Here is a 288,358-nt window from a genome sequence, read left to right on the forward strand (position 1 = left end):
CCCCCCTCCCAACAACTTTTACTTCTGAAAAACCCTCATTAGCAAGACATACCTTAGCTAAGCACCACACTACCTCCAACAAAGCACAATCACTGCCTGCATGACACTCTGCTGCCACTTCTCCTGGGTAACATGCTGCCCAACACCCCCGCACGACCCAGTTTCCACAGCGCACTCCAAAGTGTCCCTGCACAGCCTTCAGCTCCCCTCATGCCACACGCTGGCCTCATAGCCACACCACCCTCATGTCTATTTATAAGTGCGTCTGCCATGAGGAGGAACCGGAGGCACACACTGCAGAGGGTTGGCAGGGCCAGGCAGCGACCCTCTTTAAAAGGGGCGGGGCGATAGCCCACAATGCTGTACAGAAGCAATGAGAACTCCAATCTTGTGCCACCTCCGTCAGGAGCTGCAAACGTGGGCATAGCAATGGGGAATCTATGTGCCACACAGTATTCATTCTGTCAAGGTGTCGCATAGCTCAATCCACACTGCAAGGGGAAAGCCGTCAGCGCTCTGCCCCCTACCCAAGTCAGTCAGTGCCTTTGTGCCAGACAGGTCAAACACCGCAATGGGAACTAAGTTTGCACCAACAGCATAGGTGGGTCCTAGGAAACCCAAGACATGAACAAAAAATTGATCTGAGCGGCCAAACATGGCAGATTTTCACTGCACCCAGGACATAGGCCTCTGCACAAACCCTCAGCAATCGCGTGCCTACAGCGGACTCCAATGCTAGCGTAGCTGTGCACGTCTCATCAGCGCTGTATTGCTCCTGTAGTTTGTCCAAATGCAGTGCCCCGGATAGTAGAGCTAACATCAGATTAAATACAGGTGGGCTTCGGCCCACACTGTATGCCCCAGTCAGACTGGGGTTGTTTATAAGTAGACACAGGCAGGTACAACTCCGTGTGGACCGACAGCATGGGTGGGTCCCAGGAAGCCACCGGTGTTACATAAATAAATCCCATTGCATTGCCCAGCACGGCTGAGGTAACATCAGATTAAACGCAGGTGGGCTTCGGCCCACACTGCATGCCCCAGTCAGACTGGGTTTTTTTTATAAGTAGACACAGGCAGGTACAACTCCTTAATGTGAAGTCCGTGTGGACCCAAAGCATGGGTGACTCCCTGGAACCCACCGGCGGTACATAAACAAATCCCATTGCAGTGCCCAGCACAGCTGAGGAAACGTCAGATTAAATGCAGGTGGGCTTCGGCCCACACTGCATGCCTCAGTCTGACCGGGGTTTTTAATACATAGACACTGGCAGGTACAAATCCGTAATGTGAAGTCCCTGTGGACCGTCAGCATGGGTGGCTCCCTGGAACCCATCGGCGGTACATAAATGTATCCCATTGCAGTGCCCTGCTCAGCAGAGCTAACGTCAGATACAATACAGGTGGGCTTCGGCCCACAGTGCATGCCCCAGTCAGACTGGTAATATGTACCTTAACAGTAACCGCATTGGTGGGAATGTGGTCACTACTGTGGACCTAGTAGTGCGGTTTTATTTAGTTGGTTTTCGGAATGTGGCCAGGATTAAGTGGGCCGTGGCGAGGGGATGGTGGGGGGGCTCTCTTGTTGTGTCGTTAAAGGTGAAATTCTTGGACTGCCACCAGACGGACCAATGCTAAGGTATTTGCCAAGAATGTTTTCATTGTTGGAGGAGGAGGGGGATGTTTTTGAGGCACTACGTGTCCTCTCCACGTGTCTATGGTTATATGCACCTTAACAGTAACCGCGTTGGTGGGAAATGGCCTCGCCGCCATCATGTCTTTGGGAAGCCTCTGTTTCCACACCCCAGTGACATAGCATTAGCAGCTTTATAGACAGAGCCCAGAATTAGTAACATTTCAGCGGTAGCATTAGGACAGGCCCCAGTAACATATCACTAGCAGCAGTATAGGGGGAGCACAGTATTAGTTCCATTTCAGTAATAGTAGCAGTCAAGACAGGCCCCAGTAACATATCACTAGCAGCAGTATAGGGGGAGCACAGTATTAGTTCAATTTCAGTAATAGTAGCAATCAAGACAGGCGCCACTAACATATCACTAGCAGCAGTATAGGGGGAGCACAGTATTAGTTCCATTTCAGTAGTAGTAGCAGTCAAAACAGGCCCCAGTAACAATTCCGAAGCAGCAGTATAGGGGGAGCACAGTCTTAGTTCCATTTCAGTAGTAGTAGCAGTCAAGACAGGCCACAGTAACATTCCTGTTGCAGCAGTTTAGGGAGATAACAGTCTCTTTCACATTTCAGTAGTTGCAGTATAGACAAGGCCCCAGTTACATTTATGTAGCAAAAGTGTAGGCCAACCCCACACACCTTGCTGTACCATGAGTGCAGGCGAAGCCCATAAAAATTACTAGAATTACACTGTAGGCGAGGGCCCAAAAAATTGGTGTACCAACAGTAGTAATGTACCTCAGAAAAATACGTAGGCAGCACCCGCGGATGGAAGCATCGTTCTCTATCACCATAAAAAACGGGGACCTTTTAGCTTCATCAATCTGTGTATTATATTCATCCTCCTCAGAAGGAGGAGGATGAATATAATACACAGATTGATGAAGCTAAAAGGTCCCAGTTTTTATGGTGATAGAGAACGATGCTTCCATCCGCGGGTGCTGCCTACGTATTGTTTAGGTACCGCTGCTGTCCGCTGGTGGAGAAGAGAAGTCTGGGGAAATCCAGGCTTTGTTCATCTTTATGAGTGTAAGCCTGTCGGCACTGTCAGTTGACAGGCGGGTACGCTTATCCGAGATCATTGCCCCAGTCACACTAAACACCCTCTCTGACAAGACGCTAGCCGCAGGGCAAGCAAGCACCTCCAGGGCATACAGCACAAGTTCAGGCCACATGTCCAGCTTCGACACCCAGTAGTTGTAGGGAGCAGAGGCGTCACAGAGGACGCTGCGTACTTCCTCACCATCCTTTTACACTGCTTCCGCTGACTCAGCCTTGACTGGGGAGCGGTGACACAGTCTTGCTGGGGAGCCATAAAGCTGGCAAAGGGCTTGGAGAGTGTTCCCCTGCTGCGCTTTAAATGCTGCCTGATCTCCACGCCTACCCTGCTACCTGGCCTTCGGCCACTAGCGCTGTCGGAAGGGAATTTTACCATCAGTTTGTCCACCAGGGTCCTGTGGTATAGCATCACTCTCTAACCCCTTTCCTCTTCGGGTATGAGAGTGGAAAGGTTCTCCTTATACCGTGGGTCGAGCAGTGTGTACACCCAGTAATCCGTAGTGGCCAGAATGCGTGTAACGCGAGGGTCACGAGAAAGGCATCCTAACATGAAGTCAGCCATGTGTGCCAGGGTACCTGTACACAACACATGGCTGTCCTCACTAGGAAGATCACTTTCAGGATCCTCCTCCTCAGGCCATACACTCTGAAAGGATGACAGGCAAGCAGCATGGGTACCCTCAGCAGTGGGCCAAACTGTCTCTTCCCCCTCCTCCTCATGCTCCTCCCCCTCCTCCTCCTCCTCCAAAACATGCTGAGATATAGACATGAGGGTGCTCTGACTATCCAGTGACATACTGTCTTCCCCCACCTCCGTTTCCGAGCGCAAAGCGTCTGCCTTTATGCTTTGCAGGGAACTTCTCAAGAGGCATAGCAGAGGAATGGTGACGCTAATGATTGCAGCATCGCCGCTCACCATCTGGGTAGACTCCTCAAAGTTTCCAAGGACCTGGCAGATGTCTGCCAACCAGGCCCACTCTTCTGTAAAGAATTGAGGAGGCTGACTCCCACTACGCCGCCCATGTTGGAGTTGGTATTCCACTATAGCTCTACGCTTCTCATAGAGCCTGGCCAACATGTGGAGCGTAGAGTTCCACCGTGTGGGCACGTCGCACAGCAGTCGGTGCACTGGCAGATTAAACCGATGTTGCAGGGTTTGCAGGGTGGCAGCGTCCGTGTTGGACTTGCGGAAATGTGCGCTGAGCTGGCGCACCCTTCCGAGCAGGTCTGACAAGCATGGGTAGCTTTTCAGAAACCGCTAAACCACCAAATTAAAGACGTGGGCCAGGCATGGCACGTGCATGAGGCTGCCGAGCTGCTGAGCCGCCACCAGGTTACAGCCGTTGTGACACACGACCATGCCCGGTTGGAGGCTCAGCGGCGAAAGCCAGCGGTCGGTCTGCTCTGTCAGACCCTGCAGCAGTTCGTGGGCCGTGTGCCTCTTCTCTCCTAAGCTGAGTAGTTTCAGCACGGCCTGCTGACCCTTGCCCACCGCTGTGCTGCCACGCCACGCGACACCGACGGCTGGCGACGTGCTGCTGCTGACACATCTTGATTGCGAGACAGAGGTTGCGTAGGAGGAGGAGGAGGAGGAGGGTGGTTTAGTGGAGGAAGCATACACCGCCACAGATACCAGCACCGAGCTGGGGCCCGCAATTCTTGGGGTAGGTAGGACGTGAGCGGTCCCAGGCTCTGACTCGGTCCCAGCCTCCACTAAATTCACACAATGTGCCGTCAGGGAGATATAGTGGCCCTGCCCGCCTGTGCTTGTCCACGTGTCCGTTGTTAAGTGGACCTTGGCAGTAACCGCATTGGTGAGGGCGCGTACAATGTTGCGGGAGACGTGGTCGTGCAGGGCTGGGACGGCACATCGGGAAAAGTAGTGGCGACTGGGAACTGAGTAGCGCGGGGCCGCCGCCGCCATCATGTTTTTGAAAGCCTCCGTTTCTACAAGCCTATACGGCAGCATCTCCAGGCTGATCAATTTGGCTATGTGCACGTTTAATGCTTGAGCGTGCGCGTGCGTGGCGGCGTACTTGCGCTTGCGCTCAAACACTTGCGCTAGCGACGGCTGGACGCTGCGCTGAGAGACATTGCTGGATGGGGCCGAGGACAGCGGAGGTGAGGGTGTGGGTGCAGGCCGGGAGACGGTCGTGCCTGTGTCCTGAGAGGGGGGTTGGATCTCAGTGGCTGGTTGGGGCACAGCGGGAGAGGCAGTGGTGCAAACCGGAGGCGGTGAGCGGCCTTCGTCCCACCTTGTGGGTTGCTTGGCCGTCATATGCCTGCGCATGCTGGTGGTGGTGAGGCTGGTGGCGGTGGCTCCCCATCTGATCTTGGCGCGACAAACCTTGCACACCCCAGTTCGTCGGTCGTCTGCACTCTCAGTAAAAAACTGCCACACCTTTGAGCATCTCGGCCTCTGCAGGGTGGCATGGCCCGAGGGGGCGCTTTGGGAAACAGTTGGTGGATTATTCGGTCTGGCCCTGCCTCTACCCCTGGCCACCGCACTGCCTCTTCCAACCTGCCCTGCTGCTGCACTTGCCTCCCCCTCTGAAGACCTGTCCTCAGTAGGCTTATCAAACCAGGTGGGGTCAGTCACCTCATCGTCCAGCTGCTCTTCCTCCGAATTCTCTGTGCGCTTCTCCCTCGGACTTACTGAAATTACTACTACCTCACTGATAGACAACTGTGTCTCATCGTCATAGTCCTCCTCACCCACTGAAAGCTCTTGAGACAGTTGCCGGAAGTCCCCAGCCTCATCCCCCGGACCCCGGGAACTTTCCAAAGGTTGGGCATTGGTCACGACAAACTCCTCCCGTGGGAGAGGAACCATTGCTGCCCAATCTGGGCAGGGGCCCGAGAACAGTTCCTGGGAGTCTGCCTGCTCCTCAGAATGGGTCATTTTCATGGAGTGAGGAGGCTGGGAGGAAGAAGGAGCAGCAGCCAGAGGATTCAGAGGTGCAGCTGTGGACGGCGTAGAAGACTGGGTGGTTGATAGATTGCTGGATGCACTTTCTGCCATCCACGACAGGACCTGCTCACACTGCTCAGTTTCTAATAAAGGTCTACCGCGTGGACCCATTAATTGTGAAATGAATCTGGGGACCCCAGAAACCTACCTCTCTCCTAATCCTGCAGCAGTCGGCTGCGATACACCTGGACCAGGAGCTCGGCCTGTGCCCACACCCTGACTTGGGCCTCCGCGTCCTCGCCCCCGTTCATGTCCTCTAGGCCTACCCCTACCCCTCAGCATGGTGTATTACGAGTAGAGCAGAAACAGAACGCTGTAATTAAATGTGCCGCTTATTGGCCTGTGGTTGAAGGCTGACTTCGCTTACGGAACGCACAGCAGAGCCAGGAAACAATTGTGCGCAAGCCTGTAGTGAGACCTAGGTGCGTATGACTGAGCTACTGGCATTCACAGGGCAGAAGCAGTCAAGTGGCCAAAGGGCAGTGGTAGGCTTTAAGTATTTTGCTTCAATTTTTTAAAATGGTAAGGTGAAAAACCAGACAGACACCGTATGCAGCGTATATATGTATACTCTTTCCCTCTGGCGGGATGACGGCGATCATGTTACGGACACAGCAGAGCCAGGAAACAATTATGCACAAGGCTGGGTATTAATCAGCGACTACTACCCCCAGCAGACACGCAGTAAACTGAAGACAGTCACAGGCAGGCCAAATATAGTATTTTTTTCCACTTTTTGGGGAAAAGCCCACTGCCTGTGATATAGCCTGTATATGGATTTCCCTGTTGGAGGATGACTGTGGTTACTGAAAGCACAGTGCAGCCAGGAAACAATTATGCGCAAGGCTGGGTATTAATCAGCGACTACTACCCCCAGCAGACACGCCGTAAACTGAAGACGGTCACAGGCAGGCCAAATATAGTATTTTTTTCCACTTTTTGGGAAAAAGCCCACTGCCTGTGATATAGCCTGTATATGGATTTCCCTGTACCACTGTCCCTGCCTCAGCAGTACTGCCCCTATACTCTGTAAAATGACTGCAGACTGAGGACGCTATGGTCTGCACGCCCGATATACAAAAAAAAAATAATTGTGCAACACTGCTAAAAACAGCCTCAACAGTACTGCACATGGTCAGATGTGGCCCTAAGAAGGACCCTTGGGGTTCTTGAAGACTAAAATAACACCTAACACTCTCCCTATAGCAGCTACAGCAAGACAGCACTTTCCCTGATCTCTCTCAGCGTGCATCTGTGGCGAGCCGCGGGCGGGGCAGATTTAAACACTCAGGTGTCATCTGATCTCCCCAGCCACTCACTACAGGGGGGTGGGATAGGGCTGGAATGTCACAGGAGGAAGTTGTAATGCCTTCCCTGTGTTTCTATTGGCCAGAAAAGCGCGCAAATTTCTCAGGGAAGGAAATGTAATGGAGTCGAGCACCGCATGGTGCTCGTCTCGAGTAACAAGCATCTCGAACACCCTAATACTCGAACGAGCATCAAGTTCGGACGAGTACGCTCGCTCATCTCTAGTCTTTACCTACAGGCTGCCAGCGGTGATGTGCTACCACTGCAGTCGATCACTGCCCTCAGCGGTCACCCTGGAGTTTTTTTTTAAATTCAGGACAATTTTCTGCTGCTTTTTTAATTACTAGACAACTTTACCAGGCAGCAAAGTCTGTGCCTCTGATGTCAAGCCGCACTGTATAGGTAGAATATATGCTACTGAGTTCTCCCCAGACATTGTTCTGGGAGTGCCAGGTAAAAGAAAATTTGCTCCAGCGTCAGCCAAAATATCACAAGTACCCATTCCTCCGTATAGCTAACTCCTAAAACTGACTTCACTGGCTGGTAGGGAATGAAAAATCAATCATACCTAATGCCCTCTATTTTCTTAATGAGCCCATGATGATAATTTTCTGTTCAGTCGCATTCAACCTTTGGTTACTCAATGGATCATTGTTCTCCACGCATTCCTGTCTTTCACCGCTTCTTTCAGTTCCGCGGTTACCATGTCCGTGGTGGCCTTGATTGTATCTAGCCATCTTGTTCTTTGTTGTCCTGATCTTCTCTTCTCACTGACTTTGCCAAGCATCAGTACTGTTTCCAGTGAGTTAGCGCGCATCACATGTCTAAAAAAAAGAGAGCCGCTGTTTGATGATTTTGCCCTCTAGTGATATTTTCTGTTTGACGTGATCTAACACTACCTTGTTTGTTGTCATGGCAGTCCAAGGTATCCGTAGCATTCTCCTCCAGCACCATAGTTCAACGCATCAATTTTCCTTCTGTCTGTTTTCCTGAGCGTCCAACTTTCGCAAACCATACGTAGTTATGGGAAAGACGATTACATTGACCAGTCTGGTTTTTGTTGCAATGCTAATGTCCTTGCTTTTCCAGATCTTTTTCATTCCTTGCATTGCGTTTCTACCAAGTGTAATCCATCATTTGATCTCATGTCCAGATTGCCCATTGCAAACGATTTTGGATCCAAGGAAGATGAAATCTCGGACAGACTCAACTTTTTTGTTATTAATTTTTATGTTCACTGTAACATTGCCTTCCGCGGTCATGACTTTCGTTTTCTTGCTGTTGAGATACAGTCCCATGCATTTGCTTTCCTTTTGCTCTCATTGCATGTTATTCCAGGTCCCTTTCACTTTCCGCAAGAAGGGTAATGTCATCTGCATATCGAAGGTTGTTGACATTTATGCCACCGATTTTGACTCTGATTTCTGATTCGTCCGGATTGCATCGCCCCATGATCTGCATACAGATTGAAAAAGACTGGTGATAGAATGCAGCCTTGCCATATACCTTTCTTAATTCCAAACCAATCTGTGTTTCCATAAGCTATCCTGACTGTTGCTTCTTGGTTGTTGTAAACCGAGCTTATAAGCTATTCAATATGTTCAAGGACGCCCATTTGCTTTAGACACTTCCAAAGCTTGTCATGTTCAACACAATCAAATGCCTTGCTGTAGTTGATGAAACACACATACACGTCCTTTTGATACTCTTGGGTCTTCTCTATGATCCAGCGCAGGTTTGCGATTTGGTCTCTGGTGCCACGACCTTTGGGGAAGCCAGCTTGAACATCTGGCAGTTCCCATTAAACAATTGTCGAGATGCGTTTTTGGACTATCTTTTGAAAGAATTTTGCTCACTTGAGATATGAGGGTGATGGTGCGGTAATTGAAACATTCTTGAGCATCACCTTTTTTTGGAAGTGTGACAAAGAAAGATCTTGTCCAGTCTTTGGGCCACGATTTGGAGCTCTACATCTTTTGACATAGGGTGTTTAAGATCTTGACTGACACTGGTTTGAGCAGTTCGGCTAGTATGTGATCAATGCCTGGAGTTTTCCTATTTGGTACTCATTCCAGGTCCTATGTGAGTTCTTCCTTCAGAATGCCCCGTTCTTGTTCTACTTGATCCAATGTGGTTGTCTGTCTGATTGCCTGCATACAGCTGTGCTCTGGATAATGTATATGTTCTGTATAATGAGCCCATGCACCTCTGGGATTAGGTTTCAAGGTTCCCGTACAAATGAGCAAAAAAGAGTCCTCTGACCAAGAAGGGTCACGCTGATTCATGAGCTGCTGAACTAACCCTTTAATTGGTAGACAGAATTTCTTGTGTAACTAGGGATGCAACAAGCCGTCCTATCATGTGTTGGAATTGAAAGTAAAGGTAGGGCTACATGGTAACTTTTGACAACAACAGTAGTTCCACAATGAAAGATCGCTCTGTCGCCTAGTAACCTTACACTGTCATTTAAGTCAAAAGGGTTATTGTGTGAGTCACAAGTAGCGTTGGTTGGTGATTGCCTGGGTGATAAAATTGTGCTTATTTTTGCACAAAAAAAGGCAGAGGAAAGGAGGGGTGTGTGCATATCTCCTATTAATGTGGCTCAGTTGTTAATGCTGTTACTTTTCCAGTGTGGGCGGTCTTAGGTTCCAATCCCAACAAAGATAACAGCTGCATGGACTTTGAAAAACTCCATCCAGATGTTGACATTGGTAGATTTGAATCTAGAACTTCAGCCCTGCAACGTTGCACTGCTAACAACTGAGGCACCACACTTATCTGTTCTGATTCTGAGTAGCGATAGAACAACTTGTATAAACACAAAGAGAGCGTAAAAACCTCACACAGATGTTTCCTTGGCCCAGATTTAAACTTACAACTCCATAACTGCAAAGAACATAAAAAATCTGTCTTGCATGTGTTCATATCTGGAGTCTGGATAAACAGCTAAATTTCCTCTCTGTTCACTGCTATAGTCAAAAGGGGGTCAGTCTGACTATAGTCTTTAGCCAGAATTATATACCATTGTTATCAGAGAGTAAGGGAGCGCCAGGTATAATTCTGCATAACAGAGAGTGGTCACATCAGAGAACAGTGTCCCATTTATGCTAAAGTGGGGTATATGTTTCAGAATATTTATATTTCCCATAGACAGGGGTCATTCACACAACTGTATGCATCCTGCAGGTTTTTCACACCTGTAAAATACACAGTACACAGCTAATGCACATTTAAGGCAAAAACACATGGCTGTATGTGCAACTACGCTCGCCACTAAGATTTTATTTCCTTCTTGACGTTTTTAAACTCCACGCTAGTGCGCATGAGTTTGAAAAAAACAGCGGGAAGATAGTACTATTAGTGGGCAAGAAAACCGCTATTGAAAACAAAACTATTGAAATCAATGATCTCGTTTTGTCCTGTCATGCGGCTGTGATTAATACGAGTTTAAAACATGCTCAAGTAAAGAAGCTCTTGGATGCGCATTTGCTGCGTGTGTTAAATTCCCATTACCTGTATTGATGCGTATTACACACCAAAATAGGGCATATTGCATTGTGAGTGGCCCAATAGAAATCAATGACTTTTTAGTACCACGTATTGTGCATGTGAAAAATATGCGCTTAATACGCAAGCGATATATATACCTCTGTGAGCGAGCTCATATGGTGTAATTTTATAGGTATCTATCTACACATTCCATTTGCTGATCCTCTAAACTCTGTATACTAGCAATTTAGAGACAACACAACATATTATTTCAGCCGTATTTCTATGTAGCTATAGAACCCCTTTAAAGAACAGAACCTTTTTTTCCATTCAGAACGGAATTTTAAAACTGAGGTAAAGTTAAAAAAACAATTATGACCAGAGTTCCTTCGTAATGACATCTCTCAGCATAACTTCTGTGAAAAAGTAGTGTAAATTGATTGAGAAGGCGTATGAAATAACATTTTGCAAAAAAGCACAATGGGGATCTGCAAGCCATTAGCTACAATAAGTGATACCTATTGAAATGATTTTTTCAGGAGCTACTTAAATAGAAAATGTTACATTTTTAATAATATATGGTTGCAAGTCAAATATGCAATTACTAAACAGTTTGAAGCTGATCCAAAGGACAAGCTGAAGAAATATACGCGATATGGGTGGTTCACAATAGGCAAGCCATTTTCTTAATAGCTAGTCTGTCAAAATCTTTCAAAAACAAATGTTTCCAAAAACCTAGGAATTTTCTTGAAGATTCGCAACGCATTTGACAGAAAACTCAATGCATACTTTATTTGTAATATATCCTTTATTTGATTTCTAAATTCATAAACTTACATGACAACCGTGCTTTTCTTACAGAGAGACACCATTAAAAGACATTTAAAATGTATCTTATATTACATTTGGTCCATAGAACAGGTTGCAAGATACTAAATATAAAGGATATTTTTTTTCAGTTAACAAGCTCTGTATATATAGTTTTACTATTCATATGTTACATTACATATATATTTTATATATATATATATATAGATAACTTTATTTGAGTCTTAGCATAATATCTTATTGCGGGTAAGTTTATGGATGATATAATATATTTTTATTAGGGAAAATACTACAAAAGATACAGTTATTCACAATTGAAACACAGTAGTTCCTACATCACTATTCTGCTAAAGTAGATATTTTGTATATAAGATTGCTACAAAGCATATCTGTCATTTTTTTGTATGTACGTGTTGTATACAATCAAACATTTAAATACTGCATTTATTTTTCTGAACAACATTGGAATGTAGTACATATATTAAACAGCCATCAGGAGCCAATATCTCATCGGCTCTGGTACTGCATGAACTTCACAAAGAATGATAGGAGACATTGTATACAAAATAAAGTTACAACAAGACGTTTTGCCTGGTTGCACTACAGACGTACGTTATTATAATTTCGAATATGTTACATTTGATATGAGACATTTTAGAATCTACGAAACAATACTGTTGTACAAATTCCGTTAAAATATTTGTATATATTTTCTACAATAAATGTGCTTGACATTCTTAGAATATTAATTTATTGCGATAACATATATAGATAATTTTTTTTTTTCACTCTTTGGACAAAAAGGACAAACCCAACTAACATCCACGAGAAACATATTGTCACGTAGTAGCTCTAAAGTATGTGCTATAGAACATTTTAAAAAGCACAAGACTTTGCTAAAGAGAAAGTTCATTGTGCAACACAGTCATCTATCACCAAAGTAGGCATTTTATGTTGTGCCTTAAGTTGATCCAAAGGAAATGCCAAATGCAATCAGGCAACAAGTATTTATTTTCCTTTGTTACATTAGAATATTACTTCGGCCATTTACAAGGTGCAATAAATCCAACCAGGGGTGTTGCGTGGCATAAGGGTATATCATTATCCTTATTTTCTCTTATGTATTGGAAATTGTAATTTCTTTTAACATCTAAACCTACATTTTCCAACAGTTTATGTGAATACCCTTTTTCTAGAAGTAAAATCAACTTGTCTGAATATTTAAAATAGTTAAAATGTCTTGAAATTAATAATTGATTCTTACATTTAAGAAATAATTTTTAAATAAAGTGCACAATGGATTGTATAATTTTTTTTTTAAGAAAAAAGCTGGTGTCTGGCTTATAAATTATCATTTTTATTATTCGGATATTTCTATAATAAATGTATATGTAAATTTGGTCCCTTGAACTTAATTTGTGCTTTCATTTCCTTAATAAAAAAAAAAATCAATAATTCACTTTAAGAAAACCTTTGACTAAAAAATAATAGACAATTTTCTACAATAATTGAAAAATGAAAATCCTTCAAACATCTGTGTTATCTACCCTTGCTCTGTAAAAATGTCGAGTAAAAAAAGAGATAATAACCTTTTTATGGATTTTATTCAAAGTCTCGGGAGCTGCCTCTAAGAAATGTTTCAGAATTAAAAATCAATCACACAAAACCTCATATTTTTGTTACCAAATGTAACTTTAAAAATGGTGCTTTTTCTGCTTACAAATTCAACTCTTGCAGTAAAGATAGAAACATTAACAGTCTAAATTGTCTGAACACGCAAACCATTCATGTTATTCCATAAAACAGTAAGAAAATAACCTAGTTGATTTCCTTGTGCTCTACTGGTGATGGTCCCCTTTTTTGCCACTGGAGGTAGGTAAATTCTTTATTCCAGATGTAATTATGTGGTCATGTCAACCATTTTGTATTTAGAAAATCATAACAACTGTATGTTCCTCAGTACAGTATGTTTATATATATGCTTCCTTGTTGGCAGAGTTACTCTTTGACAATTGTTCAGGGCCATTTTCATTGTGAACAACATCGTCACTTGGCTGGATCATAACCTGTAGACGCTGGAGAAGAGAAATGGTGTATTACTCTACGGTATAAAAATACATTTGTGTGTACTATGACGTTTGTAATGACTAGGTTACCTTTCTATTTACCTCTGTACTTTAGAAAGCTTCACTTTTGCTTTATTTATCAAGCATTATGGTTTAAAAAAAGTAGTGCTAAAAGGTATAAGTCCATTAGTGGTACTAAGTGGTTAAATAAAAAGGACCAAATGAAAAACATGTTTTCTTTTAGATGAAAGTTATAGAATCTAAAAGTGTACACATATATTAAAAAAGGAATAAAAAACTAATACAGTATGGCTGTTTTTTTCTTTGTGTTTAATATCCCCATGTCTACAAGCCCTTTCATAAACAAGTCACAATATCATATAGATATATCAAATGCACATTCTTGAAGTTTTTCAGAATCAAAGGCAATTATTTCACTAAGTTGTATATGTGGAAATGGTCACAGCCTATACCTGTTTTAAAGACCCTTTAAGAGACAGGAACAAGTATATCATGTAGCCAGGAATCAGCACCATTGAAGATAAGGCCATGGACCAACCAACTCCTTGTCCCCAAGAAGGAAAAACATAGCTGCCCATGGTAAGTGGAGTCATTTGTACAGCACTGAAAAGGAACACCCCCTGTATCATAAGACAAAAAGAAACCATAAACAATTATAGGATACAAATGTATTTTGGACTTTACTGCAAAAACTCTTACAAAGTAAGCTAACTCAAATTAGAAATGAATTACTGTTGAAAAGGTCACAAAGTCAACATCAAGAAAATTAATGCAAAGTACTTTCAGTCTGGCGTCAAAAAGGACAGAAATAGAAGCTGCTGTAAAGCTCTTTCCTAAGGGAAACTTGTTGACATTTCATTAATCAGTGTATTACAAAGTGGTTACTGAAAGAAGAGTCAAGTTTATTTTATATTTGTTAAATCTTTTGGGCTTCAAAAAAAATTTAGTATTTAGCTTTTTTGTATTTTTGTTTTTCATGCATCAACAACTTTAGTGCCTTCCCTATTCCCTGCCCTATTAAATGTTTTAATTATAAGTCTAAATGGATGACAAAAGCCCTCTCTCTCTCTCTCTCTCTCTCTCTCTCTCTCTCTCTCTCTCTCTATATATATATATATATATATATATATATAGCTTTGTCATTTATTTATCCTGGACGGAAAACACTATAAAAATGGGGAAAAGGTTACGAAAATGACAAAATTGCAGGGTTTTCTGTGCTATCCCGAAAAATTTAAAAGAACATGATCAAAAAGATGTATGAATAACTAATAAAAAGTACATTTCACCACACAAAATATGAGCCTTCACAGATCCCAATTGAAAAAAATGTTATGGGTCTCAAAATAGGGTGACAGAACGCATTTTTTGTTTAAAAAAAAAAAAGTTTTTAAAAGTAGTAAAATGTAACAAAACTATATGAATTTGGTTTCACCGTAATTGTACTGACACACAGAACAAAATTAGTATGTCATTTGTACTACACTGGGAATGCCACAAAAACTCCTCCCCCACAATTGCAATTTTTTTCATTTCATTCCACTTCCAAAAAATTATGTAAGTTTTTCATTACATTTTATTATACATTAAATAGTGCCATTAAAAATATAACTAGTCTTTCCAAAAACAAGCCCTGATACAGCTACATCAATGGAAAAATAAAAAAATTATGGCTCTTAAAAAGCAGGGATTAAAAAAATTAAAATAAAATGAAAAATTTTTGGTCTCGAAAAGGTAAAACAGGGCCATTAAAAAGACACAACGTGTTCTACAAAAATCAAGCATCAACTCAGCTATATTTATAGCTCAGGAATGCAGGGAAGAAAAAAAATGAAAAAGTTGCTGCTAAAACTGGCTGTGGCGCCATGGGGTTAAAAGTTAATTTCATAGATCACTGAACAATAATTTAAAAATAACATCATTATATGAAATTCCTTTCTTCTAAAAACATACTAACTACTACATTAGTTGCTTACAGGATTGCATTCATATTTCTGATCATGCACACACCTACAATGAAGGGAATGTTAATATAACGCTAAGGTATATGTTGGCGCTATATAAATAAATATTATTATTATTATAAACGTGTTAAAGTTAAAGGCTATGGACAGCTTTGGGGGGTGGGCACTTTTTTTTAGATAAATGTATGTATTTTGGACTTACAATTATTATTGCAGTAGGGTTTCATTAAAATAAAACTGGCACCATTTATCTTCTTTAGAGTCTGCATATCACTGAATATAGATATCGCAGTCTATATCTCAATAGGAGATCCGGCATTGATGCTGAATTATGGTCTAAAGGCCCATTTAGATGCAACGATTATCGCTCAAAATTAGTTAAAAGTGTCGAAAGTGAGTGATAATCGTTACTTGTAAAACACACACGTATCGTGCAGTAATTCGTTAGTAATTTGTTCATCGCTGTCTTTCAGTCCGCTTAAAACCTATTGTTTGGTAGTTCGCTTATCGTTTGGTTTAAAGGGGTTGTCCCGCGCCGAAACGTTTTTTTTTTTTTTCAACAGCCCCCCCGTTCGGCGCGAGACAACCCCGATGCAGGGGTTAAACAAGAAAACCGCACAGCGCTTACCTGAATCCCCGCGCTCCGGTGACTTCTTACTTACCTGCTGAAGATGGCCGCCGAGATCTTCTCCCTCGGTGGACTGCAGGGCTTCTGTGCGGTCCATTGCCGATTCCAGCCTCCTGATTGGCTGGAATCGGCACGTGACGGGGCGGAGCTACAAGGAGCCTCTCTCCGGCACGAGCGGCCCCATTAAGAAAAGAAGAAGACCCGGACTGTGCAAGCGCGTCTAATCTGGCGATTAGACGCTGAAAATTAGACGGCACCATGGAGACGAGGACGCTAGTAACGGAACAGGTAAGTGAATAACTTCTGATAACTTCTGTATGGCTCATAATTAATGCACAATGTACATTACAAAGTGCATTAATATGGCCATAAAGAAGTGTATAGACCCACTTGCTTTCGCGGGACAACCCCTTTAAATGAAAATTGTTTAGTCGTTTACCAATTTTTACCTCATTTTTTTACCTTCACTGACGCACTTCCATCCAAACAAACTATTGTTCAATTATCGTTTATCGTCCATTTTCCAACGCTAATCATTACGTTTAAACGGTTTAAAAGCAAAACCATCGCTCACTTTTGATCGCTTAAACGAGTTTTGAGTTATAATCGTTGCATCTAAATGGACCTTTAAGCCTCCCTCACACAGGCGTTTGCAAAAACGCTGCATTTTTGAACGCTGTATTTACTGTAGTTTTAGCAGCATTGGCATGCATTTTACCAATATTTGGGCTGCATTTTCATCACAGTTGAAAATGCAGCCAAGAAAGCTGAAAAAAAAAATCAATATTCAGCTAGCAAGTGCCGTCCTCCTGCTACTCTCCAGTGTTCCTGCAGGCTTCTGTGCAGTTGTCAGCACCGACAGAGCATCTCTTGCTGGTAGCAGGAATTGAAAACCCAGCCTCAAGCAAGAGATTGCTCTGATTGGGTGAGCCAGTGCTTGAGAACCAATGAAAGACAGCGCTTAAAGAGGGTTGTCCCGCGCCGAAACGGGTATTTTTTTTTTCAATAGCCCCCCCGTTCGGCGCGAGACAAACCCGATGCAGGGACTTAAAAAAAAAACGCACAGTACTTACCCGAATCCCCGCGCTCCGGTGACTTCTTACTTACCTGGTGAAGATGGCCGCCGGGATCTTCACCCTCGGTGGACCGCAGGGCTTCTGTGCGGTCCATTGCCGATTCCAGCCTCCTGATTGGCTGGAATCGGCACGTGACGGGGCGGAGCTACGAGGAGCCGCTCTCCGGCACGAGCGGCCCCATTCAGAAAAGAAGAAGACCGGACTGCGCAAGCGCGTCTAATCCGGCGATTAGACGCTGAAAATTAGACGGCACCATGGAGACGAGGACGCTAGCAACGGAACAGGTAAGTGAATAACTTCTGTATGGCTCATAATTAATGCACAATGTACATTACAAAGTGCATTAATATGGCCATACAGAAGTGTATACCCCCACTTTGTTTCGCGGGACAACCCCTTTAATGCACCAATCACAGCCATTCATCGATGTCTCTGATTAGTTGAGCCAGCGAGTTGAGCCAGTTGAGAACCAAGCAGAGTAAATTCTTGCTGGAAGCGGGGTTTTCAATCCCCGTTACCAGCAAGAGATGCTCTGTCAAAACTGAAAACTCTGCCAATTCTTTTCAATGGGCGATGCACAGCATTTAAAAATGCTGAAACGCCCAAAAAGAGAACATGCACTGCTCAAACATCGTGGTGCTAAAAAAAGCACCGTGATCAAGTGGCTGTCTACACCTGTGTGAGCAGTTTTATTGAAAACAGTGGGAGCATTTTACTGCGATTAGTGCGGTACTGAAAGCGCTGTGTTAATCGTGGAAAAAAGCACCTGTGTGAGGGGGCCTTAGTGTTAGGTTGTGCTGTTGGGATCTGTTGTTCCATATTGGTTTCCAGGAGCATACCTTCACAGGTCTGGGTTAGTTGAGCTGGCTGGCTGTGGATTTCTCCAGCCAGCCAATCCCTCTGGTCTGCTGCTCATATATACCAGCCCCTCTGACTAAAGGATGCTGGTTTCCCTTCACCCTAGGGTTTTGCTTGCTTGCATATTTGTTCTGTGTCGTATACGAAGAGTGGTGTGTTTATTGGGTCTGTGCAGATGGCCAAACACGGTGTATGAACAGTCCTTTTCTGTCTTGCACGCAAATTCCTGTCGTGTGGGTGTAAGCAGCATCGTGTCCTGTTGTGGATCGTTTGCCATCTAGGCTGAGGTTGGTCCCTTGGTTCCAGCATGAAGTTGCCCATGTCGGGACGATCGCCCCGCATGCAGGCAGGTTTCACGTGTTAGTTGTCTTGTGAGAGTAGGGACTCACGAGACAACAAGGACCCTTGTTGCGGGCTTAGGTGTCTTGGCCAAGTCACAAACCAATACCTCCTATTTTTACAGCTATTCCATCTGGGTATGTGTGTAGGTATGCTTCGTGCGTGTTTTGGTCGTCAGTTCAGTCCTTACGTTATGTCTGCCTATGTGTCCAGTATGCAGTTCTTCCCTTTTGTGTAGTATCTTAAGTCTGCAACCTGCTCCAGCACATCCTGTTGGGACGCAATACAATCCTTGCATCCATGCTGAGGCGTGGTGCTCCCCATGCAGACCTGACACTTTTTATCTGATATCTTATGACCACAACAAAATTTTTCTTTTGTTGCTTATTTTCTTTGTTCCAATGATCTTCTATTGAGATGTGTTAGTTTTATGCAGAACAACTATTGCCTGAATAATTGCATCAATCGAGCAAACATAAACAGTAGTTTTTATGTGTAAAAATGGCCACCAAAAGGGTGATGAGTGGTACACTGGCAAACACAATTTTTGGTGACTGAGATGTTAGAACTTTTTGGGGGTATTTTGGGGTCATAGATTCTGAAAATGACATTAGTTGAATAAACATGAATAAAACAAGAGTTTCTTGATTGAGGCATGTTGAGGAAACTACATTTTTGTAATTTCCTGTGATGAGATATTCCTGCACATTCATGCCGGCTGTTTCAACAGTAGTCCGCCATCATATGTGTATCCCATCATCCACAGTACTGCTCTTCAACAGTTCAAGTGTTCAGAAATGGAAGCGACCATATCTCTACAAGTTCACCATAGTTTGCGGCTTTATAGTTCCCATGGAAATGCTTTAGAACCATACACGCAGGAGCCTCAAAGTTGTCCACTGAATCTGGGAAACGCTGGTCTTTCATGAGATCCTGGATTTGTGGTCCATTGAATTTACCTGCTTATAGCTTCTCCATGCTCATCGCAGGAAATGTTCTACATTTGTAGCCAAAATACTTTCCATTTCTCTTCAATGCCTTTACACATTATTTCACCAACCCCAAGTGTGATGTACAGCGGGGGCGATATTTATCATATGTACTAATAGTAAGCAAATGCTGGTGGGGAAATAAAGCAAATATAACAAAAATAGATAATGACATCAAGAATATCTCAAAAAGTAGAGCTCTAAATGGTATCTTCAGAATCAATGGCACAAAAATACCCAGAATAAAGTCTTAAATTCCAGGCACCAAGAAAACGGTTTTTTTTGTTGTTTTGCAGTGAATTTGTTCACTAGTCGTTTCACCTCAGTTCACCTACTAGATAATCGCTGGATGATTAATTTTCATCTGTGAAAACAGGCAATTGTTTGTCTTTCAATGACTAGGCAATAAACTTAACAGGGAGGTGTGCGCTTCAGCAACCACGAACATGATTACCAACTGCTCTATGTAAAAGCACATGAAGAACAATCTAAGCTAACAACTCACTGTAGCGCCTATTTCCTGCGATTATTCAAAAATTGCCCCATGTAAACTCACCCTTACGCTACATTCACATGGGCGGCCCGATATCACATTTGCCAGGTGCGTTTTGCACGCTGATGCGAGATGTTTTTGATTCACATCAGATGGAAACATCACCTAGCACCCGCATGCACATCACACGGTATGTGAGTGCTATGCAATGTCTTTTAAGGTCCTATACAAAACAGCGGGTGAGGCGTTTTGATAGAAAAGCAAAAGATAGAACATGCTGCAATTTTGATCATCACAGCATTGCTGCGAGGGAAAAATTGCCCATCGGAACAAATCCATTCGAAAGTATGGAGTTCATATTCGTGTGAGTCTTGTGCGTCTCACAATGCACAAAACCGACATGAGGTTCTCGGCCGTGTGAATTAGCCCATAGGGCAAGAACACATGTGCGTATTTTTTTTTACCTCTATACAGCTGTGATAATAATGGCCATATAATGAGACAAAAGGAAACCACTGATTTCAATACGAGTGAATACTATGGCCGAGAAAAGATAGGACCTGCCCTACCTTCCCTGCATGTAGTGAATACATTGTGCAGGGAAGATCGGGTGGCACCTATCTTTGTCTTTTTTTAAACTCCTGCGCTCTGGCGCAAAGTTTGAACAACTGGAAAAGTGGAATTACCCTCATTCAGGTTCAGCTGCGCTCCATAGCAGTGAGCGTAGTTGGACCTACGGCAGTGTGTTTTTGTCATTATACTGCAGTGTCTATATACAGTTACATGTAGAAGATGCAGAAGACAAACGGTGCAACATTTTTAATCAAACCCTATTCCAAAAATGATTGTCTACCCAAAATACATGCATTTAAGTGAAAGAAAGGCGTCCATAGCCTTTAAATGTTATACTTGTCTATTATTTGTCCAAATTTGGAGTAGTGTAGTACATTACCAACATAACACATCTCAGATCTTTTCTAAGGGTTGATGTGTACAGCTGAATTACAATTTTGTACAGCCTCTGAGTTGTATGGAGCTGTAATATGGCATTCACACAACTGTATGAAACCTTATTGCACCTCCACATGCCTCCAGTTTCATATGGAGGCATAATTCAGGTATATCTGTTAGAGTTCATATCACATCCTGGGGAAAAAACAAATAAAAACAAAATCGTGGCACGTCCCTTTAGACTCTTGACTGGTTCTAGAAAAGAATATCTCTATATGAATGGCAAGCAATAAAGCCTATATTACAAAACATTGACATTATGTGGCTCTTTATTACAGAGACAGACAGTATGCCCTGTGTGTACAGCCATATGGTCAGCGTATGTGGTTATGACAATGCCGTACACAGCTATACTGTGTGCATGAACGCTAGAACCGATCATAGGCTCATATCTATAAATGGAATAGATATAAATCTATTGATCGTCTCACAACATAGTAAAGATATTAAGAATAGTTCAATAGTATATATTCCCAATTTTAAAAAAACCTTCCTGTTAATGAATCATTTTATAAGTTGTCTCTCATCTTACCGCTACTACGATGGGTGTAAAGAATGACCAACAGAGTTTCCACCAAAGGCAAGGCCTGTAGCCAACCATTTCTTCAATATTGTCATAAAATCTATTCACACCTGGAGAAATATAAATGATTTAAATAAAATTAAAATACTTTATATACAGCAATATTTGTAATGATATGTATTTTTATGTGACCATATTGTTGTATGTTTCATTAGTATTATTTTGTGGTCTCACTATATGTAAATAAGCTACATTTTTTGCAGATTTTATTTTCAGTTCTTACTGTTTTCTAAAAGGGGAATACATTCAACTTTTTCATTTTCTATTCTCAGATCCCCAATTGTATCACTTTAATTTAAAGGAAATCATTGTCCAGACCAATAGTGTTACAGGGAGTCTATTAGTTCCTATGAATAGCTGATATGTAAAATTAAAACTGAAAGGGAAAAAAATGGGCCTCTACCTGAATTTAAAGAAAACTAAAATTATGACAATTGCAAAAAATGGCCAAATTCAAATCAAAATCGACAACGAGGCCATATAATGCTTGCGAGACTTCATCTTCCTTGGCTCAAAAATTGACCAGGCTGGAGAATCTATGCCAGAGATAAAACGTAGGATAGCATTGGGGTGAAGCGCCATACTAAACATGAATAAAATCAGGAAAAGTAGGGATATCGGTATAGCAACTATACGCAGGATAGTGCAAACCACAGTTTTCCTCATAGCCATGTATGGATGTGAAAGCTGGACTGCGAAAAAAAGCTGATAGAAGGAGGATTGATACATTCGAGCTGTGGTGCTGGCGTAAGCTGCTACGTATACTCTGGAAGGCAAGTGTAACAAGTCCTGAATTGTATTAGACCCGATATATCATTTTTTTTTTTGCATCCGTTTTTATTGATAATTTCTAATATATGACAGACATGTAATACATGAAAGCAATACAAAACAGCTCGGTCAGATGAAAAGGGACTACTAGTTCAACATGTCAGGTCGAAGCCGAGCAGTCCTGCTAATAAGCTAAACAGTGAACTTGTTAAACATGGTTGGGGTGACTCACAGACAAGACGTACAGGTTGGGGGGAGGAAGAGAGGGGGGAGGGGGGGATAGCTAATGGATTCATACAGTAAGCAAAATCCTATAAGTTAGCGCTTCTGATCAGTGCGTGGGTAACGCCAGTCTGGGGTGCTCGGTCTCCGCCTCGTCCCACCTCCAAGCACAGACTGGGCGTAACCGCCTCGTCCGTCTCTCCCGGACAAGACAATGATAGGACTACAGCTCAAGGCGCAATCTATGCCAAGGGCCCCATAGTTCCAGGAATTTGTCATGGTTACCTTTGGACCAGCTAGAGAGTTCCTCCAAGTTGCAGGACAAATCCATTCTATCTCTCCATTGAGATATTGAGGGAGGTAGTTTTTGCATCCATAAAGAGGGGATAAGTGCCTTTGCTGCGTCAATTGCCTGTGCCAATAGTTTCTGCTTTAAAGGGTGAAAGCACCCAGATGGTCTCCATAGAAAGATAATCTCCGGGGTCAGTGTAAAATTACGTGCTAGCTTCCTAAGATTTCTCTCCACTTCGTGCCAGAAGGGCATCAAGATCTGGCATTCCCACCAAATGTGTAAGTAAGAGCCTGTGCCCGTCCCACATCTCCAGCATTTATCGCATGTAGTTAGTTTGTGGTCAGAGAGCCACTGAGGTGTTCTGTACCATCTAACAAGTAGTTTGTAATGGGCCTCCTGTGATAGAATGCATTGGGACAGGCCATAGGCCAACTTCAAGATTAATTGGATGTCAGAGGGAGATAAAGTGATATGTAGTTTCTTCTCCCAAGAGGAGAGGAATGCGGGCTTCGAAGTTAGAGAGGGTGAAATAAAGTGCTTCCGAAGGAAAGCTATTTTTCTGTGGTTAGGTATGTTCTCATCCACTGTTTTCTCAAAAGCAGTATATATCACTATATATATATGAACTAAGTATATATGACCCGATATATCATTGAAGGCCAAGATGACCAGACTCAGGCTTATGTATTTTGGCCATGTAATGCGAACAGAGTCACTAGAAAAATCTATAATGCGAACAGAGTCACTAGAAAAATCTATAATGCTTGGACAGATCGGTGGCAAAAAAAAAGACCTGGCCACCAAAAAACATCATGGCTTGATTCTGTCAAAGCTGATACTGGCATAGATATCACACAACTGAAAGAAGCCGTGCAAAACCGAAAAACATGGAGACAGTTTGCCTTTAGGGTTGCCGAGAGTCGTGAACAACTAAATGACTAACAACAACATCTGTTCCTATGAGCTCCATAAGTTAAGCCTATGGATTCATGGGAGCTGTAACACTGAATCCAGAGATGTGAGTAATTATGCTTACCTTCCTCACTATTCCCCTGCTGTGAGTTGTCAAAGCCACCAATGCAAAGACTAGTACTCTAATTCTATGTGTGCACACAAGTGTTCCGCTGGGTGCATGCAGCGGCGGCTTTGGCACCCTTACAGTGCAAGAACATGGAGGAGTGTAAACATAATCCTCACATTCCTGGACTCAGTGTTTCAGCTTTTAAGAGCCCAAAAGTTTAGATTGTAGGCTCATAGGAGCTGACAGACACCTTTTAATGGGTTTTTCTGAGATAAAACAATTCATTTCAGTGGCCCCAAAACATAAAAATAATGAGTCTAGGTCAACTACTACTTTTTGCCTTCTCTCATGTATTGTGATGCATCAACCATGCAGACATCTAAATACATTACAGCTAATCATCATACATGTCACATTACATGACTGCAGTTGTCAACTGCAATAGATAACAAATAATGACCCATAGGGATAAGCGAGGGCTGGCGTGATTGAGGAGACCAAAAGTGCTGCAAAGGATAAAAATTAGTAAGTTCATTGAAAACATTATTACTTTTAGATTTTGGAGCCATAAAAATTAAATTTTATATCTAAGAAAAGCTCTTTAATTTATTTCATTTACTAGATGTGATGATAAATGTAATTTAGTAGATACAATTCATTGTATACTCTACATAGACCACAGAAGTGTCTATCATGGGTCTTAACTTAGGCTCCTGTAAAATGTCACGATCCCAGTCATGTAATAAATGCTGATAAATGAGATTAGTACTCGTCTGACTGGCCTCCACACAGGTCATTTCAGACGATATGGAGGACGAATGGTATCACTTTAGAGTGATTTTTCAGCATAAAATGTAATTTTAGGTAAATAAAGTAAACAGCAATTTTGCTAGTTATCATACCAGCTATCTTGTAAGCACAAGTTGTTTGAAACATTAGTGACCATTTAAATTGACAACTGGGCGTTACCAGTTAGTTTGCATTATGAAATCATCCAATCAGTGCTGATAGTGCTACACTGTATAGAGACACACCCATTTAACAACAGAAATTGTAACAGGCAGTTGTGAATTTACTCATACATTGTTTGGAGGAATAACAGAGGAATGGCACAATGAAGAATTATGGGAAAAGATGCTCCAGCATTATTTAGGGGTGAATACACACATTTAAAACAGACATGTCAGTTGAGCCATCAGGCCGTCTTTAACAGTCTGAGATCACATAATATTTCATATGTTTTCTTACCATAACACCATGATATTGAGATGCACTCAAAGAACACAAGAAACAGCAGGCTCATTCCACTGGCTGAATAATAATCAAAAAGTTTAAATACATAAATTCCACCCTGTAGAGAAAACAAAGTTCAGATTGAACATAGGATTCTTAGACAGATGTAGCAAACTTTAACATTTAACCCATTATAATAACTTAACTACAATGTACTGCAATGCTACACCAGTCATGTTAAGGACTCAGTCAGCATTTGTTTCATGCATGTATAGGCGCGTGAAAAAAAAAACGTAGAACACATGTATGAAAAATGTGTGACCGAAGCTAAAATTCGCACATAAATAGTGCGGCCCATTGAAAGGAATTGGAGAGGATTGCTATCCCCTGCTGCAGCTGGGGATTCCTAGGATGTGAAACCCCTGGATGCTGTCACATCCAGGGCTTTCACCTTGTTGTCAAGTGGGGCCGGCGGCAGCAGCACCGGCGCCATTGAAAACATAGGGAGAAGATTGCGGTCCTCTGCCACAGCTGTGACAGCTGTGGTAGTGGATTCTTTCATCTCCATGGGGAGTCCTCTCATCACTAAACACTGTGACAGTACTGATGAATGGCTATAATCAGCCAATCAGAGGCAGCGCTTCTAGGAGGCGGGGATTTTTTAATCCCCAGACAGAAGAAAGTGAAGAGGAAGAGGTCCGGTGACACGGGGAGAACACGCGCCGGAGATGACAGTGCTTCTAGGTGATGTTTTTGTTTTTTTTTCCCTGCAGCTAGGGCTTATTTAATGGCTTTGACAGTAGGATTTTTTTACTGCCAAAGTTGCATCACATGAAAACCGTGTGCGAAGCAAAAAAAGCTGTCCTACACTTTGCAGGTGCGAATTTTTAGTGCTTGTAAAAAGCAGACATGTGACCGCTTTCATTGGAAAGCATTGGTTCTAATAGAGCCGTTTTTTTTAAATGCACCTATCCATGCTTGAAAAAAACACTTGTCTGACTGAGCCCTAATAGAGCCAGTTTTTAAACGCACGTATTCATGCGTGAAAAAAACACTCGTCTGACTGAGCCCTTAGAACCAATGCTTTCCAATGAAAGTGGTCACATGTCCGTTTTTTACAAGTGCCAAAAATTCACAACCTGCGAAAGATAGAACAGAATGTAGAAAACATTTCTGAAGATGGGTAATTGATCTAGGGATTTATTGTGTTTAGCATATTTGGAGTCTGGAAATATTTTTTCCCCTCTAATATAAGGCAAAAGGTAACCACTAGAGATGAGCAAGCATACTTGTCCGAGCTTGATGCTCGTTCGAGTATTAGGGTGCTCGAGATGCTCGTTACTCGAGACGAGCACCACGCGGTACTCGTCTCGATTAAACGAGCACTGACCATTGAATTCAATGGAGCCGGCAATATAGCCGGCTCCATTGAAAGCAATGCGCTGCGGGCGATCGCAGGATGAATTGCCGGGAAGGGGTTAAATATGTAAGCCCTTCCTTGCAATTCATCCTTGAGGCCTTAGTCAGACGGGCGTTTTTAGCCGCGATTTGCGCATGCGCATGCGTCCGGCGATTTTATAAAACCATTGCTTTGCAATGGTATCAGACACATGAGCGCTTTTTATGCGCTCGTCCGATAAATTATAGAACAGAAATCGCAGATCGCACCTACCTGCGATCTGCGATTCCTGTTCCCTTCTCTATATGCGCTCAATGGGGCCGGCGGCAGCAGCCCCGACCCCATTGAGAACATATAGAAGACAAATCATTCTTCTCTGCCACAGCTGTAACAGCTGTGACAGAGAAGAACGATGTTTGCCCATTGAATTCAATGGAGCCGGCAATACAGCCGCTCCATTGAAAGCAATGGGCTGCCGGCGTGCGTGGGGTGAATTGTCGGGAAGGGCTTAAATATATAAGCCCTTCCCTGCAATTCATCCTAAAATGTGTTAAAATAAAAAAAAATTGTATACTCACCTTTCCGCTGCAGCCGGAGTCCAGCCGCGGCCGCTGTCAGTTCTCCTGAACTGCTTCTCGGCACTATTCAGCCGGCGGGGCTTTAAAATCCCCGCCTGCTGAATGATCTGCCTCTGATTGGTCACAGCCCTGACCAATCAGAGGCAGGTTTCACTCACACACCCATTCATGAATTCATGAATGGGTGAGTGACTGCTGCCTCTCAGCGCTGAGCCAATCAGGGGCAGGTCTGACTCACATCCATTCATGAATTCATGAATGGGTGTGAGTGAGACATGCCTCTGATTGGCTCAGCGCTGAGCCAATCAGGGGGCAGGTCTGACTCACACCCCCTTCACACCCACTGCAGGACGGCCGCGCGGAGCTCCGGCTGCCGGGAGAAGGTGAATATATATATATTTTTTATTTTTACACATTTTAGGATGAATTGCAGGGAAGGGCTTATATATTTAAGCCCTTCCCGACAATTCATCCCGGGCTCGCCCGCAGCGCATTGCTTTAAATGGAGCCGGCTCTATTGCCGTCTCCATTGAATGCAATGCGCTGGACAGCTCCGGCCCGTTTCTAATGAAACGCGGCTAGGAGCAGATTTTCGGGCGATTTGCGGGCGACTTGCGCGCACCGGTCACGTGATTTGCGGATGCGCATCCGTCATGCGATCCGCAAATCTCGCGAAAAAACGCCCGTCTGACTAAGGCCTAAATGTGTAAAAATAAAAAAAATATATATATTCACCTTTCCGCTGCAGCCGGAGTTCAGCTGCGGCCGCCGGCAGTTCTCCTGAACTGCGTCTCAATACTATTCAGCAGCTGGGGCTTTAAAATCCCCGCCTGCTGAATGAGCTGCCTCTAATTGGTCACAGCCTGACCAATCAGAGGCAGGTCTCACTCACACACCCATTCATTAATTCATGAATGGGTGAGTGACTGCTGCCTCTCATTGGCTCAGCGCAGGGACCAATCTGATTTTAAATCCCCGGCTGCTGAATACCACAGAGAGCAGTTCAGAGAACTGCAGCCGGCTGCCGCTGAACTCCGTCTGCCGGGACCGGGTGAGTATATATATATTTTTTATTTTTACACATTTCTGGATGAATTGCAGGGAAGGGCTTATATATTTAACCCCTTCCCGACAATTCATCCCACGATCGCCCGCAGCGCATTGCTTTCAATGGAGCCGGCTGTATTGCTGGCTCCATTGAATTCAATGGGCTAACACCGTTCTTCTCTGCCACAATTGTTACAGCTGTGGCAGAGGAGAATGATCTTTATGCTGACAGTGCGGGGGGGGGGGGGTCTCACTCTTGCCACTATTGTGGCTTAATAGTGGGACCTGGGAATTTGAGATGCAGCCCAACATGTAGCCACTCGCCTGCCCTATCCGTTTCTGTGTCGTTCCCATCACTTTTGTGAATTTCCCAGATTTTCACAAATGAAAACCTTAGCGAGCATCGGCGATATACAAAAATGCTCGAGTCGCCCATTGACTTTAATGGGGTTCGTTACTCGAAACGAACCCTCGAGCATCGCGGGAAGTTCGACTCGAGTAACGAGCACTCGAGCATTTTGGTGCTCGCTCATCTCTAGTAACCACCCATTCATACAGTATCTTTTTCCCACTTCTTCTGGATTAACATGGCAAAATAATTGACTTTTTACCGTACTGTTATTTTAGTAAATATGTTCTATTGTTTCTGCCTGTAGAGAATCAGGTTCAAGTTTGCTTACCTGAGTTATGTTGGACAAACCAATGAGATAAGAAACAACGCATACGATTGCAATAAATATTTCTCTTCGGGTACGCAGCAGTTTTGGAAATTCATCCACAAGAGCCGTTATAAACCCTTCAACTGTACAGAACTGCAAAGTAAGAAAGAACATTGTACAATTCATGTTGGCAAAATCATGCAAATTATATATTTAGGCACAAAAGGCCATAAGAACAAATAGATTACATTCTCATGGTTCAGCTCGAAAAATGACTACCATATTCAAGTGTCTCATAAGTATTCAAAACAGCATGTTATTTTCCATCTGCTGTCTGCTGGAATTTCTCTTACCCTGTTAGGAAATATGCACTCAAATTGGTGTGATTGTAGGTGAGATCTGTCAATTTTTCATAGCTGGAGACGCATCAGAGCTTATTGCTTTATTTGTGCCGATTTGTCTATTTATATACTGCATCTATATCTCCTCCTGATGGGATCAAAGATTAAAAGAGCTTGAAGTGACTGCTCTGTGCATTTGCATGCAAATTCAAGCTTCGACGACAGCAGGTTCATATAGTTCTATCTCATGTTATGTCTGCTTACTAGACTTCACTAAAGTAGACCCTTTTTAGATTTGCCTGCCGTGAACTGCAAGACTGAACAGCCATTTTGGGTTGTCTTTTTTTTCAAATCCTCTGATAAATAACACGACTATACAACCTCCCTATATAACTTAATTCTGGCACCCTTTTCATTGTGGTAAGGAACCTGAAGAGACCTCAATAGCTGGCCAATTTTTGTCAGCTTGCCACATCTATACTATTTCCCTGCTACTTTTCTAGTTGTATGTGATATCTGTTACATCCAAGCCAGACACAAAACGCATTGTTGGACATAATTTGCTGTCCTAAAAGGATAGATATACACACGCAGAGAACACTATATTAAATAAAACCTGAAAAGTGGGGGAACAGGAAATGAGACCCCACCTAAAAGCGGAGTACCTGCCCTGATGAAGGCAACCCCTATATCAGGAACCTGGTGCAACCCTGACTCTCCCTAGTTGGAAACAGGGATAATGTTTTCTAAAATAACAATATATGGTATAGATGTTAAACAAGCTTGCAAGGAACCAGGTAAAATAGCGATTAATCAGGAGATAGATGTTCAACACACCAAATATCCTTAACACCAAACTGATTTATCTGATAGTGAAACAGGACAGGAGCTACCAACTTGACCAGAAACACCTTCAGACTTGAAGTATAACTGGTGTGCTCAATGAGGAGGAGCCAAAATAAATATGTACAGACAAGTGCCTATTGGCCATCTGAGATACACGCCTCACAGCCAATCAATCCATCCATGCACCATCAGGGAAGTGCTTATGTCAGCGGCCAATGCTGGAATGACACTGAGCATGCAGTAGCATGTGGATCACGTCGGCCACGGCTAACACCATGACAATACCCCAGTCTTGATCTGACATGGCCAGCAAGCCATGACAATACCTTTCTTCTTGGTCTCAATTGTCACTTTATCTGTGTACAGTATTGGTCAACCCAAACTAACATTTATCCATACTGTCATTCACTGCCAATTTTGTCTGCCAAATATTTAAAAAAAATTGTATTTTACTGCTCTACTTACACAAAATTGCAGGATTTTACATATGTGGGATAGTCATAATGTATTAGTTAAGTTAAAAAAAAGTATCCTTTGCTGCTCTGTGCACACAATGTTCCAGTTTATTTAATCTGTGACACAGGTAGAACATGTCTGTGAAACACAAACAAAGAGGAAGATTTACGATGTATTTTGAGTGATAATTGTTGCATGTAAATGCTACTATTGTTTACTTTTCGGCCGAACGATGATTTTTAGGTGAGTATAAAATCCATCATTTGGCCAGAGAGCTGATAGCAGGGACCACACACTGTGTTCTCCACTGGAGCATTGGTTACATTGTATTCAGCTTACAGCCCCGCAGCAGAACAAAGGAGCTGTATGTAGAGAACTGTTCACTGCATACAGCTTCTTGAGGCTCATTTACATGCAAATAAAGGTAATAAGCATTAAATGGGCATTAGTGCCCATTAGCAGCTTATGAAAAATGATAGCTAAAAGTGTCACTCTTCCTATCTTTTGAACAAATTTTGAGTCATCATCTTTGCGTGTAAATGGTCCTTAAGGCTAGCATTTTACATGTTGGTCTAAATTAAAAATGTCCCAGATAAGGTGCATCTTTAACTGCCCGTTCACCACAAAAGACAGTCTATGCCAGCTTTGAGCTGATTTCGATTTTTGCTATAGTTTACATCAGTTCCTAGTATAAATTATAAAATTAATCTGATAGGCTGCTGGCAGCCCCACCCCCTACCACTAAGCCCTACTATTTTAAAAAGTAGCAAAGGCACTGGAAAAAAGCAAGCAGTTGCACATTTTTGTGCAAATATGGGATATGCAAAAATGTGCAACTATTTTATGTTAGAAAGCTGGCATATTTTACATGATAAATCAGGTTTGTCCTTTCCAACTCTACCATTTTGTAATTCTATGATTCCCTTAATAGATCCAAATTTATTAACCAGTTTAACCAGCTTTGGTCATTGATGCTGGAGTATCTGGGACTAGTATTTCAAAAATTGCCGACCTTGTGTGGTTTTCTCATGCAATGGTATCAGGAGGATGCTGAAAATGGGATGATTGCTGGAAAACATTCATTGAACGCGGATTCTGTGGATGTTAAGAATCACTCTGAAATGTTCCAGTCAAGCAAATTGTATCTGAATTTGGATCACTTGGAAGGTCAAAAACATTGCCTGGTCAGATGAATCCAGACCACAGTTGCACCATGCTTATGTGAAAGTCAAAATGAAGCAGAATGAATCAATGAACGCTTCATGTCAGCTGATCAAAGCATGCCAGTACCTCCATCTAATTTGAGGCCACAAGAAGCTATTCTGTCCACCTGGATTGCCAATAGTTTTTTTGGACAACTTATCGAAAAATCATGAACCACCAACAGTTTTATGAACACATCAGAAAAACCATACTGAACTATAAAGATTACAAGTAATACATGTCTTTATACTGATATGAACTCATTACCAGCATTTACTATGAACTGTAAAATGATGATAATTAAAGTCTATAAAAACCTGCTCAAGTTCCACTAGCCTTAAAAAATTCACTGACCCCTCTAATATTTTTTAAGGATGCTGAAAAAAGTCCCCTATTTTTATGAACAGTCTAGAAGTTTCTGGATGTTAGCAACTACGCTGTTCGAATGAGCAGTTTTCCTGCAGAATGATGTCACCATCTAGTGGAATCTATGCCATGACAAATCGTCATGGTTCTGAGGGCGAAAGGAGGTCCAACGCTCTACTAGATGGGAGTCTCTAATAAAGTCGCCATTCAGTGTATTTATAATAGTAATACTATGATAGACTAGCAATTAATATGAGGCAACTTTCCAACCTAATTAGTAAAATCTGACATTATGCTACAGGATATGTTTCTAATTAGCCCGAGCCTATAAATGCCTATTCAACATTTGTTATAAATTTCCCCCTCACTGCCTTAAAAAAAATAAAACTGTTCTTCTCAAAATAAGCTCCCTACCGTAATATATTACTGCTTCCCTTTACCGTGAATTTCACGTTCAAAACTAAACCAACAACTCCATCCTCTCTCTCCTGAATTGACACTACCAGAGGCATGTAGCCTGAGGCCAATCTTTGGCTTGTCTATGATTGCTCATCCCTGTATCAGTCTAAAATAGTAACAGAGAGACAATGTATTTTATATAGTACTATTTAAATCTGAAAGGTGCAGTCTGCTGAAAGACATTTTGTAAGAGCAAATATGAAGAAGTAACTACTTGCAACGCAGCATACAGGAATAGAGTGAATACATCTACTGCACAAAAAAACATTAGCCATTGAATTGGCCAGACTCAATTAAGGGGGCAGGTGTACATTAATACCTTTGTAGGGATATTCCCAATGTAAGCATTTATGACATATCCACATAATAAATAATACAGTAATTATTTTTTATGTTTTTCCGCTTTTACAAAATAAAAAGCCTTTTTATTTAATTTTTTTTCATTGTTACATTTAAAGACCCATAACATTTTATTTTTCTTCATATACAAAGCCCCAGTTGGACAAGCCATCAGGAGATTTGGCCTCCAATACCATCTCTTATGCAATTATACACCTTTTCCAGTGACATTTCTGCACCTTTCCTCCAAAACATCACCGGCTGTCTGTCTGTTGTCTCTAAGGCCTTAGTCACACGGGCGTTTTTTGCCGCGATTTGCGGATCGCATGAAGGATGTGCATCCGCAAATTGCGTGACCGGGGCCGAAAAATCGCCCGAAAAAACTGCTCCTAGCCGCGTTTCAATAGAAACGGGCCGGAGCTGTCCAGCGCATTGAATTCAATGGAGCCGGCAATACAGCCGGCTCCATTGAAAGCAATGCGCTGCGGGCGATCTCACGATGAATTGTTGGGAAGGTCTTAAATATATAAGCCCTTCCCTGAAATTCATCCAGAAATGTGTAAAAAAAAATAAATATATATATATATATATATATACTCACCTTGTCCCGGCAGACGGAGTTCAGCGCGGCCGGCCTGCAGTGGGTGTGAGTGAGAGCTGCACCTGATTGGCTCAGTGCTGAGCCAATCACGGGCAGCTCTCACTCACAGCCACTCACACCCACTGCAGGCCGGCCGCGCTGAACTCCGTCTGCCGGGACAAGGTGAGTATATATATATTTTTTATTTTTACACATTTCTGGATGAATTGCAGGGAAGGGCTTATATATTTAAGCCCTTCCTGACAATTCATCCCGCGATCGCCGGCAGCCCATTGCTTTCAATGGAGCCGGCTGTATTGCCGGCTCCATTGAATTCAATGGGCAAACATCGTTCTTCTCTGCCACAGCTGTTACAGCTGTGGCAGAGAAGAATGATTTGTCTTCTATATGTTCTCAATGGGGTCGGCGCTGCTGCCGCCGGCCCCATTGAGCGCATATAGAGAAGAGAACAGGAATTGCAGATCGCAGATAGGTGCGATCTGCGATTTCTGTTCTATAATATATCGGACGAGCGCATAAAAAGCGCTCATGTGTCCGATACCATTGCAAAGCAATGGTTTTAAAAAATGCGCAAATCGCGCGAAAAAACGCCTGTCTGACTAAGGCCTAACACTATGTCCTCTCTCTACCTAAAACTAAACCTCTCAAAAACTGACCTACTGGTGTTCCTGCCCTCTACTAACCGACCTCATCCTGACATCTCCATCTCAGTGTGTGGTGCCACCATAACTCCTAGACAACATGCCCGCTGCCTTGGGGTTATATTCGATTCTGATCTCTCCTTTACCCCCTACATCCAATCTCTGGCCTGAACATGTCAGCTGCACCTCAAGAGCATCACAAGAATTCGCCCTTTTCTTACCGTGGACAAGCTAAAAACGCTGTTGCCCTCATCCACTTTCGGCTCGATTACTGCAACTAGCTGCTGATCGGCCTCCCCTGCTCCAGATTCTCCCCTCTCTAATCTACCCTGAATGCGGCAGCCAGGCTCATCTTCCTGTCTAGCTGCTAGTCGAACGCCTCTGCCCTATGCCAGTCACTGCACTGGCTGCCCGTCAAATACAGAATTCAATTTACATTTACTATATTCATCCACAAAGCTCTCCACAGCACCGTGCCGCCCTACATTGCCTCCCTCATCTTAATCCACCACCCAGTCCAGGCCCTCTGCTCTGCTATCGAAACCAGCTTTAAAAAACGCACCTCTTCAGGGAGGCATACCACATCACCTAAACTAAACCCCTCTGTACTTTGCCTGATAACATGCTCCCTGACCTACTGACTGTAATCCCTGCTAGCCGCCATCAACCGCCCCCTGCAGTCATACCGATTCAGCCACTATACGGCTTATTTCTGACCATTGTCTATGTGTATAGCATCCCTCACTCTTCACCTCACCATACAGTGCACATCTCCAGCCCTTTACCTTCTGTATCACCCCATTATTTGTAGCATGTCACCCTCAGTAGGGCCCTCACCCCTACTGTTTTCATCAATTGATTACTATATGTAACCGTGGTTTTTGTATTTTTGTATTTCTGTCTTTCTGTATCCCCTGTATGGAAAGCGCTGCGGAATATGTTGGCGCTATACAAATAAAGATTATTATTATTTTTCCGTGGACGAAGCTCTGTGAGGGTTTGTTTCTTGCGTGACGAGTTGTTGCTTTTATTTGTATCATATTGGAGTACATATGGCTTTTCTGATTACCTTGAGGCTTCGTTCAAACGAGCGCTGTTTTCACACATGATAGGAACGCAAAAAGATTGCGTCTAAATAGAACCAATGGTTTCCTATAGAACCGTTCAGATGAATGAATTTTAGATGCGCAAAACGCTTGCACCTGCCAATGATAGGACATGCGAGTGCTATGCCCGCCTCTAGATTTTGTGCTTCTAAAAATCCTTCATGTGAACGCTTCTATAGGAAGCCATTGGTTCTAATAGAAACGTCTTCTGTGCACACCTATACTGCGCGCCCACAGCGCTCATATGAACGAGTCCTTATTGCTTTTTTTGGGAGGAAAAATGAACAAAATACATTTTTGTTTATGGTTTTTGCAGTATAGGATAAATATTTGTTGTACAGGTTGTTATACTTGTATCACCAACAAAAACAGGCCAGTATATGCTTAGAACATGCCTGTGTACATACATATATATAGTGCCAAATAAAATCCACACACGGGGCAAAAAGCACGTAGTTTAAAAGCAAAATACGTTATTCAATACCACAAAGTATTAAAACTACATGCAAAAATTTGGAAAAAAGAATGCAATGTCCATAATGTAGGTATGTCTGAAGGACCGCTGGAAGAAGCAACGAGTGAAAAGTACGTTGGGTCTTTGGTTTGGTTTCTGTGTTGGCTGAATGTGGTGACAGTACTTATTTGCACTGGATTTATATGTTATTTACCTTTTTATCCATTGATTGTGATATGTAACTCATATATATGTTTTGGTAACGAGTAGAGATGAGCGAGCATACTTGCTAAGGGCAATTGCTCGAGCGAGCATTGTCCTTAGCGAGTACCTGCCCGCTCGAGAGAAAAGGTTCGGGTGCTGGCGCAGGGGAGTGGTGAGTTGCGGCAGTCAGCAGGGGGGGAGTGGGGGGGAGAGAGAGATCTCCCCTCCGTTCCTCCCCGCTCTCCCCCGCAGCTCCCTGCTCGCCGCCGGCACCCGAACCTTTTCTCTCGAGCGGGCAGGTACTCGCTAAGGGCAATGCTCACTTGAGCAATTGCCCTTAGCGAGTATGCTCGCTCATCACTAGTAACGAGCCTTCAGACAAACCCTACATTATGGACATTACATTCTTTCTTTCAAATTTTTGCATGTAGTTTTAATTCTTTGTGTTATTGAATAAAGTATTTTGCTTTTACACTACACGCTTTTTTACCCTATGTATTGATTTTATTTTGTAGAGGTCATTACAGATACAATGATACTGATTAGGTGTTTTGTTTTCGTAAGTTTTTTTTAGACAAACGGGATGTGCGCAGAAAAGTTTTTTTGTTAGTTTTTTTTAATTATTTTTATTTTACATTTTTTATGCACCTATAGGGAACTTAAAGCATAAAAGCACTGATCACTATGATAATGCATTTCTGTTCTGCAATGCATTATCGCTCACAATAGCAATCACAGGCCATGGCAGGCCTAGACACCAGTGTATGCAGTCCAGTCTGGTTAAAAGTGGGAATCAGTGTTCTCATTGATCCCCATTGTTGCAGCAGGAGGCTAGCTAGCTATCAGTCACAGCCAGCTACTGCTGTGGGATGCCCATCCGCAGGACATACGTTTATATCCTGTTGTGTCCCCCAGCTAGCACATCAACTTACATCCTGTTGTGTAAAGGGGTTAACAATATGTTCATTAAATGAAGTGTATAAGTTAATATGAACATTAAAGGGCTTTTACAACTGCTGATTTGTCCTCTGGATAGACTATCAGCAGTTGACCGATGGGGATCCACCACTTGGGATCCTTGTTCAACACCTGATCGTCCGGTCTGCTGTTAGTGCAGCAGGGTTGTATGTTGTCATTAGTGGTCATGGGAGGAAATCAAAGAGCTGGATTCACTTCCTTTAAAATCAATGAAAATAATTCTTCCTCTTACACTTCTGGTTATGACCATTACAAAGAGCAGTAAGTGTAAAACAAGTGAATGAATAGCTAAGCACTAGCTGTAATTGGCTGAGCACTCAGCCAATAGCTAAGCACTAGCTCTAATTGGCTGCGCGCTCAGCCAATCAGCACAGCCCTTTCAGGAAAGTGCTGGACAGCACAGTCGGGGAGCCAGCGGAAGGACACGTCTGAGCGGCAGAGAGGTGAGTAATTCTTTTTTCTTTTTTTACCACTTAATAATGATTTTCAGGGAAGGGCTTATATTTCAAGCCCTTCCCTGAAAATCATACTGCAGGGTTTGCCACAAACCACTGCTTTCAATGGGACCAGCAGCAGTGCCGATCCCATTGAAAGCAATGGGATAGCATGCTGCACTTCTGCCACAGCTGTGACAGAAGTCCGCGGTACTCTCCCTATCTTTTCAATGGGGCTAGTGCTGGACTCATCCCGGCGTCTTTCTTGCGCTGCGAGGCGAGTGTGTTCACTTGCTCTCGCAGCGCAAGAGAGAATAAAACGCCAGTGGGTGTCCAGCCTAAGTTGTACTGACCCTGAATTCAGAGTTGCATTCACAATTCTGTTGGCTGCTACAAGAAATAATCAACATTTGACAGACACATCCCTGAGCTGCTATAACACAGTGAGAGAGTTAATTCTCTTCAAATTATAGTATAGTGCTAGATGTAAAATGGTACAGTTAGGCTGCCTGTTCACGGGCGATGATCCGCTTGCAATAAATCGCCCACGGATCATGCTATGAAAAGATTTCCATAGGCTAACTATGGTAAGCGCAGCCCGACGTCCATGAGCGAAGAATCATAGCGATTCTCTGCTCACGGGATTGAAATCGCAGCATGCTTTGATTTGCTGCGATTATCCGCGGTGCGCCTATCTATTAGATAGGCTCATCACAGAGACCTGTCAGTGCTCCCCCCTCCTCCCTTGCGGTGGAATATCGCTAGCGATATTCCGCCCCAACCGTGGACAGGCAGCCTAAGGTTTCATGCACATGGGCACATATTACATTCATATTGTTTATGGATGTAATACAGACAGCATGTGACAGGAGACAGTGGGAAAAAAAAGTGAGATCCACTGGACCTTCTTGCTTTTTTTTTGCGTGTCTGAAAAATGCAGTGAATATGGATGCAAGTGGAACATTAAGAAGGTGCATGTGCACCAAATATGCACCAACAATGCACATACACATACAATGAAAATGGCGCATTTTTCACAGACCAAAATTGCATATACCAGTATGCATGAGGCCCAACATCGCAGAATGCAAATTATCAAAGAATTGTCTGTTCAAACTGTAAGCCAGCAAAAAGGCTAAAAATTATCAGCTCTGATATCGACAGAACTGTAAATACAGCTCTGAGTGTAGCATAGGCTCAGGCAATGCAATGGTGTCAAAATGTGAACATAAGCTTTAAAGGCGCTGGATGAATCCAAAGGTAAATGAAAAAGGGCAAAGCTATAGAGGTACACAGGCAGCAGTCACATCTGGGCCCTATTGCTACAGTGGGCCCAAAGGCCCTTTGTCTAGAGAAGAAGACATCAGTATTATAAACTCTACATGGTAGGTCAGGACTCTGTTTTAATTTTTTCATAGTGGAGCCCCGGAACATGCAGGAACACGAATACCTACATGGTGATATGGATGAACACTGTAGGCGTCCAAGGACATGTGCAATCAGTAATGTGATTAATGAGACTTGTCATACTGCACTTAGGTGCTGCCAGGCATAGTCTGAAATCTAATTTTACTTCTTCATGTGTTGTACACAGATCTTTAGCGTTGGTAAGAAGCTTAATAATGTATACGGAAACTGATTTATCTACTAAAGAGCCATTTACAATTAGTCCATATTTCATAAAGACTCGGGATAATTATATATACTGCAGACATTATTATTGAAATATTTCTTTTCTCACTGATCGTCTCTCAGCTCCTGAGGCGTATAGCGACCTACTTTCCCCGTATGACTTGACAACTATTCAGAAAATGACCGCAGCACTTGTCAAGACTCCTGTGCACTCATATGTGAAGCAATGGCATGACCACTTTGGAGCATCATGAATCATGATGTTTTAGTGATACTCTCAAACCTTAATGACTGTTGTATTGTATAGCTTGGGTGGATGTTATTTTATGCATCTGCTTGTAATTTGAGTTACTATTCTGCATTAACACATTCTAATTTGCCTATGAACTAAAATAAAAGTACCTATTTTAGTACATCATAGCATTTTATATTTCTGTTATGGTAGGGAACTTGTCTTTAAAATCAGGCCCTGTTTGACGGCTGTGAAGCAGAGGCAGTGAGTTTAAAAAAGAAAGAAAAAATGTTGCTGCATTTATAGTGTACATAACTCTTCAAATGACTTTTCAGAATAAGCTGCTATGTGTACATAGGGAATAACACTGTTTTATTTTTTTTTAATCAGATCATTTTTATTGAAGTTATATTTTTGAATACAATTACCCCTACATTTCTACACATTTTATACATGTATAAGCATAATATACATAGGGAAAGGGGGAAAAAAGGACTTGTTATTTGTATAGCACCAACCTATTCCGCAGTGCTTTCGGGTAATTTATTTATTATCCCCTAGCAAGCTGGGTACTCATTTTACAACCTCAGAAGGATGGAAGGCTGAGTCAACCTCGAGCCGGCTACCTGAACCTTGCTGGGATTGAACAACCTTCAGGTCATGAGTGAGAGCTGTATACTGCTATCCTAACATTCTGTGCCCCACTAGAATGCTAATATTGTCTAACCTAAACAATACAATTACAGATAGCCCCCTACTTGTAAACGTTCGAGTTACGAACTTCGCAAGATGCGAACAATCTGTCCTGCACAGTATGATGTAATGCTATGGCTATGGCATTACATCATATTGTGCAGAAACGGACAGGCTTCTATCAAGCCTGATAGAAGCCTGTCCGGTCAGATCGCGAGACACTGTGGGGTTGCTAGGCAGCTGGAGGCCTTCTGAAAGGCCCCAGGGCTGCCTGTGCAGAGCGCCTATCAAGCCATGCACCATGTTCGCTGTAAGAACAGCTGGCACCCGATGTTGTATGGAGCAGGATCTACCCGCGATCCCGCTCCATACAAGCATTTGTTCGGACTTGCGAATAAATGTACTTGCGAACAGGCTCCTGGAACAGAACCTGTTCGCAAGTACGGGACCATCTGTAATCACAACTATATTTAAGCAGATCATAATCTCCCCCATGCCTAACAAAATAGAAAAAAGTAAATAAATAACTCTTCTCCCTCCACCTCCTCACTTCTCTCCCCCTCCTCTCTAAATCCCATAAACTTTTCTACAACCAGAGTTTGAGGTGGACTATGCATTATATCTATCAGCCATCTTCTCCAAGTTTCCTCAAACTCAGTCAAACAGTCTCTTTTTTTTTTTTAATATATCCTCCTTTCCAAGGGTATAACCTCTTATCTTTGGGACAAAATCTCCTACTGTTGAGGGGGCAGGCTGCATCCAACTGGCAGTAATCAGCTTCTGTGCCTGATAAAATGCTCTATGAATTCCAATAAGGGCATGTCCATTAAGCCCATCAACAATATCCAATATACAAGACCAATATCGACAAGATATATTTTCACACAATTTTACACAATCTCAGACCATTTGCATTAAATCTGCACCATCCATATAATATTTTAGACAGTCTGAGTTTAATCTAATGCACATGTTAAACAACTTTAAGGGAGTACAATAAACTCTACACACTAAATACAATTGTGATACTCATTGATTTGAGCTAGTGTTATAATTGGACTCATACGCAACACTGCGGCCCGTTTATGCTTGTTAATATAGCCTAAATCTTTGTCCCATTTTTCTTTTACTTTTATTTACAATTGCTGTAAAAAGTAAGAAAGCATCTGTCTATATAAATAAGATATTACACTCTTCGTAGTGACAAAACACCCAAGAAACTTCATCATAAGGCGTACAACCATAAGCACAGATACTGACCTGGCCTAGGCATCAAGCGCATCATAAAGCTCTCTAAATTGTTCAAAGCTATAAAAAAGACCTCCAGAATGCACTTGTTCCACTTTCATCCCCCATGGTGAAAATACCTCCAAGCTGAAAAACTCTGGCAATTTATGGTTCCTCTGGGCGGATAGTGGGGGCAATTTATTGTTCCCACAGGGGTGGTGGGGGTGTATAGTAAATCCATCTAGTTGCAGAATCTGCTTAAATGTTTTCTATAATTTAATCATCAAAATTTATTGTTGGATGTAATCCCTTTTTTCCTCCTTTCATCCCTCTCCCACATACAATTACAGGGGGGGGCTACAACCTGTCATTTTAGAAACTAATCTATCATTTAGCCCTACCCTATTTCTTTCTCCCCACCCCTTCAACTGTTGCCATTGAGATGCCAGAACATATATTGAAACATTTGGAATTGCCAATCCTCCAGATCGCTTATTGCTTTGAAGAGTCTCCAATTTAATTCTATAGTAAATTCCTAAATATGTTATGGAGTCTAAAAAAATATTGTAATGGAATCCAAACCAGAGAGTTTGGAAGTATATAAAGGAGCTGTAGCATCAGAAGCATTTTAGTGAGATTTTCCCTGTCAATTATCGACAATGGCAGACGATTCAAGACCTTGACGTTATCCTAAAGTTTTTCTAGCAGTGGAAGCAAAAAGATACCACAACTCCCAAATATTTGAATTCCTTCACTATTTGTAAATGCATATGTTCCAATGAATAGTCCATTGGCATGGGATATAAAGGAAGAATTACAAATTTTGAGAGACCCAACATCTTACTAAATATATCAAAAATGGAGATAATAGGACTCATTAATCTACTCACATCCCCAGCATACAACAACAGATCATTTGCATATAATGAGATATGTTCCTTAATCTCTCCATTCTGCCTTCCAACTTTATCGGGTGATTGCCTTATGAAATCCGCCAGGGGCTTGATTGCCAAGGCAAAGAGAAAATGGGACAGGGGGCATAATTCCCCTGCATAATTCCCTTCTCCAACACCAACCATCCTGATATATGACCATTTACCCTCACTCTTGCCCCTGGCATTGAATAGAGCAGTTTGACCCATGCCACAAATTTCTCACCGAAACCCATCCTATTAAGAACAGCTCACAAATGATTCCATTTGACACTTTCAAAAGCTTTGGCAGCATCAAGAGAAAAAATAGTCCAGCTCCCACAAACTTGGTGATCCGCCTGAAGATTCAAATATAACCCCTTTAAATTAATAGCACTTGATTTGTTTGGCATACAGCTTGACTGAGCCTCATGTATCAAACGAGTGATTACTAGAAGTAATCTATTTGCAATTACCTTTACCAAGGTTTTAACATAAGTGATCAACAGAGATATTGGAATCAGGAAGAGACAAATCCTTTCACCGGTTTAGGAATTAAGACAATGATAGGATCTCTCATTGATGGTGGAAGTATGCCTTCATGCAGTTATTCATCAAACACCGACAGTTAGTAGGGCAGAAGCATATCAATATAGCTCTTAACAATTCATTTGGAAGGCCATCCAACTCAGGCGACTTTTCAATAGGAAGTGTTGCTACTGCATCCCTTAACTCATTCAGTGTCATATTAGCTTCTTATATCGATCTCTGATCAAAGTTGGCAAAGCTTATAATTGTACCAGAGCCAAATATTCATAAACATCTTCACAATCCACACTTAACTTAGAAGCATACAGTTTTTTGAATATAGAGAACAAATGTCTCCAAAATGTCATCCTCCATTATAACCATAGAATCATTAGGCCTTCTCAATGCTGCCACATCATATGATGATTCCTGCACCTTATAGAAGCCAAGAAGGCTGCTTCCCCTTCCTCAAAGATCTTCCACTTCATAAAAAGACGCCTATTTTTGCAACATCTCTCAGATCATCTGCAAGTTGAGGCTGTGCCTCTTTTGAATTCATTTCCGCCTGATTAGTGGGAGAATATATATATATATATATATATATATATATATATATATATATATATATACTTGCTCTGCATCTAAAGCTTATTGCTCAAGGGCTCTAATGACATCCTGAGATTTAGACTTATGTACGCTAATTTTCTGTATATGACGACCACATATAAATGCCTTCATAGCATCCCACAGTACAGACACTGAGGAAGAGCCAATATTAATCTGAAAAAATGCCTTTCTAGCATTAGCATTAAACAGGTTCAACCAAAAGGGATTTAGCCTCCAAACTCTATCCAAATTAAATCCCCTGCCATTCATAATCAACGATAAATAAAGTGGAGAGTGATCACACACAGTTCATGATAGATATTCCATTCTATGAACACAAGCAAGCATAGATGAACCAGGTGATCTATTCTAAAAAGTGTATTATGTGATCTGGAATGACTAGAATATTGTCAACTGCTGGATTTTCCAAGCTTCACAAATCACAAAAATCTAGTTCCAGAAATAAACAGGCAAAAATAGTTTCGGGAAGGAGAAGCTACTATAAGGCCTTTAATAAATCTATTCAAACAAGGATTCAGGCAATTATGAAAATCGCCTACAATTAATGTGGAAATAACATGGAACATAGCCACAAATTCCATCACCACCTTAATACATTTGCTGAATTACAGGGGGGGGGGGGGGACACACATATTGCCACCAAAAAGTATTTCTTTTGCGCAATAATACATTTAAGGCAAACAAATATCCCCATGGAATCTAAAAAGATGACTCACACCTAAAAGTGATCTTTTTGTGAATCAGTATACTTACAAATGAATAATTTGAGTGCACAGAATAAAAAATCTGTGCACATACAAAATGGTGAAGCAAGTGTACAGTAATTTGCTAAATGTGTAGACATAGCTGGTTGAAATTGTTAAATAGATGAAAAAACAGCATATCTTTTAGTTTTATCCCCCATATCCCGCACATTCCAGGAAATTATATTCACCTCTTAAACCATTGTAAATGATGTTCATTATTTATGTTTTACACACATAATTTAAGATGCTGGCTGCATTACATGGTAGATTTACTGAACTATGGTATCTGCTTTAGACAATATTTCAGTAACTTTCTGCAAATAGAATTTTAAAGTCAACATTCTCTTTCAGGTTACCAATCTGAGCAGTATTGCTTTTAGTCTCAGCTAGAAAAACATCATGTAGAGTAGGTCCATTTTTGTGTATCATTTTGCATATCCACCACACTAGCTTGTGCTGAAACGTCCTGTATAATAGTATTCGCATAGGCAGATGAAGCACGTAAAACAGGGCCATGCTTAGCATTCTCAACAGAAGGAGATAACGTATTAAGAGTCCCATCATAGAAGGCAAATACAACTGTTGATGTTCCATGAGCATTACTTATCAGGGTTGCAGGAGAAGTTGAGCAAGCAAATTCTGCCAACTCTTTACTGCATAGTGGTATTTCTCAGTAATGTGATCAGAATGGTCAAACCATTCCACGCATTCCATGGTGTGTTGGCTTGGCACTGCTGGAGTTCTAGGTTTGAATCTGGCCTTGATGGGGATTTGAGTCTGGGGCCCCACCATTGCAGGGCAGTAGTGCCGACCCCTAAGCTGCCCCCACCACCTCCACTGTTCAAAAGACATTTTGGAGGCCAAATTAGAGAATTTGATTTTTACTCTTATTGATTTTAATGGAAGTCAGAATCCAGAGTCCTGATTGACAATTATTTTTTTAAATCGAGTCAGTCACTTCAGACTCGATTATTTCAGGAGTCGCTCAACACTATTTATGATAACCCTAACTGAATGTGGGTATAGGAAGAGATCTGTCAATTACAGTGAGCAGTGTGGGGGAAGGCAGAAGGAAGACACTCATTGGACACATATCACAGCCACAACAACTAGTGTACTACAGCATCAAGGTAACATTTGGCATGCTCAATAAGACTACAGTATTGTACTTTATTTAAAGGTCCCTTATCTTAAGATTTTTAATAAAAGTTGTATTAAAGAAGAAAATGTACTGTCTTGTGCCCATGATGCACAGCTTTGTGCACTCTGGAAATCATAGAGTTCAATATGCTGCACTCTGTATATGGGTGCAGCTACTACTAAACTTGTAGACCTTGTTAAAATGTGTTTACTTTCCAAAATGCGCAGCTTAGGCTTAGTTTACTCTTGTGTTGCTACAGTATTTCATGTTACAGTAGTTATAGCATGTGGATTTGTTGTACAACAGGTACCACCAACACTTGGCAGACCCTACTGACTTATAATGGAATTCTGCAGAATTCTGCTATTTTTCTGTCAGATCTGAATAAATCCTCTGCTGCACATGCATACAAAGCTTCAGGGGGAACACTGACTGTGACAAACTCGAGCGCTTATGGTAGCTTTACACGAAGCAACTATCATTTAGTCACTTAGAAAGCGTATGAACGACAGTTGATCACTTGATTTTACTCAGAGCGATGATTCCTCATTAGCTTTTTTGAGATATTGTCCATAGAGGAGATCTCTGTACAAATTTGTTTGCAAGCCACTCAAATACAAAAAATTGTGACTTCACAAAATTGACTATTAACAGTGTCTATTTTTTTGGTAAGCTGAAACAAAAAGACCAGCAACATGTTGCTTGTTACCCTATCAGTGGCCATATTTACACTGAATGATTATCGCTTTAATGCACTCTTATTCAGCCAATAGTCACCTTCAAGTTTGACACAAAATTTGGTACTTTGTTAGCCAGTTGAAAATAATCTTAATGCTCTCAATAAGGGAAACAAAAAGATTCATCATGCAGTAAGAAACCTTTTAATGGGTATTCATGAATTCATGAATGGGTGAGTGCTGACTCTGATTGGCTGAGCGCAGGGACCAATCAGAGGCAGCTCTCAGCTGTCATTTAATACCTGAGTACTGCCTCTGATTGGTCACAGTGCTCAGCCAATCAGAGGCAGCCCATTCAGCAGGTGGGGATTTTCTGTGACAGCTGTGGTAGGGAATTCTTTATTCCCCGCAAGGATGAAGAATTCCTTTGCTGCATCTGTTTCACTAAAATTCTTGTTTTTCAGGGAAGGGCTTATATGTAAAGTCCTTCCCTGAAAAACAATTCAGGGGTGCCGGCAGACTATTGCCTTCAATGGAGCCGCTGGCAGCAGCCACGGCTCCATTGAAGGCAATACACAGATCTTAATGCAAGCGTGCTTTTGAGTGTACATTGGTGCACACCTATGTACGCACAAAAACACGCTCGTGTGAAACCACCCTCAGGCCTCATTCAGATGAGCATTTTTTTGCGCACAAATAGCCGCGCAAAAAGATCGCCACTCATGTGTGAAAAAGTCGAGGGAACGAAGCTAAAGGCAAGATCTACATTTGCGCATAATTTGCTCGTCTCACATGATCGTGGTGCGTGCTGCATGTTATTCCAGCTCCTATAGGAGTCAATGGCAAAATGCACCAAAGATAGGTCAGGTCTTATCTTTTCACGCAGCACACACCTTAGATGGGTGCATTGTAGCCACGCATGTCCTATCTTTTGCAGGTGCAAGTATTTTGCGCGTCTAAAAATCGTTCATGTGAACCTTTCAATATATTTTTTTTTTAAGAAGACGTACCTGGCTGTCAATCCCAAGCATCAGCAACATAGAGAAGAAAAGGATGGCCCAGAGAGGAGAAATAGGCAGTTGGGTAACTGCTTCTGGATAAGCTAAAAATGCCAATCCTGGTCCTGTAAGAACATGATAATGCACTATTATTCATCTTACACTAAACCAGAAGCACCATGACATGAAAATATTCTGCCAAGGAAAATTAACATAATGCATGTTATATTTTGTAATGGATTCCAATTCAACTGTGTATTGTGTCTTTAAAGCTGTTTTCCTGATCAGATGTTTTACCGCCCTTCCTAAGCAGGCACGGGCAACTTAGACATTTATAGCCCATGGGCAATCAGGACCTGATTAAATGGCCCCCTGGTACAACGTAGAAGCCCTGATCCGTGAAGAAGCTGCAGCAGTGATGTGTAGGTCATTGTGCACATGACCACTCAGCCAATCAGAGGCTTCAGCGGTCATGTTGTATTCATGACAGTATGACAGTTAAAGCCTGTGATTGGCTGATTGGTAACATGCACAATGGCCCACGTGCTACTGCTATAGCTCCTATGCAGGACAGGGGGTACTTTTAAGGACGTGAGTATGGCTATTTTTTTATTTTACAACATTTCCAGCTCATTTTAATTTTTTATCTTGGAAAATCCCTTAAATTACTACTATAACTATTGTGTCTACTACCTGGAAAGACAGAGTGGTCACTGATATAGGAAATTCTTCACAGCCTTGGAGTGGGAGCCCATTAGAACATGCAGAAGGAAGGTTTTAAATTTTGTAGAAATCACTTTTTATCATTCACCCTATTATAATCACAAGGCAGGATTAAAATGAACGGTGACACTACTGCTACAAGGCTAGAGGCAGCTAATAGTAATCCTCATTAGCAATAGGCATTGGGGACAGCTTGGCACCTCTTCTTTTCTCACCCTTGCTGCAGATTACCTCTGCGCATGTCACAGAGCATGCCCACAACACTCTCTTGTGTTCTAACTGAGGTTTCCTATGTCTATGTGGCTACTGTTCAGCAAATCACTAAAACTAATGGTCATCATTAGAAATGAACGAACCAAACCTGTAGAGCCCGAACTCGAGTTGAACTTTACAGAAAGTTACTAAAGGGATTCGTTTCAGCTAATATAGCTACATAGTGTGTAAGGCGGAGAAAAGACATATGTCAATCTAGTTCAGCCTCTTACTCTCCAATGTTGATCCAGAGGAAGGCAAAAAAAAATAAATGAGGTAGAAGCCAATTTTCCTCATTTTAGGGGAAAAAATTCCTTCCTGACTCGAATTTGGCAATCGTAATAATCCCGGATTGCTGACCCTTCTGAAGTAATTGGTGACTATAATATGTAATATTTTTACACTCAAGAAAGGCGTCCAGGCCCGTCTTGTACTCTTTTAGTGAGTTCTCCATCACCACTTCCTCAGGCAGAGAGTTCCACAGTCTCACTGCTCTTACAGTAAAGAACCCCCTTCTATGTTAATGTAGAAAACCTTCTTTCCTCTAGATGTAGAGGGCGCACCTACTGTCACATTCCTGAGTATAAATACATGATGGGAGAGATCTCTGCACTGACCACTGATATATTTATATATGTAGTTATTACGTTGTCCCTCGTCCATCTTTTTTTCTAAATGAAATAACTCCAATTTTGATGACCTCTCTGGGTATTGTAGTCTGCCCATTCCCTTTATTAACTTAATTGCCCGTCTTTGAACCAGCTCAATCTCTGATATGTTCTTCTTATGGTTCCAAAACTGTACACAATATACCATGTGTGGTCTAACCAGTGATTTGTAAAGAGGAAGAACAATGTTCTTGTCATGTACTCCTAGACCTCTTTTGATCTACCGCATTCTCCTATTTGACTTGGCAGTAGCTGCCTGACACTGGTTGCTCCAGTAAAGTTTACAGTTAACTAAAATCCCCAAGTTCTTTTCCATGTTTGTTGTCCCATGTAGTGTGTACTGGTGACATGTATTTTTCCTGCCCATCTACAGAACCTTACATTTATCAGTGTTAAACTTCATTTGCCACTTTTCTGTACAAGCTCCCAATGTATTCATTTCCATTTTCAATTAATAACCACCCTGTGCTTTCCATCACTGAACCAGTTACTTACCCACTTTCTTACCCTGGCCAAGCATTCTCGTTTTTTATACCAACTTTTTATGAGGCACAGTGTCAAACGGTTTGGAGAAATCAAGATATACAGGATCCAATCACTCTCCCTATTCCAGTCTAGAACTTGCCTTCTGAATCAGAGGTTCATAAAAATCGCTGGAACCAACACTGAACACTGTCTAAGAGCCCTGGAACATGGTGGGGGTAGTTCAATGGATATGGCTCAGTGGGTTCTGGGTTCCTAGCTTTAAATCTGACCAACGACATCTGCTTGAAGTTTTACAAAGTGCAGAAAGGTCTTATCCTTTGTCATATATAAACCTAGGACCCCATCACTGCAAGGCAACAGTGATAACCACTGAGCCACATCCATTGAACCACCACCACACCTCAGGGCTCCTATGCAGTGTTCAATACTAGTTGCAGATTTTTTTTTATGATCTTCTGGTTCGGTTCAAACTAATTTGGACCAAACTGAACTTTTTGACGAAAGATAACGAACTGGCTGAACTGAACATTTGAAAAATCCACTCATCTCTAGTCATCATGTAAAGAAAACAGACTAACAAATACAATTAAAACTACTGTGGAAAAAACATTATTGTACCTGATGCTGCAACTTGTGCTATTGATCTCTTAGTCACATGTGCCATGAATCCAACAATGGAAAAGATGACAAAACCCGCAAACATACTTGTGCCAGAATTGATGCAACAGACGATGATTGAGTCTCTAAAAGAGAGAAATTACAATTCACTACAGGACTAATAAATGTTTTAGTGTTAAAAATATAGCACAATGCATACATGGTAATATAAAACATTAGCAGGAGTTTTCCATTTTTGCTCAATTTAGAATAAAACTTATGTAGGCTTTGTTTATACAGCTGTGTTTGATTTGCCTAAAACAGGACATGTCATAGGGAAAGGAAGACCAAAATCATTACAGCAATGCAACTTGATTTTATTTGGTTGTCAGCAGAAGTTGATTTTGCAGATGTTAAAATGTCCTGGGTGTTAAAATGTTTGTTACTCATAGCGACCAATCACAGCACTGGTTTCGTTTTACTAGGGCAGCTTAATGAGTGATGATTGGTTGCTATGTGCAACAAACACAATTTTTTTACACATTCTCAATAAATCAGGCTAATTGTATAATTTATAGTTAACTAATATGCTATTCGACTCATGGTGAAAAATTTAGATCTGTGATGAATCTAGAATGCCTCCAACAAAAAAGAAACCCATCGGACAAGTCACCCAAAAGCAAAGAAAGTAAAATTACTGTGAGCGAGTGAGACAAGCAAACACCAAGACCAATGACTTAAGAATGAGTGGAGCCAGGACATCAAGGGCTACAGAGACCTCAGACCAGCATTAGGCCCAAATTTAAAAAAGAGAGGGGAAGAGTCAGGACATAAAGAACATCAGAGACCACGGTACAGAGAGAGGCCTGATTTCAAGTATTGTAGGAAAGAGCCACTACATCAAGGGCTGCAGAGACCCCAGAATAGCATCAGGCCCAAATTCAAAAAGAGAAAGACAGAGCCAGTGCATCAAGGGGAAAGGCATTCCAATTTGGAAGGTTTTCAATATGATCCTCTCAAGGGCTACCATCAACATCCAAATGTTATTATTAGACAAGTGAACTGTAGATGTAGTTATTGTCAAATACAAAGAAATTTAAAAACGGATCTTCTGCAATTTGCTGAAGGAGTGTAAGGCTGCCTTTCTACGGGCGGGTTTGCATTGCGTTCCCTGCGGTGATAATCCGGCCGCGGGGAACGCAATGAACGCTTTCCATAGCATTGCTATAGAAAGCACAGCCCACTGTCCACGAGCATAGAATCATTGTGATTCTCTGCTAGCGGATGGCAATTGGCAGCATGCTCCGAATTGCCGCGATTCTCCGTGGTCAGCCTATCTGTCAGATATAAGCCTTAAAATTAATCCTTGACCTCTGGAATCACTGTCCATGGACCTTTTTTCCTATCTGTCTGGTAGAAAATATTTATATAGATAGATGTATACCCAGGCAACCCTGGGTATATAAGCTAGTATTGTATAAAGCTAAATGATCTGTAACACGTATATACTTGGAACTTTACTTTTGTTATCACACAGACTAAACAAAACAGTATGAAAATCTATATATCTGAAATCTAAATATTTTACTTGCCGGTAAACATTGTTGTGGAATGGGTTGTAACTTCCAAGGGCAATTAAGGAGCCAAGCCCCAAGCCATATGAAAAAAAGATTTGAGTAGCAGCATCCAGCCACACCTGTGTACAGATGAGAATATTTGTTATCTCCGCATTGCTTAATATTTAGGATTTTAATAAATGTTTCTTTTTACCTCCGAATCTGAGAGTTTGCTGAAATTTGGAGTGATGTAAAACAAAATTCCTTCGATTGCTCCAGGGAGAGTGACACCTCGGAAAAATAAGATGACCAACATAATGTAGGGGTAAGTGGCTGAAAAGTAGACTACCTAAATGGAAACAAATGGATATTTTTGAGTTATTGGTTAAATGATTTTTTAGACATTGTAATTTCCAAAAACAGTCCTCATTTTTTATTAAAGTAACTCTCCGCTTCTGGTATAAAATTCTATCCAGGGACCAGAAGTAGAGTTACATTACCTGCCATATGTCTTCTATGTTGTTCTCTTTTGGATATGCTGATTTTGGGACCAGTTTTTGGTCTTCCAAGATGGCTGCTGCAATCTTCTGACTAACTAATGCGAATTGCGCATTGGTAGTGTGCTAGACTGTTGATGCGCTACACCTGCTCTCTGATTGGCATGTGATCAGCCCTGATCAGTGCCTTTGACTTCTGGTGCACAGTGTGAAATAGATAGTGAGAGGATTGCAATGACCATCTTGTAAAGCCAAAAACATGGCCTGCAACCAGTGAATCAGAGAAACAATGGTAGAGGATGGACAGCATGTAATATGACTCCTCCCCCTTGGTCCATCCTGGGACCCAGGGGTCGCTTTAACTGCAGTTCTATTCTCAGCTGCTTAATTTCTTGATGCTGAGTTAAAGCCAGAATTATGTTGATACAACAAGAGTTGTAATGTGTTTAGGAAATCTTCTTAATAGAATTTAGAAAAATTGTATTTTGTTGACAGTTTTTTGATGACAAAAAAGGCTCAATTAGTATCTGAAATAAACCATATTCATTGAAATGTTGCATGAATTTATGTAAATTTAGCCCTTTATTTCCGCCCTTTAGAAACTCTTTCTATAATTCATGAACTGGCATAGGCTAAAAATGTTACATAAAAATTTGGCACATGTTTATGAAAAAAATAAGAAAACATCCATATTTAGAAACAAATACATAATGAATAAACTAACAGATTTAGCATATTTATTTTCATCTTCACTATTTAGTAACTTCATGCCATCTAGACTTGCTTATAACATAGAATAGTATTAAATATATTTAGTTAACAAAGGTTCAAAATAACAAAAAAAACAATTAATTAAGGCCCCATTCACACCACCGTATATACGCCGCTATTTAGCTGCGTCCAAAAATCGGCCAAAAATGGCGACTGAAGCATTGGATTTCAATATATTCACTCAGATGAACAATTTTTGCCGGCATAACAAAATTGGTCTGCAAAAATAGCAGATTTTAGACACTGTATCCAAAGATAGGTCTTGCCCTATCACTGCCCGAGATACGCTGGAAGCTTCTACAGAATACTATGGGAACTGAAAAAAAAGGAAGGAGGAGAGAGTTTAGCAGCGTCCAACGCTGGGAAAAGAAGACAGCTGCCTCTATTTAAGCATTAATAGCCATTCCGAGGATTTCTGCCGATCGAGGGATTTCATGCTGCTGTGTATTTTTTTTGCTGATACGCAGCAGCCACCCGTGTGAACGGCATAAAATATGCGGATAAAGTTCGAGTCTCGATCGCGGCTATTCTTAAATCATGTGATTTTACGAAGCGTACAGGCGACTGTGAAAACGCATACAGTCATGTAAAAGAGGCCCAAGGAAGTTAATCAGCCTGTAAATTAGTCAAATAACACAAACTATTATGTTGCACTACCTTTCCTGTCCAGCCAACTCCTTTCCAGATGCAAAAGTAGACCAGCACCCATGCAATAGCCAGGGTGATTGCTAGTGGCCATCTAATTTGACCTGGCTTCTCCAATCCGTCTGTCATTTGGTGCATGTTACGTCTGAAAAATAAGAACACAAAGGTTGACCAGAAATTATAGTTTTGTTATTCTAAATTTTAAAAGCAAGCGATCAAACCACAAAAAGGAAGATCATTGAATTTTTATGTCCAACCCTGATGAGATCTTAGAGCATATTTGAAATTGTCTTAGCTTTTTCCTACACCTTCTAGGTGAAATATGAGAGTTCACTAGACTATAGTCCTAACTGCCCTTTAACTCTAAATTTGCACATTACAAATAATTAATTAGCTTTTAAGGCCATTGCATGATACACAATGAATACAACCCCTTGATTTCAATAGGTTAGCTCACATAAGCGTATTTTGCGCATGCATTTTGTTTGTGTAAAAATACGCAGTATGCTCTATTTTACTGTGCATTTGTCCCGAAAATATTACATGATGAACTAATTAACTTAATTGCCTATTTCAATGAATGTGAGCAGGCTTGAGCACAATTTGCGCACGCAAAAAAATACAGTAAAATACACATGTATGTGTAAATATGCAATGCCCATTGTGCAAATACAGTGGTGCAAATGCACACGTAAATGCCCTTATGACCATGTGACACTGGCCTAAAGACAGCCCTATTAGTTTAATAGCCTACAGCCGGTGTCATGTGGGCGTTAGCACATTTGTACTGAATATTTGCACAACGGGTGTAGCGTTTTTCTGCATGCAAGTGCAGGTTTTACTGTACCTTTATGCATGAAAATCATGCACATTTGTGTGCGCAAAGACAACCCTATGGGTCTAATAACCTAAGGCTCGAGTCACATGGGTGTAAGTGCACTACCGCATGCATTTACGTTACGTATTTGCTTGTGCATGTGTGTGTTTCACTGTACTTTTTGCTTAATTGAAATAGGCAATTAAGGTAATTAGTCCAATATGTGCTATTTTAATGTGCAGGAAAATAGAGCATGGTGCATATTTTTTGTGCAAATACGTTTATGTGCACTAACCCATTGAAATCAATGGGTTCTATTCACTGCGTATTTGCTTCATGTGACATAGGCCTTAAAGGGATTTTCTGGACAATGCACATACACAAAAAATCCAACACACTGAATGGACACCACTTCTCGCTAGGTCTATATTGCAGGCACAACAAAGTAACATCCGCTCAGTGCTTTCATAAGATAAAGGGTGCGGGCAGACAAGCGTAGGCGTATTTACGTTCGCACGAGCGCAACGTATAATCGCCCGAGCGATCGTTTTTCACCGATCACGACCAGAGCTAGAAAGCGTATTTTCGTTTGTTCCTACTTTGCAAACGGTCTTTTCGGCGATCGAATATGCGTTGGCGCGTATTTCGGTCGCATATGTTCCGTTTTTTTTCGAATTGCCGTTTTTACGCGCCGTAAAATCGCCCATGTGAACGAATACATTCGAAACCATTGCCTCAGATGGTCACGTATATACGTTTGGTCGCAAAAACGCGCCGTTTATGCGCTCGTCTGCCCGCACCCAAAAGCTAATGTTTACTAGGAGGAAAGTAAAGTGTGATGATCCAGACAACACCTTCTTAGACTCAACCTGTCCTGCTGATCAACTCTTTGAGGTAAGTCTAGCTACTTTACCTCCTAGTGATCAGTTGTGATTGACATAGGCATCTCTATTTGGTCATCTGTAAACCTTTAAATGAATGGCCAACCATACAATATGTGAGTGCATTGGGTCTGCCAGAGTGGGAACCATTATTTGAGAGTGGCTGTGTACTCACGGAGGGGGTCCTAAACAGAAAATCCTCTTTATGAAATTTACATTGGATCCACCATTCACAATAGGAGATAGATGCAGCTAATCTACTGCTTTTCCTTGTAAAATGAGATCTGCACATAGTAACATAGTTTTTAAGGCTGAAAAAAGACACATTTCCATCTAGGTTAGTCTATTACCTCGCAATATTGCTCCAGAGGAAGGAGAAACCCCATGAGGTACAAGCCTATATTTCTCATTTTAGGGGGAAAAATGTCCTTCCTGACTCCAATCTGGCAATCAGAATAATCCCCAGATAACCAAACCTTCTGAGTAATCAGTGATATAACACTGTCCAGGCCCCTCTTGTACTCTTTTCAGTAAATTTGCCATCACCACGGCCTCAGGATTCTTTCCCACGAGCGTATATTGGCCGCTGTTTTCACGGACGGCCGATATACGCTACCATCTGTGGCGTTAAAGCTCCTGAACAGGCACACAAATCTAACGTTTGTGCACCCATTCACACGGCATGGGCCCCGGTGCATATGCACTGAGGCTACCATGCCATCACCCCTTTCCCCTCCCTCCCCCTCACAGCCCTAGCTCTGCCTCTTGTTTACAGCCAGCAATGGGAGGAGGCGGGATGGGGCGACACTTAGCTCCGCCCCACCCCACCCCCTCTCATTGCAAAGAGTGAGCAGGGAGGAGAGCAGAGGGAGGGAGTTTAGCAGCCGCGCTGCTAAACTCCCTCCCACCTCCAGCTGCTGTCATGGGATCCCATAGGAGCCAATGCAGCATCTGACGTATTCTAGCCCAAAATATAGTTCCAGGACTATCTTTTGGGTCCAACGTAAAAACGCCTGGTCCTATATTGGACGGTCGGGCACTTTCACATCACGAGAATACGGCCATGTGATCTGATGCATTGGAATCCAATGCATCAGATCACAGCGTATATCGGCTGGCCGTGAAAACGTGGGGCTGATATACGCTTGTGGGAAAGAAGCCTCAGGCAGAGAGTTCCATTGTCTCACTGCTCTTACAGTAAAGAACCCCCTTTTATGTAGGTGTAGAAACCTTCTTTACTCTAGACGTAGAGGAATCCCCCCTTGACCCATATAGCTCTATATAAGCACTATATGCAGCTATATGGGAGAGACAAACACAACTGATGGAGCATGAGTGCTAAAGTGTGAAAATGCAGGTACTCTTTAAGCCTTTCTTACTACTGAAAGCCCTATATGAAGCAGCTCTTGTTTAAAAGTCTATGAATGGCAAAAGGTTTTCTATGTCCAATCCTGTATAAATAGTCTCTTTATTTAGAGTCCTAGTTTCATTAAGGCATCATAAAATATGACATATGGGGGACATATTTCCTTTACACTACTTATGGCAAGTCAGGTAACAAGAATGAACGAATGCCTTATACTATTATTACAGTCACCCTGGCTGCAATGCAAATTGCACATTGAAGCTTACAATACAGTATATCTGCCAAGTGATGCCGTGCTGCTACAGATGACACTATGCAGTGTAAGCATAATACCACTCTACACACAAATTATGAGTAGTAAATATAAAATGTTAATAAAGCCAAAGGAAATATTTAAGAAGATTCTTCCGCCAGTTTTTTTGACGTAAAAAAAATCTTAAATTTTGAACAAAAAATTGTAATGTTTTGTTTTAACACCTTTTTTACTACTTTTCAAGAAGGTTAGTGGGCTTAGTGGTAAGCAGCATGGCCTCCTATGGACTTTCCTAGAATTTATTTCAGAAACAGGTGTGAATTATTGTGCAAAACTATATCAGCTCCTCAATGGCGTAGATCTGATTTTCTAGTGAACAGACTGCCAACAGATGCACCAAATTTATTAAAGGGGAGTATGACATTTAATAAATTTGGTGTATCTTACTCCAGACCCCTTTATAATAAGACCGGCGTAAGAAAGGTCTGTCTTAATAAATCTGTGCTAAAGTGTTAACAGTGACTCTACTTGAAGCATCTGATTAAGTAGCAGAACAAACCACTCAGATAAAACTGTCAGCAGGCATCGGGAGGAGGAGGGATGCATGACCCACTTGTAGAGAGACAAGTGCACACACGATGAGTTCAGTTACTGTGTGATAGAGGCAATGTAGATAAAGGAGCTGGGTACAGCCGAGGAACTAAGAGGATCATTCTCTTTAATTCATAAATGAAAAGAACTCATTCTGTCAGATATCACACAAGGTACAAGCCTTGCAACTAGAGAAAATAAAGCCTATTAAGACTGTCACCTGAATTTATGCCACTTTCTATTGCTCAAGGAGGAGTCATGCAGATATATAGCTATACTTTGATTTTACTGGCAGCAATAACTTTAAAGGGGATGTCCAGTTGTAAACTATTAATGGGATATCCTCAGGACAGGTCATCAATAGAAGATTGGCTGGAGTCTGTTGCCCGGACCCCAGCGATCAGCTCTTTGCCAGGCCAATGCACTTGTATACTGATTCTGCAGGAAGCAGACAGCTCCATCCTTACTGCAGTGGCCAGGCTTGGTGCTGCAGGTAAAGTTTTCATTAAAATGGATGCATATAAAATGGAAACAAATAAAATCCCTTGTTAAAAGTGTCAAAATCAGTGCTAAGATCTTTAGTGGAAAACTTTCAGGTACTCACCCAGTGGGGGTGGGTTCCAGAATCCTCATCAAAGGAACCCCCCTCCCCTTCGGTGTACAGGAATATTAAAATGATAAAGATGTTCGCCATCAACACAAGGTTGAATCCAATGTTGTATAAACTTTAAAAGGTTCAGTAAACCCCAAACAAGATAAGCAGAGCGGTAGTGCAATGTGTTTCGGAGATTATATCTCCTTTTAAAAGTACAGGATTATTACAGGTGGAATGTCAAGTTGGATTAATATAGTGAGATGTCCTTGATCTGGCTGTAATGTGGGTGTGGAATTAATATAATTATGTTCATATGGTGGGCGTACATAATAAAACATGTCGCCCGGGCGTGTGTTCCAAAGAAAAGGTACCAAAACCGGGTGTGCATTTCAATAACCGTAAGTGGCCCGAAGCCATTAGAGATGCATGTTTCCCAGTGTGCAGTTCAGTGTGGGGTTATCATCGGGCATGCATGCCACATACCGGAAATGGAACAATTCACATAAAGCTTTCGAATATGAATAGAAATATAATAGATTAAAACATGTTATATAAAATACAGATTTCTGTACCTAAAAAGAACATATATAAAAAGTATCTAAGTTAATAGGAAGTTATTAGAGATGAGCGAGCACCAAAATGCTCGGGTGCTCGTTACTCGGGATGAAATTTTCGCAATGCTCGAGGGTTCGTTTCGAGTAACGAACCCCATTGAAGTCAATGGGCGACACGAGCATTTTTGTATATCGCCGATGCTCGCTAAGGTTTTCGTTTGTGAAAATCTGGGCAATTCTACAAAGTGATGGGAACGACACAGCAACGGATAGGGCAGGTGAGGGGCTACATGGTGGGCTGCATCTCAAGTTCCCAGGTCCCACTATTAAGCCACAATAGCGGCAAGAGTGCCCCCCCCCCCCGCACTGTCAGCGTAAAGATCGTTCTCCTCTGCCATAGCTGTAACAGCTGTGGCAGAGAAGAATGATGTTTGCCCATTGAATTCAATGGAGCCAGCAATACAGCAGGTTCCACTGAAAGCAATGGGCTGCCGGCGATCGCAGGATGAATTGTCGGGAAGGGGTTAAATATATAACCCCTTCCCTGCAATTCATCCAGAAATGTGTTACAATAAAAATATATACCGGCGTATAAGGCGACGGGGCGTATAAGACGACCCCCCAACTGTCACCTTATATGCTGGCAATACAGTGGAGCAAAGAATAAAAATCATTACTTACTTCTTCTGACGTTCTGTGGCGCTCCTGCAGGCTGTTGCTCCCTCCTGGTCCACGGCAGAGTATTGCTTTCTGGACGCAGGGCTTGAAATCCCCGCCTCCAGAAACACAGCCAATCACAGCCATTCAATGACATAAATTGTCATTGGCTGTGATTGGCTGAAGGCACGTGTGTTTCTGGAGGCGGGGATTTAAAGCCCTCCGTAGAGAAATCAATGCTCTGCCGGGAACCAGGAGGGAGCAACAGCCTGCAGGAGCACCGCAGAACACCAGGAGGGAGTGACAGCCTGCAGGAGCGCCGCAGAACGTCAGAAGAAGTAAGTAATGATTTTTATTCTTTGCTCCACTGTATTGCCGGCGTATAAGGTGACAGTTGGGGGGTCATCTTATACGCCCCGTCGCCTTATACGCCGGTATATATTTTTATTGTAACACATTTCTGGATGAATTGCAGGGAAGGGGTTATATATTTAACCCCTTCCCGACAATTCATCCTGCAATCGCTGGCAGCCCATTGCTTTCAGTGGAACCTGCTGTATTGCTGGCTCCATTGAATTCAATGGGCAAACATCGTTCTTCTCTGCCACAGCTGTTACAGCTGTGGCAGAGAAGAAGGATTTGTCTTCTATATGTTCTCAATGGGGTCGGCGCTGCTGCCGCCGGCCCCATTGAACGCATATAGAGAAGATTTATGGCCTTAAGAAGGACCGTTGGGGTTCTTGAAACCTAAAATACTCCTAACACTCTCCCTATAGCAGCTCCAACACGATAGCACTTTCCCTGAACTAATGTCAGAATGCATCTGAGGCGAGCCGCGGGAGGGGCAGATTTCAATACTCGGGTGACACCTAATCTCGCCAGCCACTCACTGCAGGGGGGTGGTATAGGGCTTGAACGTTGCAGGGGGAAGTTGTAATGCCTTCCTTGTCTTTCTATTGGCCAGAAAAGCCCGCAAATTTCTCAGGGAAGAAAGTGAAAGTAAGTCGAACATCACGTGGTACTCGTTACGAGTAACGAGCATTTCGAACACCCTAATACTCGAACGAGTATCAAGCTCGGACGAGTATGCTCGCTCATCTCTAGAAGTTATAAAAGCAAGGAAAAGCCAGAGGATATATAAAAACACAATGTTAAATAAATACAATATTAAAATAGGTAAATAAGTAATCAGACTATAATAGCTATAGGGATGTGCTTTAGGACCCACGCAAAAAGCTTCTGGAATATAAAATAAGTTAAAAAATATATATGCCGTGTGTCAAAATATAAAGAATTAATATAAAAATTAAAAACAGTGTGAAATACCTGAGATGATTGATGATGTAAATTGAAAATACGGACAGACGGGGAGTAATCATGGAGGGAAATATTAAGAATATTAATAAAAATATTAAATGCTTCCGCGCATATAAAAATGTACAAAAAATTATAGGATTTTTTTGAATTAATGTATTAAAAAATGTAACATTAAAATATTTTAAATATACTAAAAGATTAAAAAAGTAATTGAATAATGTTGCAGAAGAGCACAGGGAGTAATATCGGGAAATTATTGTTGTGAACTGTAAAATACAAACATAAATAAAAATGAGCAGATAAGACTTAAAAATGGGAATTGGAAGGATAAAAAATAAGTGGAAAAAATATAAAATTGTAAAATGGTACTGTGATTAGATTTTCCCTAGCACTTCGTTCAAGCCATTCAGTATGAGTGTATTGAGCTGAAATACATTTCTTTAGATGTGAGTCTTGAAAAGTGACCTTGTGTTACCTTCTCCAGTGGGGTGATTCGCATCAGAGAGGGATACTTATTGTGCACACTGGAGAAGTGTCGGGGTATACTGTGTTTTTGAAATCCATTGACGATATTAAAACGATATTTGCTAATTCTGGTCCTCCAGATATACTTGAGACCACACGGATATTCTAAAAGATTATATAACTTGAACCGCAATTGAGAAAAGGTTTCAGATGGATGAGCCTTTTCTTACTCTCTAAAAAAATCTCCTTCCTTCCATGTTGAATATTAAAACAACACTTATAATTCTGAATCCCACATTTAAAAGATTCCTTTAAAGTTCCAGGCCCGTAGTATGACGTCATTCAGGGACGTCGAGCCCAGTGATACATCACAAGCACCCAACCCGCTCTAATACCAATTATCTATAAAAGTAAGTTCCTCTATTATATTAGGCTTGAAAAGGGGGCTACCTATACCCTGAAACGCGTTGTCAGGCTATCCCATTTTTATTAACCATATATACTCGAGTATTAGCCGACCCGTGTATAAGCCGAGACAATACGTTTCACCACAAAAAAGTGTGAAAACTTATTGACTCGAGTATAAGCCAAGCTATACTCGAGTATATACTAGGTAAAAAAAACCTCCATACTCACCTCCCAGCTTGCGTCTGTGTCTGTGCGACAAGCTGCTTGAATTCTCCCAGCTGTCATCCCCCATCGTCCTCTTTGCTTGGCTCTGTCAGTGCTGTGTAAATAAGCGCTGTGATTGGATTGAGCTCTATCCAATCACAGCGCTTACTTACACAGCACTGATGGCAGAGGATTTGAAAGCCGAGCAGGGAGATGACAGCGGGGAGAATTCTAAAGCAGTTTAATTGGCTGTGAATGATCGAGCACCGGCTGTGATTGGCTGATGCTTGATCCAATTACAGCTCTTATTACACAGTGCTGATGGCAGGGGATGACAGAGCCGAGCAAAGAGGACGGCGGGGGATGACACTGGAGACACAGAAGCCGGCTGGGAGGTGAGTATAGAGGGTTTTTTTTTTAGACCTTCCCTGACTCGAGTATAAGCCGAGGGGGGCTTTTTCAGCACAAAAAAATGTGCTGAAAAACTAGGCTTATACTCGAGTATATACAGTATATGTTTTTTTTGCTTTGTTGGGTGTTTTTGTTTATATATTTACCCTTATTTTACGTACCACTGTTAATATGAAATAAATAGGTGGAAACTACTTCTACAAACTACTTCTTCTGCAAACCTGGATTGAATAAAGATGGACTAATGAAAGCTTTGTGATTTGACTTATGGATTACACCCGGGATGCTGCTTACAGAGCATTACTTTTACTACTTGGACTAGGGGGCTTGGTGGCACCCAAGGCCTCCCCCTATGAAGTAATAAACATGTGCTACAGCACCGTTACACACTTAATATCTGCCCCCTATGAAGTAAGTCCTTCCTTCTATTAAACCTTCAAGCACTTAGCAGTGCAGGAAAAAAAAATATTTTACTCTGTGATTACAACATAGATGTGGCACTCTTGACTGGAACAAGAAAGGTTTTTTGATTACGCGGACAAAAAGGGGCTAAAATATTTTTCAGGGTTCTGTTTTTTTGAAAATAACTGTTGGTTGTTTAGAGATTTCATTGGTGAGAAAAGGGTCACCTCTCAAGGCATCCATCTTAAAATAATAGTTTTTAGTTGTGAGTGCTGTGAGTTAAAACGAGTGACGAATAGGTCTTTAGAATGTTTTCTCTTCTGTAATGATGGCAGATCTCTATAAGTGTGTGTTCCATCCTTGTTTTAAAACTCTAGAATAGGAGGATTCAACTAATTCCTTTGCGTGACCCTTTTCAATAAAACATTATCTTAAAATATCCAATTATTTAATAAAAAACTCATGATGTACAGCACTCACAACTAAAAACCAATATTTCAATGCCAAACCTGCTTCTTGCAGAAATCAGCTGAGTGCACAAAAACACCGGCTCTGCAAGCAGCAGATTGGTGGAGTACCTGGGTGACAGAATACCTCTAAACTACTATTGATGACTAGAGATGAGCGAACGTACTCGTCCGAGCTTGATACTCGTTCGAGTATTAGCGTGTTCGAGATGCTCGTTACTCGAGGCAAGCACCACGCGATGTTCGAGTTACTTTCACTTTCATCTCTGAGACGTTAGCGCGCTTTTCTGGCCAATAGAAAGACAGGGAAGGCATTACAACTTCCCCCTGCGACGTTCAAGCCCTATACCACCCCCCTGCAGTGAGTGGCTGGCGAGATCAGGTGTCACCCGAGTATTTAAATCGGCCCCTCCCACGGCTCGCCACAGATGCATTCTGACATAGATCAGGGAAAGTGCTGCTGATGCTGGAGCTGCTATAGGGAGAGTGTTAGGAGTTATTTTAGGCTTCAAGAACCCCAACGGTCCTTCTCAGGGCCACATCTGACCGTGTGCAGTACTGTTGAGGCTGCTTTTAGCAGTGTTGCACTTTTTTTTTTTTGTATATCGGCCGTGCAGAGCATTGCGTCCTCAGTCTGCAGTAATTTTACATAGTATAGGGCCAGTAGTGGTGAGGCAGGGACAGTGGGAAAGGTGAAAGAGATATACTGTCTATATAGGCAGTGGGCTTTTTCAAAAAAATTTGGGAAAAAAAAATCTATTTGGGCTGCCTGTGACCGTCCTCAGTGTACTGCGTCTCTGCTGGGGGTAGTAGTCCTAATTAGGCCTTAGTCAGACGGGCGTTTTTAGCCGCGATTTGCGCATGCGTCCGACGATTTTATAAAACCATTGCTTTGCAATGGTATCGGACACATGAGCACTTTTTATGCGCTCGTCCGATAAATTATAGAACTGAAATCGCAGATCGCACCTATCTGTGATCTGCGATTCCTGTTCTCTTCTCTATATGCACTCAATGGGGACGGCGGCAGCAGCGCCGACCCCATTGAGAACATATAGAAGACAAATCATTCTTCTCTGCCACAGCTGTAACAGCTGTGAAAGAGAAGAACGATGTTTGGCCATTGAATTCAATGGAGCCGGCAATACAGCCGCTCCATTGAAAGCAATGGGCTGCCGGCGTGCGCGGGGTGAATTGTCGGGAAGGGCTTAAATATATAAGCCCTTCCCTGCAATTCATCCTAAAATGTGTTAAAATAAAAAAAAAATGTATACTCACCTTTCCGCTGCAGCCGCAGTCCAGCCGCGGCCGCTGTCAGTTCTCCTGAACTGCATCTCGGCACTATTCAGCCGGCGGGGCTTTAAAATCCCCGCCTGCTGAATGATCTGCCTGTGATTGGTCACAGCCCTGACCAATCAGAGGCAGGTTTCACTCACACACCCATTCATGAATTCATAAATGGGTGAGTGACTGCTGCCTCTCAGCGCTGAGCCAATCAAGGGCAGGTCTGACTCACATCCATTCATGAATTCATGAATGGGTGTGAGTGAGACATGCCTCTGATTGGCTCAGCGCTGAGCCAATCAGGGGGCAGGTCTGACTCACACCTACTTCACACCCACTGCAGGACGGCCGAGCGGAGCTCCAGCTGCCGGGAGAAGGTGAGTATATATATATTTTTTATTTTTACACATTTTAGGATGAATTGCAGGGAAGGGCTTATATATTTAAGCCCTTCCCGACAATTCATTCCGGGCTCGCCCGCAGCGCATTGCTTTAAATGGAGCCGGCTCTACTGCCGTCTCCATTGAATGCAATGCGCTGGACAGCTCCGGCCCGTTTCTAATAAAACGCGGCTAGGAGCAGATTTTCGGGCGATTTGCGGGCGACTTGCGCGCACCGGTCACGCGATTTGCGGATGCGCATCCGTCATGCGATCCGCAAATCGCGTGAAAAAACGCCCTTGTGACTAAGGCCTAATACGCAGCTAAGTGTTACAGCAGGCTTGCGCAAAAGTGTTTCCTGGCTCTGCGTTGCCTGTTACATCACCACCGTCATCCTGTCCAAAGGGAAACAGTCTGCAGTAATTTTACATAGTATAGGGCCAGTACTGGTGAGGCAGGGACAGTGGGAAAGGTGAAAGAGATATACTGTCTATATAGGCAGTGGGCTTTTTCAAAAAAATTTGGGGAAAAAAATATATTTGGGCTGCCTGTGACCGTCCTCAGTGTACTGCGTCTCTGCTGGGGGTAGTAGTCCTAATTAATACGCAGCTAAGTGTTACAGCAGGCTTGCGCAAAATTCTTTCCTGGCTCTGCGTTGCCCGTTACATCACCGCCGTCATCCCGTCCAGAGGGAAACAGTATACATATATACGCTGCCTACAGTATCTGTCTGCTATCTCAGCTCAGCCTTTAAAAAAATAGAAGCAAAACACTTAAGGCCTACTAGTGGCCTTTGGACATTTGACTGCTTCTGCGCTGTGAATTCCACTAGCTCAGTCATACGCACCTACGTCTCACTACAGGCTTGCGCAAAATTCTTTCCTGGCTCTACTGTGCGTTCCGTAAGCGAAGTCAGCCTCCAACCACAGGCCAATAAGCGGCACATTTAATTACAGCGTTCTGTTTCTGCACTACTGGTAATACACCATGCTGAGGGGTAGGGGTAGGCCTAGAGGACGTGGACGCAGGCGGAGGCCCAAGTCAGGGTGTAGGCACAGGCCGAGCTCCTGATCCAGGTGTATCGCAGCCGACTGCTGCGGGATTAGGAGAGAGGCACGTTTCTGGCGTCCCAAGATTAATCTCACAATTAATGGGTCCACGCGGTAGACCTTTATTAGAAAATGAGCAGTGTGAGCAGGTCCTGTCGTGGATGGCAGAAAGTGCATCCAGCAATCTATCGACCACCCAGAGTTCTGCGCCGTCCACTGCTGCAACTCTGTATCCTCTGGCTGCTGCTCCTCCTTCCTCCCAGCCTCCTCAATCCATTACAATGACACATTCTGAGGAGCAGGCAGACTCCCAGGAACTGTTCTCGGGCCCCTGCCCAGAATGGGCAGCAATGGTTCCTATCCCACCGGAGGAGTTTGTCGTGACCGATGCCCAACCTTTGGAAAGTTCCCGGGGTCCGGGGGATGAGGCTGGGGACTTCCGCCAACTGTCTCAAGAGCTTTCAGTGGGTGAGGAGGACGACGACGATGAGACACAGTTGTCTATCACTCAGGTAGTAGTAATTGCAGTAAGTCCGAGGGAGGAGCGCACAGAGGATTCGGAGGAAGAGCAGCAGGACGATGAGGTGACTGACCCCACCTGGTTTGCTAAGCCTACTGAGGACAGGGGGAGGCAAGTGCAGCAGCAGGGCAGGTTGGAAGAGGCAGTGCGGTGGCCAGGGATAGAGGCAGGGCCAGACCGAATAATCCACCAACTGTTTCCCAAAGCGCCCCCTCGCGCCATGCCAGCCTGCAGAGGCCGAGGTGCTCAAAGGTCTGGCAGTTTTTCACTGAGAGTGCAGACAACCGACGAACAGTGGTGTGCAACCTTTGTCGCGCCAAGATCAGCCGGGGAGCCACCACCACCAGCATGCACAGACATATGATGGCCAAGCACCCCACAAGGTGGGACGAAGGCCGTTCAGCACCTCCGGTTTGCACCACTGCCTCTCCCCCTGTGCCCCAACCTGCCACTGAGATTCAACACCCCTCTCAGGACACAGGCACTACCGTCTCCTGGCCTGCACCCACACCCTCACCTCCGCTGTCCTCGGCCCATTCCAGCAATGTCTCTCAGCGCACCGTCCAGCCGTCGCTAGCGCAAGTGTTTGAGCGCAAGCACAAGTACGCCGCCACGCACCCGCACGCTCAAGCGTTAAACGTGCACATAGCCAAATTGATCAGCCTGGAAATGCTGCCGTATAGGCTTGTGGAAACGGAGGCTTTCAAAAGCATGATGGCGGCGGCGGCCCCGCGCTACTCGGTTCCCAGTCGCCACTACTTTTCCCGATGTGCCGTCCCAGCCCTGCACGACCACGTCTCCCGCAACATTGTACGCGCCCTCACCAACGCAGTTACTGCCAAGGTCCACTTAACAACGGACACGTGGACAAGCACAGGTGGGCAGGGCCACTATATCTCCCTGACGGCACATTGGGTGAATTTAGTGGAGGCTGGGACCGAGTCAGAGCCTGGGACCGCTCACGTCCTACCCACCCCCAGAATTGTGGGCCCCAGCTCGGTGGTGGTATCTGCGGCGGTGTATGCTTCCTCCACTAAACCACCCTCCTCCTCCTCCTCCTATGCAACCTCTGTCTCGCAGTCAAGATGTGTCAGCAGCAGCACGTCGCCAGCAGTCGGTGTCGCGCGGCGTGGCAGCACAGCGGTGGGCAAGCGTCAGCAGGCCGTGCTGAAACTACTCAGCTTAGGAGAGAAGAGGCACACGGCCCACGAACTGCTGCAGGGTCTGACAGAGCAGACCGACCGCTGGCTTGCGCCGCTGAGCCTCCAACCGGGCATGGTCGTGTGTGACAACGGCCGTAACCTGGTGGCGGCTCTGCAGCTCGGCAGCCTCACGCACGTGCCATGCCTGGCCCACGTCTTTAATTTGGTGGTTCAGCGCTTTCTGAAAAGCTACTCACGCTTGTCAGACCTGCTCGGAAAGGTGCGCCGGCTCAGCGCACATTTCCGCAAGTCCCACACGGACGCTGCCACCCTGCGCACCCTGCAACATTGGTTTAATCTGCCAGTGCACCGACTGCTGTGCGACGTGCCCACACGGTGGAACTCTACGCTCCACATGTTGGCCAGGCTCTATGAGCAGCGTAGAGCTATAGTGGAATACCAACTCCAACATGGGCAGCGTAGTGGGAGTCAGCCTCCTCAATTCTTTACAGAAGGGTGGGCCTGGTTGGCAGACATCTGCCAGGTCCTTGGAAACTTTGAGGAGTCTACCCAGATAGTGAGCGGCGATGCTGCAATCATTAGCGTCACCATTCCTCTGCTATGCCTCTTGAGAAGTTCCCTGCAAAGCATAAAGGCAGACGCTTTGCACTCGGAAACGGAGGCGGGGGAAGACAGTATGTCGCTGGATAGTCAGAGCACCCTCCTGTCTATATCTCAGCGTGTTGAGGAGGAGGAGGAGGAGGTGGAGGAGCATGAGGAGGAGGGGGAAGAGACAGCTTGGCCCATTGCTGAGGGTACCCATGCTGCTTGCCTGTCATCCTTTCAGCGTGTATGGCCTGAGGAGGAGGAGAAGGAGAATCCTGAAAGTGATCTTCCTAATGAGGACAGCCATGTGTTGCGTACAGGTACCCTGGCACACATGGCGGACTTCATGTTAGGATGCCTTTCTCGTGACCCTCGCGTTACACGCATTCTGGCCACTACGGATTACTGGGTGTACACACTGCTCGACCCACGGTATAAGGAGAACCTTTCCACTCTCATACCCGAAGAGGAAAGGGGTTCGAAAGTGATGCTATACCACAGGACCCTGGCTGACAAGTTGCTGGTAAAATTCCCATCCGACAGCGCTAGTGGCAGAAGGCGCAGTTCTGAGGGCCAGGTAGCAGGGGAGGCGCGGAGAGCAGGCAGCATGTACAGCACAGGCAGGGGAACACTCTCTAAGGCCTTTGACAGCTTTCTGGCTCCCCAGCAAGACTGTGTCACCGCTCCCCAGTCAAGGCTGAGTCGGCGGGAGCACTGTAAGAGGATGGTGAGGGAGTACGTAGCCGATCGCACGACGGTCCTCCGTGACGCCTCTGCCCCCGACCAATAACTGGGTGTCGAAGCTGGACACGTGGCCTGAACTCGCGCTGTATGCCCTGGAGGTGCTTGCTTGTCCTGCGGCTAGCGTCTTGTCAGAGAGGGTGTTTAGTGCGGCTGGGGAATCATCACGGATAAGCGTACCTGCCTGTCAACCGACAGTGCCGACAGGCTTACACTCATCAAGATGAACAAAGCCTGGATTTCCCCAGACTTCTCTTCTCCACCAGGGGACAGCAGCGGTACCTAAACAATACGAAGGCTGCACCCGCGGATGGAAGAATCGTTCTCTATCACCATAAAAAACGGGGACCTTTTAGCTTCATCAATCTGTGTATTATATTCATCCTCCTCCTCCTGCTCCTCCTCCTGAAACCTCACGCCGAACGGGCAATTTTTCTTAGGCCCACAAGGCTCAGTGCCCTCTTGGTTGGGCATGGGCAATTTTTCTGAGGTACATTAGTACTGTTGGTACACCAATTTTTTGGGGCCCTAGCCTACAGTGTAATCCAATTAATTTTTTGCCCACCTGCATTAAAGCTGACGTTACATCAGCTGTGCGGGGAACTGCAATGGGAAATATTTATGTACCGCCGGTGGCTTCCTGGCACCCACCCATGCTGTCGGTCCACACGGAGTTGTAACTGCATGTGTCCACTTCTAAAGAACCCTAGTCTGACTGGGGCATGCAGTGTGGGCCGAAGCCCACCTGCATTAAACATGACATTACCTCAGCTGTGCTGGGCACTGCAATGGGATATATTTATGTACCGCCGGTGGGTTCCAGGGAGCCACGCATGCTGTGGGTCCACAGGGTCTTCACAATAGGGAGTTGTACCTGCCTGTGTCTATGAATTAAAAACCCCGGTCAAGTTGGGGCATGCAGTGTGGGCCGAAGCCCACCTGCATTTAATCTGACGTTAGCTCTGCTGTCCAGGGCACTGCAATGGGATACATTTATGTACAGCCGGTGGGTTCCAGGGAGCCACACATGCTGTGGGTGCACACGGAATTCCCATTGCGGAGTTGTACCTGCCTGTGACTATTTAAAAAAAACCACGGTCTGACTGGGGCATGCAGACACCTTGACAGAATGAATAGTGTGTGGCACATAGGTTCCCCATTGCTATGCCCACGTGTGCAGGATTGGATTTCTCATTGCTTCTGTACAGCATTGTGGGCTATCGCCCCGCCCCTTTTAAAGAGGGTCGCTGCCTAGCCGTGCCAACCCTCTGCAGTGTGTGCCTGCCGTTCCTCCTCATGGCAGACGCACTTATAAATAAACATGAGGGTGGTGTGGCATGAGGGCAGCTGAAGGCTGCGCAGGGACAATTTGGTCTGCGCTGTGGACACTGGGTCGTGCAGGGGGGGTTGGGCAGCATGTAACCCAGGAGAAGTGGCAGCGGAGTGTCATGCAGGCAGTGATTGTGCTTTGTTGGAGGTAGTGTGGTGCTTAGCTAAGGTATGCATTGCTAATGAGGGCTTTTTAGAAGTAAAAATTGTTGGGAGGGGGGGGGCACTCTTGCCGCTATTGTGGCTTAATAGTGGGACCTGGGAACTTGAGATGCAGCCCAACATGTAGCCCCTCGCCTGCCCTATCCGTTGCTGTGTCGTTCCCATCACTTTCTTGAATTGTCCAGATTTTCACAAATGGAAACCTTAGCGAGCATCGGCGAAATACAAAAATGCTCAGGTCGCCCATTGACTTCAATGGGGTTCGTTACTCGAAATGAACCCTCGAGCATCGCGAAATTTTCGTCCCGAGTAACGAGCACCCGAGCATTTTGGTGCTCGCTCATCTGTATTGATGACCCATCCCGAGGATAAGTCATCAATAGATTACACCTAGACAATCCCCTTGACAGATTTGTTGTAGATTTTCTGCAGTGGAAAAAAAATCTGCAACAAATCCACACCAATGTCTGCACCATTTGCTGGGGATTTACTACAACAAAACTGCCAAGTGTGAATACACCCAAAGAGTGTATGCACGTCATTTTTTTTAAGATGCAGATTTTCATGCAGTTTTTTTCTTGCACAGCCAGGGCCATGGTCAGACGAGTGTTGTTTTTTTTTTGCGCACCTATGTGCCCAAAAAAAAAGAGCTCCATGGGTGTGCAAAATGCATGTGACCAAAGCGCCGTGATTTTTTTGACATGTGCCCAAAATAGTGTGTGCAGGCCTTCAACGGGCAAAGTTTCAGATGCCCGTTCATTGGAGCAGATGTGCTTGTAGAAGCGCAGCTGCTCCTTGAAGGACCCCTCATCACTGATTACTGTGACAGCACTATCGCAGTGCAGAAATAATATAGTCCACAGCAACACTTCTCACCACCCAGTCACGGTTCACAGGGAAGCGATTAGCTGTGTACGCCCCGCTATGGGCAGGATTCACGCCCAGACAGTCAGCAATCAATAACGTTGTGCAGGACAGCAAGATACTGGTGCCAATGAAAACTTACATCCAACTGGATGTGTCCTTTATTACTTAATCATAAAATAGATAGCGACGTTTGACAAAGACTACTGGGTGTAGTCCAAACGTCGCCAGCACTGTCACAGTAATCAGTGATGATGTGACTCCCCACGGGCATGAAAGAATCCCCTGCCACAGCTGTCACAGCTGTGGCAGAGGACCGCAACGCTATCCCATTGCTTTCAGTGGGTCCGGGACTGCTGCCGCCGCATTGAAGGCAATTGGATACAGGCAACCCCCGCAGTGATTTTCTGGGGTGAGGTGGGGTGGCTTGAAATATAAGCCCTACCCCGAAAATCATCCCTAGCTTTAAAAGAAAATTTTTTAACTAACCTAGAAGCACTGTCCGGCTCTTCTCCCCGTCCCCGTCAGTCTTCATCTGTATTCTGGTGAGTTACGTTTTTTTCCCCCCTACAGCTAGGGATGACTTTCAAGCCACTATCCCCCAAAATAACTGCGGGGGTTGCCTGCATCCCATTGCTTTCAATGGGGTGGCAACAGTGGTGGTGCCATTGAAAGCAATGGGATGGTGTCGCGGTCCTTTGCCACAGCTGTCACAGCTGTGGCAGGGGATTCCTTCATCTCCGTTGGGAGTCCCCTTGTCACTAAACACTGTGACAGTGCTGTCACAGTGTTCGGTAATGAGGGGACTCCTCGCGGGGAATCTTTCCGCACAGCACGGATCTTTCCAGGGCACGGATGTCCTATCTTTTGCAGGTGTGAGTATTTTGCACCTGTAAAAGACGGACATGTGAACACATCATAGGGAACCAATGGTTCTATCAGATGCCCTTTTATTTTCGCACATAGGCACGTGCAAAAAAACGCTCATCTGACTTCGCCCTAAATAGTATATTAAAAAATAAAACTCGTTCCTTAAAAAAATAAGCTCTAATACAGCTGCGCTGATAGAAAAATTAAAAAAAAGCTATGGCTCGTAGAAAGATGAAACAATGAAAATTTAAAAAATGAATAACCTCTGGTGTTGAAGGTGTCAATAATTGTTGATACTTTGTATAGATAATTATTAATGGAAACACAGGCCTTAGTTCAGAAAATATGAGGGTACATATATGACACTGCATGGGGCTGGTGCTTGTATAGAACCAAATACATTTTGCCCATGTAACTATGCAGTATAGTCATCTTTTCAGTAAGTGTATTGAAAGCTATCACTGGAATAATAAACTCCGCAGAAGACATGATTGAAAAAAAGACTTTACAATATTTAGTGTCTGAAAGAGCAATCAAGTGGTAATTATTCCATTGATTCTGAGATTTATAGATATTTATGCACGGCAATGCAGACACATATCTGAATGAGCTGCACGCATCTCGAATAATGAAACAGATGCTGGACCTTTTATTCTTTCTTAAACATATGGATTGGATTACTGGATTATGGTAGGATTGGCTGCTTCACAAACTTTATAAGAGACATGTGCTTGAGAAGATAAGATTTATTCAATAAGCTTGTGTCGTAACCGGTTGTAGCTCATCAATGTGCTATAACACATAGCAGCCATGACAGCTTCTATACAATTGGACGACCTTACGCACAGTATAATGTCACAAAAATGGTCACAAGTTCTTTATTATGACTTTTATTTTTGAAAGGGGTTTTCCAAGTAATTTTTTATAGAGTTTTGGATTATAAAACCATATAAAATCAGTGTACTCACCATGGTGCTGGAATACTGCTTTAAAGTTACAGCGCCATGGCATCTGACAGATGATGTCATCGGATGAGAAAACCTGGTGACTTCTCATAAACCTGTCATGTGGGATTGTAATGTAGAAGCCCAGAGGCAGGTTTATAGGACATGTCCAGCCTACTATTCACTGCAGTGATCATATGGATAAAGAACGCACGTGACCGCTGCAGCACTTGTAAACAGAAGAGCAGAGTCTGGCAAGCGGCAGTGGGAAAGCAATGCAGAAACAGAGAAATGAGGTTTTCTTTGTTTTTTTTTTATATATGCATCACCCCCATCCACTGCCACCAATATTTAACTGTATAGGAAAACCCCCTTTAAGCAAAAGTTGTTCTCAATCAATTTATTTTTGTTCCAGAAGACATGTGAGGTACACAGTGGGTGTCAAGACTGAGAGTTGTGATGCCTAGTGGTCCACCAGACCAAATTAAATGTTGAGCCCAATTCCCTATTTGAAGCAAAAATACGTCGCTCTGCTGCTACCAGTATGACTTGTTAGCTAAGTACAGAAACGATTAAAGGGAACCTGTCACATTAAAAATGCAGTAAAATCCATGGCCATGCACTCTTGATGTCAATGGTGCCTGTAGAAGACTATTGACATGGCTGAGCATGCGCAATAAGAGCACATCTCAGGGAAGAAAGGACATTTCACTATGCATGCTTCGCCTCATTTTATATATTGCATGGGCTGGCACCTTCAATAAAAGTTCATGGAAGGTGCCAGGCATGTCAGGAGCAGACTGACAACATCTGTTTACCAAGCATGCACTAAAGTTGGGAAAGCGCCACTTGGATAAGAAAAAAAGTGGGACCAACTGCACAGACTCAACGAGGGAATACCGGGAAAGCAGCAGGACAAAGATTGCACACACTGGACTCCTCCTGGTTCAGACACATTGAATGAAGGTAATTACTGATCTTAAGAATGGTGCAATATTTCTAAAATTGAAATTTGTTAATTTTTTTTGATTAGAGATTTTTTAAGGGCATTTATGTTTATGGGAAAACCCCTTTACCATTATGTTTAGTGAGAGAAATACTGCTTATTATGCAAATAACAGTGATAATGCAGAGAAATAGTAAGGTTTAGCATGCTATGATATGTGATGCATATCTACAGAGGTATATAGGGTACAATAATTGTATATATAATTGGGTACATGCACACTGACTGAAGAAAAGTTGCGCCCAAGTTTCTTGGGTGCAACTTGGATCCGAAAGCACACAGACATCCCATGCTTGTGTTGTCCAATGTACAGGACATGCGTACATGTACTAACGTCATCTAGAATCAGAGAAGAATAGGATACGCTCAGACTTTCCATCCAAGTAAATAAAAACCCATGTGCATACACCCATTCAAATGATTGGGGGCCATTTTTGTCCGATTTTGGGAGTGATTTTTCAGTCCGAAAAAAAGGACAGACATATTGTCCGTGTGCAAGTTACCCTAAAGAGATTGACTGCTAATTATTGTCAATTGTTGAGAGTATCTATTGAGTAAGCAAGTCCTGATTAGTAAAAAAGTAAGTTAAAAAGACTGAGAATATAAAGAGACTAAAAGTATAAAGAGATCACGAATATTAAGCAACTGTGAATATTAAGAGACTGAGTTGCACCCCAGATAGACGGTGCAGCTGTGTCACCGTGCGGCGGCTGTGAGCCCTCCCGGGGCGGCGGGGCGCTGGGTCTCGTGGTCGGGACGCGTCCCACCGACTTGTTGTCTGGCTGCTGGGGGCGCAGGTGGCTGGTCAGCATGTTGCTGTTGGTGCGCGGTGCGGTGTGCATGCTTGTGAGTAAGGGCGATGCCGTGTGCGCGTGCACCTGTAGTCAGCGCCGTGCATTAGAACCTTTTAAATTGGTGCTGTGGGAGTGAGTGTCTCCCTCTCTCCGCCCTTGGGCTGAGGCTTGTATTTTTAAGGCTGGCAGTGACCTGCATTTACTGACAGTTATTTGGTTTCCTTCAGCGTGCTAGCATCCTGCCTCTGTTGGTCTCCAGTGTTGTCAGCTTGTTCTGTCGTATCTGCCAGGTTCTCCCATTTGCCTTGGTCTGCTTGTATTTTTTTGTTGGTTGTATCATCTGCCCATCATGTTGGTATTCTACCTTGTTACATCTTGGTATGCCAGTGTCCCCTATCGGTCCCTAGTGAGAGTAGGGACTACCGCCGAGTTGCCCTTCTAGGGTTAGCCAGGAGTGGAGACAAGTAGGCAGGGAGAGGGGGTTGCGGGTAAGTTCTAGGGCAACCCGGGCTGGCGCACTGGTGGGTAGGCTGCCGTAACATAATAACTAGCCCTTAAAATTACCCTGTGGGTTTTGTTTGGCTCTCCAATGGAGACTGTGAATGCCCTTGGTAGTCAGTTGCAGGGTCTAGTGGGCGTGATCAAAGACCTGTTTGGTCATATGGTGGCCCAGGAGCGTTGACGCAGGTTTCTGCTGCCCCGTCTATCCCTGAGCCCAAGTGTCCTCTCCCTGAGGTATTTTCAGGGGAGAGAAGCAAGTTTTTTGTTTTTCAGCAGGCATATAGACTGTATTCTCGGATGCGGCCCTGTTCCTCCGGCTCAGAGTCCCAAAAAGTGGGATTGATTATGTCCCTACTGCGGGGTCCCCCCCAGACATGGGCCTGCTCCTTACCCGAGAGTTCGGCTTGCCTGCAGTCAGTGGATTTGTTTTTTCGAGAACTAGGAGGTATTTTTGATTAGCCGGACTGGGCGGGGTTGGCGGTGTCACAGCTCATGTCTCTATATCAGGGGCAGCAGTGGGTAGAGGACTCTAGGTTTAGACAGTATGCTCGTGAAACCTCCTGGAATGATGGTGCCCTCAAAGACGTATTTTTGTTGGGTCTTTCTGATAATGTCAAGGATCTACTTATTTCTCATCCCGCTCCCGTAACACTTAATGAAGTGATGGAATTGGCAGTAAAAGCTGACAGGAGACTGAGATCTAGAACAGAGGAACGTCAGGCCTGTAAAACTAGGGAATCTTCCAGACCAGCTTCCACTTCTTCCAAGCCAACTCCTGGCACCGAGCCTTTGGAAGGGGACCAGCTAAGGCCCAAGGAACAGCAATGGTTCTGGATGACTCACCGTCTTTGCTTCTACTGTGGGAAAGCCGGATATCGTGTAGCGACTTGTCCTCAGGGACATCTGCGACAGCAGTCTGGACCAGCGGAAAACTACAGATACTAGGCGATTGTCGGGAGGATCGCCTAGGATCACAGGTACTCCCTAAGTTGTCGGTGCCTTGTCAAGTTGGCTTCTGGAATTTTAGTCGATCCAGACAAGCCTTTATTGATTCGGGCACTGCCGCCAATTTGATTAATTTAAATTTTATCAGACCTCTGATGATTGAATTCTCAGCGCTAAAGTTCCCCATACATTTCACTAGCATTGACTCGACCCCTCTGTCTGCAGGTGTTGTTCAATGGAGGACTCCCATTCTGCAGTTCACTGTGGGTGTTCTCCATTCTGAGAATCTGTCCTTCCTGGTTATGGACAGGATGTCCGTAGATGTGGTGCTTGGTATATCCTGGTTGGCATTGCACAACCCCAAAATTGATTGGTCAACCCGGGAACTGACATGTTGGGGGTTGCCCTGTCGTAATCACGTAACTACTGTATCCATGTGCTCAGCAGATACCAAGCTTATCCCAGAATATTTGTCTGATTTTCAGGATGTATTCTCCAAGAAACTGTCTGAGACTTTGCCTCCTCATAGGGAGTGGGACTGTGGTATTGATTTGATCCCCGACAGTCCCATCCCTAAGGGAGCCATTTTCAATTTGTCTGGGCGTGAGCACAAAGCCCTTAAGTCCTATATCTCAGAATCTCTGGCCAAACGACATATCAGGCTGTCCAGGTCCCCTGCCCGGGCTGGTCTCTTCTTTGTGGAGAAGAAGAATGGGACATTAAGGGCTTGTGTGGATTATCAGGCTTTGAATAAAATTACAGGGAAGAACCAGTGCTCCTTGCCCCTGATTCCTGACTTATTGAATCAGGTTGTAGGAGCCCACTGGTTTTCCAAATTGGACTTAAGGGGCTCTTACAATCTAATTCACATTTGGGAGGGAGATGAGCGGAAGACCGCGTTCAACACCCTGTTAGGACATTTTGAATGTCTGGTCATTCCCTTTGGACTGTGTAACGACCCCACTGTGTTCCAGGGATTTATGAACGCGGTCTTCCATGACTTCCTGGGGGTATTTATGGTCATATATCTGGATGACATTCTGGTGTACTTCTCGGACTGGGATTCCCATGTGCAGCACCTGAGGTTGGTTCTGACTCGTTTGCGTGAATACCAATTTTTTGTCAGGTTGGAAAAATGCATATTTGGTTCTAAACAAGTGTCTTTCCTGGGTTATGTGATTTCACCCATGGAGATTTAAATGGAATCTGATAAAGGGGCTGCAATCTCCCAATGGGTCAGGCCAGACAACCTAAAAGCTCTCCAGCAATTTTTGGGTTTCGCTAATTTTTACCGCAAATTCATTAAAAATTACTCAGTTATTGCCCAACCCCTGACCGATCTTACCAAAAAGGGGGCCAACTTGATAGGATGGTCACCAGAGGCCCTAGAGGCTTTTAGTCGTCTAAAAGAGGCGTTTTCCCCAGCCCCGGTATTAGTACAGCTGGACGTGCGGCAACAGTTTTGTCTCAGGAGGGCAGCGGGAGATCTGGGTATAGTCCACGTGCGTTCTTTTTACGGAAGTTTAATTCGGGGGAACGTAATTACGACGTGGGGAACTGTGAGTTATTGGCAATCGAGTGGGCTCTAGAAGAGTGGCGAAACCATCTTGAGGGAGCTAGACACCCCATTACCGTGTACACTGATCACAAGAACTTGGTATACCTCGCCAATGCTAAGAGACTCACAGCTCGTCAGGCCAGGTGGGCGTTATTTTTTGCCAGGTTTAATTTCGTCGTGACATATATCCCGGAAGAGAAGAACGTCAAGACGGACGTCCTGTCACGGAGTTTTGGGGCACCGGAAAGTGAGACTATGACTCCTGAGAATATCTTGGCACCTGGGGTGGTGGTGGCAGCTATAGAATCCGACCTCGTCCCTCAACTACAGAATGGTCAGCAGGACGCTCCCTCTGGGGTTCTGGAGGGCAGATGGTTTGTGCCAGAGACCTTGCGCCTCAGAGTCATTGAAGAATCTCACTCATCGGTTTTCGCAGGCCATCCGGGGGTTCAGGGTACTCTGGATCTTTGTTCTAGACCTTTCTGGTGGCTAGGCATGTCTCAGGAGATCCGCGACTTTGGTAAGGGATGCTCTGTCTGTGCACGCAGTAAAAGTCGTTGGTGGCGTCCGGAGGGGCCTCTGAGACCGTTACCGGTACCTTCTCGTCCGTGGTCGCAGTTATCAGTAGATTTTATCACCGATCTAGCGGAATCTCAGAAGTACACCACTATTTTAGTGGTTGTAGACAGGTTCTCAAAAATGGCACATTTCGTGGCATTAAAAAAGCTAGCTTTGGCAATAGAATTTTCCAAGATTTTTGTAAAAGAAATGATTCGTCTACAGGGGGTTCCCAAGAACATTGTATCAGATTGCGGGGTTCGGTTTGTTGCACAGTTTTGGCGAGCCTTCTGCAAAAACCTGGGAACATCGCTGTTCTTCTCGTCAGCCTTCCACCTGCAAACTAATGGTCAGACTGAGCTGAAGAACCAGGATTTAGTGCAATATTTACGGTTGTTCGCCAGTGAATAGGCTCATCAGTGGGCAGATTTCTTGACGTTGGCAGAGTGTGCGCTAAACAATCGCACTTGTTCTTCTACGGGGTGTCTCCATTCTTCTGTGTATATGAGCAGCACCCTTGCTTCCTTACGGCTATTCCTACTTCATCTGCCTGTCCCGCAGCTGATGTTGCCACAGATACGCTGCAGGGAGTATGGAAAGAAGTGCAGAAGAACCTGGAAGCAACGCAGGCTCGTATGCAGTTGCGTAGTGGGAAGAGTCTGTCAGTGTCTGAACCTGACAGGATGGGACAGAAGGTATATTTGTCTTCTAAAAATCACAAATTGTAGCTTCCGTCTTTAAAATTGGTGCTGCGTTATGTGGGGCCCTTTGTCATCACGTGGGTAGTGAGTCTGGCTTATGAACTTGATTTCCCAGCTACATAGAGGGTTCACAGGGTCTTTATTGAAGCCTTTCGTTCCTTCGGTGATCGAAGGAACGAAAACATAAGATAAAACATCTATCCTTTATTGAAAGCTGCATAAAAACTTCATGGTGTCAGTATTAGAGATAAGCGAGCACGCTCGGATACAGCAGTTACTTGAGCGAGCTTTGCTCTTCTCGAGTAACTGCTTACTGGTCCGAGCGTGCTCGGGGGAAGGGGGGGAGGTGAGCAGCAGGTGGCAGGGGGTAGCAGGGGGGAGAAAGAGAGCTTGTATAGCAGCCAACACTCGTAATTGCAAGCGCAGCTCTCATTCAAATCAACGGGACCCCAGCCTGCAATTACAAGTGCAGCTCCCACTGATTTTAATGAGAGCTGAGCTTGCAATTATGAGTACCGACCACTACACAGGGGTCGGAGCAAAGCTTTCACTCTGACCTCAATATATCCCGGTGGTCGCTTTCTGGATAACCCCTTCAAATGAAATTTCTACTGAATCTTTCAGTCCAATCTTCAGCTGGAGAATCTGAGCATATTCAAAGTGACAATTTCTCTTTTACCCCTTGACACTCTTGGGTGTACATATATGCCCTTTGGTGTTGGGGTTTGTATGGAGCTGGATTGAAATATACATGGCATGAACCGTCTGTCTTAAACAGCTGACACCCGCTGGCACGGCCGCGATCAGCGAGTGAGAAAGGCGATGTGCCGTTTAGTTGTCATGGCACCCTAGGGCCTTATGAAAGCTCCCAAGGCTGCCATGTATTTCTGTCTATTAGAATGCTGAAAGAAATACCATATATTGTAATACTGCTGAATTACAGTATATGGTATGTGTTCAAACATTCGCAAGTTCAAGTACCCTATGAGGACTAAAAAAATGTAGGTGGAAAATAAAGTTTTTCTTACTATTATAAAACTGAACTAAACTAAAGGATATAGAAAGTTTCAAAATAACCTTTTTCCATATTCATAACAAAAGAATAAAAAAACAGCAAAATATATTTGGTATTGCCAATCCGCAAAAGTAAAATCTGGTCAGAATTGATAACATATGACATCCGAGAAAAAGAGTTTCAGATAGAAAGGAATAACCAACCAAAGTTATACTAGCCCATTTATATAAACTGGAGGGATAGCTTTATAATGAATGAAAAGAAATTCACCGGAGTGGCCCTTTAATGACTCTCCTGGTCAAGATCACTTTTGAATGCAGCAATGATTCATCCCATGGTTGTATATTAAAGCATTGGACATAATGAGTTCCTTAATATTAATTCAATGGTACCTACAGTAGAATTAACCAGCTTTAGTTGGTGCTATGAATAAATGAACAGAGCCTTTGGTTAATGTAAGATTTCTGAATAATCAGGTGAGATCACGTAACTAATTTATAGGTCATCCTTACATTTTAAGTTTTCTGGTCTCCAACTGGCTTAAATCATGTGAGGAGTGTCTTCGGATACCCATTATACCCAAGCTGGCGCTGGACTAGTGATTACTTAACTGAACTTTATTACAGAGCTTCATTTGTCTGCCTGTTTTGACCTTCTTTTCACAAGATACTTTATGCGGAAACCTTGAAGCTATAAATTCAGTTTAATAAGGTGTCTGTCGACTGCTTTGCCATCTCCATGGGTCATTTCACACGATACTCTCTCTCTCTTCAGGTTTTTTTCTTTTGAGATTCCTACAATGACTAACCTATAAAAGAAATTTCTATAGATTGCAAGCAATACTGTATATTAGTTTAGCACAATGGAAATGTGTGGTTTCTGCTTATGAGTTCATTATGAAGAACCCATAAAAAGAGTCTAATATACTGTGATGCCAAGTACTCTAAATTTTATAACTACTGTAACTGCAAGGGATTAATCCCAAAGGGTTAATATTGCCATAGAGATGGTCAGGAGTGATGCGCCAAAAATGGTGCAGCAGAACTGAGCATGCTCATTAGGAATTAACTGATTGGATGATGCACTGTTATAAAAGAAGACAATTTTTGCTGCAAAGTAGGATGTGACAGGACTGTAAAGAAGGTATAGAGAGCTGAGTGGAGCTGGCGCAAAATGGAGGCTGCAGAAGTGTGAGACGGTACTTACTGCCTGGGACAGAGAAGAGCATCGTTGAATGTGGTCGGCAGAGAGGAGCAGAGAGTAGTACTTCTGACCCTGGATAATGCTGCAGGATTGCTTGGGTCGATAGAACCAGCAACTTTTGCGTGTCAAAGAGTAAGTGAGGCCGACCTCAACTGGCAGTTTAATTGTACACCATTCATGTCAGAAACACGATCCTGCTGCAGGGGACTGAGGAAACCAAACTGCTGACAAATGTCTGTCGCTCTAACCTACATTCACGGACTGAGATATTTTTGCAAGGCAGAAAGTTAAACAAACTTTACTCACAGCTCATCCTTGGTAGTGTGTGAGCCTTAGATAAAAGTAAATTTGTGTATTCTGTAATCTGTTTCTATGACACTCCATTGATAGAAGTAAAGTGTTAGTAATATTGCTCAGAAAGATTTACTATGTTATGTTGATCTATTGCAACATATCCTGAAGCTTGCTGTACCTCAATGTAATTACAGATATAGCAAAGTTGAACTTGACACTCTACCAGCTAAAGAAATTGTGGCACACAACTTTTCTTGCCCTTTCAATAGTTTTGCAATGGCTCATGATAACATTTCAGTAACAATACAGTTGGTAAGGAACTTGCAGGAGCAACTGCCAACAAACTGTGTGGCATTGCAGCTCAGTTCCCTTCACTTCAATAGAGCAGAGCTGCAATTCCAGATACAACCAAAGAGCGAGTGTGGTGCTATTTCTCGAAAAAAGTAGACATGTTTTTCTAATCCTAGATAACCCATTTAAAAGATTATCAAGCAACAATTGGAACAGTGAGCATATAAAAAAGACTTCTGCATATTTGATTACACATATGTTCTAATTTAAAAATATTGCCAAACATGCTATTTAGGTCCAGCACCATCATTATGGAGCCCCCAAACCACTTTTACTGACACATAGGGACAATCTATAACTCATTATTACATTTTCTAAGTGAAAAAGTGACAGAAAGCAATGCAAGGCCTTGACTTGCTTTTAGCAAACAACACATTCAACCATTCCCTTTCCTGAAGGAGCAATTTGCGTTCCCTAAGGCTGCCTTCACATGGGCGATGCAAGAGTCGAGAAACGCAGAATTATGAAACCCATGATTTTCAATGACTTCATTCCCATCTGCGATATTTCCAGTCATGTGATGTTGCATGATTTGGAAATCGCTGCCTGCCCTATCTTTCTTCGTTCTGCTATTTTTTCTTGCACATGTTTCCCTATGGAGCCTCCAATTTATCGCATCACAACACACAAATGTGTTTTTAACATTAGCAACGCCTGTTGTCGTCTATTGAGCGAGAAAAATGCAGGATGCTGCGATGAGATGCGCAATGATTTCCAAGAAAAAAGCATTGTTGACTCTCAAAGTCGCATGAGCAAATATGCGATATTGGCGTGATTTTCTCACTTCGATATCGCGCTCATCCATGTGAAGTAAGCCTTAGTCTGCCTTCATAAATGCAGGATCTGTTGCAGAATTTTCCCTAGCGGAATCACTCTGGAAATTGTTTACAGTATAAACCATGTAGAGGGGATTAAAAAAATCTGTTTCACAGGGTTCGGAGAATGTCCACAACAAATTTGCAGCGTCTTTATGAAACACTGCAGATTCTGATTCAGCAGCATATCTATTTATGTTGTCGAATCGCACTGCAGAATAAATCCCTTGAAATACAAGGGTTGAATTCTACAGCTGTTCCGCAAATGAAAACGGGGCCAAAATTACACAATTTAGCAGAATTGCTGTGGGTATTCTGTTGCAGAATGTTGGTTGCAATTCCACCAGGCGGCCTTGAGGCTCACTCACACTAGTCTAATTTTGGTCCATATTACACACATTTTATACACGCTTAGTACTGACAGATTAAACACCATTGATTTTCATTGGGGTATTCATACATGCCTTCTTCAAGTGTGTATTCTATGTGTTTGAAAAAATTGCAACATGTCTTATTTTGGTCCATAATATCACCCATGCAAGTCTATGGGAGCATTATTTCAGCATAAGGGTGCCTACCCGCTACAGGTTTTTTTTCACAACGAATTCGCTATGTTTTTTTTCCCAAAGGTCAATGGGACTTGCTAACGTTAAAATCGCAATGCAAAAAACCCGCAATTTAGCACTAAATTGCGTTTTTTGTGCATTGCGATTTGAATATTAGAAAGTTCCATTGATCTTTGGAAAAAAAAACGTAGCAAATTCACAGCAAAAAAAAAAAAACGGTAGTAGGTAGGCACTCTTAGGGTGAATTCAGACGAGCGTGATTTTTTGCGTACAATTGTGTGCACAAAACCATGTGTCTATTAAAACCATTGCTTCCCAACAGGTGTGTTCACCTGTTCGTGTTTTACGGGCATGCAAACGCACGTATCTGCAAAACATGGGACATGCGTCCACCATAGGTTTGTGATTGCGTGTCAATATCCCCCAGCGGGGAGTCCCCTTGTCACTGAACACTGTGACAGCACCCTTGGGGATTAAAGAATTCCCTGTCATAGTTGTGACAGCTGTGGCAGAGGATCGCGATGTTCTTCCATTGTTTTCAATGGGACCGGTGCTTCTGCAGTCCCATTGAAAGCAATAGGCTGTTGGCAAGGCCTGTAGGGATTTTCGGGGAAGGCTCTTAATATAAGCCCTTCCCTGAAAATCACCATAGAATGTGTTAACAATAAAAAAAATTATACCCACCTCTCCTCAGTTGCCGGGGCTCAGGCGCGTCCAGCCTGTCTTCTCCCTGCACTGCTCTGAAGCTCTTTCAGCAGGCAGGGATTTAAAATCCCCCCTGCTGAAAGAGCTGTATCTGATTGACTGAGCACTCAGCCAATCACAGGCAGCTCTCAGCCATTCATTGAATGGCAGCTGAGTGTAGCTTGTGATTGGTCACAGAACTCAGCCAATCACAGGCAATGCTTGGGCATACATTGAATTTAACCGCATTGACTATAATGTGTCCAAGGCTCCCATCTGAACCTCCAACACTAATGTGAACAGAACATTAAGAAAGTAGAACAAAAAACCAATAATCAGATGCTAAACATTAAATGAAACAATATATTTCAACATATATCCCAAGTTAATAAAAAATGCAGCAATGCAGGATCAGGCTCGGTTCACATCTGTGTCGGAGGATCTGTTTGGGATGTCTGGCACAGATCCATCCAAAAATCCTAACAAAATAGCTTAACATGCTGTGCTATTTCATACGGGAAAATGCTGAAGAGCATAATGGAAGCCGGGTGGATTAAAGTCAATGGGCCATGTTCGGTACCATTCAGTTCTATCATTAAACGGATCAGTTCGGGTAGGAATTCTGTTTTTTTGCTCCCATAGAGGAGCAGGAAAATGGAAACTTGAATGGAACCCCAAACACCAACATGACCATATCCTTACTAACTATAAGGTAAAGAGTGACAATGACAAACCAAAAAGTATTATAAATGTGTGAAATCTGTATAAAAATGAACAAAAAAAAATGTAATATTCTGTTTTTCCTTATTTTACATATTTTTTTCGCACTTTCCAGCAGTATTCAACCCAATGATTTTGCACAATAAACACTGTGGCTTTCTGACAAGTTCTTTACAGAATTTAGTAAATAACACAAATATCATGCGCATTTGCTGATAGCAACCAGTTATTAAGTCTATCCGAACTTGTATGATGGTTGGATGTTGGAGAGCGAGTGTCTGACGGGTTGTTCTCTGGTACCGCACAATTATACTTTTCACCCTGTTATTAGAGGAGCCTATAATTAGTCTTTATTGAAGTGTGTTTTGCTCATGATCTATTAAAGGTACATTTCCATGTCATCTCACCAGGTGCTACAACATGACTCATCAGGCTACATATCTGCCATATCCTCTACTTAGCTAGAAAAGAGACACTTACTCCCAAAACTCAGCCACAGCGCTGGTCAGGTTTGTGGTGTTAACTATAGAATAATTGGAGAAGCAGCGCTCCGTGTTCCAGTAATTGCCACAATGTTTCCAAGGTAAAACCTAAATGGTAAAAAAAAAATGAAAACAATCATTTTATTTATTTATTTTTAGGTATTTTTATTTCATTTAACTTCTTTCTAATTATAAAGTTTGCCATTAATAACCAAACACAGTTATATTTAATAAAGACCCTAAATAATGGTACACTGAGTTTTTGTGGGTCTGCATTATGGTACTCCATGTGTCTCCCTCTGGTGCCTCTGTGGGGCACTGTGTTCTGCCCTAGAAGCAATGTCTGTGCCTTTATAAAAATAGACCTGTAAGTGAAAACACCCTTAGGACTTCTTCACATGGTTGTATGAGCAACTACGCTCGCTGCCACGGAGCGTAGTCGCGCATGAACGAGGTAAAAAAAACTTTTTTCACTTTTCAAACTCTGCCCTATTCCAATGCGAGTTTGGGAAAAAAAAGTGCAGGAAGATGTGTCCTGCCCTATGTTTCTCGCACACAGTATTAACTACGTGCGGTAAAGATAGGGCAAGTCCTCATTTTTCACCCGTACTATTAACAGGCGAGAATAAGGTCTGCATAACACGTCAAAATCCGGTACATCTGTTTAAGGCCTTTTGTACATGGGTGACAGCTGTGTTCCCGCGATTTCCGTACGACCAAACGATACATTTCCTAAAGGCGCTGTCAACTCTGCCGCACTTCTCCTCTGGAAGCTTCGGCACACTTGTTTTTAGTTTTCAGCCACCACTTCCTGGTCAGGGGGTTCATAAATCCAGCCTTCAGGAAGCGCTGGCTCTGATTGGTTCTCAAGCACCATGGCTCCGCCAATCACTGCAGCGCTCGATGAACCAATCACAGCCATCACTAAGGGTGAAACGTACGCGTTGGCGCAGGAATTTCCAGATCCTCAGTTACGTGGTAACACTTTACTATATGCATGACATTGAGGTTGGTTGTGCGTATTGTAGGTTTATATGTGTGACCTGAGGTGATGGATTTCCCTTTGATTGCTATTGATGCTGCATTTCCTTCATGTTCTGTTTTTTAAATGCTTTTATTATATATATAATTCTCAATAAGCAATTTTTTTAAGGATACATTTCTGCAGTCCTGTCTTGGACATTTATTTCTGGGTTTGCTACTGTACAAGTTGCATTGCACTGCATGAAATTTCATGTGATGCGATGCAACACAAAGGAGAGCTCCATAAGGAAACATGGGCTACGAAACAAATCTCGGCTGTATAGAGCAAGCCGCAGTTTTTCTTTCTCGCAATGTAGCAGCCTACACAGTATCGCTAATGTGAAGAAACCCATTTGGAAACCATGTGCTTCATATACCTGCGATTTGTAGCGCTGTCACATCGCAAGAAAATCACATGATTTTGTCACCCGATTGAAAAGCGGCCTAAGCCCTTAGGTTAGCCCTTAGGGCTTAGTCCCACGGGCGCATCGGCACCCGTACACAGGCGGCGATGCGCCCGTGTGACTGTGCCCTTACTGCAGGACGGAGACGGCCGTACTTCAAGACGGCAATGAAGCCGGTCACATGTTCCTTTTCCCGGCGCTGCAGAGAGACGTCCGTCATGAAGTGCGGCCGTCTCCTTACTGCAGTAACACAGGTGCCGATGCACCCGTGTGACTAAGCCCTTAGGATGTGAAACTTGGCCCAATATTGCGCTCGTGAACGTGCGATTTACCCGCACATGTGAGGCATTTTTCAGACAAAAACACCTTACATAGCATCTGTGAAGTTCCGATAATCTTGCGTGAGTTTCATGCGCGATAGACGATCGGAAGTATTTCCTATTGATTTCAATTAGAAACTTATTGTATTGTATTCGCATGCACTCCATGAATCAATGGAAATCAATGGGCGATGTGTTCCAAGTAATTTGATAGGACAGAGCATGCCATGTATATGACTCCATTCAAAAGAATAGGGTTCATATTTGTGCAAGATTTATGCTTCTCGCAACTCACAAATCTCACTCAAGTTTCACGGCCGTATGAAAGCGGCCTTAGGGTACATGCAGATGTATACTAGAGTCCATTCACACCTGTGGCTTTTTATTTCTCTGTTCCATGTTTGGAGCAGAGAAACAGAATTCAAATGGAAATAAACGGATCAATTTTTTTCCCCCATTTTCAGAGAAAACAAAAGCTATCCGTTTGCTTCTAATCTGTTAGGTTTCCGATCTTTTAACTGAACAGATAATGCAGTCTGCAGCACTATTTGTTCCGTTAAGAAAACTGAACCAACTAAAATCAAGCAAACTGAAGACTTTGTGTTTGCTGTCCATCTTTATTTTTGAAAACCCATTAAAATCAAGGAGGGAAAAGGTCCCCATAGTAGGCAATAGAGGTAGGGGGTGTGGGCGAAAATGTGTGCAGAATATGCTAGTAGATAAGTCATACACTACGTAATTCTGCTGGAAAAAGAACGCACCTGGAACTCATTAGACTAATTAGCCATCTCAATCGGTGCATCTTAGTTTGGTGTGCACAAATGAATATGCTTTCTACATGCGAAAGTACAGTAAAATGACCAAATTAGGTGCTGCTTTTCATGAATATGCACATTTTTTTTTGCGGACACCCATGCTAACATATATGGACATTTGCACACAAAAATAGAGCTTTTTTATTTTTTTCACGTGAGTGAAGTGGCATGCAATTAAAAAAAAGTAGTTGCGAATGAACCCATTGGAAACAATGAGTTCTATTCTCTGTGCAATACAAAATATGTGCACGTGTAGTGGCCTGAATTCATTCCATTACAGAGCTCTTAACCCAAAATACTCGTAAGTCAAATCAATTTTCCCCATTGCAATGAATGGAAAAGCCATTAATCCATCCTGGATTGCAAAGCTCTCCCACTGATTTCAATGGGGATGATGTTGCCCCATTGAAAGTAAAAGGACACCAGCACCCCCGCAGTGATTTTCGGGGAAGAGCTTTAAATATAAGCCCTTCCCTGAAAAATCATCCCTAGCTGTTGTAAAAAAAATATACTCACCTGTCTGCTGGGGCTCAGGCGTATCCAGCTGCGGATTGCTCTGAGGTTTTTCAGCAGGTGGGGAATAAAAGTACAGGGAGAACAAGCGGCGGCCAGACACTCCTGATCCCCGGCTGCATTGGACAGGTGAGTATAAAGTATTTTTACTACAGCTAGGGATGATTTTTAGGGAAGGGCTTATATTTAAAGCCCTTCCCCAAAAATCACTTCACAGATTGCCAGCAGGCCATTGCTTTCAATGGGGCCACTGACAGCAGCGGCAGCCCCATTGAGAGCAAGCCTTGCAACCCAAGTTTTTGCTCTTAAATCAAAGCAAAAATTTGGGAGAGAGCCTGCTCTCAAGTCAAAAAGCTTGTAAGCTGTAGCACTCTTAACCCAAGGTATCACTATACTGCGCTGTGAGAGACAACGTGCTGATACTATTGGACCATGTCCAGTTGCTGGACTTTGCAACAGAGCCCCACCTGAGTTCCAATATTGCTAACCAAAATGGCACCCTGTTGCCCTGTCTTCTTCCTTCTTCACAAGGTGTGTCTGCCAAGAAATTAGTGCCAAAAGTTACCCGCCAAGAAATAACCAACTTGGCTATCTACAGAGTAGGGGGGAAGACTACCCCCACCAAAGAACTTTGGTGCACAACCCTGGACTACCTCTAGAGGGTGGAGTCTACAAAAAGAGAGGAGCCACTTCAGAACATCTTCAGCCAGCAAACTGCTGAGATGCTGCCTCCTCTGCCAGCAATCAAAGGCAAAAAGCCCATCCATGGTGTGGCCTTGGGATACCCACCACCACAGCTGTGGCATTTTTTGGGGGACGAGATGGAGCTTCTAGATGTGGCTGCCCCGTCATTTGCTTCACTTCCTCCACTTCTGGAGACTACAGCCAAGGAGGTTCCAAAGAAAAAGTTTATCTGGCTTGGGGCTTTGAAAACCTGCAGGCCTAGGAAGACTGCACCGCCTGTGCAGAGATGACCCCGGCACTGACAATTACCCGACAGATTGGCCCCTATCAAGGGACACCTGGTGGCACGGTCGACGATTCCTACAGGATTGCGTCCTTTTGTTAAGAAGTTTGAGGACCCTGTGGTCAACATCGTATTTCACTCCTGTGAGCATTTTCACGACTGGAGGGAGCTGCACAAGCCTCATACAGGACCACCGGAGAAGTTATCAGGACCCTGTCCGTTCACTCTACAGTCACCCTTCCAGTCCACGGCAAGGAGAACATGAGACCCAGACAGCCCCACATCAGTGGCATCGCTAGGCATTAGTTTTTGGCCCAGCTCACTCACACCTACTGGCTGATCAACTGATCCCGAAATAGACGAGTTGATTCCTGTTTCAAGCCTGGTGCACCCAAAGAACTGTTTCCAGTATCCTTAAAGACTCTTTACGTAAGAGACAGTCTTCTTCCTTTGTTAAGCCCCTTAATAATTAAGGACTAAAAAGTTCATATTTTCCCCTATTTGCATAGCCAAATGTTTATATGCTATGATTTAATTGCTTCCTATGCAATTTTTTTTGCAACGTTATAGTTCAAGCATTGTGCAGGAGGTAGAAAAATATTCATATGAGTAAAGTAAAATTGTTTAGCTAACTAGAACATGCTCCTGATTGAATGCAAATGGTGTGAGTGATCTATGTGTATGACTTGAGGTTTCTGTTCCCTATGTCGTGTCTTTTGTGCCAGTGTTTGCCCACCGTCCTTCTCTGTCTCTGTAGGTGAGGCATCTTTTTAACCTTATCCCTTTAGTCCCGGACAGGGGGTATGGACATAAGCTAGCACACGTCATGGAGTATTTTCCTTTTTTAGAGAAAGTGATGGTCATTCCACTTGTCTCTTGTTTTCTCTGCCAGTCGCCCTTCTCTATTTTGTAGTATTTCATCAACGATGTATTCTCTCTTTTGTCAGAAGAAGTGATGTTCATTCTACTTGCCTCATATCTTTTGTCTTTTGGGAAAAGAGTCATGTAATTGCCCCATAGCTATACTAGTGAATCCTGAATACAGTTCAGCCTAGTAGAAATCCTCTCATGGTTTTGGCTGAAACTATCTCATAAACGCTGTCATAATAAAATGCCTTACTTAGAAAGTGACATTCATAAGGTGGTCTCAAAACACTAGAATGGGTTAATCTTTCGTATAAGTAATCAGAGGGTAGGAGCTGTGTTTATAGGTTTTGCCTTGCACACTCTGTAACTGTGTAGTGTTCCTAAAGGTGAACTGGAGTAGTACACTGAGATATCCCTTCTCCAGATGATGCACTCAGTTTTAAAGGCACCGGGGTCGGCTTATTTTAAGTAGGGGCCAAGCTATCCGAGTGTATATGCACTTATGCCCATGTTTGACCACCATAAGAAACAGCCTACAAACAATGTGTTATTTGGTGGCATTTTATCTCGCTCTCTCTCCACATTTTGGGGGTTCATGGTATTTCTTCAGAATTGCAGCGTGCTCTGGGACTGATGTTTGCTTCCAGCATTTCCCAAAAAGCTTCTTTATAGGAAAAAATGTCTAAGCAAAAAACAATGTGTGCCTGAATAACACCACCAAAAGGGCACCTGTAAATATGCAGATATCGTCAAAATATTGCATGCAATTTTTTTTTTTTTACAAAAACATTTCCAGAAAGAACATTATGCCTGAAGGAAGCCTGAACAATGTCACAGCGATCAGGCAAGCTAAAGCTAGCCGGTAAGTGGATGTATTGCACATGCATACATACATATAAGCATACTTACGGTAGTGAATGAGTTATATAGATAATATATCGCCCAGGCGATGATAACAATGTAGTAAATATTCAACCAGAAGGACAGAACGGCAGCGGCGAGCCCAACACCTGTAGGCAAAACAGAAAATGATGTGCACAATTATCTATTCAATCACTAATAATAATAGTACTTTGGTTGTTAAAGTCAAGTTGGACACAATAACCCCATAAACTAAAGAAACAATTTCCGAAGGGCTTGTGCACACGGACATAAATGCATGTTGGCTGCACCAATACACCACGTGTTTGCACAATTGAAATGCGCTTACTCTGCGCGATTGAATTACGCTTGGGGTCATACACATGAGCAATGTTTTCCTGAATGGCACCACGATGCGATGTGGGAAAAAAATCACGGCATGTTCTATCTATCTAGCTGTGAGATCTCGAATCACAGCCGCATAAAAAGCAATGAGAGAACTCCGCGATCTTCTGACGCAGCTGTGACAGTCACGGTGGGGATTGCCTTCATCTCGAAAGCGATGTGAGGCTGTTTTTACATGACGACGCCTTGTATTCACGGGATTTCACACGATGGGGTAAATTATGGCCCGATATCGCACTTGCCCGTGTGTGGATAGCCTAACGTGGTTTAAGGGTAGACACATTTGAGCGTTAGCGCAAATACGCTCGCCGCAGTGCAGCATATGTGAGTATGAACAGGTATTGTAAGGATATTAATCAGTCTGTTGCATCCATGTCTGCACATATTACAGTAATTTTTGCACATGCAGGGCCAGTATACAGACCCGCGGGACAGAACCTTAGGGCTTATTTACACAGCCTTTGGCGTTTTTACGCGCCATGTAAAAACGCGTGAACGGGTGCACATAGCTGATACTTGTGCACCCATTCAGATGGCCCGAGCATATATTATACACTGAGCCTGCAATGCAGTTGGGCATGGGGAGATTAGCTCTGCTAAACTGTTCCCCCCCTTCTCTCTCCATCGCTGGCTCTCAGCAAGTGGAAGAGGCGGGCCCGGGGACGGCAATTAGTGTGCTAATCACCCGTCCCATCTCCGCCCTTTGTCTCAGCCAGCAATGGGAGGGAACAGAGCTGCAGGGGTTGCCTTCAGCCCATTGCTGTCAATGGGGCGGCAGCAGCACCAGACCCATTGAAAGCAATGGGATAGCATCGAGGTCCTCTGCCACAGCTGTGAAAGCTGTGGCAGGGGATTGTTTCATTCCCACTGCAGTCCCCTCATCACTGAATACTGTGACAGTGCTGTCACAGTGTTCAGTGATAAGGGGACTCCCCGCAGGGATTAACGGACATCACACAATTTCCTTATGTGCAGCACAGACCGTCCCAGCGCACATATGTCCTATCTTTTGCAGGTGCAACTATTTTGTGCCTCTAAAAGACGGCCATGTGAACACTACATAGGAAACCAATGGTTCGAATAGATGCAATTTTTTTGGCGCACATAGGCACGCAAAGAAAATCGCTTGTCTGACCGTGGCCTTAGTCTGTTCTACTCTGACCCTATCTACTTTTGCATCTTCATATAACATTTCTGTATTTTGAAGATTATCATCCATGTACAGAGACTGCGGCTAAAGAGAAAAATACATTTAATGATAAATAGGTGTTCTATTTTCCCTGCTATAATGACATCATATATAACATAGTGTACACATATATTACATCACTATGCATGGGAGAACTAGAGGATTAGGTTTGGGAGTAAATATTATTACTTGAACAAACTTCCTTAAATCATAGAATGAGAAAATGAGAACAAATGGTATTATTTTCCTATTCTACATCTATTTCTCCCCAAAAAACGTACAAAATTAATTAATATTCACACTTTTAAATGAAAAGGAACTCCATGTGTCCCACAAAAAAAAGAAATAAACATTTTAATGTACAGTAAGAAACAAAAAAAATAAACTAAAATGCAGCATTCCAAAAAGTGAAATCTTAGTCTAGGCATGAAAGCTCAAAACAATCCTGGTCATGAAAGGGTTAAAATGGAAATCCAACCACAATTTATATTTGTACATACCATACAGACACATGAGTAGATTACATTATGGTTCCTTAAGTATGTACATGTGTAATTTCAAAGTTAATCAAACACGCAAACCTCTTTGGAGTTACTGAGAACTTGCTGTTACGTTCAGTGTTCCAAGAAGTCCATAGTAGACAAATAACCACAAAGTATATTGATCTCCGTGTTACAATAACTTCAGTGATACCTATGGAATATGATATATTTAGAAATTAAGACGTACCTTTAAACATTGGAGCAAGCCTCCAAACTCCAAGACCTCCAATAGATGTGTATTGTCCCAAGGAACACTCCAAGAGGAAAAGTGGAACCCCCGCAAAAATCAGGGTTAAGAAATATGGGATAAGAAATGCCCCTAGAAGAAAAGTAAGATTCTGAAGACTCCAGTTAAAATAATGCATACATATTATTGAAATCAACAATATCTATTTTATTATATTATCAGAGAACATTAAGAGCAATGTCTATGAACAGTCAACAGATGGTCATTTATAAGGCCTGGCAAATACTCAAAATGTATGACTGTATCTTCTAAGAGCATCTATAGAGTTTTTTGTTTAGGCCAATGTTCTGATAAAACTAGAAGCAATGGGATGAAACTGAAAGGGAGGAGACACAAATTAGATATTAGAAAAAACTTTCTGACAGTGAGAGTGATCAATGAGTAGAACAGGTTATCACAGGAGGTGGTGAGTTCTCCTTCAATGGAAGTGTTCAAACAAAGGCTGGACAAATATCTGTCTGGGATGATTTAGTGAATCCTGCACTGAGCAGGTGGTTGGACCCGATGAGCCTGGAGGTCCCTTCCAACTCTACCATTCTATGATTCTATGAAAACATTTGGAATTCTGATTATTTTACATAAAACCAATTTTCGCATACCGTGATTCTGAGTAAATAGTGGGGTCACCTGTTGAGGATCCTCATCTCTTAGCAAGAGTTGACATTCACTTTCCAAACAATAAAACAGCCAGCTGGGCTGCTACAGCTAATCACAGACAGTCGAGTGGGCAACGGAGAGAATGGAGAGATGGCACCTGAGCTGTAGGGACAGGTGACTACAGGCAGTTTAATTGATTTTGGCCATGGACAGGTGGATTTAATTTTAAAAAACTAAAAAAAAATGACCATTCAGTAAACCCCACAAGAAAAAAATGATGTGGTGTCGGGTTTGGTGACCTTGGTGGTCACAGATTTTTCAAAATTAATTGGTTACTAAAATAACTTTCAATTTCCCCCAAGCTTACTGAGCAAAACTTCCATTAATTCATCTCCAATTTATGTATGCAGGATTTCATCGGTACATTTCCTTCACCATACTAATTCCGAAATACCCTTGGCGTTGCATAAAGGAACCCATTTCCAATATTTTTGGAAGAATAAACACACCATGTTCAGCCAAGTACATGTTTATGGCAAACGCCTGTTTGGTGGTGACGTCTCGATGTCATAGGTAGAGTCCACCTTGTTGAGAGGTGTGATGCTTCAATAGACAGAGGGAAGATTTTTGAAACTTTCCAAGGGTACAGCAAATTTTGGTAAAGAACAGATTTCACCCCTTTATAATTTGAAATCGATTGAAAGGGTGAAATCTGCTGCAGATCTGCACCAAAAATCTACAGCAAATCACCAATGTGTGAACACACTCTAAAAGAAAAACTGTCTGTTGCCCATGGCAAGCAGTTCCAGCTCAGCTTTCATTCCTCATAGTGCTCTTGAAAAATTTGAGTTGCTTTCTGATTGGTTGCTATGGGCAACAAAGACAGTTTGGTTTTTTAGACTGCTTTTATAAATCTTCTTTATGATGTTCGCCCAAGTTAATTTTCATAGGGAACCAGACAAAAATAAAAAGTTATTTGGGAATGTTTGGGTTTTCTTGCAAGAGAATCAGCCTGCAGTTTTGTAAAATAGGTATTATTATTCTTTACAATACATAACATCTATTTGTGAACGTTGGCCATATACGTAAAGTACATTTCAAGGAGAAAGTGAACCCTTTGGAATTACCTACATTTTTTTATCACCATAAATGTGTTGTGATTGTTATGTAAGTCACAATTATAGACAAATACACTCTAACTAAATTAATAACTCAAAAAGCTGCACCTCACACTGACAATATTTAATAAAAAACCATGTTGATATTGAAAGTGTGGGTTAGACAAATGAGTCACCCATTAAATAAAGACACATAAAGCCTGGTTATTGCCAAATCTGTTCTTCCTAATAAAGATTGGTTAGTCTGAACTATGCTTCGATGCAAAAAACTTTCAGAAGATGTCTAAGGCTGGGTACCCTGTTATGATCACCCCAAGGGCACAGCAAGCTATCTTGAATGAGGTAAGACAGGACCCATGGGTAACAGTAAGAGACCGACAGAAGACTCTACAAACTGTAAAATATCTGTTTATGTGTCCAGAACTAGCATGATAGAGGAGCATCATGGTTTGGGGCTGCTTTGGTGCCTCAAGGCGTGGACATGTGATCATTGAGGGAACAATGAATTGTAAGGTGTATCCAAACATTTTACAGGAGAATATAAGGGCAGCAGTTATGACCTCAAGCTGAAGAAACGTTGGGTGATACAACAAGACAATGACTAAAACTGATTTGCATATAGGATTGGTCCAAAATCTCTCCTCAATGTTGTGCAAATCTGATTTGTAGCTACAGGAAATGTTTGGTGAGAATAATTACTGCTAAACAGGAATATACAAGTTATTACTTTTTTCCCTTCACTGTGGATGTTTTCTTGAAGTGCATGATAAAAACATGAACGGTACAATTGTTTGTGTGTTATTAGTTTAGTTACATTGTGTTTAACTATAAATGTAACAATCAGTCCACATTTTATTACACATCTTCTTTGTCTTTCTATACCGCAGATGGTTTGCACAACTCGCTGTCAGATATGCGCAGTACAAATTTATTTTTTTTTAAATCTCCTGCTCTTCCCACGGAATCCACGGCCCGCCTGCAGTGTCAACTGCAGACGAGCCAAGGGTCGGATGGCTTCCATTGACTTCAATGGAACTCGTCCATGTGGGAACCGCAATAAAATGGAGCATGCTGCAATTTTTCATCCTTGAGCGGAAACCACATCTGCTTTCCACTTGTGTACTTGAAAAATTATTTTTCCACAGCATGCAGAACGCCCACTTTAGATTCCGCAGCGAAAATCCGCCCATGGAAATGAGGGTGATTTCACATCTGCTCTGGAACCTTCATTCGAAGGCATTGTCACAAATGCGGCATAAAATAGTGGAAGAAAAAGTGCTTTTTCTTGCACCTGTACATACACCAATCAGCTGTAATATTTAAATTACTGATGGGTAAAGTGTATAACGTTCATTAGCTCGTTACAACGATACATGTCATAGGGTGGGATATATTGGACAGCAAGTGATTAGTCAGTTCTTGAGGTTGATGTGTTGGAGAAACTGGCAAGGTTAAGAATCTGATCCACTTTGACAAGCACCAATTTGTGATGACTAGATGATTGGGTTAGAAAATGTGGAAAATAGCACTATTTGTGGGGTGCTCCCCACACACATTGGTTCCTACCAAAAGTGGTGCAAGGACAGACAACTAGTGAACCAGCAACAGGATTTCAAGCATCCAAAGCTTCATTGATGTGCGAGGTTCAAAGGTTAGTCTGCTAATCCCAAATACTAGCTACTGCAGCATAAATTAGTGAATAAAGTGATGCTAGCTATGGCAGCAAGGGGTCTGTACACACATATGTAGCATTGCAGTTTGCTACAAATGCAGCTCTATAGCAACACAATGCTCAAACTGCTCCTCTTCACCTCCGAATGCACTAATGCTGGGCATGTGAGAATCAGAACTGGGCACTGATTACCTGGGAAAGAAATGGCACCAGGATTCATTAGAGATATAAGGCAAGTCAGCGGAGATAGTGTCATGATCTGAGCAATGTTCTACTAGGAAACTGGTCTTGGCATTCATGTAGATGTTACTTTGATGCATACCACCTACCTAAATATTATTGCATGCTAAGTAAACCCCTTCATGGTAGAGGTACTCCATAATGGCAGTGGCCTCTTTAGCAGGATACCTTACCCAGTAAAACTTTTTAATGCAAAGTCCGAATAACATGACAAAGAGTTACTCGGAATCTGGAGGCCAAGGTGATGACTTAACCTTTAGTTTCCCATAGATCTCAATCTGAACCAGCAACTGTGGGATGTGCTGGAAAAACAAATCAAATCCATGGGGGCTGCACCTCACAAGTTACAGGGCTTAAAGGATCTGCTGCTAATGTATTAGTGCCAAATACAACAGGAAACCTACACGGATCTTGTAGAATCCATGCCCCTATGCTTCAGAGCTGTTTTAGTGTCATGATGGAAGCCTACTAGAGATTTGCGAGCATACTCGCTAAGGCAAGCTACTCGAGTGAGTAGTGCCTTATGCAAGTACCTGCCCGCTCGTCCTAAAAGATTGTGAGAGAGAGATCTCCCCCCCGTTCCTCCCCGCTCTCCTCCGTCGCTCCCTGCCCCCCGCTGGCACCCGAATCTTTTGAGACGAGTGGGCAGTTACTCACATAATGCACTACTCGCTCGAGTAGTTTGCCTTAGCGAGTACGCTCGCTCATCTCTAAAGCCTACACAATATTATGAAGCTGGTTTTAATGCCATGGTTGATCAGTGTATGTTTAGTCTATATAATACTTGGTAATGATTTTTATCATTACTGATGTTGCAAATCTATGATTGGCAAATATCTTTCTAGCATCCAGACACCAACACTGAATCACGAGCAGCCCTGTATATAAGCACATTATAGTTCAGCTTTCACAGTATAAGTCATTCTACTCAAAATATCAGTAACTAATATGGTATTACAGTAATAGATGTGCAATATACTAAAAACTTTGGTGCACTAGTTCAGTTAAAGTGCACCTGCATAAATCAGTAGTATAGGTATTGCAAATATATGAAAGTTTGCATCTTATTATGGGAAAGTGATATCTTTCTCACTTTCCAGCAGGCTGTAATTTTGCTTCCCTGACTATACGTTTTCTGATCAGAAACCCTATCAGTCACCAATATGTTCTCCAGATCAGGGGTGTCAAACTCATTTTCACTGAGGGCCACATCAGCCTTATGGTTGCCTTCAAAGGGCCAATTGTAATTGTAAGACTGTATAGTAGGGGCATTTGTGCGTGTAATACACAGTGAATGGGCCCACCTGCGCTCATTTTTGTGTGTGCAAATATGCAGTGAAGTTGTGCACACAAAAACACTCTGGAGTGTCTGGGAAATGCAGATGTAATCGATTACATGGTGTATTTGTGCAACTGAAATGCAATTACACCCATGTGACTGTGCCTTAATAGTGACTCCCATAGTAGCCGCAGTAGTAATAGTAGCCCCCATAGTGATTCCCATTATGGCCCCAGTGATAACAGTGACTCCCATAGTGGCCCCAGTAGTAAGTGTCCTTTATATAGGTGGCCTCAGTAGTAATAGTGCCCACCATGGTGGGTCCAGAAGTAATATTGTTCCCTTTATTGGTCTCAGTAGTAATTAGTGACCCAGATAGTAGTCCCACTAGTAATAGCAACCTCCCTATTGGCCTCTGGCCAGGCAGCATCCCTACGGGCATTCCACTTACCCGGCCTGCAGTGTAGTTTATGACTGCTGACCTCTTCCTGCCTACAAGAAAACGCACGCAACACCGCAGTGTGGGTTCAGCGGCCAGACTGCACTGCTACGACCAGACTGGATCTGCAGGCTGGATGAGTTGAATGCTGCATGAGTTTGCTGCGTGGCCGGCGGACCACATAAAATTAGGTGTGTGTGTGTGGGGGGGGGAGGCATTCGGTCTGAGGGCCATGTGTTCGACACATGTGCTCTAGCATAAAACAGTAAATCCTACACAGGGAAGTAGCTCTGGTGGAAGCTACAGCAGCATTTCTGCTTTACTGTGTAAAGCAAGCTGTGAGAGGGGAGGGAGAGGTGGAAGAACCATGTTGCAGTCTTCCTGCTCCAGACTGCAAGCTGGCACAAGGGAGGGCATCTGATTTGCTCTTACACTGCAAAGACCCAATCCACTCAGGATAGAGGAAATGTTTGTTTACAGAAGCCAACAAATGTAAGAAGAAAGTCACAAGATATGTAGGTTAAATACAGGATTTATTATTGCACTACATCTGATACACAACTACGGCTGCCCAAGGGTCCTTTTACAGATGTAGCAAACGTTATCTAATGCATTAACTACAATGTGCTACAATGCTTTAAATCAAGTTATCACAATGCATTATACATGTTAACAATTGCTACATCTGCCCACGCAACAAGCACTGACTGATAATGAGCATATCCATTAGTGCTTGTTCATTATGTTTCACAAGGTTAGCTGATCTGCAATCCTTCAAGCTCAAAGTGCTATCACTGGTCAACTGCACATCACCCCATTCATGCGGAGAGATGTCCCGCTGACCAGCAAGTACTTTTATGCTCACATAAATGAGACAATCAGCCGACAAATGAGTGTTTCCTCAACTGTTTACTGATTGCTGGCACATTTACGCAACCTGACAATCGGGCATGAATATTCGGGCGCGCCAATCACCAGGCCATGTAAAAGGCCCTTAAGGAAGCATTGTGATTTTTTTAAGCAATAGGTACTCTTTAAAATTAAGATTTTGTACAATGGAATCTTGCTTCAAGTAAGAAGGGAGATCAAAGACAATGTTCCTTAGGAAAAACATGCCAGTAGATATCTTTCAAAAGGAAACGTGGATTTTTCAGTCCATGTATAACCTACCCCCTAAGCCAATGTCTCGTTACAGTTACATGTGAGATATCAGTTGAATGTCCATGTTTATTTAAATATAGCAAAGAGGATAAGCCACTGTCAGAATGCTAGCTCTTATTTCCCAGGGGAACACAAGGGCATGTTGAAATCCAATATACGTGATCTTTTTTTCCCCACAACAAAATATTTTGGTGCCCAATTGGACATTGCAGAGAGAGTTTTCTTCTGTTTGGAAGCACCATATTGTTCCAATTATTTCCGATATTATGCAAAGTAAATATGATTCAGAAACATATCTCCCAGCATTGATAAATAATTTAAATATCAGACAAATAATTAAATATAGTATATAAATTCTGTGGGAACGTACAGAAAACAATGTAAAATAATGCAGAACATTGCTTTAAAAAATCGATAAACCCCTACCCTCCGTGTGACTCCCTAAGTGATCATCTGCTTTATTTCCCCCGTATCATATTCCTGATGATGCCAAATATGCAGGAATGTATTTTTTAAATTTAGGTTTTGACCATCTGAGTTAATTTTCTGTGTGTGATAATGGAATGAACATTCATCCCACACACTACAACTCGAGTAGCAATAAGAATCTCAGCTCATGGTTATTGGCAACTCCCTCAACTACTGTGTATATTTCTAAATGTACCTCTACTCCCCCCCTAGAAGTAAGGACTCCACACAAAAGGATGCATTGAATTGGACACAAACTCAACATAAATAACATTATAACTGTAAACTGTAAAACCCAGGAAGACATACTCCTCAAACCCGATTTGCATAAACTCAAACTTAGATAAGGTGAAAGGGTGGTCCTCAAAGCCTCTAACATTCTGGCATACACCAAAATTGACATCAGGGTACTCAACCGCCTTACCACCAACCGATCTCAACTAGCTGAGCAGCACCAATTACTAGACTAAGTGCCCTATCCCAAAACTAGCCACCCTGAAATTACTAAACATCAACTATGGGGGTGCACACATATCCAGACATAATTTTTTAGCCACCTGGAGAGTTCAGAACCAAACCGGCACCCTCCCCCAACTCCAGGAAATGTTCCCCAAAAATCCAACTTTGAAGACCCCGCCATAAAGGGGAAATGCTTGACACTTTAAGCATTCATGCCCCAGCACACCTTTCACGCCTTGTCAATGCCATCCTAGATGGCCAGCGACCATAAGTCTGTACCAACAATGTTCAAATGTACACAGTCTCTTCTCTAAAAATCCCCTTCACCCAATTCCAGTTTCACATGCCTAATTGCAACTGCCCCATTTCTAGCCATAAATTTGAGATGGCTCGATTTACTTTTATCAAGGCTTTGTTCAAACATTACGCAGACCGGGCATCTCACCAAGTCTCTCTTGGCAATATATGAGACCAGACAGCCACTATCTTAAGGAACAAAGCCCATAGCCTCAAAATGTCAAACTTGATATCTCTCTCCAACTCTCTAAAAGGTCATTCTCCCACATCATTCCCCCTCCCCGTGCAAAACAAGTAAATTAGGTGCCTTGTCTAAGTGAATGTATCTGTGAAACTCAGGCAACACTTTATTCCACATCATGCCCTGCCACCCGATCCATCAAATGACAGCCTTTTCCCTGCTAAAACCCGATTGCCTTCCATATGGCTTAACAGCTGCTTGAAGAGCCCTCAAATAACAAACAAGTGGAAGTGGCTAATTATTCACACCAACAAAGGAGCACAATCTATAAAAGAAACACAAAAAAAACACAACATGACCAATGCCGCCAACATGAAACAAAATACACATAAATTGAAACCCACCCAAACAATAAAGAAGTATAGCTCCTCGATCAGCAGCCTCACAACTGCTCCTGATGAATATAGGATCTAAAGGCAATAGACTTCTACTGACCAAACCGATGTACCATATTGTCACTAAGACCCTCTCTTGCCACTTCCGTTGCTGCCCCAATTCTAAACAAATGACCGCTGTAGTCCTGCTTGTCCACCTCACACAAACCTAAACACTTCTGAAACACCACGAAAACTGGAAGCTTGGCAGATATGACCCATTTGTATGGACCAGGATCACTTTAGCTGAACCCCTCCTGCCTGTACCAAACGCCTGTAAACAACGCACTGGACACATTTCAGACACTGGAACCTCAAACAGTACTATCCAATCCTCCCTAAGAACCTGATCCATCTTTATTTAAGAATAATGAACTCTGTCTTCAAATAAATCAACATCTTCCACTTGAAGACCTTCAGCCACATGGCGACTTGCTCAATAGCTCACCTAAACGTGGCACCCCAAAAAAATGCAAGGTAAAAGCCAAACGGAAAGGTCTACATACCTCCTCTAGCTTCTTACACATGGACTGCCAAAGTGCAAAATATAATGACGCCTTCTGTCAATCATATTCCATCCCCTCCTCCATCCCTTCAAAGGATACAGCACCAAAATGGATTTTGCTAAATCAACACTGCCTCACAATTTAAAAACAAATACTAAGCTCGCCATCAACATATTCAATTTTGAAACAGACCAGCCCTCTTCCAACAATGACCCACCAACAATAATAATGTTTACTCATCCCCTTCTACATTTTCAACTGACAAACACCACTGCTCCCAATACATCCACATGTGGTTGAATGCTGCCAACATCCTGCCGCCAGCATAAAACACATCAAACTTCCCACTGACCAACAGGCAGCTTCCAAAGTTCCTCCAGACACGACAATCTCTCTTCATCTGTCAGTGGTGCATGTTCCCAGAACAGGTCCCACTGTGAATGAGAAATGGCATCCGCAATTGAATTCTGCACCCCTGTGACATGAACAGCACACATGTATTCAATGAAAGACACAACAAAACCAACCACTGCAACAGACGCACTACAGAAGGAAAAGATGCCAACAACGGATTAATTGCCCCAACTGCCCCCAAATTGTCACAATGGGAATGCACCCGCCTATTCCTGAACTTGTCTCCCCGTAGCTTCTCCACAGGCAATCTACACTTCATAGCCAGTGTATCAATAACTATCCCTAAAAAATTCAGACATGAGACTGGCCCCTCCGTTTTATCAACCGCCAACAGAGCCTTAAACCACTGAGCAACATTTTCCGTAGTATGAAACAAAAAAGAACACGCATTGGAATCCATTGGGCCAATGCACAAAAAAATCATCTACATAATGAATAAATGAGTCCAAACCAGAAACATCCTGGACTACCCATTCTAAAAATCTGCCAAATGTCTTGAAATAGGAACACGAATACCCCATCGGCAAACAACGATCCATAAAAATTACCACATCCGAGAAACAACCCAACAGATGCAAACTTTCTGGCAATAACCAAAACATTGCCTCCATATCCATTTTTGCCAACAGGGCCCTCTTTCTGAATAAACGAGTACAAAAAAATTGCTGCATCGAAAGATGTATAAACCACTGAGCAAAACTCCAAGTCTATACCATCATTTACCAACAGTCTTTTTGGAAAGGATAAACGATGTATGAGCCGATTCTTACATGGCTCCTTTTTAGGCACCATCCCAAAGCAGAGAAATTCTCCATGGGAAGTGCGGCAAAAGGCATGCTGCATGCCCCAATATAACCTCTTAGCACTGTCATTGCTCCCTTTTTGCTTGGCTTCACAAAAACATCTTGCTGCTCCGCGGTTCTCACTACACTTGTTGTATCCATGCTTAAATTTGCATTTTGGAAACCTAACAGACCCCGCACGTTATACAGGTATGGGCTTCTTCACCCTAGACAGGCATGCTTTGATACCTGTCTTGTAATGTGTATGCCAATATTGAATTGTATGACTAGTTATGGCATTGTGCTCTTTTTTGTTCAAGTGTGATTTCTTCGTTTGGAAAAATTCTCTCAGAAAAATAAAATTATCATTTTTTTTAAATTTTCATTTTGCAACAAACTTAGGGCTGAGTCACACAGGCGTTTTTACACACGTAAAAATGTTAGCACTACACGCGTTAAAAAAACGTGTGACCACGTCCATTGCCACCATATGTTCTATCTTTGGAGGTGCGATTTTTTTTTTGATGAACGCAGTGCGAACGTTTTTACGCGCGTAAAAACGCCGGTGTGACTGAGCCCTTAAAGGATTCATCATTATACATGAAGCACAATCCTTTATGTAATTATGCCGAGTGCCAAGACTGACTTGAACCCTTGACATCCCAAATAAATGGCTGATGTGCCTGACAAGCCCAACAGGAGCTGTAACCTTTAGCACAGTGCAATATCTTTGTGATCCCAGCGGATAGTCGATCGAACTGCCTTATGTTGACTAAACTGTTTATCATAAGCTTGGCCTCTGTATACCCAATATGCTTAACCAATCTTATCTAATTAACAAAACAGTGCCAAGCAATTCTCGGAGGCCTTCTTGCCAATCATGCTCTACAATATTGCAAATGCTTGATGCCAGTTCGAAAACGTCCTGGGAATCAGACGATAATGCTTCTTTTCTTCCTCTTTCTTTTCCTCGTCCTTCTGTGTCCTATCCAAATTAAAACACTCCAAAGGTAAAAACAGCAGATTTCCCTTTCCATAGTTTTCTCTTGCATCCTGCTTTAAACGTGCCCTCATATGCCCTTCAAAGAATATATAAACTTCTCCTTTCACTGCATCATCTACAGAAGATACCCCCTCGTTTTGGTCCGCTGTCTGCATGTGATTGGCCACAGATGTTACCATACTGCAACCCATCGACAACAACTAGAGATGAGCGAACGTACTCGTCCGAGCTTGATACTCGTTTGAGTATTAGCGTGTTCGAGATGCTCGTTACTAGAGGCGAGCACCATGCGATGTTCGAGTTACTTTCACTTTCATCTCTGAGACGTTAGCGCGCTTTTCTGGCCAATAGAAAGACAGGGAAGGCATTACAACTTCCCCCTGTGACGTTCAAGCCCTATACCACCCCCCTGCAGTGAGTCGCTGGCGAGATCAGGTGTCACCCGAGTATATAAATCGGCCCCTCCCGCGGCTCGCCACAGATGCATTCTGACAGAGATCAGGGAAAGTGCTGCTGATGCCGGAGCTGCTATAGGGAGAGTGTTAGGATTGATTTTAGGCTTCAAGAACCCCAGCGGTCCTTCTTAGGGCCACATCTGACCGTGTGCAGTACTGTTGAGGCTGCTTTTTGCAGTGTTGCACTTTTTTTTTTTTTTTGTATATCGGCCGTGCAGAACATTGCGTCCTGCAGTAATTTTACATAGTCCAGGGTCAGTAGTGGTGGTGAGGCAGGGACAGTGAAAGACATATACAGTCTATATAGGCAGTGGGCTTTTCCAAAAAAATGTGGGAAAAAAAATCTATTTGGGCTGCCTGTGACCGTCCTGACTGTACTGCGTCTCTGCTGGGGGTAGTTGTCCTAATTCATACGCAGCCAGCTAAGTGTTACAGCAGGCTTGCGCAAAATTCTTTCCTGGCTCTGCGTTGCCTCTTACATCACCGCTGTCATCCTGTCCAGAGTGAAACAGTCTGCAGTAATTTTACATAGTCCAGGGCCAGTAGTGGTGGTGAGGCAGGGACAGTGAAAGACATATACAGTCTATATAGGCAGTGGGCTTTTCCCAAAACATTTGGGAAAAAAAATCTATTTGGGCTGCCTGTGACCGTCCTGACTGTACTGCGTCTCTGCTGGGGGTAGTTGTCCTAATTCATACGCAGCCAGCTAAGTGTTACAGCAGGCTTGCGCAAAATTCTCTCCTGGTTCTGCGTTGCCTCTTACATCACCGCTGTCATCCTGTCCAGAGTGAAACAGTCTGCAGTAATTTTACATAGTCCAGGGCCAGTAGTGGTGGTGAGGCAGGGACAGTGAAAGACATATACAGTCTATATAGGCAGTGGGCTTTTCCAAAAAAATTTTGGAAAAAAAATCTATTTAGGCTGCCTGTGACCGTCCTGACTGTACTGTGTCTCTGCTGTGGGTAGTTGTCCTAATTCATACGCAGCCAGCTAAGTGTTACAGCAGGCTTGCGCAAAATTCTTTCCTGGCTCTGCGTTGCCTCTTACATCACCGCTGTCATCCTGTCCAGAGTGAAACAGTCTGCAGTAATTTTACATAGTCCAGGGCCAGTAGTGGTGGTGAGGCAGGGACAGTGAAAGACATATACAGTCTATATAGGCAGTGGGCTTTTCCCAAAACATTTGGGAAAAAAAATCTATTTGGGCTGCCTGTGACCGTCCTGACTGTACTGCGTCTCTGCTGTGGGTAGTTGTCCTAATTCATACGCAGCCAGCTAAGTGTTACAGCAGGCTTGCGCAAAATTCTTTCCTGGCTCTGCGTTGCCTCTTACATCACCGCTGTCATCCTGTCCAGAGTAAAACAGTCTGCAGTAATTTTACATAGTCCAGGGCCAGTAGTGGTGGTGAGGCAGGGACAGTGAAAGACATATACAGTCTATATAGGCAGTGGGCTTTTCCAAAAAAATTTGGAAAAAAAAATCTATTTGGGCTGCCTGTGACCGTCCTGACTGTACTGCGTCTCTGCTGGGGGTAGTTGTCCTAATTCATACGCAGCCAGCTAAGTGTTACAGCAGGCTTGCACAAAATTCTTTCCTGGCTCTGCGTTGCCTCTTACATCACCGCTGTCATCCTGTCCAGAGTGAAACAGTCTGCAGTAATTTTACATAGTCCAGGGCCAGTAGTGGTGGTGAGGCAGGGACAGTGAAAGACATATACAGTCTATATAGGCAGTGGGCTTTTCCAAAAAAATTTGGGAAAAAAAATCTATTTGGGCTGCCTGTGACCGTCCTGACTGTACTGCGTCTCTGCTGGGGGTAGTTGTCCTAATTCATACGCAGCCAGCTAAGTGTTACAGCAGGCTTGCGCAAAATTCTTTCCTGGCTCTGCTGTGCGTTCCGTAAGTGAAGTCAGCCTCAAACCACAGACCAATAAGCGGCACATTTAATTGCAGTGTTCTGTTTCTGCACTACTGGTAATACAGCATGCTGAGGGGTAGGGGTAAGCCTAGAGGACATAGACGCGGGCGAGGACGCAGAGGCCCAAGTCAGGGTGTGGGCACAGGCCAAGCTCCTGATCCAGGTGTATCGCAGCCGACTGCTGCGGGATTGGGAGAGAGGCACGTTTCTGGCGTCCCCACATTCATCTCACAATTAATGGGTCCACGCGGTAGACCTTTATTAGAAAATGAGCAGTGTGAGCAGGTCCTGTCATAGATGGCAGAAAGTGCATCCAACAATCTATCGACCACCCAGAGTTCTGCGCCGTCCACTGCTGCAACTCTGAATCCTCTGGCTGCTGCTCCTCCTTCCTCCCAGCCTCCTCACTCCATTACAATGACACATTCTGAGGAGCAGGCAGACTCCCAGGAACTGTTCTCGGGCCCCTGCCCAGAATGGGCAGCAATGGTTCTGAATCCTCTCCCACCAGAGGAGTTTGTCGTGACCGATGCCCAACCTTTGGAAAGTTCCCGGGGTCCGGGGGATGAGGCTGGGGACTTCTGGCAACTGTCTCAAGAGCTTTCAGTGGGTGAGGAGGACGATGACGATGAGACACAGTTGTCTATCACTCAGGTAGTAGTAATTGGAGTAAGTCCGAGGGAGGAGCGCACAGAGGATTCGGAGGAAGATCAGCAGGACGATGAGGTGACTGACCCCACATGGTTTGCTACGCCTACTGAGGACAGGTCTTCAGAGGGGGAGGCAAGTGCAGCAGCAGGGCAGGTTGGAAGAGGCAGTGCGGTGGCCAGGGGTAGAGGCAGGGCCAGACCGAATAATCCACCAACTGTTTCCCAAAGCGCCCCCTCGCGCCATGCCACCCTGCAGAGGCCGAGGTGCTCAAAGGTCTGGCAGTTTTTCACGGAGAGTGCAGACGACCAACGAACAGTGGTGTGTAACCTTTATCGCGTCAAGATCAGCCGGGGAGCCACCACCACCAGCCTCACCACCACCAGCATGCGCAGACATATGATGGCCAAGCACCCCACAAGGTGGGACGAAGGCCGTTCACCGCCTCCGGTTTGCACCGCTGCCTCTCCCCCTGTGCCCCAATCTGCCACTGAGATCCAACCCCCCTCTCAGGACACAGGCACTACCGTCTCCTGGCCTGCACCCACACCCTCACCTCCGCTGTCCTCAGCCCCATCCACCAATGCCTCTCAGCGCACCGTCCAGCCGTCGCTAGCGCAAGTGTTGGAGCGCAAGCGCAAGTACGCCGCCACACACCCGCACGCTCAAGCGTTAAACGTGCACATAGCCAAATTTATTAGCCTGGAGATGCTGCCGTATAGGGTTGTGGAAACAGAGGCTTTCAAAGGTATGATGGCGGCGGCCGCCCCGCGCTACTCAGTTCCCAGTCGCCACTTCTTTTCCCGATGTGCCGTCGCAGCCCTGCACGACCACGTCTCCCGCAACATTGTACGCGCCCTCACCAACGCGGTTACTGCCAAGGTCCACTTAACAACGGACACGTGGACAAGCACAGGCGGGCAGGGCCACTATATCTCCCTGACGGCACATTGGGTGAATTTAGTGGAGGCTGGGACAGAGTCAGAGCCTGGGACCGCTCACGTCCTACCCACCCCCAGAATTGCAGGCCCCAGCTCGGTGGTGGTATCTGCGGCGGTGTATGCTTCCTCCACTAAACCACCCTCCTCCTCCTCCTCCTCCTACGCAACCTCTGTCTCACAATCAAGATGTGTCAGCAGCAGCACGTCGCCAGTCGGTGTCGCGCGGCACGGCAGCACAGCGGTGGGCAAGCGTCAGCAGGCCGTGCTGAAACTACTCAGCTTAGGAGAGAAGAGGCACACGGCCAACGAACTGCTGCAGGGTCTGACAGAGCAGACCGACCGCTGGCTTGCGCCGCTGAGCCTCCAACCGGGCATGGTCGTGTGTAACAACGGCCGTAACCTGGTGGCAGCTCTGCAGCTCGGCAGCCTCACGCACGTGCCATGCCTGGCCCACGTCTTTAATTTGGTGGTTTAGCGCTTTCTGAAAAGCTACCCACGCTTGTCAGACCTGCTCGGAAAAGTGCGCCGGCTCAGCGCACATTTCCGCAAGTCCCACACGGACGCTGCCACCCTGCGCACCCTGCAACATCGGTTTCATCTGCCAGTGCACTGACTGCTGTGCGACGTGCCCACACGGTGGAACTCTACGCTCCACATGTTGGCCAGGCTCTATGAGCGGCGATGCTGCAATCATTAGCGTCACCATTCCTCTGCTATGCCTCTTGAGAAGTTCCCTGCAAAGCATAAAGGCAGACGCTTTGCGCTCGGAAACAGAGGCGGGGGAAGACAGTATGTCGCTGGATAGTCAGAGCACCCTCCTGTCTATATCTCAGCGCGTTGAGGAGGAGGAGCATGAGGAGGATGAGGAGGAGGGGGAAGAGACAGCTTGGCCCACTGCTTGCCTGTCATCCTTTCAGCGTGTATGGCCTGAGGAGGAGGAGGAGGAGGAGGAGGAGGATCCTGAAAGTGATCTTCCTAGTGAGCACAGCCATGTGTTGCGTACAGGTACCCTGGCACACATGGCTGACTTCATGTTAGGATGCCTTTCTCGTCACCCTCGCGTTACACGCATTCTGGCCACTACGGATTACTGGGTGTACACACTGCTCGACCCACGGTATAAGGAGAACCTTTCCACTCTCATACCCGAAGAGGAAAGGGGTTCGAGAGTGATGCTATACCACAGGACCCTGGCGGACAAACTGATGGTAAAATTCCCATCCGACAGCGCTAGTGGCAGAAGGCGCAGTTCCGAGGGCCAGGTAGCAGGGGAGGCGCAGAGATCAGGCAGCATGTACAGCACAGGCAGGGGAACACTCTCTAAGGCCTTTGACAGCTTTCTGGCTCCCCAGCAAGACTGTGTCACCGCTCCTCAGTCAAGGCTGAGTCGGCGGGAGCACTGTAAAAGGATGGTGAGGGAGTACGTAGCCGATCGCACAACCGTCCTCCGTGACGCCTCTGCCCCCTACAACTACTGGGTGTCGAAGCTGGACACGTGGCCTGAACTCGCGCTGTATGTCCTGGAGGTGCTTGCTTGTCCTGCGGCTAGCGTCTTGTCAGAGAGGGTGTGTAGTGCGGCTGGGGGAATCATCACAGATAAGCGTACCCGCCTATCAACCGACAGTGCCGACAGGCTTACACTCATCAAGATGAACAAAGCCTGGATTTCCCCAGACTTCTCTTCTCCACCAGCGGACAGCAGCGATACCTAAACAATACGTAGGCTGCACCCGCGGATGGAAGCATCGTTCTCTATCACCATCAAAAACGGGGACCTTTTAGCTTCATCAATCTGTGTATTATATTTATCCTCCTCCTCCTGCTCCTCCTCCTGAAACCTCACGTAATCACGCCGAACGGGCAATTTTTCTTAGGGCCACAAGGCTCAGTCATATAATTTTTGTAAACAATTTTCATACGTTTCAATGCTCATTAAAGCGTTGAAACTTGCGCCTGAACCAATTTTTATTTTAACTGGGCTGCCTCCAGGCCTAGTTACAAATTAAGCCACATTAACCAAAGCGATTAATGGGTTTCACCTGCCCTCTTGGATGGGCATGGGCAATTTTTCTGAGGTACATTAGTACTGTTGGTACACCAATTTTTTGGGGCCCTCGCCTACAGTGTAATCCAATAAATTTTTTGCCCACCTGCATTAAAGCTGACGTTACATCAGCTGTGCTGGGCACTGCAATGGGATATATTTATGTACCGCCGGTGGCTTCCTGGCACCCACCCATGCTGTCGGTCCACACGGAGTTGTAACTGCATGTGTCCAGTTATAAAGAAGCCCAGTCTGACTGGGGCATGCAGTGTGGGCCGAAGCCCACCTGCATTAAACATGACATTACCTCAGCTGTGATGGGCACTGCAATGGGATATATTTATGTACCGCCGGTGGGTTCCTGGCACCCACCCATGCTGTCGGTCCACACGGAGTTGTAACTGCATGTGTCCACTTCTAAAGATCCCCAGTCTGACTGGGGCATGCAGTGTGGGCCGAAGCCCACCTGCATTAAACATGACATTACCTCAGCTGTGCTGGGCAATGCAATGGGATATATTTATGTACCGCCGGTGGCTTCCTGGCACCCACCCATGCTGTCGGTCCACAGGGACTTCACAATAGGGAGTTGTACCTGCCAGTGTCTATGAATTAAAAACCCCAGTCAGGTTGGGGCATGCAGTGTGGGCCAAAGCCCACCTGAATTTAATCTGACGTTAGCTCTGCTGTCCAGGGCACTGCAATGGGATACATTTATGTACAGCCGGTGGGTTTCAGGGAGCCACCCATGCTGTCGGTCCACACGGAGTTGTAACTGCATGTGTCCACTTCTAAAGAACTCCAGTCTGACTGGGGCATGCAGTGTGGGCCGAAGCCCACCTGCATTAAACATGACATTACCTCAGCTGTGATGGGCAATGCAATGGGATATATTTATGTACCGCCGGTGGCTTCAAGGCACCCACCGATGCTGTCGGTCCACAGGGACTTCACAATAGGGAGTTGTACCTGCCTGTGTCTATGAATTAAAAACCCCAGCCAGGTTGCGGTATGCAGTGTGGGCCGAAGCCCACCTGCATTTAATCTGACGTTAGCTCTGCTTTCCAGGGCACTGCAATGGGATACATTTATGTACAGCCGGTGGGTTCCAGGGAGCCACCCATGCTGTGGGTGCACACGAAATTCCCATTGCGGAGTTGTACCTGCCTGTGACTATTTATAAAAAACCTCGGTCTGACTGGGGCATGCAGACACCTTGACAGAATGAATAGTGTGTGGCACATAGGTTCCCCATTGCTATGCCCACGTGTGCAGCTCCTGATGGCGGTGGCACAGGATTATATTTCTCATTGCTTCTGTACAGCATTGTGGGCTATCGCCCCGCCCCTTTTAAAGAGGGTCGCTGCCTAGCCGTGCCAACCCTCTGCAGTGTGTGCCTGCGGTTCCTCCTCATGGCAGACGCACTTATAAATAGACATGAGGGTGGTGTGGCATGAGGGCAGCTGAAGGCTGCGCAGGGACACTTTGGTGTGCGCTGTGGACACTGGGTCGTGCGGGGGGGGGGGGAGGTTGGGCAGCATGTAACCCAAGAGAAGTGGCAGTGGAGTGTCATGCAGGCAGTGATTGTGCTTTGTTGGAGGTAGTGTGGTGCTTAGCTAAGGTATGCATTGCTAATGAGGGCTTTTCAGAAGTAAAAATTGTTGGCAGGGGGGGCACTCTTGCCGCTATTGTGGCTTAATAGTGGGACCTGGGAACTTGAGATGCAGCCCAACATGTAGCCCCTCGCCTGCCCTATCTGTTGCTGTGTCGTTCCCATCACTTTCTTGAATTGCCCAGATTTTCACAAATGGAAACCTTAGCGAGCATCAGCGATATACAAAAATGCTCGGGTCGCCCATTGACTTTAATGGGGTTTGTTATTCGAAACGAACCCTCGAGCATCACGAAAATTTCGTTGCTCATCTCTAACAACAACCCCACCTGACCACTAAACCCCACAACATTGAACAACCCACTCCCCGCTCCCCAAAAAGCTATCCCCAGCCCATGCCACAACCGGTGACACCAATCTATACAATAATTCCGGCTCCATCATTATTCAATGACTACTATGATGGCATAATATTAATTGTTTTGAAATACTGCTCATGCTTTTATCTAGCATAATGCTGATTACAAGATATACTATTCTGGTACATGAATTTTGTACTTTGCTGAATCTGTGCCAAACCCTTTCTGTCAGTCGTGCCCTGTATGATCCACTAAAAATCCTGTGCCTATGGGGTTTAAGCAGGGGTTAACCTAGTCTTACTAGAAAGATGCCCCCATTCAGTGGGTGCAGCTGCCATGAAGCAAGTTGAGTCACTCACCTCAGGCAGCACCATAGGTGAGCCACTCATCTCAGGCAACATCTCATCTTAGGCGGGGGCAGTGTAGCGACCAGAGCTTACAAAAAGCAAGAACTGTGTTAATATGAACTCTTTGCAAGCAACGATACATGTATGTCACACATGTGTTGGGTAAGAAGAGGACTTGGAAGCCGAGCTTGCTTCATACCTGGTGGGTGCAGACTGTTTGAAAAAGCTATCTCTAATTGTGATAATTTGACAGCTTACATGCCGAAAATAATTTTTAAAGGGGCTTTAATTTTTAAAAAAAGTAGCAACCTAAATAGAAATAGAAATGTGGTATCACTGTAAAATATGTTAATGTGTCCTTCCTACCACAACATGAATTCAGTAAAAACATATACCTCTCTTCGCCACCCCCCAAAAATTGGCGAATTGTGTTGTTGTTTTTTTTTCTATTTCACTCCACCTAAACACTTTTTTTAAGTTTTTCAATACATTATAGGGTACATTAACCCTTTCCAATCCACTGTCTGACGTCTGAAGACATTACGATTTAAGGCTGTACAGCTCCGATGTTGGAAGATGTCCGTCGGGGTTCTCTTACTGTATATTACCAGCCTCTCTGCAGTCAGAGCCTACCCAATGTATCACCTCATGCAGTACTGGCTTTAGCCAGCAAATAGCGCCGTTGTATAACGGCAGAAAAAGAGTAAGCTCCCTAGGAAAACCAGGATACAAATTGGATGGGAAAGGGTTAAATTGTATCATTAAAAAAAACACAACTCATCCCTCAAAAAACAAGTTCTCACGTGGCTGTGTTACCAGAAAAAATATAAAGGAAGTTGAAAAATGAGGATGAAAAAAATGAAAACAAAGAGCTGAAAACTGTCTGGTAGTTAAGGTGTTAAGAAATCACATATTTGTTTTCAGAAAGTAGCAGCATCTCTTACACAGCGTAGGTCTTTCTGCCAGCAGCTCTTAGCTCTAATGCCATCCCCTCCGCGAAGCTGTAGGGTGCAGCCTGAGGCCAGAGGCTTGACTTGCTCATAGAAGATGCATCTCTGGACCCTCTTCTATGCTTTTCCTTTGAGAAGTGGCAGTGGAACTGTCTGGCAATTGTTTCTCTCTCCATGCCCCACATAATTAACATGCTTGTTTGGCCAACAGGAACATGAATATTAATACTAGGATCAGATTTTGTAATTGTAGGCTAAATGAACTTTTCAGCTGGAAGCTTGTGATCAGCATATCTTTCCTATAACAACCACATAGTTAGTGTGTTGGAGAAAGACAAATGTTCAACCTTTACTTGAAAAACCCAGAGGATCAAAAAAGGTAAAAAAAAGAGAACCCTTGAATGAATAAACCAATTTAATAGAGTAGAAAAATTATTTGGACCCATTTCCAATTACATTCTTTTTTTTATCTATGATAATAAATGTAAAAAGTCAGCATTTTAAAAAAAAAACAAAAAAAAATAGTACACGAGTTTTTTAGAGGCAATTTTTGTGAAGATTTTCTTATTTGCGCATTTTTGTGTCTTTTTTCCTGGTGTTTTTTATTTAGTATAGAGAAGCCTATGCAAAAACGTCCCCCCCAAAAAGCCAGACTAATGCTTCAATTACAAATAAAAACGAGTGACTTACAAAGTGCACAAGTGAAGGCAAAATTCCACAAAGCTTACTTTAGCATGCTTACTAAAACTCACAAAAAATGCTCCAAAAAAACCCAGCTTGTAGTGTGTTTAAAACGTTCTTATTGATTTCCACTTAGCATCCGAACTCAACATAGTAACATAGCATGTAACGCCATATGTCCATCCAGTTTAGCCTATTACCCCCCAATGTTGATCCAGAAGATGACAAAAAAAAAACAGTGAGGTAGAAGCAAATTTACCTTATTTTAAGGAAAAAATTCCTTCCTGACTCCAATCTAGCAATCAAAATAATCCCCGGATCACTGACCCTTATGAAGTTTTTAATGATTATCACATGTAATATTGTTACACTCAAGAAAGGCGTCCAGGCCCTCCTGAACTCCTTTATCGAATTTGCCATCACCACGTCCTCAAGCAGAACCCCCTTCTATGTCGCTGTAGAAACCTTCTTTCCTCTAGACATAGAGGGCGCCCCCTTGTTACAGTCACAGTCCTGAATATGAACAGATGATGGAAGAGATTAGAGATGAGCGAACGTACTCGTCCGAGCTTGATACTCGTTCGAGTATTAGCGTGTTTGAGATGCTCGTTACTAGAGGCGAGCACCACGCGATGTTCGAGTTACTTTCACTTTCATCTCTGAGACGTTAGCGCGCTTTTCTGGCAAATAGAAAGACAGGGAAGGCATTACAACTTCCCCCTGCGACGTTCAAGCCCTATACCACCCCCCTGCAGTGAGTGGCTGGCGAGATCAGGTGTCACCCAAGTATATAAATCGGCCCCTCCCGCGGCTCGCCACAGATGCATTCTGACAGAGATCAGGGAAAGTGCCGCTGATGCCGGAGCTGCTATAGGGAGAGCGTTAGGAGTGATTTTAGGCTTCAAGAACCCCAACGGTCCTTCTTAGGGCCACATCTGACCGTGTGCAGTACTGTTGAGGTTGCTTTTAGCAGTGTTGCACAATATTTTTTTTTGTCTATCGGCCGTGCAGAGCATTGCGTCCGCAGTCTGCAGTCATTGTACAGAGTATAGGGCCAGTACTGGTGAGGCAGGGAAAGAGATATTCAGGCTATATAGGCAGTGGGCTTTTTCCAAAAAATTGGGGAAAAATACTATATTTGGGCTGCCTGTGACCGTCTTCAGTTTACTGCGTGTCTGCTGGGGTAGTAGTCCTAATTAATACGCAGCTAAGCGTTACAGCAGGCTTGCGCAAAATTGTTTCCTGGATCTGCTGTCTCTGTTACATCAGCGCCATCATCCCGCCAGAGGGAAACAGTATACATAATATTATACACTGCCTACAGTATCTATCTGCTGGGGGTAGTAGTCCTAATTAATACGCAGCTAAGCGTTACAGCAGGCTGGCGCAAAATTGTTTCCTGGATCTGCTGTCTTTGTTACATCAGCGCTGTCATCCCACCAGAGGGAAACAGTATACATAATATTATACGCTGCCTACAGTATCTATCTGCTGGGGGTAGTAGTCCTAAGTAATATGCAGCTAAGCGTTACAGCAGGCTGGCGCAAAATTGTTTCCTGGATCTGCTGTCTCTGTTACATCAGCGCCGTCATACCGCCAGAGGGAAACAGTATACATAATATTATACGCTGCCTACAGTATCTATCTGCTGGGGGTAGTAGTCCTAATTAATACGCAGCTAAGCGTTACAGCAAGCTGGCGCAAAATTGTTTCCTGGATCTGCTGTCTCTGTTACATCAGCGCCGTCATCCCGCCAGAGGGAAACAGTATACATAATATTATACGCTGCCTACAGTATCTATCTGCTGGGGTAGTAGTCCTAATTAATACGCAGCTAAGCGTTACAGCAGGCTGGCGCAAAATTGTTTCCTGGATCTGCTGTGCATTCCATAAGGGAAGTCAGCCTCCAACCACAGGCCAATAAGCGGCACATTTAATTACAGCGTTCTGTTTCTGCACTACTGGTAATACAGCATGCTGAGGGGTAGGGGTAGGCCTAGAGGACGTGGACGCGGGCGAGGACGCGGAGGCCCAAGTCAGGGTGTGGGCACAGGCCGAGCTCCTGATCCAGGTGTATCGCAGCCGACTGCTGCGGGATTAGGAGAGAGGCACGTTTCTGGCGTTCCCACATTCATCTCACAATTAATGGGTCCACGCGGTAGACCTTTATTAGAAAATGAGCAGTGTGAGCAGGTCCTGTCGTGGATGGCAGACAGTGCATCCAGCAATCTGTCGACCACCAAGAATTCTGCGCCGTCCACTGCTGCAACTCTGAATCCTCTGGCTGCTGCTCCTCCTTCCTCCCAGCCTCCTCACTCCATTACAATGACACATTCTGAGGAGCAGGCAGACTCCCAGGAACTGTTCTTGGGCCCCTGCCCAGAATGGGCAGCAATGGTTCCGAATCCTCTCCCACTGGAGGAGTTTGTCGTGACCGATGCCCAACCTTTAGAAAGTTCCCGGGGTCCGGGGGATGAGGCTGGGCACTTCCGGCAACTGTCTCAAGAGCTTTCAGTGGGTGAGGAGGACGATGACGATGAGACACAGTTGTCTATCACTCAGGTAGTAGTAATTGGAGTAATTCTGAGGGAGGAGCGCACAGATGATTCGGAGGAAGAGCAGCAGGACGATGAGGTGACTGACCCCACCTGGTTTGCTATGCTTACTGAGGACAGGTCTTCAGAGGGGGAGGCATATGATGGCCAAGCACCCCACAAGGTGGGACGAAGTTCACCGCCTCCAGTTTGCACCGTTACCTCTCCCCCTGTGCCCCAACCTGCCACTCAGATCCAACCCCCCTCTCAGGACACAGGCACTACCGTCTCCTGGCCTGCACCCACACCCTCACCTCCGCTGTGCTCGGCCCCATCCACCAATGTCTCTCAGTGCACCGTCCAGCCGTCGCTAGCGCAAGTGTTGGAGCGCAAGCGCATGTATGCCGCCACGCACCCGCACGCTCAAGCTTTAAACGGGCACATAGCCAAATTTATCAGCCTGGAGATGCTGCCGTATAGGCTTGTGGAAACGGAGGCTTTCAAAGGTATGATGGCGGCGGCGGCGGCCCCGCACTACTCAGTTACCAGTCGCCACTACTTTTCCCGATGTGCGTCCCAGCCCTGCACGACCACGTCTCCCGCAACATTGTACGAGCCCTCACCAACGCGGTTACTGGCAAAGTCAACTTAACAACGGACACGTGGACAAGCACAGGCGGGCAGGGCCACTATATCTCCCTGACGGCACATTGGGTGAATTTAGTGGAGGCTGGGACAGAGTCAGAGCCTAGGACCGCTCACGTCCTACCCACCCCCAGAATTGCGGGCCCCAGCTCGGTGGTGGTATCTGCGGCGGTGTATGCTTCCTCCACTAAACCACCCTCCTCCTCCTCCTCCTACGCAACCTCTGTCTCGCAATCAAGTTGGGTCAGCAGCAGCACGTCGCCAGCAGTCGGTGTCGCGCGTCGTGGCAGCACAGCGGTGGGCAAGCGTCAGCAGGCCGTGCTGAAACTACTCAGCTTAGGAGAGAAGAGGCACACGGCCCACGAACTGCTGCAGGGTCTGACAGAGCAGACCGACTGCTGGCTTGCGCCGCTGAGCCTCCAACCGGGCATGGTCGTGTGTGACAACGGCCGTAACCTGGTGGCGGCTCTGCAGCTCGGCAACCTCACGCACGTGCCATGCCTGGCCCACGTCTTTAATTTGGTGGTTCAGCGCTTTCTGAAAAGCTACCCACACTTGTCAGACCTGCTCGAAAAGGTGCGCCGGCTCTGCACACATTTCTGCAAGTCCCACACGGACGCTGCCACCCTGCGCACCCTGCAACATCGGTTTCATCTGCCAGTGCACCGACTGCTGTGCGACGTGCCCACACGATGGAACTCTACGCTCCACATGTTGGCCAGGCTCTATGAGCAGCGTAGTGCTATAGTGGAATACCAACTCCAACATGGGCGGCGCAGTGGGAGTCAGCCTCCTCAATTCTTTACAGAAGAGTGGGCCTGGTTGGCAGACATCTGCCAGGTCCTTGGAAACTTTGAGGAGTCTACCCAGATGGTGAGCGGCGATGCTGCAATCATTAGCGTCACCATTCCTCTACTATGCCTCTTGAGAAGTTCCCTGCAAAGCATAAAGGCAGACGCTTTGCACTCGGAAACAGAGCCGGGGGAAGACAGTATGTCGCTGGATAGTCAGAGCACCCTCCTGTCTATATCTCAGCGCGTTGAGGAGGAGGAGGAGGAGCATGAGGAGGATGAGGAGGAGGGGGAAGAGACAGCTTGGCCCACTGCTGAGGGTACCCATGCTGCTTGCCTGTCATCCTTTCAGCGTGTATGGCCTGAGGAGGAGGAGGATCCTGAAAGTGTTCTTCCTAGTGAGGACAGCCACGTGTTGCGTACAGGTACCCTGGCACACATGGCTGACTTCATGTCAGGATGCCTTTCTCGTGACCCTCGCGTTACACGCATTCTGGCCACTACGGATTACTGGGTGTACACACTGCTCGACCCACGGTATAAGGAGAACCTTTCCACTCTCATACCCGAAGAGGAAAGGGGTTCGAGAGTGATGCTATACCACAGGACCCTGGCGGACAAACTGATGGTAAAATTCACATCCCACAGCGCTAGTGGCCGAAGGCGCAGTTCCGAGGGCCAGGTAGCAGGGGAGGCGCAGAGATCAGGCAGCATGTACAGCACAGGCAGGGGAACACTCTCTAAGGCCTTTGACAGCTTTCTGGCTCCCCAGCAAGACTGTGTGATACATTTATGTACAGCCGGTGGGTTCCAGGGAGCCACCCATGCTGTCGGTCCACACGGAGTTGTAACTGCATGTGTCCACTTCTAAAGAACCCCAGTCTGACTGGGGCATGCAGTGTGGGCCGAAGCCCACCTGCATTAAACATGACATTACCTCAGCTGTGATGGGCAATGCAATGGGATATATTTATGCACCGCCGGTGGCTTCCTGGCACCCACCCATGCTGTCAGTCCACACGGAGTTGTAACTGCATGTGTCCACTTCTAAAGAACCCCAGTCTGACTGGGGCATGCAGTGTGGGCCGAAGCCCACCTGCATTTAATCGGACGTTACCTCAGCTGTGATGGGCACTGCAATGGGATACATTTATGTACAGCCGGTGGGTTCCAGGGAGCCACCCATGCTGTGGGTGAACACGGAATTCCCATTGCGGAGTTGTACCTGCCTGTGACTATTTATAAAAAAACGCGGTCTGACTGGGGCATGCAGACACCTTGACAGAATGAATAGTGTGTGGCACATAGGTTCCCCATTACCTATGCCCACGTGTGCAGCTCCTGATGGCGGTGGCACAGGATTATATTTCTCATTGCTTCTGTACAGCATTGTGGGCTATCGCCCCGCCCCTTTTAAAGAGGGTCGCTGCCTAGCCGTGCCAACCCTCTGCAGTGTATGCCTGCGGTTCTTCCTCATGGCAGACACACGTATAAATAGACATGAGGGTGGTGTGGCATGAGGGCAGCTGAAGGCTGCACAGGGACAATTTGGTGTGCGCTGTGGACACTGGGTCGTGCAGGGGGGGGGGGGGTTGGGCAGCATGTAACCCAGGAGAAGTGGCAGCGGAGTGTCATGCAGGCAGTGATTGTGCTTTGTTTGATGTAGTGTGGTGCTTAGCTAAGGTATGCATTGCTAATGAGGGCTTTTCAGAAGTAAAAGTTGTTGGGAGGGGGGGGGGGGGCCCACTCTTGCCGCTATTGTGGCTTAATAGTGGGACCTGGGAACTTGAGATGCAGCCCAACATGTAGCCCCTCGCCTGCCCTATCCGTTGCTGTGTCTTTCCTATCACTTTCTTGAATTGCCCAGATTTTCACAAATGGAAACCTTAGCGAGCATCGGCGATATACAAAAATGCTCGGGTCGCCCATTGACTTCAATGGGGTTCATTACTCGAAACGAACCCTTGAGCATCGCGAAAATTTCGTCCCGAGTAACGAGCACCCGAGCATTTTGGTGCTCGCTCATCTCTAGAAGAGATCTGTATTGACCCTATATATATGTATGTAGTTATTAGGTCGCCCCTCAGTGTTTTTTTTTCTAAATTAAATAATCCCAATTTTGATAACATTGTAGTCTGCCCATTTCATTTATTATTTTAGTTGCCCGCCTTTCTTCCAGCTCAAGATTTGATATGTCCTTCTTGACTAAAATATTCCATGTGTGGTCTGACCACGGACTTGTAAAGAGGAAAAACAATGTTCTTGTCATGTGCCCCTAGACCTCTTGATGCAACCCATAATCCTATTTGCCTTGGCAGCAGCTGCCTGACACTGGTTGCTCCAGTTAAGTTTACAGTTCACTAAATATCCAAGTCCGTTTCCATGTTGGCGTTCCCCAGCGGTTTCCCATTTAGTGTGTAATGGTGACATGTACTTCCCCACCCATATGTATAACCTTACATTTATCAATGTTAAACCTCCTTTGCCACTTTTCTGCCCAAACCCCTAAGTTATCCAGATCCTCTTGCAACCGCCTTGTGTCCTTTCTTGCATTAATTACTTTACATAGTTTTGTGTCATATGCAAATATTGATATTTTGCCTAAAAAAAATTCCAAAAAGACTAAGAAATTGTCACTATAAATGTGGTATTCTCTAAAAGCACGCCCTGTGTGTCAAACCGTTCAAACTCTGTATATTGTGCTCCTCTAGGAATATGCCTGTCCCTTTCCTCAATCTATCCACACTTTCAACCTTACAAGTTCCTTCTGGGAGAATGTCTTCCATCTTCCATAGCATTTTCCTAAAAGCAAGATCTTCCATATATACTATTATTTTGGAAGTCCTTTGGACTTTCTTCAGGCCACTGATAACATGTAACTGTTTGTTGTTTGTGTGTGTGGTTGAAAACTTTGTTTGCTAATGATATGAAGCCAACAGCTTTATAGCACCAAATTAGCCACACAGGTAAAGGTCCTTTTACACGCAAAGATTATCACTTAAAATGAGTGATAATCGTTACGTGTAAACCCGGGCATTGTGCACATTTCTTTTCAACGATGGATGTAAAAGCAGAGATAACCATAGGGCTCCTTAATAAAACTAAGGGTGCGGGCAGACGAGCGCATAAACGGCGCGTTTTTGCGACCAAACGTATATACGTGACCATCTGAGGCAATGGTTTCGAATGTATTCATTCACATGGGCGATTTTACGGTGCGTAAAAACGGCAATTCGAAAAAAAACGGAACATATGCGACCGAAATACGCGCCAACGCATATTTGATCGCCGAAAAGACCGTTTGCAAAGTAGGAACAAACGAAAATACGCTTTCTAGCTCTGGTCGTGATCGGTGAAAAACGATCGCTCAGGCGATTATACGTTGCGCTCGTGCGAACGTAAATACGCCTACGCTCGTCTGCCCGCACCCTTAGGGTGCATTCACACGAACGTATATCGGCTCGGTTCTCACGCCGAGCCGATATACGTTGTCCTCATGTGCAGGGGGGGAGGCTGAAGAGCCCAGGAGCAGGAACTGAGCTCCCGCCCCCTCTCTGCCTCCTCTCCGCCCCTCTGCACTATTTGCAATGAGAGGAGGCAGAACGGGGGCGGGGCTAAATTCCGGGAATTAGCCCCGCCTCTCCCCATTGCAAATAGTGCAGAGGGGTGGAGAGGAGGCAGAGAGGGGGCGGGAGCTGAGTTTCTGCTCCTGGGCTCTTCCATCCTCCCCCCCCCCCCCCCTGCGCATGAGGACAACGTATATCGGCTCGGTGTGAAAACCGAGCCGATATACGTTCGTGTGAACGCACCCTGAGAATGGGACTTCATTACATTTTCCACACCTCTGTCTATCATCCATAGTCATCAACAAATACAACTTAGGGCTCATTCACACTGGCAATTTTGCACAAAATCGCTTGGGCAAACCGCATCTAATAAAAGCATTGATTCCATCGGGTTCCCTCATATGAACATTTTTGCAAGTGAAATTTGGTCAGAAATGTGCTGAATATATAAAACGAACATTAATCTAAACTATAATCTAGCAGCAATCTGTAAAGGAAAACTTCCTGGAATTAAGCAGCCATCAGCTTTCCCCGATGTAATTCCTCTGAGCAGTGACTGCAGCAAATTCATTTTAATTTCATATCATTTTTCCCACTGAACCACATCTGAAGAAAGAGTAGGAGAAAAAAAAAAGACCACTGTGGGTCATGAAATATGATAATTGTAGTAATTTTATGTATTAAATCAGTGACTCGGGGTGTTTTTCTTTAGCCAATATTAAGATATACATTTTTATATATTTTTGCTCGGTTTTGTTCATATGCATAATATGCAGAATTTTGTGGCTCCTGACACATTGTAATATCTAAATTATGGCTCTTATCCTTAACTCCTGCTATTTTTTTGCATTAAAGTTCAGATACTTCTTGGAGAGTGTCGGAGTATGCCTTTTCTTCTTTAACCCTTTCATGACCAAGGGTCATTGATGCACCTGCATACAGGTCACATTCTGCAGCTCTTGTAGCACAATTTTTTTCCGAACTTGTTTTTCAGGTGACATATCTACAAGAGAGCTTGTTTTTTTGTGGGAGTTGTATTTTTCAATGGTACCATTTAATGCAATATATAATTTTGGAAGATTTTCTTTTAAATTTTAAGCAGGATGAAGTGAGCAAAAAATGACAATTGAACAATTTTTTTCTGGGGGGGGGGGGGTTGGGAAGGGGTATTTTACAACTTTCATTCTGCATTAAAAATAACATACTACTTTTATTCCGTGGGTCAGTGTGAGTACAACGATCCCAGATTTCTATAGTTTTTTATGGTAATACTTGACATAAAATAACTTTTTATTTTTTCTAAATTACCTTGTGTCTCCATTTTTTGACCCCCATAACAATTCTATTTTTCCATTAATAGGGCTGTGTGAGGGCTAATTCTTTGCAAGACAATCTGTCCTTTGTATTGTTACCATTTTGGGGAACATATGACTTTTTGATAGATTTTTATTCAATTTTTTCTTAAAGATGGAATGACGCAAAAAGTGCTATTATTTTCAGATTTTTTTTTCTGATACAGGTAATCATTCAGAATTAATAATGTGATATTTAAAAAAAAGAACATTAACAGATGTATGAAACCAATATTTTTTTTATTTTTTAGATCCGATGACTGAGAAGTTTTCTTTTTAACTTTAATATTTTTTTATTTTTATGATAATGAAAAAAATCTTTTTTTATCTGTATTTTCCTTTTTTTCATTAATTCCTGAAGGACATTTGAACTTGTGATGTTTTGATATAGTATAATGCAATACTATGGTATTGCATTGTACTATATTTTAACAGGCTGTCAAGTAAAGACATGCAACAGGCACATCTGTAATAGGCAAATAATCATGGCAGCTCTGGGGACTTTCAGAAGTCTTTGGGCTGCCATGACACCTGGACGGCACCCCCACGATAATCGGGATCCTGATCGGGACAGTTTAATGCCACTATCAGAATTCTTCTTTCTGAATGGTCTAGGGTTTGTTTTCACTAGATTTTAACAAAAAATGGCTATTTCCAGTGTTAAAATGTATACATCTTCTCTAGCCGGTTGTGGGTTTTAATTTTTGAAGGGAGGCCCCTCTATTCAGGGCTGAGCTGGTTATGGAAAAAAAGAGAAAACCCTAAACTTTAATTAAAAGTAATAATGTAAGTCTGAGGGGGTAATGTTTTACCTTGTGGAGAGCACCAAGAGGGAGTATAGAGTCTTAGAGGTCATGCAAAGCTCCTTAGGAAAAAGCTTTGTAGAGGAGTGATGGAATAATACTCTTCAGTGCCGCTTATTATAATCATAGCTACCCTATGAGTCAATAACCAACCTTTTAACAAGCCTTGCAGCATGACTAGGAATGTCAATCAAACTACAGTATCCATATACATACAGGTTTTTGCCCCTCACCAGTGGACTGTAGGGTTCTGTTTGGCTAGGTAAGAGACTGTCAATGTAAGTCCAGGGAGATAATGTTTTTCTCTTTGTAGAGCTCCATGAGAGTGTAAGGAGTTTTATAGGCCATGCAATGCTTCCTGGGAAAAAAAAACTATGCATGAAATAATCCTCCACTCGAGTAATATATGTTGATTTATTAAGCTAATCATTAATGGTTTTCAGTGATTTGTATAACAGAACATGGTTTAAAGTCATCTGCCCTTAGAGCTCGGTCAGACAAGCGTTGTTTTACATGCTGCTGCAGCAACATATAAACCACACTTCTATAGCAACCAATAGGTAGCTATGGAAGCGCTCACATGGACCCTTTTTAGAATCACAGAATCTGCGCATCTAAAAAAGAATGAACAGCAAGTGCCGACTCGCCTGTCAGCTCCGTGGTGCACACTGTCTAGGGTGCTTACCATAGGCTCCTATCGGAGCCGTGGAAGCAGGCTGCCCACACCACGGATGTTTGAACAGGCTGTTCCACTGGGCTAGGGGTAGCCCGTACACGTGTATAATCCCTGCCTGTCAGCAGCATGGTTTAAACGTTGCTAAGCGTCATGTAAACCGCGCTCGTGTGACCAAGCACTTAGGGTGTAAATTAATATGTATAATATACCTACAATGTTTTTCCCTTTCCATATTTGTCCAAAAATCATGGAAGCCTTTGAATTAGTAATAGTTAAAATATTTAATTCCCTCTCTGCCATAACAGTTGATATTTTGGTACAATAAAGAAGGTGACATTTTGCTGAGAAGCGAGTTATTCTGATAATCCTTTCAGCTTGAAGATTAAGCACAGTACTTCAGAGCTGTTTTGTAATTAGAGCAGTGTGAAGTTCTTATTTCTGTGATTCCATATCTGATAGTACTGACAGCTTCAAATTAAAATATATTATACAATATTAGAGTCAGTCTGACGCCAGGACAGACCATACTAATTTAGGGCATTTAAAAAAAAAAAACAATGGGATTTTCTGTTAAAAGAAATATGTCATTTAAAGGGGTTGTCCCGAGGCAGCAAGTGGGTCTATACACTTCTGCATGGCCATAATAATGCACTTTGTAATGTACATTGTACATTAATTATGAGCCATACAGAAGTTATAAAAAGTTTTATACTTACCTGCTCCGTTGCTGGCGTCCTCGTCTCCATGGTGCCGACTAATTTTCGCCCTCCGATGGCCAAATTAGCCGCGCTTGCGCAGTCCGGGTCTTCTTCTTTTCTGAATGGGGCTCCGTGTAGCTCCGTGTAGCTCCGCCCCGTCACGTGCCGATTCCAGCCAATCAGGAGGCTGGAATCGGCAATGGACCGCACAGAAGCCCTGCGGTCCATGAAGACAGAGGATCCCGGCGGCCATCTTCAGCAGGTGAGTATGAAGACGCGGGACCGCCGGGATTCAGGTAAGCGCTGTGCGGGTGGTTTTTTTAACCCCTGCATCGGGGTTGTCTCGCGCCGAACGGGGGGGGGGGTTTAAAAAAAAAAAAACCCGTTTCGGCGCGGGACAACCCCTTTAAGTCAATTTCATGACCCACTTGGTTAATTAGTTGAGTATGACCACATGAGAGGCTTAGGGCAACCTCATAGTTGGTTTAAGTTAAAGGGGTCTGTCTTGGTAGCAGATAACCATTTAGAAGAGTTCAGGGTCCATAGTACCTTCATGTTTAACTCTGAAATAATGTTTAATACTATAATCCAAAGTATAATGGGCTGCAAATTTACACTGGATGGGCCATAAAGGTCTGATAGATGTGGGTCCCACCTCACTCATACTCTGCCCCTTCTCTCAACAAAGCTGCTTGTTGGCAAAGCATGTCAGTTGGACAAAGTGAACAAGCCTCCTATATTTTATTATAATTAGAGATGAGCGAACACCAAAATGTTCGGGTGTTCGTTATTCGGAACGAACTTCCCGCGATGCTCGAGGGTTCGTTTCGAACAACGAACCCCATTGAAGTCAATGGGCGACCAGAGCATTTTTGTATTTTGCCGATGCTCGCTAAAGTTTTCATGTGTGAAAATCTGGGCAATTCAAGAAAGTGATGGGAATGACACAGAAACGGATAGGGCAGGCGAGGGGCTACATGTTGGGCTGCATCTCAAGTTCACAGGTCCCACTATTAAGCCACAATACCGGCAAGAGTGGGCCCCCCCCCTCCCAACAACTTTTACTTCTGAAAAGCCCTCATTAGCATGGCATACCTTTGCTAAGCACCACACTAGCTACAACAAAGCACAATCACTGCCTGGATGACACTCCGCTGCCACTTCTCCTGGGTTACATGCTGACCAACCGCCCCCCCTCCCCCCCCACAGCGCACACCAAAGTGTCCCTGCGCAGCCTTCAGCTGCCCTCATGCCACGCCACACTCATGTCTATTTAGAAGTGCGTCTGCCATGAGGAGGAACCGCAGGCACACACTGCAGAGGGTTGGCACGGCTAGGCAGCGACCCTCTTTAAAAGGGGCGGGGCGATAGCCCACAATGCTGTACAGAAGCAATGAGAAATAGAATCCTGTGCCACCGCCATCAGGAGCTGCACACGTAGGCATAGCAATGGGGAACCTATGTGCCACACACTATTCATTCTGTCAAGGTGTCTGCATGCCCCAGTTAGACCGGGCTTTTTAATTCATAGACACAGGCAGGTACAACTCCCTATTGTGAAGTCCCTGTGGACCGACAGCATGGGTGGGTGCCAGGAAGCCACCGGCGGTACATAGAAATATCCCATTGCATTGCCCAACACAGCTGAGGTAGTAATGTTGTGCGTAATGCAGGTGGGCTTCGGCCCACACTGCATGCCCCAGTCTGACCGGGGTTCTTTACAAGTGGACACATGTAGGTTACACTCCCTGTGGACCCACTGCCTGGGTGGGTGCCAGAAAGCCACCGGCGGTACATAGAAATATCCCATTGCATTGCCCAACACAGCTGAGGTAGTAATGTCGTGCGTAATGCAGGTGGGCTTCGGCCCACACTGCATGCCCCAGTCAGACTGGGGTTCTTTAGAAGTGTACAGATGTATTAAAAACTCCGTGTGCACCTACAGCATGGGTGGCTCCCTGGAACCCACCGGCGGTACACAAAAATATCCCATTGCATTGCCCAACACAGCTGAGGTAGTAATGTCGTGCGTAATGCAGGTGGGCTTCGGCCCACACTGCATGCCCCAGTCAGACTGGGGTTCTTTAGAAGTGGACACATGTAGGTTAAACTCCCTGTGGACCCACTGCCTGGGTGGGTGCCAGGAAGCCACCGGCGGTACATAGAAATATCCCATTGCATTGCCCAACACAGCTGAGGTAGTAATGTCGTGCGTACGGCAGGTGGGCTTCGGCCCGCACTGCATGCCCCAGTCAGACTGGGGTTCTTTAGAAGTGTACAGATGTATTAAAAACTCCGTGTGCACCTACAGCATGGGTGGCTCCCTGGAACCCACCGGCGGTACATAGAAATATCCCATTGCATTGCCCAACACAGCTGAGGTAGTAATGTCGTGCGTAATGCAGGTGGGCTTCGGCCCACACTGCATGCCCCAGTCAGACTGGGGTTCTTTAGAAGTGTACAGATGTATTAAAAACTCTGTGTGCACCTACAGCATGGGTGGCTCCCTGGAACCCACCGGCGGTACACAAAAATATCCCATTGCATTGCCCAACACAGCTGAGGTAGTAATGTCGTGCGTAATGCAGGTGGGCTTCGGCCCACACTGCATGCCCCAGTCAGACTGGGGTTCTTTAGAAGTGGACACATGTAGGTTAAACTCCCTGTGGACCCACTGCCTGGGTGGGTGCCAGGAAGCCACCGGCGGTACATAGAAATATCCCATTGCATTGCCCAACACAGCTGAGGTAGTAATGTCGTGCGTAATACAGGTGGGCTTCGGCCCACACTGCATGCCCCAGTCTGACCGGGGTTCTTTACAAGTGGACACATGTAGGTTACACTCCCTGTGGACCCACTGCCTGGGTGGGTGCCAGAAAGCCACCGGCGGTACATAGAAATATCCCATTGCATTGCCCAACACAGCTGAGATAGTAATGTCGTGCGTAATGCAGGTGGGCTTCGGCCCACACTGCATGCCCCAGTCAGACTGGGGTTCTTTAGAAGTGTACAGATGTATTAAAAACTCTGTGTGCACCTACAGCATGGGTGGCTCCCTGGAACCCACCGGCGGTACACAAAAATATCCCATTGCATTGCCCAACACAGCTGAGGTAACGTCAGCTGGAATGCAGGTGGGCTAAAAATTAATTTGATTACACTGTAGGCGAGGGCCCACAAAAATTGCTGTATCAACAGTACTAATGTACATCCCAAAAATTGGCCATGGCCAGCCAAGAGGGCAGGTGAAACCCATTAATTGCTTTGGTTAATGTGGCTTAAGTGGTAACTAGGCCTGGAGGCAGCCCAGTGTAACGAAAAATTGGTTCAAGTTAAAGTTCCAACGCTTTTAAGCGCATTGAAACTTATAAAAATTGTTCAGAAAAATTATTTGAGTGAGCCTTGTGGCCCTAAGAAAAATTGCCCGTTCAGCGTGATTACGTGAGGTTTCAGGAGGAGGAGGAGCAGGAGGAGGAGGAGGAATATTAGACACAGATTGATGAAGCAGAAATGTCCCCGTTTTGGATGGTGAGAGAGAACGTAGCTTCCATCCGCGGGTGCAGCCTACGTATTGCTTACGTATTGCTGCTGTCCGCTGGTGGAGAACAGAAGTCTGGGGAAATCCAGCCTTTGTTCATCTTGATGAGTGTTAGCCTGTCGGCACTGTCGGTTGACAAGCGGCTACGCTTATCTGTGATGATTCCCCCAGCCGCACTAAACACCCTCTCCGACAAGACGCTAGCCGCAGGACAAGCAAGCACCTCCAGGGCATACAGCGCTAGTTCAGGCCACGTGTCCAGCTTCGACACCCAGTAGTTGTAGGGGGCAGAGGCGTCACCAAGGATGGTCGTGCGATCCGCTACGTACTCCCTCACCATCCTTTTACAGTGCTCCCGCCGACTCAGCCGTGACTGGGGAGCGGTGACACAGTCTTGCTGGGGAGCCATAAAGCTTGCCAGGCCCTTAAAGACTGTTGCACTGCCTAGGATGTACATGCTGCTCGATCTACGCACATCCCCTGCTACCTTGCCCTCGGTACTGCGCCTTCTGCCACTAGCGCTGTCGGCTGGGAATTTTACCATCAGCTTGTCCGCAAGGGTCCTGTGGTATAGCAACACTCTCGAACCCCTTTCCTCTTCGGGAATCAGAGTGGGCAGGTTCTCCTTATACCGTGGATCGAGCAGTGTGTACACCCAGTAATCCGTCGTGGCCAGAATGCGTGCAACGCGAGGGTCACGAGAAAGGCATCCTAACATGAAGTCAGCCATGTGTGCCAGGGTACCTGTACGCAACACATGGCTGTCTTCACTAGGAAGATCACTTTCAGGATCCTCCTCCTCCTCCTCCTCCTCCTCAGGCCATACACGCTGAAAGAATGACAGGCAATCAGCCGGTGCACCGTCAGCAGCGGCCCAAGCTGTCTCTTCCCCCTCCTCCTCATCCTCCTCATGCTCCTCCTCCTCCTCCTGTACGCGCTGAGAAATAGACAGGAGGGTGCCCTGACTATCCAGCGGCATACTGTCTTCCCCCGCCCCCGTTTCCGAGCGCAAAGCAGCTGCCTTTATGGTTTGCAGGGAATTTCTCAAGATGCATAGCAGAGGAATGGTGACGCTAATGATTGTAGCATCGCCGCTCACCACCTGGGTAGACTCCTCAAAATTACCAAGGACATGGCAGATGTCTGCCAACCAGGCCCACTCTTCTGAAAGGAATTGAGGAGGCTGACTCCCACTGCGCCACCCATGTTGGAGTTGGTATTCGACTATAGCTCTACGTTGTTCATAGAGCCTGGCCAACATGTGGAGCGTAGAGTTCCACCGTGTGGGCACGTCGCACAGCAGTCGGTGCACTGCAGCTTAAAGTGATGTTGCAGGGTGCGCAGGGTGGCAGCGTCCGTGTGGGACTTGCGAAAATGTGCGCAGAGCCGGCGCGCCTTTACGAGCAGGTCTGACAAGCGTGGGTAGCTTTTCAGAAACCGCTGAACCACCAAATTAAAGACGTGGGCCAGGCATGGCACGTGCGTGAGGCTGCCAAGCTGCAGAGCCGCCACCAGGTTACGGCCGTTGTCACACACGACCGTGCCCGGTTGGAGGCTCAGCGGCGCAAGCCAGCGGTCGGTCTGCTGTGTCAGACCCTGCAGCAGTTCGTGGGCCGTGTGCCTCTTATCGCCTAAGCTGAGTAGTTTCAGCACGGCCTGCTGACGCTTGCCCACCGCTGTGCTGCCACACCGCGCGACACCGACTGCTGGCGACATGCTGCTGCTAACACATCTTGATTGCGAGACAGAGGAGGAGGAGGAGGAGGAGGGTGCTTTAGTGGAGGAAGCATACACCTCCGCAGATACCACCACAGAGCTGGGGCCCGCAATTCTGGGGGTGGGTAGGACGTGAGCGGTCCCGGGCTCTGACTCTGTCCCAGCCTCCACTAAATTCACCCAATGTGCCGTCAGGGAGATGTAGTGGCCCTGCCCGCCTGTGCTTGTCCACGTGTCCGTAGTTAAGTGGACCGTGGCAGTAACCGCGTTGGTGAGGGCGCGTATAATGTTGCCGGAGACGTGGTCGTGCAGGGCTGGGACGGCACATCGGGAAAAGTAGTGGCGACTGGGAACTGAGTAGCGCTGGGCCGCCGCCTCCATGATACTTTTGAAGGACTCCGTTTCCACAACCCTATACGGCAGCATCTCAAGGCTGATGAATTTTGCTATGCGGACGGTTATTGTTTGAGCGTGCGGGTGCGTGGCGGCGTACTTGCGCTTGCGCTCCAACAGTTGCGCAAGCGACGGCTGGACGGTGCGCTGAGCTACACTGCTGGATGGGGCCGAAGACAGCGAAGGTGAGGGTGTGGGTGCAGGCCAGGAGACGGTAGTGCCTGTGTCCTGAGAGGGGGGTTGCATCTCAGTGGCAGGTTGGGGCACAGGGGGAGAGGCAGGGGTGCAAACCGGAGGCGCTGAACGGCCTTCGTCCCACCTTGTGGGGTGCTTGGCCATCATATGTCTGCGCATGGTGGTGGTGGTGAGGCTGTTGGTGTTGGCTCCCCGGCTGAGCTTTGCGCGACAAAGGTTGCACACCACTGTTCGTCGGTCGTCAGGCGTCTCTGTGAAAAACTGCCAGACCTTAGAGCACCTCGGCCTCTGCAGGGTGGCATGGCGTGAGGGGGCCCTTTGGGAAACACTTGGTGGATTATTCGGTCTGGCCCTGCCTCTACCCCTGGCCACCGCACTGCCTCTTGCAACCTGCCCTGCTGATGCCCTTGACTCCCCCTCTGAAGACCTGTCCTCCTGAGTAAGCGTTGCACACCAGGTGGGGTCAGTCACCTCATCGTCCTGCTGCTCTTCCTCCGAATCCTCTGTGCGCTGCTCCCTCGGACTTACTGCCCTTACTACTACCTCACTGCAAGACAACTGTGTCTGATCGTCATCGTCCTCCTCACCCACAGAAAGTTGTTGAGACAGTTGGCGGAAGTCCCCAGCCTCTTCCCCCGGACCCCGGGAACTTTCGAATGGTTGGGCATCAGTGACGATAAACTCCTCTGGTGGGAGAGGAACCGCTGCTGCCCAATCTAAGCAGGGGCCCGAGAACAGTTCCTGGGAGTGTTCCCGCTCCTGAGCAGGTGTTATTGTAGTGGAGTGAGGAGGCTGGGAGGAAGGAGGAGCAGCAGACAGAGGATTCGGATTGGCAGCAGTGGACGGCGCAGAACTGCGGGTAGACGATAGGTTGCTCGAAGCACTTTCTGCCATCCAGGACAGGACCTGCTCACACTGCTCATTTTCTAATAACCGTCTCCCGCGTGGACCCATTAATTGGGTGATGAATGTGGGGACGCCAGAAACGTGCCTCTCTCCTAATCGCGCAGCAGTCGGCTGCGACACACCTGGATCAGGAGCTTGGCCTGTGCCCACACCCTGACTTGGCCCTCCGCGTCCTCGGCCGCGTCCACGTCCTCTAGGCCTACCCCTACCCCTCAGCATGCTGTATTACCAGTGATTTGATTTCACAGGCAGGAAATAAATTGGCGCAAGACTGCAGGCCAAATATAATTTTTTCCCTTTTTTGAAAACGAAAGGCCCCACTGCCTCTAGTGAATGAATAATCTAAGTTTAATAACTGTGCTGTTTTCCTGCTAATGTGTCACAGAACGTGAGGGTAGCAGAGTTATTAACTGTGGCAGAGCAGGTATTTTTTTTCCCAATTAAGGAAAGCAAATGGCGAAGCCAGGAGTAAAACGTAGCTGGGTGCGTATGATTTTTACAGGTTGCAGACGCAGCCGACACGTGTCCACCGCCCTTAGGACGGACAGAGGCCGGACAAATAGAATTATTTTCCGTTTTTTGGCACCAAAAGGCAGCACTGCGTATATTCTATGAACATGAGAAGTTTAATAACTGTGCTGTTTTCCTGCTAATGTGTCACAGAACGTGAGGGTAGCAGAGTTATTAACTGTGGCAGAGCAGGTATTTTTTTTCCCAATTAAGGAAAGCAAATGGCGAAGCCAGGAGTAAAACGTAGCTGGGTGCGTATGATTTTTAAAGGTGTCACACGCAGCCGACACGTGTCCACCGCCCTTAGGACGGACAGAGGCCGGACAAATAGAATTATTTTCACTTGTTTTACAAGCAAAAGGCAGCACTGCGTATATTCAATGAATAATAACTGTGTTGTGGCCCTGCCTATACAATTCTTTCCCTGCAGTATCAATGGAGGGTGCAATGCTCTGCAGAAGCGATTTTGAGAAGCAAAAAAAAATGCAGCACAGCTAACAGCAGCCTGGACAGTACTGCACACGGATAAATATGGCCCTAGAAAGGACCGTTGAGGTTCTTGAAGGCTACACTCACTCCTAACACTCTCCCTGCCTATGCAGCACTTCTGTCCCTAATGCCGGGTGCAACGGTCTGCAGAGGCGATTTTGAGAAAAAAAAAATTGCCACTGCTAACAGCAGCCAACACACAGCTATCAGTGGCCCTAATAAGGACCTTTGGGGGGTCTTGAAGCCTACACTAACTACCAATTCTTTCCCTACAGCAGCTCCGGTACAAACAGCACTGTCCCTCATCTAACTCACACGGCATCTGAGGCGAACCGCAGGAGGGGCCGACTTTTATGTTCGGGTGACACCTGATCTTCCCAGCCACTCACAGCAGGGGGGTGGTATAGGGCTTGAACGTCACAGGGGGAAGTTGTAATGCCTTCCCTGTCTTTCAATTGGCCAGAAAAGCGCGCTAACGTCTCAGGGAAGGAAGTGAAAATAACCAGAACACCGCATGGTGTTCGTTACGAATAACGAACATCCCGAACACCCTAATATTCGCACGAATATCAAGCTCGGAAGAACACGTTCGCTCATCTCTAATTATAATGTATGAATGATAGACAGATGGCATTAAATTACAGTTAGTCAGAGATAGTGTAATCATCCTGAGACCTCTCTGCCTGTAATTGAAAATGTAATATAGTGTATGGTCAGAAATAAGAACCCATTTGGTAATTCTGGAGCTATCTATCTTTTAACTGTAATTTAGAAAAGAAAGCAATCATTTTTAGGATTCCTCTTTATTTTTCTCTTTTTTCTTCGACTTGTAATGCATTTTAGAGATACATTAATAAAAGAGACGTTTTAATAGTCTGTTAGTGCAAGAGTGGTTGGTGTTTAGTAGGGCTTATAGCCATTGAGGTGTTGATGGTTCATGAGTACAATTAATTCCTTCCTTCCTTCCTTCCTTCTGCTTCCTTCATTCCATATTTATACAGTATAACTCTTATTTACTTTTATGGGAGTTATGAAAACAGCATATGTAGTGACCAAAAAGTCACTACATAATTGCACTGATAGTTCTGAAAAGTTGTATAACTGTGCCTTTAATTGTGTGATAGATTTTACTGATGTTTTATCCTGATGATGGTGGCTAGCATAGAGTTCATGTTGGAGAAGGGTCGAATAGTAGAATAGTTTGAAAATACACTTTCTTAGCCACCAGCTAATCAGCATAGGGCAGGTGGGAGAAGCAAAAGTTATATTAGTTCTTGTAATGTTCTAGAAATGTCAGAAGAGAGCAGATAGTGGTGTAGTGCTAAATTGAGCAGTAGCACTTAAAGCCACCACTTTCAGGACAGGATTTAGAAAACTGTATTGTAAAGGACTTTAGCTCTCATCATTTGGGTGCTGAATAAAAGGGACTTCACTGTTACCTTTCTTGTCTCCCTGGACTCTCTTCCACTGGGAATATTACACTACATCAAGACATCACACTAGGGAGTAGAGACCAGCCCTTACTATCAACTCGCAATCTTTTACTCTAGTGTAGCAAGGTGTGAGAGAGGCATACACCATGATGTACCAAAAAAATAGTGTGGTACCATGTTAGCCAGAAAAGTGTCACAGTGCCACTGGCACCAGGTTCTTCGAGGGCTAAGGTGTGACTCCAGAGTGCCATCGCAAAGTCAGTTTTGAATCACATGATGCACCTATTCATGTTTCAAGTGATCAGGGACATTGAAAGTTAAACCTTTCTATGCTGCTATTTAGCTGAAGGGCTGGCTTGGATTACTGACAGTCAAATGAGCCAGCCAGTAACTTTATTTGAGTTGTTTAGCTGATGGGCTCGCTGGGATGATTGACTGCCCAAACAGCAACTTTCTTATGATATATAAACTGGCTCATCCTTGTTCAGAGCATGGGTTTTACTCCTTATATCCTGTCCATGTCAGGACTCTCAGTATACCTGTCTGTTGTTAGCTTTGTACTCTCTGCATACCTGTCTGTTGTTAGTTGTCAGTGTTCTACACTCTGTGTCCAGTCCTTTTCAAGTTTCTGGTCTGAGTTTCCCAGTATGGTTTTCTGGTCCAGTCCCCTGGTTTGTCTTTTATGTTGGACCTTGCCACGTACAAAAAGTCGGGTTGCCTTTCTTGGGGCAAATGCTATGCTTCATGACAGGTCCAGTGGAGGATGTTCAGAGGGGCCCATTCTTGTCAAACACTTAGTAATTGCCCCTTATCTTCCCAGTCCTACTTATAGGACATCTTCTAGTCCTCCATCTAGACTGCTCCAGTATCCTGCTGTCCTTAGTTTAGGCATCAATTCTCAACAGACATTTCCAAAAAATCTATTTTAAATACTTTTGTGTAAAAAAAAGACAAGTATTATAGGCGTGACCCTTTTTTTGACTAACCAGAGAAATTTCTGCAAGCTCTCAAAGCACAGTGACCCCATCACCAAGCAGGTCGATAAATGAATGCTTGAGCGAAAAGAACAACATTTAAGGTATCAAGATATTTATAAGTGGGATGATACATCATTAAGATAAGGCAATGCAATACAACTGAGTTTTTTGTTTCAGATGGAATTGCAATAGAGTTGATAACTTAGGAGTTCATAGATCTGGAGTCAGTGTGATGGAAGTCTGCAATGCCCATGTAGTGGGTTATATATCTAGTAGGTTTAAGCCCTTGTGTCAAAAACTGGAAGATTCTTATCAACTTTTCCAGTCATTGACATGAGGACTCATTCTAACAATTGGATTTATGACCTGCCACATGAACACACTTGACCCCCCCCCCCACCATCAGACTGACTCCAGATCTGTAAACTCCTAAGGGTCCTTTTACCCTAGCAGATCATTTACTTGTGCAAAGAGTGCTGACCGACAATGAGCATGTCTCATTCTTTATGTCTACACAGGCAGAAGATCTGCTGTATGGGGACAAACGATCATTAGTACTGTCAATCAAGTCTAACATCACCCACTAACAGTAATTGGTGGCGACTGCCTTCTTGACATATTAACAGCATTGGGAGCCAAACCTAAGTAGAGTCCGACGAATAGAGATAAGTGTGAAAAAAAGCACTGATGTTGTCAACAGAGCTGTGGCTGCAGAGCTATGCACCAAGACACGCTGACTCTATCCTATGATGTTTCCTCTTTAAGGTTTCTTCATATGGACGTGATTTAGTCCCGTTAATAGTACAGGCAAAAAAATATAGGACTTTGCCCTATCTTTCTCGAATGTATTTAATACTATTTGCAGGAAAGATAGGACAGGACCTATCTTCCTGATGTTTTTTTCAAACTCCTGCGCAATGGGATGGAGTTTGACAGGCCTGAAAAGAAACAAGAACTACAGGTTCATGCGCAACTATACACCATAGCGGCGAGTGTCGTTGTGCATATGCCTGCGTTTTTGCCCTCAACCTAGCTTTGGCATAGAAGAAAAAAATATTGAATTACTTTTCCTTAATAAACAGATTACTCCAACCTAACTAGTCCACAAATACAATTAACACCACATTTACTTACTAACTAGCTATCTACTTTAACCCTTCACACTCAAAACCATCACAGCATAATGTGTTTTTATGTATTGCAGGTCAATTTATATACCAGATAGTTTTGTTAAACATTCTCAAGCTGCAGCTATGAGTAACTTCAGAATTTCACACCTATTTCCAACTCTACACTACCAGTATGTGCCCTCATTTTAGATTTTCTTTAATGCTACTACAGCGTTCCCCTGAAAATAGGACATACCCAATAATAAGCCCTACCCTTACAATTTGGGGGGGCCTTGAAATATAAGCTTTACCCTGAAAATAAGCCCTAGCTACACTACACTAGAAACCCAGAGGGAGGAAGCCGAACAGCACCTGCTAGGTGAGTATATGACCCCCCCCCCCTTCCTCCGAAAATAAGACTCTGTGCCTCTTTTGGGGCAAAAATTAATATAAGGCAGGGTCTTCTCTTCCGGGAAACACGGTATATGTTGCAAAACCTATTATATCAACCTATCTACCTACTCAAAAGTAAAAAAACACAGGTATTTTAAAAGAATTATAGCAAATCCTATTAAGGCCGCCTGCACACGGGCGGAAATCCCGCGGCGGGATTTCTCGTGGGATTTCCGCCGCTCAAAGCCTGCATAGGAGTGCATTACAATACGCACTCCTATGCAGACGGCCGCGGTTTGGCCGCTCGAAATCTCGCGCGGCAAACCAACCGCGGCATGTCTTATTTTTGTGCGGGGCTCGCAGAGCCTTGCACAGAAACGTCACTCACCCGGCCGCCGGCCCCGGTCTGCGCATGCGCCGGCTGCCCGGCAGCCGGCACATGAAAGAGTCGGGGCCGCGGGGCTCGTCTCTGCAGGCGCTCGGGTCGGGTCTCATTCTCGCCGCCGGATCCGACCCACTCGTCTGCAGGCGGCCTAAGTCTGATAAATGACAACTCTGACAGTATATATGTTTAAAAACTTTAGAAGACAAAAATAAATTCACACAACTAGTTGAAACCACCATAAAAAGTAGTTAACAGAACCTTATAGTCAATAAGCTGGGATCTGAAGTTGAACTGCCACATTACAGCCTGCCTATTTAGTTTAGGCTTAAGAATACAATGAGGAGAATTGAAAGATAATAAGGATTAAAATCAAGTTTACTTGTCCTCCAATCCCTAAAATGATAATAATTACTGCTATCAGGAATATACATGTCATTAATTTCATTGCATGCTGAGGGGCTGCCTGACAAGAACCATTCAATAGAGTCTCAAAAAGTGATGTTTGCAGGTTTACAGAAATAAGAAAGCCTATGAATGTACTGTAGAAATATGTCAGTTGATGCTCAGTATTTTCGTACCATTATGTTACTTACATATTTCATATGTCTAACAAATACTGTAAGTAACACAATCTATCTCTCTTTGCATCCCGTGAAAGTCAGAAGTTTTCAATGTCTTTTGGAAAAAGTTTGAATGTACCACCATTGTACGTTCCCTCTAGTTGGAATGTACTACCCTAGGAAGTACTGAAACTGTTTGCCAGTCTTTCCCTGGGATAATTTCACCCACATTTGCCCACTTTTTATCACGAAGGAAAGCTTACTGCTAGTAATTGCTACAACAGAATACAGAGAAGTGTCAAATTTGGCCCTAATGCCAATAAAGCAGATTTTTAAACACAACTGTTGTCTCCATTGGTCTTATTAGTCTGAGAAGAAGTACAGACCAAGAAGCAATGATTGTAATTGAAGTAGAGAATTGCTTCAGTTGTATGCTGGTAACCCATTTTAGGGGAAAACATTTGTTAATCACACTTTTGATTTGTAGCTACCAAGAGATCACATTTTCTACTAATTATGATAAATGGGCTTTACTGGTATAGCATATTACAGGGAATACAGGTGATCAGCTCATCATCAGGAAGACATCTTGACAATCTATCAATTCTACAGCTTTTATACTAATTGGCCAACCATCATTAGAGAAGCATTTTCACCCTTTCAGAATAGATCACAATACAATTTTAGGTTATCTTCTGGAATTAGAGTCTCAATCTGTAGTTTCTGACTGTGTGATGGTATTTTAACTGCATTGATATGTTCTATGGCCATTATAGCGTTGATATAAAGCTAATAATTATAGTGCATGGGCACAATAATTACATCTTAACAAGAGAGGAGCACATCATTGAATTTTACAGTACATTAGCCAGACAGGAAGTGTTAGCCTTGCTATTATCACTTCAATGCTGCTATGTATGCTGATTGAATAAAGGGAAAAAACATCATTATTTTGGACTCATTTGATGCAAAAACCAGTTGGGGATATAGCTCTCTGCGTGTCAGCTCAACATGCAGGATTATGTATGAGAAAAGTAATGCTTCTTTCTTTTTGCCTGTTGTGTAGTCCTACGAAAGTCACTTGAGGCCAAGGCCAAGTCCTGCTTTGTATTAATGCTAAGAAATGGCAAGCACAATAGATCAGGAAACATACTAAACTGGTGAAAACTCTATAAAACCTTCATATTATATACGAAAAATGTGTCAAATATCAATACTTAAAGGCCTATTCCAGGCTTTTGCGCCTGATGACTTATCCTCTGCCTAACCATTTAGGAAATAGAGCCATTTTTACACCACTCCTCAATTTCCAGAGGCTTAAACATATTTGAACAAACTAACAGAATTATAACTCTTAGGATTATTGTTAAAGGACACCCCAAGATGCTGTTTTCTCCCTTGGGATCCTTTTTACAAGCACCTTCAGTTTCTTCTTTCTCGTTTGTGGGTCTATCTGCTTTCATTTCTGTCTTCAGTTAGTGATAATCTCAATTAGTTTGAGGTCAAATGACTGCCTTAGTCATAGAAGAAAATTCTATTTCTTTTCCTTAAGAAGCTCCTCACTTGCATATCTGGTATATTTTCAATTATTATGCATCTATTCTGTGAAATGCCATCCTATCTTTTTTACAGTATTTGACCCAACATGAGCAGGAAGTTTAACTCTCTACACTCCAGAATTCACCCTGCTATATCTATCTGCAGTCACAATGTCAGTGAATGCCAGTGAGCCAGTACCACGGGCACCCTACATGTCCATTGTATAACAACTTCATCCACTGAGTGTAACAGATGAGGTGGTATGCTTCAGATCATGAGCTCTTTCTTTACTTCTTCACACTGTTCTTTTCCCATCATTCTAGTACAAGTTCATCTTGTTTTACTCAGTCCAAAGAATCTTGTTCTAGGACTGGCTGACTTTTCAGGGTTGAACGGTAGCTCAGTCGATAGTACTATTTCCTTACATTGCTGGGGTCCTGGGTAGAAATCCCACCAACATAACGCAAATAACATCTGCATGGAGTTTGTGTGTTCTTCCCATGTTTGCATGGGTTTCCTCCCACACTCCAAAAACATACAGTAGGATAGAAAATAGAGCCCAATATAAAGCGCTGCTTCATGTGTATGCACCATTTAGATGCAAGTGATTATAGATGTTTTCTAGTGAACTTTATCTGGCCTTTCTGTTCTTGATTGTTTTCACAGGCATCTTGAGATAAACCCTTTGTTTTTACATTCAAGATTGTGTCTCATGATTGCAGACTTTGACCGATGAAAAAGGAGACGTGCAGAGTGAATAAAAAGGCTCCCGAGCTCAGGTTAGAGCTGAACAGAGGAGTATTTTTATTTACTCTATACTTTTCCTTTGTTTATACTAAACCATTCCTTGGTTCCTCTCTAAGGTATGGATACTACAGGTCTTAAGAGTATTCCCTTAACCTTTGGCTCAAGGGGATTGAAGATATGACAGCTGACCCTTTTTTTGCATCCAGCTGTTCACACCAGGTGAGTCCCCTTCTCTTTTACCCTTCTTATTAATTATTTGCTGGCATCATACATTTCCAAAGAGCTGTCCTATTTAAATATATTTCTTCTACTTTGACCGAGGATAGGTATGTCTACCACCTTGTAAGTGCTCTTAGCTGGGCTAGATGTTGTGAAGGGTTTTTATTTTATTTTTTTCATTACCTGTAAAAAGATTCTACGATCATCTACTGTGGTTGTCTTCTACACTCTTCCAGGCCCTTTGGTGTTGTTGAGCTCACCGGTACCTTTCTTCATTTTAGAGATGCACCAAATTTGTTGATTTGGTAACTACTAAAGTCTCTGCTATCTTTCTGATAGATTTTTTTCGCGGCATAATGATGGCTTCCTTCACTGGCATTGACCCCTCTTTTGACCACAAATTGAGAGTTCACGTGAACAGTTACTAAATGTATATTTAACGCTTGGAATCAAGTTTTACTTTTATTTCTTCAATTTGTTATTTAATTAGGGTATAGACCACACTGGAACATGAAACTGCTTATCAGTCAATTGTCCAACTACCTTTGAGGGTACGAAAATGGAGGGACTATGTACAATATAGATGCAATTCTGAAACAGTTAATGCAATAGTTATTTTAACCTCCCTAAATTAAAGCTGACAGTTTACACTTCAGTCATATACTGCTGGCTTTGTTCCATATCCTTTGTGGTGTACAGAGGCTGAATCCTAAAAGTTGTGTTGCTGTTCAAATACTTCTGGGACCAAACTGTACATAGAAAGACCTATATACAGCGTAGAAGAAAAGAGCACTACCTTCACCAACACTTGGAGCACCTGATATTTTATCATTCTCTGCATTATTACTATATACAGCTTGGCATTTTTCTTTCCTGTGCTATATAATATCGTGAGAATTAATTTTAATAGCTTTTCTTTTAATTATAGATTTTATAATATTTTTAGTGAAGAACATACAATATTGTCGTAATTAAGGAAAAGAGAGTTCAATATTTTAATTAATTTTAATATTTTTTTTAATAAGGAGTATACATTTTTATCTTTGGGTTTGATTTGATGTTTTTGTAATCTATTGTAGTTGTTTATTTGCTTAGCTTTAGCCCCATACATTTTTCATCAGTAGGTATATAATACTAGGACAATGCAATAACCCCAAGTGGCAGTTCTTTGAAGTACCACAATGTGGATAGAAAAATCATGGGGTGAGGACATTAAATAGAAATATACTATTCTCTCAAGGAGAAACAGTGGGGTATTTATTATTATACTATTCATGAGGCGGATGAAGAAAATGGAAAACGTTACTGATCTAAAGTACTGAATGCTCTAATACTAGACAACCCTCCTGTAGCCCCCCTCACCTTCGGGAGTATGAGTGTAAGACTTCATTCACATCATGTTTTAACCTCCATCCAGGGGTCCCATCAGAGTATCTGTTTAAAATCCTGAAAAAGCACCCCTGGATGGGAACTGGACTATAACTATCTGGGTCATTATAAAGAAAAAACTGCTGAAACGTAGACCAATGGATTGCAGTTTCATTAGTTTTCCATTAATTTTCAACATTTTGTGCAGGAAAGAATAACTGTTCTTTTCTTTCTGGCATAAAAAGCTTAAAATAAAAGCAAACTTGGTCTTTATTTCAGCAGTTTTCTATAAAGCCCGACATAGGTTCTGTTCTGGTCCCATCTGGTGGTACCATTTTCGACATTTTAAACAGCAAACCTGATAGGGCCCCTGGGTAGAGCAAAAAAACTAAATTTGAATGGAGCCTTACATACAGACTAAGGGTTGCATTCACACAAGCGTGTGCGTACATAGGTGCGCACAAAACTGTGCACCCACGTACGTGCACAAACATGCGTGAATGCAGGTCCGTGCAGCATTGATTTCAATGGGGCCATGGCTGCTTCTGGCAGACCCATTGAAAGCAGTAGGATGCCGGCAATACCTGCAGTGATTTTCAGGATAGGGTTTGAAATAAGCCCTTCCCTGAAAATTAGCCCTGGTTTTTGTAAAAAAAAAACAAAAAAGGGTGAAACAAAAAACTAAATATATATAGACAGAGAGAGAGAGAGAGAGAGAGAAAGAAAGAGAGTCACCTCTTGGCCGCTGCCGTATAAATATTCCCAGCGGGAAGTCCTCTTGTCACTGAACACTGTAACAGCACTGTCACAGTGTTCAGTGACAAGGGGACTTCTTGTGGGGAGTAAAGAATTCCCTGCCACAGCTGTCATGGTTGTGACAGCTGTGGCAGAGGACCGATGGGGCTTTCAATGGGACTGTCACAATGAATTCAATGAATGACCCAGCGCTGCCTGTGATTGGCTGAGCGCTGTGACCAATCATAGGCAGCACTCAGCTTTCATTCAATGATTGGCTGAGTGCTACCTGTGATTGGCTGAGCCCTCAGCCAATCAGATACAGCCCTTTCAGAAGGCGGGGATTTTATATCTCACCTGCTGAAAGGATTTAGAGCAGTGCAAGGAGTAGACGCTGCTGGACACGCCTGAGCCCCGGCAGCTGCTGAGAAATGAGTATGTATATATATTTTTTATTTTTAACACATTCTAGGGATGATTTTCAGGGAAAGGCTTATATTTAAAGCCCTTCGCCGAAAATCCCTGCAGGGCTTGCCAGGAACCCATTGCTTTCAATGGGGCTGCAGAAGCGCTGGTCCCATTGAAAGCAATGAGAGAACATCGCAATCCCCAGCCACAGCTGTCACAGCTGTGGCAGGGGATTCTTTACCCCCTGCAGGGATGAAGAAATCCTCTGCAACAGCTGTCACAGCTGTCATAGCTGTGGCAGGGAATTATTTACTCCCTGTGGGGAGTCCCCTTATCACTGAACACTGTGACAGTGCTGTCACAGTGTTCAGTGACAAGGGGACTTTCTGCTAGCGAATATTGACACGCACCACGGACCTATGGTGCACGCATGTCCTATCTTTTACAGGTGCTCACATTTGCACGCCTGTAAAACATGACATGTGAACACACCATAGGGAACCAATGTTTCTATTAGACGCTTGGTTTTGTGCATATCTATGTACACACATGCTTGTGTGAATGCACCCTCAGGCCTCGGCCAGACGGACGTTTTTTGCCGCGATTTGCGGATCGCATGACGGATGCGCATCCGCAAATTGCGTGATCGGGGCCGAAAAATCACCGGAAAAATCTTCTCCTAGCCGCGTTTCCTTTGAAATGGGCCGGAGCACAGGAGCGCTGTCCAGCCCATTGAATTCAATGGAGCCGGCAATACAGCCGGCTCCATTGAAAGCAATGGACTGCCGGCGAGCGCAGGATGAATTTTCGGGAAGGGCTTAAAAATATAAGCCCTTCCCTGAAAATCATCCAAAAATGTGTAAAAATGAAAAAAAATATATATACTCACCTTGTCCCCGCAGACAGAGTTCAGCCGCGGCCGGCCGGCAGTTCTCCTGAACTGCTCTGAGTAGTATTCCGCAGTCGGGTATTTAAAATCCCCGCCTGCTGAATGGGCTGCCTCTGATTGGTCACAGCCCTCAGCAATCAGAGGCAGCTCTCACTCACCCATTCATGAATTCATGAATGGGTGAGTGAGTGCTGCCTCTGATTGGCTCAGCGCAGGGACCGATCAGGGGCAGCTCTCAGCTATTGAATGACAGGAGAACTGCTGGCCGGCCGTGGCTGAGCTCCATCTGCAGGGACAAGGTGAGTATATATTATTTTTTAATTTTTACACATTTTTGGATGATTTTCAGGGAAGGGCTTATATTTTTAAGCCCTTCCCGAAAATTCATCCCGCGCTCGCCGGCTGTATTGCCGGCTCCATTGAATTCAATGGGCAAACATCATTCTTCTCTGCCACAGCTATTACAGCTGTGGCAGACGAGAATGATTTGTGTAGTATATGTTCTCAATGGGGTCGGCGCTGCTGCTGCCGGCCCCTATTGAGCGCATATACAGAACACAAGGAATCGCAGATAGGCGCGATCTGCGATTTCTGTTCTATAATTTATCGGACAAGCGCATAAAAAGTGCCCATGTGTCCGATACCATTGCAAAGCAATGGTTCTATAAAATCGCCGGCTGCATGCGCATGCCCAAATCGCGCGAAAAATCGCCCGTGTGACCGAGGCCTAAGGCAAGTTTCAGACAAGCATATTGTAATAAGTCCATAGTACTGATCCATATTATGGACATTGTTCAGATAACATTACAACTGTATGTTATCAGTATTTTGACTTAATATATTTTGTTTTCTAGTGGGTAAATAGAAAAGAATTGCAATAATGAGGCAAATATGAAAAAAATAGGTCATCCTGCGTTTTTAAAAAAGAACAGCCATGAAAAATACGGCCATGTGAATAGATACGTAGATTTACATTAGCTCTGTATGTCAGTCTGCAAAACACAAACCAAATCCGGAGCTAATATACACTCATCTGAACGTTGCCTAAAGGCAGAGAGACTGCAGCTGCATTTCCCTCCTATTGATCTACTATTTACTGCATAGATCAATAGATGTATTTTTTGAGGACTGTAAAGTTTTCTGACATTTACTTAAAACTACAAGCTGCTTGGAGGGGATGAAGATATCAATTTCTCATAATAAGATAAAGAACAAAGTTTTTGGAGCTTTGATTTGCATTTATGACATTTACTACCTCTATTACTCTCCTATCCAGAAATCTCTGACCATGAACATATTGTAAAATTTCCTATTGAAGGAAAGTTTTGACTCAGACACATGAACATATATACAGCCTGAGTTCTGCATAGTAGATAAAACAAGTTATAACATAAAAAATACGTACTACAGCCTGTGTTTTATCATTCAAACACCAATAAATGGAATATTGTTTTTTTCACTATTACTAAAACACTTTAGTGTTAATAAATACATTTAGGAGTGCCTTACCTCCTCCATTCTTTCCGCACAGGTATGGAAATCTCCATACATTTCCTAAGCCAATTGCATAACCCACACAGGACATAAGGAAATCAAATCTTCCTTTCCATGTATCTCTCTCGGGATCTTCTGTTCTCTTCTTCTGCACCTTAACGACTAAGGTCTTGGGCTTATCATTTGTGATTGGTGCTTCACTGACCTCTGTAGATATTTGCCCATCTGCAACTTTAGTTCCATTTGTTGCCATGTCTCGTGGCTTGGAATGGCAGTGCCTGGTACCCAGACGAGAAATTTCAGCACCAGTCCACGTGGACAGCAGTTTCGCGGCTCCCTTTTCCTTCACTAGGGTTACAAAGATGATTTAAAAAATCCCTCTGTTGATGGTTGCAGATCCACGCCAGATTATAAGATTAGATGTTGAGCTAAAAAAAAACAACAAAAAATGTTTAAATGAAGACATCATAACAGTGGATTTATTATTTTGTGTACTTTTAAGATGAAAACATTACAGGCAGATTTAAAATACGTTGTCATAGATAGTAAAGACCCTAAAGGGGGTGGCATGATAGAGGGATTCTCTCTTTAGTTTTTTTTATGTGTTTTTATTAAGCTTAATTTGCAGTAACAAAAAAGAAAGCATTGTAAGGACACACATACACACGTGTTCAGAAGACATGCAGCAGGAAGAGATGTTTTACAAATGTAATAAGCTCATATTTTACAAATAATGCAAAAATATATTGAAATGCATAAACAACAGCAAAGAACTAGAAACATGTGGCTAACAAGAAGGCTTCTTAAAGTATAGCGTACATAAAGGTTTTACTTAATGAATGGATTACTAAAATGTAGTCCAAGGCAGACCAATATAAGAAAGAGGTCAGTTATATGTTCATGCTTGTCTATTATGGTTCCTGTCATTTCTTTAGTCGACCTCAGCCATTCCGCTAGGGGTTTTATAACCAAAGGGAAATAGTGGCAGTAAGAGACAGCCTTAATGGTTACCATTGGATATGTAAGATGTTAGAATTGTAACCTGGATATTAGAACTGTGGCTAATGGGAAAGAATATAGTGCCATTATAGAATCATAAGCAGCTTCTGATATGCCAAATGTAAATAATACAATGTCTAAGTAACCCCAGTGGATCAAGTCAAATGTCTTTTCTGGGAGAGAAGTAAAGAAGGCCTTTGAGTTACCACAACATAGATTATAAAGTTTAGAATTCTATGAGTTCCATCTGCTGAGTATCTTCTTTTCATAAATCCTACCTGATTCTGATCAGAGAGGGTAAAATATCTGCCAATCTTGTTGCCAAGATTTTGGAGTTGAGTTTTAGATCTGTATTTAATAGTGAAATGGGATGAAATGATAGTAGCTTTCAATTTCTCTATGGAATTTGGCTTGTTTTTGAATATTATTAAATAAAGAGAGGAGAGAGTCAGTTATATCCTTATGTTATAAAGCACGTCTGTCTTTGCCTCTGGATGAAGTACAAACCCAACCTGCTAGATTGCAGGAATAGGAGCTTTAATCCCATGCAGTATTTTTACCATCAGCCTGGATTAAACCTCAGGACCAAGTACCATAAATTTGCGGTGCTTGGTCCTTAGTCGGGTAATTGGCTCATATGGATAATATTATTAGAAAGGTGCAGTCCCAATTCTATATTTTTGCATGTGATTGTTGCTGCCAAACTGATAAAGTGGCCTCTATTGTGTGCTTTATAAGCATAGCATACAATAGAAATATTGACATCAGGTGTACAGTTATCTTTAACATAGTCACCAAGCGCTGAAGAGATTTTTATGATATTTACAGGAGACCGAAGTACATCATTATTTAATTTCCAATAGAATTTAGGAGTGTTATTATATACTTCATGAACAAGGAGATTGGGGCATGATCTGACCATGTGCTTACACCTATAGAAGATTGTAGAACTCTTTGATGTAACATTTTGTCTGTAGAGAAACATATCTAAACATATCTATACGCGAATATGTTTTGTGTGGATGTGAAAAGGAAGTGAAGTCCTTCTCAGTAAGGTATTGCAATTCTCCAAATATCTTAAAGATTCTCTTTCGGTGTTATCTGGTATAATTCTGAAGGTTTGTCAACAGCGGTAGGGATAATAGAATCTAATGACGCCACATAACTTTGTTGAAATCACCAACAATTAGGAGTGTTCCTGTTTTAAACTGATTTTATTTGTTTGAACAGTTTGATAAAAGCTGGTTTGCTTCTTATTAGGTGAATTAATGAACTCCAGAGTATATTCTAGATTATTGTAGATAACATATCTACCTTGTGGGTCAGTGGAGATTTAAATGGGAGAGAAAGCTAAAGAATTTTTAATCACAATGGCCACACCTTCTTTTTTTCTTAAAGGCCAAAGCCACAAAGATAATTGTAAATTGTTGGTGTTTAAGTCTCGAAATATCTGCCTGGTTAAAATGAGTTTCTTGGACACACAAGATGTCTGTCTGGCAAAATGTAGCTTCCTTCCAAAACTGTGAGCGTTTGAAGGGGTTATTAAATCTCATAGCATTAATCGAGGTTATTCAAAATAGCAAAACCAATTTGTGAAAATATATTGTGAAAATATAGTGTCTTGTGTGTAAAGCCAAGGGTTAGCAGGAAGCCTATGGCCGCCTGCAGACAGCCAGGTCGAGAATTGACTTCAATGGGGTTCGTTACTCGAAACGAGCTCTTGAGCATCGCGAAAAGTTCGACTCGAGCAACGAGCACCCGAGCATTTTGGTGCTCGCTCATCTCTAATTATGAGCTATTGAGAACACCACCACTTTTAGAGTTCACTTTCAATGGAACTTCTTAGATTGCTGACTGGCAAGCACTTGGGTATTTATGTCAGCCTCATTGAAATGAATAGAGCACTGCCCTTGCATGCTCAGACAAAACTTATTCTGATGTCACTGAGGAGGAAGAAATGACCCCCGCAGTGACAGGCAGATAGGGACATGGGAAGCCTGTTCTCGAGATTGGTGAGAGACCCCGCTGATTCGCAAGTTATCCCATTTACTTTAAATAGGGGATAACTTGGAATCTTGGTACAACCCCTTTAAGGAGATAATTATGCTTGCAAGGTTCAAATGGAGGAGAGGAGGAGAATGACCATATCAACAAGATGGATGGATACAATTACAGAAATCATACCAAAGCCAAAACAAACCAAAGGACATTTTGGATAAACTGTTTAAATGGTCACCAGGAGCAGCTTTATTAACACATTTTTTGGTCTCTTATTCTTGCAAACTGTTGGTGAAATTACAACAGTGGGCAATCTTGATCAGGAGACTGAATGTTCTTCATTATAAATGACTTGACCTTAAAGTGCTACTCGTGAGGTGCAATTTCCATACAGAGCATACTAAGACAGATAACATACTTAGTGATCCCTATATTGATTAAATAGATGCTTTGGTCCAGTCCGCCATCATCCCAGATGACCTGCAATGTGACTAGTGTAAAGCCCCATTTACACGCAACGATTATCGCTCAAAATTCACTCACACAATGTCTTTTGAGCAATAATCGGTGTGTGTAAATACTACCATCATTTGCTTTTCGTCCAAAGGATGATTTTTGGTCGCATTTAAAATCCACTGTTTAGCCGGATAGTTGATAGCAGGAACTGCATGCTGTGATTCTCTACGGGAGCCCCGATAACATTGTATTCAGTGGCAGTCCCACAGCAGAACAAAGGGGCTGTATGCAGAGAACAGACCACCTACTGTTCTCTGCATACAGCTCAGGGAGGCTCATTTACATGCAAATGTAGCTAATAAGCTACTGATGGGCATTAGTGCCAATTAGCAGCTTATGCAAAATGATTGCTCAAACTGCCATTCTCTTTATCTTTTGAACAAATTTTGAGTGATTATCTTTGCGTGTAAATGGGGCTTAAGCCTCTTCTGCCCCAAGCACTTCCAATAACATTCAGACAGTTTCCTTACCATACAGAGATAGCTGTCAATCACTGATAGGACTGCCCATTGGACCCCTAAGCTCAGAATGAAAATACTTTAAGTTTATATAAGGCTTGGCCATGGAATCACAGATCTGTTCTTTGGTAGACATATTAAGCCTGCATGCAGAACATAACATACTGCTTCCATTTTCTATTGAGTGATTTGTAACATTTACGTCTCAATACAACTTAGAAAAATTAAATCTTAGTGGAAATGTTCGTGCAGCCAACAGTTTGGTAAATATTGCTGCTCACATTCTATCACAGCATGTGACTGCTAAAGCAGACAGAAAACAGTGGGAGTTTAATTAAAGATGTTTTATTGAAAATTATGATTTAAATGGGAAAAAATCTACAAGAATACATGTTGGCCTCAACTTTTATTTTCCATATATAATGCATTCTGTAAGCCTTTAGACGCTTTCACTTTTTTAACATTGTTATGTTGTGGGTTTGTGCAAATATAAAATAAAAATTCTAGTTTTTCCCATTATTCTGCACTCAGTAATTCCTAGTGACAAAGTGACGATAGAATGTTAGAAATCTTTGACATTTTTTTAAAAAAAATATCATTTTGCATTGACATAAGTAATGTACTTAGTATTTAGTTGAAACACCTTTGACAGTGATTACAGCCTCTAGTCTTTTTGTGTATGATACTACAAGCTTTGCACACATGGATTTGTGGGTTTTTTTTTTTTTTTGCTGTTTTTCTCTAAAGATCTTCTCAAGCTCTGTCAGTTTGGATGGGGGTCGGTCGTCTGTGGCCAGCCATTTTCAGGTCTCTTCGGAGATGTCCAATTGGATAGAAATCAGGGCTCTGGTTGGACCACTCAACAAAATTCACAATGCTGTCCCTAAGCCACCCCGGTATTGTCTTGGCTGTGTACTAGGGTCATTGTCTTTTTGGAAGGTGAACCTTCTACCCAGTCTGAGGTCCCTTGTGCTCTGGATCAGGTTTTCATTAAGAATATCTCTGTACTTTGCTCCATTTAGCTTTCCATCAACCCTGGCCAGTCTCCCTGCCCCAGCCGCTGAAAACTCCCCCAGAGCATGATGCTGCCAGCACCCCACTTCACTGTAGGGATGGCATTGGACAGCTGACAGGTGGCAGTGCCTGATTTCCTCTTCATGGGTTGGTTTTGGCTCTGATTTGCATTGTGAGCAGTGAGACCTTATATAGACAGGGGTAGGTCATTTTAAATTATGTCAAATGAGCTTAATTTACCACAGCTGGGCTCCAAAGGTGTAGAAACATCTCAAAGATGATCAAGAGAATTGGAATGCCCCTAGAGCTAAATTTCAAGTGTCATACAAAAATGTTAGTTTTTAAATTTTAAAAACTTAAAGTTTTCAAACATTCTGTTTTCACCTTGTCATTATAGGGTATTGAGTGCAGAATGACCAGGAAAAACCTGATTTTTTTAAATTTGCACAAGGTCACAACATAACAAAACATAAAATAGTCAAAAGGTCTGACGACTTTTCAAATAGATTTTAAGTCTCTGTGTTTTTTTATGTTAAAACAATCATGAAAACTTACTAGGAAGAAACTCCTTTGTGGTCCTTGGTCTATTAAATACAATAAGTCTTACATCTGCTGAAGTAAAAACAATCTACCCACATATTATCATTTGTACATTGATTTAGAGTAATTTTAATTACATTAGTCCTATGTTTAAAAGGGTTATCTCTTGAAGACAACTCCTTTTCAAATGGAAGCCAGAGATCTAACCCCTGATGACTAGCTGGTATTCCCAGAGGAAGCTGAATCTGAAGAGATATTTGGAAATGTTGCATTATAAAACCGCTTTCCATATGGGCCAGTTTAGTAAGCCAGGTTCACAAAGCTCACAATAGTTTCTCATGTAATGGGGCAGTGAAACTTACTCCATGATGTCCAGGCAAAATCCTTGTTAGCAACTTTGTTTACATACTCATCACATAGTGAGGACCTATACCCCAATACACTGTGTAGTAAAAATCAATCTGCCCTATGAAGCACTTTTGATTTGTTTTTTTAATGGTATATCCATGCAAAACCATATAAAAAATTCCAGTTAATACCAGAATAAGATTCACCTGACTCAGTCATATCTTTAGCAGACCTTTTTTCTTTTATATAGTCAAGAATAAATGGCAGGAGCTTGGATGATTAAAGGTAAAAAAAAATATGACAGAGAATCGACATACATCCCGAAGACGCGTTTCAATCTTTCCCGATCTTAATGACGATCTTAATCCCCTCTTTTAATTACTTAGTGTAAAATACAGAATAAACAGTTCAAAATGAGGTTATTATTAAATCGGATTTCACAACAACACAACAAAAATCCTACTATAATATAACCTTTATTATCGTAAATCCTATTAAAATATTCTAATATTAAAAGGCACATATAATCACCTGATAGTCAAGACTTAGAACAAAAGTTATATCCAAATCAACAACAAAAGTTATACATACATCATTATATAGTCATCCCAACACATTTCCAGATACAATAAGTGGGTCATTCAGGGTGCTTTGTAGTGTGATCAGAATCTCATCCTACTTTCAGGCATGGCACCACAAAGTTCCCTGAATGAGCCATGTATTTTATTGGGAGATGCGTTGGGATGACCATATGGTAATGTTTTTTTTGTGTAGCATGCAGGAAATTATAGGGACATTGGCGGGTCTCCACTGAGAAGTGGGGGTGTCCTTCTCAGGACGGCAAACCTAATTTTAGCCAGGGAGTGCTAGGTCCCATATAGAGACAGTGTTACATTATAATACCCCCATTTCATACCCCTGCTCCAATCTGATGATTCCTTGAAACTACGAGTAACAAAAAGCACATCATATTGGGTTTTGCATCTTGTGCCCTAATTATTATGCCTGGCATACCACACTTAGTTGAATATATCTGGAGATTTTTAGTGAACCTTGTTTTCTGTTGTTACTTTTGACCTGGGATATTGAAATATGATATAATAATAGTTATAATATAGTGGGTCTTTGGTTATCACACAATCTGGCTCAACACCTCTTGTTATATTTGAAAGTGGCTCACAAGATAGAAAAGGCTGGGGACCTCTGACATGTACTATACAATGAAATATTCACAACAAAGACAAACAGTCAGCACTTCGACCATCCAGAAGGGCGGGAGAATGAAACTGGTACCCATAATTCGAAGAGCCACTGTGCTGCTCAGCAATGTATCTTCAATGGCAAGGGCAGGAAAATGGGGTGAAGTTTGAAGTTGCGTGCTACTAAGCATAATGTATATTGCTTAGTATGCTGCTCATTATGCTTAGCTAATGTATTGATTTGGATGCAATAAATTAATAGGATTGTACTCATGGCGAGTTCTGCATTTTGTTTTTGTTTTTTGCTTTAAAACTATACAGTGAAATATTCATTTTTACTGCATTGCAAAGTAACAAATTCAGTTTTATGGTGAGGTCATTGTACCTCTTATAGAGCCACTATTCATTAAAAGCCATTTTTGCTATCGGTATGAGTCATAATAAAATACAGCTCTACACTTTACAGTTGATAAATCCATCATTCAATGAAAATAAAAAAGAATATGCTGAAATAATGTAAAATTGTAGAGTTGTTTAATGGAACAGAAATCCGTAGCATAAGAGAAGATTTAATTCCATAAAAGCAGAGCCAATTGTATAAAAATCAGGATTTTCACAATGAATGGCAAAAAATAATTTTTGGTAACATACATTTTGTGGATTAGCGTGCAGTAGGGGTGAGATGAAAGAAATAATGACTGTAATACCAGACTACATAACATTTGTCTATAGTCTGTAACCATGGAGACACATACCGTATATACCGGCGTATAAGACGACTTTTGAACCCCGAAAAATCTGCTCTGCAGTCGGGGGTCGTCTTATGCGCCGGTAATACAAAAAAAAAAAATGTAAAAAAAAAAAAATTATTACTCACCTCCCCCGGCGTTCTGTCGCGCTCCGGCAGGATGTCGCTCGCTCCGGCAGGCTGTCGCTCGCTCCTCGTCCCCGGCGCAGCATAGCTTTCTGAATGCGGGGCTTGAAATCCCCGCTTCCAGAAAGCTAATACACACGCCGGCAGCCATGACATCATTGAATGGCTGTGATTGGCTAAAGCACACGTGGCTTCAGCCAATCACACTATTCAATGACATCATTGAATGGCTGTGATTGGCTGAAGGCGCACGTGTTAGCAATCACACCCATTCAATGATGTCATTGAATAGTGTGATTGGCTGAAGCCACGTGTGCTTTAGCCAATCACAGCCATTCAATGATGTCATGGCTGCCGGCGTGTGTATTAGCTTTCTGGAAGCGGGGATTTCAAGCCCCGCATTCAGAAAGCTATGCTGCGCCGGGGACGAGGAGCGAGCGACAGCCTGCCGGAGCGAGCGACATCCTGCCGGAGCGCGACAGAACGCCGTCGGAGGTGAGGAATGAATTTTTTTTTTTTCTCCACTGTATACCGGCGTATAAGGTGACAGTTGGGGGGTCGTCTTATACGCCCCGTCGCCTTATACGCCGGTATATACGGTAGATCTTAATTGGAGCTGGAGAAATGAACATTAAAGGGGTTGTCCCGCGGCAGCAAGTGGGTCTATACACTTCTGTATGGCCATAATAATGCACTTTGTAATGTACATTGTGCATTAATTATGAGCCATACAGAAGTTATAAAAAGTTTTATACTTACCTGCTCCATTGCTGGCGTCCTCGTCTCCATGGTGCCGACTAATTTTCGGCCTCCGATGGCCAAATTAGCCGCGCTTGCGCAGTCCGGGTCTTCTGCAGTCTTCTATGGGGCCGCTCGTGTAGAATGCCGTCTCCGTGTAGCTCCGCCCCGTCACGTGCCGATTCCAGCCAATCAGGAGGCTGGAATCGGCAATGGACCGCACAGAAGCCCTGCGGTCCACGGAGACAGAGGATCCCGGCGGCCATCTTCAGCAGGTAAGTATGAAGACGCCGGACCGCCGGGATTCAGGTAAGCGCTGTGCGGGTTGTTTTTTTAACCCCTGCATCGGGGTTGTCTCGCGCCGAACGGGGGGGGGGGGTTAAAAAAAAACAAAAACCCGTTTCGGCGCGGGACAACCCCTTTAATATATACGATACATAATAATTTACCATTTATTTATAGTGTTATAACTACAATGTATCATAATTGTCTGGTTATGTTAACAGTTGCTACATCTGTACCTTGTAAATAGTTTCAAAATCAGATAAATATAGCTTTGATCATTGTATAAATTTAGTAATAGTTGCTGATGCATCATACAAAATGGATATCCTTATCAGACAACAAAATACATCAGTGATTCTTACGTTTATATTTACCATAGAATTTAGATTGGCCACGCTATGATCAATTATTTGTCAACCAATCCGAATATCAACATGGCAAACTGAATTGGCAGGTCAGGGACAGAGTTAAAAAAAAAATACGGTAAAAAGTAGTGAATCATATAGGCCATAATTGGCCAGCAACTAGCTGAAAAATCCAACGTGACTTCCTATCATTAGCAATGGGTGAAATTTTGAACATTCATTCGTGCAGAACACAAAATACAGATTCACATTCCTCTAATGGAGTCTAAAAATACAGAAACAACTCCATATTTTAGGCTTTATTGACCTCAATGCGGAAAAATGGACAGATCGTCCTTTCACTGAGTAAATTGGATCATAGATAATTATTTTTTATACCAAAATGTAATTTCTGTGTATTAAAAATTAAGAAAAAACATTTGCTTATTGAACATATGATGAGTAAAAAGTTTTGAAAATGTATCAAAATGATATAATTTCCCCTTATGAAAAGGCACGGCTTCACCTTGTATAATCTGGGATTACCTAGTTTGTTTGTGCTTCTTAAAGTCTATTTAATCTTGTGTTGTGTAATATTGCTTGAAGAACAAACTGTGCTTACAGACATCGACAATGAAATTCTGTCTTGTAAAATACTATGACTTTTCTGCTATGTTTAAACTATGTTGACTAAAAAGGGCACTTTCATTGCTCTCCTTGTCTCCAGCTCCATTCATGCATGTTCTTCTCTGTCGAAGCCAATCAAAACTCAAATTTCAAGATGAAAAGAATTACATTACACAATCCCTTATAATAATGCCACCTGGTTAGTTATTGGCACACCATGGTTATTTTGATTCTGCTCATTAATTTCACTAAAGTCTTTGTAGAGGGAACATTTAATAAAAATTAAACAATTGGATGAATTCTTATAGCAAAAAGGACACTGCTGTGTGTGGAAATTTCCACTTGGGTCACAGTTCGGTATGAACATGAATGAACTGAACCCCAAAATGAACATAGGTGAAATGCAGTGTTTCAAACTGGTAAGTAAAAGACTGTGTTCACAGCTCCACTACAGTAGTGCCCTAACATACAATGCTGATTGGTTCCAAGACGGCCATTATATGTTAAAACTATACAGTATAGTAACTCTTGGGCGAACAGGTGATTGATTCTAGAGATGAGCGAACGTACTCGTCCGAGCTTGATACTCGTTCGAGTATTAGCGTGTTCGAGATGCTCGTTACTCGAGGCGAGCACCACGCGATGTTCGAGTTACTTTCACTTTCATCTCTGAGACGTTAGCGCGCTTTTCTGGCCAATAGAAAGACAGGGAAGGCATTACAACTTCCCCCTGCGACGTTCAAGCCCTATACCACCCCCCTGCAGTGAGTGGCTGGCGAGATCAGGTGTCACCCGAGTATATAAATCGGCCCCTCCCGCGGCTCGCCACAGATGCATTCTGACATAGATCAGGGAAAGTGCTGCTGATGCTGGAGCTGCTATAGGGAGAGTGTTAGGAGTTATTTTAGGCTTCAAGAACCCCAACGGTCCTTCTTAGGGCCACATCTGACCGTGTGCAGTACTGTTGAGGCTGCTTTTAGCAGTGTTGCACATTTTTTTTTTTTGTATATCGGCCGTGCAGAGCATTGCGTCCTCAGTCTGCAGTCATTGTACATAGTATAGGGCCAGTACTGGTGAGGCAGGGACAGTGGGAAAGGTGAAAGAGATATACTGTCTATATAGGCAGTGGGCTTTTTCAAACAAATTTGGGAAAAAAAAAAAATATTTGGGCTGCCTGTGACCGTCCTCAGTGTACTGTGTCTCTGCTGGGGGTAGTAGTCCTAATTAATACGCAGCTAAGTGTTACAGCAGGCTTGCGCAAAAGTGTTTCCTGGCTCTGCGTTGCCCGTTACACCACCGCCGTCATCCAGTCCAGAGGGAAACAGTCTGCAGTAATTTTACATAGTATAGGGCCAGTAGTGGTGAGGCAGGGACAGTGGGAAAGGTGAAAGAGATATACTGTCTATAGGCAGTGGGCTTTTTCAAACAAATTTGGGAAAAATACTATCTTTGGGCTGCCTGTGACCGTCTTAAGTGTACTGCGTGTCTGCTGGGGGTAGTAGTCCTAATTAATACGCAGCCAAGTGTTACAGCAGGCTTGCGCAAAATTCTTTCCTGGCTCTGCGTTGCCCGTTACATCACCGCCGTCATCCCATCCAGAGGGAAACAGTATACATATATACGCTGCCTACAGTATCTGTCTGCTGTCTCAGCTCAGCCTTTAAAAAAATAGAAGAAAAACACTTAAGGCCTACTAGTGATCTTTGGACACTTGACTGCTTCTGCGCTGTGAATTCCACTAGCTCAGTCATACGCACCTACGTCTCACTACAGGCTTGTGCAAAATTCTTTCCTGGCTCTGCTGTGCGTTCCGTAAGCGAAGTCAGCCTCCAACCACAGGCCAATAAGTGGCACATTTAATTACAGCGTTCTGTTTCTGCACTACTGGTAATACACCATGCTGAGGGGTAGGGGTAGGCCTAGAGGACGTGGACGTGGGTGAGGATGCGGAGGCCCAAGTCAGGGTGTGGGCACAGGCCGAGCTCCTGATCCAGGTGTATCGCAGCCGACTGGTGCGGGATTAGGAGAGAGGCACGTTTCTGGCGTCCCAAGATTAATCTCACAATTAATGGGTCCACGCAGTAGACCTTTATTAGAAAATGAGCAGTGTGAGCAGGTCCTGTCGTGGATGGCAGAAAGTGCATCCAGCAATCTATCGACCACCCAGAGTTCTGCGCCGTCCACTGCTGCAACTCTGAATCCTCTGACTGCTGCTCCTCCTTCCTCCCAGCGTCCTCACTCCATTACAATGACACATTCTGAGGAGCAGGCAGACTCCCAGGAATTGTTCTCGGGCCCCTGCCCAGAATGGGCAGCAATGGTTCCTATCCCACCGGAGGAGTTTGTCGTGACCGATGCCCAACCTTTGGAATGTTCCCGGGGTCCGGGGGATGAGGCTGGGGACTTCCGGCAACTGTCTCAAGAGCTTTCAGTGGGTGAGGAGGACGATGACGATGAGACACAGTTGTCTATCACTCAGGTAGTAGTAACTGCAGTAAGTCCGAGGGAGGAGCGCACAGAGGATTCGGAGGAAGAGCAGCTGGACGATGAGGTGACTGACCCCACCTGGTTTGCTAAGCCTACTGAGGACAGGTCTTCAGAGGGGGAGGCAAGAGCAGCAGCAGGGCAGGTTGGAAGAGGCAGTGCGGTGGCCAGGGGTAGAGGCAGGGCCAGACCGAATAATCCACCAACTGTTTCCCAAAGCGACCCCTCGCGCCATGCCACCCTGCAGAGGCCGAGGTGCTCAAAGGTCTGGCAGTTTTTCACTGCGAGTGCAGACGACCAACGAACAGTGGTGTGCAACCTTTGTCTAGCCAAGATCAGCCGGGGAGCCACCACCACCAGCCTCACCACCACAGGCATGCGCAGGCATATGATGGCCAAGCACCCCACAAGGTGGGACAAAGGCCGTTCACCGCCTCCGGTTTGCACCACTGCCTCTCCCCCTGTGCCCCAACCTGCCACTGAGATCCAACCCCCCTCTCAGGACACAGACACGACCGTCTCCCGGCCTGCACCTACACCCTCACCTCCGCTGTCCTCGGCCCCATCGACCAATGTCTCTCAGCGCACCGTCCAGCCGTCGCTAGCGCAAGTGTTTGAGCGCAAGCGCAAGTACGCTGCCACGCACCCGCACGCTCAAGCGTTAAACGTGCACATAGCCAAATTGATCAGCCTGGAGATGCTGCTGTATAGGTTTGTGGAAACGGAGGCTTTCAAAAACAAGATGGCGGCGGTGGCCCCGCGCTATTCGGTTCCCAGTCGCCACTACTTTTCCCGATGTGCTGTCCCAGCCCTGCACGACTACGTCTCCCGCAACATTGTACGTGCCCTCACCAACGCGGTTACTGCCAAGGTCCACTTAACAACGGACACGTGGACAAGCACAGGTGGGCAGGGCCACTATATCTCCCTGACGGCACATTGGGTGAATTTATTAGAGGCTGGGACCGAGTCAGAGCCTGGGACCGCTCACGTCCTACCCACCCCCAGAATTGCGGGCCCCAGCTCAGTGCTGGTATCTGCGGCGGTGTATGCTTCCTCCACTAAACCACCCTCCTCCTCCTCCTACGCAACCTCTGTCTCGCAATCAAGATGTGTCAGCAGCAGCACGTCGCCAGCAGTCGGTGTCGCGCAGCGTGGCAGCACAGGGGTGGCCAAGCGTCAGCAGGCCGTGCTGAAACTACTCAGCTTAAGAGAGAAGAGGCACACGGCCCACGAACTGCTGCAGGCTCTGACAGAGCAGACCGACCGCTGGCTTTCGCCGCTGAGCCTCCAACCGGGCATGGTCGTGTGTGACAATGGCCGTAACCTGGTGGCGGCTCTGCAGCTCGGCAGCCTCACGCACGTGCCATGCCTGGCCCACGTCTTTAATTTGGTGGTTCAGCGCTTTCTGAAAAGCTACCCACGCTTGTCAGACCTGCTCGGAAAGGTGCGCCGGCTCAGCGCACATTTCTGCAAGTCCAACACGGACGCTGCCACCCTGCGCACCCTGCAACATCGGTTTAATCTGCCAGTGCACCGACTGCTGTGCCACGTGCCCACACGATGGAACTCTACGCTCCACATGTTGGCCAGGCTCTATGAGCAGCGTAGAGGTATAGTGGAATACCAACTCCAACATGGGCGGCGTAGTGGGAGTCAGCCTCCTCAATTCTTTACAGAAGAGTGGGCCTGGTTGGCAGACATGTGCCAGGTCCTTGGAAACTTTGAGGAGTCTACCCAGATGGTGAGCGGCGATGCTGCAATCATTAGCATCACCATTCCTCTGCTATGCCTCTTGAGAAGTTCCCTGCAAAGCATAAAGGCAGACACTTTGCGCTCGGAAACGGAGGCGGGGGAAGACAGTATGTAGCTGGATAGTCAGAGCACCCTCCTGTCTATATCTCAGCGCATTGAGGAGGAGGAGGAATAGGTGGAGGAGCATGAGGAGGAGGGGGAAGAGACAGCTTGGCCCACTGCTGAGGGTACCCATGCTGCTTGCCTGTCATCCTTTCAGTGTGTATGGCCTGAGGAGGAGGAGGACCCTGAAAGTGATCTTCCTAGTGAGGTTAGCCATGTGTTGCGTACAGGTACCCTGGCACACATGGCTGACTTCATGTTAGGATGCCTTTCTCGTGACCCTCGCGTTACACGCATTCTGGCCACTACGGATTACTGGGTGTACACACTGCTCGACCCACGGTATAAGGAGAACCTTCCCACTCTCATACCCGAAGAGGAAAGGGGTTCGAGAGTGTTGCTATACCACAGGACCTTGGCGGACAAACTGATGGTAAAATTCCCATCCGACAGCGCTAGTGGCAGAAGACGCAGTTCCGAGGGCCAGGTAGCAGGGGAGGCGCAGAGATCAGGCAGCATGTACAGCACAGGCAGGGGAACACTGTCCAAGGCCTTTGACAGCTTTCTGGCTCCCCAGCAAGACTGTGTCACCGCTCCCCAGTCAAGGCTGAGTCGGCCGGAGCACTGTAAAAGGATGGTGAGGGAGTACGTAGCCGATCGCACGACCGTCCTCCGTGATGCCTCTGCTCCCTACAACTACTGGGTGTCGAAGCTGGACACGTGGCCTGAACTCGCGCTGTATGCCCTGGAGGTGCTTGCTTGTCCTGCGGCTAGCGTCTTGTCAGAGAGGGTGTTTAGTGAGGCTGGGGGAATCATCACGGATAAGCGTACCCGCCTGTCAACCAACAGTGCCGACAGGCTTACAATCATAAAGATGAACAAAGCCTGGATTTCCCCAGACTTCTCTTCTCCACCAGCGGACAGCAGCGGTACCTAAACAATACGTAGGCGGCACCCGCGGATGGAAGCATAATTCTCTATCACCATAAAAAACGGGGACCTTTTAGCTTCATCAATCTGTGTTTTATATTCTTCCTCCTCCTCCTGCTCCTCCTCCTGAAACCTCACGTAATCACGCCGAACGGGCAATTTTTCTGAGGCCCACAAAGCTCAGTCATATAACTTTTGTAAACAATGTTTATACGTTTCAATTCTCAATTCAATAAAGAGTTGAAACCTTGCACCTGAACCAATTTTTATTTTAACTGGGCCGTCTACAGGCCTAGTTACAAATTAAGCGGCATTAACCAAAGCGATTAATGGGTTTCACCTGCCCTCTTGGTTGGGCATGGGCAATTTTTCTGAAGTACATTTGTACTGTTGGTACACCAATTTTTTGGGGCCCTCGTCTACATTGTAATCCTAGTAATTTTTAGCCCACCTGCATTAAAGCTGATGTTACCTCAGCTGTGATGGGCACTACAATGGGATATATTTATGTACCGCCGGTGGGTTCCAGGGAGCCACCCATGCTGTGGGTCCACACGGAGTTGTAACTGCATGTGTCCACTTCTAAAGAACCCCAGTCTGACTGGGGCATGCAGTGTGGGCCGAAGACCACCTGCATTAAACCTGACGTTACCTCAGCTGTGATGGGCAATGCAATGAGATACATTTATGTACCGCCGGTGGGTTCCAGGGAGCCACCCATGCTGTGGGTCCACAGGGGCTTCACATTAGGGATTTGTACCTGCCAGTGTCTATGTATTAAAAACCCCGGTCAGACTGGGGCATGCACTGTGGGCCGAAGACCACCTGCATTAAACCTGACGTTACCTCAGCTGTGCTGGGCACTGCAATGGGATATATTTATGTACCGCCGGTGGCTTCCTGGGACCCACCCATGCTGTCGGTCCACACAGAGTTGTAACTGCATGTGTCCACTTCTAAAGAACCCCAGTCTGACTGGGGCATGCAGTGTGGGCCGAAGCCCACCTGCATTAAACCTGACGTTACCTCAGCTGTGATGTACAATGCAATGGGATTTATTTATGTACAGCCGGTGGGCTCCAGGGAGCCACCCATGCTGTGGGTGCACACGGAATTCCCATTGCGGATTTGTACCTGCCTGTGACTATTTATAAAAAACCCCGGTCTGACTGGGGCATGCAGACACCTTGACAGAATGAATAGTGTGTGGCACATGGGTTCCCCATTGCTATGCCCACGTGTGCAGCTCCTGATGGAGGTGGCACAAGATTGGATTTCTCATTGCTTCTGTACAGCATTATGGGCTATCGCCCCGCCCCTTTTAAAGAGGGTCGCTGCCTGGCCGTGTCAACCCTTTGTAGTGTGTGTCTGCGGTTCCTCCTTATGGCAGACGCGCTTATAAATAGACATGAGGGTGGTGTGGCATGAGGGCAGCTGAAGGCTACGCAGGGACACTTTGGTGTGCGCTGTGGACACTGGGTCGTGCGGGGGGGGGGGGGGGGGGCGGGGTTGGGCAGCATGTAACCCAGGAGAAGTGGCAGCGGAGTGTCATGCAGGCAGTGATTGTGCTTTGTTGGAGGTAGTGTGGTGCTTAGTTAAGGTATGCATTGCTAATGAGGGTTTTTCAGAAGTAAAAATTGTTGGGGGGGGGGCACTCTTGCTGCTATTGTGGCTTAATAGTGGGACCTGGGAACTTGAGATGCAGCCCAACATGTAGCCCCTCGCCTGCCCTATCCGTTGCTGTGTCGTTCCCATCACTTTCTTGAATTGCCCATATTTTCACAAATGGAAACCTTAGCGAGCATCGGCGATATACAAAAATGCTCGAGTCGCCCATTGACTTCAATGGGGTTCGTGACTCGAAACGAACCCTCGAGCATTGCGAAAATTTCGTCTCGAGTAACGAGCACCCGAGCATTTTGGTGCTCGCTCATCTCTAATTGATTCCTAAAATGTCAACCAATAATAATACAAAATGAAGATTAAACAAAAACTGCAGGAAAATAATACAGATAAGGCAGAGCCTCATGTGACGCAGAGGGTTAGGGCAGCAGAAATTCAGTCCTAAGCGCTCGCTCACAACCTGAAGGTTGCGCTTCAATCCCTGCATGGTTCAGGTAGCCGACTCTAGGTTGACTCAGCCTTCCATCCTTCTGAGGTCGGTAAAATGAGTACCCAGCTTGGAGGGGGGTAATAAAAAAATTACGTGAAAGCGCTGTGCAATAAGTTGGCACTATACAAATAACAAGATGTATTTTTCTTTATATAAAACGGTTAAAGAGCTGCTGGAAGATGTGAATGAATTTCTAAATAGAGAATAGAAGCTTCTTCAAGGTCTTGAACAGTTCACACAAAGTAGCAGGAAAATCACCTGGTATCTACAAGAGCAGATCATCCTGGTAAAGGGCAGTACAGAATATGTAGTACCACACTGTATTGTACAGAGGCGATACAAGACAGCCAATAGGTGCGTGTAATTCAATAATACAGGGGTTTTACCAGTGAGATGCGCATGCTGATTGGATGGATTTTCCGGTAAAGTGAATGCGCCACAGATCCAGACTTTATGTAACATTGTATGTTGAATTTCGTTTCAAGTTACAATGTCCTAGAAAAGACCATTGTTCGTCAAGAATATTATATCCAGATGCCATTCTAACTTGAGGCTTAACTGTACATAGAAAGGTGACTGTAATAATTAGGCCATTGTCTCTTAACATTAAAATTCCAAGCTACAGTCATTTAATTTATTCAAAGTTTTGATTGTCTTAGAGTAGACATCCCCAACCTTTTGTACCTTGAAAGCCACAGTCAAGTCGAGTATGGTTGGGAGTCACATACAACTCAAAAATGAAGGAGAGAAATTAAAGCACAACATCCCTTGGCCAAAGATTGCACTATGGCCATACTAGACTGCATCCTAATGTAAGCGAACGTGGTTGCATTGCAACTCACAAGTTTCATCAGCTGAAAAGTCACAGGAAATTAACTAGGTCTGGATTTCTTGCAATCATCAGGTCATGATAATTAGCAAATCCCAATGTGAACTTATTCACTTATATTGGGATGCAATGTATCAGGACTATAGGGTAATTTCTAAATGTGCAACATGTCTAGTTCCAAAAGTTGTTATGTAGCCCTAGCCTAAGTGTGGAGAAACATGAAATTGTGAAAACTTGATACTATTATTAAGCCATCTAAATTGACCCTACTTGGTGGTTAGAATATGTCTGCAATAATGCTAATTGTTAGTACATATCGTCATGTTTTAAGACTTCTATGGTGAGCCACACAGCAAGGGGTCTCAAGTCTCACCTGGCTTCCAAGCCACTGGTTGAGGATCACTGCCTAAGGCTTCTTTTACATGAGTGCATATCGGCCGGCCATTTCCCGGCCTGCCAATATGCGCTGTGATCTGATGCATTGGATTCCAATGCATCAGATCACATGGGCGTAGTTGCGAGACGTAAAAGTGCCCGGCCAGCCCAATATAGCGCCGGGGGTTTTTACGGCGGACCCAAAACATAGTCCTGGAACTATGTTTTGGGCCAATATACGTCGGCCGCTGCATGGGCTTCTATGGGTGCCCATGGCAGCGGCTGTAGAGGGGAGGGAGTTTAGTAGCATGGCTGCTAAACTCCCCCCCCCCTCTGTTCTCCTCCCCCTAATGCAGGCTCACCTCTCTTCCTCCCTGCTCGTTCTATGCAATGGGAGGGGGTGGGATGGGGGCGTAGTCAAGTGATAGTCCGCTCTGCCTCCTCCCATTCATGCTATGAACAAGGGGCGGGCAGGGCGGAGCTAAGTGCCTGCCCTCTCCCCGCCCCTTGTCTATAGCCATCAATGGGAAGGCGGGGCAGACTGGCGCTTAGCTCTGCCCCACGCCGCCGCCTCCCATTGCATAGAACGAGCTGGGAGGAAGAGAGGTCAGTCTGCGATGGGGAGGAAGGGGAAATGGCCTGGTGACGTCGGCGCATTTTAGCCGGCCTTACCAGGCCATATGAACGGGTGCACAAACGTTTGATTTGTGCACCCGTTCACCAGCTTTCTCTCCCCCAATGTAGCGCATATCGGCCGGTGGTTTTACGGCCGGCCGATATGCGTTCATGTGAAAGAAGCCTTAGGGCAAGCAAGAATTTTGGCATTAGTGATATTTCTCTGAAAAAGCAATACTTTTATATACTTTCACTTTTTACACAGTTCTAAAGTTTTAGCTTCACTACATCTGTACATAGTCATTTCTACAAAATTTTTACCATTGGCTATCCAAAATGAGAATAATCAGACAAATCTATTGTTTTATGTCTCAGATATAACTGGAGAAGTAAATGATCTGTAAGTAAAATTCCTCAAAGAATCATGAAGGTCTCCAAAGTCTTTTGAGAAGCAGATGCGCATTTCTTGAAAAACTCTCTAAGCACTTTTATATGCTGTATCTGATGTTTCAGTGCTAATTGCAATATTCATGAGGAAAGATTCATTCTCTGCTACTTGATTAATAAGCGTAATTATGTCTAAGGGCAGTCACACGAGCGATTTTGGAGCGCGTGTATAGGCGCATGAAAAAAATGTGAACTTCGCATGTAGAAAAATCGCATGACTGGGTCCATTGTTACCCATATGTTCTATCTTTTGCAGGTGCAAATTTTTCGTACATGTGAAAATCGCAGATGTGACCACTTCCATAGGAGAGCATTGGTTTCATGTAGATGTGATTTTAAATCGCGCCTATACATGCGCTTAAAAATCGCTCGTGTGAGTGCACCTTTAGGGCTCGGTCAAATGAGCAATTTTATTTGCACGCCTATGTGCGCAAAAAAAAAAAGTGCTCCATGGATGTGCAAAATGCTCGTGACCGAAGCTCCGTGCTGTTTTTTACATGTGTGTTGAGCAGCTGTGCTTGTAGAAGCGCAGCTGCTTCACGAAGGTCACCTCACCAATGAACACTGTGACAGCACTGTCACAGTGCTCATTGCTGATGGACTCCCCGCGGAGATGAGAAAATCCCCTGTCACAGCTGTGGCAGAGGACCGCGATGCTATCCCATTGCTTTCGATAGGACCGGCGCTGCTCCTGCCCCATTGAAGGCAATGGGATGAAGGCAACCCCTGCAGCAATGATTTTCGGGGTGGAGGGCTTGAAATATAAGCCCTCCACCGAAAAAAACCCTAGCTGTTAAAAAAAATATATATATATTTAACTCACCTAGAAGGGCTTTCTGTATCTTCTCCTTGTCCCCATCAGTCTTCATCTGTATTCTCATGGCCGAGGATTGAAAAATCCCTACCTCCAGAAAGCACTGCCTCTGATTGGCTGAGTGCTGTGACCAATCAGAGGCATTGCTCAGCCGAACAGTGCTTCTAGATGAGTTACATTTTTTTTTAACAACTAGGGATTATTTTTGGAGTATGGCTTATATTTTAAGCTCCCTAGTTATAAAATCATCACTACAGGGGTTGCCTTCATGCCATTGCTTGAAATGGGGCGGCAGCAGCGCCGGTCTCATTGAAAGCAATGGGATAGCATTGCTGTCCTCTGCCACAGCTGTGACAGCTATGGCAGGGGATTCTTTCATCCCTGCGGGAAGTCCCATCATCACTGAACACTGTGACAGTGCTGCCACAGTGTTCAGTGATGAAGGGACTCCCCCCGGGGATTAAGGGAGCATCACACGATGTCTTTACGCACAGCACGGACCTTACCGGTGCACATTATAGGCACGCATGTCCTATCTTTTGCAGGAGCGAGTATTTTGCACCTCTGAAAAATGGACATGTGAACACTGCATAGAAGACCAATGGTTCTATTAGATGCATTAGATGACCGCAGTTAAATAAAAATCTGAACATATCTTTTTGGTCAATTTTTCTTTAATATCTTCAAAAAATTGTTTAAAAAAATCAATTTTTGGAAACTATAGTTTATCATTACTATACTTAAAGGGGTTGTCTCGCGGCAGCAAGTGGGGTCATACACTTCTGTATGGCCATATTAATGCACTTTGTAATATACATCGTGCATTAAATATGAGCCATACAGAAGTTATTCACTTACCTGCTCCGTTGCTAGCGTCCCCGTCGCCATGGTTCCGTCTAATTTCGGTGTCTTCTTGCCTTTTTAGACGCGCTTGCGCAGATCCGTCTTCTCCCTTCTTCTCCCTTCGGCTCCGCTCGGCAGCATCGGCATTTTGGCTCCGCCCCCTTGTACGCATCATCGCGTAGCTCCGCCCCATGATGTGTGCCGGTTCCAGCCTCCTGATTGGCTGGAATCGGCACGTGACGGGGGCGGAGCTACGCGATGATGCGTACAAGGGGGCGGAGCCAAAATGCCGATGCTGCCGAGCGGAGCCGAAGGGAGAAGAAGGGAGAAGACGGATCTGCGCAAGCGCGTCTAAAAAGGCAAGAAGACACCGAAATTAGACGGAACCATGGCGACGGGGACGCTAGCAACGGAGCAGGTAAGTGAATAACTTCTGTATGGCTCATATTTAATGCACGATGTATATTACAAAGTGCATTAATATGGCCATACAGAAGTGTATGACCCCACTTGATTTCGCGAGACCACCCCTTTAATGTTGATGGCTTTCGTCAAAAATACATGTTTCCCTGATATTTTATATTTTACCTGTGTATATCTACATAAGTAACTGTTTATAACAGAGATACAACTTGATTCTATTAGATGGGAAAATTTCAAAGGATGGTAACACAGCTGAATAACTTGACTTTTATATCCCAATTACATCATATTCAACTATTTTTCAAGTCTTCGAAATCTTAAAACAGCAGAAATCTTATTAGAATTATCATGTAGTTTCTGCAGCTGTGTAAACATACTTTGATCTTCCAGACATTCCAGATGTTGACCTCTAGTCTATGGTCTCTCTGTATGTGACAACATAAGGGTGTCTACCCACTAGCGTTTTTTTTTACTGCGAAATTCGCAGCGTTTTTTTTCTGCAGGGGTTTCTGGGCTATGGGACATGTAAACCTAAAATCGTGATCGCGCAAAATCGCGATATCGCGGTAAATCACGATTTTAACATTACAAGTCCCATAGACCCGTGCAGAAAAAAAAAAAGCTGCGAATTTCGCAGTGAAAAAAAACTCTAGTGGGTAGTCACCCTCAGGGTTCGATGCTGACTGAGTAGTTTACCAGTATGATCACTTAAAGAGGACCTGTCTTGTCTTGTGACAAGCAGGGTACACTATGTACCTTTACAGCCGAGTCTCTACTGACTCCATCACCATTATTATTTTTCTTCTAGACCCCCAAGCCCTTCCCATTCTCCTGCTAAGACAACTATTACATACAGAGCCTCACACTAGTCTACTGTCATGTGGTGGTCTCTGATGCCTGGTATCAATGGTTCCAACAAATTAATGAATTGTGCAGGTGCACGTCAACCATGGCAATGACAATATAGTACAAGCAGAAACACGTGGCAAAAGTACCCATACACACTTAATATCTGAATAAAATTGCATACGTCTTGCACATACTAACCACATAAAAATGCAAGGTTCTTAACACATATTTTGATCAAAGCATGTGGGCCCCGTCCACCATGTCCAAGTGACGACGCTTTTGAATGGGTCCTAACACTAGCAGATACTTTGCTTTTGGACCTGATACTTAAATTGATTCAGGGTAGTAAGAAACCAGGCTACATGATTTAATTAAAATGACTTGGGAAAGATAAGCTTTCTGCATTTAGCAGACACCTCTCTTTAAGTCTGAGCCTCCAATGAATCAAAGAAAGTAGGATACCAAACTATATAATCTAATTAAAAGAGTGAATTTATAGAGCAACAGCTGCCTCCATGTTTTTGTGCACTCCTTTTACTCCTCTGTTCCAAGCCTTTTTAATTATACTGTATAGTTTAGTATTAGAGATGAGCGAACGTACTCGGTAAGGCGGATTTCGCAATCGAGCACCGCGATTTTCGAGTACTTCACTACTCGGGTGAAAAGCGCTGTGTGGCGGGGCGTGGCGTGGTGGAGCGGGGGGTAGCAGCGCGGAACAGGTGGGAGCTCTCTCTCTATCCCTCTCCCCCCACTCCCCTCTGCAACCCCCCGCTCACCCACAGCGCCCCCGAGTACTTTTCACCCGAGTAGTGAAGTACTCGAAAATCACGGTGCTCGATTGCGAAATCGGCCTTACCGAGTACGTTCGCTCATCTCTATTTAGTATCCTACTTTCTCTGGGTTCAATGGAGACTGAGCCCCCCCCCCAAAAGTATCTGCAGGGTGCAAGGTTCTTAGCACATATTTTTGTCAAAGCATGTGGGCCAATTCATCACATACAGGTGACCATGTTTTTAGATAGGTCCTAACACTAGCAAATACCCTCCAAAAGTGTGATTCTCTGGACATGGTGGATGGGCCCACATGCTTTGATGAAAATATGTGCTAAGAACCTTGCTTTTGTATCTGGTCAGTATACAAGACTTATAAAATTTTATTCAGATATTAAATTGTATAAGTGTTATTGCAATATGTTTCTGTTTGTACTGTAGTATCAATGGTTGACATTACATTTGATTAAAGGAGTTGCCTGACAACCATGCTTTAATAGGACAGCTTGCATTAAAAAAATAAACTGAGATATACTTACTCCTCTGCGGTTGCCGGGATCCAGCACTGCAGTCCCGCTGTGGCCTGTGATTGTTTTGACAGAGGATGTCACAGGAAATCAGGTGACCGCTGCAGCTAATGAGAGCCTGCAGCATCACCGCTAATTCTCCTTGCATCAGTGCTCACATCCTGAGTCTCATGATCCCCAGTGTTCAGGAATGTGATGCTGCAGTCTCTCATTGGCTGCAGCAGTCACCTGATTTCATGTGATATAATCTGTCACAGCAATCATTGGGACTACAGAGTGGCTGCAGCACCGGATCCTGGTCACCGCTGAGGGGTAAGTATTTCTCCATTTATTATTTTAATGCAGGCAGCCCCGTCAACCGGACAACCCCTTTAAAACTTGGTGGTTGAAACTTTCCACTTGCCCATAGATTAATGTCAGGCTCTGTATTTATTAGGGACCATTCTGGGTAAAAGGGAAGGGGGAAAGGGGAAAAGAAAATAAATAACAATAGAGATGCAACCTATTCTGTTTGTCGGTCGACTCTTTAAATATCTTTAGTCATTTCTTCTCAATAATGGTATTCCTATATTTTTATGCAGTCTTGCATATGCAATGAATAGCAACAGGGTATATAGATAAGGAATCATACAGTTTTGTATACTTTGTATTGTAAATGTTTAAAGGGGTTGTCCCGAGGCAAACATCAAAATTTTACATTAGCCCATTCCGCCTGTCACCCCCCTGGCATAAAATAGCAATTTAAAGCGGTTTTTAAACCGCTTGCTACTCACCGATCTGACGAAATATGAAGTTATAAAAATCTTCTCCCTAAGATGGCCGCCGGTCCTTTCCCAGGGATGCACTGCGGTTTTCTCCCATGGTGCACCGCGGGTCTTCTCCCATGGTGCACTATGGGCTCTGTGCGGTCCATTGCCGATTCCAGCCTCCTGATTGGCTGGAATCGGCACACGTGACGGGGTGGAGCTACAATGACGACGCGGTGACCAGCTCTCCGGCACGAGCGGCCCCATTCACTAGGCAGAAGCACGGACTGCGCAAGCGCGTCTAAAAACGCCAGAAGACATCAGAATTAGACGGAGCCATGGAGACGTGGACGCTAGCAATGGAGCAGGTAAGTGAATAACTTCTGTATGGCTCATAATTAATGCACGATGTATATTACAAAGTGCATTAATATGGCCATACAGAAGTGTATAACCCCACTTGCTGCCGCGAGACAACCCCTTTAATATGATTTTCTTTATACAGCTTTTCAACACACTTTCCATATGAACTCCCAGCCATATTCAAGTTCATGTGATGATGATCACGGATTTTACACCTTTTTTTCTTACAAAACTTGCAATGGTTCTTATGTATTACATTACAACAATTTTTAAAGGAGGCAAAATGATTTTATAGAAACTAAAATTATTGTAAGCAAGTCTTAAAAGGGAAAAAAATACACTACAGCACCTGAAATACGAAAACTGACATTTTTCTGTAGATGTTGTCTTTTTGTAATTTTTTTAAAATATTGGGTCCCTTTGTTTTGACAACAGCAATGAGTCTTCCCTGTCAAAGTGTTTCAGATTTCTTAAACCAACTACGTCCTAAGTAAATTACAGAAAGATGCTGCCAGCTGCCAGCTCTGCCTGGTACACCATGCACATACTAGCAGCTAACACAAGGTGTATCCACAGCTACAACTCAGGAAGGGGCGTTTGCCCAAAATGCGTGTTTTTATGCTGGTATAAAATAAAACAGAGCAGCTGAGCTTACTTCTTGTATTGTTATTGAACTTTATATTTCGGTCAGCTGCTCCTACACCCATCACATTTTTCTCTTCACTAATCCATCAGAATAGTCTCACCTGCCAGTGTGACTATCATTGGATTGGCTGCACCAGAACAACCAGGTCTTTTCTACAACCCACAATCTTAACGAGAGAGAAGAATCACATCTTCTGTACATTCCTCTGTCTATATTTATCCAAACCACTCACTCATTCAGGTAGCTACACCTCTATTTTTTTTCCTACCTGTGCTGTGTTATTAAAAGCATAGCATGAGGTCAATGTGAGACCCCCCCCTAGAGACTACACGTCTATCACCTGGGGTACATGTATCAACCATGTTTGATTGGGGTTCCTCAGGCCCAACACCTTTTGCGCGCACAGAACATGTACATGTCTCCTTTTAAATGCATGGTGAACTTTTTTATCATCGCGCACACAGAAAATATCATCAATAAGGTCTAATAGATTGTTACTGAATCAGCCCATATGAAATAGACCCTAATATCAAGTGACTTGAAGTCAATGTCAGCTCCAAATGAGGTTGTCCTCTGCTCGACCTTTGGGGCCTATTATTGTCTAAGAGCCGTATCCACCAGACCCACAGGAAACTCATTCCAACTTTGTATATCATAGGTTGAGAACCTAGGGTCAATATGATAGCGTATAACTTGCTGAATGTTAGGGGTCCAAGTACTGTGACCCCCACCAGTCATGAAAATAGGGGTCTAGCATCTTCGTAAATTAACATAGCTGCAGTCGCACACTTATGCTACTTCTCCATTTATTTTAATGGGACTGCTACAAATAGCTAAGCCCTCGAATTTGGCTATCTCCGGCAGACTCACAGAAATAAATGGAGCAGCAGTACTCATATATGACCACAGCTCTATTAAAGTGGGGACACTACGGAGCCCCATTCTAGAGATCAATGGGAGTCCCCCACCAATCAGCAAGTATCATTTCGATAGGGGATAATTTTTTCATGGTAAAACCTCTTTGAATGGTGGAAACCAATGACACCTTAGTTTAAAAGCTTCAAATATAATAATGGGGCAAAAATAATTAGCTTAAATGTTGTCATCAGCTGTAATTACCAAAAAAGCTTAATAAAACGTTATAGCCATTGCCTTTGATAATGTTCCTGCTCTTGTTATTCTGCACAGAGAGTCATCTAGAAGTGTAATGTTTATAGGTCAATTTTATTTTATGTCATTTGCAGATAATTAAAAAGCCTCAGGACGGAGTCATATAGTGCAGTCTATTGTGTGTGAAAATTTATATCATTAGCAAATTGCATTTGATGAACACAACAAATTTTCCAGAAAACTGTCTGATTTTTGCCTTTGGCATTTTCCATTAAATAATTTATTTGAATATTCATACATAACTTTAATCTTTATATTTTACATTTTGAGATGGGTACAAGATTTGTTTGAGATTGTGAGTCATGTAACACGTTCACATTTAATAGACTTTGTCAGTATAGCAAAGTTGAATTTGTTATTTTATGCAGCCCATGGTACTATATCACTTTTCTTTTTGTTTTCTATAAGACAGTGGGTAACCAATAGTTATACAGTAGTAACTTACGGCAAAGGCACACATACCATAGAAGCAGACTATTGGCTCCAATGGGGCTCTTGACGATTGGGAGCCCAGTCCTGGTTGGTTTCATCAGTTTTGCTGTTAGGTGGCAAGAATCTATAGAGGACTCTCCTCTATGGAAAGTGTATTGTTAGCGAAAAAGGGGGTATTGGCCCAAAGGCCATGGGAAAAGTGAAGAGGAAACAATCATATGACTCATGTCCTAGGCAGCAGAGCTCTCTATCACAATCAAGGCTTACTGTTTGCTATGGGACCCAGTACATTTAGGTCTTCATCACGTTTGAGCCCCATAAAAATATATTATGGGGTTCAATACAGGGAGGGGTGTTTGATACTCACTCAGTACCTTACTCCAGCGCTGGGTCCCCTCAAAGTTACAGGGTGCATACGGTAGTCAATGGGTCAGCTCCTGTCCATTGTGTGAATGGCCATTGTGTAAAGCATTGCTTTCCAGCAAAAGGAAGATGGCCATCCCCATAGTCATGTACAGACCATAGAATAATACCAAATAATACCAAATCAGAAAATTAAAACAGATTAGAAAAATTGAATATGTCTCACTATGTGGTTTTAATTATTCCAAAAAATATAAGTGAGATATTCCCTTTAAATGCACCAGATATGACATTTTTTGGCAAGTAATATTAGAAAAAAGTATACCAGCCATGAGATGACCTAGCAAAGTGAAAACCTTATATGCCTATTGAATTACGCTAAATTTATTGTACTATGTGATATATTTCTATAAATGTTAAATTTGCACCATTTTTGTCAACTTTCAAATCCATACATCTTAAGATAGTATTAATAATTTTTCCATCCTGTACAAAAATGACCATTTTAGGATTAAAATTTCCTACAACATAGCAAGCATTACAGTGTGCATTCATAACGTCTGCTTAATAGCTGCAGTATCAGACAAAGGACAAAGGGGCATTGCTTCTGGGAGGGCAAACAATGCCCGACACTCGTCCCCGCATACACTCGCTCCCGTGCTTTTACACAGGAGTGAGTATCGCTGGCTCGATCACAAAGCGGCCAGCAAAATATCTTTGATCTGTAGCCACTTCAGAGGTGTCAAATGATCGACCTCCATACGGCACCTACTAATGGCATCTGGTATTCTGGGCTTGTAGAGCGATCAACGGTTCTCCAGCCATGTGGCTGCACTCCCCTAGACAAATGAGTTTTAGGAAAGCATGTTGGTGTTTACCATGTGTAGCGCTATATAGAGGCTGGGTGTTTTTACATATGAATATCTGTGCTGATGTGCAGGCTGTTGAAAGGTGGTACATAGAAGTAGAGGAAGAAGAGTAAGAGGAGTAGGGGGATGAGGAGGAGACAGAAATGAATGAATGTCCCCCACGTGTTTTGGGGGTAGCATAAAATGTTGCCCATACCTTTCAGTTTCATGCCCCACCTCCAGGATACTGATCCAGTGTGTTGTTGAGGATTTGCAATGCCCCTGGCCATGCTTGCTGGTCCACATGGCTGTGGTCAGGTGCACCCTGCCACTGACAGTGTTCTGCAATGCCACGGACATGTTATTACTCACATAGCAGTCCAGGGCTGGGATAGCCTTTTAAGCAAAGAAATGGTAGCTGGGCATCTGGTACTATGAGTTAGCATGGAGAATCACCTTGTGGAAAGCATCTGTGTCCACTAGCCTATAGGTCAGCATTTCCCTTGCTGGCAGCTGTGCAATGCTTGCATTCAGGCTCTGTGCTCATGGACGGTTGGGCTGGTATTTTTTGTTACATTCCCATACAATACCTGGGACACTCTGGAAAATGTGGCAGTGCTCAACTTCTGCTTTCCGTTTCCTATTCCTGGCTCTGAAGCCTGCAGCCCAGTTATTGATTGTGGAGGAAAATCCTGAAGTAGGCGTACTACTGCCCCTACACAAAACTGCCTCTCTGTGCTCAGAGGCTACTGTACAGACACTGTTTTGTCATCCCCAGTGGTTTCAAAGAATGCCAAGGATGCACAAATCTTATGAGTTGAACTAGCTGTGGGTCTGATGCTGCTGCTGCTCCGACTAGTAGCTGATGGTGGCAGTGTACTCCTTCTATTCTTCTGAGATACCCTACTCCCTGTCTTGGCAGGTTGCTGCCCCGCAATGCCCACCTCCTACTTCCCCTGTAACTACATGCATTTTTTTTCTTCTTTATTTTGCCCCATTTTTTTGTTTTTTATTATTATTTTGACTGCTTACTAATTGTTTTGTATTAGTATATGATGCACAACAAAAATTTTTGGAGTGAAAAATATTTCCGATTTTGGTGCACACAGTAGTGGTATGTGGAAATTGGCTTTTTTGATTATTTACAACAGTTTATGGAGGTTTTATGCTTCCTATTTATATGGTAGTTTTCAGTACCAAACACTGAATGGAGCATGTGCTGCAACTTTTTTTGCAAACCTCTATATGTTATGGGTCCTGCATTAACATAATCACCGCAAGAGCCCTATATTAACTGACAGCTGTAAAGGCCAGGATCAGAGAACACTCAGATCCCAGTCATTTAAATCACTAGATTCCTCGGTCAACAGTGACCACAGCACCTGGGAGGTTAGACAGAGGGAAGGGAGGATCCCTCTGTCCCCAATACGCTCCTTGCAAGTGAAATTGCAGGACACTGATGGGTAGCCATAGCTGCCAGAGCCTAGGAAAGCCTTCCAGGCCTGTTGTAAAAGTGAAAAAAAACCAAAACAATGTAGTATCACTGTAAACACCATGACCCATATAATTAGCTTCATACTATCACTTTACAAAACCCATTATAACAGGACTAATAACTCTCTATAAGGACGAAATAACACTGCCCCACCATGATCACTTATTACCACCACATAGTGAAGAAAAATACCAACATAGTGATAGTGAATAAAGACCACTACAAAGATTAATATTACCATTAATGACACTATATAAGTATAGAGCCAAATTATAACCCAGACTGTGAGCAAGTAATACCTTCACACTTTTATTAAAAAAAGAACACTAAAAAGACTGATATTACCCACATATAGTAATGATATTCTGGTATATACCAGCTCTACAAAAGTGCTCTGCAGACCATGTAAGTGCTTACAGTACCATTATATATCAAGTAATCACAGACAACATCCTCTCTAACTGGTGGTATTCACTTTCCATTTTCTTCTCCATATGGCCCAGACTGCCATGACTTCTCCCAGACACAACTTGTTTCTGCAGAATAGACATCTTCGGCTCCTCAATTTTCCACCTGCCTTCACTTTCCACACCCACTGCACAGTGTCCCAGATAGTAATTATACCACCCATTATGCCACACTCAGCATATCTTACTTTCCGTCTCCCCACAGGTAGCTGTGTAATGCTTGCAAATAATTTGTATGGACCAGACTCGTGACTTTGAAAAATGTCTGATGCCACAGACACACTATGTGTATCTGTTTTTTTCCTGTTCTGTTTGTTTGTTTTTTTTCATTTTATATTCACAAAAAAACACTGCCACCTACCGTTCTGCAATCCCATGGTGGTGCAACATGCAAGAACAGAAGGACAGAAAGTATGTATCTGAACTTTCTCTGTTTTTTGCTGCGTTTTTTGGAAATAATGGGCAAAATTTCTGTGAACTCACAGATAAACAGAAAATGTCACATTTTTTCTTGCAGCATCAGGCTTCTTTCCCACCACCATTTTTACGGTCGGCCGATATATGCTGTGATCTGATGTATTGGATTCTAATGCATCAGATCACATGGCCGTATTCCTGTGACGTAAAAGTGCCCAGCCGGGCCAATATAGCGCTGGCATTTTTATGTCGGGCCCAAAAGATAGTTCTGGAACTATCTTTTGGGCCGGAATACGTTGGCTGCTGCATGGGGTCCTAAGGGGGCCAATTACAGTGATCAGAGAAGGGAGGTGGGAGGAGGTTTAGCAGCGTGACTGGCTGATCGCAATGGTAGGGGAGAAGAGAGAGGAGGAGGTGAGCCAGTGAGGGGGAGGGAAGGGGTGATGGCATGGCAGCCTTGGCATATATGCGCCGGGGCCCATGCCATCTAAACGGGTGCATAAACTTTAGATTTATGCGCCTGTTCACAAGCTTTTACGCCATACATGGTAGCCATGAAAAAAGCGGCCAATATACGCTCGTGGGAAAAAAGCCACACTATGAGTGAAAAATTGCCTATGTAAATACACTCATTGCAAGGAATGGGTCATATTTTCTGCAAGTTTTGTGCATCTTGCAATACATAAAATGCACAAGAGAAAATGTGCCAAGTATAGCGTAAGTGCAGACCACATTTTGTATAGGCATATAAACATAATGCAACCTCCCTGTCCTGTGATCAGATGTAAAATGGCATCTGGTAGTACAGCTAATGTATATAGCTAAGTCATGTGATGCAGCGTACTGCTTCCCAAACACAAGATGAAAGACAGATTTGGTGACATCATCAAGATGCCCTAACTGCTGATTGGCTGTACTCTGACTTCTCTACAAGGCGTTTTTGGAAATTTGGTTTTCCTGCGACTTTCATAAAAAATCAGGTCGGACTCACTCGATCCATGAGACAAAAAAGGTCTGCGACTGTGCCCCATAAAATCCCTATGAAATGAAAAAAGCAATCGAAAAGTCATGGGAATTACCAAATGCTGCGATTAAAAAATTATTAGTGTCTTCTTTTTTTAAAAAAAATAGCAAAACATAAAAAAGATAGAAATTTGGTATCAAAGTGATTGTACTGACACGTAGAATCAATTTATTATATGGTATTATTTATACCATAAGATGAATGCTGTGAAAAAAAATGAAAAAAAAACATGCCAGAATTGCAGATCTTGCCTATAGAAGAAAATGGGATAATAGTGATCAGAATGTTGTATGTTCCCATAAATGTGATCAGTGAAAAACAAGCCCTCATACAGCTCCATTGATGGAAAAATTAAAACTTTATAGCTCGGAATGCAGCGACACAAAAGCAATTCTTTTTTAAGTGTTTTTAGCATACAAAAAGAGCAAAACCAAAAAAAATAAAAAATAAGCTTAGTATCACTAGACTCATCCTGACCCAATCATATCATTGATTCTATATGATAAACAGTGTAAAATGCAATATATTATATGTACCCCAAAGTATCTGTTCTGGGAATGTGATGATAAAAAAAATTGAAAAATTGGTTAGTCCTTACAGCCTAAAATGGGCCCATCATTAAGGGATTAACTGAACCCCAGACAAAATTTGCCAAGACATGGATAAATATGTTACAAATAGAAAGGACTCTCGAAAATTACTTGGAGAATTGCTCAAAATAGTCAAATATTTCCGCATTTAAACAATGTTTAATAGATAGTTATGGGCTTTATGAAGTGTTACTGTTTAAAAACAATGTTAGGATCACTTGTTATAAATGCTTAGTGAATATTTCTTAATTATCAACTAATAATGTGACATTTAATTTTTAATCATGGAAATTCATCATGTTTAATGTTAATTAGTAATCACTAACCACAAACATAACAATGTGCAAAAATCTGTGCTGCTGCTGATTAAATGGAACAAGGCCCTAACTAATGGAAAATAATGATACCCAGGAGATGCATAAAGGAAATATGTTTTAGCTACGGTGTGGCTGGTGTACCTATTTGTGGCTTACCTAAACTGATGCTTTCACAAAAACAGTTAAAATGTATAAAAACTAGTAAGTAAACTCAGGTTTGAATTGAAGGGTTTTTCCAGCTCTTAAAAATTCATTACCAGTCTACAGGATAGCTCATCAATAACTGATCATCAATAACTGCCTGGTAACCTAGCTGATCAGCTGTTCACGTGCCACTTTCACCTTGTATGGAGGGAGCCAGAAGCAGATAGCTACATACATAGTGGAAGCTGTGTCTGCAATGCCATTCCACTGCACATTGTACAAAACTAGGGTCTTCTGTCCCGATATACGGCACCCATCTGAGGCATTGGTTTCCAATGCCTCAGTTCAGATGGGCATTTTTCCACTGCAAAAAAGCGCCCGGCCAGCCTAGATAGTGCATACAGTGCGCATTCGAGTCTGGTGCTTTTATGCTGGCCAGAAAAAATAGTTCTAGAACTATCTTTTCTGGCCAGAATAAGGCAATTGCCATAGACTCTTATGGGAGCCTATGACAGCTGCCAAAGAAGGGAGGTGGGAGGAAGCTTAGCAGCATGACTGATAAACTCCCTCACCCTTCCTTCCCCCTCTCCGCCCCTTGTTGGCTGTCTGCAATGGGAGGGGATGGAGTCTAGTGTGCTAAAGTCCCACCCCTCCCCCTGGCTGGCAGCTCCCATAGGCTGTAGCAGAGAGGGGGAGGGAGTAGCTCTGCTAAGGTCTCGCCCCCTCCCCTTGTCATAAGCCAGCAAGGGGCAGAGAGGGGGTTGGAATTTAGCAGGGCTAAATTTCCTCCCCCATGGCCGACAGTATTACGGGCATCTGAACGAGCATTTGAACAGGAGTTGCAAACGTGACTTGGCCATGGCTGCCACTCGTTCACGTGATTTTCAGCTGCGCTGTGGCCGTGGCACGGCTGTCCAAAAATCTTCACACCTGTGTGAAAGAACAATAGTCACACATGCACATCACTGCTCCATTTATTTCAATGAGACTGCGGGGGATTGCCAATTCTAAATACTAGATTACAATATTTACGGCAATCCCATTAAAATTAATGGAACAGTGGTGTAGATGTGTGACAATCCATCCATTCATTTGGGAACCTTAGTTCTCATGATCTGTGGAAGTTCTAGTGGTCAGGCCTCCACTATTTATCCCCTAACTTGTGAATGGAAGATAACTTTGGTGAGACATCCCGTTCAATGCTGCTGTTTCGAAGTCTGTGCAACAATCAACTAAGGGTGGTTTCACATCTGCGTCGGAACCTTCAGCCGGAGGTTCCATTGCAGATCTGGCTGAAAATATGAGAAGAAAAGCGCTGCATGCAGCATGAAATTGGGGAAAGGTCACAGATTCCATGTCGTTGTTAGACAATGACACAGGAAAAGCAGAGATTTTAAAACAAAAAATCTGTACTGCGCATGTCTGGCGGCTCACCGTGCGGACCATCCGCAGTACAGATTAAAAGACTTCATGACAGATACGTGCAGATGCCGGCTGGGCACAGGGTTGGATTCCGCATAGCCGACCTTAGAATTTCTATAGAGGGTCCATGTAATGTAATTTTGTTTCCATAGCAGAAAATGTTTTTGTATTTATACCCTTTATCACAACTCTTCTGATGCTTTTATAAGATGTTGTTATATCTATGAGCAGATTAGAAAGGCAGGTAAAGAAATGGGGCTGAGCTGTAAATTACAGACACTATTTATGTCTGAGAATGCTGCTGTTCATTTAGGTTATAATTAGAGATGAGCGAACGTACTCGTTACGAGTACTTACGCACCCGAGCACCGCCATTTTCGAGTACAGCAGTACTCGCGCGTAAAGATTCGGGGGGCGCTGTGGCGGCACGGGGGGTAGCAGTGGGGAGTGGGGGGGAGAGGGAGAGAGAGAGGGCTCCCCCCTGTTCCCCGCTGCTCCCCCCCGCACCGCCGCGCCTCTCCCAGCCCCCCGACGCCCCCCGAATCTTTACGCCCGAGTACTGAAGTACTCGAAAATGGCGGTACTCGAGTGCGTAAGTACTCATTACGAGTACGTTCGCTCATCTCTAGTTATAATAAGTAAACCTTTTTTAACCTCACACAACCAATTTAAGTAGGCAAAAGCACAAAGAACTTTAGCGAAGGTAACATGTTTCACTGTAATTCATTTGTTAGTACATTGAGCCTTTCTTTACATTTTTATGGAGTTTTCGAGATTTAGTCATTTCAGGATGAAATCTTGTCGGACTTCTATACCAATATAAGCACGCGCATGTTAATGAATCGCAAAATTCCTTCAGGTGCTAAAGTAAACCTTAGAGACATATCAATTACAGTAGCTTATTCTGCTAAATGTTACAAACACCTAATATCACTAAAGTGTACAATCCGGAATTAACTATGTCAAATGTCCTAAGGATGCAATTATTAAGATTATCATTACAGTACTCTCCAGAAGTTTGGAAGTACCCCTTAAAAGGCCACTGTGGTATTTTCTTTTCATTCATTATGTAGCTATTTCCGTAGCCTAGAATATATAAGTGAGCTAGTATTCCCTTGGTTAGTTCTTTAAGAAAAATAAAAAATAAAAATTGTTTATTTTATAGTACCAACTTATTTTGCAGCACTTTCAGATATTTGATTTATAACCCCGTACCAAGCTAGGTACTCCTTTTACTGACCTCTGAAGGATGGAAGGCTGCGTAAACCTTGAGTGGGCTACCTAAACTATGAAGGGAATGAACTCCCAACCTTCAGGTCGTGAGAAAGAGCTTGGGATGGCATTTCTGGTGCCTTAGCACTCTGCACCACATGAGGCTCTGCATCATTGGTGGCAGAACCACTAAGATAAATGGAACAGCAGACCATTATTGCGGGGACGCTATGGAACCCCATTCTAGAGCTCAATGTGGGTCCCCCACCAATTAGGAAGTTATCCTTTATCATTTTAATAGAAGATAATTTATTTTCATGGTAAAGCCTCTTTGAATGGTGGAAACCAATGACACCTTAGTTTATCAAGTTCAAATATAATAATGGGACAAAAATAATTAACTTAAATGTTGTCATTAAGTGTAATTACCAAAAAATCCAATAAAATGCTCCATTTTGGGGAAGGTTTTTTTATTACATTATTCATGGTGTAGTAAAAATAACTAGAGATGAGCGACTATACTCGTCCGAGCTTGATGCTCGTTTGAGTATTAGGGTACTCGAGATGCTCGTTATTCGAGACAAACACCACGCGGTACTCGAGTCAACTGCATTTCCCTTCCCCGCATGATTAGCGCCATTTTCTAGCCAATAAACATGCGGGGAAGGCATTACCACTTCCTGCTGTGACGTGCCAGCTCTCTGCCTGCCAACAACAGTGAGTGGCTGGCAGGATCAGGTGACTGGCGAGTACTTAAAATGGTCTCGCCTGCGGCTTGCCTCAGACGCATGCTGGCAGATGTTAGGAAAAGTGCTGCTGTTGATATAGGGAAAGTGTTAGAGTAAGATCCAGTCTTCAAGAACCCCAACGGTCCTTCTTAGGGCTACTCCTCATCGTGTGCATTACAGTTGTGGCTGGCTGGGAGCAGTAAGGCACAAATTTTTTTATTACGCATCTAAGCCTGTTCCCAGCCTTTCAGTTATAGCGTTCTCAGCTAGCAGTGCATTGCATCGAGGTCTCACTGTGAAACTGCACTCTAATATTTCCTAGGCTACTGCAAAGTTTTTCGGTTAAACCGTTCTATGTCTGCAGTGCAATAGACAGAGGTCTCACCATTAAACAGTACTGTAAGATTTCCTGGAGCACTGCAAACTATTTCAGCTCTGCTACTGTGCAGAGCGTCTCACAATACCCTTTCCTTGGGGGGGGGGGGGTTGAGATAACCGCAGTTACCAGCACTATCCACTGGCTTTAGAGTCTTCTCCCACTCCATACAGCCTCTCTTATCTAAAAGTCTCTGTCAGTGGTAAATTACCCCTAGGTATCAGCGCAAGACACCAGGTTAATTTTTTCAAGTCACAGCATAGAGCCTCCGCTATCTACAAGTCTCTGTGTGCGGTGAATTAGCCACAGTTGTCAGTGCTGTACAGTGAGGTAATTTATTTGGGCCCTGCTCGATCCTTAATCCACCATGATGAGGAGTAGGGGAAAAGGGTCAAGGACACGAACACGGGCGTCCAAGTGAGGGTTTGGCCACAGGCCGAGTTCCTGGGCGTGGTGAATCACAGCCCGCTGCTGAGGGATTAGGAGAGAGGCAAGTTTCTGGGCTCCCCAGATTCATATCACAATTTGCGAGTCCGCGTGGTAGACCTTTATTACAAACAGAGCAGTGCGAGCAGGTCCTGTCGTGGATGGCAGAAAATGCGTCCAGCAATGTATCGACCCCCCAGTCTTCTACGCAGTCCACTACTCCCGGTCTAGGGACTGCAACTCTGAATCCTTTGACTGCTGCTCCTCCTACCTCCCAGCCTCCTCACTCCATGAAAATGACATAGTCTGAGCAGGCAGACTCCCAGGAACTGTTCTCGGGAGGAGCGCACAGAGGATTCGGAGGAAGAGCAGTTGGACGATGAGGTGACTGACCCCACCTGGTTTGCTAAACCTACTGAGGATAGGGCTTCAGAGGGAGTGGCAAGGGCAGCAGCAGGACAGGTTGGAAGAGGCAGTGGAGTGGCCAGGAGTAGAGGCAGGGCCAGAGTAAGGAATCCCCCAACTGTTTCCCAAAGCCCCCCATCGCGGCAAGCCTACGTGCAGAGGGCTAGGTGTTCAAAGGTGTGGATGTTTTTTAGTGAGAGCGCGGACAATTGACGAACTGTGGTGTGCAACCTGTGTCGCACCAAGATCAGCTGGGCAGCCACCACTACCAGCCTGACCACCACCAGCATGCGCAGGCATATGATGGCCAAGCACCACACAAAGTGGGACGAAGGACATTCACTGCCTCCGGGTCACACCACTGCCTCTTTCCCTGTGCCACAACCTGCCACACAGATCCAATCCCCCTCCCAGGACGCAGGCACAAGCGCCTCCCAACCTGCACCCACACCCTTACCTCCACGGTCCTCCACGGCCTCTAGCAATGTCTCCCAGCACAGTGTTCAGCTGTCGCTAACGCAAGCGAGAGTGGAAATATGCTGCCACCCACCCATATGCACAAGCTTTTAACGTGCACATTGCCAAATTAATCAGCTTGGAGATGCTGCCGTACAGGCTTGTAGAAATGGAGACTTTCAAAAACATGGTGGCGGCGGCAGTCCCACGCTACTCGGTCCCTAGTCACCACTATTTTTCCCGGTGTGCCTACACCAGCATGTCTCCCACAACATAAATTGTGCCCTCACCAACGCGGTTACTGGGAAGGTCCACTTAACCATGGACACGTGGACAAGTACTGGTGGGCAGGGACCCTATATCTCCCTGACGGCACATTGGGTGAACTTTGTGGAGGCTGGGACCGAGTCAGAGCCTGGTACCGCTCATGTCCAACCTACCCCCAGAATAGCGGGTCCTACCTCGGTGCTGGTATCTGCGGCATTTTATGCCACCACCTCCTCCTCCGCCACCTCTACCTCTCAATTAAGAAGTGTTAGCAGCACGTCGCCAGCAGTCAGTAGCGCGCGGCGCAAGCGTCAGCAACTCAGTGGTGGGCAGCGGTGGGCAAGCGTCAGCAAGCCGGGCTGAAGTTAATCAAGTCCACCATGGACGCTGCCACCCGGAGGACCCTGCAACGTTGGTTTCAGCTGCCAGAGCACCGACTGCTGTGCGACGTGCCCACACACTGGAATTATACGCTGCACATGTTGGCCAGGCTGTACGAGCAGCATAGAGCAATAGTGGAATACCAGCTGCAACAAGGGCAGCGGAGCGGTAGTCAGCCTCCGCAATTCTTTACTGAGGAGTCTTTATCTCAGCGCGTTTTGGAGGAGGAGGAGGGGGAGGGGGAGGAGCAGGAGGAGGAGGGGGAAGAGACTGCTGGGCACACTGCAGAGGGTACCCATGCTGCTAGCCTCTCATCTGTTCAGCATGTATGGGCTGAAGAGGAGGAGGAGAAGAATCCTGAAAGTCATCCTTCTAGTGAGGACAGCGATGTGTTGCGTACTGGGACCTTGGCACACATGGCTGACTTCATGTTAGGCTGTCTTTCCCGTGACAATAGCGTTAGACGCATTCTGGCCAACAAGGATTACTGGGTTTACACTCTTCTCGACCCACGGTATAAGGAGAACCTTTCCGTTCTCATTCCCGAAGAGGAAAGGGGTACGAGAGTGATGCAATACCACAGGGCCCTGGTGGAAAAAGTGATGCTAAAGTTCCCATCTGAGAGCGCTAGCGGCAGAAGACGCAATTCCAAGGGCCAACTAGCAGGGGAGGCGCGAGGATCAGGCAGCATGTACAGCGCAGGCAGGGGAACACTCTCCAAGGCCTTTGCCAGTTTTATGGCTCCCCAGCAAGACTGTGTCACCACTCCCCAGTCTACGTAGCCGATCATACCACCGTCCTCCGTGATGCCTCTGCTCCGCCTATACTCTTGTTACAGAAATATTACTGGGGTCCGCCTATACTCTTGCTGCAGAAATGTAACTGGGTCTGCCTATACTCTTGCTAAAGAAATGTTACAGGGGTCTGCATATACTCTTGCTACATAAATGTTACTAGGGTCCGCCTATACACTTGCTACAGAAATGTTACTGGGGTCCACTTATACTCCTGCTACAGAAATGTTACAGGGGTCCGCCTATACTCTTACTACAGAAATGTTACAGGGGTCCGCCTATACTCTGGCTACAAAAATGTTACTGGGGTTTGCCTATACTCTTGCTACAGAAATGTTACTGGGGTCCGCCTATACTCTTGCTACAGAAATGTTTTGGGGTCCGCCTATACTCTTGCTAAAGAAATGTTACAGGGGTCCACATATACTCTTGCTACATAAATGTTACTGGGGTCCGTCTATACTCTTGCTACAGAAATGTTACTGGGGTCCACCAATACTCTTGCTACAGAAATGTTACTGGGGTCCGCATATACTCTTGCTACAGAAATGTTACTGTGGTCCGTCTATACTCTTGCTAGAGAAATGTTACATGGGTCTGCATATTCTCTTGCTACAGAAATGTTACTGGGGTCCGCCTATACTCTTGCTACAGAAATGTTACTGGGGTCCACATATACTCTTGCTACATAAATGTTACAGGGGTCCGCCTATACTCTTACTAAAGAAATGTTACAGGGGTCCACCTATACTCTTGCTAGAGAAATGTTACATGGGTCCGCATATACTCTTGCTACATAAATGTTACATGGGTCCGCATATACTCTTGCTACATAAATGTTCCTAGTGTCCGTCTATACACTTCCTACTGAAAGGTTTGAGGCGTTCACCTATACTTTTGGTACAGAAATGTTACTAGTGTCCGCCTATACACTTGCTACAGAAATGTTACTGGGGTCCACATATACTCTTGCTACAGAAATGTTACTGGGGTCCGCCTATACACTTGCTACTGAAAGGTTTGAGGGGTTCACCTATACTCTTGCTACAGAAATGTTACAGGGGTCCACCTATACACTTGCTACAGAAATGTTACTGGGGTCCGCCTATACACTTGCTACAGAAATGTTACTGAGGTCTGCCTATACTCTTGCTAAAGAAATGTTACAGCGGTCCGCCCATACTCTTGCTAAAGAAATGTTACAGGGGTCCACCTATACTCTTGCTAAAGAAATGTTACAGGGGTCTGCATATACTCTTGCTACATAAATGTTACTGGGGTCCGCCTATATACTTGCTACTAAAATGTTTGAGGGGTTCACCTATACTCTTGCATCAGAAAAGTTTCAGGGGTCTGCCTATACTGTAGGTGCACAAAGGTTTCCCATAGCAGTGTTCTTCTGCCTGACGCATACACAGAATGAAGTGTGTGGGGACACATGGATTTCCCATAGCTATTTAACTCACAGCACCTTGGGTCACACAAGGAGGAGGCTGGGACTGAGCCTGACCCAGGGCCTGCTCACATACTTCCCACACAGAGTATTGCGGGTTCTACCTCGGTCATGGTTTCTCGGCCTTATTATGCCACCTTCTCCTTCTGCTTGGGGTCTGGGGATCAGTTCTGGGCAACATGTATTTGCTCTCGTGTTACCAGTTATCTGAGACAGTGGTTTGGGCCACACAAAAGGAGTGTTACTAAATTTATGCGACATATCCAGCTGTACTAGCATCCGAGTCCGCTTTATGCCCACGATTACTGAGAGTGTGGGCAGAGGCCGAGGTCCTGGGGGGAAAGAATCTACTGTGCAAGGTTTGGCCTGTGGAACAACTTGGTGGTTCATCCAGTCTTTGGAGAAATGAAAGCAACCGTAACTGATTTAATGAGACGTTCACAGCTGTACTAGCGTCCGGGTCCGCTTTATGCCCACAATTACTAAGGGTGTGAGCCGAGGCCAAGGTCCTTGGAGGGGTGAAACTCTGCCATGTTTCACCACTCTCTTTTCTTCCTGTTTAATACTGCCCCTGGGTTGCAGGGGCTCGTCTATGCTGTAGGTGCACAAAGACTTCTCATTGCGGTGTTTTACCAATATGGCACAAATACACTGAATTGACTAGAGTGTGGGCCGAGGTCCTGGGCGGGTTGAAACTCTGCAGTGTTTGGTAACTCTGACTTCTTTATGTGTAATACCGTCTTTGAGTGTCATGGGCTCGCCTATGTTGTGGCTGCACAAAGACTTCCCATTGCGTTGTTTTACCTGTCTTGCACAAATACGCTGACTGACTTGGCTAGGGTGCAAATGGCTTTCCCATTGCAGTGCTTTACCTATCTGGCACAAATACACTGACTGACTATGGCAGAAGTGTGGGCCGAGGTCCCGGGCGGGGAGAAACTGCCATGTTTGGGCACTCTGATTTCTTTATGTGTAATACTGTCTTTGAGTTTCATGGGCTCACCTATACTTTAGGTGCACAAAGACTTCCCATTGCGTTGTTTTACCTGTCTGGCACAAATACGCTGACTGACTTGGCTAGGGTGCAGATGGCTTTCACATTGTGCTGTTTTACCTATCTGCCACAAATACACTGACTTAGTAGGGAACAACTGTGGGCCGAGATCCTGGACGGGGTGAAACTCTGCCATGTTTGGGCACTCTCTTTTCTTCCTGTTTAATACTGTCCCTGGGTTCCAGGGGCCCGCCTATACTGTGGGTGCACAAAGGCTTGCCCATTGCGTTGTTCAGCTATCTGACACATACAAAGAATGAATTGGGCAGAAATATGGGCCGAGGTCCTTTGGTGGGGTGAAACTCTGCCATGTTTGGGCACTGTGATTTCTTTATGTGTAATACCGTCTTTGAGTTTCATGGGCTCACCTATATCGTGGGTGCACCAAGATTTTCCATTGCGGTGTTTTCCCTACTGGCACAAATACACTGTCTGACTTGGGTAGGGCGCAGAAGGCTTTCCCATTGCGGTGTTCAGCTACCTGACACCTACACAGAATGAAGTGTGTGGGGACACATGGAGTTCCCATTGCTATGTAACTCATGGCACCTTGGGTCACACAAGGTGGAGGCTGTGACCAAGCCTGACCCTGGGCCCGCTCACGTGCTTTCCACACAGAGCATTGCGGGTCCTACCTTGGTCATGGTTTCTCGGGCTTATTATGCCACCTCCTTCTCCTGCTTGGGGTCTGGGGATCGGCGTTGCTCGGCATGTATTATCTCTCTTGCTACAAATTACCACAGTTATCTGAGATACTGGATTGGAGCATTCACAGGAAGCATAACTGATTTCATGAGACTTTCACAGGGTCACTGTATACGTGTGGTGGCTACTTTTGTGACACTTCCAACTTCAAACCAATCTTTGGTGTTAGTATGCGCTGCTGCATTGTGGAGATGTGTAGACGTGCTGGCACCTGAGTCCCCTTTATGCTCACGTTTGCGGCTCCTGACAATTTTGTGACGGAGGTGGCACAGGATTGGAATGATGATTGTATGTCAATTTATCATCATTTGTCATCAGCATTGTGGGCTATCGCCCACACTTTTAAAGAGGGTCGCTGCCTGGCTCTGCCATCCCTCTGCAGTGTGTGTCTCCGGCTCCTCCTCATCGCACACGCATTTATAAATCGACATGAGGGTGGTGGGGCTTTGAAGCGTGTATGTGGCATGAAGGCAGCTGAACGCTGCACAGGAAAAATTTTGGGTGCGCTGTGGACACAGGGTCATGCGGGGGGTTGGACAGCAATGCCAGCACGTAACCCAGGAGAAAAGGCAGTGGTGTCACCCGCAGGCAGTGATTGTCCTTGGTTGCAGCTAGTGTGGTGCTTAGCTAAGATGTGCCAGCACGTGTGACTTGCTGCTTATGGTCTGTCCCAAGTAAATTGTTAGGGGGGTGACTACCAGGCTGTTGCCCCCATTCTGGCTTAATAGTGGGACCTGGGAGCCTCAGATGCAGCCATGCATGCTGCCCCTGTCATTCCCTATCCGTGTCTGTGATGTTTCCATGACTTTCTGATGTTTTCAGGTGTTTCACAAATCAACCCCTATGCGGAGCATCAGTCCCATACAAAAATGCTCGAGTCACCCATTGACTCCAATGTGGTTCATTACTTGAAACGAACTCTCGAGCATTATGGAAAGTTCGACTCGATTACCCAGCACCCGAGCATTTTGGTGCTCGCTCATCTCTAAAAATAACATGTTAACTTTGTTCTATGGGTCAGAATGATTATGGGCCTATTAAACATATATAATTTTTTTATGCTTTACTACTTAAAAAATGTAAAATATTTGTTTTTAAAAATTCCTTTATTTGCCATATTCTGACAACCATATATTGATGATGGGGTTATGTGAGGGCTTGGGTTTTACCAGAGAAGCTGTGCATAAATTGGGAAGGGAGTGAGTGGAACTTGTAATCTTTTAATACGTAAAAGCAAGCTTTATTAAAGGGGTTTTGTCATTAAAAAACTAAATCTATACTTGCCTATTTCTCCCCATCAGTCTCATTAGCACATCTTCTCTTTGCTGAGCTTCTGTATTTCCCCGGGGTCACCTCACCTCACGCTGGCCGGCTTATTATGAAGGCTGCATTCCTCACATTCCTTTCGGCTGGGTCAGTGAAGGTATGTCACTGTGCAGTAGCATTCACTGCCTAGGAAGAAATTCTAATCTATTTCAGAGGCAGGTCACATGAGCAGTCTCTGAAGTAGATCGGCACTCCCCCTGCTGGCCTGCGAGCTGTGACGTAACATACATTGGCTGTCAGGAAGAAGACTGCCAGCCAATGTATGTACCTCACAGGAAGCAGAGGAATCAGGCAGCTGAAGGTGAAGTGACAGCCCCTGGACTGCAGGAGACAGGGGAAGATAGGGGAGGTGAAGAACTGGTAAATAGACTGATGGGGGAGAAATAGGTAAATATAATTTTTTTCTTTTTTAATGACAGAACCCCTTTAAACTTATTCTTACTTTTTTGCCCCCTTGGAGGACTTGAACTTGTGATCATTTGATTGTCAGTTTATTATTAGAGATGAGCGAGCATACTCGTCCGAGCTTGATGCTCGTTCGAGTATTAGGGTGCTCGAGATGCTCGTTACTCGAGACGAGCACCACGCGGTACTCGTCTCGATTAAACGAGCACTGACCATTGAATTCAATGGAGCCGGCAATACAGCCGGCTCTATTGAAAGCAATGGGCTGCCGGCGTACGCGGGATGAATTGTCGGGAAGAGCTTAAATATATAAGCCCTTCCCTGCAATTCATCTAGAAATGTGTAAAAATAAAAAATATATATATACTCACCTGGTCGCGGCAGAACGATGTTAGCCCATAGAATTCAATGGAGCCGGCAATACAGCCGACTCCATTGAAAGCAATGGGCTGCCGGCGATCGCGGGATGAATTGTCGGCCCTGCGCTGAGCCAAGCAGAGGCAGCCCTCACTCACCCATTCATGAATTCATGAATGGGTGTGAGTGAGGGATGCCTCTGATTGGTCAGGCTGTGACCAATCAGAGGCATCTCATTCAGCAGGCGGGGATTTTAAATCCCCGGCTGCTGAATACTACTCACAGCTGTTCAGAGCAGTTCAGGAGAACTGCAGCCTGCCGCGCTGAACTCCGTCTGCTGGGACCAGGTAAGTATATATATATTTTTTATTTTTACACATTTCTGGATGAATTGCAGGGAAGGGCTTATATATTTAACCCCTTCCCGACAATTCATCCCGCGATCGCCGGCAGCCCATTGCTTTCAATGGAGTCGGCTGTATTGCCGGCTCCATTGAATTCAATGGGCTAACATCGTTCTGCCGGGACCAGGTAAGTATATATATATTTTTTATTTTTACACATTTCTGGATGAATTGTAGGGAAGGGCTTATATATTTAAGCCCTTCCCGACAATTCATCCCGCGTACGCCCCGCAACCCATTGCTTTCAATAGAGCCGGCTGTATTGCCGGCTCCATTGAATTCAACGGGCTAACATCGTTCTTCTCTGCCACAGCTGTTACAGCTGTGGCAGAGGAGAACGATCTTTGCGCTGACAGTGGGGGGGGGGGTCTCACTCTTGCCACTATTGTGGCTTAACAAATGAAAACCTTAGCGAGCATCGGCGATATACAAAAATGCTCGAGTCACCCATTGACTTCAATGGGGTTCGTTACTCGAAACGAACTCTCGAGCATCACTGAAAGTTCGACTCGAGTAACGAGCACCCGAGCATTTTGGTGCTCGCTCATCTCTATTTATTATCCTTTTTACTGTCTCTCATCGGGACTTGATTGCCATCCATGCCATCTATACCCTCGTTCCTTGTAGTATATGCATCCTTTGAATTCAAGTCCACTGACAATAGCATCTGCTTAATAAGGAGCATTAGCCCGGAATGTTGTACACTACTGTTCAAATCTGGAGATAATCAATAAATCATAAAAGTATTTTTCAAAAAGGATTCTAAGTGTGTACTATTCATTTTTGCTGTTTCAGTTATTAAGCTTGTAAAGCCCTGCCACAGGCAAGGCTTAATAGACTAAAATCTATGGCTGCCTACAAGCCTTCATATAGCCCCATTCTGCCATGATAACCAAATAGCATCTGCAATTTTGTCAAGCCATTTAAAGACTATAATAATGCTGATCACATTATCTAATGGTTTAGCAGTGAGGTTTGAACTTATCTCCAATCCCAGGCACTGCGGGAAGGGGTCAGCTTTTGACTTTATTTTATATTATGTACTACACCTTGTTTATTATTATTACCAGTTAGGATTATGCCAGTTCAAACACTTTTCAGGCTTGCTGTTTAACCCCTTCTCACAATCAGACGTTAATTAACATTGGATGTGCATTGGGATCAGCATCTCCACGCCAACCCCATGCACATCCCATGCTAATTAACATCTGATTGCGAGAAGGGGTTAAACAACAAGCCCAATAAGGATTTAAACTGATGTTATAATACCTGGTAATAATAAGAAACAAGGTGTAGTACATAATATAAAATAAAGTCAAAAGTTGCAAATAAAAAATCTTAATATAAAATAAACAAAAAAAGCTAAAAAATTAAAGACAAAAATAGGCAAAAAACACCCTAAAAACAAATTACACAAAAGAACATAAACCATTTAATAAATCTTTATCTTACAAATAAGCAATTGCTCCATAGATACAGTATACGTTGGGCGTATATTGTATATAATCATCTTTTCTGCCTGCTCATAGAAAGAAGACGATTTTGGTCTAATGAATCGTCATGCTCAGCAGAGAAAAGCGCAGCCACACATCAGCAAATCCGCACAACAAGCTGGGACTATTAATATGCAGCTCAGAACCCTCCACTCCAGCAGTTACATTATCTTGTATTGCACATACATTGTTGTCAAGGCAACCAGTATCCTTCAAGCAAGTCTATTATTATGGCTATTACAGGCTTTTGTATTCTCTTGTGCCAAGGCTATCATTCTGAGCTCTTTTAAGTTAACAGTTTTAAACACATTACGGATGCAAGGGCTGAGGCATGAAATAAGGGAAATTATGCTGTCCCAGTAGATAAACTGAGCTGGGTGCATATTCTGACACGGGTAATTAAATGTAATCAGTTAAGTAAGAACTTACTGTATTGCACAACATGTCGCATTGATGCCAAGATCAGAGCAGATTTCAGATAAATAGCTGCTACCTTCAAATGATGATGTTTCTTTTAAACTGGATGTGTTCAATGAGCGCAAACTGTTATTCTCACTTTACTACACAATCAAGTCAGCCGATTTCATTATAGCAGAAGACATTAAAAGAAGTCAACAAGACTCTTCTATTAGGGATCTTAAAGACGTCATCCGCGTTATTATTTTTTTCCCTGCACATTAAACCTACATCAAATGTGTAAACGACTCGTTTTTAAACAGTGTTTGTTTGGCGCTCAAGTGTTGCAACGTGAACCATGATGACCCCATGTCTTCTGCCTCAGTCCCGTCCTGAATTCAAATCATATAGGCTGGAAAATAATAGTCCTGAGATGCATAGCTCTTGAACAACACAAGAGGAACTTCAGCAGTCATATGGCCCATCAATGCAGCCATGTAAACAAAGGCCATTGGCGAGGGTGATAGCGGCAGTGCTAGAATAGCAGAGAATGTACTGATTGTTTTATACAACTCCCTACATCTGCCTGAATGTTTTAACAACCCCTTTAACCCCTTTTTAATTAAACTATCACAATTTCAGGTCCCCTGTTGGGTTAAAAAAAAAAAGATTTTTTTTTCGCATTTATGAAAAATAAAAGTATTATTATATTAAAAAAGTAGCATCACTGTGTCTGTAAAAGTCCAAACTATTAAAATGTCACATTTTTAATCATGCAGGGTGAACACGGTGAAGAATATACACAATGCATGAATTACACTGTTTTGGTCTCCCCGTTTTGAAGACAAATTAGCAAAAAAAAAAAAAACAACAATTAATTGTATGTACTCCAATAAAAATTACAGATTACCCTGCAAAAAATGAGAATCCCGCACAACCCATCTGATAGAAAAATGAAAACATGGGGTCAAAACATGGTGACAGTAAGTGAATTTTATTTAAAGGTATTTTTTTTTTTTTAGGCAGTACTTAAAAGAAAACTGCATACATTTGGTATCACTGTAATCAAACTGATCCACAGAATAAAAGATAACGGAATTTTCACTGCATTGTGAATGCCGTAAAAACAAAAGTTTCCATTTCAACCCACTTAGAAATTTTAAAAGTTTTGCAATATATTATATGGTACTTTAAATGGTCGATTTAAAATGCAACTCGTTCTGTAAAAAACAAGCTGTCATGTAGTTATGTTGCTGGAAAAATTTAAAAGTTATGATTTTTTTAAAGTGGGGAGGAAAAAAGGAAAATGACAAAAAGAAAAAAGCTGGGGTGGGAAGGGATTAATGATGCACTATGCTGACTTAAAGGGGTATTCCAGCCATCAAAGGGATAGGTGATAAATGTTAGATCAGTGGCATTTCAACCTCTGAGGCCCCCAGTGATCTATAGAAAAGGGGACCCACGTCCTTTATCCAGAATGGTTGCAATGGGGAAGAGGTGTATGAAGTAGTAGTTGAGCATGCATGTTCAACATGACGAAACTCTACAAGAGATACAAATACAAGTGGGCCTGCTCTATTGTTTCCACACCTCCCATAAGGTTGTATAAAGCTGCAGTGTGCACGTTCAGTTGCTGATGCATATAACTCTTCCCCAACTTGTCCACCCTGCTTTGGATGGATGGGGACAAATTTTTCAATTTTGTATCATCTTTTTTTTTACGCCCATGGATCCCTCCACCATGATCCATCCAATCCAATTTTTGGTTAAAAAAAGGGAATACTGAGTTAAAGAGATCATTACACGTCCTATTCCTTCTTACTATGAAAAGCCTTCTGTTCTAGAGATGAGTGAATTTATTTGTCCAGCTCTACATTACCAGTTTATGAATTTGTGAATCTTTATTCTTTTGCAATTTCTAGAGCTCAAATTGCCAAATCAATTCTCACATTTCTACCAATAGCAAAAAGATTTGCAGAACAGTTTGTAAAATGCAAATTATGGGTTTGGTAAATACAGCCCCCTCCAGTTCCCAATCTGCAGTGTATACAATCATTTCTATCAGTTCAGCTTGCTCATTATCTTCATCTCTTGAACAATGTATGTCCATCACCAAATGTCATTGATGTTTCCTGAGCGTGTTTTTACAAAACATTGGCTTCATTGGAAATGTAAAATTCACATCTTCATACCATTTTATTAAACATTTGTAAGCAACTGCTCCATTTATCCATTGCTATGTATATAGTTAGTACAGATGGGTTATTTTTTAGCTTGAATCTTAAACCTTTCCAATCCACTGGTGCACGTTGGCACTAATGAACAAATTAGAGGTCAATGGAGGGCCCTCAAAAATGATTTCAGGGACTTAGGGTCCAAGCTTACCGCGGGGACCTCCAGGGTAGTTTTCTCGGAAATACTACCTGCACCTAAGGCCACACTAGAAAGACAGCAGGATCTTAGGGAGGTAAACAAGTGGCTTCGGAGTTGGTGTAAGAAGGAGGGATTTGGGTTTCTGGAGAACTGGGCTGACTTTGCTGTCGGCTACAGGCTTTACCGTAGGGACAGGCTGCATCTTAATGGGGAGGGTGCAGCTGTGCTGGGGGAGAAGATGGCTAGAAGGCTGGAGTAGTGTTTAAACTAGGGACTGGAAAGGCAAAAAGAGAAACAAGGGGGTAGTCAGCAAGCTGGGTCTAAGCAATGGAAATAGGGGTCGAGCAGGAGGAGGGGTTAGAACTGACAGATCAGCCAATAGTACCATTAGCAACAAAACGAATTTAAAGAACAAAAAAAAAACTGTATAAATTGTATGACCACGAATGCAAGAAGTCTGATCGCCAAAGTGGGTGAGCTTGAAGCGAGAATGGCCGAAAACTATGATATAGTCGGAATAACGGAAACATGGCTTGATGAAAAGTGTGATTGGGCGGAGAATTTACAGGGTTACAAAGAAGTGACTGTGGAAACCAGAAAGGGGAAGGGGTATCTCTGTACGTTAAATCGTACTTATTGCCAAGGCTAAAGGAAGATATAGGTGTAGGAGATGAACACGTGGAATCTCTGTGAGTAGAAATACAGGGAGAAAAAAAATAACAAAATCCTGATAGGGGTTTTCTATAGATCACCAAAAGCAACAGAAGAAACTGAAACCTTACTACTAAGGCAGATAGAAGAGGTGTCAAACCGCAACAAAGTAATTATCATGGGGGACTTTAATTATCCAGATATAATATGGGAAAACAAAACCTGCAAATCTCACAAGGGTGATAAGTTCCTGAGAACAACTAAAGATAACTATCTTATCCAACTTGTGTGGGAACCAATGAGAGGGAGGGCCATTCTGGACTTAGTACTACGGTAACTAACAAACCGGACCAAATAAAGGGGGTACAGGTTGAGGGGCGCTTGGGGAACAGTGACCACAATATAATCAACTTCCAGCTGTCATTCAATAAGAAGCTCTATCAGGGAGCGACAAATAAAATAAACTTTAGTAAAGCAAAATTTGATCAGCTTAGAAGTACTATCGGTAACATTAATTGGGACAGCACCCTCAAAAATATCAGTACAGAGGACAAATGGGAAAAGTTTAAAAGTATCCTAATCGCCTCATGTGAGCAGTTCATTCCTTTTAGAAATAAAAGAACTTCAAGTAAAAGGAAACCATTGTGGCTCGACAAGACGGTAAGAGAGGCAATAAATGAAAAAAAGGAAGCGTTTAAACTACTAAAGCAAGAAGGGAGCGAAGAAGCGCTAAAATCGTACAGGGAAAAAACTAAATATGCAAAGATAAGATCAAAATTGCTAAGGATGAGGCAGAAAGACTGATCGCCAAAGAGAACAAAAACAACCCGAAACTATTTTTCAACTATATTAACAGCAAAAGGATTTGCACCGAGAGCACTGGCCCTTTAACAAATAATGCAGGAGAAATCATTGAAGATGATGGAGGGAAGGCAAACCTATTAAATAGTTTCTTTTCAAGCGTATTCACAAAAGAAAAGGAAATGCCACATGAGATGCAGGGGAATAAAATGAGCCCCACACAAAATATCTCATACATAATGCAGGAGGAGGTGCGGAAGCGGTTAAAGATGATTAAAATCGATAAATCGCCAGGCCCAGATGGAATACACCCAAGTGTACTAAGGAAACTAAGTGATGACCAGGGCTGTACTATTGGATTGGCACATTGGTTCCAATTTACAAAAAGGGGTCCAAAAGTGACCTGGTAACTACAGGCCGGTAAGTCTCACTTCAGTAACTGGAAAAATATTTGAGGGGTTTCTGAGAGACGCCATCGAAGAATACCTCAAGGAGAACAACGGAATAACTTCTCACCAGCATGGGTTCATGAAGGGTCGATCATGTCAGACCAATCTGAGGAGCTTCTATGATGAAGTAAGCTCTAGGCTGGACCTAGGAGAGTCTATTGATCTCGTATATCTGGACCTCTCTAAAGCATTTGATGGGCACTAAGATGGGCCACAGAGGGGGCAGTATAACTAACAGGAACTACAAAGAAGCACTATTTACTATAAGGGAGTTACTGAGAGGGGCATTGGGGGGTAGCGACAGGATGGGAAGAGTGTGCAGAGATGAGTGGTAACTTGTAATGGCAGTCTGGGCCTGGAAAGAGAAGTAAAACAAAAATGTCCGTCACCAATCAGGGAAGACATCACCTGTGACCACTGGAGGTATCTGCATGGTAATCACTATCGTTGTGTAGAAATGGTATCCTGGCTCATAGGTACTCAAACAGTTGTGTGTAGCCTAAAATGGTATAAATGAAAACAACAACTCATTTTGCAAGTAAACAATTCCTCACATGGCTACAATGATTGGGAAATAAAATGTGATGTTTCTTAGTATATTATAATTGCGGGCCTAGTTTTAACCATCATTAGCTGGGTTAGCCGGACCTTCACCTGATGGCAGACTCATGGTGGATTTTTTTTACATGGTGGACTTTTACAAAAACTAGTTAAATACCTTTGATCTAGACCATTTATATAAGCTGGATTGATGAATTCAGAACATTGATTTTTATAACATTTTCTTGTTTGAAAGCAGGACTAAAGCTTTGTTCTATGTTTCCACAAATTACCTTATATAAAGCTGTTAATTTTGCATTTACATAAAATATATTATTTTGGAGGTACGTCAGCAAAGATGCTATCGTGCTTTTTGTTTTCATTGAGGATAAGAAACTAATTAAAGCTCAAATACATGTTGTAGATAAGTATATGGATTCAGGGAAGGTGTTGAATTAGAGTTTTTCCCTAGACACAGCATCACTTTTGTACATGGATTTTATTGGCATTACAGTTTGGCCCCTGCAACACCAAACTCAGCCCATAGACAAGAGTGGTGCTGTTTTCTATTCTCTTACAACCTCTATGTTAAAGTGCCCTCATACTGGATATCTCTATCATCTATCGCAGTCCCTAAGCCATATTATAGCAGTCTTTTTTCGGTGTAGTTACCTATGGCCCTTGGCATCTTTTACATAGTAACATGGTTTGTAAGGCTGAAAAAGACATATAGTACGTCCATCTTGTCTCCTAGTTACAGATTCACTGTGAAATGAATCCATCGTCCATGTGAGTCAGTTCTCTGTGCTGCATGACAAGACTGTTAATGACTCCAAGAGTTGTTCATTTTAGGTCTTTACATACTTCCCATTCATGATTTATTGCACAGTCTTTGTAATGCACGGTGCGGCATATGAGATTCTCAGCAGCACAATTAAACTTGAAGATGTGTTCATAATGATAATTTATAGCATATTGTTTTGTATTCCATGTTAAATTCATTGTTTAATAAGAGCCTAACTGCCTACGATAAGGATGTGCAAGATGTTTGATAAATATCATCTGCATTAAAAAGCTAATTATCATAACTCCTTCAGGAGAGCATATAAGAGAATTGATGATTTACACAACTGTGGAGAATCACAATATTTCATAACGATGCAGGGACACTTCTTCCTATATTATTATTAATAATTCTATTTTGATTCAATGGAAAAAATAAGAAGAGAGAAGAAATTAATTAAAGTCTCATTATGTATTAAATGGTGTTGACTTTACACTCCTTTTTTCTCAATAGGTTTTCAATTCTGCACTGATTAATTTCTCAAGATATGTTCCTAGCGGATAGAGTGTCATTTTTTAGATTCAGGCATCCAAATGCTCAATGTAGGCTAAAAGACCTTTAGTACAGCCAAATGGTCAGTCAAAAATGATCAACAGTCAAAATGAAAGTGCCGCTGATCACCCCACAAACTAGAAAATGTTTGTTTAGGTGATCGCATATTTCACACGGCACCAAAAGTTATGAGGCATATTCTGCCAATAGCGTTGAAACAATATGGAGGATAAATGATCACATGAATGGTTGTTTATCCCTATGCGTGCCTATGTAAGGACTGGTGACAGGACTTGAACCTGCAACCTCCTAGCAGCCCTACCTATTAGGCTATTTCAGCATGCTGGGTAGCTCCCTTGAGTCCTAGCACCTTGTTCCTTGTCCTTTGTCTCCTGTCCATATTCCTAGTTCCGTGTTTCACTGTCGTGGTCCACCCTTTGTCTTATACCTTCCCTGATTAGACTCTCTATAAAAGTCTGGCCTTGCCACTCCCTTCTTGCATGTTCTTGTGCCCTGTGGCTCTAATCAAGCGCCCCTCCCTCATACCTGCTCCTCTACATCTGTTCATCCATCTCGTGTACCAGACCTTGGCTATACTGCATGACTATGTTATTGTTTCAACCCTTTGTACTGCATCGCCTTCTCATGAACCAGGCCTCGGCTGTACCGCCTGACTACATTATTGCTTTAACCCTTTGTACTGCATCGCCATCTCATGTACCAGACTTCAGCTATACCGCCTGACTACGTTATTGCTTCAACTCTTTGTACTGCATCGCCTTCTCCTGTACCAGACCTCGGCTATACTGCCTGACTATGTTATTGTTTCAATCCTTTGTACTGCATCGCCATCTCATGTACCAGACCTTGGCTATACCTCCTGACTACGTCATTGCTTCAACCCTTTGTATTGCACCACCATCTTGTGAACCAGCCCATGTTACCTTGTTTTTTTGCGGGATAAGTTGTAGTTTCCAAATGTGTCATTTTGGTGTACACTCAAGTTTTTGATCTTATTAGGGTTTTTAAGAGGCAGGTTAATAAAAAATAGCAAATCTGTATTTTTTATTTATTTATTTTTTGTTGTGCCATTCACCATATGGGATAATGAACATGATATCTTTATAGTGCTGGTTATAAGGAACGTGTTGATACCTAATGATTATTTTATTTTTTGCCATAAAAAAGGGAAAAATGTGGTTTTTTTATTTACTGTTTTATATTTTATTAAACTTTATTTAATATTTTGTTGTCCCTCAGGGGGGGGCAGTAACCCAGCAGAATAATGCAAGAGATCAGCTGATACAGCAGCCACCTGACCCCCACTCAATTGGTGTCACTGTCAGCTTGGCCCGAGCTCTCACATATCGGTAATACATAAATGAGCCTGGCAGTGTTCGTTGTATGTCCTTCTCCACACCCCCCATCCTTGTAATTTGCCAAGTTTGTATCTCCAGATCCCCAGAACTTCAGGTTTCACTGCCAGTGGTGGTGGGGGCATTAATCAGGAGAGCTGTTGTGGTGGTGTAGGGATCGATTGTAGCACAGGGGTGTCACAAAAAACAAAAGAAGGGCCACATGAGGTCTCCTAGATCAATAACTGTGCCAAGGAAGACGGCAGGTGTGCTGCTTGCTTTAAAAGCATTGTCATAAATTTTACTAGGAGAAATTCTGGCAGGAGAAGACAATACTCAAGCACGAGCACGGGCCTTCTCCAAGGAAAAGTTGTAGAGCTACCAAAAACTTAGCTATGCAAGGCAGCAAGTGTGCTACTTGCTTTGAAAGCAATATCATTAATTTTATAAGCAGATATTCTGCCAGGAAAAAGCAACACTCAAGTATGGATTTACTCCAAGGAACAGCTATAGAGCTACCAACAATTTCACTACGCAAGACAGCAGGTGTGCTGCTTGTTTTAAAAGCAATATCATAAAGTTTGCAAAGGACAAATCCTACCAGTAAGCAGAACAGCCAAGCATGGGCCTTTTCCAAGGAAAAGCTGTAAAACTGCAGCTGTTTCTTGTAATTTAGAAAATCTTCACTTTAGGAGAAGGAGGAGGAAGAATGGTGGAAGCAGGAGGAAGGAGAGCAGCAGCAACAGCACCTTGAGGGCTGAGTGTGCTGCTAATGGAAACATGAGAACTGCAGCTCCATATTGATATATTTTTCATTTGGGTGAAAAGTAGCATGGTGAAACATGGGGGAGGCAGGAGAAGGAGAGCAGCAACACCAGTAGCAACAGCACAGTGTGGTCTTTGATATAAATCTATCCTCAGTCATAATGAATGCTAATGAATCAGTGGAATCTGCCATGCGGGTGCAGAAGTCAGATGAGATCCATGTCTTGTTCATTTTTATAAACATCAGGTGATCCACATTGTCTGTGGACAGGTGGATGCATCTATCAGTTATCACACCCCCAGCTGTGCTGAACATCCTTTCTGATAGCACACTGGCAATGGGCAGGCAAGCATCTCCAAAGCATGTTGGGCAAGTTCTGACCACTTGTCCAGCTTAGACACCTAGAAGTCAAAGGGGCCAATGCCATGTCTGAGTACATCCACGAGGGAGCTGAAATACTCTTGGACCATCATGGGTAAGTGTTACCTGAGACTCTCAGTCTTACCCTATGCTTTTGCTGCAGGATGTGACAGGCTGAACAAACTATGCCACACCTCTGTTAGACTTCCCCTGCCACCGGTGGTGGTGCAGCTTCCTGCTCGTCTGCCATGATTCCACAGGCTACATTCAATTGCAGATGCATCCTCACGACCATGGGAAAGTGCTGTGCTTAGGCTGCTAAACAGTCTGTCCTGACAGTGCCACATTTTGAGGTTCCACTCTGCTGCCAGAATGAGATTTCTCATTTTTGCCTTCTAGCGGGGATCAAGGAGGATGGCCACCCAGTAATAGCTTAATGTTTTCATGTGAGCTATGTAATGGTCCTTCTGCAAGCACTGCAGCATAAAAGTACACATATACCTCACAATGCCCAAGGGTGATGGCCTACATTCCTTGGGTTCCAGTTTAAAATTGTCCTCTGACTGATTCCACCATCCACATAGAATAGTTGGGATTAGGGATAGATGGAAAGAACATTTCATAGCCCCCTCCCCTGCCTCTTGTCCTATAATATCCCCCTTTTCTTCCTCCTCTGTAGTTCTCCCATGGGTGGAGAAACATTTTGGAGAAGACACCCCCCTCTTTCACCTAAAGTCACAATCCCTGCATGTTGAGTAATGGCAGACAGTAGGAAGATTTGTATCCCTTCCTCCTCCTGTGACAACAACACATCATTGTCCCTGAGGCCCTGTAACTTCTTTTGCAGCAGGCAAACAATAGGGATGGTCATACCAATCAATGCGTCCTCAAAACTGACCATTTTCGAACCTTCATCAAAGCAGACTAAAATGGCATACATGTCTTTGATCTGCAGCAACTTCACAGGCGTCAAGTGACCAACCTTCATACGGCATCTCCTAATAACTTACACAATCTGCTACTCCATGATCGCTCTTTGCTGCTGGGTTTGTTTCTGCAACATATGAAAGATGGAATTCCACCATGTAGGTACTTCACAGATTAGATGGTTGAGTAGTAGCCCGAACTGTTTCTGCACCTCCGCCAGATGAGAGGTGGCTGGGTGTGAAAGTGTGAGCACAGTTTCCTGGCCTTTTTGCAGCAGCAGATCTAAACCTGGGTAATTGTTTAGGAAGTGCGGCCTTACCGGGTTCATCTCATGGGCCAGGCAAGGTACATGTGTGAGACTGCCAAGATGAAGTGCTGCCAGCAGGTTGTCCCAATTGTCAAACACAACCTTGTCTGGCTTCAGATTGTGCAGTCAACCACATATCAGCCTGGGGCTGCAGAGCCAACAACAGCTCTTCGACTGTGTGGTTGAACTCCCCTAACATATACATTTTAGGAAAGCATTTTGGTGTTTTTTGCCACGTGCCCCGCTGTACGGAGGGTAGATTTTCTCATGTACGGATATCTGTGCTAATGTGTAGGGTGTTAAAAGGTGATATGAAGAGGTGGAGGAAGAGAAGGAGGAAAAAGGGGGTTAGGAAGGGATAGGCAAGGGTGAATGTTCCACAACTCTTGGGAGAACCATGAGACGCGGACCACCACTTTCGGCTTCATGCCTCACCTTAAGGATATTGACCCAGTGTGCTGTTAAGGATATGTAACACCTCTAACCATGCTTGTTGGACCATGTGTTTATGGTCAGGTAAACCCTGCCACTGACAGCATTCTTCAATGCCAGGGATACGTTATCACTCACTTAGCGGTGCAGGGCAGGAACAAGTTTTTGGGCAAAGAAATGGTGAGTGGGCATCTGGTACTGTGAGTACCTTGATGGAGCATCATGTTGTAGAAGGTATCTATGTCCACTAGCCTCAAGGGCAGCATTTCCATTGCAAGCAGCTGTGCATTCAGGCTCTGTGCTCATGGATTGTTGGGGTTGGGATTTTTATCACCATAGCTGGGGAATGGAGGCCTGGCTGCTGGGTTACTGGGACACGCTGGAATATGAGGTAGATGTCAATGTTGGTAAAGGTGGTGGTGATTGTAGCGCTTCAACTTCTGATCTCCATTTTCTATTCCTGAGGTCTGGAGTCCAATCGTCAATTGCAAAGGAGAGACTTAAAGTAGACATACTACTGCCCTTACACAAATCGGTCTCTCTGTGCTCAAAGGGTACTGCATGAACAGGGAGGGAGATAGAGGAAAAAATATCTACAGCACTGGAAGACAGGAGCAGGATGAGGCCTCTGGTTCAGGTGGGCTATCCAAAGCAGCAGGTGGTGAGAGTTCATATGACTGTTCATACATGTTATGTTGAGGTTGTTTATGTTCTTGCTTCATTTTAAAAGCTTAATGCAGATCTTACAGCTGACCACTGTTCTGTCATCCCCTGCGGTTTCAAAGAATGCTCAAGCTGCAGGAGTCCAGTAATCAGACCTAATTGTGTGCTTGATGTTGCTGCTGTGACAAGTAACACCTTTTGTTTTTTTGCAACATCCTACTTAATGCCTTTGTGGGGTGCTTCTCTGCAATGTCTGCCTCTTCCTCATCTCCCTGCAAGCTGCTATGATGACTCTCCCTGCTTCTCCATGTTAAATCAAATACTTCATCCTCTTCCACCTCCTCTTCTTCTTCATCATTCTTTTCTTCCTGAGTCACAATGAACATCAGGAGCTGGCACCTCAATTTCCACATACCCTTGAATACACATTGCTCGTGGAGGGCTGACTGCATGCACTGATCCATCCTCATCTTCTTCTTCTGAGAAGAAAATGGTTGGGCATCAGTGCTTTCAATGTCTTGGTCTTCTCCCACTGGTTAATTGAACTATCACAGTCCATGACACTGAATGATCAAATAGCTCCTTAGACTGATTCATGTGGACTGCTTCGGAGGGTGCAGGGGATTTGGCACAGGGTGAAGTAGAGTAAGGATGCTCATTGCTGACTAGTGCAGACTGACTTGCAGTGGGCTTGCCAAATTGGCCCACCACCCCCACCGACATGTCACCTACCCTTTACTTTCTTCATGTTTTATTTTTATTTACTTTTTTCTTTAGTTGTTAGTGTAGCTTCATGCAATTTAGCAGCTTACTTTGAATTATTTAAGGCCATACACAGCTAGCAGTGCCTTTCTGCAAACTACAAAGTTGTTCGACTGCCAACTTTGAATAGCGTCTGAGGCTGCTGACACACAGTGCGTGTATTTATTGTTTCCCTTTTTGCTCTGTATTTACAAAAAAACACTGCCCACTAAATAGGCCACAATTGCTGATATGTGAGAACAGAAGTACAGCTTGTATCTTTATGAGCTGTCCCTGTTTGGTGTACCATAATTGAATTTCACAAGCACCACTGCTAGCTAAATAATTCGTAGTGGCCAGACTGGTGACTTTGAATGATGTCTGAGGCCACAAACAGAGAGCAGCAATATTCCGCAACCCAAAGCATATTTTTTTCTGTCTAGTTTGCTGCTATATACATTGGCAGTAGCAGAATTATACCCTCTCCCTATAGGCATATAAATGTGATGTAGTAACTTTCTCTGCTCCCTCCAATAGAGCCCTGTTTACGTTCTCTGCTGGTATACAAGCTTTCACACCCAATATCAATATATCCTCTATAGAATATCTGTCCCTATGAACAACAGACCACATGTTATATAGCTATATAAACGTAATGTGGATTCTTTCTCTGGTCTCTCCAATATAACCTTGATATACAAGCTTTCACACCAGCAGCAATATATCCCTTGTAGAATATCTGTCCCTATTAACAACAGACTACATGTCATATAGGCATATAAACATGACAGAGCTTCTCTGTCCTGTGCTAAGCTGTAAAATGGCCACTAGTTACATTGTGCCATTTTTTATATGGCTAGGTTATGTGATGTAGGTGTCCAATGAAACTGCTGCCCATATGCAAAATGGAGGACACATTTGGTGAAATCTGCAAGGCAACTTGGCTGCTGATTGGCTGCACGCTGACCTCTGCAGCAGGAATTATGGGAAATTCAATTTCCCATTATTTTTTGCCATAAATCGGTTTGGACTAACCTAATTCGATATTGTGAAAATTGGGATGAATTTATTGTGCAGCTGACGAAGATGAGCAACAGTAATCCTAACATTCTTGGGAGCAAAGCCAACCACAAGGATGCTGTAAGATTACTTCTTTGGTATAGCATGCACTTCACCGCACTCTATCTTACATATGAAAATCGAATTTTGCAATTCTAAGTAAAATATAATTTCAGGGCCCCTAAGGGGCGATTTAGTCGAATTAATTCCATTACTCGCCCAGCCCTACTGAAACTTTTCTAATTTACACCAGAAACTGTCAGAAATTTTATATTTTATGTCTACATAGCTGAATACGGCCTTGCGCAAAGAGTAATACATTTTTTCTTTTAATTTTTTTTCAACATTTTTATTGTTACATCTACATAATGATTTAGGGATTTTAGCAAGGCAAGGTGTAGGTATTTAGAAATTATTTAGGAGATAGAAATAATACCCAAAAGTCAATGTTTATTTAATATGTAAATTTTTATAATGGCATAGTGCACGGAAAATACTAACTTTGACAGTTGTGTTCTCAGTGCTTACCGTTTATCATAACTGACAGGATAACTTTACTGTATGGGTGATTATGAGTCTGTGGACACATAATATGTGTATGTTTATTACTGTTATATGACTTATTCACTAAATGCAGTACCAGTCAAAAGCCTTCTTAATGTGTATGAGACCATCAGTTGTGTCGAGCAGAAGTCGGGGTGGTACACAGATACATTCAATTGCTGTACTAATTCACATTATGGCAAGAACCACATAGCAAAGCAAAGAGAAACAGCAGTCCATCATTACTTTAAGACATGAAGGTCAGTCAATTTGGAAGATTTCAAGAACTTTGAAGGAATCCTTGAGAGTGGTCATGAAAACCATTAAACGCTGATGAAACTAGCTTTCATGAGGAAAGCACCAGGAAAGGAAGACCAAGAGTTACGTCTGCTACAAAGAATAACTTCATTAGAGTAATGAGCCTCCAAAACCACAAATTAATTGCACCTCAGATTAGAGCCCACAAAAATGATTCACAGAGATCAAGTACCATCCACATCTTAACATCAACTGTTCAAAGGAGACTGCAAGAATCAGGCCTTAATGGTCAAACTACTGAAAAGAAGCTATTACTGAGGAACATCAAGAAATAGATAATTGCTTGGGCCAAAAATACAAAGAATTGACATTAGACCATTCTGTACTTTGGCCTGATAAGTCAAAATGAGAGATTTTTGGTTCCAACTCCATGTCTTTGTGAGATGCAGAAGAGGTGAGTGGATGGTTCCTACATGTGTGTTTCCTACTGTGTAGAATGGGGAAGGAGGTGTGATGTTGTGGGGGGGTGTTGTTGGTGACACTGGTGGTGATTTATTCAGAATTTAAGGTACATTTAACCAATATAGTTACCATAAGCATTCTGCAGTGACATGCTATCCCTTCTGGTTTGTGCTTAGTGGGGCCATCATTTGTTTTTTTTAAGATAACAGTGTCCCCAAACACACCTCCATGCTATGTAAGGGTATTTTACTGAGTAGGAGAGTGATGGAGTGTTTTAATAGGGTTTAGACGCAGTCTACACTGAATTGTCACTTCATTAGAAATATCAGCCCTTTCACAATTGGAACTTCCCTGTATGGAAATGAATTACATCAGAATGGGAAAATCAAACGACCTGAGAGGCTTTTAATGTGGCCTGGTCATCAGTGTTAGACTAGTCTGGGCCAACATTTCAAAGACTGTCAACCGTGTAGGGATTTCTTGTGTAAAGGTTGAAAGTATATCGAGAATAGTGTGACAGAGAAAAGATATCCAGCAAATGGAGATTATGTGCATGTAAACAACTTTTCGACGAAAAAGGTCAGAGGAGAATGTCAAGAATCATTCTTACAAACACATGATGCATGATCAAGCAAACTGAAGTGGAATACAAGATGGTCCTTCAAATAACATGCCCGAATGTACAACTCATTGCTAATGATGAGCAATTAGTGGAATAATCGGTTTATTTCTGTATCTGGCCGAGTTTACGAAAATCACTGTGAAACAGGACAGTTAATTCTGACTACCATTAAAGTCAGGTTCACTAATTTGCAGTCCAGAAACTCCCCAATGCAGCTAAAGCCCTGCAAATGGCATGGGAATACAGACACATATCTAGGGAACACTGTGCGCCTCCCAAAAATTCGTCAAAATTGTGTACAGTGGTGTAGGGGTCAATTGTAGTACATGGGTGTCACTGAAAACAAAAGGAGGCCCACATAAAGTCACCTAGATCAAAGATTGCACCAAGGAAGACAGCAGGTGTGCTACTTGTTTTAAAAGCAATGTCATAAATTTTACAATGAGAAATTCTGTCCATGTTGGGTCAAGCACCTCATCATCTTCCACCTCCTCTTCCTTTCTGTTGTCCTTCTTCTGAGTGAACTCTATGTCACAGTGAGCACCAGGACCTGGCACCTCTGTTTCCACATTTGCCTGAGTACACATTGCATGTGGAGGCCTAAAAGCACAAACGGACCCACCCTCATCTTCCTCTACAGAGGAAAAAATGGTTGGACATCAGTGTAGTAAATGTCTTGGTCTTTTCCCTCTGGTTGTTTGGACTGCCTAGTTGACATCCCTGACACTGAATGATCAAGTAGCTCCTCAGACTGGTCTATGTGGACTGCTTCAGAGAATTCTGGGATTTTGGCACAGGGTGAAGTAGACGAGGGATGCTCATGGCTAACTGGTATAGAGTGACTGCTGTGTGCCTGCAACTAGGAGGAAGATTAGATGGTGGCACTTGAGGCATGCTGTGTCAGCCACTCTATGACTTGTTCTTGCCTCGCCTCTTGCAGAACGTGAAGTTGTTGCTTTCGTTGGGAGCTGCCAACTTGGCCCGTTCTCTATCATCTCCCCCACCACCACCGACATGTCCCCTACGCCAAACTTTTTTTCATGTTTTATTTATTTATTTATTTATTTTGTTTGTTTACTTTTCACTTTAGCGTTATGTAACTTATCAGCTAACTTTGCAGTTTGCAGAAAACCACTGCTTGCTGAGTAAGATCTGCAAATGATTTGTAGTGGCTGGACCTGCGACTTTGAACATTGTCTGAGGCCACAAACAGAGAACTGCAATATTTCTCATGCCAAAGCATGTCTGCTTTGCTACTGCATACATTGACAAAACAGAAATATAGCCTCTTCCAATATACAGACCAAGTTTCGCACATGCATATAAATGTGATGTAGCAACTCTCTGTGTTCCCTTCAATAGAACCCTGTTTACATTCTCTAGCATGCAAGCTTTCAAACAAGCAGCATTATATCCTCTGCAGAATATCTGTCCCTATTAACAACAAACCATGTGTTATATAGGCATATAAATGTGATGTAGCTTCTTTCTCTGTTTCCTCCAATCTAACCCCTTTATACAACCTTTCTCACCCAGCATCAATATATCCTCTGTAGAATAATTGCCCATTGGTTACACTGTGACTATGTTTTTTTAATATGGCTAGGTCCAATGAAACTGCTGCCCATCTGGAAGATGGAGGACAGATTTGGTGACATAAGCAATTTTATCACGAATTGTTCCAAAAATCGGTTCAGACTAACTCGATTTCATTTTGTAAAAATTGGGAAAATGTTCTTGCTCAGCTATGAAGATGAGCAACACTACTCATTGTTCCTCAGACAGATGGCTATAGCAGATGACAACCAGTTAGAGTGCTATTGCTGTCAACAGAAAGGTGAGATGCCAGTGGGCAAAGGAAGGTGAATAAGCAGTAGAAAAACAGCACTTGGTCAGATTAATCTTTGTTGCACCATGCTGATGGGAGGGTCAGAATTTGCTGCATGCAAGATGAATCGCTGAACGCTTCCTGTCAGCTGTTCAGAGCTTGTAAGTACTTTCATGTAGTTTGTGACAACTACAAGAAGCTAGGTGCGCCAATGTTCCTTCAGAAGGATTTCAGCTCCGAATAGAATATATGCCACAATGAAGTTCTGCAGTTGGGAAGGCCAGAGGAGATTCTATGGTCTACTAGATGGGTGTCCGTAATAAAGTTTTCATTTCATGCATGTGCCCCTTATATTTGCCCTTATCACCAGAGGATTAAGTCCCATCAACTGACCATATTATTTGAATGTATTGCTCATAGACAAGATCTTGTAAATACTGTACTATGTCATTCTTGATAGGAGAAAAAAATAGTTTGCATCTTTCTTAACATACACTTCATAGTAACAAAAGCTGCCTTCATACTCAATACAGTTATAACCTCCTCTTGTCATCATTTATATACAACATGACAAACGATTCTACAAAACACACTGACAAAGACGAATCATTTTGTTTCCATACAGTCATCAATCAGATAATAAGACTGTAATAAAGCCACATAATACTGACTCAATCTCTTTTACCTTATTTTTCCAAGTAAAATGCAAAATTAGTTTCCTGTAGCAAATTCAGCTATGCTGGAGGGTATTTATAAATGGGTCTAAATGTAAAACAAAGCATATTGAAATAAAAGAAACACTGCCGCAGAAGAACAAAAGAACTGATGTTTATAAATTTGTTACAGTGTTTTATAAGCAGTGAGCCTATTCATTGTGGCAAGGAAAGTAACAATGTGTTTGCTATATACAAAAAACTAGAATAAAAGGATTCATCTTCAAACACATGAACTCAAGTTTCCAAATGAATTTTAAGTTAAGCTTTAAGAATCTATTCAATGTCAATTTATAGTGGCCAAAATCTTTAGAATCTGTTCAGTGACAAGTTATTATAATTTGAGACTGACTGGATAATAATTTGAGAAAGACTGGTTGCAAGGGATGTGCCACAGTTAAAAGCTTAGATTGTAAGATTGTCCTAGGAATACTCCAGGTTATATAAGCATTATTCTAATTGCCAAAGCCAAAGAATACCCATAGGCTATAGCCCTGTTTGTTGTTCCCCCTGAGGACGCCATAAGACTTACTTATTTCTACATAGGCTTTAGAAGTTGGCCATCCAGGTCTATGGTTAAGTGTGTATATGCACAATTACAGACATTATACTGATTGATGACTGTTGGTCACACTATATCGCTACCACCATTTGCCCCTTTATTTTACAATATATTTTTTGATGTTGTCCTTGTTTATTTTTGAATATTGAAGCATTTATAATTTAGGGGATATTATCCACGGGTATTTTTGCCTTTGGCAATTAGAATTATAATTAAAAGCTTGGTTGCAGGGCAGTGTATCCCTAGAAACCAGTCTTTCTCCAAGGGCTCAACTGTTCAGCTGCAAAACTAGACTGGCAAAACATAGAGAGGAGAATAAAGACAGATTGGCAGGTGTATTGCCATGCCATCCCACTGCCTGCATTATAGATGAGGGTTTTCTGAAAATATATTTAGTTTGATCAACGCCCCCACAACTCTAGCACCAGTCAGGAAAATTGTCACCACATATGATCCAAAAGATTATTCATGGTTAGTCTTATTAGCCCTAACTGTTCAGTTGGTAAGCTTCTGAAAATAACTAGTAGTGTGTGGACTTTTGAAAAGTTCGGTTCAACCAGTTTGGTTCGGAAGTATTTTGAACCAAACCGGAAGTTCACCAAAACCCCTAACACTGTGCTTCCATCTTCATAGGGAACATAGAGAAACTTTTGCAGTGCTCTACTTGTGCTGGATATATTCAAGGGACCCCAATGTAATTATTAAAGGCAAGCGGGCAGAAAGAATTTAAATGGTAGAACTCCTCTTAACATTTTAATTCTTTACCCTGCCATAAAAATCTGTTGGTTCATAAATGTTTCACATTGTCTCCATCAATGAAATTGTGGGACAATACAAACATTTGCCATCTCTTGCATAGTCTTCTGTCGCCACTATGGAATGATAACATATTGCTAAAACATATTAAAATAGGTTACCAGGACCATATTTGTAGCTTATGCCACCCTAGGCACAAAGACTCAATATGCCCTGTTGAAGACCCATTTAAACTCACCAATTATTACATGATTTGTTTCATTGTAGTTGCTCTACTGGCTAACATGGTACAAAATGTTTTCTTTTACTTGATGGAAGCACAAAAATTTGAGACATGTATAAAAAGAGACCCTACTGCTCTAAATGCTAGAGGTCACCCAAAAAGTTTTATGAGGGTCAAGGAAATAAAGTTAGTTTTATTTTTAAAAAATCTAAGTAATACAGTCTATTAGTACATGCTGCTGTGTCATAAAGAGTTTAATGTATATTATATACAAAATTCTAATTCTTAGCTTTGCCAACTACAAAGGAAATAAATTCTGATATTAAAGAAGATTTAGAATTTAACCCCTTAACGACCAATGACGTACCTGGTACGTCATGGAGCGTCGGGGTATGTATGAAGAGAGGTTGCGTGGCAACCTCTCTTCATACAGTGCGGGCATCAGCTGTTTATAACAGCTGACACCCGCGGGCAATAGCCGCGAGCGGCCGCGCGGCCGATCGCGGCTATTAACCATTTAAACGCCGCTGTCAATTCTGACAGCGGCATTTAAATCCCCCGAACGATGTTCGGGGGTCCAGCGCGGCCCCCCCGCGGTGAGATCGGGGGAGCCTTGCACGTATCATGGCAGCCGGGGGCCTAATGAAAGGCCCCAGGGCTGCCTTAGCAGACTGCCTATCAAGCCATCCCCGTGGGGTGGCTTCATAGGCTGCCTGTCAAAAAGCAGTATGACGTAATGCTATAGCATTACGTCATACTGCAGGAGCGATCAAAGCATCGCATCTTAAAGTCCCCCAGGGGGACTTCAAAGTAAAGTAAAAAAAAGAATCAATAAAGTTTTTTTTTAATTGAAAAAAAAAAAAAGTTGTAAAAGTTTAAATCACCCCCCTTTTGCCATATCTATTATTAAAAAATCTAAATAATAAATTAAAAATATGTATTTGGTATCGCCGCGTCCGTAAAAGTCCGATCTATCAAAGTAGCACATAATTTTTCCCGCACGGTGAACGTCGTCCGAAACAAAAAATGAAGAATGCCAGAAATGCACTTTTTTAGTTACCCTGTCTCCAAGAAAAAACACAATAAAAAGCGATCAAAAAGTCATATGTATTCCAAAATGGTACTATCAGAAACTACAGGACATCCCGCAAAAAATGAGACCTTGCTCAACTACGTCGACGGAAAAATAAAAAAGTTATCGCGCGCACAAAATGACGACAGAAAATAATTGAAAAAAATTTTATGTCTTTAAAAAAAAAAAAGAGGAGTATAGTAAAAAAAAACCTAAACAAGTTTGGCATCGTAGTAATCGTACCGACCCATAGAATAAAGTTATCATGTCGTTTTTGTTGCCATTTGTGCGCCGTAGAAGCAAGACGTACTAAAAGATGGCAAAATGTCGTTTTTTTTCCATTTTACTCCACTTAGAATTTTTTAAAAGTTTTTCAGTACATTATATGGTACTTTAAATAGCACCATTGAAAAATACAACTCATCCCGCAAAAAAGAAGCCCTCATACAGTGACGTGGATGGATAAATAAAGGAGTTATGATTTTTTTAAAGGGGGGAGGAAAAAACGAAAATGGAAAACGAAAAATGGCCGCGTCATTAAGGGGTTAAAGACTCGTTTGATGCAAAGAAAATCCACCTCAGTATTAAGTACGTATCTTACTGCTAAGTTCTCTGACCAGAATTGGCAATAATACTGACATTTCAACAGTGAAACATTTCAGTCAAGTTGATACTCTGAAGATTACAGAATTACCATATTCTGATGAACTCCTGCAAAGTCATCTACTCAGTAAAGATCACTGCATGTCAAAGTTACTAACCCAGAAGAAAAATATGCTCGGAATTTAATCATGTATTAATTGCAAATCTCCAACCAAAACTGAAAATGTCCATGTGTCTAAGATTTGGGCGGGAAGGAATGGGTGATGGGAGGTAAGAGAGAGTAAGACAAGTTCCCACTGCAACACCATTTTCCCTCTCATTCTTGTAAAAGTTGGGGTCACATTTGCAGGAACTCCTTCAGTCTATCATGATTAACGTCACAAATTATTTTTCCAGGGAAACCCTTTTTCAGCTTGACATCTCCCTAGATTCTCATCTGGCTATTCCAATCACTTAATTATTCAATCATGAAGATGGTTATTTGATTATTCAGTCTTAATTTCATGGCAATTTTCGTATGCATTATTGAAATCTGATATCAAGATACAACATCCACAACTATGTGTGGGTTAAACACTAGCTAGTGTGCTATATATGTGGGATACACAAATTAAAATTTCACAATTTTATGGAACATTTATACTGCCCAACTTAAAATGAATGTCCAACTTTTATTATCATGCTCTTTTTAGGTAAAAAAGTCTCTACTGATTACTGTCGTAATGTATGGTCAAAGCTCTGTTTGGTACAGAGCTCCAAACTCACTGCATGGATGTAAGCTGCCCCTAGTGGTGGGTGCATGAAGACGGAATTACACAATTTCTCAAAGTGTGATTGTTCTCGGGAAGAGAAACTAAGTAATCTTGTAGATGAGACCTTTTAATGGCTAACAAAAATACATGATGTTATAGCGAGCATTCAAACCTACACAGGGTTCTTTCTCAGGCTTATTGGAAAAAAATCTAACAATGTATTTATATTAAAACATATACACATGATCACATGGGAGGGCACACCAATATGATTATGCATATATGTTTTAATATAAATACATATTTAAATTTGTTCCTTTAAGCCTGAGGAAGAACCCTGTGTACGTTTGAAAGCTCGCTATAACATCATGTAGTTTTGTTAGCCATTAAAAGGTATCATATCTACAAGATTACTTGGTTTCTCGCACTGAGAACAATCACACTTTGCTCTACTGGCTAACACCATACCAAACTTTTTTGTTTTACAATTTCTCAAGTCACACCTCTTTTATATGCAGGACAATCTGATAATAAAACAAAGTAGAAGCAGGAAAATATAAACCTCCAATGTTGTCCTGCATGTCCATCAACAGAATACAAGTGTGAAGCAGGTGGATGTAGATCCATCTTGCCACACATGGTTTGACTTTGGGTTATCTGGGGGGCAGCACATAGGGAACCCCAGATTTTACTCCTAAACCCTCCAAGGTGTATATGGTCTTTGCTGCGGGGACCCCAAACCATTACTCATTCAGATAGTCATGGTAGTATGGTTGCTGATGCTGCACTGGGCTGATGTGCAGTACCTGAAGGTATAACCAGGAGTCTTGCAGGAATACAGACTGTAGTAAGGGCTGGCAGCAGTGGTGCAATAACAGTGTCCAGGCTGAAGGTCAGGGCATAATACAGGATCCACCATTCACAATAGGTGATGATCAGAGCTCATCTCTTCCCCCCTACACAATGACCTCTGCACAGCTCACAGAGCATGCCCACAATATTCCCCAATGGAAGTCAATGAATCACTTGTAGTGTAATTTGTCTACAGTCCATGAAGCTGCTGTAAAACATATCTCTAAATGCTGCAAACAGTAGCTCAGGTAAGTTTGCAGCTTCCATTGTCATGTACAAAAAAATAGAATTATAAAAATCCAGAATTCAAAAATAAAAACAGCTTAGAAACAACATGTTTCACCATTCAGTGTCAATTAGTAAAATGGTTGGTGATACATTCCATTTATGTACCCCTATAACATTGCCAGCCATGGTTGATATACTAAAAAAAGGTTTAAAATACTATAGCCTCAGGCTCCGCAAAAAGTTACCAGTCTATATCCAACATAATGGCTACCTCATGCCAGGACCAGCTGCAAAAGCCGGTGCCAGCCAAGCAGCCACTATATAGTGGCATCCACAACCCCCCATATAGTGCTCTTCCCGGAGCTCTTATGTAGTCTCAGCATCTATATAGTGCAAGTTTCAGAGTCCTGGTACAATGCTAATTACAAGGTTCTCATACAATTGCATTCACAAAGACCCTTTGACCAGAAAAGTGGTCATATATATGTCTATAAAACTAATGTTTCTGCCCAAAGAACCCTTTTAATCTAGAGCCTTCAATGGAAGCTACATTAAAACCATTGTCACCAAAAGAGCTCCCATTGCCACTTGGAGCCACACGGGTGCAAGCCATTAATAGCTTACAACTGGACAACCCCTTTAAGGGTATAGTCTGAAGCATTATAATAATCAAATAAATAATAACTTGCTGCTTTAAATCGTATCAACGTAAGTTAAACACTAATTTGTATATGAGCCTGTTTCAATTTTGTAACTTTTCCATGGCAGTGCTACATCATTACTCTGTAGTCCAAAGACCCATAATTAAACAGAGTGTGCAAAACTGTAGATATTGCTGGTCAGAATCAGCGGAGGATAAAGTAGACTGTGATAGGATTGATTAACTAAAGAGACAGCACTTGATAGCTTTTCCAACAGCCTTTGACATTTCCACCCTGAGTTTGAATAGACAGACATTGTCCTATTATTAGCCATTTATTAGCTATTGATTTTTCCCCTCCATTTATCTAGACATTAGCAGCCAGAGTGATATGCTGACTTTTCAAAGCCATTTTTGCCAATGCAAGAATCCAAACCCAGCACTTGCTGTACATGAATGACCAAATCAGACTGTTCAAATAATCACAGCTGGCTTGACTGCAGCGTATTTTTCAAATCAAACAGTGATTGCTACGCATCCTGGGAAGGTTTGATGGCGGTCATCTTCCAACTGCATTTTCTATCATGCTCTATAATGATACTATTGATTCGCCTGAGTTGCCAGTTATTGGATGAAAAATTGAAGATATATACATTAAATAAAGTGTGGTAACATCTTCAATGACTACTAAAAGATTTCCCCTGCCCTTTGATGCTGATATATCTTTCATCATTTTAATAAACCAGGGACAAATATAAACTGCAGATGGCACCTGTGCAACAACAGTATATGAACCTCTCGTTCTTCAGTTTTACAAAATTTCCCTTCTGACCTTTTAGAAAACCACTCTCTCAATTAGATCTACTAGAATTTGTAAGACTTTGGTACATATAGCACAGTTTCTTACACAGGGTGTAGTGAAAAAGACTGATCCAGCATAATATCTCAATTTTGGTGTCCTATTTTGGAGCCTCCTTCTGCTACAATAGGGGCAGATCACCTAGAAAGTAATCCATTATCATCCACAAGAGATTCAGGAACCAATCTGCATGGAGAGTCCCTGGAATAAACGCAGGTCCAGCAATGGCTCCATGTATGTATCGTAGCAGAAGGAGACAACTTCGAGTATGCTTCCCTTACTTCAGTCATAGCAGTGGTCTCATGGGGTTATGGGTTGACCCTATATTCTATTCAAATATAACATATTACTGTACACAGTGATTTTTCAACATATTTTAATGGATAAGGGCCCTTTTACATGGAACAATTATCTTTCAGTTAATTACTGGATCATACAAAACTGAACAATAATCATTTGTTGTAAACACGGCAAATAACTGAACGACGAATAATAATAATTTCACTTATCGTTCATCGTAAAGTTTATGCATGCATAGAAACCTGCCAATAATTATAATTGGCCCATGGAAACATGCTAAGTAGTCCTTCCATTATAAAATTAGAACTGGCGGACTACTTAGCAGGGCCGCTCAATGCACTGAGCCGCACCTTCCAGCTCAGACACCAGAGAAACGATGGGGGAGGTAGGTATAACACTTACATCACTGAACTCATCATCTCTTCATCTACTTTTAGCCAATAAGCTTAGTTTATAGTGCTAAACGTTCGTGAAGAGTCTCCTTAAGTTCATCTAATATGGTCAAGTTTAAGTCACACATTTAATATGATATCATTTATGCAAAACATTACAGTTAAAAAAAGATAGAAGATCCCAATGCCAACGTGTGTGGTAGCAAAAGCTGATAAAATGCGGTGGTGAACTGAAATAAAGATAATGTGGTGCTATAACATAATTCAATGAACCCATTGTCTGTCAAATTGTGTAATCAATGTCACAACTGTATCAGTAAAGCTGGTGTCCAAGATAACAAGTGAATGACACATTGACTTACCCTTGAAGAATAAACTACGAAGACAGAGGACATTTTGCATTGTCATTTTGCTCTTTAATGAGTTTGCTTTCTACTTTCTTTACAACAGAGATAAGTGTGAGTGGACTGTCATTGCTCATTGCTTTTGTTTACTGCCCTTTGGGCTTTGGAGGAATAGTTTCAAGTTTTGGAACCGGATTAATAAATGGACTTTATTTAACTAAAATACCAACACATACAGCCCGCAAAAAGTTCATTCTAGTCATAATATTGTTTTGCTCATCTAATGTCTAATGAATATTACTGCATTATTCAGATAATAAGAAGATGAACCTGTTTATTGGATGCACCCAGGTTTAAACAACAAAGGTAGGTAAAATAAATATTTCATTCTGGAAGTCTAAGGAAGAGAAGAGGTCAATGTCACTAACTTTGGGATTCTAGTGTAAAGCTGGAGTTAATATTTTATATGCCTTTTATGCTACCAGAAATTCCTCTAACTAGAGGCAAGATACTTAAGAATCTCCAGCAATTCATGTGGCAGGGTGAAGCAGAGGAGGATAAAAGTTTCATCTCAAAACTGCAAGCTTTTATAGGGAAAGTGCAAGCTTACTGCAAGACATGCTGGTGATGAACCACATTGGGCTGAAGGAACTTTTCCATCCCACTAGAAATGTAGCGCACAGAGCCTTCAATTTATGAAGTGGGCAGTTTCCTTAAATTTTCAAATATAGGTAGATGCAAGTTTAGGAGCAGCAGTTGGTTCACTGTGGTGCAGGAAAATTCTATGAACTAAGAGCTTGGCAGGAAAACAAAGTCCCCAGGTGGAGGTAGGCATATATTGGGCCCTATAATGACTTTGGCAGTTGCAGAATGCTTGATTGGATATTTTATCGATTGTGGGTGCAGGCATTAAAGCAGCAGCTGGTTCACTGTGGTGACAAAAAAGGCTGTGGACAGGGTGTACAGCATGAGGATCAGGCTTTAAGTTGGAGGTACTGGTTAGTTGTCTGCCATTGCGGGGTCACCCTGACTGCAGACCCTAAGATGCAGAGTTTTATTAGCAAGATTTCTTTTCTAAAAGTGTGGGTTATAGTCTGAAAATTATGATAACTCTGTTAGAGTGATAATAGACCTGAGACGGTCATATTGACTCATCCTATTCAGCCTTAATATTTCTGTAATTTGTTTTTATTTTTTTGGAAATCAGAATAAACAACTAAGGGCTAAAGTTCACAAAATTTCTAATCTTACTGCAAAAATGTACGTGTGTGTGTGTTGGTCTCTCTGCTCTTCATTCTTTCACCCATGGTCTACAAGGAAGGATTTATGGGGATTCAGAAGTACTGTCAAAGGTGCTCAGCTGGGTTACGACTCCTCTGCCACGTAAGAACACACCAGCATTATCAATTGTACTTGCTAATTCATGTGTCCTGGATGCAACTTTTGCATTGGTGCAAAGGAGGGTCAAGTTATTGTTCTGGGGTCACTTAATATCACAAAAAAGCCATAATTGCATTTTGGGCTGTAGACCAAAGTAGTCATATATTGTCAGAACAGAGAAGGCTCAAAATCTGAGTAACTGTACACTCAGAGTGCTGTATCTAGGTTTAGGGAAACTATTTTCTGGTCTGTTGCCACAGAAATGTTGAAAACATAAAGGTAGAGTCTGAAAAACATCTGTTGAGTTACAGTCTTGAGCCTAAAAGTGACTTATTGAAGACATGAAAGGCTGAAAATATTTGTCAAAGATTCACAACTATGATACCTAATTCATGGTTGACTATATCTGTGGTGTGTTGATATATGTTGGCATGGACAGTTACTTTGCCCTTTCTTTTGATGGGTTCTGAAGGCGACCAAACACTCAAGTCTATAGTTGATAAAAATGGATGAATTCAATCAGAACAGCCATTTGCCTGTTGAAATGTAACAACGAATGATCGTTTTTAGCTGTCTGATGCCAGACTACTATTGTCTGGAAAGTTGGATGTGTTTAAAATTCTTGTCTGCTAGTATCAGAGACTAAAGATTGTTCGTCCTTCACCCGGTATCACTTAATATGTATGGCCAGTTTGATCAAATGTAATAGCCAATATGGACTAATATGTCTATGATTCTATAAATCTAACAATCCTTCCAATGATCATTTATTCAGTGTCTGTTCAACCATCAACTTACTTCAAGCTAAAGTATATGTCCACTGGAACAGTTTTTCACATCATATTCTGTTTTTTTGGTGATTTTATATTTTTTGTGTGATCATGGAAACACCAAAACTGGGTGGACAATCTACTGGGTATTCTGTTCAAACCTACCACATTTTATCAGTTTGCACAGCAGAAATTATGAATGTTAGGAAAATGAAACGACAGGAAATGTAAGAAAAAATCAAAATAGTTTTTTTTCCACAAAATAAGCAAGCTCTACATTTACCCCACTGGTAGTATGGAAAATATCTAGTCTGTACTTAATTTCTTGCCACATTCTCTCCAACATGTCCACTGTTATATTAGCAATCATATTATGGATCAGAGCTTGAGAATCATTCACTGTGATCATGAAGACATGGTCCTTCGCAATAACCCCAGAGGAAGAAATCCATTGAAGTAAGATCTGGTGTACAAGGGGGCCAACAAACTGGTCTGTCATGTCCAATCCAGTAACCCATCAATCTATAAAGGTGTTTTTGAGAGAACTCCGAATATCCAATGTGAGGGAATACCATCTTGCTGAAAGATGATATTAGGTTTCAGATCAACTACTTGAGGATACAGGAACTGTTCCAACATGTCAAGGTATACAGGGCCACTTACTGTACATTCACCAAAAAAAACCTGAATGATAATCCTGTCCTCCATTATGCCCACCCAACATCTTGAATTATCTGTTTCTCAGTAGACATGGGGATTTTCGATTCCCTATATCCGTACATTTTGCTGACTGACATATACTAACAGATGAAATTATGAAATGTGTCCTTATTTGAGAAAAAGATGTTTCCAAGAAAGTGACAGTCGGTGTTGATATGATCCAGCATTTTGGTAGCATATTTCTGCCTGTGAGGTTTCTTGTCTAGATTCAGTTGTCAGGCAATTTGCACTTTGTAAGGATACATACGAAGTTGCTTTTGCAGTCCTAAATGCACTGTTGTTGACGGTACGTTGAATGTTCTTGATAGTTGGCAAATTGATTTTCCCAGACTTCTCTGAAACCTCGCACAAATTTCCTCTTTCTCACTGGAAACACTTTGACGAGCTCACTCACACTGTTTCAGGGCACTTCCAGTTGCAAGAACCTTCTGGAACCACACTTTAACTGTTTTCCCATCAGGTGATTCTCCTCTGTACACTTACCAGTAATTTTTTTAGATTGAAATGATTGATTATTTGAGAGCTGCATAGTGAGCGATAATTTTTAAATTAAACAAAATTCAAGATACAAAAGGCCTCATTTACCAAAACTATCTTTCCGTAAAACTGTCTTTGTTGCCCATATCCACCAATCACAGCACAACTTACCTTTTTATATTGCTCTGGTAAAATAAAAGCTTAGCTGTGATTGGTTACTATGGGCAACAAAGACAGTTTGACTACTACCTCGCGTCCCCAAAAATAGGCCCTAGCCTAATTTTCATGGAGGTTTGAAATATAAGCCCTACCCCCCAAATAACCCCTAGTTACACTACATGAAAAAAACAATACATTATCTAGAAGGCTTGGTCCAGGTCCCTCTTGGTGATCTCTAGAGGTTCGTCGCGGTTCCTGCAGTCCTCAGCTACTCATACAACATCACTTCCTCTTTACAGGATTCATAATTCCCACCTCCATGAAGTGATGGCTGTGATTGTTTTTTTGACCGCTGCTCAGCCAATCAATGCGGCGCTGCATGAACCATTGTGATGGCTGTGATTGACCGTGGCTCAGCAAATTCCTAAATCCTGCCTCTATAATGCGATGGCTATTGATTGGTTCTTACACCGCTGCGCAGCCAATCAATTCAGTGCTAGATAAACCAACCATTTATGAATCCCGTAACCAGGAAGTGATGTTGTTTGAGTGTCCGAGGACTGTGAAAAGCACGTTGAAGCTATGGAGAGCAGCTGAAGGGACCTGGACTGAGTCTAGGTAATTATAATAAGACATCCCCTGAAAGTAAGACCTAGTGCCTTTTTGGGGCAAAAATTAATATAAGACAGGGTACACAGGTTTGATAAATAAGGCCCAAAAGTCTTTAATTTTTTTTTTTCATCCAGTGCTAAATACAATCCATCATTCACCATATTTTTATCATATTGATTGATTAAAATGTGGGAGGTATGAATGGAACACCCTGTATAGATAAATAATAGATTGATTTGTACTATATTAATGAAAACATTATTGCATACTGATGGCAGAATAATTCCATGCGCCATATAAAATCAATCACTGAGGCAGTGACAATTCTTTTAATAGAACTCAATTAAACTCAATAGAACTCGAAAAGAACTAAAAATTAAATCTTTATTACTTAGCTTGTAAAAAAAAAACTATGGAGATGGACAAATATTAAACAAACAAGGAGAAAACCGAATGCTCTAGAGTGGGTTTATGTGTATTCATCCATCTCGAGTAGAGCAGGTCTAATGGTCAGGGGAAAGGATAGACAGTAACATCGATAGTTTTTTGTGGTGTTTTACTGTTTATGCTAGTTTTACCAACAATGCTATGTCTATGCTTATATATAATAAATTCAGCCAATACTCCACCACCTCTTTGTGCTGACTGTTCATATGACCCTTGTTCCCCAAATACAATTTAGGTCTTATCACCAATATTTTCGGCATAAACTTCGAGGGTAAATGAAATAATGCCGTTCAGTTCATAACCAGGGTTTTCCACTGTATGTAAGTCATATATATCCTACAACATTTTTAAATGTCACCTTGTATGTTGGTAGCACTGTGGTTTGTGTGCCTCTGTTGCTTCCCCTGTCGGTGTATGATCTGTTTGTGTTTGTAGTGTGTGCAAGGGAGACGCTCTGAGTAGATGGTGGCAGTTTGTGAGGAGCCATCTTGAGTGATAAGGAGCTCCTTGTGGGACTGTTGGTAAGACTCTGAGTAAAACAGTTTTTTCTCTAGCAACATCATCAGTTCCTGGCTCCTTGTAGCATGTGTGAATTCTTAGCCCAAGTTGTATATGGCTTTTTTTCTTCAAGTGCCTGGAATTGTGTGAAAAGCTATCAAATAAAATGAGACTTAAAGCCATCTTGTGTGTCTACATCATGCAAGTTATTAGTATTATTTATAGTACCAGTGTTTCTGGTGGCACAATGCGCCACTTATAAAATAATATAGTGAATGACATCATTACACGTAACTCAGTGAAGAACCTATGATGATGGTTGGAGTTGGTAAAAATATTGAAGGACCTGTAATGATGTCACCGTCGTGTGATCAGGGGCAGTGCTGCAATGATTCAGCTGCTTGCTGAGGTGAAATTGTGACTGGGATGAAAGACCTGTGATGACGTCACCACCATGCGATCAGAGGTGGAGCATGTAACTCACTCACGGACAAGGGGTCATTATTACTTTGATTCTCAGAAGACCATGGTTATGTGTAGCAGTCGGAAGGATCAGATCAAAACCCATGTATGGACACTTATTTTATTCTTATGTATGTAGCAATGGCCAATTTTCACAAGTTTGATGGTAAAAATATGCTGTTAACACAATGTATTGAACATTTACAAAGTGTAGGCTGATTGTGTAAGGTCTCATCGGCCTTCAATCAAACCTGTCCTTGAACTCCCTGGAAGGAGTTGCCTGCAAACAGTTATTCTGATGCCTGCAAAGCAACAGTCAACCCTGATAGCCATCATATAGAAACTAGAAGCTTTGTATGGGGACTTTACCACTGCAATGGACATACACAAAATGTTTTATACTCAAGATCGAAGGTAAGGGGAGAGTCTCGAGTAGTTTTTAACAGGCTTACAGAGTCTGTGGAACTAATTAGCACAGAAAGTTCCTAATGGTTGTGCTGCAGTGCCTCAGCTAGACAGGCTGCTTTTGGACAATTTTGCACCTCAGATTTGTAACTACTCCACAGAATAAGCATTTAGAGCCTATATGAGAGTGAAACCATCAGCTATCCTGATGGATGTAGTTCAGGAAGCTTTGAAGATGCTAAGGGAAGATAAAAATAATATTGATAAGTCTGTCCAAGGGGTGAATAGTCTTAATAACATTCCCCATCTTGTGTCTGACACAACTGGGATTTAATCAAAGGTGTTATGGAATCCTTAAGGGAGTTGAAGCGTGAGATCAAAAAATGGCAGGCAAGTCATCATCCCACCTTGTCAGGACTCTGAGTTAGAAGAAGCCCAAAGAATAGTTACCAGCAATGCTGGAGGTGTGATCAGCCAGGACACTTTGCTCAAGAGTGCCTTGTAACTAGACATGCCCGTGTTCAACAACCATCATTATTTCTGTCTTTAGCTACTTGTCGTCCAATGGAGAATAACAATATTTCAAGTCCTGGTGGTGTATCTGTGCCAGAACACAGGTTTTCTCCAGCAGATCCACAGATGTGTGGTACCCGATGTTCCACACTGTACAAAATGGGAATCAAAACATTGTAGCTGCACCTATACCAGTTATCAATCCAAACTCCGGACCATACTGTATCTAGTCCTGCGGCAGTAATGAAAAGGGCTCAGCAGCAGAACTAGTGTGTTCAGAGATTTAAATGACGAGGACTAGGATTGTCACAAATTTGAGCTCCCACATCAGAGACTTCTAAAGCAAAAAACATTGTTTGTGATGTTGAGCAACAGATGAAGCAGCTTCAAGAAGAACAAAAACCAAACACCGATGTCCAAACTTCTGAACACTGGAGCTGGATCTTGGTAACAAACTCATAGTGCAGAGGACTGCACCCCATAAAATGGAGTGAAGTGTAAGGAGGATATACCCTACAACATTTTTGAATGTCATCTTGTATGTTTGTTGTCTGTAGCACTGTGGTCTGTGTGCCTTCATTTGCTAACCCTGTTAGTGTGTGTTCTGTCTGTGTTTGTAGTGTGTGTAGGGAAGACGCTCTGAGTAGACAGTGGCAGTTGGTGAGGAGCCTTCTTGAGTGATGAGGAGCTCCCTGTGGGAGTGTGAGATAAGTCTCTGAGTAAAACTGGTTTTCTCTAGCAACGCCATTGGTTCCTGGCTCCTTGTAGCATGTTTGAATTCCTGCCCCAAGATGTATACGACTTCTTCATTTTCTTCAAGTGCCTGGATTTGTTTGAAACATTGGCAAATCAAACAAGGCTTAAAGCCGTTTTGTCTTCTCAGAAGACCCTGGTTACATGTACATCCACTGGTTGCTTTCATCAGGACAATCCAGTTTCACAATAGTAAAGCCTTTTCAGAGCGGTACCAAACAGATGTATGTACTTAATGGTCTGGGGTCCCTGTCAAACAACTACAGCCAAAAATATTATACTAAATACATTAATATGGTATATTTTCTAAAAAGCTTCTGTGGAGCCTATGTAGAGCCAAAGTTAATTGCTAGTCTGACTTCCTTCTTCCAAACCAACAGAAGATTAGTACACATGAACACCTTTATAGACAAGTTTTTTAGTCAACCTATGTGGTGGCCGATGCTTTCATTTAACATCTAATTCTTGCTTTTGTTCAGTCACACATTTTCTAATTTTCATTGCTCTCATTGGAATTTGTCATCAAACATACCTCTTTAAATTAGACATTTGGAATTTGTAACACTTAATAAAGCAAAGATAGTGGTTACCAAAGCTGTCAACTGTAAGACAGTGTACCCTTCATTAATGCAGGTTCCTTAAATTTAAAGAGAACCAACTAAAAAGATCAAGAGGGCTCGCTTGTAGATCCTGGTCATGACTCGTTTGTTTGCTTTTTTCTCAGCTATGGATTAGTCAAGAAATATTCCATGGTCTCTCCTTATAGTAGGAACAAATGTCTGGAAGGCCAAAACCTCCAAAAGCTTTACCTAATTTTAAACTATCATTGTTTAATCAAGGTCTCCTTTCAATGAGAAGGAAATAAACAGCAACCTAATCTGCTTGAAGTTAGACGGAGATGGATAAGTACCATTTGCAGAAGGTATAGGAATTTGGGGAGAATAATATGTTAAAAAAATGTCCTTCTTGTCCAAGAGATATACAGAAGAGAAAATAATTGCAGTTGATTGCGGATTTTGGATAGTAAGGTAGTATGGTTAGCATTGTAGAGTTGGTTGTGCTTTTTGGCTTTGAATATCTAAATAAATTAATTGCTCACTTAGCCATCTGAAAGGGACTTGATTGCGGATTTTACTAATTGAGTCAGAAGAGGCAGAGATATTCAAGGCCTCTGATTGGTTATAATTAACTTTAAAGTTAGAGAGCTTTCCAAACTTTACAAAAGATATTAAAATGTGCAGTATAGCTTGAGATGAGTTAGCTACTAATATGAGCAGTTCATATGCAAAGGCAGCATTGTGGTGTATTAGGTTACCCCTCCCTAATGCCTTCAATTTCCTGTCTCTGCCTAATTGTTCGAATCAGCACTTCCATTACTAAAATAAAAAGCCCATGGGAGAATGGGCAACCCTGTCTGGTGCCATTTTGTATTGCAAAAGACTCCGATAAGACTTAATTTACCCTGGCTCACGCTGATAGGTAATTGTACAAAGAGATAACAGAATACATAAATTGCTCAGGAAAACCAAACTTGTGAAGAATTTTCCTCACCTATAACCAATTCACACTGTCAAATGCTTTCTTGGCATCTCTACCTAGAAGAACCAACAGAATTGTATTTTTAATATTGTTACGGATGGCATGGATAATTCTAGCGGAGTTGTGCTTCCCTTCCTGCTACAAATTCAGTCTGCTCCAGGTATATTAATTTGGGGAGAAGCCTACTAAGTGACCTCGTTAGCAATTTTGTCCATATTTTATTTTCCCAGAAACTGTGGAGTAATTTAATTTCTTATATACAGCTGATTTTTGTGCAGCATGCAAGCCTTTTATAACTTGTTTCCAAGGCTGCCCAAGGCCTGACCTGGCTAGAAAAACTTACTAAAAAAGATAATATCCCACAAAGGCTAATATCTCTTTTTATAACCACATTATTATTTTGAACTCATCTGGAACTTCTTCATTTGGAAAGAAGAATGGGAGAAAAAATTGGGTAAATACCATGTATGTTAGCTAGATCTCAAGGTTTCTCAAAATGTATTTGTATTCAAGAAAGTTCATATAAATTGCTGACTAAGTGGTACAGAAGGCCTCCTTTCTTTAAATTGATCAGACTATCTGTGAAACAGAAGTGAAGTCTTTGAAACATATCTTCTGGTCATATACTGGAGTTAATATTTTCTGGAAAGAAATTGAAAAGTACATACAAACAATATGTTCCCAGTCTACCCAACTAATCCCTGAATCAGAGTCACTATAGATTTCACACCCTCCCTTGATCCTCAGAAAAAAATTATCTTGCTCCACAGTTGGTCCAGGCAGAAATACTATTTATCCCTCAAAAATTGAGAATTAAGGAACCTCCCTGGACTAAGGGTCCTTTTACATTGGACGATTGATGGCCACTTAAGTGCCTGACAGTTGTCCAATATATTATCACTTTCACACAAAAGTAATGATCATTCAGTGAATGGAGATGGAGTGGACCAGAGATCGCCGTTCTTAAAGGACATCTGTACTGAATATGTCAATTTATGCTAGTCTACCTGCTTTCTCATATCTTCCTTTGCAAGCGTCTTCTTCCTACCACTACATTCATGTCAGACAAGCGTTAAGTGAAATTGTTTGATCTGTTGTACAGTATTTCAAGTATAGAAATAAACTCATTGTCAAAAAAAATCAAGCTCCTAGAAGGAGTTGTCAGAATCAAATAAAACTTTATATGTGTGATTATAATGTAGATATAAGTCAGTGATTAGAATATAAGAGCAAAAGGGTAATTTATTGTGGAAAGCTGAACACATGAAGGAAGACTCTTATACCTTGTTGGGTCAGCTTTAGTTTGGATGCACGATGTGATACGGGCAGGCATGGAGACATACAGGTTAGATGTGGCATCCTACGGCATATCAGTCCACATTTGTTTGAGCATCTAGATCATGCAAGTTCATAGGCTGTCAAAGTTGGCATCCCAAATGGTCCAATACATGTTCTATCGGCAATATATCTGTCAACCAAGCAGGCCATGTAAGTGTGGCAATGTTGTAAAGGCATTCCTGTGACATCCTTTCTTTGTGTGGCTGAGTATTATCCTGCTGAAAAATGCCTCTTGGAAGCCTTGAAATAAGAGGAACACATGTGGCTGCAGGATGTCCTGAACATATTGTTGAGTTATCATTGTTCCTTGTACCACTACTAGGGGTGACTGAATGTTGTATGCGATGGGCCACCCGGACCATCACACCAGTAGTGGGAGCAGTGTTGCACTCCACAGCAAAGGCAGGATTGAGGCACTCACCCCGAGGTTTCCAGACATGAACATGGCCATCGTCAGTGCCCAAACTAAACATGGATTCTTTGCTGAAGACAATCTAGTTCCACACTGTAGCACTCCAGTTTCGTTGTTCATGACACCACTGTAAATATAGGGGATGGTGGGTGAATGCCAAGGCAAGACATGTAATGAGCTCTGTGAGACCAAATGTCCTTCAGCCAAGCACCTAGATATGGTTCTGACAGACACAGGGCCCTGTAATGATGGTGCCACTTGTCTTTGGATGGTGGACAATGAAACAGTTGGAGCTGCTTGTGCTGGTCAGACGATCAGACAATTCTCTCTTTTTGTGGTCTGTTTAGGGCATCCTGAGCAAGATTGCTTTATGTGCTTGCCCTTATGCATCTACTGGTCCCAACACTTCCTAACAGTCTGGCCAGAATGGCTCAAGTGGTGGGCAATTCGTAAATAATACCATCCAGCTTCTCGCATTCCAATAATGTGTCTCCACTCAATCTCTGTTAACTGGCCAAAATCTCTTCAATTGCATCATTGAGTCATGTCTAGTGGTCAACAAGCTCTAAGTTGAGAAAGAAGTCCGCTACACAAGTAGCCTCTGAAAGCCTTTTTATAGGCCAAAGGTGGCATCACTTTTTAGAGTCTCAGGTGGCAAAACCCTTCGTCTAATCCCACCACAACTCTTATCATTTTCAAATCTGCCTGAGATGTAACTGCCTGTTGAGTTTTGCAGCAAAACAAAAACTCCTGGGTTCTTGATTTTTTTTGTCCATGAGTGTATTTACACAAATTGTTACTGGAAACGCCGTTCAATAGAAAGTTATTTTTAAAAAATCAATAGTTTGGTACCTCTATATTTGAAACTTAAATCATAGGGAAGTACAGTACATGGGAATGGCTGAAGATAGGACATGGAGTGGCATGTCATCGCTGCATCACATGGGTGACGCAACTAATTAGTCAAAGAAATATGTTGCTAATAGAGATGAACAAGCACGCTCGGTAAGGTCAGTTACTCGAGTGAGCGTCTCTCTTCTCGAGTAACTGCCTTCTCCTCCGAGCGTGCCGGGGGGGGGGGGTAGCGGGGGGCGGCGGAGGGTAGTGGGGGGGAGAGAGATATTCCTCTAACTCTTCCCCACGCTCCCCTACGCTCTCCCCTGCCGCCCCCATGAACACGCTCGAAGGAGAAGGCAGTTACTCAAGAAGAGCGATGCTCGCTCGAGTAACTGACCTTACCGAGCATGCTCGCTCATCTCTACTTGCTAACTTTAATCAAAACATGGAGAGCAAGACTTGGCTATAAAAATTAGGTACTATATTTACAGAAATATTCTTTCAATTCCTTGGTAGATAGAGTTTGACATCACTTCACAGTTGTCAACCGCACTGATTTTAGTGGCATCGAAATTGACATATTGCTTTTCTTCTTAAATTCCCCCATAAGGGCAAAAAGCCTAAAATGGCAACTTTACATTATCCCTCTCTCTTGGTAGCATAATATTGTATAATTTCTAACATATTTGCTTACTACAAAATCTGCATATTAATAGCATAGTGAATAAATATGATACAATTCCATAATACCGCTTGCAGCCATTAATAAACATAAGGAAGCTACGCACATCCTAACCCATTTGCATTTCCCCCCAAATATAATAAATTCAACATACATTTATATTTGTGAACGGCTTAATTTGATTTTTTTTGTGGATTTATGTTACAGTCTATATTTTCTCCAGGCTCTACAGTTATTATTTACAACCTATAATATTTACCACTACGAAACGTATTCAAACTGCATTATTTTATTTCAGGATGCAGGCAGGCTCGTCAATGGCCGACACAGTTACACAGAGCAACAATGTCATTTTTTAAGATATATGCCTTTTAATTAGAAATCCTATTAAATTGAAATAGCGTTCCTGCTAAACTAAGAGCAGCGTGCCCTATAAACAATAAGACATAATCCCTTATAAAATACCTTACACAGATACATAACATTAACACAATGTGTAGAAAATAAATGCAATGTTGGTAAAAGAGGTGACAGTATTGCTTTATCTAATAATTTACATTTATGCTTAATTTTTTATGATTTTTCAAATAATTTCAATATTTTTATATTAATTCGTTAAAAAAATGAAATGTCAAAACTTGGAAAAAGAAGTAAAACAAATAATGTGCCAACTTCAAGTAGATCATTTTTAATAGTCTTAGTTAACAACATGTTTAATTATTCACATGCAACATTAAAAATCCTGAAAATGATCATATTCCAACGAGAAGCAAATATATCTACAGCCTATTGACTGGAAAGGAGAGCAGTATGGTAGCCCAGGGTTTAAGGCTGAAGGAAGATATAAAGATCTTCAGTCAGCTTGGTCAGTGATGGCATTCAACAGATCATATTGAGAGTAGAGCCAACAACAATGATCACAGACTTGGCTATAAGACGGTTCACTAGAAAGACTTGTTTGTCCTGCTAAATGCTAGTTGACAGACATCTCCATTAATTAGCAAACATCAGTATTTATTCATCAAGCTCAATAGATTTCCATTCACAATGAGTCAAACACCACACATGATCCCGTATAAAGTTTGCAATGTTACATTTTGAGTTATTTCCATAATGTGTATGAACAAAGGCGACAGACTCATGTCCTTGGAGATGAAAAGAACAGCTCTGATGACCTTGGGCATTTTGTGCATAAATGGATACTTGTCAAAAACTATAACTGACCTCATTTCTTTTAATACATGAGTAAAAAATGCTGCCTATAAAAGAAATATATCCTATACATGGATTGCAAAAATATGCAACTAAAAGTGCGACAATAGAAGCGCAAGCTGTCACATCAGTTTGTACAAATTAATGGTAGCTGTTCATTTGCTTCAATTCAGATGTTAATCCCCCTTTTTTCTAAGAAATGTGATTCTAGTGATATGAATTTAATGGTGATTGAAAGAGCTGGAAGAGACAGTTGTATTTGCTTTGGTATAAGATACATTCATAGTGTATTTAACATGCATGGCAATACCCACAGCAATAGAGGCTTCAAATGAGCAAGACAAACAGAGCAATCAAAGCAGACCTGGGGAACAACTAGCTCAGAGCAGGGATTCAGTCACTTCCAACCACAACTTGCTGATGTTAATTCCATTTATATTCATTACCGGAGAAAATGTATGAGGCTTGCATTGTCTTATTTTGCTATACACTCAATTTTTTTTTTGCTTTGAGGTTGTATTTTAGAGAGGTTGATTAATGTTTCAGTAGAGTCCCCATGGCAGAAAATTTATAACAGTGTGTATATAATACTATATGCTGGAGATATATATATAGCCTTAAACCTGGCGTAATATATATATATATATATATATATATATATATATATATATATATATATATATATAATATTTCAGCAGTATTCTGCAGTTCAATATTAGTTAATAAAATGTAATTTAATCACTGTACAGTAAAAAAAGAGAATTATGGCATACCATACATACCGTAACTACCTATATTATTTAACTCTTAGCAAAATATTTCAAACATGTAGCATTCATATATATATATATATATATATATATATATATATATATATATATATATATATATATATATATATATAGACACACACACACACACATATATATATATATATATATATATATATATATATATGTGTATATTGCATTTTATTTGCAATTTAAGGTTTTTGTTAATCATACATTGCATGTTGATTTGTGTATCTACCTTCCGCATGTACGCTTACGCTTAATTTCATTACAGAGATAAGCTAACATCACATTGTAGCATCTCAAGCCAAACTGCCTTTTGACAGAGAATCAGACAGCAGTAACACCTGTAAACTGGAGCACAGATAGTACAGCGGACCAACAAAGCTTATACAATCTAAAACACATGTATCTTCCATTCATCCATACATTCATACATACAGCAGCTATGACATTCCTGCATGCAATGTCCAACTGAGATAAGTAAATCAGATTTTCCTGAAAGGCAACTGCACGCAACTACAAAAAAAATTCTGCTTGCTTCAGCTCCTGAATCCTGCCACTATAATTGGAGATATATACTCTCAGATAAAATACAGGGACATAGTTCAGCATCAGAGCAAATGTTCTCTTTTATATTCTCTATAGGAAGATCATTTTTTGATGCAAACTTTGTTTCCGTCTATTCATAGAAATCCTACCTGATACAGATGTGCCTCTATGGCCAGGGTTCATTTTTTGATCATTTCAGCTCAACACAGTAGAAATTCAGTTGTTCTCAGCACCAAATCAGCACAGCACAGCTCTAATTCAGTAGACTCAACCTCCACATCAAGACTTAGACACACCTCTCCCGATGTCATCTGCTACTCTCCGGCTCCTAGGAATAAATGAGAAGGACCTGAGCTGAATAAAATATGGATACATTCTGCTACATTGTCACACATCAGACCAATAATATTCACTTTCATTTTTTATGGAAAATCCTGTACTAACAGCTAAAGTTAAGTGAGAGGAAAATTCCATGCTTTTCGGACTGTTCTCTTGATTTGATTGTTAGGGCGATGTTATGCAGAACAGAAAATATATGTGGTAACACTCATCAGGTCAAAAGAACCTCTTGATAGTATGTAATAAATGAAGATCAGAGCAAGAGTATGAAAGATAGATAGATAGATAGATAGATAGATAGATAGATAGATAGATAGATAGATAGATAGATACGAGATACATAGATAGACAGATATGACATAGATATATAGATAGATAGATATGAGATAGATAGATATGAGATAGCTAGATAGATAGATATGAGAATAGATAGAATTATAATACTTCTTAAAAGTATACATTTTCTATACATTTATATTAGTTATGACACTTATGTACACTGACACATAGCAGCCCTATGTAACCTCCAAGTTCTACGGAGCTGTAAGAGCAAGTCCAAACGTTGCTTTTTCGGTCAAAAAATCTGCTGAGGAACCCACGTCAGAAATCTGAGGATGACCTTCTGATTTCTGTAGCATATTTGTAGTTAGACATGCCATTCAATGGGGCTAGTCTGCGTGTGGATACCTGCCATGGTGTCTGCGTAGTTTCCGAGTGGAAAACATGCAAGAAGTAACATGGTAGATTGTGAATCTGCAGTGGAAAAATCTGCGACCATGTGAACTACAACATAGATTTTGCATTGAAATAAATGGGATAGTGTTTGTGAGTTAATTTCATGCATATTTGGTGTAGAATATGTCACAAAATCCACAGGAAAAGTTTGCTGGGTGAACATATCTTTAGGGCTGAGTAACATGGGCGCCAATCTGCCCGTGATTCTGCGCGATAAGACCGCTGCACTGCAGGTGCGGACGACTCTCCGCACCGCCCGGAAGAAAGAACACATGGCCGGCGATGGAGCTGGTCATGCAGAGAGTCGTCCGCACGCAGTGTGGCCGCCTTATCGTGCAGAAACACGGGCAGATCGGCGCCCATATGACTGAGCCCTTACACAGCAATCACATAATTCTATGCAGCCATGTTGTACCTCTTGGGTATGGTTTGGATTTTATATCCAGGCTACTTTTGTCACAAGTATATGGAAGGTGACAGAAAAAAAAAATCATTCAATGCATCAATGTAAGGCATATTGCAGAGCTATTCTTAGTATAGAACACCTCTCTATAATACCTCTAAAATGTTGTGCCATAGGAAAGCACAAAACAATGGCGTTTGGAGTGGCAACAGTCTTGGTGAAACACTAGGTACTGTGAGTGACACCATTCAGACTCTGTAGACATGGCTCTAACGTGTGCATGAGACCAGGAATCGAACCGGAGACCAGCGCTCCAGTCACTAGCTCTCACTATTGAGCCATCCAGCCTGTGAACAGTTACATTGCATAACTCTCAGCCCTGTTCCATGATTCTGGTTATTTGGTTCCTGCGTCCGGGTCCTGACCCTGCCTCTGTTCCTGATGGGCTGATTATAAAAGCCTGTGTGATTATTCTGCTCCACAACATTGATTGATCAAGCTCTATTTTTTCCTGCTCCTCTGCTATTGCTACAAGACCTCATGATACTGACTTCCCTTCTGACTACACTACCCGCCTCATCCATTTGTACTGCAAACCAAGGCCCCCGTTTGCTGACTTCTGGCTTCCCTTCTGACTACGATACACACCTCATCTGTCTGTACTGCAAACCGAGACCTCCCGGCTCCTGGCTCTTTCTGACTCTTCTCCAGACTGGCGGCTATTACACCTGAGGCTCCAACCCAGTGCCAGCAACCACTACGATACACCTTACTTTTCTTTTGTCATAGCTTTCCAAAACAATAATTTCCAAGGAGCACTCAGTTTCTTAAAAGGCCACTCCTGCAAAAACATAATTTTCCATCCCTGTCCTCTCACCTGATTGTCTGTGCTGTTCTAGAGGTCTCCTCTGTGTATTTCAACTACTTCCATGCTGTGCAGCCCCTTGTCTGATGCTTATCAGTCACCATCTTGATTGTAAAAATGTTGCTTTCACTTTTTAAATCAATCCCATAATACATCAGCACAGCATTAGCTAGAAGCTGTACAATCTGTGACTGCTGGGAGGAAGTTTAATTATCATTACCTTCTATATTCACCTAAATATGTAATATGCCATAAATATACAGTCAGGAGGATGAGCTGTGATCTCCTCTATTATAACTGTGTGTCAGGAGCTGTTTGATCATCATCAGTAACTGTGATAGGAGTCTCTGTGTCCCTCTCTAGGCAGTTTATGTGGTAGGTTCATGTAACAGCATTACACAGACTGAGTATTTGAGTAGAAACTGAACACATAACCTCAAGTAAATCTGAGCTGGTCAGAATTGGGATCACATGACAATCTGAGGAGAAGAAGGCTAGGAGATCCAGATAGAAAGGAATAACTAACCAAGGTAACCCTAGCTCACTTATATATACCCTGTTTACTCAAAAATAAGACCTACCCTGAAAATAAGCCCAACCCAGATTTTTCAGAGAGGCTTGCAAATTAACACTACCCTGAAAATAAGCCATAGCTGCATTAAAAAAAATGAAATACATTGCCTGGCAGGCTCGGTCCAGGTCCCTCCTGCTGGTCTCCCAAGCTCCAACATGCTTCTTGCAGTCCTCGGCTACCCACAGTAGATTACTTACATAAATCCCACCACCAGGAAGCAACGGTTCTGATTGGTTCTTGAGAGCTGCTCAGCCAATCAATGTAGCGCTCGATAAACCAGGGACCTAGCACCTCTTTTGTGGCAAAAAATAATATAAGACAGGGTCTTATTTTCAGGGAAACATGGTGCAGCATTCCATAGGGTGACTGAGGACACGGAGCATATGCTCAGGAGCTGGGAGGGTAGAGTGGTCACTTGTCACAGTGGCACTGACACACGTAGCCTCAGCCAGAGCAGCACTGGGCCTCTTCTGGACACCCCTAGGAGAGGGATGGCCAATATAGATGGAACAGGAACACATTTTTATCACGAGTGACGCCACCATCTTCTTTACCCACTAGTATGACCCTCGGTAGTAATAAAGAAGCTTCAAACAGTGTTAAAGTACCTCAGACCCTGGGAACGGTCAGGGCTTGGCAAAACTTCACTTGAAGACAACTCGGTACAAGGCACAAATGCAAAAGATGGCCGTGCAGGCAAAACAGCAGAATTGAGGTCAGGGAGGAAACACAGGATGACACTAGTCCTGTAGTCTCAGTTATCTGACAGGAACCGCTCCTAGCAGGGGAACTCTCCAGAGGAGGATAGGAGTAGGGTCACTGCACAGACACTTTTGTAGTACAGTACCTCTGCACGGTGTTCTCGGGCTTTTCTGGGCACACTCACTTTCAAACTCTCCCTCTTTTACTTCTCTTGCTCTCTCTCCTTCACGGTTCCTGGCATAGGGACCCTCAAGAACCGCTCCTCTTCCTCCATCACTTCACCACATGAGGGTTAAAGGTACCCCTATGTGGCTCTCTGCTGAAGACTTTGTGATGGACTCTGAACTCACTACCGCACCCAAATCACTCATACTTATAATCTCTCACATACCATGTGACAAGACATGAATTGATACATTTGCATGCCAACATTTACCTCTCATTTGCCACAGCTGTGTATACACATAACAGGAAACTAGACAATTTGCACAATGCATCTACACAAAAGACATGACATGTATGACAATTATGGAGGGGCCAGGAATAGATGTTCTGGACCACTACAATGGTTTCTGGAAGAGTGGGGTAGCTACCTCATGAATGAAAAAAACATCACAGGAGTGGCTCTTAAACTCATTTTATCTGGCATCTTTCAATATAAAAATGTTAAGGCCCACTCACACTGGACGATTATCGCTAAAACTTCGCTCATCGGCGATTGTTTTAGCCATAATCGGTGCGTGTAAATGGGCGCGGGGCACCCACATTTCGGGCACCTGTCGCACACGTGATTTTAGCAATCAGTTTTATCAGCCGTTCTCCACGGGGGAGTGCTGATAGCATTGTGTCCCCCCCCCCCCCTTCCCCCGTTGAGAACAAAGGATCTGAGTGCAGCTAATAGCATTGGCTATTAGCTGCATTCAGTGAAGGCTTCATTAACATACATAATTGGTATTTAAATAGCTGAGAAGCTACTTGAACACCAATTATTTTTTATGCAAAATAATCGCTCAAAGCTGTAGCTCAAACAGTCATTTGAGCAATCTTTGAGTGATTATCTGCTCGTGTAAATGGGCCTTTAGTAGTCCATCACTTAGTTTCACTAGTGAATGTCAAAAGACCCAAATCAAAACACTATGAAGAAATGACCAGTTATGTGAGTCCTCTCATTTTTAAAGTGGTTGTGCCAAAAAGGCAACCCCTGCTCATATGTCTCCAGCTGGGGACCTCCCTTCATGTACTGAAATGGGTGGACTCTGTGCTGAACTTGTATTACAGTATGGCCATTCATCTTGAAGGTGTTGCACCAACAACAACTTTTCTCACCGATACACAAGATAAGTGATAAAAGTCTAATTGGTGGGGACTCACCGCTGAGAGCTTCACCAGTCTCACTGCAAGCTAGTAGAACCTCCTGCAGTGAGGAGGAGATTAAATGGTGCAGTAGTTACACATTCGCTGTGCCTCTCAATTCATGTTCAATGTGATTGCTAGAGATAGCTGAGCACTTAATCTCAGCTTTTTTTCATGAGCCCAATTAAAATAAATAGATTGGTGCTGTGCATGCGCCACTCCATTCAATCTAACATCACTGCAGATGAATGCATCAACAGTGCAGTGATGAGAAGAGGGGGACATGGGACTCTCATTCTTGAACTTGGGGGGAGCCTGAGCTGTGAGACCCACACCGATCAGACTTTTATGAACTACCTGTGGATAGATATAAAAGTTATTTTTGGTACAACCCTTTTAATGGCCATCTAGTAATACTACACTTCCTCTGCAGTAGCCACTTATATCTATTAGAGATGAGCGAGCACCAAAATGCTCGGGTGCTCGTTACTCGGGACGAAATTATCGCGATGCTCGAGGGTTCGTTTCGAGTAACGAACCCCATTGAAGTCAATGGGCGACTCGAGCATTTTTGTATATCGCCCATGCTCGCTAAGGTTTCCATTTGTGAAAATCTGGGCAATTCAAGAAAGTGATGGGAACGACACAGTAACGGATAGGGCAGGCGAGGGGCTACATGTTGGGCTGCATCCCAAGTTCCCAGGTCCCACTATTAAGCCACAATAGCGGCAAGAGTGGGCCCCCCCCCCTCCCAACAACTTTTACTTCTGAAAAGCCCTCATTAGCAATGCATACCTTAGCTAAGCACCACACTACCTCCAACAAAGCCCAATCACTGCCTGCACGACACTCCGCTGCCACTTCTCCTGGGTTACATGCTGCCACCCCCCCCCCCCCCCCCGCACGACCCAGTGTCCACAGCGCACACCAAAGTGTCCCTGCGCAGCCTTCAGCTGCCCTCATGCCACACCACCCTCATGTCTATTTATAAGTGCGTCTGCCATGAGGAGGAACCGCAGGCACACAGTGCAGAGGGTTGGCACGGCTAGGCAGCGACCCTCTTTAAAAGGGGCGGGGCGATAGCCCACAATGCTGTACAGAAGCAATGAGAAATATAATCCTGTGCCACCACCATCAGGAGCTGCACACGTGGGCATAGCAATGGGGAACCTATGTGCCACACACTATTCATTCTGTCAAGGTTTCTGCATGCCCCAGTCAGACAGCGTTTTTTTATAAATAGTCACAGGCAGGTACAACTCCGAAATTGGAATTCCGTGTGCACCCACCGCATGGGTGGCTCCCTGGAACCCACCGGCGGTACATAAATATATCCCATTGCAGTGCCCAGCACAGCTGAGGTAACGTCAGCTTTAATGCAGGTGGGCCAAAAATTAATTGGATTACACTGTAGGCGAGGGCCCCAAAAAATTGGTGTACCAACAGTACTAATGTACCTCAGAAAAATTGCCCATGCCCAACCAAGAGGGCAGGTGAAACCCATTAATCACTTTGGTTAATGTGGCTTAATTTGTAACTAGGCCTGGAGGCAGCACAGTTAAAATAAAAATTGGTTCAGGTGCAAGTTTCAACGCTTTAATGAGCATTGAAACGTTTAAAAATTGTTTACAAAAATTATATGACTGAGCCTTGTGGGCCTAAGAAAAATTGCCCGTTCGGCGTGATTATGTGAGGTTTCAGGAGGAGGAGCAGGAGGAGGAGGAGGAATATTATACACAGATTGATGAAGCAAAAATGTCCCCATTTTTGATGGTGATAGAGAACGATGCTTCCATCCGCCGGTGCAGCCTACGTATTGCTTAGGTATCGCTGCTGTCCGCTGGTGAAGAAGAGAAGTCTGGGAAAATCTAGGCTTTGTTCATCTTGATGAGTGTAAGCCTGTCGCACTGTCGGTTGACAGGCGGGTACGCTTATCTGTGATGATTTCCCCAGCTGCACTAAACACCCTCTCTGACAAGACGCTAGCCGCAGGACAAGCAAGCACCTCCAGGGCATACAGCGCGAGTTCAGGCCACGTGTCCAGCTTCGACACCCAGTAGTTGTAGGGGGCAGAGGCGTCACGGAGGATGGTCGTGCGATTGGCTACGTACTCCCTCACCATCCTTTTACAGTGCTCCCGCCGACTCAGCCTTGACTGGGGAGCGGTGACACAGTCTTGCTGGGGAGCCATAAAGCTGTCAAAGGCCTTAGAGAGTGTTCCCCTGCCTGTGCTGTACATGCTGCCTGATCTCCGCGCCTCCCCTGCTACCTGGCCTTCGGAACTGCGCCTTCTGCCACTAGTGCTGTCGGATGGGAATTTTACCATCAGCTTGTCCGCCAGGGTCCTGTGGTATAGCATCACTCTCGAACCCCTTTCCTCTTCGGGTATCAGAGTGGAAAGGTTCTCCTTATACCGTGGGTCGAGCAGTGTGTACACCCAGTAATCCGTAGTGGCCAGAATGCGTGTAACGCGAGGGTCACGAGAAAGGCATCCTAACATGAAGTCCACCATGTGTGCCAGGGTACCTGTACGCAACACATGGCTGTCCTCACTAGGAAGATCACTTTCAGGATCCTCCTCCTCCTCCTCAGGCCATACACGCTGAAAGGATGACAGGCAAGCAGCATGGGTACCCTCAGCAGTGGGCCAAGCTGTCTCTTCCCCCTCCTCCTCATCCTCCTCATGCTCCTCCTCCTCCTCCTGAACGCGCTGAGATATAGACAGGAGGGTGCTCTGACTATCCAGCGACATACTGTCTTCCCCCGGCTCTGTTTCCGAGCGCAAAGCGTCAGCCTTTATGCTTTGCAGGGAACTTCTCAAGAGGTATAGCAGAGGAATGGTGATGCTAATGATTGCAGCATCCCTGCTCTACATCTGGGTAGACTCCTCAAAGTTTCCAAGGACCTGGCAAATGTCTGCCAACCAGGCCCACTCTTCTGTAAAGAATTGAGGAGGCTGACTCCCACTGCGCCGCCCATGTTGGAGTTGGTATTCCACTATAGCTCTACGCTGCTCATAGAGCCTGGCCAACATGTAGAGCGTAGAGTTCCACCGTGTGGGCACGTCGCACAGCAGTCGGTGCACTGGCAGATTAAACCGATGTTGCAGGGTGCGCAGGGTGGCAGCGTCCGTGTGGGACTTGCGGAAATGTGCGCTGACCCGGCGCACCTTTCCGAGCAGGTCTGACAAGCATGGGTAGCTTTTCAGAAAGCGCTGAACCACCAAATTAAAGACGTGGGCCAGGCATGGCACGTGCATGAGGCTGCCGAGCTGCAGAGCCGCCACCAGGTTACGGCCGTTGTCACACACGACCATGCCTGGTTGGAGGCTCAGCGGTGCAAGCCAGCGGTCGATCTGCTCTGTCAGACCCTGCAGCAGTTCGTGGGCCGTGTGCCTCTTATCTCCTAAGCTGAGTAGTTTCAGCACGGCCTGCTGACGCTTGCCCACCGCTGTGCTGCCACACCGCGCGACACCGACTGCTGCCGACGTGCTGCTGCTGACACATCTTGATTGCGAGACAGAGGTTGCGGAGGAGGAGGAGGGTGGTTTAGTGGAGGAAGCATACACCGCCGCAGATACAACCACCGAGCTGGGGCCCGCAATTCTGGGGGTGGGTAGGACGTGAGCAGTCCCAGGCTCTGACTCTGTCCCAGCCTCCACTAAATTCACCCAATGTGCCGTCAGGGAGATATAGTGGCCCTGCCCGCCTGTGCTTGTCCACGTGTCCGTTGTTAAGTGGACCTTGGGAGTAACCGCGTTGGTGAGGGTGCGTACAATGTTGCGGGAGACGTGGTCGTGCAGGGCTGGGACGGCACATCGGGAAAAGTAGTGGCGACTGGGAACCGAGTAGCGCGGGGCAGCCGCCGCCATCATACCTTTGAAAGCCTCCGTTTCCACAACCCTATACGGCAGCATCTCCAGGCTGATAAATTTGGCTATGTGCACCTTTAACGCTTGGCCATCATATGTCTGCGCATGCTGGTGGTGGTGAGGCTGGTGGTGGTGGCTCCCCGGCTGATCTTGGCGCGACACAGGTTGCACACCACTGTTCGTCGGTCGTCTGCACTCTCAGTGAAAAACTGCCAGACCTTTGAGCACCTCGGCCTCTGCAGGGTGGCATGGCGCGAGGGGGCACTTTGGGAAACAGTTGGTGGATTATTCGGTCTGGCCCTGCCTCTACCCCTGGCCACCGCACTGCCTCTTCCAACCTGCCCTGCTGCTGCCCTTGCCTCCCCCTCTGAAGACCTGTCCTCAGTAGGCGTAGCAAACCAGGTGGGGTCAGTCACCTCATCGTCCTGCTGCTCTTCCTCCGAATCCTCTGTGCGCTCCTCCCTCGGACTTACTGCCCTTACTACTACCTCACTGATAGACAACTGTGTCTCATCGTCATCGTCCTCCTCACCCACTGAAAGCTCTTGAGACAGTTGCCGGAAGTCCCCAGCCTCATCCCCCGGACCCCGGGAGCTTTCCAAAGGTTGGGCATCGGTCACGACAAACTCCTGCAGTGGGAGAGGATTCGGATCCATTGCTGCCCACTCTGGGCAGGGGCCCGAGAACTGTTCCTGGGAGTCTGCCTGCTCCTCAGAATGTGTCATTGTAATGGAGTGAGGAGGCTGGGAGGAAGGAGGAGCAGCAGCCAGAGGATTCAGAGTTGCAGCAGTGGACGGCGCAGAACTCTGGGTGGTCGATAGATTGCTGGATGCACTTTCTGCCATCCACGACAGGACCTGCTCACACTGCTCATTTTCTAATAAAGGTCTACCGCGTGGACCCATTAATTGTGAGATGAATGTGGGGATGCCAGAAACGTGCCTCTCTCCTAATCCTGCAGCAGTCGGCTGCGATACACCTGGATCAGGAGCTCGGCCTGTGCCCACACCCTGACTTGGGCCTCCGCGTCCTCGGCCGCGTCCACGTCCTCTAGGCCTACCCCTACCCCTCAGCATGGTGTATTACCAGTAGTGCAGAAACAGAACGCTGTAATTAAATGTGCCGCTTGTTGGCCTGTGGTTGGAGGCTGACTTCACTTACGGAACACACAGCAGAGCCAGGAAAGAATTTTGCGCAAGCCTGCTGTAACACTTAGCTGGCTGCGTATGAATTAGGACAACTACCCCCAGCAGAGACCCAGTACACTGAGGACGGTCACAGGCAGCCCAAATAGATTTTTTTTCCCAAATGTTTTTGGAAAGGCCCACTGCCTATATACACTAAATATGTCTTCTGACCCTGCCTCACCACTACTGGCCCTGGACAAAGTAAAATTACTGCAGACTGTTTCACTGTGGACAGGAATACAGCGGTGATGTAACAGGCAACACAGAGCCAGGAAAGAATTTTGCGCAAGCCTGCTGTGACACTTAGCTGGCTGCGTATGAATTAGGACAACTACCCCCAGCACAGACCCAGTACACTGAGGACGGTCACAGGCAGCCCAAATAGATTTTTTTTCCCAAATGTTTTTGGAAAGGCCCACTGCCTATATACACTAAATATGTCTTCTGTCCCTGACTCACCACTACTGGCCCTGGACAATGTAAAATTACTGCAGGACGCAATGCTCTGCACGGCCGATATACAAAAAAAAAAAAAAAAAGTGCAACACTGCAAAAAGCAGCCTCCACACTACTGCACACGGTTAGATGTGGCCCTAAGAAGGACCGTTGGGGTTCTTGAAGCCTAAAATAACTCCTAACACTCACCCTATAGCAACTCCAGCAAGACAGCACTTTCCCTGAACTATGTCAGAATGCATCTGTGGCGAGCCGCGGGAGGGGCCGATTTATATACTCGGGTGACACCTGATCTCGCCAGCCACTCTCTGCAGGGGGGTGGTATAGGGCTTGAACGTCGCAGGGGGAAGTTGTAACACCTTCCCTGTCTTTCTATTGGCCAGAAAAGCGCGCTAACGTCTCAGAGATGAAAGTGAAAGTAACTCGAACATCGCGTGGTACTCGTCTCGAGTAACGAGCATCTCGAACACGCTAATACTCGAACGAGTATCAAGCTCGGATGAGTACGTTCGCTCATCTCTAATATCTATCTACTGTATCTCATATCTATCTATTAGAGATGAGCGAGCACCAAAATGCTCGGGTGCTCGTTATTCGGGACGAACTTTTCGCGATGCTCGAGGGTTCGTTTCGAGTAACGAACCCCATTGAAGTCAATGGGCGACCCGAGCATTTTTGTATTTCGCCGATGCTCGCTAAGGTTTCCTTGTGTGAAAATCTGGGCAATTCAAGAAAGTGATGGGAACGACACAGCAACGGATTGGGCAGGCGAGGGGCTACATGTTGGGCTGCATCTCAAGTTCACAGGTCCCACTATTAAGCCACAATAGCGGCAAGAGTGGGGCCCCCCCCTCCCAAAAACTTTTACTTCTGAAAAGCCCTCATTAGCATGGCATACCTTAGCTAAGCACCACACTACCTCCAACAAAGCACAATCACTGCCTGCATGACACTCCACTGCCACTTCTCCTGTGTTACATGCTGCCCAACCGCCCCCCCCTCCCCCCCACAGCGCACACCAAAGTGTCCCTGCGCAGCCTTCAGCTGCCCTAATGCCTCACCACCCTCATGTCTATTTAGAAGTGCGTCTGCCATGAGGAGGAACTGCAGGCACACACTGCAGAGGTTGGCACGGCTAGGCAGCGACCCTCTTTAAAACAGGCGGGGCGATAGCCCACAATGCTGTACAGAAGCAATGAGAAATAGAATCCTGTGCCACCGCCATCAGGAGCTGCACACGTGGGCATAGCAATGGGGAACCTATGTGTCACACACTATTCATTCTGTCAAGGTGTCTCTGCATGCCCCAGTCAGACCGGGCTTTTTAATTCATAGACACAGGCAGGTACAACTCCCTATTGTGAAGTCCCTGTCGACCGACAGCATGCATGGCTTCCTGGAACCCACCGGCGGTACATAAAAATATCCCATTGCAGTGCCCAACACAGCTGAGGTAGTAATGTTGTGCTTAATGCAGGTGGGCTTCGGCCCACACTGCATGCCCCAGTCTGACTGGGGTTCTTTACAAGTGGAAACAGATGCATTTATAATTCCCTGTGGACCCACAGCAGGGGTGGGTGCCAGGAAGCCACCGGCGGTACATAGAAATATCCCATTGCATTGCCCAACACAGCTGAGGTAGTAATGTCGTGCTTAATGCAGGTGGGCTTCGGCCCACACTGCATGCCCCAGTCTGACTGGGGTTCTTTACAAGTGGAAACAGATGCATTTATAATTCCCTGTGGACCCACAGCATGGGTGGGTGCCAGGAAGCCACCGGCGGTACATAGAAATATCCCATTGCATTGCCCAACACAGCTGAGGTAGTAATGTCGTGCTTAATGCAGGTGGGCTTCGGCCCACACTGCATGCCCCAGTCTGACTGGGGTTCTTTACAAGTGGAAACAGATGCATTTATAATTCCCTGTGGACCCACAGCATGGGTGGGTGCCAGGAAGCCACCGGCGGTACATAGAAATATCCCATTGCATTGCCCAACACAGCTGAGGTAGTAATGTCGTGCTTAATGCAGGTGGGCTTCGGCCCACACTGCATGCCCCTGTCAGACTGGGGTTCTTTACAAGTGGACAGATGTAGGTTAAACTCCGTGTGCACCTACAGCATGGGTGGCTCCCTGGAACCCACCAGCGATACACAAAAATATCCCATTGCATTGCCCAACACAGCGGATGTAACGTCAGCTGTAATGCAGGTGGGCTAAAAATTCATTTGATTACACTGTAGGCGAGGGCCCACAAAAATTGCTGTATCAACAGTACTAATGTACATCCAAAAAATTGGCCATGGCCAACCAAGAGGGCAGGTGAAACCCATTAATCGCTTTGGTTAATGTGGCTTAAGTGGTAACTAGGCCTGGAGGCAGCCCAGTTTAACGAAAAATTGGTTCAAGTTAAAGTTTCAACGCTTTTAAGAGCATTGAAACATATAAAAATTGTTTAGAAAAATTAGATGAGTGAGCCTTGTGGCCCTAAGAAAAATTGCCCGTTCAGCGTGATTACGTGAGGTTTCAGGAGGAGGAGCAGGAGGAGGAGGAGGAATATTAGACACAGATTGATGAAGCAGAAATGTCCCCGTTTTGGATGGTGAGAGAGAACGTAGCTTCCATCCGCGGGTGCAGCCTACGTATTGCTTGCGTATCGCTGCTGTCCGCTGGTGGAGAAGAGAAGTCTGGGGAAATCCAGGCTTTGTTCATCTTGATGAGTGTAAGCCTGTCGGCACTGTCGGTTGACAGGTGCGTACGCTTATCCGTGATGATTCCCCCAGCCACACTAAACACACTCTCTGACAAGACGCTAGCCGCAGGACAAGCAAGCACCTCCAGGGCATACAGCGCGAGTTCAGGCCACGTGTCCAGCTTCGACACCCAGTAGTTGTAGGGGGCAGAGGCGTCACGGAGGACGGTCGTGCGATCGGCTACGTACTCCCTCACGATCCTTTTACAGTGCTCCCGCCGACTCAGCCTTGACTGGGGAGCGGTGACACAGTCTAGCTGGGGAGCCATAAAGCTGGCAAAGGCCTTGGAGAATGTTCCCCTGCCTGCGCTGTACATGCTGCCTGATCTCTGCACCTCCCCTGCTACCTGGCCCTCGGAACTGCGCCTTCTGCCACTAGCGCTGTCGGATGGGAAGTTTACCATCAGTTTGTCCACAAGCGCCCTGTGGTATAGCATCATTCTCGAACCCCTTTCCTCTTCGGGAATGAGAGTGCAAAGACTCTCCTTATACCGTGGATCGAGCAGTGTGTACACCCAGTAATCCGTAGTGGCCAGAATGCGTGTAACGCGAGGGTCACGAGAAAGGCATCCTAACATGAAGTCAGCCATGTGTGCCAGGGTACCTGTACGCAACACATGGCTGTCCTCACTAGGAAGATCACTTTCAGGATCCTCCTCCTCCTCCTCTTCCTCCTCCTCAGGCCATACACGCTGAAAGGATGACAGCCGAGCAGCATGTGTACCCTCACCAGTGGGCCAAGCTGTCTCTTCCCCCTCCTCCTCATCTTCCTCATGCTCCTCCTCCTCAACGCGCTGAGATATAGACAGGCGGGTGCTCTGACTATCCAGCGACATACTGTCTTCCCCCGGCTCTGTTTCCGAGCGCAAAGAGTCTGCCTTTATGCTTTGCAGGGAACTTCTCAAGATGCATAGCAGAGGAATGGTGACGCTAATGATTGCAGCATCGCCGCTCACCACCTGGGTAGACTCCTCAAATTTTCCAAGGACCTGGCAGATGGCTGCCAACCAGGGCCACTCTTCTGTAAATAATTGAGGAGGCTGACTCCCACTGCGCCGCGCAAGTTGGAGTTGGTATTCCACTATAGCTCTACGCTGCTCATAGAGTCTGGCCAACATGTGGAGCGTAGAGTTCCACTGTGTGGGCACGTCGCACAGCAGTCGGTGCACTGGCAGATTAAACCTATGTTGCAGTGTCCGCAGGGTGGCAGCGTGCGTGTGGGATTTGCGGAAATGTGCGCAGAGCTGGCGCACCTTTCCGAGCAGGTATGACAAGTGGGGGTAGCTTTTCAGAAAGCGCTGAACCACCAAATTAAACACATGGGCCAGGCATGGCACGAGCGTGAGGCTGCCGAGCTGCAGAGCCACCACCAGCTTACGGCCGTTGTCACACATGACCATGCCCGGTTGGAGGCTCAGCGGCGCAAGTCAGTGGTCGGTCTGCTCTGTCAGACCCTGCAGCAGTTCGTGGGCCGTGTGCCTCTTCTCTCCTAAGCTGAGTAGTTTCAGCACGGCCTGCTGACGCTTGCCCACCGCTGTGCTGCCACGCCGCGTGACACCGACTGCTGGCGACGTGCTGCTGACACATCTTGATTGCGAGACAGAGGTTGCGTTGGAGGAGGAGGAGGAGGAAGGTGCTTTAGTGGAGGAAGCATACACCGCCGCAGATACCACCACCGAGCTGTGGCCCGCAATTCTGGGGGTGGGTAGGACGTGAGCGGTCCCAGGCTCTGACTCTGTCCCAGCCTCCACTAAATTCACCCAATGTGCCGTCAGGGAGATATAGTGGCCCTGCCCGCCTGTGCTTGTCCACGTGTCCATTGTTAAGTGGACCTTGGGAGTAACCGCGTTGGTGAGGGTGCGTACAATGTTGCGGGAGACGTGGTCGTGCAGGGCTGGGACGGCACATCGGGAAAAGTAGTGGCGACTGGGAACCGAGTAGCGCGGGGCAGCCGCCGCCATCATGCTTTTGAAAGCCTCCGTTTCCACAAGCCTATACGGCAGCATCTCTAGGCTGATCAATTTTGCAATGTGCACGTTTAACGCTTGAGCGTGCGGGTGCGTGGCGTCGTACTTGCGCTCAAACTGTGGCACTAGCGACGTCTGGACGCTGCGCTGAGAGACATTGCTGGATGGGGCCGAGGACAGCGGAGGTGAGGGTGTGGGTGCAGGCCAGGAGACGGTAGTGCCTGTGTCCTCAGAGGGGGGTTGGATCTCAGTGGCAGGTTGGGGCACAGGGGGAGAGGCAGTGGTGCAAACCGGAGGCGGTGAACGGGCATCGTCCCACCTTGTGGGGTGCTTGGCCATCATATGCCTGCGCATGCTGTTGGTGGTGCCTCCCCAGCTGATCTTGGCGCGACAAAGGTTGCACACCACTGTTCGTCGGTCGTCAGGTGTCTCTGTGAAAAACTGCCACACCGTAGAGCACCTTGACCTGTGCAGGGTGGCATGGCGCGAGGGGGCGCTTTGGGAAACAGTTGGTGGATTATTCAGTCTGGCCCTGCCTCTACCCCTGGCCACCGCACTGGCTCGGCCTGTGCCCACACCCTCACTTGGCCCTCCGCGTCCTCGGCCGCGTCCACGTCCTCTAGGCCTACCCCTACCCCTCAGCATGCTGTATTACCAGTGATTTGATTTCCCAGGCAGGAAATAAATTGGCGCAAGCCTGCAGGCCAAATATAATTTTTTCGCTTTTTTGCAAAGGGAAGGCCCCACTGCGTATATTCAATGAACAATACGTTTAATGACTGTGGTGTGGCCCTGAAAAAGTGACACACAACTTTAGTGTAGCAGAGTTATTAACTCTAGCAGAGCAGGTATTTGCCAGTCAGGAAAGACAATGGCGCAAGCCTGCAGTAAACCGTAGCTGGTTGCGTCTGATTTTTGTACGTTGTCCACGCAGCACACACGTACACGGAGACCTTAGGACTGACACAGGCAGGCCAAATATAATTTCTTTTCCTTTTTTGCAAAGGGAAGGACCCACTGCGTATATTCAATGAACAATAACTTTTAGAACTGTAGTGTGGCCCTGAAAAAGTGACACACAACTTTAGTGTAGCAGAGTTATTAACTCTAGCAGAGCAGGTATTTGCCAGTCAGGAAAGACAATGGCGCAAGCCTGCAGTAAACCGTAGCTGGTTGCGTCTGATTTTTGTACGTTGTCCACGCAGCACACACGTACACGGAGACCTTAGGACTGACACAGGCAGGCCAAATATAATTTCTTTTCCTTTTTTGCAAAGGGAAGGACCCACTGCGTATATTCAATGGACAATAACTGTGTTGTGGCCCTGAAAACACAATTCTGTCCCTGTAGTATCAATGTAGGGTGCAATGCTCTGCACAGACGATTTTTAGAAAAAAAAAAATATGCAACACTGCTAACAGCAGCCAGCACAGTACTGCACACGCTTAAATTTGGCCCTAGAAAGGACCGTTGAGGTTCTTGAAGGCTACACTCACTCCTAACACTCTCCCTGCCTATGCACCACTTCTGTCCCTAATGCCGGGTGCAATGCTCTGCACTGCCAATTTTGAGAAAAAAAACAAAAAAAAAACACTGCTAGCAGCAGCCTGCACACAGGTAGATGTGGCCCTAAGAAGGACCTTTGGGGTTCTTGAAGCCTACACTGACTCCTAACGCTCTCCCTACAGCAGCACCAGCAGGATAGTACTTTCCCTCAGCTAACTCACAAGGCATGTGTGGCGAGCCGCGGGAGGGGCCGACTTTTATACTCGGGTGACATCTGATCTTCCCAGCCACTCACTGTAGGGGGGTGGTATAGGGCTTGAACGTCACAGGGGGAAGTTGTAATGCCTTCCCTGTCTTTCAATTGGCCAGAAAAGCGCGCTAACGTCTCAGAGAGGAAACTGAAAGTAACCAGAACACCGCGTGGTACTCGTTACGAGTAACGAGCATCCCGAACACCCTAATATTCGCACGAATATCAAGCTCGGACGAGTACGTTCGCTCATCTCTACTATCTATCTATCTGAGGTATAGTAATGTAAAAACCCATTCCAGCTTGTTTTATTCTTTCTCATTTTTATCAGATCCTAAAAAAGGCAATTACTTCAAGGCAGAACCTGAACACATATCACACACATGCATTGCACCATTTGTCTAATTCCTTCTCTGTCATAGATCTTTCCCCTTATTCTGACGACATCATTTTTCTCACTTTCACACTATGTCAAATTCCCAATGAATAAACTCAATTTCCCTTTTTATTAATCTTGAGTTGGAAAAATCGATTTGCCAGGTTTAAGATTTGCAGCGATTCAAGCTTGTCCACAAAGGTATGAAAGGAGAGGTTTTTAAACATTCATTCCTGTATGTAAAATTGCAGCAAACTTTGACAATCAAAGAACCCACTTCTCCCAAATCAATACTGAAATCTCACCGATCTCATTAAACTAAGCATGATAGTAGTTAGAGATGAGCGAACACCAAAATGTTCGGGTGTTCGTTATTCGTAACGAACTTCCCGTGATGCTCGAGGGTTCGTTTCGAACAACGAACCCCATTGAAGTCAATGGGCGACCAGAACATTTTTGTATTTCGCCGATGCTCGCTAAGGTTTTCATGTGTGAAAATCTGGGCAATTCAGGAAAGTGATGGGAATGACACAGTGACGGATAGGGCAGGCGAGGGGCTACATGTTGGGCTGCATCCTAAGTTCACAGGTCCCACTATTAAGCCACAATAGCGGCAAGAGTGGGCCCCCCCCCCCTCCCAACAACTTTTACTTCTGAAAAGCGCTCATTAGCATGGCATACCTTTGCTAAGCACCACACTACCTCCAACAAAGCACAATCACTGCCTGCATGACACTCTACTGCCACTTCTCCTGAGTTACATGCTGCCCAACTGCACCCCCTCCCCCCCACAGCGCACACCAAACTGTCCCTGCGCAGCCTTCAGCTGCCCTCATGCCACACCACCCTCATGTCTATTTAGAAGTGCGTCTGCCACGACGAGGGACCGCAGGCACACACTGCACAGGGTTGGCACGGCTAGGTAGCGACCCTCTTTAATAGGGGCGGGGCGATAGCCCACAATGCTGTACAGAAGCAATGAGAAATACAATCCTGTGCCACCGCCATCAGGAGCTGCACACGTGGGCATAGCAATGGGGAACCTATGTGCCACACACTATTCATTCTGTCAAGGTGTCTGCATGCCCCAGTCAGACTGGTTATATGCACCTTAACAGTAACCGCGTTGGTGGTAATGTGGTGGTGACTGCGGACCTAGTACCACGGTTGTATTTTGTTGGTTTTCGGAATGTGGCCAGGATTAAGTGGGCCGTGGCAGGGGGATGGTGGGGGGGCTCTCTTGTAGTGTCGGTAAAGGTGAAATTCTTGGACTGCCGCCAGACGAACCAATGCAAAGGCATTTGCCAACAATGTTTTCCCTGTTGGAGGAGGAGGGGGATGTTTTTGAGGCACTACGTGTCCTCTCCACGTGTCCGTGGTTATATGCACCTTAACAGTAACCGCGTTGGTGGTAATGTGGTGGTGACTGCGGACCTAGTACCACGGTTGTATTTTGTTGGTTTTCGGAATGTGGCCAGGATTAAGTGGGCCGTGGCGGGGGGATGGTGGGGGGGCTCTCTTGTAGTGTCGGTAAAGGTGAAATTCTTGGACTGCCGCCAGACGAACCAATGCAAAGGCATTTGCCAACAATGTTTTCCCTGTTGGAGGAGGAGGGGGATGTTTTTGAGGCACTACGTGTCCTCTCCACGTGTCCGTTCCATGTAAGCAATAGTAGCACTCAAGACAGGTCCCAGTAACAATTCTGAAGCAGCAGTATAGCGGGAGCGCAGTCTTCGTTCCATGTAAGCAATAGTAGCACTCAAGACAGGCCCCAGTAACAATTCTGAAGCAGCAGTATAGCGGGAGCGCAGTCTTCGTTCCATGTAAGCAATAGTAGCACTCAAGACAGGCCCCAGTAACAATTCTGAAGCAGCAGTATAGCGGGAGCGCAGTCTTCGTTCCATTTCAGTAGCCTTAGTATAGCCAAGGCACAAGTGACATTTATGTAGCTAAACTGTAGGCCAACCCCACACACCTTTCTGTACCATGAGTGCAGGCGAAGAACATAGAAATTACTATGATTACACTGTAGGTGAGGGCCCCAAAAAATTGGTGTACCAACAGTACTAATGTACCTCAGTAAAAATTTGCCATGCCCAACCAAGATGGCAGGTGAATCGCTTTGGTTAATGTGGCTTAAGTGGTAACTAGGCCTGGAGGCAGCCCAGTGTAACGAAAAATTGGTTCAAGTTAAAGTTCCAACGCTTTTAAGCTAATTGAAACTTATAAAAATTGTTCTGAAAAATTATTTGAGTGAGCCTTGTGGCCCTAAGAAAAATTGCCCGTTCAGCATGATTACGTGAGGTTTCAGGAGGAGGAGCAGGAGGAGGAGGAGGAGGAATATTAGACACAGATTGATGAAGCACAAATGTCCCCGTTTTGGATGGTGAGAGAGAACGTAGCTTCCATCCGCGGGTGCAGCCTACGTATTGCTTACGTATCGCTGCTGTCCGCTGGTGGAGAACAGAAGTCTGGCGAAATCCAGCCTTTGTTCATCTTGATGAGTGTTAGCCTGTCGGCACTGTCGGTTGACAAGCGGCTACGCTTATCGGTGATGATTCCCCCAGCCGCACTAAACACCCTCTCCGACAAGACGCTAGCCGCAGGACAAGCAAGCACCTCAAGGGCATACAGGGCTAGTTCAGGCCACGTGTCCAGCTTCGACACCCAGTAGTTGTAGGGGGCAGAGGCGTCACCAAGGATGGTCGTGCGATCCGCTACGTACTCCCTCACCATCCTTTTACAGTGCTCCCGCCGACTCAGCCGTGACTGGGGAGCGGTGACACAGTCTTGGTGGGGAGCCATAAAGCTGGCCAGGCCCTTAAAGACTGTTGCACTGCCTGGGATGTACATGCTGCTCGATCTACGCACATCCCCTGCTACCTTGCCCTCGGTACTGCGCCTTCTGCCACTAGCGCTGTCGGCTGGGAATTTTACCATCAGCTTGTCCGCAAGGGTCCTGTGGTATAGCAACACTCTCGAACCCCTTTCCTCTTCGGGAATCAGAGTGGGCAGGTTCTCCTTATACCGTGGATCGAGCAGTGTGTACACCCAGTAATCCGTCGTGGCCAGAATGCGTGCAACGCGAGGGTCACGAGAAAGGCATCCTAACATGAAGTCAGCCATGTGTGCCAGGGTACCTGTACGCAACACATGGCTGTCTTCACTAGGAAGATCACTATCAGGATCCTCCTCCTCCTCCTCCTCCTCCTCAGGCCATACACGCTGAAAGGATGACAGGCAATCAGCCGGTGTACCGTCAGCAGCGGGCCAAGCTGTCTCTTCCCCCTCCTCCTCATCCTCCTCATGCTCCTCCTCCTCCTCCTGTACGCGCTGAGAAATAGACAGGAGGGTGCCCTGACTATCCAGCGGCATACTGTCTTCCCCCGCCCCCGTTTCCGAGCGCAAAGCAGCTGCCTTTATGGTTTGCAGGGAATTTCTCAAGATGCATAGCAGAGGAATGGTGACGCTAATGATTGTAGCATCGCCGCTCACCACCTGGGTAGACTCCTCAAAATTACCAAGGACATGGCAGATGTCTGCCAACCAGGCCCACTCTTCTGAAAGGAATTGAGGAGGCTGACTCCCACTGCGCCGCCCATGTTGGAGTTGGTATTCGACTATAGCTCTACGCTGTTCATAGAGCCTGGCCAACATGTGGAGCGTAGAGTTCCACCGTGTGGGCACGTCGCACAGCAGTCGGTGCACTGGCAGCTTAAAGTGATGTTGCAGGGTGCGCAGGGTGGCAGCGTCCGTGTGGGACTTGCGGAAATGTGCGCAGAGCCGGCGCGCCTTTACGAGCAGGTCTGACAAGCGTGGGTAGCTTTTCAGAAACCGCTGAACCACCAAATTAAAGACGTGGGCCAGGCATGGCACGTGCGTGAGGCTGCCGAGCTGCAGAGCCGCCACCAGGTTACGGCCGTTGTCACACACGACCATGCCCGGTTGGAGGCTCAGCGGCGCAAGCCAGCGGTCGGTCTGCTGTGTCAGACCCTGCAGCAGTTCGTGGGCCGTGTGCCTCTTATCGCCTAAGCTGAGTAGTTTCAGCACGGCCTGCTGACGCTTGCCCACCGCTGTGCTGCCACACCGCGCGACACCGACTGCTGGCGACATGCTGCTGCTAACACATCTTGATTGTGAGACAGAGGAGGAGGAGGAGGAGGAGGGTGCTTTAGTGGAGGAAGCATACACCTCCGCAGATACCAGCACCGAGCTGGGGCCCGCAATTCTGGGGGTGGGTAGGACGTGAGCGGTCCCAGGCTCTGACTCTGTCCCAGCCTCCACTAAATTCACCCAATGTGCCGTCAGGGAGATGTAGTGGCCCTGCCCGCCTGTGCTTGTCCACGTGTCCGTAGTTAAGTGGACCGTGGCAGTAACCGCGTTGGTGAGGGCGCGCACAATGTTGCGGGAGACGTGGTCGTGCAGGGCTGGGACGGCACATCGGGAAAAGTAGTGGCGACTGGGAACTGAGTAGCGCGGGGCCGCCGCCTCCATGATACTTTTGAAGGACTCCGTTTCCACAACCCTATACGGCAGCATCTCTAGGCTGATGAATTTTGCGATGCGGACGGTTAACGTTTGAGCGTGCGGGTGCGTGGCGGCGTACTTGCGCTTGCGCTCGAACACTTGCGCAAGCGACGGCTGAACGGTGCGCTGAACTACACTGCTGGATGGGGCCGAGGACAGCGGAGATGAGGGTGTGGGTGCAGGCCATGAGGCGGTAGTGCCTGTGTCCTGAGAGGGGGGTTGCATCTCAGTGGCAGGTTGGGGCACAGGGGGAGAGGCAGGGGTGCAAACCGGAGGCGGTGAACGGCCTTTGTCCCACCTTGCGGGGTGCTTGGCCATCATATGTCTGCGCATGGTGGTGGTGGTGAGGCTGTTGGTGTTGGCTCCCCGGCTGAGCTTTGCGCGACAAAGGTTGCACACCACTGTTCGTCGGTCGTCAGGCGTCTCTGTGAAAAACTGCCAGACCTTAGAGCACCTCGGCCTCCGCAGGGTGGCATGGCGCGAGGGGGCGCTTTGGGAAACACTTGGTGGATTATTCGGTCTGGCCCTGCCTCTACCCCTGGCCACTGCACTGCCTCTTGCAACCTGCCCTGTTGATGCCCTTGACTCCCCCTCTGAAGACCTGTCCTCCTGAGTAAGCGTTGCACACCAGGTGGGGTCAGTCACCTCATCGTCCTGCTGCTCTTCCTCCGAATCCTCTGTGCGCTGCTCCCTGGGACTTACTGCCCTTACTACTACCTCACTGCAAGACAACTGTGTCTGATCGTCATCGTCCTCCTCACCCACAGAAAGTTGTTGAGACAGTTGGCGGAAGTCCCCAGCCTCTTCCCCCGGACCCCGGGAACTTTCGAATGGTTGGGCATCAGTGACGATAAACTCCTCTGGTGGGAGAGGAACCGCTGCTGCCCAATCTAAGCAGGGGCCCGAGAACAGTTCCTGGGAGTGTTCCCGCTCCTGAGCAGGTGTCATTGTAGTGGAGTGAGGAGGCTGGGAGGAAGGAGGAGCAGCAGACAGAGGATTCGGATTGGCAGCAGTGGACGGCGCAGAACTGCGGGTAGACGATAGGTTGCTCGAAGCACTTTCTGCCATCCAGGACAGGACCTGCTCACACTGCTCATTTTCTAATAACCGTCTCCCGCGTGGACCCATTAATTGGGCGATGAATGTGGGGACGCCAGAAACGTGCCTCTCTCCTAATCGCGCAGCAGTCGGCTGCGACACACCTGGATCAGGAGCTTGGCCTGTGCCCACACCCTGACTTGGCCCTCCGCGTCCTCGGCCGCGTCCACGTCCTCTAGGCCTACCCCTACCCCTCAGCATGCTGTATTACCAGTGATTTGATTTCACAGGCAGGAAATAAATTGGCGCAAGACTGCAGGCCAAATATAATTTTTGCCCTTTTTGGGTATGATTTAGCAATGTTTTTCACGCAGCTCACACGTCTCCACAGGCGTAAGGACGGACACAGGCTGGACAAATAGATTTGTTTTCAGTTTTTTCCCACCAACAGGCAGCACTGCGTATATTCTATGAATAATAACTGTGTTGTGGCCCTGCCTATACAATTCTTTCCCTGCAGTATCAATGGAGGGTGGAATGCTCTGCAGAGGCGATTTTGAGAAGCCCAAAAAAAATGCAGCACAGCCAACAGCAGCCTGGACAGTACTGCACACGGATAAATATGGCCCTAGAAAGGACCGTTGAGGTTCTTGAAGGCTACACTCACTCCTAACACTCTCCCTGCCTATGCAGCACTTCTGTCCCTAATGCCAGGTGCAACGCTCTGCAGAGCCGATTTTGAGAAGAAAAAAAAATCCCACTGCTAACAGCAGCCAACACACAGCTATCAGTGGCCCTAATAAGGACCTTTGGGGGGTCTTGAAGCCTACACTAACTACCAATTCTTTCCCTACAGCAGCTCCGGTACAAACAGCACTGTCCCTCATCTAACTCACACCGCATCTGAGGCGAGCCGCGGGAGGGGCCGACTTTTATATTAGGCGAACACCTGATCTCGCCAGCCACTCACAGCAGGGGGGTGGTATAGGGCTTAAACGTTGCAGGGGGAAGTTGTAATGCCTTCCCTGTCTTTCAATTGGCCAGAAAAGCGCGCTAACGTCTCAGGGAAGGAAGTGAAAGTAACCAGAACACCGCATGGTGTTCGTCACGAATAACGAACATCCCGAACACCCTAATATTCGCACGAATATCAAGCTCGGACGAACGCGTTCGCTCATCTCTAATAGTAGTATTTCTGCCACTGTTTTTAATTTTGTGACCCACTGGCTGGAACTATGCCAAGTTGGTCAGGAGTAAAGAGAACCTGGGACTGTAAGATTACCTATACAGTTTCCTTAGGCCGGTCTCACATGACCGGACTTGCATTGCAGAATCCGCGATCGTCACCTGCAAGGACAATCCGCGGTATTCCACATGCATTCAGAAAATAGAACATTCGCAATGTCCGATCACATGAGCGGACAGCGATTGCAATTTCCACTCGTGGAAATTAAATTGCATGTTCTAATTTCTTGTGGATTCCACACAGACGGCTTCCATTAACATTGTGGATAGGTCATGGATACCCGCATCATCGTCTAGCGACGGCGAGGAGAAAATAAACATTTGATTAAAAAATCTGTACTACGCATGTCCGATAGCGGCTTGTCGCAGCCATCTGCAGTACATATAAAGATGACAAGGAAGAGCTATGCACAGACGCCTGCTACAGTCAGGGCCGGATTCTGCTGTGGGCTTCTGCATACGGAATACTGTAAGACTGGCCTTAGTTATTACACACCATGTTCACTAATTGTTCTGCCCAATCATAAGGACAACTGCGTGGTTGTTAAAGGACCATTCCAGTGGAAAAGACATTTACCATCTCTGCCCTTTACCTAATTGTTTTTTACACTTAGGATGTCAGTTATGTATAATGCAGTCGCTTCCATGCAGTGCAGCCTCCTGTCTGATATTAATCAGGCAACATCTTGATTATGAGATGTCTCCCTGCTCACTTTCTCTGCAAACACTCCCATGATACATCAGTACAGCATCACATGATCAGCTAGACTGGCTAGAGTCAGTAACATCTCTGCCTGCTGGGAGGACATTGCCATTACCTTCTGTATTCTACATTGATCTAAATAAGCAGCCGACCATAATTATACAGTCAACAGGATGAACTGTGATCTCCTTCATTATAACTGTGTGACAGAAGCCTCTAATCAACAGCAATAATTGTTATAGGAGTTTCTGTCCACCTTCCCTTTGAAGAGCTTGTGTGGCAGAGTCCATGTAATATCAGTACACAGGAATTATGCTGACTGAAAAACTGACTTTTTGAAAGAACTTAAAAGTTAAGCAATTTTCAGGTGGTTAGAATGAGATCCCATGACCCATCTGAGGAGGACTTCAAGACGTTTCAGATAGAAAGGAATAACTAACCAAGGCAACACTAACCGACTTATATATGCGGGGGGGGGAGCTACATAATTAATGGAAAAAAAATCAGTAGACTGGCCCTTTAAATTATATTTTTTTCTATTCCCTCCCTCATTATGATCTGCGAGGGCAGAAAAACATTGCTGAATGCAATAAGCAGGTCACATTCAGCTTTTTCTCAGAAGCTGCAGAGATATCACTGGAGTCTGGAAAACTGAAGCACTGTACAAACCATTTACCAATTATTGATCACAAGGCATGGTTACATTATTGTCTTCACCACTCTTGCCTACCAGAAATGGGGGTATTACTTCTTTAGTACACTAGGCCAGCAGGAATGCTGTTAATTACCTATTTAATAACTAGACCAAATTTTGTAGGTCACACATAACTTTCAAATACAAAAGCTGGTGATGACCCAATAGAAAAAACACTAGAGAAAGGGCTGGGGAACAATGCACTAGCCCACCTGGGATGCTGGTATTAACACCTTCATCATCTCAGGACTAGAGATGAGCGAACATACTCGGTAAGGGCGATTTCGCAATCGAGCACCGCGATTTTAGAGTACTTCACTACTCGGGTGAAAAGTACTCGGGTGCGCTGTGGGGCGGGGGGTTGCAGAGGGGAGTGGGGGGTAGCAGCGGGGAACTGGGGGGAGCCCTCTCTCTCTCCCTCTCCCCCCCCCCCCCCCACTCCCCGCTGCAACCCACCGCTCACCCACAGCGCACCCGAGTACTTTTCACCCAAGTAGTGAAGTACTCGAAAATCGCGGTGCTCGATTGCGAAATCGCCCTTACCGAGTACGTTCGCTCATCTCTACTCAGGACACAAGCCATGCTGGCAGTAAAGGGGTATTCAAGGACTTTTTTTATTTCTTCTATTTATGAGTGAAAGGTCATCAATAGATGATAGTCGAGGACCCATTGTTTGGATCCCCGCTGATCAGCTGGTCGCTGTCGTTGCGGTCGGTGCAGGAAGCAGAGAACGTTAACCACAGCCCAGCAGCCCAGGTTGGTACTGCAGTGCAGCTCCCATTGAATTCCAACACGATCACTGTGCTAAGGTAAGCTCTTTCTGATTCCTGCACTGGCCACAGTAGCAGCGGCCATGGGCAACAGCCGATCAACAGGGATTTTCTATTCATCAATGAAAAAAAATTAAAAAGTCCTGGAATACCTCTTTAACGTTTTCACAGACTTAGTCAATGAGGGTTTTTATAATTTATGACTGCATATAGATCACCGAGAATGAAATGAGATTTAGAGAATATCCTTGAAGTACTGTATACAGTAACAATATGTGTGTTACTTTTCTCCTGGCACTTGTGTCATCTAGGGCAAGAACGTATTTTCTTTTCTGTACACATGCTGGAGGTGCTGATATGTATCTACTAGAGATGAGCGAACGCGTTCGTCCGAGCTTGATATTCGTGCGAATATTAGGGTGTTCGGGATGTTCGTTATTCGTGACGAACACCATGCGGTGTTCTGGTTACTTTCACTTCCTTCCCTGAGACGTTAGCGCGCTTTTCTGGCCAATTGAAAGACAGGGAAGGCATTACAACTTCCCCCTGCAACGTTTAAGCCCTATACCACCCCCCTGCTGTGAGTGGCTGGCGAGATCAGGTGTTCGCCTAATATAAAAGTCGGCCCCTCCCGCGGCTCGCCTCAGATGCGGTGTGAGTTAGATGAGGGACAGTGCTGTTTATACCGGAGCTGCTGTAGGGAAAGAATTGGTAGTTAGTGTAGGCTTCAAGACCCCCCAAAGGTCCTTATTAGGGCCACTGATAGCTGTGTGTTGGCTGCTGTTAGCAGTGGGATTTTTTTTTTTCTCAAAATCGCCTCTGCAGACCGTTGCACCTGGCATTAGGGACAGAAGTGCTGCATAGGCAGGGAGAGTGTTAGGAGTGAGTGTAGCCTTCAAGAACCTCAACGGTCCTTTCTAGGGCCATATTTATCTGTGTGCAGTACTGTCCAGGCTGCTGTTGGCTGTGCTGCATTTTTTTTGGGCTTCTCAAAATCGCCTCTGCAGAGCATTCCACCCTCCATTGATACTGCAGGGAAAGAATTGTATAGGCAGGGCCACAACACAGTTATTATTCATAGAATATACGCAGTGCTGCCTGTTGGTGGGAAAAAACTGAAAACAAATCTATTTGTCCAGCCTGTGTCCGTCCTTACGCCTGTGGAGACGTGTGAGCTGCGTGAAAAACATTGCTAAATCATACGCAGCCAGCTACGCTTTACTGCTGGGTTCGCCATTTGCTTTCCTTAATTGGGAAAAAAAATACCTGCTCTCCAAGAGTTATAATAACTCTGCTACCCTCACGTTCTGTGACACATAAGCAGGGACACAGCACAGTTATTAAACTTCTCAGGTTCATTGAATATACGCAGTGCTGCCTGTTGGTGGGAAAAAACTGAAAACAAATCTATTTGTCCAGCCTCTGTCCGTCCTAACGCCTGTGGACACGTGTGAGCTGCGTGAAAAACATTGCTAAATCATACGCACCCAGCTACGCTTTACTGCTGGCTTCGCCATTTGCTTTCCTTAATTGGGAAAAAAAATACCTGCTCTGCCAGAGTTATAATAACTCTGCTACCCTCACGTTCTGTGACACATAAGCAGGGACACAGCACAGTTATTACACTTCTCATGTTCATTGAATATACGCAGTGCTGCCTGTTGGTGGGAAAAAACTGAAAACAAATCTATTTGTCCAGCCTGTGTCCGTCCTTACGCCTGTGGAGACGTGTGAGCTGCTTGAAAAACATTGCTAAATCATACGCACCCAGCTACGCTTTACTGCTGGGTTCGCCATTTGCTTTCCTTAATTGGGAAAAAAAATACCTGCTCTCCAAGAGTTATAATAACTCTGCTACCCTCACGTTCTGTGACACATAAGCAGGGACACAGCACAGTTATTAAACTTCTCAGGTTCATTGAATATACGCAGTGCTGCCTGTTGGTGGGAAAAAACTGAAAACAAATCTATTTGTCCAGCCTGTGTCCGTCCTTACGCCTGTGGAGACGTGTGAGCTGCGTGAAAAACATTGCTAAATCATACGCACCCAGCTACGCTTTACTGCTGGGTTCGCCATTTGCTTTCCTTAATTGGGAAAAAAAATACCTGCTCTCCAAGAGTTATAATAACTCTGCTACCCTCACGTTCTGTGACACATAAGCAGGGACACAGCACAGTTATTAAACTTCTCAGGTTCATTGAATATACGCAGTGCTGCCTGTTGGTGGGAAAAAACTGAAAACAAATCTATTTGTCCAGCCTGTGTCCGTCCTTACGCCTGTGGAGACGTGTGAGCTGCGTGAAAAACATTGCTAAATCATACGCACCCAGCTACGCTTTACTGCTGGGTTCGCCATTTGCTTTCCTTAATTGGGAAAAAAAATACCTGCTCTCCAAGAGTTATAATAACTCTGCTACCCTCATGTTCTGTGACACATAAGCAGGGACACAGCACAGTTATTAAACTTCTCAGGTTCATTGAATATACGCAGTGCTGCCTGTTGGTGGGAAAAAACTGAAAACAAATCTATTTGTCCAGCCTGTGTCCGTCCTTACGCCTGTGGAGACGTGTGAGCTGCGTGAAAAACATTGCTAAATCATACGCACCCAGCTACGCTTTACTGCTGGGTTCGCCATTTGCTTTCCTTAATTGGGAAAAAAAATACCTGCTCTCCAAGAGTTATAATAACTCTGCTACCCTCACGTTCTGTGACACATAAGCAGGGACACAGCACAGTTATTAAACTTCTCAGGTTCATTGAATATACGCAGTGCTGCCTGTTGGTGGGAAAAAACTGAAAACAAATCTATTTGTCCAGCCTGTGTCCGTCCTTACGCCTGTGGAGACGTGTGAGCTGCGTGAAAAACATTGCTAAATCATACGCACCCAGCTACGCTTTACTGCTGGGTTCGCCATTTGCTTTCCTTAATTGGGAAAAAAAATACCTGCTCTGCCACAGTTAATAACTCTGCTACCCTCACGTTCTGTGACACATAAGCAGGGACACAGCACAGTTATTAAACTTAGATAATTCATTCACTAGAGGCAGTGGGGCCTTTCGTTTTCCAAAAAGGGCAAAAATTATATTTGGCCTGCAGTCTTGCGCCAATTTATTTCCTGCCTGTGAAATCAAATCACTGGTAATACAGCATGCTGAGGGGTAGGGGTAGGCCTAGAGGACGTGGACGCGGCCGAGGACGCGGAGGGCCAAGTCAGGGTGTGGGCACAGGCCAAGCTCCTGATCCAGGTGTGTCGCAGCCGACTGCTGCGCGATTAGGAGAGAGGCACGTTTCTGGCGTCCCCACATTCATCGCCCAATTAATGGGTCCACGCGGGAGACGGTTATTAGAAAATGAGCAGTGTGAGCAGGTCCTGTCCTGGATGGCAGAAAGTGCTTCGAGCAACCTATCGTCTACCCGCAGTTCTGCGCCGTCCACTGCTGCCAATCCGAATCCTCTGTCTGCTGCTCCTCCTTCCTCCCAGCCTCCTCACTCCACTACAATGACACCTGCTCAGGAGCGGGAACACTCCCAGGAACTGTTCTCGGGCCCCTGCTTAGATTGGGCAGCAGCGGTTCCTCTCCCACCAGAGGAGTTTATCGTCACTGATGCCCAACCATTCGAAAGTTCCCGGGGTCCGGGGGAAGAGGCTGGGGACTTCCGCCAACTGTCTCAACAACTTTCTGTGGGTGAGGAGGACGATGACGATCAGACACAGTTGTCTTGCAGTGAGGTAGTAGTAAGGGCAGTAAGTCCCAGGGAGCAGCGCACAGAGGATTCGGAGGAAGAGCAGCAGGACGATGAGGTGACTGACCCCACCTGGTGTGCAACGCTTACTCAGGAGGACAGGTCTTCAGAGGGGGAGTCAAGGGCATCAGCAGGGCAGGTTGCAAGAGGCAGTGCAGTGGCCAGGGGTAGAGGCAGGGCCAGACCGAATAATCCACCAAGTGTTTCCCAAAGCGCCCCCTCGCGCCATGCCACCCTGCGGAGGCCGAGGTGCTCTAAGGTCTGGCAGTTTTTCACAGAGACGCCTGACGACCGACGAACAGTGGTGTGCAACCTTTGTCGCGCAAAGCTCAGCCGGGGAGCCAACACCAACAGCCTCACCACCACCACCATGCGCAGACATATGATGGCCAAGCACCCCGCAAGGTGGGACAAAGGCCGTTCACCGCCTCCGGTTTGCACCCCTGCCTCTCCCCCTGTGCCCCAACCTGCCACTGAGATGCAACCCCCCTCTCAGGACACAGGCACTACCGCCTCATGGCCTGCACCCACACCCTCATCTCCGCTGTCCTCGGCCCCATCCAGCAGTGTAGTTCAGCGCACCGTTCAGCCGTCGCTTGCGCAAGTGTTCGAGCGCAAGCGCAAGTACGCCGCCACGCACCCGCACGCTCAAACGTTAACCGTCCGCATCGCAAAATTCATCAGCCTTGAGATGCTGCCGTATAGGGTTGTGGAAACGGAGTCCTTCAAAAGTATCATGGAGGCGGCGGCCCCGCGCTACTCAGTTCCCAGTCGCCACTACTTTTCCCGATGTGCCGTCCCAGCCCTGCACGACCACGTCTCCCGCAACATTGTGCGCGCCCTCACCAACGCGGTTACTGCCACGGTCCACTTAACTACGGACACGTGGACAAGCACAGGCGGGCAGGGCCACTACATCTCCCTGACGGCACATTGGGTGAATTTAGTGGAGGCTGGGACAGAGTCAGAGCCTGGGACCGCTCACGTCCTACCCACCCCCAGAATTGCGGGCCCCAGCTCGGTGCTGGTATCTGCGGAGGTGTATGCTTCCTCCACTAAAGCACCCTCCTCCTCCTCCTCCTCCTCTGTCTCACAATCAAGATGTGTTAGCAGCAGCATGTCGCCAGCAGTCGGTGTCGCGCGGTGTGGCAGCACAGCGGTGGGCAAGCGTCAGCAGGCCGTGCTGAAACTACTCAGCTTAGGCGATAAGAGGCACACGGCCCACGAACTGCTACAGGGTCTGACACAGCAGACCGACCGCTGGCTTGCGCCGCTGAGCCTCCAACCGGGCATGGTCGTGTGTGACAACGGCCGTAACCTGGTGGCGGCTCTGCAGCTCGGCAGCCTCACGCACGTGCCATGCCTGGCCCACGTCTTTAATTTGGTGGTTCAGCGGTTTCTGAAAAGCTACCCACGCTTGTCAGACCTGCTCGTAAAGGCGCGCCGGCTCTGCGCACATTTCCGCAAGTCCCACACGGACGCTGCCACCCTGCGCACCCTGCAACATCACTTTAAGCTGCCAGTGCACCGACTGCTGTGCGACGTGCCCACACGGTGGAACTCTACGCTCCACATGTTGGCCAGGCTCTATGAACAGCGTAGAGCTATAGTCGAATACCAACTCCAACATGGGCGGCGCAGTGGGAGTCAGCCTCCTCAATTCCTTTCAGAAGAGTGGGCCTGGTTGGCAGACATCTGCCATGTCCTTGGTAATTTTGAGGAGTCTACCCAGGTGGTGAGCGGCGATGCTACAATCATTAGCGTCACCATTCCTCTGCTATGCATCTTGAGAAATTCCCTGCAAACCATAAAGGCAGCTGCTTTGCGCTCGGAAACGGGGGCGGGGGAAGACAGTATGCCGCTGGATAGTCAGGGCACCCTCCTGTCTATTTCTCAGCGCGTACAGGAGGAGGAGGAGGAGCATGAGGAGGATGAGGAGGAGGGGGAAGAGACAGCTTGGCCCGCTGCTGACGGTACACCGGCTGATTGCCTGTCATCCTTTCAGCGTGTATGGCCTGAGGAGGAGGAGGAGGAGGAGGAGGAGGATCCTGATAGTGATCTTCCTAGTGAAGACAGCCATGTGTTGCGTACAGGTACCCTGGCACACATGGCTGACTTCATGTTAGGATGCCTTTCTCGTGACCCTCGCGTTGCACGCATTCTGGCCACTACGGATTACTGGGTGTACACACTGCTCGATCCACGGTATAAGGAGAACCTGCCCACTCTGATTCCCGAAGAGGAAAGGGGTTCGAGAGTGTTGCTATACCACAGGACCCTTGCGGACAAGCTGATGGTAAAATTCCCAGCCGACAGCGCTAGTGGCAGAAGGCGCAGTTCCGAGGGCCATGTTGCAGGGGATGTGCGTAGATCGAGCAGCATGTACATCCCAGGCAGTGCAACAGTCTTTAAGGGCCTGGCCAGCTTTATGGCTCCCCACCAAGACTGTGTCACCGCTCCCCAGTCACGGCTGAGTCGGCGGGAGCACTGCAAAAGGATGGTGAGGGAGTACGTAGCGGATCGCACGACCATCCTTGGTGACGCCTCTGCCCCCTACAACTACTGGGTGTCGAAGCTGGACACGTGGCCTGAACTAGCCCTGTATGCCCTTGAGGTGCTTGCTTGTCCTGCGGCTAGCGTCTTGTCGGAGAGGGTGTTTAGTGCGGCTGGGGGAATCATCACAGATAAGCGTAGCCGCTTGTCAACCGACAGTGCCGACAGGCTAACACTCATCAAGATGAACAAAGGCTGGATTTCCCCAGACTTCTGTTCTCCACCAGCGGACAGCAGCGATACGTAAGCAATACGTAGGCTGCACCCGCGGATGGAAGCTACGTTCTCTCTCACCATCCAAAACGGGGACATTTCTGCTTCATCAATCTGTGTCTAATATTCCTCCTCCTCCTCCTCCTGCTCCTCCTCCTGAAACCTCACGTAATCACGCTGAACGGGCAATTTTTCTTAGGGCCACAAGGCTCACTCAAATAATTTTTCAGAACAATTTTTATAAGTTTCAATGCGCTTAAAAGCATTGGAACTTTAACTTGAACCAATTTTTCGTTACACTGGGCTGCCTCCAGGCCTAGTTACCACTTAAGCCACATTAACCAAAGCGATTAATGGGTTTCACCTGCCCTCTTGGCTGGCCATGGCCAATTTTTGGGATGTACATTAGTACTGTTGATACAGCAATTTTTGTGGGCCCTCGCCTACAGTGTAATCAAATTAATTTTTAGCCCACCTGCATTACAGCTGACGTTACCTCAGCTGTGTTGGGCAATGCAATGGGATATTTCTATGTACCGCCGGTGGCTTCCTGGCACCCACCCAGGCAGTGGGTCCACAGGGAGTTAAACCTACATGTGTCCACTTGTAAAGAATCCCAGTCTGACTGGGGCATGCAGTGTGGGCCGAAGCCCACCTGTATTACGCACGACATTACTACCTCAGCTGTGTTGGGCAATGCAATGGGATATTTTTGTGTACCGCCGGTGGGTTCCAGGGAGCCACCCATGCTGTAGGTGCACACTGAGTTTTTAATACATCTGTACACTTCTAAAGAACCCGTCTGACTGGGGCATGCAGTGTGGGCCGAAGCCCACCTGTATTACGCACGACATTACTACCTCAGCTGTGTTGGGCAATGCAATGGGATATTTCTATGTACCGCCGGTGGCTTCCTGGCACCCACCCAGGCAGTGGGTCCACAGGGAGTTAAACCTACATGTGTCCACTTGTAAAGAATCCCAGTCTGACTGGGGCATGCAGTGTGGGCCGAAGCCCACCTGTATTACGCACGACATTACTACCTCAGCTGTGTTGGGCAATGCAATGGGATATTTTTGTGTACCGCCGGTGGGTTCCAGGGAGCCACCCATGCTGTAGGTGCACACTGAGTTTTTAATACATCTGTACACTTCTAAAGAACCCGTCTGACTGGGGCATGCAGTGTGGGCCGAAGCCCACCTGTATTACGCACGACATTACTACCTCAGCTGTGTTGGGCAATGCAATGGGATATTTCTATGTACCGCCGGTGGCTTCCTGGCACCCACCCAGGCAGTGGGTCCACAGGGAGTTAAACCTACATGTGTCCACTTGTAAAGAACCCCAGTCTGACTGGGGCATGCAGTGTGGGCCGAAGCCCACCTGCATTAAGCACGACATTACTACCTCAGCTGTGTTGGGCAATGCAATGGGATATTTCTGTGTACCGCCGGTGGGTTCCAGGGAGCCACCCATGCTGTGGGTCGACAGGGACTTCACAATAGGGAGTTGTACCTGCCTGTGTCTATGAATTAAAAAGCCCGGTCTGACTGGGGCATGCAGACACCTTGACAGAATGAATAGTGTGTGGCACATAGGTTCCCCATTGCTATGCCCACGTGTGCAGCTCCTGATGGCGGTGGCACAGGATTCTATTTCTCATTGCTTCTGTACAGCATTGTGGGCTATCGCCCCGCCCCTATTAAAGAGGGTCGCTACCTAGCCGTGCCAACCCTGTGCAGTGTGTGCCTGCGGACCCTCGTCGTGGCAGACGCACTTCTAAATAGACATGAGGGTGGTGTGGCATGAGGGCAGCTGAAGGCTGCGCAGGGACAGTTTGGTGTGCGCTGTGGGGGGGAGGGGGTGCGGTTGGGCAGCATGTAACTCAGGAGAAGTGGCAGTGGAGTGTCATACAGGCAGTGATTGTGCTTTGTTGGAGGTAGTGTGGTGCTTAGCAAAGGTATGCCATGCTAATGAGCGTTTTTCAGAAGTAAAAGTTGTTGGGAGGGGGGGGGGGGGCCACTCTTGCCGCTATTGTGGCTTAATAGTGGGACCTGTGAACTTAGGATGCAGCCCAACATGTAGCCCCTCGCCTGCCCTATCCGTCACTGTGTCATTCCCATCACTTTCCTGAATTGCCCAGATTTTCACACATGAAAACCTTAGCGAGCATCGGCGAAATACAAAAATGTTCTGGTCGCCCATTGACTTCAATGGGGTTCGTTGTTCGAAACGAACCCTCGAGCATCACGGGAAGTTCGTTACGAATAACGAACACCCGAACATTTTGGTGTTCGCTCATCTCTAGTATCTACCCAATATTTCCATGCACATATAGCAAACGTTAAAGAGAATGTGTTATCAGAAAATGGTCTACTGTATCAATCAAGTTTTTATATTAAAGGGGTTGTCCCGCGCCGAAACGGGTTTTTTTTTTTTTCAACCCCCCCCCCCCCGGTCGGCGCGAGACAACCCCGATGCAGGGAGGTAAAGAAAGCTTACCGGAGCGCTTACCTTAATCCCCGCGCTCCGGTGACTTCAATACTTACCGCTGAAGATGGCCGCCGGGATCCTCTGTCTCCGTGGACCGCAGCTCTTCTGTGCGGTCCATTGCCGATTCCAGCCTCCTGATTGGCTGGAATCGGCACGTGACGGGGCGGAGCTACACGGAGCCTGCATTCTGCACGAGCGGCTCCATAGAAGACTGCAGAAGACCCGGACTGCGCAAGCGCGGCTAATTTGGCCATCGGAGGGCGAAAATTAGTCGGCACCATGGAGACGAGGACGCCAGCAACGAAGCAGGTAAGTATAAAACTTTTTATAACTTCTGTATGGCTCATAATTAATGCACAATGTATATTACAAAGTGCATTAATATGGCCATACAGAAGTGTATAGACCCACTTGCTGCCGCGGGACAACCCCTTTAACCCTCTGCAATCCACTGTCTGACGTCTAAAGACATTATGATTTAAGGCTGTACAGCTCTGATGTTGGAAAACGTCCGTCGGGGTTCTCTTACTGTATATTGCCAGCCTCTCTGCTGTTGGAGCCTATCCAACGTGTCACCTCATGCAGTACTGGCTTTAGCCATCATATAGCGCCATTGTATAACAGCAGAAAAAGAGTAAGGCCCCTGGAAAAACCAGAATACAAATTGGATTGGAAAGGGTTAAATATATTTTTTAAAGAATTTTGGTAATTTTTTATATTTTTCCTGTTACAATCTGTATTTAAAAAATTCTAATACAGTGGTACCTCGGCTTGCGAGTGCCTCAGTTTGCCAGCTTCTTGACTTGCGAGCAGGCTCTCCTGAATTTTGGCTCTGATTTAAGAGCAAAAACTCAAGTTACGAGCCTCTTGCAAGTTAAGAAGCTGGCAAGCTGAGGCTCGGGGGGTCTAATACTCACCTACCGCCGGAGTTTCGGTCCTTGCGATGGTCTGCGGCGCTGCTGCAGGCTACTGCGTCCTCCTCCACGCTGACAGAGCATTTCTTCCTTGAATGGCTGTGATTGGTTAACCCAGCACCGGCTTTCATTGGCTGACGCGGCACTGGATTAACCAATCAGAGCATTACCATGCTGGAGGCACCCCGCTTCCAGGAAGAAATGCTCTGTCAGCGTGGAAGAGGACGCGACAGCCTGCAGCAGCGCTGCAGACCATTGCGAGGAGCGAAACGCCGGCGGTAGGTAAGTATTGATGGGTTTTTTACATGTAGTGTAGTTAGTTTCCCCATTGAAATGAACTGAAATGCCATTAATCCGGAACGCATTAATGACGTTTCAATTCATTTCAATGGGGAAAAGTGATTTGACATATGAGTGTTTTAGGTTAAGAGCTCTGTCACTGAACAAATTACACTCGTATACTAAGGCACTACTGTACCTTGTTGTTTTCAAACGGACAGCTAAGCCTTATAATAGTCTGGAACTTTGTCTTCTGTAGATAAACTTTTCAGTAGTCATCTCATTATCATCTCACACAGGATTACAGTGAAAGGTAATGCTTACCTGTCCACAGAATCTACCATTCAAATTGGTGATGGACTTCTGCCTAAGTCATAAAGCATACTGATGTTGCTTTAATTAGTAAAAAATAGGTGATACATTATCTTTAACTTTACATTTAAAACCGTAATATTCTACAATGTAAATTAAGTTATTGCGGTGCGCCAGTCATGATAACAATTGCTAAATCTGTACATCTGAAAACTTAGAAATGCATATAATTACGATATGGAATTTGTTACTCTTCAAAAAGGAATATGCAGGCAGCATTCCACTTCATAAAGCCACAGCTTCAAACACCATGATGCTCAGACTGCTTGTTTATGATGAGTAGATATTATTAGGTGCATGTTTTGCCCTTTGGGCACTCTCACAATAGACAACTAGGAGATTTCAGACAAGTCACAGATAAGAATTGATTGCAATTTGATTGTTTCCTCAGCATGCAGGAAGAATACATAATACAATAGATGATAACAGAATGTTGGATTTTAGCCTTGCCTGTCAGAGTAAATCTAGCGGAAAGTGAAAGAAAATGGAGAAATGTATGATCTTAACCCTTTCCAATCCAATTTGTATCCTGGTTTTCCTAGGGGGCTTATTTTTTTTTCTGCCGTTATACAATGGCGCTATATGCTGGCTAAAGCTAGTACTGCATGAGGTGACACGTTGAATAGGCCCCCGAGAGCAGAGAGGCTGGCAATATACAGTAAGAGAACCCCAACGGACATCTTCCAACATCGGAGCTGAACAGCCTTAAATCATAATGTCTTCAGACGTCAGACAGTGGATTGGAAAGGGTTAAAGGGGCTGTACCAGAATATCAAGTTATACCCTAACCACGGTATAGCGCATAACTTTCTGATCAGTGGGAGTCTCACTACTGAGACCCCAACCAATCTGGAGAACAGGACTCATGTGTCCTGCTCTCCTATAACTACGGGTGTCCATTTTCGCCCTGCAGTGATGTCACTCTGAATGGAGCACTGGCTGAGCATGCATGGTCAGAGCTCCATTCATTTTAATAGGGACGAAAATAGCCAAGAGGTTGTGCTGCTTGGATACTTGGCAGTCCCACTGAAAGTGAATGCAGCGCTGGTTGCAGTCTCCTCCTCACTGCAGGGGGTGCAGTAACCCTGTAGTGAGGAGGGCGAGAAACAATGGACCCTTATTCTTGAGATTGGCTCTCTCAGAGGTGAGACCCCCACCGATCAGCAAGTTAACCTCTATTCTGTTTGGTGGTTACATCTCAATGTCATGGGTCCAGTCCACTTTGTTGAGAGGTATGATGCTTTGACAGACATCTTCATCCAGATCCAGAGTTATTGAGGAATGTTTAGGTTTCCGAACTAGAGAAACAACTCATAATTCCCCTTTCCCTTCTTGTCAACACAAGAAAAAAAAGGAGTATTAAGCCAAACCATTGATATATTAAGAAAACCCATAACATACATCTCACAAACAGCACAAGAAGACTAAAATAAAACCAAGGATCCAGAGAAGTATATGGGTCTAAAGGACTCTGACTAGTAGAATACATACGTAAGTGAAAAATAATGCAACACATAAGTACTGTGAGCTAAGTGCAAATTGAGTCAAAACCACATACTGGAAAATAACCCAGGGCACTGGCGAATGCACATCTCTGTCTTTGTATAGTGGATTGGTTGGCTGGGAGGTGTTTCAGCTTGGTCAGCCAATCAGCTTTAGTCTTTGCACATTTATTCCAGCTCCTCCTCTGGTAGGGGGCCGGTTATACTTCCGGTCAAGTCTGTGTAAGCACACGTCTGAAGGTATTCCTTGTCTGGTTTGTGGATTTCTGTCTGAATACTGCTGTTTGAAGGTGTTCTGGTCTCTGTGGTAGATGGACCTAAGTCTGCAGTCAAGCTAAGTTTGCTGCACATTTCACCTTAACACCTGTGAAGCAGCTTAACACCTTGCAGTTCTGTGTGTTTGTGGACCTTCATATATTAATGTGTCATCTATCATTTGCCACAACTCTCTGTCATCTTAGGGAAAATTAGGGTCAACCGAGGTCACCCTCTTTAGGGCAAGCAGTTGGCTGTTAGACAGCCACTTTTTGGTTTAATTATGGATACATCTGGTTCCCAACATTAGAGCTTTGTGTGCATATTCCTCCTGTTTGGATATTAATATTACGTCCGGTCCGGCCTAGGTGTTTTGCATGCAGCTCTGACATAACACCATTGTAGTGTTATGTCAGAGAAGGGGAATGTAGCTGCAGGTTTTCTTCCTCTGAGTGTGTATGAGATTATATACAGTGAGAGGAAAGGGGAAGAAGTGAAGACATTTTATTAGCTCAGTGACAAAGCCGACATTAGCATGGCATGAGGAGGAGCCCACCCACTAAGCAGGAATGAAAAAGGTAAATATGCATCATTAAAAAACATGTGGGGTAATAATAGAAGATTCAAAGAACATAGAAAAGGCAATTTCTGGCTGCATTACATCTAATACACAACTACAACTTCTCATTTATGTTGCTGTAATAATACTAAGTATACTTTAACCTAACTAGCCATGTTTCCAATTTAAATGTACATCAGTGGTTCATTTAGTAACTGCTTCTATGATATGGATCCAGATGTTGTAGTTATATTGCACCAATAGTGTGCGGATTTCTTTCCTCTACTGTATGTTGCTTGTTAGATATTACTCAGTAATATCTATCCTTGTCATAAATATGTATGTATATATATGCATGCCTCCTTGGATCTATTTCATTGTGCCTGAGGAAGAATCCTGAGAGGTTCGAAAGCTCGCAATAACATCATGTATTTTTGTTAACCATTAAAAGGTATCATATCTACAAGATTACTAGGTTTCTATTGCTGGGAACAATCACATTTTATATTACTCAGTATCACTTAATATGTAAGATTGCATTTCATTTTTCATCATGGCTCAATTCACTTCCCTCCCCCCACTTCCCGACTTCCTGAAGGCCTAGCAAAAGTTACTGAGCTCCTGCTGAAATGTTGTTTCCAACTTATTTTGTGATATTCAAATTTATATTTAATAGCTGATCTCTGTACTGTTTTGCAGAAAGTGTTTTTTAAGGGTCTATCCACACTTTGATTGAAGCATCCCCAGCGAATTCTTAAAATGTGTCCATAAGACACTATTCACTCAATGATACCGAAAGCGTGTCCTTATGGCTTCTATCTGAGTAGTATAAATTGTCAAACCTTTTTTCAGCTATATGCATTAGCATAGTGTATTAGCATTGTCTGCATTGTAATTTCATACAAAAACGTCCTGCAAAAATAGTATACAGCATAGCAGAGTATAAATCTTTTTGTTTTTTTTAACATAGGAGTCTATGGCGACTGCGTGTCTATATAATGGTATATTACAGGCAGACTTCAAATACAGTGTGAATAAACTATTAAAAAAGCTGCGTTGACACCAGCATTAAGGGTTTTGTTTGGATTTCCATTTTTCTGCTCTGTCATGGGAGCGCAAAAGCGGACTATTTGACCAAATGTATTCATCCTATGATGGAACAGAACAGTGCCATATGGACCTCTTTGACTATAATAGATGTAAACCTCTGGCGCTGAGATGAATGTGGCCTTATTCTACGATCTTTTTTGTGTAGCATATGACATTGATTATGTATACCAAATCGTAATAAAGGTAGATTAAGCATAAAGTTGTTGACTCATCTTGACTACATTAGTTATTGCAGAGTTCAGAAGGATATATTACAAATTCAGCACTATGGTATCTTAGATTTCTTTCAGGTGTCTTCCTTTAGGGTAATTTATTTTATATTACTTTATTATAATCCCTTCCTGACATACATAGGACTGTATATCTGCACATACCCCCTACACTACCAGTCAAAAGTTTTAGAACACATCAATTTTTCCAGTTATTTTAGACATTAACACAGTTCAAGTCCAGCAAATAATGACTAGTTCAATGGTCCAAGTAAGTTAAAAACAAAAATTTTTATGAAATTTCAACCTGAAATGCAACAATAGTCTGAATTTATGGTTTTAACTAGAGATGAGCGAACACCAAAATGCTCGGGTGCTCGTTACTCGGGACGAAATTATCGCGATGCTCGAGGGTTCGTTTCGAGTAACGAACCCCATTGAAGTCAATGGGCGACCCCAGCATTTTTGTATATCGCCGATGCTCGCTAAGGTTTTCATTTGTGAAAATCTGGGCAATTCAAGAAAGTGATGGGAACGACACAGCAACGGATAGGGCAGGCGAGGGGCTACATGTTGGGCTGCATCTCAAGTTCCCAGGTCCCACTATTAAGCCACAATAGCGGCAAGAGTGCCCCCCCCCCTCCCAACAACTTTTACTTCTGAAAAGCCCTCATTAGTAATGCATACCTTAGCTAAACACCACACTACCTCCAACAAAGCAAAATCACTGCCTGCATGACACTCCGCTGCCACTTCTCCTGGGTTACATGCTGCCCAACCCCCTCCCTCCCCCCGCACGACCCAGTGTCCACAGCGCACACCAAAGTGTCCCTGCGCAGCCTTCAGCTGCATTCATGCCACACCACCCTCATGTCTATTTATAAGTGCGTCTGCCATGAGGAGGAACCGCAGGCACACACTGCAGAGGGTTGGCATGGCTAGGCAGCGACCCTCTTTAAAAGGAGCGGGGCGATAGCCCACAATGCTGTACAGAAGCAATGAGAAATATAATCCTGTACATAAATTTATCCCATTGCAGTGCCCATCACAGCTGAGGTAACGTCCGATTAAATGCAGGTGGGCTTCGGCCCACACTGCATGCCCCAGTCAGACTGGGGTTCTTTAGAAGTAGACACATGCAGTTACAACTCCCTGTGGACCCACAGCATGGGTGGCTCCCTGGAACCCACCGGCGGTACATAAATATATCCCATTGCAGTGCCCAACACAGCTGATGTAACGTCAGCTTTAATGCAGGTGGGCAAAAAATTAATTGGATTACACTGTAGGCGAGGGCCCCAAAAAATTGGTGTACCAACAGTACTAATGTACGTCAGAAAAATTGCCCATGCCCAACCAAGAGGGCAGGTGAAACCCATTAATCGCTTTGGTTAATGTGGCTTAATTTGTAACTAGGCCTAGAGGCAGCCCAGTTAAAATAAAAATTGGTTCAGGTGAAAGTTTCAATGCTTTAATGAGCATTGAAACGTATAAAAATTGTTTACAAAAATTATATGACTGAGCCTTGTGGACCTAAGAAAAATTGCCCGTTCGGCGTGATTACGTCAGGTTTCAGGAGGAGGAGCAGGAGGAGGAGGATGAATATTATACACAGATTGATGAAGCTAAAAGGTTCCCGTTTTTGATGGTGATAGAGAACAATGCTTCCATCCGCGGGTGCAGCCTACGTATTGTTTAGGTATCGCTGCTGTCCGCTGGTGGAGAAGAGAAGTCTGGGGAAATCCAGGCTTTGTTCATCTTGATGAGTGTAAGCCTGTCGGCACTGTCGGTTGACAGGCGGGTACGCTTATCTGTGATGATTCCCCCAGCCGCACTAAACACCCTCTCTGACAAGACGCTAGCCGCAGGACAAGCAAGCACCTCCAGGGCATACAACGCGAGTTCAGGCCACGTGTCCAGCTTCGACACCAGTAGTTGTAGGGGGCAGAGGCGTCACGGAGGATGGTCGTGCGATCGGCTACATACTCCCTCACCATCCTTTTACAGTGCTCCCGCCGACTCAGCCTTGACTGGGGAGCGGTGACACAGTCTTGTTGGGGAGCCAGAAAGCTGTCAAAGGCCTTAGAGAGTGTTCCCCTGCCTGTGCTGTACATGCTGCCTGATCTCTGCGCCTCCCCTTCTACCAGGCCCTCGGAATTGCGCCTTCGGCCACTAGCGCTGTCGGATGGGAATTTTACCATCAGTTTGTCCGCCAGGGTCCTGTGGTATAGCATCACTCTCGAACCCCTTTCCTCTTCGGGTATGAGAGTGGGAAGGTTCTCCTTATACCATGGGTCGAGCAGTGTGTACACCCAGTAATCCGTAGTGGCTAGAATGCGTGTAACGCGAGGGTCACGAGAAAGGCATCCCAACATGAAGTCAGCCGTGTGTGCCAGGGTACCTGTACGCAACACATGGCTGTCCTCACTAGGAAAATCACTTTCAGGATCCTCCTCCTCCTCCTCAGGCCATACACGCTGAAAGGATGACAGGCAAGCAGCATGGGTACCCTCAGCAGTGGGCCAAGCTGTCTCTTCCCCCTCCTCCTCATCCTCCTCATGCTCCTCCTCCTCAACGACAGGAGGGTGCTCTGACTATCCAGCGGCATACTGTCTTCCCCCGCCTCTGTTTCCGAGCGCAAAGCGTCTGCCTTTATGCTTTGCAGGGAACTTCTCAAGAGACATAGCAGAGGAATGGTGAAGCTAATGATTGCAGCATCGCCGCTCACCATCTGGGTAAACTTCTCAAACTTTCCAAGGACCTGGCAGATGTCTGCCAACCAGGCCCACTCTTCTGAAAAGAATTGAGGAGGCTGACTCCCACTGCGCCGCCCATGTTGGAGTTGGTATTCCACTATAGCTCTACGCTGCTCATAGAGCCTGGCCAACATGTGGAGCGTAGAGTTCCACCGTGTGGGCATGTCGCACAGCAGTCGGTGCACTGGCAGATTAAACCGATGTTGCAGGGTGCGCAGGGTGGCAGCATCCGTGTGGGACTTGCGGAAATGTGCGCAGAGCCGGTGCACCTTTCCGAGCAGGTCTGACAGACGTGGGTAGCTTTTCAGAAAGCGCTGAACCACCAAATTAAAGACGTGGGCCAGGCATGGCACGTGCGTGAGGCTGCCGAGCTGCAGAGCCGCCACCAGGTTACGGCCGTTGTCACACACAACCATGCCCGGTTGGAGGCTCAGCGGCGCAAGCCAACGGTCGGTCTGCTCTGTCAGACCCTGCAGCAATTCGTGGGCCGTGTGCCTCTTCTCTCCTAAGCTGAGTAGTTTCAGCACGGCCTGCTGACACTTGCCCACCGCTGTGCTGCCACGCCACGCGACACCGACTGCTCCGACGTGCTGCTGCTGACACATCTTGATTGCGAGACAGAGGTTGCGGAGGAGGAGGAGGGTGGTTTAGTGGAGGAAGCATACACCGCCGCAGATACCACCACCGAGCTGGGGCCCGCAATTCTGGGGGTGGGAAGTACGTGAGCGGTCCCAGGCTCTGACTCTGTCCCAGCCTCCACTAAATTCACCCAATGTGCCATCAGGGAGAGATATTGTGGCCCTGCCCACCTGTGCTTGTCCACGTGTCCGTTGTTAAGTGGACCTTGCCAGTAACCGCGTTGGTGAGGGCGCGTACAATGTTGCGGGAGACGTGGTCGTGCAGATCAATTTGGCTATGTGCACGTTTAACGCTTGAGCGTGCGGGTGCGTGGCGGCGTACTTGCGCTTGCGCTCCAACACTTGCGCTAGCGACGGCTGAACGGTGCACTGACAGACATTGGTGAATGGGGCCGAGGACAGCGGAGGTGAGGGTGTGGGTGCAGGCCAGGAGACGGTAGTGCCTGTGCCCTGAGAGGGGGGTTGGATCTCAGTGGCAGGTTGTGGCACAGGGGGAGAGGCAGCGGTGCAAACCGGAGGCGGTGAACGGCCTTCGTCCCACCTTGTGGGGTGCTTGGCCATCATATGTCTGCGCATGCTGGTGGTGGTGAGGCTGGTGGTGGTGGCTCCCCGGCTGATCTTGGCGCGACACAGGTTGCACACCACTGTTCGTCGGTCGTCTGCACTCTCAGTGAAAAACTGACAGACCTTTGAGCACCTCGGCCTCTGCAGGGTGGCATGGCGTGAGGGGGCGCTTTGGGAAACAGTTGGTGGATTATTCGGTCTGGCCCTGCCTCTACCCCTGGACACCGCACTGCCTCTTGCAACCTGCCCTGCTGCTGCCCTTGCCTCCCCCTCTGAAGACCTGTCCTCAGTAGGCGTAGCAAACCACGTTGGGTCAGTCACCTCATCGTCCTGCTGCTCTTCCTCCGAATCCTCTGTGCGCTGCTCCCTCGGACTTACTGCCCTTACTACTACCTCACTGATAGACAACTGTGTCTCATCGTCATCGTCCTCCTCACCCACTGAAAGGTCTTGAGACAGTTGCCGGAAGTCCCCAGCCTCATCCCCCGGACCCCGGGAACTTTCCAAAGGTTGGGCATCGGTCACGACAAACTCCTCCAGTGGGAGAGGATTCGGAAGTCTTGCTGCCCATTCTGGGCAGGGGCCCGGGAACAGTTCCTGGGAGTCTGCCTGCTCCTCAGAATGTGTCATTGTAATGGAGTGAGGAGGCTGGGAGGAAGGAGGAGCAGCAGCCAGAGGATTCAGAGTTGCAGCAGTGGACGGCGCAGAACTCTGGGTGTTTGATAGATTGCTGGATGCACTTTCTGCCATCCACGACAGGACCTGCTCACACTGCTCTTTTTCTAATAAAGGTCTACCGCGTGGACCCATTAATTGTGAGATGAATGTGGGGATTCCAGAAACGTGCCTCTCTCCTAATCCCGCAGCAGTCGGCTGCGATACACCTGGATCAGGAGCTCGGCCTGTGCCCACACCCTGACTTGGGCCTCCGTGTCCTCGCCCGCGTCCACGTCCTCTAGGCCTACCCCTACCCCTCAGCATGGTGCATTACCAGTAGTGCAGAAACAGAACGCTGTAATTAAATGTGCCACTTATTGGCCTGTGGTTGGAGGCTGACTTCGCTTACGGAACGCACAGCAGAGCCAGGAAATAATTTTGCGCAAGCCTGGTGTAACACTTAGCTGGCTGCGTATGAATTAGGACAACTACCCCCAGCACAGACCCAGTACACTGAGGACAGTGACAGGCAGCCCAAATAGATTTTTTTTCCCAAATGTTTTTGGAAAGGCCCACTGCCTATATACACTGTATATGTCTTCTCTCTCTGCGTCACCACTACTGGCCCTGGAGTATGTAAAATAACTGCAGACTGTTGCACTGTGGACTGGAATACAGCGGTGATGTAACAGCCAACACAGAGCCAGGAAATAATTTTGCGCAAGCCTGCTGTAACACTTAGCTGGCTGCGTATGAATTAGGACAACTACCTCCAGCACAGACCCAGTACACTGAGGACAGTCACAGGCAGCCCAAATAGATTTTTTTTCCCAAATGTTTTTGGAAAGGCCCACTGCCTATATACACTGTATATGTCTTCTCTCTCTGCATCACCACTACTGGCCCTGGAGTATGTAAAATAACTGCAGACTGTTGCACTGTGGACTGGAATACAGCGGTGATGTAACAGCCAACACAGAACCAGGAAATAATTTTGCGCAAGCCTGCTGTAACACTTAGCTGGCTGCGTATGAATTAGGACAACTACCCCCAGCACAGACCCAGTACACTGAGGACGGTCACAGGCAGCCCAAATAGATTTTTTTCCCCAAATGTTTTTGGAAAGGCCCACTGCCTATATACACTGTATATGTCTTCTCTCTCTGCATCACCACTACTGGCCCTGGAGTATGTAAAATAACTGCAGACTGTTGCACTGTGGACTGGAATACATCGGTGATGTAACAGCCAACACAGAACCAGTAAATAATTTTGTGCAAGCCTGCTGTAACACTTAGCTGGCTGCGTATGAATTAGGACAACTACCCCCAGCACAGACCCAGTACACTGAGGACAGTCACAGGCAGCCCAAATAGATTTTTTTTCCCAAATGTTTTTGGAAAGGCCCACTGCCTATATACACTGTATATGTCTTCTCTCTCTGCATCACCACTACTGGCCCTGGAGTATGTAAAATAACTGCAGACTGTTGCACTGTGGACTGGAATACAGCGGTGATGTAACAGCCAACACAGAACCAGGAAATAATTTTGCGCAAGCCTGCTGTAACACTTAGCTGGCTGCGTATGAATTAGGACAACTACCCCCAGCACAGACCCAGTACACTGAGGACAGTCACGGGCAGCCCAAATAGATTTTTTTTCCCAAATGTTTTTGGAAAGGCCCACTGCCTATATTCAATAAATATGTCTTCTGTCCCTGCCTCACCACCACTACTGGCCCTGGACTATGTATAATTACTGCAGGGCGCAATGCTCTGCACGGCCGATATACAAAAAAAAAAAAAAGTGCAACACTGCAAAAAGCAGCCTCAACACTACTGCACACGGTTAGATGTCACCCTAAGAAGGACCGTTGGGGTTCTTGAAGCCTAAAATACTCCTAACACTCTCCCTATAGCAACTCCAGCAAGACAGCACTTTCCCTGATCTCTGTCAGAACGCATCTGTGGCGAGCTGCGGGTGGCGCCGATTTATATACTCGGGTGACACCTGATCTCGCCAGCCACTCACTGCAGGGGGGTGGTACAGGGCTTGAACGTCGCAGGGGGAAGTTGTAATGCCTTCCCTGTCTTTCTATTGGCCAGAAAAGCGCGCTAACATCTCAGAGATGAAAGTGAAAGCAACTCGAACATCGCGTGGTACTCGTCTCGAGTAACGAGCATCTTGAACACGCTAATACTCGAACGAGTATCAAGCTCGGACGAGTATGTTGGCTCATCTCTAGTTTTAACTAAAGTGTTTTTTTCATGGAACACATCAAGGACAGGAAGCAAAATATGGTTTAAAATTGAATACAAACTATTCCTACAGATGTCTCAACTTTTATAGATTACCCTCTAATTCTATATAACCAGTGCTGCAATAGACTGCATTACAACAACTTCTAAGGCAGGATTTGGATAGTTTTGCTCTTTAGGACAGATCACATTACTATCATAATGACAAGAAAAATGCAATAACAGGCAGACAATTAAAACCCTTAGAAGTTCTGTCCTACAGAGAAATAGCTAAGAAAGCCAAGGTGGCAGTCAGGACAGTTCCCTGTACTACTACAAAATTAGATGACAAGTTTTTGAGAGTCAACAGTTTGCATGATCGGTGCCCGCATCACTAAATCTTCAAGCACAGCTTAATGCAGTAAAGAATAAATAACTTTCCATTTCATCAGTAAAGAGAAGACTTCTATCTGAAGGTTTGATGGCTCGAATATCAATAACAGAAATCACTTCTAAGCTTGCAAAGTTAAAAAAAAAACAATTGCATGGGCCAAGCAGCACCTCCAGAGGGATACTGAGGACTAAAGAGTTCAAGAAGGTGTTACATCCATTTGGCGTACCAAAGGTGCCACTCCTCAGAAAGGACAAATAAGGGAGATGGAATAAATCCTCCACAGTGCCACCTATTGAAAGGCAGCATTCCTTCGAGTCAAAGTGGGACTTTTTATACAAGTCTTGTTACAATGACTGGGAATCAAAAGCAAAGCCAGACTCCATGTACATACAGCTGTTTCCGGGTTATTGCCCATCATCAGTGTACAGTAGGAGTCTGGCTTTTGCTAGTGAGAGACTTGTATAAAAAGTCCCACTTTGACTCGAAGGAATGCTGCCTTTCAATAGGTGGCACTGTGGAGGATTTATTCCATCTCCCTTATTTGCATATTACCCAGAGGAGCGTGCGTGGCCATTTGAGTCTCCTCACTTAGTTTATAGTATATAGTTGCTCTCCCTAAGGAGAAAAGAGCGTTTCTGACCCCTGTCCCAGGCCTCTCACTAGCAAAAGCCAGACTCCTACTGTACACTGATGATGGGCAATAACCCGGAAACAGCTGTATGTACATGGAGTCTGGCTTTGCTTTTGATTCCCAGTCATTGTAACAAGACTTGTATAAAAAGTCCCACTTTGACTCGAAGGAATGCTGCCTTTCAATAGGTGGCACTGTGGAGGATTTATTCCATCTCCCTTATTTGCATATTACCCAGAGGAGCGTGCGTGGCCATTTGAGTCTCCTCACTTAGTTTATAGTATATAGTTGCTCTCCCTAAGGAGAAAAGAGCTGTAACAAGACTTGTATAAAAAGTCCCACTTTGACTCGAAGGAATGCTGCCTTTCAATAGGTGGCACTGTGGAGGATTTATTCCATCTCCCTTATTTGCATATTACCCAGAGGAGCGTGCGTGGCCATTTGAGTCTCCTCACTTAGTTTATAGTATATAGTTGCTCTCCCTAAGGAGAAAAGAGCACCTCAGAACGGACACAAACGTGTCCTATTAAAACCGCAATCACTCACATAGTGTTACCTAGACCAAATGCACGTCTCCAGGCAATGATGGAAGGACGCCAGTCTCTTACTAGTCAGGGAAAGTCGGGAACCTCTGCCTAAAAGCAGGGTAATCATTCCGATAAGGTCGGCACCACTGTCTATATCTGGGACCTAGCTATTCCTGGTCAGGAACCTGAAGAAAATGCACTAAACACACATAGGATATGACACTGTTCACACACACTGAACACGAAACAGGACTGCACATAAAGCAAATGTCTGACCACTTGCACAGACATAACACATGTCGCTGTTCACATCAACATACAAAGTAACACAAACCACACAGAACAAGACTGTGCATACACCACATGTCTGGCCACCTGCACAGACATATCAAACATGTTAAAGTTCACACCAACACACATGGTTGCACATACAACATATAAAAGGAGCCTCACCCAGAGTTCACATGCATACAGATGGTCAACCATAGCCAGTCCAAGAGTACTCACACCAGGGAAATAGAGAGTCATCCACCGTGCTGACATAGGGAACAGCTTCAGGCATCACCCATCTGACACACACATAGTACATCAGACATCTGGAAGCCGCACCTGCCCAAGAATAGGGAGAAACCTGTGGGCTAATACACCCCAGAAACCATAAGGAGGGGAGGGACAGCAAGTGTCCAGACCACCTTCCGGGACAGTGAGAGACACACAGCAGACTAGTATGCATAACCCAGCTCTGAGGGTTGCTACCCACTAGCGATATTTTTTCTTGCGAGAGTGGGTGACTCGCAGTGCAGAGAAAACTCTGTGATATTGCACACTGTTATCAATGGGGCCAGCGGTAGCAGCGCTGGCCCCATTGAAAACATAGGGAATACACTGCGGACATCTGCCACAGCTGTGACAGCTATAGCAGAGGATTCCTTCATCTCCATGGTGACCGCGGTGATGCTATCCCATTGCTTTCAATGGGGTTGGCACTGCTGCGGCCCCATTGAAAGCAGTGGGTTGCCTGCAGCATTGATTTTCGGGTAAGGGCTTGAAATGTAAGCCCTTCCCTGAAAATCATCCCTAGCTGTAAAAAAAAGTAAAAATAAAAATAACAATTATGCTCACCAAGAAGAGCCATCTGGCTCTTCTCTCCGGCCCCAGCAGTCTTCTTCTGTCTTCTGGAGGCCCCAGAAAGTACTGGTGTCATTGAATTGAATAAATGGCTGAGCACTGCCTGTGATTGGCTGAATGCTTTGACCAATCACAGGCAATGCTCGGCTGCCATTCAATTGTTGAGCGCTACCTGTGATTGGCTGAGCGCTCAGCCAGTGACACCAGTGCTTTTCGGGGGCAGGGATTTTTTAATACCCGGCCTCCAGAACACAAAAGAAGACTGCCGTGCCAGAGAGAAGAGCTGGACGACTCTTCTAGGTGAGTATAATTTTTTATTGTTTAACCTTTTTATACAACTATTGATGATTTTCAGGGAAGCGCTTATATTTCAATATATGCGATATTCCGCTGATGGAGTCCGACACGGCCGTGGGCATGAGGCCTAAGTCTATATGAAAGTGGTCTGCGCATTGGGAGAGAGTATATTTCTTCTGCTGTCAATGCGTACAACAGCAAAGCAGATAGACAAAATGTGTTTTGGCATAGAGAATTTTGCAGATCTCTGGCCTCAGATGTTGTTTAAAGACACCAGTCCCGCCACTACGAAATGTTTGCAGACCTTGTGTAGCTAGCAGTGGGGTTTGAGGAATTCAATTATGCTGCACCAAATGTGGACAGGTCACAAAGATACAAGCTATACTCTGTAATCTTCTGTTCTCACATATCGTGCCTCTCAGGGATTGCGGCTTATTTATTTGGTAGTGTTTTTTTGTAAATATAAAGCAAAAAAAGAACGAAACAGTGAAACAGCAAATACACACAGTGCATGTCAGCAGCCTCGGATGTCATTCAAAGTTACCAGCTCGGACACGACAAATTATCTGTAGGCCTTATGCAGCTGGCAGTGGTTTTATGCAAACTACTAAGTTAGCTAATATGTTACATAAAAATACACTAAACAGTGAACCAAAAAAATAAAAATAAAATAAAAAAGAAGCATGAAGAAAGCGAGGAATAGGGGCTGTATTGTAACGGTGGTAGAGGACTGGGTGCGTTGGCACTTCAAGCGGCTCCCACTAAAGCAACAGCTCCATCTTCTGCACGAGGTGAGACAAACCCACTACCATTCATTTGAAGTGGTTCTTCCCATGAATTACATCCGCAACATGCAGAACAAGTTGTAGAGTGGATGACACAGCATGCCTCAAATCCCACCACCACCTCTTCTTCCCAGGTGCAGACACACAGCACTGAATCTGCACAAGTTGGCCATGAGAATGCCCACTCTACTTCACCTCATGACAAATGCCCCACACCCTCCTAAACACTCCACATGGATAGTCTGAGGACCTGTTTGATCATTCAGTCACAAGTTTTTTAACCAGGCATTTCAAACAACCAGAGGGAGAAAACTCAGACATTGAATGCATTGATGCCCAACCATTTTTTTCCTTTGATGAGAAACATGAAAGTGGTTTAGTGCATGCGGTCTGTCTTCCACAGCCAATGTGTACTTAGAGGAATGTGGAAATGGAGGTGCCACCTCCCAGTGCTCACTTTGATATAGGGTCCACACAGGAGGAGAAGGACGATGAAGAGGAAGAGCAGGTGGAAGAAGATGAGGTGCTTTACCCACCATGGACAGACAGGGAGAGTCATGAAATCAGCTCACAAGGATAGAGGAAGTGGTAGACATTGCAGGGCAGCATCCTGCTGAGGCAGAAAGTAGGTTGTTGCAGCCTACAACCCTCAGCCACTACTAGTCGCAGCTGCAGCAACATCAGGCCCATAGCTACATCTGCTCACAAAAATTTTCAGCCTGGGTATTTTTTAAGACTATACATGATGACAGAATGGTGGTCATCTGTAAAATCTGCGCTAAATGTTTAAAACGTGGCAAAAATGTAAACAACCTCAACACAACGTGTATGAACAGTCTCTTAAACTCCCACCAGCCACTGCCTTGGAGAGCCCACCTGGGCCAGAGGGTAAAGAGTCAGCCTCATCCTGCTCCTTCTTCTGCTGCTTCTTCATCCATCTCCCTCCCTGGTCATGCAGTAGCCTCTGAGCACAGATAGGCAGTTTGGTGTAGGGGAAATAGCACACCTACTTCAGACCATCACCTCTGCTATAGATGATGGTTTTAGAACCAGGAGTGGGAAATGGAGAGCAGAAGTTGAGCTGGCACCATCACCACCAACGTCACCAACATTGATATCTACTAGAGATGAGCGAACATACTCGGTAAGGGCGATTTCGTAATCGAGTACCGCGATTTTCGAGTACTTCACTACTCGGGTGAAAAGTACTCGGGTGCGCTGTGGGGCGGGGGGTTGCAGAGGGGAGTGGGGGGTAGCAGCGGGGAACAGGGGGGAGCCCTCTCTCTCTCCCCCCCCCCACTCCCCGCTGCAACCCCCCGCTCACCCACAGCGCACCCGAGTACTTTTCACCTGAGTAGTGAAGTACTCGAAAATCGCGGTGCTCGATTGCGAAATCGCCCTTACCGAGTACGTTCGCTCATCTCTAATATCTACCCCATATTTCAAAGTGTCCAAGGACAACAGCCAGTCTTCTATGCCCCAGGTATAGGAAGGTAAAATATAATACTATCCCAATCATCTATGAGCACAGAGTCTGAACACAAGCATTGCAATGGAAATGCTGCCCTTCCAGGTATTGGACACAGATGCCTTCTGCAATGTGGTGCTCAGTGCTAACCCACAGTAACAAATACCCAGCTGCCATTTCCTTAACCCACAAAGCCATTCCTACCCTGCACCGCCATGTGAGTGATAACATGTTCCTGGCATTGAAGAATGGCAATGTCAATGGCAGGGTGTACATGACTACAGACAAGTGGTCCAGCAAGCACTGCCATGAACGTTATATATCCCCAACAGCACACCAGGTCAATGTCCTGTAGTAGGGAATGAAGCCGAAAGTGTAGTCCACGTTTCATGGTACCCATGGCATCTCTTATATTTTAATGCAATACTAGTATGTCACTATCAAAAACAGAATATACAATGAAACTGAGCGACTCACAGGTGACATCCTCTGGGCTCTTGCTTTTTTTCCATCTGCTCAAAACTTTGATGACTTCTCCAGCGATTTCTTGTCTCTGCAAAATCTGTGGCCCCGACATCTTTGGCTTGTTTGATACCAATAGCACCAGACACTGAGTCATCTGAAAATAGCGCCATTCACTGTGCTCCAGAAATAAATCATAACACACAGTGTGACCCCAGAAATAATAATCTACCATGTGCCCCCCCCAAAATAAATTGTACTATAAACTGTGTAATAAATTATACTATACTCCATACCACCAGAAATTAACTATACTACACACCGTGCCCACAGAAATTCCTTATACCACACACCATGTCCCCAGAAATAATCGACCCCACAGTAATTTATTGTTCTCTATGCAGCCCCTTGCTATTTAGACGTCCCCATGTTAGACCCCAATGCAATAAAAAAATACTATTCTCACATTTTGGCTCCCCATTTCGACTTTCTTCCCTGCAGCAAGTAACAGGGTCAGTTCCAGGAAGTGACTGGAGAACAGGTCTGGTGGGGTCTGGTGCTAAAGTGCACCCCAAAAGCATCCTCACACCCATGCATGTGCTTTATACATTACGTCCCCAAAAACATTCTGGGCCTCCTCTGCACCCCAAAACCTCATACAGTCTTCTGCCATGCACTTTTCAACTGCTGTCTACCACAGAAGTTCTCCCTGTACCACCAGACCTGCTCTCCATTGGCTACCTCTGCTACAAATGTCTAGACCTGCCTTTGCCAGAGTAATGTGACAGAGGGAATGTCAGCTAACCAGAGAGAAGCAGCTGGAAGAAAGAGAGGTGAGTATAGTAGTTTTTTTATTTTCTTGATCGCTGACCGGGGCAGGGGGTGGGGGGAAAGAAAGTAGTTTAGGAAACTGGGTTTTTGCCTATTAAAAAGTGTGGCATGTCTGTGGCATGTCTTTACTAGGCAACCTGTAATACAGTGTAATACAATACCATACATTATACAATATAAGTGATCACATGGTCGCAAGTGTAAGTCTCTGATTGGGCCGAAAAAGGGAATTACAAATAACTAAAATAATAGCTTTAATTATTACAAAAAATAGAAAAATATTACAAGTTTAAGAAAAAAAAACTTTTGCCAGTTGTCGCATCAACATTTTTAAAAAAAAGTTAAAAGTTTAAAACTTGGTATAAAAAATTTCTAAAAAATATCACATTATTAATCCCACACAGTTAACGCCATCAGAAAAAAATGCAATACCAGAATTTAGCTTTTTTGATCACCCGTCTCCAAGAAAAAAATGGATTAAAAAGTGGTAAAAAGTCGTATTAACCCTAAAATCGTACCAATAAAAACTACAGGTCGCTGCGCAAAAAAATACACCTTCATGTAACTCTGTTGATTGAAAAATAAAAAAGTTATGATTTTTTTTCAAAGTGGAAACGCCTTAACTGCAGAATATGACCTGGACATAGGAGCATCGATGAACATTGGTCATGAAAGGGTTGACGTTTTTACAACTATCTGTAAACTATTTGATGCTGCAACACTTCTAACATTCTGTTGATTCTGGTTTACAGAAATTTGACTGTATAGATTGCTATTTAAGGAATAACTTGAACTTAAATTTGTAGCAATAGTAATCTGAAGAGCAGCAGTGTTATGCTGGTGGTACGCATATGATAGATGTCAGCTCAAAGTTAGGGAATGGGGAGTGCAGGGAGCTCTGCTTTAGTGTTTTATACTCACCAGGTGCCCCGTTCGTGTCCCCATGTATTCTGCACACAACAGTCTTTTTAGCCTTCTCCATGCACGTACTCTCCCATTCACCTCTATGACTTTGGGGGAATATAGCGCAGGAACGGGGTGGCCGGTGATCAGTGCTCCTGGGCTTCCTTTCCCTGACCTTTGACCCCATAACATAGTTTATGAAAAAAGAAACGATTAGAGTTGAGCGAACATACTCTGCCGAGCTTGATGCATTAGCGTACTCGATGGTGCTCGTTACTCGAACGAGCATCACGCCGTGTTCAACCTTGCCCCAGTTTTTGGCTCCTCCCCGCTGTGACGTGTCTGTTTTGGCCCCTCCCTGCTGCGACGCAGTGCACGTCATTGACAAATTTTTTGGCTGGCTGGCCGGAGAGAGAGAGAGAGAGTGTGTCCCACATACAAAAATGCTCAAGTCTCCCATTGTAGTCAATGGGGTTTGTTACTCGAGTAGAGCTTTCTAATTTTACGAAAAGCTCGACTCGAATAATGCGGACTCGAGCATTTGGGTGCTCGCTAATCTCTAGAAACCATCAATAAAAAAGTTCTGCGCTCCTGGAATATGTATTGGTGATACCAAAGACAGAATTAGAAAAAGGGTACAGGGATGGCACTAACTCTGGAGGAGGGGGATATGTGTGGCAAAAGGCCCCTCCTAGAAGTGTCAACTCCAAAAGACACAATGAAAATCCAGTGCTTGCCGTTGCAGATTAGCTCATGAAGATCCTTTACTACCTGGTAAACGACAGTAACAACAACTGGCAACACGTTTCGGTGCTCTGTGGCACCTTTCTCAAGCCAATATATACAGACAACAAAAAAAACACATATTTATATAGTTTAGAAAAACTTACAAATCATTCCTCATGAGTAATAAAGGATCTTCATGAGCTAATCTCCTTAGTGACCACCCATACGTGTTTTCACGTCCTGGATGTCTGGGCATTCTTCTACAGGACCGTGAAGAGTAAAGCTGCAGGGTCCAGGAGTGTGACAGCTTTCTGCTATCGGCTTGAAGCTTTCACCGGTGGCCACCGCCTGCGGTCCACGATTACATGATCGCCGTTATTTAACAGACAATGGCGATCATGTGAAAATAATAAAAAGTTTAAAAAGTGAAAGTTTCATCCACCCTCATGGATCTGATCCATGAGGGGAGATGGAACTACTCACCTAAGGCCTCTGGAGATGTTCCCCGACGGAATCCTCTTGTATGGACCCTCCCTGGCTTCTGCGCATGCGCACCATCACCAACATGGCCGGGAAGGACCCGGGAAATTTAAAATCTCCTTGCTCTCAGCTACCAAAGCTAGCCGAGAACCTGGCGCTCTCACCGGGGGCAGCGATGAGCAATTACCGGTCACATGATCACCGTTATCCAATGAATAATGGATAATGGCGAACATGTAAAAGTTAAAAAAGACGTTTAAAAAGTTAAAGTTTCTCCCATCCCCAATTCAATCAGTGGGGGGAGATGAGACTTCTTACCAGAGGCCTCCAGATTTGTCCTCCGAGGCCATCATCCTCCACAGACGTTCCCTGGCTTCTGTGTATGCGCCCACCAGCAAAATTGCAGACGTCTGTGCAGTAACCATGCAGGGCCTGGGAAATTTAAAATCTTCTTGCTCCCAGTCGCGTGATTGCTGTTATCCAATAGTATAAAAAGGTAGCGATTTACCTTGGGCCGGTCTCATATGACTGGATAGGAATTGCGGATTCCGCGAGCATTTGATCCATGGTAATATGCAGATCAATCAAATGCATTGAATTACACAGCTCTGCTCACATTAGTGGGCCGGAATTGTGTAAACTGCTCGCGGAAAATAAAACACAGCATGTTCTGTTTTACTGCGGATATCCACAATATAGAGCCTGTTGTTCTCTATTGTCATGGATATAAGCGATGGTGCAAGAAATATAAAATATAAAAAAATGGTGTACAGCACATGACCTTCTGCATGAGTACGCAGTTATGCACAGTACATTACGCGGCCGTACGCAAGGCCACAGATAAGCTAACAGGTGGGATCCGCGAATTCCACATACATCCGTATAAGCCGGCATCATTCATATCGCTAACTGTAATGCCTACGTAATTTACAAGAAGCCCCGGGAGCGCTCACCTAACTGGAGTTTCAGGAGCAGCTTGTTGAGCGCCTTCTGTTTGAGATCGCCGCACCTCAGCAAGCTTACGAACCTGATGAGGTGCGAAAGCTCACAGAGCGCCACTTTTTACACCCCATTCCTGTTGGATTTACAGCAAGCATGGGAGAAAGAGGGATACCTGGTTTTATTGCCCCATGTGCCCATCACAACCAGCTTCTGTATTTATCCTTTTTTGAGACATACCACAGTTTTACATTATTAATTTTATCTAGGATTTACAGAATGCCATGTGTCCTATAAGCACATCAGGGCTATTGGGAATACCCCAATAGCCCCCTGAACACAGAACAACTGGTACCATAAAATTTGGGGTGCATCTCCACAGGTTTCCCTGCTTGAAACAAAGAAAACTGTCATAACGGGACATATTTTTAGAAAAAAATATTTTTCACCTGCTTTATAATAAGTTTTGCAAAAAATTGTGGACTCAGAATGCTCAGTACACACCTAGAAAATACAAATTAGGACAGCACTCCTCTATATCAAATCAGAATAAGATGAAATAGATGTAAATGTAAATAGGGACTTACCCGGTGACTAGTGGAGTTCCTCCTGGACGTCTCCACTAGCACCTCAACATCCCGGTATGCATGTAGTAATCTATGTAGAAACTTCTTGTAGACCCCCTACCCTGATGGCAGGGGAGCTGCTGAGTCACTGTGTCCTCTTATAGAGGACCTATAATACAGGCAACTAAGGTAAAGAAAAAATACTCTGCGCTCTCAGAGATAGACTCCAAAGCTTCTTCTGTAATAATAATATCATCCAATCTTTATTTCTAGTGCAACGCGTTTCGTCAAAACG

The 288,358-nt window shown here is 44.5% G+C and overlaps 1 protein-coding gene across 1 annotated transcript; it reads right to left on the reverse strand.

Annotated features, from left to right (window-relative positions):
• Positions 1 to 11,402: 11,402 nt before the first annotated feature.
• Positions 11,403 to 230,788, reverse strand: SLC6A1 (solute carrier family 6 member 1). Its single transcript, XM_066596491.1, has 15 exons — positions 230,701 to 230,788; positions 144,341 to 144,753; positions 92,195 to 92,326; positions 89,920 to 90,020; positions 84,100 to 84,209; positions 52,642 to 52,774; positions 50,931 to 51,065; positions 50,753 to 50,856; positions 49,182 to 49,306; positions 46,447 to 46,559; positions 28,616 to 28,747; positions 24,927 to 25,029; positions 21,322 to 21,422; positions 13,884 to 14,051; positions 11,403 to 13,419 (listed from the first exon to the last, which is right to left on the reverse strand). Exons 2-15 carry the CDS (start codon positions 144,576 to 144,578, stop codon positions 13,315 to 13,317), a joined length of 1,800 nt encoding a protein of 599 aa, XP_066452588.1. The 5' UTR covers positions 144,579 to 144,753; positions 230,701 to 230,788; the 3' UTR covers positions 11,403 to 13,314.
• Positions 230,789 to 288,358: the final 57,570 nt, after the last annotated feature.

The sequence above is a fragment of the Eleutherodactylus coqui genome, chromosome 3 (genome assembly GCF_035609145.1).
Source record: "Eleutherodactylus coqui strain aEleCoq1 chromosome 3, aEleCoq1.hap1, whole genome shotgun sequence".
In the NCBI taxonomy this organism is placed as follows: Eukaryota; Metazoa; Chordata; class Amphibia; order Anura; family Eleutherodactylidae; genus Eleutherodactylus; species Eleutherodactylus coqui.

Coding starts and splice junctions, on each gene's coding strand:
- SLC6A1 (XM_066596491.1), bottom strand. CDS start 144,578: ATGGCAACAAATGGAACTAAAGTTGCAGATGGGCAAATATCTACAGAG. Junction 50,857..50,930: donor GCAAACTCTCAGATTCGGAG/GTAAAAAGAAAC, acceptor ATCTGTACACAG/GTGTGGCTGGATGCTGCTAC. Junction 25,030..28,615: donor GTTTGTCCAACATAACTCAG/GTAAGCAAACTT, acceptor TTTTCTCTACAG/GGTGGAATTTATGTATTTAA.